The sequence below is a fragment of the Anomaloglossus baeobatrachus genome, chromosome 4, assembly GCF_048569485.1.
Source record: "Anomaloglossus baeobatrachus isolate aAnoBae1 chromosome 4, aAnoBae1.hap1, whole genome shotgun sequence".
NCBI classification, from domain to species: domain Eukaryota; kingdom Metazoa; phylum Chordata; class Amphibia; order Anura; family Aromobatidae; genus Anomaloglossus; species Anomaloglossus baeobatrachus.
Window position 1 is genome coordinate 385566987 of NC_134356.1, and position 288358 is coordinate 385855344.

Below are 288358 nucleotides of genomic sequence, written 5' to 3' on the forward strand. Positions count from 1 at the left end.
TGCTTTTAACTTTATCTAGGAGGCCGCATGGCACATGAAATACAGAATGTAGAGTAGGACCCCCCTATTGAGATTTGCCGTGACGTTGGCAGGGGTGGCTCAAAAAATTGATCAATTATTTGCTAAAAATCTCATTTTTTTTATTATAGTACAGTTGGAATAAATTTGTGAATTTTCACTTTTTATATGATGCATGCCAATTTCAGATCGTGCTGGTTCCCTTTTTTTCTCTGTTTTGACCGTAGTTATGCTACAAATCTGGTGTCTGACCAACACCATACCATGCACGCCTGATTTTGGCTTGCAATATATTCCTCCTGTTGGTAGCTGTTCAGACTCAGTTACCTCACCCCTTTCCACAGGCAATGCTAATTAAGCACCATTCTTGGATCTGGTCCGCCTTTATCAATGGTTGCTGTTTGACACTGGGAGGATCAGTTCTGATATAGTCCTGGTATGTGTAGGGCTTGCTCCACATGCTGGGACCTGGGCTGGTCTCTATCCACAAGTGCCTTTTTTGCAACATGGAAGCGGCTATATACAGGTTACAGGTATGTGTGCTCTATTATGGTTCTGCTTTTAACTTTATCTAGGAGGCCGCATGGCACATGAAATACAGAATGTAGAGTAGGACCCCCCTATTGAGATTTGCCGTGACGTTGGCAGGGGTGGCTCAAAAAATTGATCAATTATTTGCTAAAAATCTCATTTTTTTTATTATAGTACAGTTGGAATAAATTTGTGAATTTTCACTTTTTATATGATGCATGCCAATTTCAGATCGTGCTGGTTCCCTTTTTTTCTCTGTTTTGACCGTAGTTATGCTACAAATCTGGTGTCTGACCAACACCATACCATGCACGCCTGATTTTGGCTTGCAATATATTCCTCCTGTTGGTAGCTGTTCAGACTCAGTTACCTCACCCCTTTCCACAGGCAATGCTAATTAAGCACCATTCTTGGATCTGGTCCGCCTTTATCAATGGTTGCTGTTTGACACTGGGAGGATCAGTTCTGATATAGTCCTGGTATGTGTAGGGCTTGCTCCACATGCTGGGACCTGGGCTGGTCTCTATCCACAAGTGCCTTTTTTGCAACATGGAAGCGGCTATATACAGGTTGCAGGTATGTGTGCTCCATTATGGTTCTGCTTTTAACTTTATCTAGGAGGCCGCATGGCACATGAAATACAGAATGTAGAGTAGGACCCCCCTATTGAGATTTGCCGTGACGTTGGCAGGGGTGGCTCAAAAAATTGATCAATTATTTGCTAAAAATATCATTTTTTTTATTATAGTACAGTTGGAATAAATTTGTGAATTTTCACTTTTTATATGATGCATGCCAATTTCAGATCGTGCTGGTTCCCTTTTTTTCTTTATTATGTGGTATAGTATCAAATGCCTTTGCAAAGTCCAAAAAAATCACATCAGCTGCATTACCAATATCCAGGTTTGAACTTACCCCCTCATAGAACCCCAACAGGTTGGTTAGACACGACTTATCTTTTGTGAATCCATGCTGTTTGTCAGTTATCATATTATTTTCTGCAATATATTTTTGCATGTCATCCCTTAAAATGCCCTCAAAAACTTTGCATACTACTGATGTCAGGCTTACTGGACGGTAGTTGCCTGGATCTACCCTCTTACCTTTCTTAAATATCGGTACCACATCAGCAATCCTCCAATCCTGAAGCACCAACCCTGTTAAAAGTGAGTCTAAAAAGATGAGATACAGCGGTCTGTTGATTACGGAGCTCAATTCCCTCAATATTCGTGGATGAATGCCATCTGGCCCTGGGGATTTGTCAATGTTTCATTTACTCAGACGTAGGCGCCACCACCGTCTGCCAACCTTGCTGTCAGTGCCTGGGCCACAAACCCAGACACCCAAGTGCTTGTTCCTCTCACTTCAAACTCCAACACTGTTCTGACACTTTTTCCGCCTCCAGGCCTGTGAACTCCTCGGTGAATGGGGCCAAATGCTTGGCTCCGCCCCACCTGGTGTGGACATCAGACACTGGAGGGTGGCAACAAGGATTTTTGTTTGGCTGGTTTCCCTGTCTAGTATGGGTAGGGGGTGTTTGTATGTTATCTGTGACGACCTGGCTAGACCAGGGCGCCACATTCCCCCTTGGTGAAATGCAGACCGTCCGCAGGTTGCCCGTCCATCACCGGTTTTATTTTTCTTTTTAAAACTGTAAAAATATAAATAACATGTAAACATTTTCAAACATGAGCATTTCTTGTGAGGACACTTGAACGTTGCACATATAAACAAAACATTTTTAATAATAACGGACGGATGGATGTCTTCTGCTCTCAAACCCAAGCAACCTAGCCCTGATGCTGCCCCTAAGAAGTGGGCAGCTCCCCTTGACCCCAGTTCAGGTTCAGGCTGCCCGAGCGGGAATGGGTACGGTTACTCGCACCCGGCTATTACTTCAGGGGACCCCACGTCCTCGGGCGACCCCTGACCCCCGGAGGATGGCCACCGGTCCTGGTGGTGGCCGGACCCCAGCTTGCTCTGCTGCGGGCCCTTCCTCCAATCTGCCTCTCCAGAGGCGGCAACGGCTTCCATCCCATTAAACTATTTACATGCCCACCAGTTCGTCGGTGGCCTTCCAGTTCTCAGCCATGTCCATGAGTAGTCTCTCATGCAGGTTGTACAAACACACAGAGTCCCTCCGGGGACAACTTGCCGGCAACGGCCGGAATAATCATGTAGTCAATCAGATGAAGATCACGGTTGATTAATGTCATTCATTCAAACTGCTGAGGGTCCCAACAGGGGACAACTGCTTGTAACGGCGGACCGCTGCCTATTCCACCTCTTCCTCTGAGGTGGCCTTGCCCTCCGCTGTTAATATTGCAAACATCCGGTGGCAGGCCTGGTGGGAGAGGGCCGCCCGGTATCCGTTCCCTCCACCACGCGGGACATAGAAAGCTACTGGCACACTGCCGTTGGGAAGGCTCTCACCCGCTTCCTCGGACTCGGAGACCGGTTCTGTGTCAGCCCCCGAGCTGCTGTCATCCGACTCCAGGGAACTAATGGTGGGGCTTGGCAGGTTGGTAACAGTTTCCAGCTGAGCCCAGACTCGTGGCTCCTCCGTGGCGAGTGGCCCGTCTTTGGCCGGTGTATGGAGGTCTGCCATCGGTTCTCCTAAGTCACCCCCTCCGGCTGTTGATTGGCCGGTTTCCTCTCGGGCCTCCGGGCCCTGGTGGGGCAGCACGGACTCCGCCACCTTCATCGGGGACAGCGGTCTGAGCGGGGTTGTATGGGCGGTCAGCACAGGTGATGGGTCGGGCCCTGCCGGGGCCAGGGGTAGACTGGATCCTTCAGCCACAGCAGCCGGTCCTCTAGGGACACAAGGGTGTGGGTCTCTCACCAGCTCCTCTAGCATGGCCTCTATTTCATGCGCCCGCACGACCGCAGCCAGCTCCTCCATCTCAGCGGTCCAGCGATCTAACAGGTTCCGTACTTGGGCCCGGTTACGGAAGCACAGCAGGATCACTTGGGTATTCAGCCAAGCCGCCGTCCCGGGAGTAGGCTCCGGAGATTCAGGCCTCTCTGGTGGCGCGGACATGTTGTAAGCTGCTTCCAGGAATCGGTTATATTTGCAGAGTCCAAGCGTCCCCGCTTTTATAGCCTCGGCTACATCAGGCAGACACACTCTCACGCCCCCTTGGTACTCTTCAGCACTTCCGTTTGTTGGGGGCGGGGCTTTGCTTTTGCGCCTCCCCTGCTCTGAGAAGATGCTCGAGAGGGAGATTTTCGCACCAAGATTGCGGCGCTTCAAAATTTTTGGCCGGACACCACCGGCGGAGATCACAAGGCGCACTTCTACTGGTAAGTAGAGGGGTTCAATCCTGTTCGTGACGCCAAGTTGTCGTGGGCGGGGAGGACGCCACTGCGCTGCGCTCGCTAACGCTTGGGTTCGGCGCTGTTGCGATGGCTGCTCGGTGGCTCAAGCGGTGGGCCGGATCCGGGGACTCGAGCGGCGCTCCTCGCCCGTGAGTGAAAGGGGTGGTTGGTTTGGGGGATTTAGTCCGTGACGCCACCCACGGGTCGTGGTGAAGATGGGCACCACCGCTGCTGGTGACGGGGATCACGGGAGCGATGGTAGGGAGCAGCTGGGATGTTGTTTTCCCCCTCCATGGGTAGGGGTCGGTGGTCCCGGGGCCCGGTGATGTTGTGACGGGGAGGCAGGGTTGGCGAGGTGCAGGGTTGCAGAGACAGCGCGGCGCGGTGCCGGATGGCACGGGTTTACTCACTCAGCAAGAAACGTACAAAGTCCTTGATAAACCAAACGGCTGGATGGACGGGTCCCGCAGCCGGCTGCAGTGTTTCTCCCCGGACAGGTGATGGCGGCTGTCTTTCCCTGCACCTTGATGTTCTCCTTCTGACTACTATGGATTCCCAACGGTAGTCCGCTCCCCGGTGTATGGGTATCGGAGGAGCCCGTTTGCCCGCAGGCGCTGGCCCTTGGGTCTCTAGCCTTAGGCGGTAGCTGTATACCCTCACGGTGTGGGCTGTTTCCTTCAATCGGGATTTTTGCTGTTATGAAACCCCTGGGGTTCCAGTCACATTCGGATCTGACTATTGTCGGCGGCTCCAAGCCTGGTCGGGGTCTGATGGCCCTGCCTGTGTGTGCTGGCTTCACATCGCTCCCCGGTCGGTACCGGCGGGCCGTCGCCCGGCCCCGATCCTACGGTTCCGCGTTGCTCCACCACTCCTGCAGACGGCCACCACCGTCTGCCAACCTTGCTGTCAGTGCCTGGGCCACAAACCTAGACACCCAAGTTCTTGTTCCTCTCACTTCAAATTCCAACACTGTTCTGAAACTCTCCCGCCTCCAGGCCTTTGAACTCCTCGGTGGGTGAAGCCAACCGCTTGGCTCTGCCCCACCTGGTGGGGCTAGGCCAGGGCGCCACACATGCACCAGCCAAGTGATGTGCATAATACTAGGCCCACAGCTATGCCAAAAGTATGTAGAGACTGCCCACACTTTCACCTGAAGCTCTGAAATATATGGGTGATTGTTAAGCAAGCTCTACACCACCAAATTTAGCACGTGTCGCGGGCGGGGAGGACGCCACTGCGCTGCGCTCACTAACGGTCCGGCGCTGCTGCGATGGTTGCTCGGTGGCTCGAGCGGTGGGCCAGATCCGGGGACTCGAGCGGCGCTCCTCGCCCGTAAGTGAAAGGGGTGGTTGGTTTGGGGATTTAGTCCGTGAAGCCACCCACGGGTCGTGGTGAAGATGGGCACCACCGCTGCTGGTGATGGGGATCCCGGGAGCGATGGTAGGGAGCAGCTGGGATGTTGTTTTTCCCCTCCGTGGGTAGGGGTCGGTGGTCCCGGGGCCCGGTAATGTTGTGACGGGGAGGCAGGGTTGGCGAGGTGCAGGGTTGCAGGGACAGCACGGCGCGGTGCCGGATGGCACGGGTGTACTCGCTCAGCAAGAAACGTACAAAGTCCTTGGTAAACCAAACGGCTGGATGGACGGGTCCCGCAGCCGGCTGCAGTGTTTCTCCCCGGACAGGTGATGGCGGCTGTCTTTCCCTGCACCTTGATGTTCTCCATCTAACTACTATGGATTCCCAACGGTAGACCGCTCCCCGGTGTATGGGTACTGGAGGAGCCCGTTTGCCCGCAGGCGCTGGCCCTTGGGTCTCTAGCCTTAGGCGGTAGCTGTATACCCTCACGGTGTGGGCTGTTTCCTTCAATCGGGATTTTTGCTGTTATGAAACCCCTGGGGTTCCAGTCACATTCGGATCTGACTATTGTCGGCGGCTCCAAGCCTGGTCGGGGTCTGATGGCCCTGCCTGTGTGTGCTGGCTTCACATCGCTCCCCGGTCGGTACCGGCGGGCCGTCGCCCGACCCCGATCCTACGGTTCCGCGTTGCTCCACCACTCCTGCAGACGGCCACCACCGTCTGCCAACCTTGCTGTCAGTGCCTGGGCCACAAACCTAGACACCCAAGTTCTTGTTCCTCTCACTTCAAATTCCAACACTGTTCTGAAACTCTCCCGCCTCCAGGCCTTTGAAATCCTCGGTGGGTGGGGCCAACCGCTTGGCTCCGCCCCACCTGGTGGGGCTAGGCCAGGGCGCCACACATGCACCAGCCAAGTGATGTGCATAATACTAGGCCCACAGCTGCTGCAAGATTTTGCCCTTGATAGAACACTACCAGGCTGGGCTTCAGGTTCAAAGGCAACAGCCACTTTTCTGTCTTTTGTTAGAGGATTTGTACCCCAGATAGATGAGTTTCAGAACAGCCTGCTGTCTTTTCCCCCTGGGTGTGCTGACGTTGGTGGTGCAGGTCTTGCTCTGACCAGATGAGGAGGAGGTGGAGATAGTGACCCGCCCCAGGCCCGTGGGGTACTCTGTTCCGGGTGTTGGTTAATGGGATTATGTGACGGGGGCCTGTGCCCGGTTCCATGGCCCTGGTGGTCGCTGAAAGTCAATAAATAATAAAAATTAAAAAAAAAAGAAAATAATAAGGAAAAATAAATAAATAAATAAAAGTATTTTGTGACGCCACCTACGGTTCCAGTATGGTTACTGGGGCTGCAGGTCAGACCTCTGGGGTGATGGTTAGGCAGCCAGTTGTTTACGCTTCCCGTAGGTGAAGCGGGGTCCCCAGGGCAGTTTTAGTAGTACACAGATATGGCGGCCGTTTTTCCTCACAGTCTTTTCAACTGTCACTTTAGTGCAGCAGCCTATGGCTCCTCAGATAAAGAAATAAAGTGCGTCACACCAATTCATTAACTCTGACCAGATTTTACTTGCAGGTGTTAAAAAGGGGTTCAGTTTCTGATGTTACAGTTTTTGGTGATCTGGGAACAGTTCAGGATCTCTGCACCAGGTTAGTTGTGTGGCCTCCCTGCTACGCTATGTTTCTCCTTGGTACTAGGCTGCCTGTAGCTATACCTTGTCCCTCTCTCACTGTCTTCACCTGTATGGCAGGCAGCGGGAGCTTCTCTAAGGGGCACTGCTGTACTCACTGCGGTCCCTAAGCTCTGTGTAGCGGCTTTGCCTTCAGGTTCTTGCTGCAGCCAGGAGATCTGCAGTCTCCCTGGCCCCCGGTCTTTATTGCTGGGAAGATTAGATCCCTCACAATCTCAGACGTCGGTGTCTGATAATCAGCGCTGTTCCTTGGGGATGAACCGGTCAGGCTCCACCTCCCCGGTCTCTCCTCTTTTGCCTCCCTCTTGATCCCTCAGGCGGTCACACAGTTACTTGTGCGGGCTAAGCACTGACCTCTCCATTTTGATGTCTTCCCTCACTCTCTGCTCGCACAGTCTCTTTTTCTCCAACTGTCAACTGTCTCCCTGACTCCGCCTCCAAACCTGGATTTAAAGGGGACCTCACGTGAACTCGACTTGTAGAGCTCCCCCTCCAGGCCTGGAGTGGAAATGTTGTATGTGGGATTACCTAATGTGGAGATCCTTCCCTGCCCAGGTACAGGTATATTTGTGGCAACTGAACCCTGGGGTGCCACATTCCCCCTTAGTTAAATTCAGTATTCCTGGACTGGAAACAGAAACTTAGCAACATTAGCAACAATAAAAAGTAGAACAAAGTCTTAAAAAAAATAAAAATTACAAAAACCAATAAAACAAAAAATGCAGTCCTTCCGCTGCAAAATGTGAGTATGGTAAATATAAGAAAGTTTTTGACCACTACCAGTTCTGTGGTCCATTGGTCCATAAAAGTTCAAGAAGATGCAAAAGTTCATGCAAAAAGTCCTGCAGGCTCAACACGCTTGACGGTTGCGGATTTACTTAGTTGCAATAAAGAAATAAATAAAATATTTTTACATTTTACTAACTACTACACTTTCTATTTAATATTCTTCTATATAACGGGACAGGGGCTGACCAAAGTTGCTACGGCTAGACCTACGTGATGCTAGTGTCACAACTGGTCGGTGCAGTGTACTGGTACCTAGTGCTGGTGCTATGCGTGCACTATCTACTAGTCTGCATGAGGATCTACGCAATATTGGTATGCGTGAATGTTGTCTAAGGGGCACTTTGCACACTGTGACATCGCAGGTGCGATGTCGGTGGGGTCAAATTGAAAATGACGCACTTCCGGCATCGCATGCGACATCGCAGTGTGTAAAGCCTGGATGATACGATTAACGAGCGCAAAAGCGTCGTAATCGTATCATCGGTACAGCGTCGGCGTAATCCATAATTACGCTGACGCAATGGTCCGATGTTGTTCCTCGCTCCTGCGGCAGCACACATCGCTGTGTGTGAAGTCGCAGGAGCGAGGAACATCTCCTACCGGCCTCACTGCGGCTTCCGTAGGATATGCGGAAGGAAGGAGGTGGGCAGGATGTTTACATCCTGCTCATCTCCGCCCCTCCGCTCTGATTGGCCGCCTACCGTGTGACGTCGCAGTGACGCCGCACGACCCGCCCCCTTAACAAGGAGGCGGGTCGCCGGCCACAGGGACGTCGCACGGCAGGTGAGTGTGTGTGTGAAGCTGGCGTAGCGATAACTTTCGCTACGCCAGCTATCACCACATATCGCTGCTGCGACGGGGGCTGGCACTATCGCACTCGGCATCGCAGCATCGGCCTGCGATGTCGTAGTGTGCAAAGCCCGCCTTAGTCTTACCATAGGACTGGCAGGATCCCCAATAGCAGGGTTCTCTGGTTCTACTGCGACAGGTAGTTCTTCTGAAATGTTGACCGGTTCTTCCAGTCTTTCTGGGACTTCTACTGGTTGAGCGCCAGTCAATAATGGTATAATTATGGCTCCATTGTACTGAGGCCAACTTTCAGGAAAATCACCAAGTACTGTTCTTATCTTCTCTTTCTTTTCCGCTTTAGGTTGAGGTATACAGGGGATTACTTCTTTTTGCTTCAACTGTTCAGGACATTTTTTAAGGTGGTCTCTAGAAACTGCCACTGTCGTTTTTCCCTTATCCTTGCTGATTAAGCAGATTTTCTTATTGTCAAATTTAGAGGGCAATACTGTGTATGGATCTGCTTCCCACTGGTCATCAAGCTTATGGGTCTTTCTTTTTCTTTTTAGAACCATCTCTCCTGGTATTAAAGGAGCAGCTGGTGCATTCTTGTTATAATCCTTCTCTTGCCTTTCTCTAATTTGGTCTAGGCTTCTTTCTACGCACTCCTGTACCTTTTTGTACTGCTCTTGGCGCTTAGTGTCCCAATCAGCTTCAGGTGAACTGGTTTCAGGAACGACAATTCCCATCTCTAGGTCAACTGGTAACTTCCCGGGTCTTGCTCTCATCAAGTATGCTGGCGTGCAATTGGTGGAACTCACAGGGATGTTGTTGTACATGTCCACTAAATCAGGCAACTTCTCTGGCCACATGCTTCTTTCTTCCAAGGGCAAGGTTTTTAACAGGTCTATAACAACCTGGTTCATTTTCTCACACATGCCGTTTGTCTGTGGGTGATTCGGTGTGGTTCGGATTTTCTTACATCCATACAGGTTGCAAAACTCCTGGAACACTTCAGCTTCGAACGCAGAACCTTGATCCGTCAACACCTATTCCGGGTAGCCATGTGGTCTGCAGAAGTAGGCTTGAAAGGTTCTCGCTGCGGTTCTTGCTGTCAAGTCCTTTACAGGTACTACCACCAGAAACCGGGAATAGTGGTCCGCCATAGTGAGGGCATACGTATAACCGGATCTACTGGGTGTCAATTTCACATGGTCCTTGGCTACAAGTTCCAGCGGCTGCTTGGTGACAATTGGTTGTAGTGGAGCTCTTTGACTGTCACGATCCTTTCTTCTCAGGTTGCATGGGCCACAGTTTCGGCACCAGTTCTCAATGGTAGTTCTCATGCCAACCTAATAGAATCTGTGGTGTAACAGTACCTCAAGCTTCATCCCACCCGAAGTGTCCTGCTCCGTCATGGTACGCCTCCAGCACCATCTGAACATCTCTCTGCGGTACCACTATTTGCCACACCCTCTCATAGGTTCGGGGGTTGATGTAATGTCTGCATAGCCTACCCCTGTAGATGAACAATCTTCTATTTTCCTTCCACAGGTGCTGCGCTTCCGGTGGGGCATCTGGGCTAAGACTTGAGTTTGGTTGGATTATTAGCTCTTTAACTAGGCGAACAGCCCAGATCGCTGTCTTGCGTTTCCTCCCACCCGCGGTAAGGTAACGGGTTCAGCGTGGCCTCTTGGCGTTTGCCTTTAACACCTTGGTTACACTGGGATGCACTGTTGCGGTGAAAAGCCAGCAGCTCTATCTCTTCTAGCTCATCCGAGTCTTCTCCTGCATCTGGTAAATGGGGCATTCTCGACAATGCATCAGCGTTAGCGTTTTTGCGGCCTGCCCGATATGTGATGGTGAAGTCATAGTTTGACAACCGGGTCATCCATCGCTGCTCTAGTGCACCTAGTTTTGCGGAGTCTAAGTGAGTAAGCGGGTTGTTATCCGTAAATATGGTAAACTTCGCAGATGCCAGGTAGTGCTTGAATCGTTCAATGACGGCCCAGACTAAGGCCAGGAATTCCAGCTTGAACGAACTGTAGTTTTCTGGGTTTCTCTCAGTAGGACGGAGCTTCCTGCTTGCAAAGGCAATTACACGTTCTTTGCCATTCTGCACCTGCGACAGCATAGCTCCCAATCCCACATTACTGGCATCTGTGTACAGCACAAATGGCAGATTATAATCAGGGTAGGAAAGGATTTCCTCGCCGGTTAGGGCCCACTTCATGTGCTTGAAGGAGTCTTCTTCTTTCTCACCCCATTCAAACGGAGGGCCAGAAGTCTTGCCCTTTTTGGTCTGGCCTACCAGGAGATCTTGCAAAGGCGCCGCTATTTTCGTGAAGTCCTTTATGAACTTCCTGTAGTATCCTACCAGCCCCAAGAACTGACGCACCTCTTTGACGGTTGTTGGTTTTGGCCAGTCTCTGATAGCTGTGACCTTTTCAGGGTCTGGTGCCACACCATCCACACTGACCACATGCCCAAGATACTGAACCTTCGGCTTCAGCAAATGGCATTTTGAAGGCTTTAGTTTCATACCAAACTTTGACAATGCTTCAAACACCTCAGCCAGGTGCTCCAGATGTTCCTCATACGTCTTGGAATACACGATGATGTCATCAAGATATATCAGTACATTCTCGAAGTTTCAGTGCCCTAGGCAACACTCCATCAGCCTTTGGAACGTGCCGGGTGCATTGCAGAGGCCAAACGGCATGCTGTTGAACTCACACAGACCCATCGGCGTCGTGAATGCGGTCTTCTCTTGATCTTCTTCTGCCATGGAAACCTGCCAATACCCACTGGTAAGATCTAAGGTGGAAAAGAAATTAGCAGCTTTCAGTGCAGCAAGTGATTCCTCAATGCGGGGCAACGGGTAAGCATCCTAGTGTGTTATGCGGTTTATCTGCCTATAGTCAACGCACATCCTCATTGTGCCATCTTTCTTTCTTACCAGGACAAGTGGAGCTGACCAGGGGCTACAACTATCTCTAATAACCCCAGCTTCCTTCATTTCCTGTAACATATCTTTAGCACACTGATAGTGAGCTGGTGGGATAGGCCTGTATCTCTCTTTTATAGGTGGATGGTCTCCCGTGGGTATGCGATGGTGTACCCCTTTTATCCGCCCAAAGTCTAATGGATGCTTACTAAAGACCCGTTCATATTCCTTCACCACCCGATAAACTCCGTGCCTTTGGTAAGAAGGGGTGGAATCAGTGCCGACATGCAGCTTCTGACACCAGTCCTCCAGCTGTCCCTTGGATCTGTTGTCCTCCGCCTGGTCGGACGGGGTCAAGGGTTCCACTGCCTGAATTGAGTTGTTGTTGACAGTGAACAACTTGGCAACAGTAGCATATCTGGGTAGCTTGACCTCTTCCTCTCCACAGTTTAAAACTCGTACAGGTACCCTCCCTTTGCGTACATCAACTATCTCCCTGGCTGTCAGGACTGTGGGCCTACTATCTGAGTACATGGGCTCTACCATTGCCTGGTAATCCTGCCCTCTGAGGCCTATAGCTGCCCGACACCAAATCATCACTTCACTTCTTGGGGGTAACACAATGGGGAATGGGTTGCTTACACGTACACTGCCGATTTCGCCACCAGACAACTCTACCTGTTGTCTCTGCAGAAGGGCTTTGATTTCTTTCTGTAGGACCCTCTGCTGCCCGATGCTGGCAGTTTCTGCAACCTGCTGAAGCAAGAAAAGAACTTCTCCTAGACAATTTTCAACAACATTAGTACCTAATATCATTGTTGGATTTCTTTCACGACAATCAGTATCCACCACAATAAGTCCTTGGCCCTTTAGTTCCTCCCTCCCCACCTTTATCGTCACCTCCTTGTACCCTACTTGTGATACCGGCTGTCCATTAGCAGCATATATAGTAAGGTCTGGGTCTGGGCGAGTGAGCTCAGAATCGGCCCAAAATCTTTTGTAAAGGATATGCGGGATCGTCGTCACCTGTGAGCCAGTGTCCAATAGAGCAAGTGTGGGAATGCCATCTAGCATGATAGATAGGAATGGTCGTCCTCCCACATATCTATCGCGTCAGTTCGATGGGCCTGGTTGTTTTATTCCTGGTGGCCGGCCCGCTGCCCCAGGAGTCGCTGGTTTAAAGGACATGACCTGGCAAAGTGGTCCGCCTCGTTACAACGGCGACAGATAGGCTGTCCTGACGAGTCGTAGCGGTTGTTGGGTCTTCCTCTGGGCGGTGGGTTCCTCCTTCCTCGCATCCACGGGACGTCCTCAGGGCTGTCAGCCAACTGGATCCTCTCTGACGAATGTGGTTTCTGCTGGAGTTGCATGGCCTTTAGGAGCATGGCCACATCTTTTGTCAGCTGCTGTACCTGGGAACGCAAGTCATCAGAGGCACCAGGTATTACAGTCTGTCCATTGATTTCTGCTGGAGTTAAGGAAAGGGACGCCACCTCTGAGGGAGAGGTGACGGCTTGCCGCGGTTGAGGTGCGGGGTCTGTAGTCACAGGGACTCGCAGTGCTCTAATGGCCCGGTTCTTCAGAGTTACAAAGTTTAGACTCGGATGCTCCATGACCCATAGACGCAGCTGTGTTTGATGAATTGGTGAATGTAGCCCCTCAAGAAACTGTTCAATTAACATTTTATCTTCCTCTCGTGCACTTTCAGGGTCTACCTGCTTTACAGCCTGCAGCGCCTCCTGAAGGTTCAATGCATAATCCCGTATGCTATCCTGCGGTCTTTGTTTGCAGTTGTAAAACCTCATTCTTAGCTCAGCTACAGTACGAGTTTCAAAAGCAGCTTTTTAAATAGCAAATATCTGGGTTATTGTCCTTTTATCTGTATTCAGCCAGGATTTAACCTCTCGCTCTGCTGCACCCGTCAGTTGCCCCAGCAAAACAGACACTTTTTGCTTGTCAGTCATAGAGTATATATCCAGGAAATCGCACATCTTTTCTCTAAATTCAGCTAGGGTATTGGGCTCCCCAGCATATTGCGGTAACCATGCCGCCCTTGGGACATACGGCAGAGCAAGCGGCATGATCGGGGCTACAGCTTCAGGTGCTGCAGCTGCTCCAGCGGCATCAGCATCGCCTTGCATCTCCATCCTCACTGTGGCACAGTTAGTTTTTCAAAGGCTCAAAATGGCGGCAAAGTTCAGTTATTATTAAACAGTTTTCAAGGCACACGTTACCCAGGGTTACTGGGCCCTGTCCAGATCCTGTTCGTGACGCCAAAAGCTGACCCACCCCAGGGCCGTGGGGTACTCGGTTCCGGGTGTTGGTTAATGGGATTATGTCACGGGGGCCTGTGCCCGGTTCCGTGGCCCTGGTGGTCACTAAAAGTCAATAAATAATAAAAATAAAAATAAAGAAAATAATAAAGAAAAATAAATTTAAATAAAGTTGTTTACGCTTCCCGTAGGTGAAGCGGGGTCCCCAGGGCACTTTTAGTAGTACACAGATATGGCGGCCGTTTTTCCTCACAGCCTTTTCAACTGTCACTTTAGTGCAGCAGCCTATGGCTCCTCAGATAAAGAAATAAAAGTGCGTCACACCAATTCATTAACTCTGACCAGATTTTACTTGCAGGTGTTAAAAAGGGGTTCAGTTTCTGATGTTACAGTTTTTGGTGATCTGGGAACAGTTCAGGATCTCTGCACCAGGTTAGTTGTGTGGCCTCCCTGCTACGCTATGTTTCTCCTTGGTACTAGGCTGCCTGTAGCTATACCTTGTCCCTCTCTCACTGTTTTCACCTGTATGGCAGGCGGCGGGAGCTTCTCTAAGGGGCACTGCTGTACTCACTGCGGTCCCTAAGCTCTGTGTAGCGGCTTTGACTTCAGGTTCTTGCTGCAGCCAGGAGATCTGCAGTCTCCCTGGCCCCCGGTCTTTATTGCTGGGAAGATTAGATCCCTCACAATCTCAGACGCCGGTGTCTGATAATCAGCGCTGTTCCTTGGGGATTAACCGGTCAGGCTCCACCTCCCCGGTCTCTCCTCTTTTGCCTCACTCTTGATCCCTCAGGCGGTCACACAGTTACTTGTGCGGGCTAAGCACTGCCCTCTCCATTTTGATGTCTTCCCTCACTCTCTGCTCGCACAGTCTCTTTTTCTCCAACTGTCAACTGTCTCCCTGACTCCGCCTCCAAACCTGGATTTAAAGGGGACCTCACGTGAACTCGACTTGTAGAGCTCCCCCTCCAGGCCTGGAGTGGAAATGTTGTATGTGGGATTACCTAATGTGGAGATCCTTCCCTGCCCAGGTACAGGTATATTTGTGGCAACTGAACCCTGGGGTGCCACAATAGCAGAGTAGGAGGAGGAGAAAGCAATGCTGATGCAGATGTTTCCAACGATCCTAGGTGCTGATAGGACATGTACTCAAACACCTTTTGTCTATTGCCCAGCCGCCACTACATTTACATAGTGGGAAGATAAGGAGATATAACATTTCTGCCTATGCTTACTGGTCCATATATTGATCATTATGAGGACCCTAAGGCTTTGTGCGCACGTGTGCGCTCTGCACCGCACACAAAAGGTCCGCTTCAGAGCGCAGCTGAAAAGCTCCGTTCTGAAGCGCCTGGTGCCTGCAGAATTCGTGTGCTCTGCATGCTGCCTCTCCCTATAGACAGGATGGAGACAGCATGCAGAGCGCACAAAAGAAGTGACATGTCACTTCTTGGAACGCACGCTTCGGGCAGCAGCCGAATCGCTGCATTCTATTACGCCACGTGCGCATGTCTCCTGCATAATCTTCATAGATTGTGCTGGGGATGCAGGACACATGCAGTTACGCTGCGGTGCAGAACGCAGCGTAACTGCATGCAATACGCACACATGCGCACATAGCCTTACACTAATAGCACTGCTCAGTGCAGAACAGATTTGATCTGCGTGTGTGTACAGGACAGGAAGGGAATGCCTGTAAAGGTAGTGGTGGATGGGAACAATGTACAATGGGACAGCCACTGAAAACAGTTTTATAAAATTGTTTGTTTCCACCAGCCGTAATGTTAGCATTTCAACTGCAAGCAATTTTGAAGGGCTGTCATTTAGGGCCAGGGCGTATAGGTAGGGGTGTATTTCCTCTTTCTTTGAAGAATTTGGGAGATGAAGAGCTGAACCACTTCCACTGGATGGTGTGAAGGCGGTAGATGACGCTGGTGGTGATGTTGCTGTCATATCATGGGATTACTGGGAGGCAGGAGGCCCTGGTAATCATCAGTGAGAGGAAGCCGCTGACATGGCAGCAGAGGAGGGAACAGGTCGAGCCTTAGTTCCTTCCTGATATTTAAGGCAACTATTCCACTGCAGCTCATGCTTGAAAGTCAGATGATGAATTATGCAGGTATTGCTCAGATTCAGAAGATTTTTGCCTCGCTTCAGGATCTGATGGCACAGCATGTAAAGCACTCATTTCTTGTCATCAGCACATTCCTGGAAGATATGACACACCAGGGAGCTTTTTTGAGCTGATGTAGGTGTGAGCTTATCCATGGCCCAGTCGCTGGTAACACCTGACATACTATCTATGGGCCGGCAGCTGGGCTTTTGCCCCCTGCTGCCTCTTTTGCTGTGGTGCTGTTTTGTTTGTGTGAGCACTTATTCTTCCTCTGAACTGCTCACATCTGTAGCACGGCGTTGGCTACCAGCAAAGTCTAGCACTTTGACATCCATCGCATCATCTTCCACCCAGTTTTCACCTCTGCCCTGCTTGCTGGTCTGCACACTGCAGAAATTTGCAGCAGTTGGCTTCTGTGTTTCATCATTATCGGAGATGTACTGTGGTGTTCTGCTGAAAGTGTGCACTAGCCCACCCATGGACTCATCCTCCAACACAAGAAGTGGTTGGGTGTCAGTGCACTTGGTCTCTATTTCCTTTAGGGCAAGGTCAGGTGGATTGGTCTTGAGACCCTAGACAGCAGAGTAATCAAAAAGCACAAGTGACTGCTGCATGATTTGTGATTCACATTGCTTGTTTGTTTTGGAAGGGGTTAAGGTGGAAGAAAGAGGACCATGGACCTCAGGTGCTTTCAGATGGAGACAATGTGAAGGAATTGGAGGCAATGTTAGTCATAAAATATAAAACCGCCCCAACATCTTCTGGCCTTGAAATTTGTGCCTCCAAAATGATAATGGCCTGTGGTCCTCAAATACCAGAGGGAGGTTTTTCATTTTGGCATGTAGCAAGAACATACAGTACAGTATCTATCACATCCTTGCACTGAAGCAGCTCCACCACCACCATGGCTTATTTGATGTTCTCCTCATGATATGAACACCAAAAAAGGACAGATTATTAGACTGCTTGTATGCAGATTGTGCCCACAGCCTCCTTTCGAATAGTACCTACATAGTTCCTTTTAATGACTACCCACACACAGCCTGGTGCAGTGAAATCACATTTTTTTAAGAAATTCAAGCTAACCAAAATGGGCCACAGTGTACACACAGTGCTTATGGGGTGATTCAGGAAAGAGAAACTGCTGGACAGTGGCCAACTCGTTATACTGGCCACACTGGGCTTACAGCAGTTAAAGTGAAATTACATTTTTGTAAGAGCTTCACGTAACCTAAAATGGTGCAAAGTATACACACAGAGCTTTTGGGAAGATTCAGGTAAGAGAAACTGCTGCACAGTGGCTAATTACAACTTGCAGTAATTAAGGAGGGAGGAGAAGGGATTTGGTGTATGGATAAAATGTTCCTTTTATTAGTTACATTTTGAAATAAAATTTTTATTTAAGTGTTAAGAAAATAGTCCCAATGTTTATATCATAGTTGATTGAAGTTGAATTACATCCCATTTTTAGTCCTTGTGTAAATTATTGCTATGCAGTAGTTGTATGATGCTTATGTACATTTTTTAAAATGGTATTGTCACTATCAGTGCTTTTATTATAGTGTTTTAGTAGAATTTTAATTTTCATTGTCAGTCACTCTTTTTACATTGCCACTAGGAGTCTTCTTAATTCTGATCTCCAGATGGTAGTCATCAACATACTGCAAATAAACCTTTAGTGCCAGTGGGCATGCTGCAATCCTCTTACTTATAGATCAATGATGGCGTTCGATAATGAGTACTGCAACTGCTGCTTGGAAATTCCTCTACAACTCCTACTGGCACTCGAGCTTCATTCACACAGCGCTGCCTGTGAATGCTTATACAGTACACTGGCACTAAGCTATAAGTAATTGAATCACAGCGCATCTATATGCACTATATTATAATGCCATTTAGTGATAATATTTTTTACTGGCACTAAAATTTATTTGCAGTACATTGATAACTACCATCTGGAGATTAGAATAAAGACTCCTACTGGCAAAATAAAAAGAGTGATGATAATGAAAATTTAAAATTCTACTAAAGCACCGAACACAGACATTTGACTGGACATCAGGTTCCTTTTTGGGTTTGTCACTTGAAAAAAGGTTGTTGAATTGTTGCAAAGCAGCCAAGCAGCAAGCTTTTAAACTGTGGGCATTTACACAGCCATCGCAGCCATGACACGTATTGGCCAGTGCACCCCGTTACTCGGCCTGTATAAACGCCAGATCACGGGCCATTTTGCTTTCACTACAATATGGAGAGTATGCTGTTGGAGTGAGTGACAGTCATAGTGTCGCGGGCGGGGAGAACGCCGTCGCTGCTGCGCGCTCGCTAACGCTCGGGTCCAGCGCTGCTGCGGCTGCTGCCGCTCGGTGGCTCGAGCGGTGGGCCGGATCCAGGGACTCGAGTGGCGCTCCTCTCCCGTGAGTGAAGAGGGGTGGTTGGTTTGGGGGATTTAGTCCGTGACGCCACCCACAGGTCGTGGTGAAGATGGGCACCACCGCTGCTGGTGACGGGGATCCCAGGAGCGATGGTAGGGAGCAGCTTGGATGTGGTTTTCTACCTCCGTGGGTAGGGGTCGGTGGTCCTGGGGCCCGGTGATGTGACGGGGAGGCTTGGTTGGTGAGGTGCAGGGTTGCAGGGACAGCGCGGCGTGGTGCCGGATGGCACGGGTGTACTCACTCAGTAGGAGATGGACAAAGTCCTCGGTAAACCAAACGGATGGATGGACGGGTCCCGCAGTCTGCTTCAGTGTCTCTCCCCGGACAGGTGATGGTGGCTGTCTTTCCCTGCACCTTGATGTTCTCATTTGACTACTATGGATCCCCAACGGTAGTCCGCTCCCCGATTGATGGATGCCGGAAGAGCCCGTTTGCCCGCAGGCGCTGGCCCTTGGGTCTCTAGCCTTAGGCGGTAGCTGTATACCCTCACGGTGTGGGCAGTTGCCTTCTATCGGGACTTTGGTTGTTAGGAAACCCCTGGGGTTCCCATCACACTCTGATTGGAATATTGTCGGTGGCTCCAAGCCTGGTCGGGGTCTGATGGCCCTGCCTGTGTGTGCTGGCTTCACTTCCCTCCCCGGTCGGTACCGGTGGGCCAAAACCCGACCCCGGTCCTACGATTCCGCGTTGCTTCACCACTCCTGCAGACGGCCACCACCGTCTGCCAACCTTGCTGTCAGTGCCTGGGCCACAAACCCAGACATCCCAGAGTTTACTCCTCTCACTTCCACCTCCTGGACTAAACTGTTCTTTTTCCCGCCTCCAGGCCTGTGAACTCCTCGGTGGGTGGGGCCAACCGCTTGGCTCCGCCCCATCTGGTGTGGACATCAGACACTGGAGGGAGGCAACAAGGGTTTTGTGTTTGGCTGGTGTCACTGTCTAATGGGGGCGGGGTGTTTGTATGTTATCTGTGACGACCTGGCTAGTCCAGGGCGCCACATTCCCCCTTGGTGAAATGCAGACCGTCCACAGGCTGCCCGTCCATCACCGGTTTTATTTTTTTTTTTCAAAAACTGTACAAATATAAATTAACATGTAAACATTTTGAACATATAAGCATTTTTGTGAGGACACTTAAATGTTGCACATATAAACAAAAACATTTTAATAATAACGGACGGACGGACGGATGTCTTCCACTCTCCCACCCAAGCAACCTAGCCCTGATGCTGCCCCTAAGAAGTGAGCAGCACCCTTTGACCCCAGTCCAGGTTCAGGCTGCCCGAGCGGGAACGGGTACAGTTTCTCGTACCCAGGTGTCACATCAGGGGACCCCACGTCCTTGGGGGACCCCTGACCCCCGGAGGATGGCCACCGGTCCTAGTGGTGGCCTGGCCCCAGCCTGCTCTGCTGTGGGCCCTTCCTCCAAACTGCCTCTCCGGAGGCGGCAATGGTTTCCATCCCATAAAACTATTTACATGCCCACCAGTTCGTGGGTGGCCTGCCAGTTCTCGGCCATGTCCATGAGTAGTCTCTCATGCAGGTGGTACAAACACAGAAAGTCCCTTCGGGGACAACTTGCCGGCAACGGCCGGAATAATAAAATGGACAATCAGGTGAAGATCACGGTTGATTAATGTCATTCAATTAAACTGCAGAGGGTCCCAACGGGGGACAACTGCTTGCAACGGCGGACCGTTCCCATTATTGCTCATTTCCGCACTCCTCACCCGGCTCCAGGTGAAGAAGCACGGGTTCCAGCCCCTTCAGCACATGGCAGGCGCGACGAGGGAGAGCTGCCCGGTATCGATTATTTCCGCTCCGAGGGATGTAAGGGGCCTCCATGTCATACAAGCCGAAGACTCCCTCCTCCTCCGAGACAGGCTTCATGTCATCCCCCGAGCCGCTGTAATCTGACTCCAGAGAATTAATGGTGAGACTTGGCAGGTTGGTAACTGTTTCCAGCTGAGCCCAGACTCGTGGCTCCTCAGTGGCAAGTGACCCGTCATTGACCGGTGTATGGAGGTCTGCTACCGGTTATTCTAAGTCGCCCGCTCCAGCTATTTATTGGCTGGCTTCCTCTTGGGCTTCCGGGCCCTGGCAGGGCAACACGGACTCTGCCACCTCCATCGGGGACGGCGGTCTGAGCGGGGTTGTACGGGCGGTCAGCACAGGCGATGGGTCAGGCCCTGCTGGGGCCAGGGGTAGACCGGGTCTTTCAGCCGCAGTGGCTGGTCCTCTAGGGACACAAGGGCGTGGGTAACTCACCAGCTCCTCTAGCATGGCCTCTATTTCATGCGCCCGCACGACCGCAGCCAGCTCCTCCTTCTCAGCGGTCCAGCGATTTAGCAGGTCCCATACTTGGGCCCGATTACAACAGCACAACAGCATCACCTGGGTATTCAGCCAAGCCGCCATCCTGGGGGCAGGCTCCGGAGACTCAGGCCTCTCAGGTGGTGCGGACATGCTACAAGCGGCTTCTAGGAACCGGGTAGCTTTGCAGAGTCCTGGCGTCCCTGCTTTTATAGCCTCGGCTACATTAGGCAGACACACACCTGCCCCCCTTTGTTCTTTTCAGCACTTCCGTTTGTTGGGGGTGGGGCTTCGCTTTCGCGCCTTCCCTGCTCGGAGAAGACGATTGAGTGGAAGATTTTCGCGCCAAGATGGCGGCGCTTCAAAATTTTCGGCCGGACACCGCCGGCGGAGATCACAAGGCGCACTTCTACTGGTAAGTAGAGGGGTTCAATCCTGTTCATGACGCCAAGTTGTCGCGGGCAGGGAGGACGCCGCCGCTGCTGCGCGCTCGCTAACGCTCCGGTCCGGCGCTGCTGCGGCTACTGTCGCTCGGTGGCTCGAGCGGTGGGCCGGATCCGGGGACTCGAGCAGCGCTCCTCGCCCGTGAGTGAAGAGGGGTGGTTGGTTTGGGGGATTTAGTCCGTGACACCACCCACGGGTCGTGGTGAAGATGGGCACCACCGCTGCTGGTGACGGGGATCCCGGGAGCGATGGTAGGGAGCAGCTGGGATGTTGTTTTCCCCCTCCGTGGGTAGGGGTCGGTGGTTCCGGGGTCCAGTGATGTAACGGGGAGGCTGGGTTGGTGAGGTGCAGGGTTGCAGGGACAGCGCGGCGCGGTGCCGGATGGCACGGTTGTACTCAGTAAGAGATGTACAAAGTCCTCGGTAAACCAAATGGCTGGATGGACGGGTCCCACAGCCGGCTGCAGTGTCTCTCCCTGGACAGGTGATGGCGGCTGTCTTTCGCTGCACCTTGATGTTCTCGTTTGACTACTATGGATCCCCAACGGTAGTCCGCTCCCTGGTGGATGGATGCCGGAGGAGACTGTTTGCCCGCAGGCGCTGGCCCTTGGGTCTCTAGCCTTAGGTGGTAGCTGTTTACCCTCACAGTGTGGGCTGTTGCCTTCTATCGGGTCGTTGGTTGTTAGGAAACCCCTGGGGTTAAGGTCACACTCGGATTTGACTATTGTCGGTGGCTCCAAGCCTGGTCGGGGTCAGATGGCCCTGCCTGTGTGTGCTGGCTTCACTTTGCTCCCCGGTCGGTACCGGCGGGCCAATGCCCGACCTCGGTCCTATGGTTCCGCGTTGCTTCACCACTCCTGCAGACGGCCGCCACTGTCTGCCAACCTTGCTGTCAGTGCCTGGGCCACAAACCCAGACACTCCAGTTTACTCCTCTCACTTCCACCTCCTGAACTAAACTGTTCTTTTTCCCACCTCCAGGCCTGTGAACTACTCGGTGGGTGGGGACAACCACTTGGCTCCGCCCCACCTGGTGTTGACATCAGACACTGGAGGGAGGCAACAAGGGTTTTGCGTTTGGCTGGTGTCACTGTCTAATAGGGGCGGGGTGTTTGTGTGTTATCTGTGACGACCTGGCTAGTCCAGGGCGCCACAATAGGTGCACTTAAAAAAAACAAACAAATAGATTGTAGGGATAGTGCGCTGTTGAAGTGAGGGACAGTGATAGATGCATGTAATTCTAAATCAAATACAGTTCTGCATCATGCAGCTTTGTGTAGTGGTCAAAAACAGCTACATACAGTGTAATCTATTAGCTCAATCTAGCAAAAAACATTGTTTGCCAGCATGCCTTGCTGTGTGAATATCTATGAACTTTATACTACGTTGCATCATGCAGCTTTGCGTAGCTGTCTAATACAGCAGGATACAGGCAGTGTTAATCTATTAGTGGCCACAGTACCATCAAACCCATTATTCAAAGCTGTCATACCCAGACAGAGCTGCCTGCTTTGAACAATATTTTTTTCAAAATAAATTCTTTGGATTCCTGGGATAGACACTAAGCAGCATGGGGGAGCAGCTTCAAGTGTAGATGGCTGGGACTGGCAGTAGCAAGGCTAGCTGGAGTATCTTTAGCTCAATTCCAAATCCAACTGCAAACTTTTAATATTCAGCAACTAGACTGTCCAGCACTGGAGCAAAAAATTACCTCCTGTGTAAAGGGGGCTTTTCATGGTAGTGATATCGCTAGCAATTTGTAGCGATAACGAGCGTGTAAGTACCTGCCCCCGTCGCGCATGCGATTGTTTGTGATCGCTAGCCGTAGCGAACATTATCGCTACGGCAGCGTCACACATACTTACCTGGTCGGCGTCGTCGCTTTTACTGCCGAACAATCCCTCCTTCAAGGGGGAGGGACGTTTGGCATCACAGTGACGTCACCGCGACGTCACTAAGCGGCCAGCCAATCAAAGCGGAGGGGAAGAGATGAGCAGGATGTAACATCCCGCCCACCTCCTTCCTTCTGCATTGTGGCCGGCGGCAGGTAAGGAGACGTTCCTCGCTCCTGCGGTGTCACACATAGCGATGTGTGCTGCCACATGAGCGATGAACCACCTGGATAAACAACCCTTACCGATTTTTGAGTTTGGGACGACCTCTGCATGGTGAACGATTTTCACCATTGAGGTCGCTTAAGGTCACTGGTCAGTGTCACACGCTGCGATATCGTTAATGATGCCGGATGTGCGTCACTAACAACTTGACCCCGACGACAAAACATTAACGATATCATAGCGTGTAAAGCCCCCTTAAAAACTGTTAAAACAGGAAGTCTAAGAATTGGTACCTTGTTAAAAGCACAGAGTTTGCATCTGAAGAACATGGGCATCTTTTGCCAACTCATCCCCTTGAAAATGAGACAAGCAGTGGGAACCTCAACAAGTCAGGCTCCTGTCACTTATGATTATTGAGCACTTTGTTGGATGGGGTTTCGTGGCCCATCTCTGTTTTATTTGGGTGCTGTGTGGTGGATCTCGGGTAATGAGAGCTGTTGAGTGTCATTTGGTTAAACAGGCTGTTTCAGGGTCTTTTATACAATTCGGTGGTCTGTGGGGGTATTTTGTCAATCTTGTCTGTGTGAGTGAAGTGCGGATACAGGTTATATAGAGGAAAATATTTGTTAAATGTGTTGCTCTGTGGTAAACTATGGCAATGTTTTATGTCTGCCTGCTTTGAACAATTATTTTTTCAAAATAAATGCTTTGGATTCCTGGGATAGACAGTAAGCAGCATGGGTGAGCTGTTTCAAGTCTAAATGCCTGGGACTGGCATAGCAAGTCTAGCTGGTGGACCCCCAGGTCAATCACAAATCCAACTATGACATTTTTAACTGTAACAGCTATACTGTTTGCAACAGGAGCTGAAAATTAAGCTCTGTAGGTGGACTTGGTAAACAGGCTTTCTCGTGCATTTTTAAAGAAATGATGATCTGTGAGGGTACTTTTCTAATCTTGGCAGTGATGTTTAAATGACAGAACAGGATCAGCACAGTGTAATGTAATGTTAGTTGTTCCTTAGACGGAAACTGCTTTAGCTCAAGTCCTAACAGCACCGAAAATTGGTGCACATTTCTCATTCCGCATTTCCTACTACTATGCTTTGTCCACCTCCTCCGGTAAGCATAACACCTTCACGATCAACCTGAGCTCAGCTCAGCCAAGGGAAAACAACAGCAGCATTGAGAATACAGACTACATAAGGGAAATTTGTTAAACTTGTTACTCTGTGGGTGAACTTGGAATACAAGCTCTATAAGGGCCTTTTTTAAATTGTTGGTCTGTGGAGAAGCTCTGAAAACCATATCTGTGGGGTCACTGTTAAAATGTTTAGTTTCTTCATTTACTTGCAATGTATCCATAATTGCTAAGGTGTCAAAAGCCCTTTAAGTCATTTACCTATCTACATTCGCTTGCAGGGCATTTGTCCTTCTCTTAGGCGGGCTTTGCACACTACGATATCGCAAGTGCGATGTCGGTGGGGCCAAATCGAAAGTGACGCACATCCGGTGTCGCTGTTGACATCGTAGTGTGTAAAGCCTTTTACATACGATTAACGAGCGCAAAAGCGTCGTTATCGTATGATCGGTGTAGGGTCTGACATTTCCATAATGCCGCTGCTGCGACGATACGATGTTGTTCCTCGTTCCTGCGGCAGCACACATCGCTGTGTATGAAGCCACTGGAGCGAGGAACATCTCCTACCTGCGTCCCTGCCGGCTATGCGGAAGAAAGGAGGTGGGCGGGATGTTTACATCCTGCTCATCTCCGCCCCGTTGCTTCTATTGGCTGCCTGCCGTGTGGCGTCGCTATGACGCCGCATGACCCGCCCCCTTAGTAAGGAGTCGGTTCGCCGGCCAGAGCGACGTCGCAGGGCAGGTGAGTGCATGTGAAGCTGCCATAGCGATAATGTTCGCTACGACAGCAATCACAAGATATCGTACCTGCGATGGGGGCGGGGACTATCGCTGCAGCGTCGGTAACACATTGTTAACGATGTCGCAGCATGCAAAGCCCGCCTTACACCCATTTAGGTTCCTTTTGCAGCCGCCTAGCTCTTACTAAGACCATTTTACAGCCCCAAACTTTTGCTCCCCATTGACTTCCATGGGGTTTGTTGTTCAGGGTCAAGTTCACTTGCTGAATCCGATTTGTTTTTGACCTGTGCTAGTTTGGCAAACCTTAATTTCTATGGGTTTGATCATTACTAGTTAAGTAACCCATTGAGGACTTTAAGAAAATAAAGTGCATTGGGGACAGTGATCACATTATATGTAAAGTGCTGCAGGATATGTTGGTGCTATATAAGCTAGTATAAAAATGCCTTAGCTGATGTTTACAGAACATGGAACACTCCTTATTATGGTCATTGTAAACAGTTGTTTTACATATTTAAAGTGTAATCTTGATTTAAAATTTTTATTTTAGAAACCAAGAGTACACTTGGAAATAATCCATTTTGTAATATATCTTGTAAGAAAAATTTGCTTCTTTCTCTGCCAGAATTAATCAGTCATTAGGTAAAATGTGATTTCAGGGAAGACTTTCCCATTACTGAGATAGGAGATGGCGGTTATTACTGATGAGATTCTATGTAGATAGAAGAGAGAGGAAGGGGCGGAGCTCTGCATCCAACTCCTCCTTCCTCCCTTCATCATAAAATCTCATCATTAACAACTGACATCACCTTGATTATTTACTAACTAAATAAAAATTAAAACACTGGTAACACTTCAATATTATCTGCAGATGTTTTGTTGGATTCACTGCTACTTACAATGGGAGCAGTTTGATAATAATTTGTATATTTTATAATTGAGCTGCTTACATTTGAATTAGACTAGGTTAATATCAGAAAGAAGGTGAAGTCTGTCGCCAACAATAGTAGTCATGGTATATGTTGAACAACAGCTAGAAAAAAAAAATAAAGACATTTGCGTTTTTCTGGAAGAAAACAAACATCTGTATACAAACCAGATGCTGACCCCTTCACATTCTATAGGACTATGTTTTCAGTTTCATAAAATGCTGGCAATGAATAGGAAACATTCAAAACCCAGACAGACTGGCTAATACAGATGATTTTTATATCACGTGGATGGAAATAAGCAACATTAGTAATCTTAATGGAATATGAAATTACATATAAAGTCATAATGGAGTATTTTCTGCTCTTCTGTATTCTTACCACGAGCAGTTCTGGGTGCATATTGCTAATCCCTGCCTAAGGGCGGTTTTGCACATTGCAACATCGCACGTGCGATGTCGGTGGGGTCAAATCGAAAGTGACGCACATCCGGCGTCACTTTCGACATCGTTGTGTGTAAATCCTAGATGATACGATTAACGAGCGCAAAAGCATCGTTATCGTATCATCTGTGCAGGCTCCGACTTTTTCATAATTACGCTGCAGCGACAGGTACGATGTAGTTCCTCATTCCTGCGGCAGCACACATCGCTGTGTGTAAAGCCGTAGGAGCGAGGAACCTCACCTTACTTACCGCCGGCGGCTATACGGAAGGAAGGAGGTGGGCGGGATGTTAACATCCTGCTCATCTCCGCCCCTCTGCCGCTATTGGCCGCCTGCCATGTGACGTCGCTATGACGCCGCACAACCCGCCCCTTAATAAGGTGGCGGGTCGCCGGCCAGAGAGACGGTCGCAGGGCAGGTGAGTGCATGTGAAGCTGGCGTAGCGATAATTTTCGCTACGCCAGCTATCACAAGATATTGTACCTGCGACGGGGGCAGGGACTATCACGTGCGACATCGCAGCATCGGCTTGCGATGTCGCAACGTGCAAAGCCCGCCTAACTGTCCCTGTATACACTAGCATAGATAAAGAGATCTTTATAAAAAATATTTTTAAAGATCCTATATAATATGTAATGAGCGCAGGGACTAGTCGCAAGGGTGTTACTTCCCTTGGCTAGTCGGTCCCCTAGCATGTAAGCACGCCCCTATGGACGTGTAAACATGTTAATGAATACACAGCATCAGAGTCATGGTCAATCTCGCTGCTCTCTGCTGCCACCATGCCCGATGCTGGATTTTGGCTCAGTGCGCATGATCAGAAGTCCCAGACTTCCAGTCATTCATACTATGAAGCCGGGTGTATGCATCCTGGCTTCAAACTGATGTAGTGTGCATGACCAGAAGTCCGGGGATGTTCTGATCATGTGCAATGAGCCAAAAAGCAGCAGCAGAGGTGAGCGTGACCATGCCTCTGACACTGCACATTCATTAGCATGTTAGCACGCCCACAGGAGCATGCTTACATGCTAAGGGGGCCGCCTACCCAAGGGAACTAATGCCCTCGCAACTAGTCCCTGGCCTCGTTAGCATATTGTAAAGAATCTTTAAAAATACTTTTTCTAAAGTTCTCTTTATCTATGCCACTAGATGCAGGCACGGTTAGGCAGGAATTAGCAATATATACTGTGAGGTAGCGTGGTCGGCTGCGCAGCAGAAGACACGGGATCCAGGCATTAAGGTTCACAGCACACGGTTTGATGTCCAAACAAAAGTCCACAACAATATACATGTGCCTCTCCAGCAGAGAACTCAGGGAGTTCTGTTCACTCCCTCACACCCGGCACACCTGCCCTTGTTCCTGTTTCCATTTAACCCTTCCTTCAGCCTGTAGGGAAACAGCATTAACCCTAGAGTGGATTTACTTTCTATCATGGAGTGAGCACAACCGGGGCGAGACATACCGGCTGTCATAGATAACCCCGGTCACAGTCTCACATACCCCCCCCCTCAGTTCAAGCGTGCTGCCCGCCATCAAACACGGGCCGCGGGACAAGGCATCGGCGTTGCCCTGCAACCCACCGGCCCTATGTTCAACCGGAAGTTCTGCAGAGAAAGGAACCACCGGGTAACCCGGGCATTCCGTTCCTTGGCGGACCGCATCCAGACCAGTGGAGAGTGATTAGTCACCAAGCGAAACTGCCGTCCCAGCAGGTAATAGCGTAGGGACTCCAAGGCCCACTTGATCGCCAGGCACTCCTTCTCCACTACGCTATAATTCCGCTCGGGAGGGGTGAGCTTCCTACTTAAGAAGGTGACGGGGTGTTCCTCCCCCTGAACCACCTGAGACAGCACTGCCCCCAGGCCGACCTCTGAGGCGTCAGTCTGTACTATGAACTCCTTCCAGAAATCAGGGTGTACAAGAACGGGCTGTCCGCACAGGACCTCCTTCAGGGCCCGGAAGGAGTCCTCGGCCTGCGGAGTCCAGCGCACCATGATGGACTTCTTGCCTTTGAGAAGGTCCGTCAAGGGGGCTGATAGGCCCGCAAAATCCTTTACAAACCTCCTGTAGTACCCCACGATACCCAGGAAGGCCCTAACCTGCTTCGTGGTCAGGGGTCTAGGCCACTTCTGGATCGCCTCAACCTTGTTAATTTGGGGCTTAATCACTCCTTGGCCTATCACGTAGCCCAAGTAGTGGGCTTCCGTGAGTCCCAATGCACATTTCTTGGGATTGGCTGTCAATCCGGCTGTTCGAAGCGCGTCCACCACCGCTTGTACCTGTTCCAAGTGGGTCTGCCAATCGGAGCTGTAAATAATGATGTCATCAAGGTACGCTGATGCATACGCCTGGTGGGGTTCCAGCACTAAGTCCATCAACCTCTGGAACGTGGCCGGAGCGCCATGTAACCCAAAAGGCAAGACAACATAGTGGAAGAGACCCTCTGGCGTAACAAAAGCGGTTTTCTCCTTGGCGGACTCCGTCAGTGGCACCTGCCAGTACCCCTTGGTCAGGTCGAGCGTGGTAAAATATCGCGCCTGTCCCAGCCTATCAATCAGCTCATCCACCCGGGGCATGAGGTAGAGATCGAACTTGGATATTTCGTTCAATCTCCTAAAGTCATTGCAGAACCTTAAGGAGCCATCGGGTTTTGGTATTAGGACAATCGGACTAGCCCATTCACTCCGGGATTTTTCGATGACCCCCAGGCGTAACATTGTCTTTACTTCCTCCGATATGGCTTGTCGTCGAGCCTCCGGTACCCGGTATGACTTCAGGCGTACCTTCAGGTGGGGCTCGGTGACAATATCATGTCGTATCAGACTGGTCCTACCGGGCAGCTCGGAGAAGACATCGGGGTTCTGCTGAACCAACCGTCTGGCCTCTCGCCTCTGAGTCTTGGTGAGGGCTTCTCCAATCCTTACTTCCGGTTCGTCCTCTCCGGAGGCCGCTGGAGCCGGATGTGAACGACCCGAAGAGGAGGGAGATGAGGAAAAAACAGCCATCAGGCTTTCCCGTTCCTGCCAAGGTTTTAATAGGTTGACATGGTATATTTGTTCAGGTTTCCGCCTACCGGGCTGCAATACTTTATAGTTAACCACCCCGATTCTTTCCTTTATCTCTTAGGGGCCTTGCCACTGAGCCAGGAATTTACTCTCTGCCGTGGGGATTAATACCAACACCCGATCCCCGGGTTTAAAGGTCCGCACGGTGGCTTGTCTATTGTAGCGGCCGCTTTGCGCGGCCTGAGCCTCCTGTAAATGCTCCTTCACAATTGGCATGACCGCGCTTATGCGGTTCTGCATACCCAAAATGTGTTCAATCACACTTTTATGGGGGGTGGGCTCTTGCTCCCATGTTTCCTTTGCCAGGTCCAACAATCCCCGGGGATGTCGCCCGTATAACAATTCAAAAGGCGAAAACCCCGTGGATGCCTGTGGCACCTCACGGATGGCAAACATCAAATAGGGAAGCATCATATCCCAGTCTTTCCCGTCTTTTGAAATCACACTTTTGAGCATGGTTTTCAGGGTTTTATTGAAACGCTCGACTAAACCGTCCGTTTGAGGATGATACACAGACGTACGCAACTGCTTGATCTGGAGTAGCCGGCATAGCTCTTTGGTCACTTTAGACATGAATGGGGTCCCCTGATCCGTAAGAATCTCCTTGGGCAACCCCACCCGGCAGAACACAGCAAACAACTCCCGAGCTATAAGCTTTGCTGCAGTATGTCTGAGAGGTATCGCCTCGGGATACCGGGTGGCATAGTCAACGATCACTAGGATGTGTTGGTGCACTCGAGCGGACTTTACGAGGGGCCCCACCAGATCCATCCCTATCTGTTCAAAAGGGACTTCTATAATGGGTAACGGTACCAACGGACTGCGAAAATGGGTCAGGGGTAGAGATGAGCGAATCGGTCCCGGTTCGACTCGAGGTCGGTTCGCCGAACGGAGGTCCCGTTCGAGTTCGGCTCGTCGAACGTTCGACGAACCGAACTCGAACTGCATAGGAAACAATGGCAGGCAATCACAAACACAGAAAAACACCTAGAAAACACCCTCAAAGGTGTCCAAAAGGTGACAAACAACTCACAACACATGGGAAAGTGACAAGGACATATACTCATGCGAAAACAAAACAGCTGGACAAGGAAAAAGAGGAGGACACACAGATATATGAGTATATGCAAGGAAACATCGATTCCATTATTGTGCAACTTGAGCCCTGCTCATTTTAGGCTTCCAATCTGGATAAATTGCCTGAGCTCGCCACGTACGCCTTGGGGATCTTGTCGTGTCCTGCAGCCAGCGTTCTCTCGGAACCTGTCTTCAGTGCTGCTGGGGGTCTGCTGGCAGATAAGCACACGTGTCTGTCCACTGACAATGTGGACATGGCTCTCAGAGGACTTTTCTTCCCCTGGGTCAGCCAGGGGACGGGAAAGGCACGCGTATTTTTGAGAGTGCTTCATGCAAAGCATCTTTTTCTTTTTCAAAAGGGGGCTCAACCGATGCCAGTCAAGTGGGGTGTGTGAGGCCCAGTTAGTGGCAACGAGGGAGACTGTGGTTGGAGTCCCCTCGCTGTGTTTCTAAAAGAACCAAGATGAACAAGTCATGGCTCTCAGAGGACTTTTCTTCCCCTGGGTCAGCCAGGGGACGGGAAAGGCACGCGTATTTTTGAGAGTGCTTCATGCAAAGCATCTTTTTCTTTTTCAAAAGGGGGCTCAACCGATGCCAGTCAAGTGGGGTGTGTGTGGCCCAGTTAGTGGCAACGAGGGAGACTGTGGTTGGAGTCCCCTCGCTGTGTTTCTAAAAGAACCAAGATGAACAAGTCATGGCTCTCAGAGGACTTTTCTTCCCCTGGGTCGGCCAGGGGACGGGAAAGGCACGCGTATTTTTGAGAGTGCTTCATGCAAAGCATCTTTTTCTTTTTCAAAAGGGGGCTCAACCGATGCCAGTCAAGTGGGGTGTGTGAGGCCCAGTTAGTGGCAACGAGGGAGACTGTGGTTGGAGTCCCCTCGCTGTGTTTCTAAAAGAACCAAGATGAACAAGTCATGGCTCTCAGAGGACTTTTCTTCCCCTGGGTCAGCCAGGGGACGGGAAAGGCACGCGTATTTTTGAGAGTGCTTCATGCAAAGCATCTTTTTCTTTTTCAAAAGGGGGCTCAACCGATGCCAGTCAAGTGGGGTGTGTGTGGCCCAGTTAGTGGCAACGAGGGAGACTGTGGTTGGAGTCCCCTCGCTGTGTTTCTAAAAGAACCAAGATGAACAAGTCATGGCTCTCAGAGGACTTTTCTTCCCCTGGGTCAGCCAGGGGACGGAAAAGGCACGCGTATTTTTGAGAGTGCTTCATGCAAAGCATCTTTTTCATTTTGAAAAGGGGCATCAACTGATGTCAGTCAAGTGGGGTGTGTGTGGCCCAATCAGTGGCAACGAGGGAGACTGTGGTTGGAGTTCCCTCGCTGTGTTTCTAAAAGAAACAAGATGAACAAGTCATGGCTCTCAGAGGACTTTTCTTCCCCTGGGTCAGCCAGGGGACGGGAAAGGCACGCGTATTTTTGAGAGTGCTTCATGCAAAGCATCTTTTTCTTTTTCAAAAGGGGGCTCAACCGATGCCAGTCAAGTGGGGTGTGTGTGGCCCAGTTAGTGGCAACGAGGGAGACTGTGGTTGGAGTCCCCTCGCTGTGTTTCTAAAAGAACCAAGATGAACAAGTCATGGCTCTCAGAGGACTTTTCTTCCCCTGGGTCAGCCAGGGGACGGGAAAGGCACGCGTATTTTTGAGAGTGCTTCATGCAAAGCATCTTTTTCATTTTGAAAAGGGGCATCAACTGATGTCAGTCAAGTGGGGTGTGTGTGGCCCAATTAGTGGCAACGAGGGAGACTGTGGTTGGAGTCCCCTTGCTGTGTTTCTAAAAGAACGAAAATGAACAAATCATGGCTCTCAGAGGACTTTTCTTCCCCTGGGTCAGCCAGGGGATGGGAAAGGCACGCGTATTTTTGAGAGTGCTTCATGCAAAGCATCTTTTTCTTTTTCAAAAGGGGGCTCAACCGATGCCAGTCAAGTGGGGTGTGTGTGGCCCAGTTAGTGGCAACGAGGGAGACTATGGTTGGAGTCCCCTCGCTGTGTTTCTAAAAGAACCAAGATGAACAAGTCATGGCTCTCAGAGGACTTTTCTTCCCCTGGGTCAGCCAGGGGACGGGAAAGGCACACGTATTTTTGAGAGTGCTTCATGCAAAGCATCTTTTTCATTTTGAAAAGGGGCATCAACTGATGTCAGTCAAGTGGGGTGTGTGTGGCCCAATTAGTGGCAACGAGGAAGACTGTGGTTGGAGTCCCCTTGCTGTGTTTCTAAAAGAACCAAAATGAACAAATCATGGCTCTCAGAGGACTTTTCTTCCCCTGGGTCAGCCAGGGGACGGGAAAGGCACGTGTATTTTTGAGAGTGCTTCATGCAAATCATCTTTTTCTTTTTCAAAAGGGGGCTCAACCGATGCCAGTCAAGTGGGGTGTGTGTGGCCCAGTTAGTGGCAACGAGGGAGACTGTGGTTGGAGTCCCCTCGCTGTGTTTCTAAAAGAACCAAGATGAACAAGTCATGGCTCTCAGAGGACTTTTCTTCCCCTGGGTCAGCCAGGGGACTGGAAAGGCACGCGTATTTTTGAGAGTGCTTCATGCAAAGCATCTTTTTCATTTTGAAAAGGGGCATCAACTGATGTCAGTCAAGTGGGGTGTGTGTGGCCCAATTAGTGGCAACGAGGAAGACTGTGGTTGGAGTCCCCTTGCTGTGTTTCTAAAAGAACCAAAATGAACAAATCATGGCTCTCAGAGGACTTTTCTTCCCCTGGGTCAGCCAGGGGACGGGAAAGGCACGCGTATTTTTGAGAGTGCTTCATGCAAATCATCTTTTTCTTTTTCAAAAGGGGGCTCAACCGATGCCAGTCAAGTGGGGTGTGTGTGGCCCAGTTAGTGGCAACGAGGGAGACTGTGGTTGGAGTCCCCTCGCTGTGTTTCTAAAAGAACCAAGATGAACAAGTCATGGCTCTCAGAGGACTTTTCTTCCCCTGGGTCAGCCAGGGGACGGGAAAGGCACACGTATTTTTGAGAGTGCTTCATGCAAAGCATCTTTTTCATTTTGAAAAGGGGCATCAACTGATGTCAGTCAAGTGGGGTGTGTGTGGCCCAGTTAGTGGAAACGAGGGAGACTGTGGTTGGAGTCCCCGCGCTGTGTTTTACATGCTTTTAGAAGGGCATGACATGGCTTAGAGGTTGACTTTCAGCATCTGGAAACTGTTGGCTACCAAAATGCTGCCCTTCCAACCTTTTCAACCGAGGATTTTCGAGACCTTATGCCCATCGCAGTGCCCCAAGAGCCGATGCCCAGGCGCCACTCCTTCTCCAACAAAGGCGTGCACGCGCTACACCAGCATGTCGCACTAAACATCACTGATTCCTTGAGAAACTCTGTGTGACAGGGTGCTTTTCACCACAGATAATTGGCCCAGTAAGCATGGACAGGGGCGTTACATGTCGCTGACTGGGCAATGGGTTACTGTGGGGAGAGATGGAGAAGGGTCTGCTGTACAAGTCTTGCCGTCCCCACGAGTTGTTTCAATCCTTCTTCTGTATGTAGAAGTTAATACACTGCTTCTGCCTCTTCAACCTCGTGTGGGTCCTCCACCTTGGCGCAAACCCTGTGTGGTCAGGCCACCCTTCCTTGTAACTGCGCACAAGGACTACCACACACCTTACTATGCTGGCAGCAGAGCTCAATGCCATCAGGCGGTCAAAGTTTTACTTTGAAATGTATGGGAAATGTGAGTCACACCGCTGAGAAGTTGTGGACGGTTAGCTCTGGAGACCGAGTTTCATCAATGGTTGTCTCCACTCAACCAGCAGCCAGGGAAGGCCGGGTGCGACAATGATGCAAACATGGGTGCGGCCCTTCGCTGTGACAATGTGACACACGTGCCTTGTGTGGTTCACGTGTTGAACCTGGTTGTCCAGCAATTTTTAAAGCACTATCCTGGCCCACATGGCCTTCTGCAGAGAGCACGGTGTAACGCCTTGCTTGATCCACACACTCAGATGGGCTGTAAATGATAGGCTAGAGGGAAGCCACTCACCAAGCAGGACCCCTAGAACCCTGAAACCCTTTAACCCCTATACAGGGATTAGGAATTGCACAGGGCCCAAGGTGATTAATACCTGTGGAAGGCTGCAGTTCCAGAGAATAGTAGTCAGGCAGGGTCAAAACATTAATTGAGGAACAGGAACAGAATGGGACGGCCAGGACTTAATCAGAAAACAAGCAGAGGTGAAATGCGGATCGGCCAACAAGGTACATAAACAGCAAGCAGGAAAAGTAGTCAGGTAACAAGCACACAAAATCATAAAACTGAACTGGGGGTAAAAGCAGAGCTATGTCTGGCAGTGGTCTGCAGACAGGATGGGCATAAAAAAGGGTGTGGTGTCTTCCCATTGGTTGTAGCTGAATGATGGTATTTCATCTGTGAGATACCCACCAGCTACATTCAGCCAGAGATTCTGCATCTGTCAAGGTAATGCAGCCCAGTGGGTGAGCATAACCTGCGTCCACCTGCGCCGCTGGCATCGACTCCTCTCCCATCATCAGCACTATTCATGAAAGGAACACGTTGTCACCTGGCGACCGGAGTACAAATTGACGGAGCGGACTCCGTTGGTGACTTAACAGCCGTGTGTGGCAATGATGCAAACCTGGCTGCGGGCCATCGTCAGGGCAATGTGACACACGTGCCTTGTATGGCTCACGTGTTGAATCTAATTCTCCAGCAATTTTTAAAACACCATCACGGCCTACATGGCCTTGTGCAGCGTGCACGCTCGCTATGTGCTCACTTCCATCGTGCGCACACAGCAGCTCAACAACTTTCGTCGCTACAGAAGTCTTTAGGTCTGGTGGTTAAACGCCTGAAATGCGATGTGCCCACACGCAGGAATTTGAATCTGCACATGTTGCAGCGTTTGTGGCAGCACCGCCGAACCCTGCTGCAATACGTTATGACATATAGCCTGGGCTAACTTGATCCAGAGGTGGTGCAGATCACGCTGCTGGAGTGGTGTCAGATCAAGGACCTATGCACCCTGCTACACAGTTTACAAATGTCGACGAAGATGTTTAGCACTGGCAATGTCATTCTCAGCGTGACAATTCTGGTCATCTACAGGATGGAGCACACTGTAATTATTATTCGGAGTCAGGTGTTGGGACAAGAGGAAGGGGAGGAAGTACAGGAGGAGTCATATGCGGAAGGGATAACAAGATCTACGAGGTCCAGATGGTCAGCGGCACCTATGCGGCAGTCATGGTGAGGGAGAGGTATTAACAAGGGCACATAGTATCAGCAAAAAGTGTTGAGGAAGGTGCAGGAGGCCATGAAGAAATGGAGGACGAACTGGCGATGGGCATGGAAGACTCAGCAGATGAGTGAGAGCTTGCTCACATTTCGGTTGTGCGAGGTTGTGGGGAGAGGGCAGAGGAAGGAGGCACGATTCTCACGTCTCTGCCACCAACACACCAAGGACTTGGTCCTCCTGGATGCACAAGACACATGAGCGCCTTCTTGCTGCACTACCTACAACATGACCCTCGGATTGTACGAATTCAAAGTAATCAAGAATACTGGGTTGCCACACTGTTAGATCCCCGGTACAAGACAAAATTTGGCGAAATAATTCCTGCCATAGAAATGGACGCACGTATACAGGAGTATCTGCAGAATGTGGTACGCAATCTTAGATCTGCTTTTCCACTAAACACCAGTGCTGCACAGAGTGAATCTCAACGCTTTGTCATGGATAGGAGGAAATGGTCTTTTACTTGTCCACATCTGAGGGACCGAGGGCTGGCTGCTGTGCTGAGATGGCGTTGAGTACGGTGTCCCTGCAGAGTTGCACTTTTGGTCATATACCAAAATGAGTTGAAAAAGGACAGATGCTGGTGGAAAGGGGAACAGGTGTGTTGGAAAGGGGAAAAAGTTTTGGTCCGTGGGTTTGGTGGTTAAGCAACAGTAACATTTGCTGAAGAAACACCATCTGTTACAGTGGGACTGGCAGATTTGGATAAAGTGGTATATACTATGTTACCGCTATATAACGAAAATCAATAAGAAAAGAAAGAGAAAGGTATATATCCCCATCAGCAGTCAGTGTCCACCGTGCTCCCAGTTGGAAAAGGAGAGGTTGGCAACTGGAAGGTTTGGTGGAGGATACAGAGCTGTGTGGCTATGAAACTAATAGTAGCCTGAACCGAGTTAGACGCCATTCGGATCTGGAGACTGTGAGCCCTGTTAGCGTCACAGGGTCCACATGCCCACCCAGCCCAGGAACTCCCTGTTAGCAACACAGGGGCCATTGAGTACGCTGACCGTGTGCGTAGGGGCACACCTGTGGACAGCAGGCGCATCAGCAGCAGCAGGCGTGTTAATGCCACTGGGCTGCACAAGCAGCACTGGTAGGACAGGAGCTGGTCTTAACCATTCTGCGTTACCAACTGTGGTGGTGGCCTGCATCGACACCCTATCCTTGCCTACCTGTGGCCTAAAGCCGCAATGGGTTCAACACATGGAGGTGTGCTCTTTCGGAGCATAATAGAAGACTGTGCACCTCCTTGTTGGCTCCAGCCCCTTTTATAACCTGGGTCCGCCCCAAACCAGGGTGAACCACAATGCACCTCCTGGAGACAAAAGTAGAGTGACACGTCATGAGTGGCATAACTAGCGTCCTATTTGGAAACGCAACTTCAATGATGACCTCATGGCTGCCATGACCCAAACACCTCACCAGTCATCGTCTGACCATCAATAATGCGGTGACAAGTCATAGGGGTGGGCCTCTGCAAGCCATTTGGGAGGACACCTGATGCCCTGTGGTCTATATGGGACCCCCACATCAGGGGCAGGGCCAAAGAGTTCATTACCGGACCTAGTCTCTGATGCAGTAAGTGCCTGAGCATGCTCAGTAGCATGAACTACAGTCTCTGAAAAAAGACTATCAGCTTTAGCATGGTGTCTAGGCACAAAACAGGACTTAGACCCGGCACGGAATGCAAGTACCTGTGCAAAGAGGCTTTTGACACTTAGTGTGGGAGCATGCGCTGTATCCCGAAATGAAGACTTAGCGTCAGGAATGGCACAGTCAGGCTGAGCATACTCACTAGGCGAAACACTGTAGTTAGGCTGCAGCTGGGGTAAATCGGCACACGCATGCGCACTAGCTGCCTCTCCACACTTAGACGTGGAGGAGAAATTGCTCTTCGGGTGTGAACTTGGATATGCTGTCTATGAACAGAAGGAAAAGCTAAAGGAAGCCTCACTTTCTATCCCTCTGAATTATCAAATGCAGCAATGAATTCCCTGAGTTTGCTATAACATTAGCGTAGCAAAATGTGCATGAGGGTGTCATGTAGAGGTGCTAGAAATAGCTTGGCACCAGTGGGGCACTAATGGAATACAACAGCCAGTTCTATGATGCCACTAAATGGCAATATTTTTTGCTATCATTATAGCTTATTAAAAACAGAGCAGGAGGGTGTCATGCACAGGTGCTGCACATAGATTTGCACTAGTGTGACTAGACAAAAGTCCAATAGCCACGTTTAGGATGCCACTAGGTTCACTGACTGTTTGCTAGTATAATGGCTTAGTTATAAGGAGTTTGAGTGTGCAATGCAGGCAGACGTGCTGCAAATATCTTTACAATAGTGTGACTACACAAAAGTACAATAGCCACGTTTAGGATGCCACTAGGTACACTGACTGTTTGCTAGTATAATGGCTTAGTTAAAAAAAGTTGGAGTGTGCAATGCAGGCAGAGGTGCTGCAAATATCTTTACAATAGTGTGAATAGACAAAAGTACAATAGCCACGTTTAGGATGCCACTAGGTACACTGACTGTTTGCTAGTATAATGGCTTAGTTAAAAAGAGTTGGAGTGTGCAATGCAGGCAGACGTGCTGCAAATATCTTTACAATAGTGTGAATAGACAAAAGTACAATAGCTACATTTAGGATGCCACTAAGTACACCACTGACTGTTTGCTAGTATAATGGCTTAGTTAAAAAGAGTTGGAGTGTGCAATGCAGGCAGACGTGCTGCAAATATCTTTACAATAGTGTGAATAGACAAAAGTACAATAGCCACGTTTAGGATGCCACTAGGTACACTGACTGTTTGCTAGTATAATGGCTTAGTTAAAAAGAGTTTGAGTGTGCAATGCAGGCAGACGTGCTGCAAATATCTTTACAATAGTGTGAATAGACAAAAGTACAATAGCCACGTTTAGGATGCCACTAGGTACACTGACTGTTTGCTAGTATAATGGCTTAGTTAAAAAGAGTTGGAGTGTGCAATGCAGGCAGACGTGCTGCAAATATCTTTACAATAGTGTGAATAGACAAAAATACAATAGCCACGTTTAGGATGCCACTAGGTACACTAACTGTTTGCTAGTATAATGGCTTAGTTAAAAAGAGTTTGAGTGTGCAATGCAGGCAGACGTGCTGCAAATATCTTTACAATAGTGTGAATAGACAAAAGTACAATAGCCACGTTTAGGATGCCACTAGGTACACTGACTGTTTGCTAGTATAATGGCTTAGTTAGAAAGAGTTGGAGTGTGCAATGCAGGCAGACGTGCTGCAAATATCTTTACAATAGTGTGAATAGACAAAAGTACAATAGCCACGTTTAGGATGCCACTAGGTACACTGACTGTTTGCTAGTATAATGGCTTAGTTAAAAAAAGTTGGAGTGTGCAATGCAGGCAGACGTGCTGCAAATATCTTTACAATAGTGTGAATAGACAAAAGTACAATAGCCACGTTTAGGATGCCACTAGGTACACTGACTGTTTGCTAGTATAATGGCTTAGTTAGAAAGAGTTGGAGTGTGCAATGCAGGCAGACGTGCTGCAAATATCTTTACAATAGTGTGAATAGACAAAAGTACAATAGCCACGTTTAGGATGCCACTAGGTACACTGACTGTTTGCTAGTATAATGGCTTAGTTAAAAAGAGTTGGAGTGTGCAATGCAGGCAGACGTGCTGCAAATATCTTTACAATAGTGTGAATAGACAAAAGTACAATAGCCACGTTTAGGATGCCACTAGGTACACTGACTGTTTGCTACTATAATGGCTTAGTTAAAAAGAGTTGGAATGTGCAATGCAGGCAGACGTGCTGCAAATATCTTTACAATAGTGTGAATAGACAAAAGTACAATAGCCACGTTTAGGATGCCACTAGGTACACTGACTGTTTGCTAGTATAATGGCTTAGTTAAAAAGAGTTGGAGTGTGCAATGCAGGCAGACGTGCTGCAAATATCTTTACAATAGTGTGAATAGACAAAAGTACAATAGCCACGTTTAGGATGCCACTAGGTACACTGACTGTTTGCTAGTATAATGGCTTAGTTAAAAAGAGTTGGAGTGTGCAATGCAGGCAGACGTGCTGCAAATATCTTTACAATAGTGTGAATAGACAAAAGTACAATAGCCACGTTTAGGATGCCACTAGGTACACTGACTGTTTGCTAGTATAATGGCTTAGTTAAAAAAAGTTTGAGTGTGCAATGCAGGCAGACGTGCTGCAAATATCTTTCCACTAGTGTGACTACACAAAAGTACAATAGCCACGTTTAGGATGCCACTAGGTACACTGACTGTTTGCTAGTATAATGGCTTAGTTAAAAAGAGTTGGAGTGTGCAATGCAGGCAGACGTGCTGCAAATATCTTTGCACTACTGTGACTACACAAAAGTCCAATAGCCACGTTTAGGATGCCACTAGGTACACTGACTGTTTGCTAGTATAATGGCTTAGTTAAAAAAAGTTTGAGTGTGCAATGCAGGCAGACGTGCTGCAAATATCTTTCCACTAGTGTGACTACACAAAAGTACAATAGCCACGTTTAGGATGCCACTAGGTACACTGACTGTTTGCTAGTATAATGGCTTAGTTAAAAAGAGTTGGAGTGTGCAATGCAGGCAGACGTGCTGCAAATATCTTTGCACTACTGTGACTACACAAAAGTCCAATAGCCACGTTTAGGATGCCACTAGGTACACTGACTGTTTGCTAGCATAATGGCTTAGTTAAAAAGAGTTGGAGTGTGCAGAGGACAGGAGGGTACAGTGCCAGGATTGTGGGGCTCTGGGTAGAGGAATGGAAGCCTGCCTTTCTATTCCCTCCTAATGGTGAAATGCAGCGACGAAATCCCTGACCTTGGCTACACAGACGCTGTCTCTGTTTTCAGGACCTGTCACCTATGGCTCAGACCCTACCGGTTTGAGCCCTTAAAAGGACTGATAGAAAGTGCTCTCCCTAAGCTGTCTAACACTGTGTATGGAGCGCATACAGCTGTATCGGCGATAGGACTCAGGAGGACGGAGCTGCGACAGTGATGTCTGACACCAAAGACGCAGAAGAGATAATGGCGTCCAGGAGGAAAATGTCCGGTTTTATAATGCAGGGACATGTGACATGGACATCCTATCACACATGCCGTTGCTTCTCTGGCTAAAAGTCCACTTAGCTGTGTGTGTGTCTGGGATTGGCTGACATGCTGGCCCGCCCCACTACACGCGCGCGCTTAGGGAAGGAAGACAAGGAAAAAAAAAAAAATGGCAATCGCCATTATAGAAACAGCAGTGATCTGAAGGGGCTGTTCACGCACACTATACACTGAAATGTCATAATAGTGTGATTCACAGAGTGACTTACACTATTACAGCGGAAACCAAGCTAGGAATTAGCTGGTTTTTTGCTGCTAGAACCGTTCTCGAACATTTCTAGCACTATCGAGCTTTTGCAAAAAGCTCGAGTTCTAGTTCGATCTAGAACAGGCCCCAAAATCACTCGAGCCTAGAACTGGAGAACCTCAAACCGCGAACCGCGCTCAACGCTAGTCAGGGGTGCGGTAAGCTGACACTCCGGGCAGGTTTCGCAGAACCGTTTTACCTCCCCAAAGACCCCGGGCCAATAGAACCTTTGCAATATTCGCTCCTGCGTTTTCTTGACCCCTAGGTGGCCACTCATCAGGTGTTTATGAGCCAAGTCGAGGACCCGCCGGCGATACGGCTGGGGCACCACCAACTGTTCTACCCCCACGCCCCGTATTTCATCTACCCGGTAGAGTAAATCTTGCTTAAGAGCAAAATGGGGGTACCTTACCTGGGCACCGGGCAGCTGTGCCACCCCGTCAACTACTGTCACCCGACTCCAGGCATGTATTAACGTAGGGTCCTGGAGTTGGGCTGTCCCAAACGTATCCGGGGACGCCTCCAACTCCGGGATAGGCTCGACCATCTCAGCCTCTCCTGCCAATACCTCTAGGGGTGACCTATCGGGTTCACACTCTGTCCCTATCATGGTGACCCCTACGGCAGGCGTCCCGGATTCAGGATTGTAGGGCTCAGGTCCCGGACTGATCAATATCTGAGGGGACTTAGGGGGTCCCCTCCATAAAGTCCAAAAATAGGGCAGATCCCTTCCTAGGATCACGTCATAAGGAAGAGTGTTAAGAAGTCCCACCTTATGTTGCACCTGACCGCAAGGTACTGTGATGGTGACAATCCCCGTGGGATAGTCTCGGCGGTCCCCATGTATGCAAACCACCCCCACGGTACGTCATGTGGCCTTTACTTTAGCCCTTAGGGTTGATCGCACAAGGGTCACTAAGCTTCCGGAATCCAACAATCCTGTAACCGGACATCCATTCACCTGTATTTGGCACAAGTGGGGCTCCGTCTCTGGGGAGACCAGGTCAGCGGTACACACCACCTGAGCATACATTGAACCCCGCCGGGTAACCCCACAATCCATGGGCTCCGTGGTGAGTGGACACTGGGCTTCCATATGTCCCACCCGCTGGCACCACCAACATCTAATGGGAACGGAAACCCCCTTGACGGGTTGTCGTTTAGGGTACAGAACCTTCCGGACCTCAGGAATGGCGGGCGCAGCCTCAGACGGGACGGTAGGGGACTCCTGCACCGTTGTCAGTGGTGGGTCCTTGGCCCTAGGCTTGGAGGGGCCGGACCGACGGGCGGTACGCAAAGTCTCAGTGTCCCGTATCAAGTCCTGCGTAGCCACATGCCGCTCTACCAGGGACACTAATTGGTCGAGGGTACTCGGGTCACCCTGTCCTACCCACCATTGAACGGTGACGGGTAAAGTGCGCACAAAACGATCCACTACTACCCTTTCCACCATTTGCGCCGGGCTCAGAGTGTCAGGCTGCAACCACTTTTTTACAAGATGCAACAAGTCATAGGCCTGGGAGCGTACGGGTTTGGTTTCCTCATAGAACCACTGATTTACCCGCTGAGCCCGTACATAGGTATTCACCCCCAACCGAGCCAGTATTTCGGCTTTCAGGGTCACATAGTCAATGGCGTCCTTGGTACAGAGGTCCAGGTACGCTTTTTGGGGTTCCCCCGTCAGATAGGGCGACAATACCTCAGCCCACTGGGGGGGTCGGCAGCTTTTCCCGCTCGGCCACCCGCTCAAACACCGCCAGGAACGCTTCCACATCATCCCCCGGGGTCATCTTTTGCAACGTTTGTCTCACCGCTTTCCGGACCCTGCCGTCGTCACCCGGTCCCGGGGTTGTTGCTGCCGGTCCGGCACAGATCGACTTGGCCAGGAGGACCATCTGTTCTTGGTGCCTCTGTTCCTGCAATTTCAAGGATTGCTGGTGCTGTTGCTGCTGATGATCCAACGTCCGGAGCAGGTGTGTATTCATCTGTTGTTGCTGTGCAGTAGCCTGAGCCAGCTGCTTTAGTATGTCCTCCATGGCGTTGCCGGGTTTGGGCTGTAGTATAGCCGCTTGAATCCAGGACATGTGCTACCGGGTCACCAGAAATGGAAGCTACACCTCACCGATTCTCCACCATATGTGAGGTAGCGTGGTCGGCTGCGCAGCAGAAGACACGGGATCCAGGCATTAAGGTTCACAGCACACGGTTTAATGTCCAAACAAAAGTCCACAACAATATACATGTGCCTCTCCAGCAGAGAACTCAGGGAGTTCTGTTCACTCCCTCACACCCGGCACACCTGCCCTTGTTCCTGTTTCCATTTAACCCTTCCTTCAGCCTGTAGGGAAACAGCATTAACCCTAGAGTGGATTTACTTTCTATCATGGAGTGAGCACAACCGGGGCAAGATATACCGGCCGTCATAGATAACCCCGGTCACAGTCTCACAATACCCAGTACTGCTTGTGGTTCTGGATGCATATTGCACCTGACAGGTTTCCTTTAATATACAGATTTGCCTAAAAATGGATTTACTATCTGTTAATCAATTAAATTTATCACAACAGATTTATAGCAAGGAGCTCAGAGACAAAATTGTGGCAAGGCACAGATCTGGCCAAGGTTACAAAAGAATTTCTGCAGTACTCAAAGTTCCTAAGAGGACAGTGGTCTCCATAATCCTTAAAGGAAGTAGTTTGGGACCACCAGAACTCTTCCTAGATCTGGCCGTACAGCCAAACTGAGCCGCCGTGGGAGAAGAGCCTTGGAGAGAGAGGTAAAGAAGAACCCCGAGATCACTGTGGCTGAGCTCCAGAGATGCAGTAGGGAAATGGGAGAAAGTTCCACAAATTGAATTGTCACTGCAGCCCTCCACCAGTTTGGCCTTTATGGCAAAGTGGCCCAAAAAAGCCCCTCCTCAGTGCAAGACATATGAAAGCCCACATAGAAATTGCAAAAAACACAAAGGGCTCCCAGACTATGAGAAATAAGATTCTCTGGTCTGATGAGGTGAAGATAGAACTTGTTGGTGATAATTCTAAGCGGTACATGTGGAGAAAACCAGGCACTGCTCATAACCTGCCCAATACAATCCCAACAGTGAAGCATGGTGGTGGCAGCATCATGATGTGGGGAGTTTTTCAGCTCCAGGGACAGGACGACTTGTTGCAATTGAAGGAAAGATGAATGCAGCCAAGTACAGAGATATCCTGGAAGAAAACCTCTTCTAGAGGGCTCTGGACCTCAGGCTTGGCTAAAGGTTCACCTTCCAACAAGACAATAACCCTAAGCACACAGCTAAAATAAAGTAGTGGCTTCAGAACAACTGTGACCATTCTTGAATGGACCAGCCAGTGCCCTGACCTAAACCCATTTGAGCACCTGTGTAGAGACCTGAAAATGGCTGTCCATCAACATTCATCATCCAACCTGACTGAACTGGAGAGGGAAGAATGGCAGAGGATCCCCAAATCCAGGTGTGAAAAACGTGTTGCATCATTCCCAAAAAGACTCATGGCTGTATTAGCTCAAAAGGGTGTTTCTACTCAATACTGAGTAAAGGGTCTGAATACTTATGACCATGTGATATTTCAGTTTTTCTTTTTTAATAAATTTGCAAAAATTTTTACATTTCTGTTTTTTTCTGTCAAGATGGGGTGCAGAGTGTACATTAATGAGAAAAAAATGAACTTTTTTGAATTTACCAAATGGCTGCAATGAAACAAGCAGTGGAAAATTTAAAGGGGTCTGATTACTTACCGCACCCTCCTTACATAAAAAATGCTTGTAAACCATCTTTTTATGGGAGATCCACATTACATGTGCTTGGATTTTCTTATATTTTTTTAAACTGCCACCTAATCTGAGTATATCATAATGTAGTGACAGAGACCCTGATTCCAGCCATGTATCACTTACTGGGCTGCTTATTATAACATCACTGTTTTATCAACAGGAGATTATAACTAGAGTACTGCTTAGGGTATGCTCACTCAAGTGTATACAAGTCTATAGGTGCGAATGAAACATTGGACTGCACTCGGATGACATCCGAGTGCAGTGCCATAATGGCATCAGCTGACAATGGAGGAGATGGGGGGATTAATCCCTCCTTCTCCTCCACAACTCCATCCCTCTCCTCCGCAGATGTGATCCGATAGCAGAACCATATCACCTATTGTACCATCACCCATTCCCTGTAGACTGTGAGCCCTCGCGGGCAGGGTCCTCTCTCCTCCTATACCAGTCTGTTTTTTACTGTTAATGATTGTTGTACGCATACCCTCTTTCACTTGTAAAGAGCCATGGAATAAATGGCGCTATAATAATAAATAATAATAATAATATCACAGTTACATGACACTCGGCTCACGCTGGCAGCACACCGGGAGCGTCATTAGCATATTGCATCCAATGCAGTTGCATCGGATGCCATACCATCATGTGAATCCAGCCTTAGCCTGCTGTCAAGTAATATAAATGCACCTTTTTGTGTTTACAAAGGGTTCATAGCAAGTGACTAATCAGTGGTGTGGGTGGAGTTATAGAGAGCATTCACAGAACTAGTACATCTGCAGCAGATAAAACAATGATTTTATTAAGTTCAAGTCGCAGACAAGTAAGTGATACATACCTAAAATCAGTCTCTGCCCCTACATCATATGCTCAGATAGGTAGCAAATCCTGGTAGGGACAGATTCCCTTTATCAAGTTATATGTCATTTACTCCAGCAGATTCTCTGCAGACTCCACTCAGCAACCTTCCCTTCTTTATGTCACTATTAGTACCAACAATTAGTGTTTGTGCTCCTTTAACTTCACTAGATTCATTACACACGGTCAACACAGAACATCGACGCAGCCTAGTGAAATTCTTTACTGTGTATAATCCGTAGCTCACCGCTCCGAGGATAATGTTCATGTTGAGTGAAAGCATATTAATCTGACTATACACAATGTAACCAGTCCACAATAAATTATTTACAGAGTCATCACAGGTGACTCACGTCAGATGATCATAGACCACTGACTGGTTTGAAGTACAAAATAATTAGCTGCTGCTCTTTAGTCTTCAGAGTCTGTGTATTGTCAGATACAGGTCAATATACAGTATTTGTCTTTGTTTTTTGTAAAGTTCATTAACTAATGTCTCTGTCTTGTCAGTTCTTCTGCCTTGACAACTTGACATATTCATAGGAATCATATGATTCATAATAGGAATGGTAATGCCTAGCTGGCAAATGTAATATATGTTTATGGGGAGAATAAACAGAATAACAACCCAATGCAGAGTTGTCTAGCTGCCATGTGCCTACTGATCTATAATATAGAACATCCAAACTCAACAGACCCCATTGATTATAATGAAGTACATTGGGCAGAGGTGGATCTAGGTTCTCAGGTAATTAGGGCAAGAATTCAATTTGGCGCCCTCCCCTCCTCCAGTGGTTTGAGTAATCATCATCTGACTGTTCATATGCAATTTGTGCACTTAAACCAACTACTATTTCTAATTAACATAATATTCAGTGAAAAAATACAGCCCTTGTTTCAATGAGAGAAGCAGTAAGAAAAGCTACATGTCATGTAAAGGGTGCTTTACACACTACGACATCACTAGCTATAGCTAGTGATGTCGAGCGCGATAGCACCCGCCCCCGTCGTTCGTACGACATTTGGTGATCGCTGCCGTAGCAAACATTATCACTACGGCAGTGTCACATGCACATACCTTGTCAGCAACGTCGCTGTGACCGCCGAACAATCCCTCCTTCAAGGGGGAGGTGCGTTCGGCGTCATAGCGACATCACAGCGGCATCACTAAGCGGCCGCCCAATAGCAGAGGAGGGGCGGAGATGAGCGGCCGGAACGTGCTGCCCACCTACTTCCTTCCTTCCTCATTGCCGGTGGACGCAGGTAAGGAGATGTTCGTCATTCCTGCGGTGTCACACACAGCAATGTGTGATGCCACAGGAACGACGAACAACATCATACCTGCAGCAGCAACAATATTATGAAAAGGAGCGGCATTTAAACGATCTGCGGTTTTTGACACTTTTGCGATCGTTGATTGTCGCTCATTGGTGTCACATGCTGCAATGTCATTAACGGCACCGGATGTGCGTCACCAACGACGTGACCCCGATGATATATCGTTAGCGATGTCGCAGCATGTAAAGTACCCTTAACTGTATGAAATTCGCATGAGTGGCCATGTGATGACTGCTGGAACCAGCTAGCATAGCTGAATCTTGACAGTGAGTATATTACACTCTGTAAGTCTTGGGTGTGCTAAAGTTCTTAATATTATAAAGAAAAGGACTGTCCAGGTTTGTGATAAAAGTATGCAGTCATTGCAGGTGATGACGGATTTCTGAATTCTCACAGCACACCCACTGCACACTTTCATGATTCCCCAAGCTGGTGGCATGAGTGAATAGTCATGTGTGTGCAAGTATGTGATATGCATATTTTTAGCCACATTCCAAATAGACATACCCAGCCTTGCTCAACTTACTTGTATTGAGCAAGGCTATGCATGTCTAATCAGTGCTTGACAGTAAGTTTGCAAATAACATACTTGTGTTTTTATGACCTCCCACATCATAGAATCCTTTCAGTGTACAGTGTGAGCGGTGTGAGAATTCAGAAGTTTGCAGTCATATAAAATTACTTCAATCTTTCATTACAAATTTGGACAACCCCTTTAATACTCCTAACATAAATGAAAACATTAATCCTTAAATTGTCAGATGGCACAACACTGTATTAACAAAGTCATGGATTGTTACATATTTACAGGATCAGGACCAATAACAGCACAAGAATACTTCACCAGAACCACCATTAGTACAAGAATGCTATAATATAAGCCCCATCAGTACAGAAACACAGCATCGCAAACCTCGTCAGTTCAGAAATACACTGAGGAGCAAAAGTGTAACAATGTTTTGAACTTTTGTATTTCAGGCTCCATATCTCACCACCAACTACCATACACTACAGCTTCGAATATGAGACTACCTTCATTTTATAGACAACCATCTTAGCAATCTCATGCAAAAATCTGACTTTGAACTATTTAGCATAGGGTTAGTTATACAGATTCTTGTAATTTCTCTGCATTGTTACTGTTTTGAGAGAGGGGAGCCAGCACGATCTGAAAATGGCATGCATCATATAAAAAGTGCAAATTCACAGATTTATTCCAACTGTACTGTAATATAAATGAGATTTTTAGCAAATAATTGATCAATTCTTTGAGTCACCCCTGCCAACGTCACGACAAATCTCAATATGGGGGTCCTACTCTATATTCTGTATTTCATGTGCCAAGCAGCCTCCTAGATAAAGTTAAAAGAAGAACCATAATGGAGCACACATACCTGTAACCTGTATATATAACCACTTCTATGTTGCAAAAGAGGCAATTGTGGATAGAGGCCAGCCCAGGTCCCAGCATGTGGAGCAAGCTCTACACATACCAGGACCATATCAGAACTGACCCTCCCAGTGCCAGACAGCAACCATTGATAAAGGCGGACCAGATCCAAGTATGGTGCTTAATTAGCAATGCCTGTGGAAAGGATGAGGCAACTGAATGTGTACAGCTACCAACAGGAGGAATATATTGCAAACCAAGATCAGGCGTGCATAGCATGGTGGTGACCAGCCACCAGACATTTGTAGCATAACTACAACCAAACAGAGAGAGAGGGGAGCCAGCACGATCTGAAAATGGCATGCATCATATAAAAAGTGCAAATTCACAGATTTATTCCAACTGTACTGTAATATAAATGAGATTTTTAGCAAATAATTGATCAATTCTTTGAGCCACCCCTGCCAACGTCACGACAAATCTCAATAGGGGGGTCCTACTCTATATTCTGTATTTCATGTACCAAGCGGCCTCCTAGATAAGGTTAAAAGCAGAACCATAACGGAGCACACATACCTGTAACCTGTATATATAACCGCTTCTATGTTGCAAAAGAGGCAATTGTGGATAGAGGCCAGCCCAGGTCCCAGCATGTGGAGCAAGCTCTACACATACCAGGACTATATCAGAATTGACCCTCCCAGTGCCAGACAGCAACCATTGATAATGGCGGACCAGATCCAAGTATGGTGCTTAATTAGCAACGCCTGTGGAAAGGGTGAGGCAACTGAATGTGTACAGCTACCAATAGGAGGAATATATTGCAAACCAAGATCAGGCGTGCATAGCATGGTGGTGACCAGCCACCAGACATTTGTAGCGTAACTGCAACCAAACAGAGAGAGAGGGGAGCCAGCACGATCTGAAAATGGCATGCATCAAATAGAAAGTGCAAATTCACAGATTTATTCCAACTGTACTGTAATAAAAATGAGATTTTTAGCAAATAATTGATCAATTCTTTGAGCCACCCCTGCCAACGTCACGGCAAATCTCAATAAGGGGGTCCTACTCTATATTCTGTATTTCATGTGCCAAGCGGCCTCCTAGATAAGGCAATGCTAATTAAGCACCATTCTTGGATCTGGTCCGCCTTTATCAATGGTTGCTGTCTGGCACTGGGAGGGTCACTTCTGATATAGTCCTGGTATGTGTAGAGCTTGCACCACATGCTGGGACCTGGGCTGGTCTCTATCCACAATTGCCTTTTTTGCAACATGGAAGCGGCTATATACAGGTTACAGGTATGTGTGCTCCATTATGGTTCTGCTTTTAACTTTATCTAGGAGGCCGCATGGCACATGAAATACGTAATATAGGTTAGGACCCCCCTATTGAGATTTGCCGTGACGTTGGCAGGGGTGGCTCAAAGAATTGATCAATTATTTGCTAAAAATCTCATATTTTATTATAGTACAGTTGGAATAAATCTGTGAATTTTCACTTTTTATATGATGCATGCCAATTTCAGATCGTGCTGGCTCCTTTTTCTCTGTTATGACTGTAGTTATGCTACAATTTCTGGTGACTGACCATCACCATACCATGCACGCCTGTTTTTTATTTTGCAATGTATTCCTCCTGTTGGTAGCTGTTCAGATTCAGTTACCTCACCCCTTTCCACAGGCAATGCTAATTAAGCACCATTCTTGGATCTGGTCCGCCTTTATCAATGGTTGCTGTCTGGCACTGGGAGGGTCAGTTCTGATATAGTCGTGGTATGTGTAGAGCTTGCTCCACATGCTGGGACCTGGGCTGGTCTCTATCCACAATTGCCTTTTTTGCAACATGGAAGCGGCTATATACAGGTTACATGTTTGTGTGCTCCATTATGGTTCTGCTTTTAACTTTATCTAGGAGGCCGCTTGGTACATGAAATACAGAATATAGAGTAGGACCCCCCTATTGAGATTTGTCGTGACGTTGGCAGGGGTGGCTCAAATAATTTATCAATTATTTGCTAAAAATCTCATTTTTTTTATTATAGTACAGTTGGAATAAATCTGTGAATTTTCACTTTTTATATGATGCATGCCAATTTCAGATCGTGCTGGCTCCTTTTTCATTGTTACTGTTTTGCTCATGGTGATGTAAAAATCTTTTTCTTCTTGCATACTACAAATTGCAACCTATTCTCACATTCTCTAATAGCTATGTGGGTTATTAGGTTGATTCCCAAGTGAAAGATCACTGATACAAATCGAGGCGCAGCCATGAACAAGATATCCCAAGAAAAGAGAAACCCCATCATCCAGCTCATCAATATCGGTCATTCGATCAAGAAAATTGCCAAATTGCATTATGTGAGTGCCATAACAGTTGGAAAAATATAAAATGAAGTCAGTCCATCCATTCAAAAGTCAAGAGGTGTACAGTCATGCAAAATATCGGAGTTAACAAGTTGACTCATCACAAGGTCTATTAGTTCTGCAGCAACAAACATGGCAGTGGAGGCGGCTTATTTGCTTCATAATAGTAAAATCACAGATGTCCATGCAAGTACTGTGCATGGTGGCCCAAAAAGAGGTGAAGAAGCCCCAACTTCAATATCTTCATAACAAGAACTGGCTCAAGTTTGCAAAAAAGTATAAAAAGTAGAATGTAGAAGATTGGAATTGAGTGATTTAGAGTAATTAGATTATTGAATGTTCTCAGTGAGAGGAACAAAATTATAATCTTGTGATACCTTTTAATGGCTAACTAAAATAAAATAAAGTGATGTTACAAAGCAAGCTTTCAAGACATCTTAGGTCCCTTCTAACTGGCTAACACGGTACCAAAACCTTTTCACGTGTAAGAGTAATTAGCCAAACGTCAATAGACTAGGCTCTGATGGGTCTAGAAGAAACAAGAAAATAAGATGCTATTATGCTATTACATGAATAAAGCACCAGAACCACCATTATTATAAGACTAATAAATAAACAGACTTACCAACAGTACATGAATACATCACCAAAACCAGCATCAGTATGTGAATTCATCACCAGAACAGCCATATGTACATAATTTTAGCACCAGAATCACCGTCGGTACATTAATAAATCCCCAGAAACGCTATCAAAATATTAATAAATTACTTCAATCACCATCAGTAGATGAGTACATCACCAGGATCACCATATTTACATGAATTCAGAACCAGCACCACTATCAGTACATGAATACATCACCAAAACCAACATTCGTACATGAATACATCACCAGAACCATGATCATTACATCAATAAATCTCCAGAACCAACATGAATACATAAATAATTCACCTGAACCACTATTCATTGCTGAATTCAGCACCAGAATCACATGGTACATCATATATGGCACATCAATTGTAATGTCAGGTCTAGAGATGAGCGAACCGGCCGTGGTTCGGCTCGAGTTCGGTTCGTCGAACAGAGGTCCCGTTCGAGTTCGGTTCGTCGAACCAAACTCGAACCTATAGGATATATTGGGAGGCAATCACAAACAAATAAAAATGCATTATAAATGTACACATACAGTTAATAAACATTGCCATAACACTTACCGGTCCCCGCGATCCCTCCTGCACTCTGTCTCCTGCCGCTATTCCATCTGATGATCGCTGAATCCTCCCGGTGACCAGCACTGCCAGCAGTGATGCAGGACCTATCGTAACGTCAAAATAGCCATGTGACCAGTCATGTGGCTATTATCTCATTGGCTACAGACTGGTCACATGACTATGACGCGTCATGTAGGACATGCGAGTGCTTCTCTCCGGTACACGGTGCACATTTGTGTATTGCCGTGTACCGGCGACATGCTGTAGCACACGGTCGACTCCCCGTTCCGTTAGGGACCGGCTGACACAGCCGGTCATTAACGGAGATCACCGTTCCCATAGCAACGCAGTTAGCGGTGACGTCACCGCTAACCGCGGCTCCGGGAGCACCGTTGCTATGGTAACGCGTCTGTCAGCGTTACCGCTGTTACCGCTAGCAGCACTGATCTCTCACGGAGTGAAGGCTGCACGCTGCTTCCCGTGGAGCCTTCACGGAGTGAAGGCTCCACGGGAAGCAGCGTCTTCCCCCATGCAGCAGTGATGTAGCAGAGCTGCATTTGTTCAACGAGAAAGACAGAAGACCATGGATCGTGGAGGGCTGACAGGGGGTAATAAAGATGGAGTCCCTAATGTGTCTGTGTATTTATTTCTATTAAAGTATTTTTTCTCTGTGTGGTGTCTTTTTTTAACCCTTTATTGGAGATTCTTAATTGCCGGATCAAATGTGCCTGACATTAAGAATCTCTGGCTTAATACTGGCTAGTAAAACAAAGCCAGTATTAACTCATGATTACTCAACAAGCCACCCGGCTCCAGGGCTGTTGGAAGAGTTGGATACAGCACCAGATGATGGCGCTTCTATGAGAGCGCCATTTTCTGGGACGGCTGCGGACTGAAATTTGCAGCAGAGGCGCCCAGAAACCTCTGGCTAACCTGTGCTGCGGATTCCAATCCCCAGCTGCCTAGTTGTACCTGGCTGGACACAAAAATGGGGCGAAGCCAACGTCATTTGTTTTTTAATTATTTCCTGAAATAAGTGAAATAATTAAAAAAAACGGGCTTCCCTATATTTTTGGTTCCCAGCTGGGTACAAATAGGCAACTGGGGGTTGGAGGCAGCCCGTGGCTGCCTGCTATACCTGGCTAGCATACAAAAATATGGCGAAGCCCACGTCATTTTTTTGGTGGGCAAAAAACTTCTGCATACAGTCCTGGATGGAGTATGCTGAGCCTTGTAGTTCTGCAGCTGCTCTCTGCTCTTCTCCATACAGACAGATGAGTTTATTACTCACTGTCAGCCCTCCACGATCCATGCTCTTCTGTCTTTCTTGTTCAACACATGCAGCTCTACTACATCAGACAGCGCTGCATGGGGGAAGACGCTGCTTCCCGTGCAGCCTTCACTCCGTGAGTGATCAGTGCTGCTGGCTGTTAGCGGTAACATTACTGCTGACAGACACGTTACCATAGCAACGGTGCTCCAATCATGTGATTCCCGGAGCCGCGGTTAGCTATGGCAACGGTGATCTCCGTTATTGACCGGCTGTGTCAGCCGGTCCCTAACGGAATGGGGAAGCAGAACAAGGAGTTGACCGTGTGCTAGAGCATGTCGCCGGTACATGGCGATACACAAACGTGCACCGTGTAACAGAGAGATGCAATGACAGGTCCTACATGACGCGTCATAGTCATTTGACAAGTCTGTAGCCAATGAGATAACAGACACATGACTGGTCACATGGCTATTTTGACGACGTCACGGAAGGTCCTGTCAGTGCTGGTTATCGGGAGGATGCAGTGATCATCGGAAGGAATAGCGACAGGAGACAGAGTGCAGGACGCATCGCGGGCACCGGTTAGTGTTATGGCAATGATTATTAACTGTATGTGTACATTTATAATGTGTTTTTATGTGTTTGTGATTGCCTCCCATTGTTTCTTATGGGTTCGAGTGGTTCGCCGAACCAGTTCGCCGAACCGAACTAGAACCAGACCTCGGTTTGGCGAACCGAGCTCGAGCCGAACCGCAACCCGTTCGCTCATCTCTAGTTGGGAGAGCCTGTTTGCCCGCAGGCGCTGGCCCTTGGATCTCTGGCCCTTGGTGGTGGCACTTATCCAGACGGGTTGGGCTGTTGCCTTCTGACGGGACTTAGGTGGGAATGAACCCCTGAGGTCCAGACCGCAATCAGATAATTTGACCTTTTCGGTGGCTCCTAGCCTAGTTGGGGTCTGAGTACCCTGCCTTGGTGCTTTGCTTCAATCTGCTCCCCAATTCAGTACCGGTGGGCCACTGCCCAACCCCAGTCCTACGGTTCCACTGACCTACACCAACTCCTGCAGACGGCCACCACCGTTTGCCGACCTTGCTGAACGTGCCTGGGCTCCAACCCAGACACCAACAGTTTTTCACTCCTCTCACTTTCACTGCCTACCACAAACTCCACTCTCTTTTCCCGCCTCCAGGCCTGTGAACTCCTCAGTGGGTGGGGTCAACTGCCTGGCTCCACCCCACCTAGTGTGGACATCAAGTCTGGAGGGTGACAACAAGGATTTGATTGACTGGTGTTACCTACCCAGGGGAAGGGGTGAGTGTGTGTGATGTTAGTGTACTATGACCCCTGGGGGTCCAGGGCGTCACACTCCCCCTTGGTTAAATGCAGACCGTCTGCGGGCTGCCTGTCCATCACTGGTTTTATTTTCTGAAAAATATAAATAACAGGAAAACAAACAAAGGGTATGCATATTTTTTTCAGATCTTCCCTTACGGGAGGTGCATTACTTCAAACGTTGCAAATGGTAATAAAACTCTTCAGCTTTCCCTCCCAAACAACCTAAACCTTGATGCTGCCCCTAAGAAGCGGGCAGCACCTCTTTTCCCCAATCCAGAAACAGGAACTTAGTTCAGGTCGCCCAAGTGGGAATGGGTACGGTGTCTCGCACCCGGTTGTCATTTAGGGGGCCCCACGTCCAGGGGGACCCCTGACCCCTGAAGATGGTCACCGGTCCTTGTGGTGACCGGACCCCAGCCTGCTCTGCTGCGGGTCCTTCCTCCAACCTGCCTCTCCGGAGGCGGTAATCTGAACTCCAGCCCAGAATTATTTACAAGCCCGCCACTTTGTGGGTGGCCTGCGAGTTCTCAGCCATGTTCATGACTTGTCATGTGGGAGGAGGCTTTTAGGGGTTAACGGTGACAAAGGGGACAACATCAGTCCCAACTGGGACGGGCGCTTCACAGCTCAGCGATGCCTGAAGAAAAACACAACTTAGGGTCCCAACGGGGGACAACAGTTCCGCAAGGGGGTCCGCTGCCTTTACTTGAGGTCGCCTTCCTCATACTCCTCCAGCTCCACATCCGGACAGGATGGTGGGGGAAGGGACTGGGGCCACCTCTGGACACTGCGGCCTTCTCTCTCCTTCACATCAAGGGCGAACCAGCCCCTCTCCCCGCAGTGCCGGGTGCACGTCACCATGTCACCCGATTGCAGGTCACAGCCAGGGTGGCCCATTGGGAGATGGGAGTTCACGACTCTGCGAGCCACAAATATTTTGGCCTCCAGGCCCGGCTCGTAAATGAACCCATATCCTCGCTGGGGATCGAACCGCCTGACCTGGCCCCCATAGATCGGGCCCCGCACCCGGTAGGTGGCGTTCCGGAGATTGTCTTTTTCCTGGATTGTGCGGGCCAGCACTTCAGCTCTTTGCTGTTCCCTGGCGGCAATCTCGCGGCCCAGCTGGCTCGGCTGCCGATCCTAAAAGGGGGCACCTGCGTACCCCTGCTGTGTGCGGGTCGGGCCCCGCCGGATCTCCCCCATACCGACTACAACCGATACCCTCACTGGGAAGTTCTGCGGTGATGCGGCCTCGGATGCAGCCTTACAGCGGCGACCCGGCGCTGCCTCAACCGATGCGTAGGGTTCAGGGATGACAGGCCTCACCTGCTGGGCCCTCCTGCTGGTGGCTTCCACTACTTCCGTGGCCGGGACTTTCTTGGGCGTGGTCACTTCCGGGACCGGCGGCTTCACCTCACAGACGGACACTTCCCGAGGAACCTTCCACGGTAACGGGATCGGTGCGGGTTGTTCATAGACGTGGGCAGCGACTACAGGCTTGTCATCTGGGGCAGGCGAGTTTGACTCCACTGCCGGTGTTGGGGGAAGTGGACCGATTGGCGTGGCAGCGACAACCGATACGGGTGGCTGGGGAGGCAGCATGGTGAACGGGCACAGACCGAGCCCCTCAGCCGCAGTGACCAGTCTCTCCGGGACACAGGGGTGTGGGTCGCTTACCCGCTCTTCCAGTACTGCCTCCGCCTCGCGTTTCTGCATGGCCGCTACCACCTCTTCCATTTCGGCCGCCCATCGCTCCATTAGGAACCGGACTTGGGCCTGCAGACGGCAGCACATCTGCGCTGTCTGGGCCTCCACCCATGCCACTGTTCCTGGTGTGGGCTCCGGGATCTCAGGGTTGCCGGACGGGGCGGACATCTTGCGCGTGTGCTACAGGAACCGGGTGGATGACAGAGTCCTGGCGTCCCTGCCCTTTACCCCCTCAGTTACATGAAGCAGGCCTTCACCGGCCCCCCCCCCCCTTGGTTCTCTCCGGCACCTCCTTTTTCTGGGGGCGGGGCTTCACCTTCGCGCCTTCCCTGCTCGGGGAAGACGAGTCGAGCGGGAACTTTCGCGCCCAAAATGGCGGATTTTCAAATTTTTCGGCCGGACACCGCCGGCAGGGACTGCAAGGTGCACTTCTACTGGTAGGAAGACAGGTAGGATCCTGTTCGTGATGCCAAGTTGTCGCAGGCAGAGGGGTGGGGAACGCCGCTCGTCTGGAATCGCTCGCGCTCGGGTCTGGTGCTGCTGCTCCTCGGCGGCTCGAGAACGGGGCCGGACCCGGGGCTCGAGTAGCGTCTCCTCACCCACAAGTGAAAAGGGGAGGTTTTTGGTGGGTATTTGGGATGTCGGTCGTGACGCCACCCACGGGTTGTGGTGATGGTGGGCACCACCGCTGCTGGTGACTGGGGATCCCGGGAGCGACGGTGGAGAGCAGCTGAGGTGTTGACCCCTCTGTGGGTAGGGGCTTTTGGTCCCGGGGCCCTGGTTGGGGAGTAGGGAGGAGGTATAGGTGCAGGTGCCGAGGCGGGGAGGCAGCGTGGGCGAGGGTGCAACGTTACAGTGCAGCGCGGTGCCGGATGGCACTGTTGTACTCACTCAGACACAGAAAGACAGAGTCTCTGGTAAACCAAATGGCTGGATGGACGGGGCCCACAGCCGGCTGCGGTGTTCTCACTCTCCCCGGACGGGTTGATGGTGGCTGTCGTTTTCCTGCACCTGTGTAAGTGTATTTGACTCCTATGGCTTCCCACGGGTAGTCCGCTCCCCGGCGAGTATGTGTCGGGAGAGCTCGTTTGCCCGCAGCCGCTGGCCCTTGGATCTCTGGCCCTTGGCAGTGGCACTTATCCGGATGGGTTGGGCTGTTGCCTTCTGACGGGACTTAGGTGGGAATGAACCCCTGAGGTCCAGACCGCAATCAGATAATTTGACCTTTTCGGCGGCTCCTAGCCTAGTCGGGGTCTGAGTACCCTGCCTTGGTGCTTGGCTTCAATCTGCTCCCCAATTCAGTACCGGCGGGCCACCGCCCAACCCTAGTCCTACGGTTCCGCTGACCTACACCAACTCCTGCAGACGGCCACCACCGTCTGTCGACCTTGCTGAACGTGCCTGGGCTCCAACCCAGACACCAACAGTTTTTCACTCCTCTCACTTTCACTGCCTACCACAAACTCCACTGTCTTTTTCCACCTCCAGGCCTGTGAACTCTTCGGTGGGTGGGGTCAACCGCCTGGCTCTGCCCCACCTCGTGTGGACATCAAGTCTGGAGGGTGGCAAAAAGGATTTGATTGACTGGTATCACCTACCCAGGGGAAGGGGTGTGTGTGTGGGATGTTAGTGTACTGTGACCCCTGGGGGTCCAGGGCGTCACATGTCTATGTGTCTTTGCTCATGTGTGTCTGTGTACACATCTATGCAGATGTATAATCACTGCAATCTGTATTCAGTTTGGTTTTCTGGAGATGTAATTAGTCATATTAGTTATCCTTATAGAAGGTAGAAATTATAATGTTTTACGATTAAAATTATGCTGGCTTTAAAGATTATAAACCGTAATTCCTTTTTTTGTTTCAAAGAGTGAAACAAAAAGGGAAATATAAACCTGCGAAGGAAACCACATTTCTGATACAGTTAAATGAATCTTAAGCAAAATTAGAACTGAACTGTAGTTGTCCTTTCTTTCAGCTTGAATAACCACATTCCGTCTCATGCTATAATAAATCTAACAAGCTATCGACATTTACCTAATTGCATCGTCCAAACTAATTGGTAATAGCAGAGCGTCCCAACCGTCCTAAGTTTCTTAATTTTTGCATGGACCTGCAGGATCCATACATCAAATATATAACCCTGAACTTGCTAAGAATGTCAGTTCAATTATGTGTTGAGTACATTGTCCATTCAGCTTTGAAGCAGATTGATAGCAATGAGACTATATTTACAGACAGATTTAATTCCTTAGAATGTTTTTAGAAGACAACCCAGATTTGGCAAGTTGCCAATGACTTGTAGTATATCTACTGATAAAATAATCTTTTCTGCAGAAATTCTAAACCAAAAACTGAAGAAATTAATACAATTCTAGACAAAAATATGATTATTTATTTAATCTATTATCTGTCAGTCAATCAATCTATTTATCTATCGTCTATCTGATATTGCTGTATCCCTGATAATCCAGACTATAACTTTATTAGGGTATTTATTCCACCTTTTGAACATTCTTAAAAATAAATAAATAAAAGACAATGGCAGAATTACTGTTTTTTATTTTAATTTTTTTTGTGACTCTGCCTCACAAAAACTGGAATTAAAAGTTGCATGTACACCAAAATGGTAGCAATAAAATCTACAGCTCATCCCCCCCAAAAAATATAAAAAAATGATTGACTTCAAATACAAGACTTGAACATCGGGTGAGTGTCATACCACCTGAGAGAGCCTTTAACATGTAGCTGAAGGATAGGCATGTAAAATATGACTCCCTAGACTAAATTATTTGGGTTGAAGATTACCTCCAAGACTATCTGGGGTGTAGAAAAAGGTCACCTATGTAAGAAAATACAACCATTCAGAGTGAACCTGTAGAGAAGTCAGGTCTGTGCAAGAAATGTGCCTGTAGAAACCAAGATGGAGATGAGAGTTGTCTGTCAGAGTTAGGCCGCTAGGTTAAGGTTGCTTTCGTTGAGGGTGATGTCATATCCATACGGTCAAGAGGGTGAAAGAACCTCTCAGGCTAAAAGGTAGAAAATGATCAGTTGTGAGCCAATGATGTGCCGTGGCCTAGTTACATCTGAGTGACAGTCTGAAACTGCCATGTTATTAGGCATTTCCCCTATGCAAGCCTTCCTTGTGGTGGAGTGAAAGGCAGTCGAGAAAGAATGTAATTCCAAGTCTTGTAAAATATTTGCAAAACAACATTCAAGTTTGCCTTGTTGAACTCTTATCGGTTTGTCTGTATTCCTGTCAGGGCACCCCCATTGCTGTTTGAGCTTAATATTTAAGCTGAATAGAGGGCCCAGCAACCACTGACACACCTGATGAATCTCTTTAGATAGAAAACTAACAAGCATATGGTATCAAAACATGGGGACATAAAAATATGTTTCTACTGTATGCAAAAAGATGGATTTATTGTAAGCAACCAGTAACACAGATGAAAAAAATATATAAACTTGTATCTCTATTATTGTAATGATACACAAAATAAAGTAACATGTTATTTATACTACACCTGAAAAACTTTTCCTCTTTTTCCTCTGATTTAATAAGGAGTAAGCACCTCTAAATGAATCAGGCACCTTGCACTCCACCCACCCACTCAACAAGACTGCAGTGAAAAAACACCGGGGATGAATCGTGGCCTATATTCTGGAAAACACTTATGCTGTGGAAATACTCAGTGCACCCAAATGCATTAGATATATACATATAGTTTCTAAAATGGAATCACCTTTTCAGAGTTTTCATCATCATTATAGGACTTGGCATATGCACCATATCAACTACAGACATAGCCAAATCTGAGCCAAATGGTGCTATTTTCCTTTTACTGCCACATAGAGTACTTGGGGGAAATTGTATAGCAAAAATACCCTGTGTGTAAGAAAAAAAACCCTCACTTTATCCTTAAATGAATGCTTTGAGTGGTATACATTTTACAAACGTAGTCACTTTGTAGGGGTGTGTCGGTAGTATACTGAAACCTCAGTGACTCTGGAAAAGTCGCTCCTGAGTGCATAAAAAAGTTGGCATGAAAATTACTTTGAGAATGAATTTACACATTGCAGATTTTGTTGAATAATAAATGTGGCTGAAAACTCAGATGAATAGGAAGATTGTAGAACTTTCTGGAACAAAATCATCAGCATGTCTAGTCTTAAGCGGGCTTTACACACTACGATTTCGCTACAGCGATCTCGTTGGGGGTCACGGATTTTGTGACGTACATCCGGCCGCTGTAGCGATATCGTAGTGTGTGACTCCTAGGAGCGATTTTGGATCGTTGGAAAAACGTCCAAAATCGCTCCTCGTTGACATGGGGGTCCGCTGCCAGTTATCGCTGCTGTCGCTGGGGCGGAGTTGATCCTCGTCCCTGCGGCAGCACACATCGCTCTGTGTGACGCCGCAGAAATGAGGATCATCTCCTTACCTGCCTCCGGCCACAATGCGGAAGGAAGGAGATGGGTGGGATGTTACGTCCCGCTCATCTCCGCCGCTCCGCTTACATTGGGTGGCCGCTTAGTGACGTCACTGTGACGCCGAACGGACCTTCCCCTTAGAAAGGAGGCGGTTCGCCAGTCACAGCAATGTCGAAGGACAAGTAAGTATGTGTGACGGGGGTGCGATATTTTGTGCGCGATGGGCAGCGATATGCCCGTCGCGCACAAACGATGGGGGCGGGTCTCATGCTAGCGATATCGGGCCGGAGATATTATTCTAGAATGTGATGCAGTTTAAAGGGAATCTAACACTAGGTTAATTCTCCTAAGCTGTCCATATAGATCACAGAAATATTAAAAAAATATATACTTTGATATCTGCTATTCAATGTCTTATTTCAAAGAAATCCATGTATTCCTTAAAATTGAAAGGAGCTTTTAAAGCTGTATGGGGTAGACAAAGAATTACTTGAGAATCTGCCTCCATAGCTTTTTTTAAATGAAAGTGGTTCTCACCAGTGTGAAACAGGTAGATCAGGACTCAGGAGGCAGACTGTCAATTATTACATGTCTCACACTAATAATGCCCTCTTTCATTTATGTGACGCCCTGGACTAGCCAGGTAGTGACAGACAGGCCCTTGCAGAAACACCCGTCCCCCTAAAAAGGTAACAGCAGGCAACCTAAAAACCTTGGTCACCCCTCTCGAATCTTGACATTCACACCAGGGGGCAGAGCCAGGTGGTTGGCCACGCCCACTGAGGAGTTTGGATAGTCTGAGGTGGGAAAAACAGGGCAGATTAGTTTTGGAGGTGAAAGAGAGAGGAGTTAAGAGGAGTAAACGTCTGACAGGGGTCTGGGTCATAGCCTGGACACCCTTTGGCCAAGAGGCAGATGGTGGTCGCCGCCTGCAGGAGCCGGGAAGATGGCCTGGTGGAACCGTAAGGGACAGGGTAGTGGCCCGCGGGTACCGAACCGGGGAACCGACTGGAAACCGGAGCACAGAGGGGGGTACTCAGACCCTGAAATGAGGTCCAGAATCTACCAGACTAAGTTAATTCACTGATTGAGGTCTGGACTTTAGGTCCTTTCTCAACCAAGTCCCGACTGAAGACAACAGCCCAACGAGGGGGATAGAAAGCCACCGCTCAGGCAGAGAGATCCCATGGGCCAGCGTCTGTGGGCAAACAGGCTCTCCCGACACACACACAGCCGGGGAGCGGACTCCCATCGCTGAAGCGCAGGCAGGGAGCGGACTCCCATCGCTGAAGCGCAGGCAGTCCACAGCTACAAAACAAAATGTAGGAGAAAGGCAGGGACCACCAAACCGGGTGGGGGAACCAGACGCAGCTGGCTGCGGGCACCGACCACCATCTTTTTGGTTTACCAGAGATTCCGGTGTATCTGTCAGAGTGAGTACAACTGTGCCCTCGGGCCGCACACCGCCCCACCCCGCACCACACCAATCCGTCCCTATCCTCACAACCGGGCCCCGGGACCATCAACCCCCTACCCACGGAGGGGTCAACACCGGGCTGCAAAAAACTGTCCCCGGGGGCCTAGTAAACAGCAACGGTGGTGTCTACATTCACTACAACCCGTGGGTGGCGTCACAAACTTAACCCAAACCACGTCCCAGGCCGTAAACCTACCTACCAACCCCCTACGTAGCACCAACATCCTTTCAGAGCGACGTGGTCCTGGGTCAGGAGGCGCTCAAGCCACCCACCGACGAGACCGGATCCGAGCGGCTCGGCTGCAGCCAAGCGCGGGGCAGTACATTTATAATAATCTCTGTCGGCAGATTCTCAAGGAGATCTATATTGGGTCCAAAGATCTTAACAGCATATTTATATACGACGGAAAATGTGGATTACTCTGGAACAAAACATCAGATCACAGATATCAAAGTATTATTTTATACAACATCCTATGACCTACAAGGTCATATACATTGCTTAGGGAGGTTGAGTCTATAGTCAGTTTCCTTTTAAGTTTCTAGGTTCTATAGCTGTAAAATATATCTTCATGATATGAGATGTAACCAATCTGACCAGTAGTTATACAAGATTAATATATTTTAGAAATATTTATATAATGGTTATTTTTTTTATGTGAGCATCCTAAAATAAATATATACATAAAATACACTTTACTATATGTGAAACCATATATCACAGACACAATGCTGCATGCATGTGTTTAAACAAAGTTATCTCATTCAACCTAGAAGCTTCTGTTCAGAGCATGCCAGACCAAAGTAAAGCTATCAACTGCATGTTGGCTCCACAAAATATTACTTTCCCCTGTGAACTCTACTCATCTGTTATAAGTTTAGCACCTGGAGCCAAGAGTCATATTCTATGCTGCCAAATCAGGCTATGAGGCTTAAGTTTGCCCAGATCAGTAACACGTAATTCCCCTGCTTTTGTTTCATTCATTCCAATGGCAGGGTACTGTATGGTGTAAGTACAAGCAGTTTCTTGATTTCTAAAAAACTAATAGTAATTGTGGTTCTTCAATCATATAATTAAGCACATATATTTAATTTATTAAAGTGGTATTCCGATCTCATATAATTGTGACATATCCACGTAATATGCCAAAAATGTAGGCTAAACCAATGGGACCCCATATCTTCCTTGAAAACCTGTCTCCTTGGCATGGAAAAATGATTACCATATACATTAATGGGAATTCTGAACACCTGTTCACTGACAGCAACACATGTAGGGGCCCCATTATTGAGATAAATGCAAATTTTTTTGGAGAGATCCATACATTACTACATATTTAAGTTTTACTTTGTACAAAGTATCGATATCCCTATCACTACAGTGGGAATGGTATTTCTATTAATTCCATATACTTTGTAGGAACTGTAAAGCCTGCTTTACACGTTGCAATTTTGCATACGATATCCTATGCGATTTGCAATGCCCCCATCGTATGTGTGGCACGTTCAATTTGTTGAACATGCCGCACAAACGATTAACTCCCATCACACGTACTTACCCTTCCTTACGACCTCGATGTGGGTGGTGAACGTCCACTTCCTGGAGTGGGAAGGACATTCGGCGTCACATCGACGTCACGCGGCAGCCGGCCAATAGAAGCGGAGGGGCGGAGCTGAGCAGGACGTAAACATCCCGCCCACCTCCTTTCTTCCGCATTGTGGACCGGGAGCCGCAGGACGCAGGTAAGATCTGTTCATTGTTCCCGGGGTGTCACACACTGCAATGTGTGCTACCCCGGGTACGACGAACAATCTGACGTGCAATTCTAGAGAAAGGTACGATGTGTATGCGATGAACGTTTTAACGTTCAATCGCAATCGCACGTACCTGTCACACATTGCAATGTAACTTACGATGCCGGATGTGCGTCACTTACGACGTGACCCCGCCAACACATTGTGAGATACATTGCAGCGTGTAAAGCAGGCTTAAGTCACTGCGTGATTGACGCCGCAAAATTATGCAGCCTCAAATATTCACCAAAAGATCATCTTGAGAACATAATCTAAGTCTGAAATTGGCTCATACTCGTACATGATCAAAACAATTAATATTTCATCTAATTTAAGAGTGAAAATAACTTATAGTTATAGTTTCTTTATTTAATGTAAAAGGATTTAACAATATACTACATATACAGTGTGTAAACTGAAGAGAGGGTAGCACTATGTGAGCTATTGAAATAATGGAAATATTGAATGCAATTACTGATATGTCTGCAGCTATTGGGAGGTTATCTATATGTTTCCTTCATTGGTGACTGCATTTCAGAGAAAAAAAGACAAATCCCCATCATATTACAATATTTTCCTTTCTGTTGTTTTTTTTCACTTTTTATTTGAACAATGACAACAAAAAATGAAGAAAAAAATGAACAATAAATATATATATATTATGTAAAAAAATAAGCAAAAAAAGTACACATATATGGTATTGCCATGTCCGGATCAACCCGATCTATAAAAATATAGCATTAGTTAACCCCTTCAGTGAACACTTTAAATAAATAAAAAATATAGCAAAAACTATGTCTTTTCATCATACAGCTGACAAAAAGTGGAATAAAATGTCATCAAAAATGCATATGTAAATAAAAATGAAACACTGCAAACATCATCTCATCTTGCATAAAAAAAACTAGCCATGATACAGATCTGTCAGCAAAACAAATTTTGAAAGTTAACGCTCTCAGAATACAGCAATGCAAAAACTATTTTTTTTTTCTATAAAATAGTTTTTATGGTGTAAAAGTGGCCAAACATTTTTTTTAAAAAAGTGTGATACCGCTGTAATTGTACTGACCTGAAGAAGAAAGCTGTCTTATCACTTTTGCAACACGGTGAACAGAGTAAAAAACATGTAAAAACTATTCCTGAGTAGCCCTCACATGACTCTGTCAGCAGAAAAATAAAAAAGAACTATAGCCTTCAAAATTTGGTTATGCAGAACACTTTTATTTTGCAAAAAAAGCATTTTTAGTGTGATAGTGGCCAAACGTAAAAAAAAACTATACTCTAGTATCAATGTAGTTGCACAGACCAGAGGAATAAAGCAGGCTTTAAACACTACGACATTGCTAGCATTTGATGGCGATGTCGAGCGCGATAGCACCCGCCCCCGTCGTATGGCTGATATGTGGTGATCGCTGCCGTAGTGAACATTATCGCTATGGCAGCGTCACTCGCACATACCTGCTCTGCGACGTCGCTCTGGCCAGCGATCCGCCTCTTTTCTAAGGGGGCGGGTCGTGCGGCGTTACAGCGACATCACACGGCAGCCGTCCAATAGAAGCGGAGGGGCGGAGATGAGCGGGACGTAACCTCCCACCCACCTCCTTCCTTCCGCATTGCGGGCGGCCGCAGGTAAGGAGATGTTTGTCGCTCCTGCGGTGTCACACATAGCGATGTGTGCTACCGCAGGAACGAGGAACAACATCGCTACTAAGCAGAAAACGATTTTTTATTTCAGGACGACCTCTCTGCTTTTGCCCTCTTTTGCGATCGTTTAAGATCGCTCTTAAGTATTACATGCTGCGATCTCGTTAATGGTGCCGGATGTGCGTCACAAACACCCTGACCCCGACGATAATTCATTAACGATATCGTAGCGTGTAAAGCCCGCTTAACGCCCCCTAATCACTTATACCGCACAGTGAATGGCATAAAAAATAAATAAGGAAAGACAATTCTTGAAATGTTGTTGATTTATTCATGCTGTCTCTCAAATATCACAGTAAGGCTCTGCTCACATTAATCCTGTGCTCTAAACTGAACGCTTACACAGCAGACTACTTGTAAATCTCTGATAAATGTGAATCAGATAACATTCCCAACTGAACATTCACTGTAATAAGGCAGAGAGGATCACTTTGAATTCCCGTCTGGCTTGTGGTCCAGCGGTGTCCATCTTTGCATGCGCTCTTTTAGGCTTGCACAAAAGAGCGGTCATCAACAGTTTTGTGCACCTTTAACACTAGAAGTCCCAGGAATTTCGAGCTCCATAGGGCTCCAATGGTAGAAATGTTAAATGACCCCTCTCTAGGACTTCTGGTGTTAAAAAAGAGGGGTTTCTGCTGTTCTGGCACCTAGGGGCATCTGAAAACTATTATGTTAAAAATTGTGCTCGAAAAAGTCAAATAGCGCTTCTTCCCTTTCAAGCCCTGTGGAACGGTCAAACAGTACTGTAGTCTCATGTGAAGTATTACCACATTAAGCAGAAATTGGGTAACATATGATGGTGCCTTTGTAGCGCCCAGGCATATGGAGTACTCGGTCCCGGGCACTAACAAATGGGAATGTCACTCTGGTGGCCATTGCCCGGTCTCGCGCCCTGGGCGCCTTTTGTTAATGGTGAGTATTTGCAGGGGAGATAAGAGTTTTTGTCATCTGACGCCATCTGTGGGTTGCGGTTAAGGATGGATAACCGCCACTGCTTAATGTGGGTACACTCAGGGCTGATGGTAGTGGCAGCTGTAATGGTAGGCCCTCCGCAGGTAGGGCTGTGTCTGGGAGATGTAATGGGGCAATAACCACACCAGGTTGTCTTTAACAGTCTCTACTCACTGTTGACCCAGGGGTTGCGGGTTCATGTCCCTTGGAGGACCAGTGCCAATGTAGTGACCCAGGTTGCGCTCTCCCCGGTACTCTTAGTTGATTGGGTCTCCGTAGCGTGGTGTGTTTTGGGGCCCTGACTGTCCTTTTTGGGGTACAGTTTCCTTCTCCATACGATGGGCAGTGTGAACCCTGTGGGGAGGTAAGTGTCTGAACCCCGATCCTAGTTTATTGCTGATGCCACCAGATAATTTAGTTTGGTGAAGTCTGTAAAGGTGTCCTCACCGGGCAGGTATTTGCCAAACAGTCTAAAACTTGCGCTTGACCTAGGGTCCTGTGCCCCATGCGTGCTCCGGTCCCAGCAGTATCTCCGGTACCCATCCTGGCGACCTCTCTCCTGTGCCCCCGGGGTCACTGTTACATGGACCCAGCTAAGGCACGTCCGTCGCATACCTTTCCTGTGTGCTACTCGACACACTACCGACTGACTGCTGACTGATGCCTCCCACAAGGCTGGCTATACCAGCAACTCGTTCTCATGGCGACCATCCCCTTACATGGTTAACCCTCTATGCCCAGTGTGGAGTGGAGAACTAGGATTTTGGTCATGTTTTGGTGGAATCGGCACTGGTACTCCAGGTCCCAGGGGTTAGTTCCTGCATCCCCAAGAGGATGCAGTTGCCTGAAGTACCCTGAGGGTCTCAGGTGTGCTAACCTTTATTACCTATTACTCTTATTAAAATTTGAAATCTGGAGTTCAAACAACATTTTAGTGGTAAAAATGTAATTTGTTCTTCACTCCCCAACAGTATAACATTTTCTGACATACCTATAGTGTCAATATGCTCACTGTACCCCTAGATGACTTCAATGAGAAGTGTTGTTTGTAAAATAGGGTAATTTGTAGGAGATTTCTGCATTTCTGGCACCTCAGAGACTTTGTTAATGTGACATGACACCCGCAAACTATTCCAAGTAAATGTGAACTAAAATATATGGTGCTCCTTCCCTTCTTCACTTTATACTGTGCCTCAAAAGTAGTTTTTTTGTGGGGTATTGGCTAAAGCCTGGTTTACACGCTTCAATAGATCTTTCAATCCGTCGTCGGGGTCAAGTTGTAAGTGACGCACATCCGGCATCGTTCGTGACGTATTTGCGTGTGAAACCTACGTGCAATCAAGATTGAACGAAAATACGGTGATCGCATACACGTCGTTTATTCCTCATACATTGGACGTTTTGTTGTATGAAACTAGTCAATTGTAACGTGTGACATCCCTCATACGATTGTGATGTCTGATGATATGTGCGCAGGTGTGCGCTCTGCACCGCAGCTTAAAAAAGGTCTGCTTCAGAGCGCAGCTGAAAAGCTGCGTTCTGAAGCGCCTCACAATGTCTGTCATGCACTAATCTCTGTCAGTCCGTCACTATCTCTGTCCCTCTCTCTCTGTCCATGTCAGTCTATCCCCCTCTGTCATATACTCACCGATCCCCGGCGCTGCACGGCATTCACACTGCTCCGGCGGCTTTTACTGTTTTGAAAAAGCCGGCCGCCCATTAAAAATCTCGTATTCCCTGCTTTCCCCGCCCACCGGCGCCTATGATTGGTTACAGTGAGACACGCCCCCACGTGAGTGACAGCTGTCACACTGCACCCAATCACAGCAGCCGGTGGGCGTGTCTATACTGTGCAGTGAAATAAATAATTAAATAATTAAAAAAAACGGCGTGCGGGCCCCCCCAATGTTAATACCAGCCAGATAAAGCCATACGGCTGAAGGCTGGTATTCTCAGGATGGGGAGCTCCACGTTATGGGGAGCCCCCCAGCCTAACAATATCAGTCAGCAGCCGCCCAGAATTGCCGCATATATTAGATGCGACAGTTCTGGGGCTGTACCCGGCTCTTCCCGATTTGCCCTGATGCGTTGGCAAATCAGGGTAATAAGGAGTTATTGGCAGCCCATAGCTGCCAATAAGTCCTAGATTAATCATGTCAGGCGTCTATGAGACACCCTCCATGATTAATCTGTAAATTACAGTAAATAAACACACACACGCCCGAAAAAATCCTTTATTAGAAAAAAAACACAAACACATTCCCTGGTTCACCACTTTAATCAGCCCCAAAAAGCCCTCCATGTCCAGCGTACTCCAGGATGGTCCAGCGTCGCTTCCAGCGCTGCTGCATGGAGGTGACCGGAGCTGCAGCAGACACAGCCGCTCCGGTCACCTCCACACAGCTAATGAAGACAGCCGTGCGATCAGCTGAGCTGTCAGTGAGGTTACCCGCTGTCACTGGATCCAGCGGTGGATGCAGCGGTGGCCGCGGGTAACCACAGTGACAGCTCAGCTCATCGCGCTACTCACCTCAGTTGCTGCGTGGAGGTGAGAGGAGCAGCGGTGAGTAGCGCGATGAGCTGAGCTGTCACTGTGGTTACCCGCGGCCACCGCTGCATCCACTGCTGGATCCAGTGACAGCGGGTAACCTCACTGACAGCTCAGCCGATAGCGCGGCTGTCTTCATTAGCTGTGTGGAGGTGACAGGAGCGGCTGTGTCTGCTGCCGCTCCGGTCACCTCCATGCAGCAGCGCTGGATGCGACGCTGGAGCATCCTGGAGTACGCCGGACATGGAGGGCTTTTTGGGGCTGATTAAATTGGTGAACCAGGGAATGTGTTTGTGTTTTTTATTTCTAATAAAGGATTTTTTCGGGTGTGTGTTTATTTACTGTAATTTACAGATTAATCATGGAAGGTGTCTCATAGACGCCTGACATGATTAATCTAGGACTTATTGGCAGCTATGGGCTGCCAATAACTCCTTATTACCCCGATTTGCAAACGCACCAGGGCAAATCGGGAAGAGCCGGGTACAGTCCCAGAACTGTCGCATATAATGTATGCGGCAATTCTGGGCGGCTGTTGGCTGATATTGTTAGGCTGGGGGGCTCCCCATAACGTGGAGCTCCCCATCCAGAGAATACCAGCCTTCAGCCGTATGGCTTTATCTGGCTGGTTTTAAAATTGGGGGGGACCGCACGCCGTTTGTTTTAATTATTTAATTATTTATTTCACTGCACAGTATAGACATGCCCACCGGCTGCTGTGATTGGGTGCAGTGTGACACCTGTCACTCAGCGTGGGGGCGTGTCTCACTGTAACCAATCATAGGCGCCGGTGGGCGGGGTAAGCAGGGAATATGAGATTGTTTAATGGGCGGTCGGCTTTTTCAAAATAGTAAAAGCCGCCGGAGCAGTGTGAATGCCGTGCAGAGCCGGGGATCGGGGATCGGTGAGTATATGAGAGAGGGCTGCTCAATTCAGTTACTCAGGAGATTAGCGGTCACTGGTGAATCCTTCACAGGTGACCGCTAATCAGGACGCGACACAGACAGAGCCGCAGCATGACAATGAAGTCGGGTGAAGTTCACCCGAGTTCATTCTGACAGTGCGGCTCTGTCTGTGTCTTCTGTCATCTGCCATTCAGCTCTGCTACATGGCTGTCTGTGTCTGCTGTCATCTGCCATTCACCGCTGCTACATGGCTGTCTGTGGCTGCTGTCAGCGGCCATGTAGCAGAGCTGAATAGCAGATGACATAGTAAAAACGCATCCCTACACATTACACACGCTTGGCAAGTCAGTAAATAAAAAAAAAAAAAGGTGCCCAATGCATACGTCACAGAACACATGATCTAAAGGATCGCACACAAAATTGATCAATTTAACATAGACTACTAACGCTCGTGTGACAGCAAATGAACGACCTATGTGCAATCTCATAAGATCGCATATGCGACCTGGGCGTGTCACATCGCATACGAGATCGCATACCTAATTGTAAGGTGTAAAGCTGGCTAAACTCAAAAGGAGTTGCACAACAAATTGTATGGTGCATTTTCTCTTGGTAACCTGATGCATATAAAACATTGGGGGCTCAATCAACATTTTTGTTGTTAAAAAATATTTTTTTCTTTTCTTGGTTCAGTGTTGTAAGTCTGCAAAGTTCCTGGAATTTTAAGGTGCTCAACAAACATCCAGATAAATTCTTTGAGTGGTCTAATCTCCAAAATGGAGGCACTTGTTGGGGTTCTACAGTGAAAGCATATCAGGGGTTCTCCAAACCGTCAACTAACGATTCCAAACAAAATTTTGCGTTCAAAAATTCAAATAATAGTCCTTTCATTCCGACCCCTGCAGTTCGCCAAAACCATTGTTTTCCACCACATATAGTGCATTGGTGTGCTCCAGTGAAATTGCACAACAAATTGTATTGTGAATTTTATTTTGTTACCCTCATAAAAATTGAAGATATTGGGCTAAAGATTCTTGTGAGAAAAAGTTAAAATTTTCTTCCACATTGTTTTAGTTCCTGTGAAGCACCTAAAGGGTTAATAAACTTCTTGGGTGTGGATTTGCACAGTTTGTGGGGTGTAGCTTTTAGAATTGTGTCACTTTGGGCATTTTCTGTCACCTAGGCCCCTCAAAGTCACTTCCAATTTGATGTGGTCCATAAAAAATGGTTTTGTAAATTTTGTTGGAAAAATAAGAAATTGCTGATAAACTTTTAACCCTTCTATCTTCCTAATAAAAAGAAGATATTTTAAAAAGGGTGCTGATGTAAAGTAGATATGTGTGAAATGTTATTTATGACCTATTTTGTGTGACATACCTTTTTATTTTAGACGCATAAAAAATGAAAGTTTGAAAATTGAAAACTTTTCTCCAAATTTCTGATATTTTCACAAATAAATGCAAAAAATATTATCCTAAATTTATAAATTTATCACTATCATGAAGTATAATATGTCACAGAAAACAATCTCAGAATCACTGGGATATATTGAATCGTTCTAGAGTTATGTCGGTGTCACACAGTACGATATATCGGGCGATATGTCATCGGGGTCACGTCGTTAGTGACGCACATCCAGCATCGTTTGACATATTGTACTGTGTGACACCTCCGAACGACTGTTAACGAGCAAAAATACTCACCTTATCGTTGCTCGTTGACACGTCGTTCATTTTCAAAATGTCAGTCCTCCTTCTGCGCGCCGGTTGTTTATCGTTCCCGTGGCAGCACACAACGCTCTGTGTGACACCCCGGGAACGATGAACTGCAGCTTACCTGTGCCCGGTGCCAATGCGGAAGGAAGGAGGTTGGTGGCATGTTTACGTCCCGCTCATATCCTCCCCTCCGCTTCAATTGGCCAGGTGCTGTGTGACATCGCTGTGACACCAAACTTCCCTCCCTCAGGAAGAGGATATTCGCCACCCACAGTGAGGTCGTGCGGGAGGTAAGTACGTGTGACGGGGTTTAACGACGTTGTGCGACATGGGCAATGAATTGCCCGTGATGCACAAACGACGGGGGCGGGTTCAACCGCTGATGCGATCGCATGATAAATCATCCCATGTGACGCCAGCACTATTAACGTATAAAGTGACACTGGTCAGAGTTGAAAAAATTGGTCTGGCCATGAAAGTGAAAATAGACTGGAGGGTGAAGGGGTTAAATTAAGACATGTCTTGTCCACTGATTTACAGAATATATACTCCCTATGAATTATGTTTGTATCTAGGACTGCAGTCTGTCTGTCCATTCAATTAATGCCTCCTTTTAAGACAACACTTAATTTCATTTCTGTGGTTTATTATGATTAAAGACCATACTAATGTATTTTCTTTCCTTTACACAATCTCAGGAGAAATTTATGAAATTAATCTTCCAATTCCTTTTTCAACTGTATACTTTGTTCCATGAACATGTTTCCAAAATCCTGCTTTCTCTGGTATCTCACATATTAGGACATCTGATAAATTGAATAGTTTACCTGGATGGGTACAAAAGGGATGACAAGTGCAGCGCTGACCTAAGCGTAGTAAATGGTAAAAAGACTTGAATATAAATGAATTCAATGCTCACCTTTTTGAAGGTATAATTCGCCTTTAAAGTAGCTGTATTGAGCCACAACAACTGGCCTCTCTTGGCTTGCAGCAATCCCTGGTCACTATGAGGGAATCCTCCCTTGGATTCACAAAGGCACCACAAATTAGAACCATAAAAAATGATTATGTAGACATTAATAAATAATTTTTAAAAAAGATCACCCAGCTCTGGTATCCTATCGAAGCGCAATCACACACAGCCTGGATTTTTTATGGTTCTGATATTAGGACATCTACATTAAAAGTAGAGATGAGCAAATTGATTATAAAGTTATTTTTTTTTTGAGAGAGTTAAGGGATTTTAGCGAAGCCGAATTTTATGTCTTACTTTGTATAACAATGGCTATTCCTATAAAATACATTAAGTGCTAACTTCATATGAATTAAAAAAAATAATATTATTTGTATATGAATAAAGTAAATCATCATTTTACTCTTTGAATTATTATTTACAGACTCAGACTACCTGTCATATTTTCAATATGTGATTCAGCTCTGGAGTAGTAAAGATTAGGCCTCTTTCTCTCCCTGAGTAGAAGGAGCAGTGCGCTCTGACCTCCTTTCTCTATGCTGGAAAAGCCTAAAATGGCACTGCTTGGCTGCACCCCCACCTTTTTTTTATACTGACTGTAATACCCCACACTGATTGAATAGGATACGCCATCTGATGTCAAAGCTGCCGGACATAAGAAAACCTACATGGCTGTTGTGTGTGATGTCATTAGGCCACTCTCTAAATCAACAGCAGTGTAAAAAAAAATGATTTCTATTCCAATTGATGTCTTATGGACAACCATTTCACATCCTTTGGAAAATTAAGCGTTCATTAAGAAATATTTACACATTTAACGTTTTCAAAAACTTGAACAGATTGTTATTATAATTTGTTTAAGCGTATTGTTTGTAAATAAATAGAATAATATATACGTATAATAAAATAATTACTTGAAAACCAATGTACTGCATTCAGTGTTACGATAAAATTGCAGTAAGGAGCTACTTGACACTTAAGCATCTCATGCATTTTCTGGCTTTCTTAATGAAACATACTGATATTTCTGGATCACTGTCAGGGTCCTTAGCTGATAACAGGTGGCTTGCATTGCTAAATGTTTTTAAAACATGAACTCATTTCCAACATCTACTATAAATGCGTTCCTATCATAAGTATGTCGTCTGTAAATGAAAATTAACACCAGGGAGCATTAGAAAAATCTTATAAAATTGTCTGTACTATGTACTTTACTCAGCATTTCATTTTCCTCTAGTCATTTAATCTGACCTCTCAAGTTCTGCCTCTGATGTCTAAATATTCTCTCATTTTCCATGTACCCTGTACTATTATATTGACATTGACTTGCTTCTTAGCTAATTTTTCACCTACTATGTCCAGAATCCTGTGATATTTTTTTTATAATACATTTTTTCAAGAGATCAACATTTCTTTTCTCCAGTGTGAGCTAGGTGAGTAAGCACTTCTTTCTTCCCCTGAGTACGCCTCTTTCTATGTGAGAGATCTACAGGGGAGGAAAGACATTTTTTGGGATGCTGTCTGATTTCTTTCTTTTCAAATGAGTTTCTATTAGATATACTTCTATGTTTTTTTATTTGAAAAGCAATAACCTATTCCAAAATACTTTCACTTCACCATATCCACAGCAGAATATATGGTATCAATTTAGCACAACAAATTATTGTACTGCATTTTTTTTGCAACCATCTGTTACCTCTAGACCTCTTACTAAAAACTAGTGTTGAGCGAGTAGTTAACTATTCGTACTCGCTATGCTGTTAGCAAGGACTGTCCGCTACTCGCATATTGGTTACGAGTAGGTGACGCATTGTAAGTCAGTGGGAAATACTCACAAAGTAGCGAGCAACCCGAAAGCCGTACTATTCAATACAATGCACAAAAAGTATGGCTTCTGTCAAACCAAAATACCATGATGTATCAAAAATAATGCTGCTTTATTTAAAACATGACATTTCAAAAGGACACAAATTTAGCAACAAAAATGCAATAAAGATGCATGTAAAAAAGTAATCTATTAAAAACACAACAACATAAAAGCAAAGTGCCCAATTTACAAAATATTTGCAGAAAAGCTACAAAAATTCTAATACTCACCCAAAGCTCATCATGGAAACATAGTCCTTTGGTTTTAAAGAAATCAGGGAAAGAGTCATGATGTACATGCAAAAGGTTATTTATCAGGAAGCTCCTAAAACATTCAGTTTACCTCTTAGGCCCCATTCACACGGTGTGTATGTCCCTGCCGTGATTTTGGCACATGTGTGTTCTCCGTGTGCTACAGTATCCGTGAAAGTACATGGGAATCAGGGACTTCTATACTCACCTGTCCACGCCGCTGCTGTCCATGGTGCTGAAGTCTCCCGTGATGCTGTGTCCGGCCATTGCTGTCTCCCCTCTGCTGTTACTTCTAGGTTCGCTGTGCAGTAAATATATATGAGCATAATTAGCTGTCCTGGAAGCAGTGGCTGAAGACAGCATCGCTGGAGACGGGTGAGTTTAATAAGCTTTTTATTTTAAATGTACGTGTTTTTTCTGGTACGTGTTTCACAGTTCACTCCATTGTGTGGTCTATGGGACATCATTGATGCCGGAGAATAAAGGACTTGTTTCCGTGAGGAGGTCATGTGTGTTAACTGCACGGATATACGTCAGTGAGACATCACTGATGTGTGTGCAGTCCCATTGATTTTAAGGGGTCTGTATATGTCCGTGTGTTACAAAACGGCGCTGCCATAGCCGCAAGCAGCCTGATGCAGTTCCTGTTGCGCCCAGGCGCCGGCTGCCATTCTTGGCCGTGCCTCGGGTCGTCCAGTTGGCTGTTCCTTCCACCACATCTAAGTGTGGAGAGGCGGCTAGTGCACATGCGTGCGCCAATTTACCCCAGCCAGAGTCTAAGCCTGGTGTTTTGCCTAGTGAACATGCTCAGCCTGATTGTGTTATGTCTGAGACTAAGGCGGGCTTTGCACGTTGCGACATCGCAAGCCGATGCTGCGATGTCACACGCGATAGTCCCCGCCCCCATCGCAGGTACGATATCGTGTGATAGCTGGCGTAGCGAAAATTATCGCTACGCCAGCTTCACACGCACTTACCTGCCCTGCGACCGTCGCTCTGGCCGGCGACCCGCCTCCTTCCTAAGGGGGCGGGTCGTGCGGCGTCATAGCGACGTCAAAGGCAGGCGGCCAATAGCGGCGGAGGGGCGGTGATGAGCAGGATGTAAACATCCCGCCCACCTCCTTCCTTCCGCATATCCTACGGAAGCTGCGGTGACGCCGGTAGGAAATGTTCCTCGCTCCTGCAACTTCACACACAGCGATGTGTGCTGCCGCAGGAATGAGGAACAACATCGGACCGTCGCGTCAGCGTAATTATGGATTACGCCGACGCTGCACCGATGATACGATTATGACGATTTTGCGCTCGTTAATCGTATCATCTAGGCTTTACACACTACGATGTCGCATGCGATGCCGGATGTGCGTCACTTTCAATTTGACCCCACAGACATCGCACCTGCGATTTCGTAGTGTGCAAAGCCGCCCTTAAGTCCTCAGTTCAGGCTACTGAGCATGCTCCCACAATTAACCCTAACAGCCTCTTTGCACAGGTACTTGGACTTCGTGCTGTGTCTAAGTTCTGGGATGTGCCTACTGAGCCTGCTCAAACTGATAGTCTGCTTTCTGAGCCTGTTGCTCAAGCTACTGAGCATGCTCAGGTACTTAGTGCATCAGAGGCTAGGTCCGGTAAGGACCTCACTGAGCATGTCCGTGAGGTGGCAGGCCCTGATAGGGCAGAGGGTGTCAGGTGTCCTGATGACGTGGCAACTCCGGACTTGCTCGCAGAGGCCCGCCCCTATGATCTGGCACCTCACCATTGGTCGTCAGACGATGACTGGTGAAGTGTTTGGGGCGTGGCTGCCATGAGGTTATCAATGATGTGGTGGTTCCGGATAGGTCTCATGTGACGTCACTGATAACATGGCACTCTGCTATTGGACCTTAGTGGTTCCACCCTGGGTTTGGGGCGGACCCAGGTTATAAAAGGGGCTGGAGACAACATGGAGGGGCGCAGTCCTCATTTAGAGTTCTTGGTGGCATAAGCCTTGTTGGAAGCGGTAGGTAGGGCTAGGCGAACGGTGCATGTCACGCCAAGATTCGTGGCTCAGCACATGAGGGTCAGGCGCCGTGCTTCCTTGCTACCATTCTTGTTGTGCTAGAGCAGTCCAGTGGCGTTAACTGGGCTGCGTCTGCTGCGTCACCTGTTCAGTTGTGCCTCCTACACACACGGACAGAATACCTGTTGCGTCACCTGTCCGAGAGTGCCCTCTATGCACACGGACAGTGTACCTGCTGCGCCACCTGTCCGATTGTGCCCTCTATGCGCATGGACAGCGCACCCCAGAACCCCTGTGAAGTTAACAGGGTGTTCCTGGATTGGGTGTGTGAACCGTATTATCCTCCTCGGCTTCCCAGTCAAATGCTACTGGTGTGACTACCTGGTCTGACGTGTCCTTTACACACGTGGCCAGTCGAGTGGTGGCCAGAAGCGCTAATCGTAGGACCCCTCGGCCTGACGGGTCTTACACACGTGGCCGACAGGGCACTGTCGCAGCGGTCTTCTCGGTAACTGGTTACCATCTGGCCTGACGTGTTGTTACACACGTGGTCGGAGTAGCGTCCGCTCCACCGAAATGCTAACTGGGTTGTCATCTGGTCTGACGTGTCCCTACACACGTGACCGGTTCCTTGAGTTATCTCATAGCCATCCAGCTCTATAGTCTCTGCCTAACCCACAGGGTGCCAGCAGCTCCATTACCATCTGGAGCACGGTGGGCCCTGACTGGCGATTGGGATATATACCCCTGGTCCTAATCTGCCGGTCCCCCTGTAACACCGTGATTCTGGTATGTATAAAAACTGCAACATACATACTGGAATGAATGAAACAGCCTGTAAAAAGCTCATTGTGCAGTAACTATATATATAAACTCAATGACCTTGGTTCTATAAGGCAACAATACTAACCAACGACTCATTATGTTGCCCCAATTCAACAAAATCAGATGAGACAGTTACAACATATAAATAAATACAAATAAATGACAAATGTGTAATTAGCAAATTTCCCTTTAATATTGCCATAGATGTATAATCTTTCCCTCATTAATGTTCTAAATCTTCTTCTGTCATATGCAACTTAACATTTTTATGCCAAAATAAGAGTGTTCATTTTCTTACGAGGTAAAAAAAATGCTTCCACCAAAAATCATCACAGTATTAAACAGGAACTGTGACTTTTTAACCTAAAATGAATCTTACAAGTAGCATCTTCATTATTACAAATGTTTCCTGTCTGAGTTGTGAAGACTTCCATAGACATGTGGTTGGTCCTGCATTATCAGAAACTTTGGGAGGAACCGGGATCAACTTCCTCCTCTTCCATGACCTGAACACCTGCATCCTGAGTGGAAAAGAGCCAGCTTTATGTGAATGATAATTTCATCAGAAACAGGAGTCATATCAGCATAACTTGAAATGTTGATTACGTACATGAATAATTGACTTTTCCCCTTTAGTTTCCAGGCACTAAAACTGACATAAGTGAATAGAACAGAATGAACTAGTTTGAAATACAGGATGTCCTCCAAAAAGTGATGTGAGAAATAAAACAGAACATGGGAGATGTACATAACAGCCAGTATTTCTTCTAGAGAAAGTATTTTAATAAACAACGTATCAGATAATTATGGTTTTGGAGAAAAATAAAACATAAAATATAAGTTGTCTTCATTTGTATGCTAGAATTCAACTGGATTGCTGTGCAGTTTGCTCCAAAAACTGCAATCACCCTACATATCCCCCTACCTCTGTTTGTGAAATTGCTCAATATTACTGTAATTTTAGACTAACGGCAAACAGGCAAGAGTTAAGTTATATTTATTAGAAAGCTCTTTTATATTATTAGAAAAAAAAACATTTTTTGCTTTAATCAAGTTACTGTGATTTTGGTTGAAATAGAGAGACCTCGTTGATTTAAAAAAAATAATTAATTTAATAAAAAAAATTGTAAACCTAAAAATATGCTAAAAACAAAAAAATAAAAAAACAATTTAAATGTCTTGGCAAAAGAAGTATAAAATAATAAATCTTGGAAATTAATCACAAAAAAACATGTAAAAAACAATTTTGAATAGATCCCTATGAAAATATATAAAAATACTAGCTGTACTAGCAGACTTCGCCCAGGTTAATAACTGCTGTTAACAAAATAGAATGTATTAACAAAAATTTATTCTGCACACAAAAAACACAAAACAAATAGAAATGTAATTATTACAAGGCAAAAACTAAACTAATAGAAGCATTTCAGCCAAGGTCACCTATCTGGCTAACCGCTATTCAGATGCTTCCGTTCTGTGCCAGTCATTGCACTAGCTGCCCATATATCATAGGATCCAATTCAAATGGCTTGTTCTCACCCACAAAGCTCTCCACAGTGTGGCACCCCCCTACATCTCCACCCTCCTCTCTGTCTATCACCCCACCCGTTCTCTACGATCTGCAAATGACTTTCAACTAACATCCACACTAATTCAATCCTCCCACTCCCGGATCCAAGACTTCTCCCGAGCTGCACCAACCCTCTGCAACGCTCTACTACCCCAAGAAGTTAGGACAAATCACAACTTACTCAACTTAAGACGCACCCTAAAAACACGTTTTTAGGGTGGCCTATCACAGGAAACCATTACTTGTCCCCCATTTCCTTGAGATTGCTGGATTGTCATTGTAAATAAGCACTTGTACCTTGCCCCCCATCTCATTATAGATTGTAAGCTCTCACGAGCAGGGTTGTCTTTTTTTTCCCTCTAAATATTGTATTTTCCATTACCGTTACTTGCTTGAACATGATCCTCCTGAATTGTAAAGCGCTGCGGAATATGTTGGTGCTATATACATAAAGATTATTATTATTATCATTTCACAACATATATTTCAACACCCCAGATATTCCACACAGATTTAACTAAATTGGCCAAGTAATGTGCTCCGTCTGTCTCTTTCCAGGTCTGTTTCTGTCCAAGTCTGTCTCTTTCCCCGTTTGCCTCTGTCTGTCTCTTTCCCAGCTGTCTCTTTTCAGGTGTCTCTTTCCAGGTCTGTCTCTTTCCAGGTCTGCCTCTTTCCAGGTCTGCCTCTTTCCAGGTCTGTCTCTTTCCAGGTCTGTCTCTTTCCAGGTCTGCCTCTTTCCAGGTCTGCCTCTTTCCAGGTCTGCCTCTTTCCAGGTCTGTCTCTTTCACCGTCTGTCTTTGTCTGTCTCTTTCCAGGTCTGTCTCTGTCTATTTCACTGTTAGTCTCTGTCTGTCTCTGTCTGTCTCTATCTCTATCTGTCTCTTTCCCTGTCTGTTTCTGTCTGTCTCTCTGTCTGTCTCGCTCTATCCATCTCCCCACCAACATCTTATTACCTCACATATAAGCTTCTTATACTATGAATGTCTTTTGTTCCTATAGCAACCACTCACAGCTCCTACTAATAACCTGTAGATCCAGGCTCCATTAACTTTAATGAAGACATGTTTTTGGAGAGTAAATGTAAAGCACGGGGTTAGATTTTCCTGTCAAAACATAGTCTACGATGTTCCCTGGGTCACATGAGGTGTCTGTGCAAAATTTCGTGATTGTAAATGCGACGGTGCGGATATACTTTTCGATTCACTTTTTCCCCATTATGTAGATAGGGGCAAAATTGATCGGTAAATTGGAAAGCACAGGGTTAAAATTTCGCCTCCCAACGTAGCCTATGATGCTCTTGGGGTCCAGACGTGTGAGTGGGCAAAATTTTGTGGCTGTAGCTGCGACAGTGCAGATGCCAATCCCGGACATACATACATACATACATACACATTCAGCTTTATATATTAGATATCCCAACTGGAGCAAAAAAAGGATCTTATAATATTAATATTTTTTGAAACATATGAAATCCAGAGTAAAAACATGAGACACATATAGAACATAAATAGCAGCCGTGTATCATATTAAGTTGTAAGATAATTTCAGTGACAGTAATGTAGGGGTTAGTGATGAGCGAGTACTAAAAAGCTCGGGTGCTCGAAGCTCGGGCCGAGCCTCCCAAGATACTCGTGTACTCGGGCCGAGCAACGAGCCCAATGTTATCCTATGGGAGACCCGAGTATTTTTGTGAAATGACCCCCCGGCAGCATGGAGAAACCCTAAAAATGGCACAAAAGTCTCAGAAGAGTGCTCAAATGACATGGCAACAGCATGGGGAAGACCCCTTGAAGCATTTATCACTGAAAAGTCACAGCTGTGAACAATTTTGTCCGCGTTTTACACCATTTTTACGGACTCACCAGAAAACCTTCCAAAATGACCCCAAAATGATTTTTCATGGCGGAAATGTTAAGGGCACATACCCAATAGTGAGATAGAGCTGGTGTATGTTACTTTTTGAGATTAATACATGAAAGATTTTACGTGAAAACATTGTGTGGCACTCCGATGTCCCTGAGAAGAGACGTACATGAAGGCCTCTTGAGTCTAATGTGCCCATTTTGAGGAAGTGAGTCTTTGTAGTATTTTCCTTTGCCAGGGCAGTCCAAAAATGTGAGGTTCACCAATGCCCCTGCATACAGACGTGCATGAGGGCCTGTAAACCTGAAGTGCCCATTGTAAGGAAGTGGGTCTATTTCAGTATAGCCCTTTGCCAGGGCAGCCAAAAATTGGGAGGCTCCACATTGTCCCTGGATAGAGACGTGCATGATGGCCTGTAAACCTGAAGTGCCCATTGTAAGGAAGTGGGTCTATTTCAGTATAGCCCTTTGCCAGGGCAGCCAAAAATTGGGAGGCTCCACATTGTCCCTGGATAGAGACGTGCATGATGGCCTGTAAACCTGAAGTGCCCATTGTAAGGAAGTGGGTCTATTTCAGTATAGCCCTTTGCCAGGGCAGCCAAAAATTGGGAGGCTCCACATTGTCCCTGGATAGAGACGTGCATGAGGGCCTGTAAACCTGAAGTGCCCATTGTAATGAAGTGGGTCTATTTCAGTATAGCCCTTTGCCAGGGCAGCCAAAAATTGGGAGGCTCCACATTGTCCCTGGATAAAGACGTGCATGATGGCCTGTAAACCTGAAGTGCCCATTGTAAGGAAGTGGGTCGATTTCAGTATAGCACTTTGCCAGGGCAGCCAAAAATTGGGAGGCTCCACATTGTCCCTGGATAGAGACGTGCATGATGGCCTGTAAACCTGAAGTGCCCATTGTAAGGAAGTGGGTCTATTTCAGTATAGCCCTTTGCCAGGGCAGCCAAAAATTGGGAGGCTCCACATTGTCCCTGGATAGAGACGTGCATGATGGCCTGTAAACCTGAAGTGCCCATTGTAAGGAAGTGGGTCTATTTCAGTATAGCCCTTTGCCAGGGCAGCCAAAAATTGGGAGGCTCCACATTGTCCCTGGATAGAGACGTGCATGATGGCCTGTAAACCTGAAGTGCCCATTGTAAGGAAGTGGGTCTATTTCAGTATAGCACTTTGCCAGGGCAGCCAAAAATTGGGAGTCTCCACATTGTCCCTGGATAGAGACGTGCATGATGGCCTGTAAACCTGAAGTGCCCATTGTAAGGAAGTGGGTCTATTTCAGTATAGCCCTTTGCCAGGGCAGCCAAAAATTGGGAGGCTCCACATTGTCCCTGGATAGAGACGTGCATGAGGGCCTCAAAACATTAAGTGTCCATTTTAAGGAAGTGGGTGTATTATAGTATAGCCCTTAGGCAGGGCAGCCAAAAATTGGGAGGCTCCACGTTGTCCCTGGGTAGAGACGTGCATGAGGGCCTCAAAACATTGTTCCCATTGCAAAGGAGCGGGTCTCCTGTCGTTGTAATGTCCATTCTGCAAAGAATGGGCGAAAAAATTTACCACTGGGGGTATACCTGAAACAAAGGCCTAAGTATTGCAATTTGTAACGGTCATCATCATGGTGGCGCATGAGGAGAAGGAGGAGCAGTCCAGCGATTATCCAAAGTCCAGAAGTGTGTACCCATGGGTGAGTGGAGGTACATGGCAAACTTTAAATTCCGCTCTCATTTGCTGGTGGTGTGGTGAAGTCTGTCCCAATCCAACCCTTGTTCATCTTGATCAGAGTCAGCCTGTCAGCATTTTCAGTTGACAGGCGGGTGCGTTTATCTGTAATGATTCCACCTGCGGCACTAAAAACACGCTCTGACAAAACGCTAGCAGCAGGGCAGGCCAGGACTTCCAAGGCGTAGAGAGCCAATTCATGCCACGTGTCCAGCTTGGATACCCAATAATTGTAAGGCACAGAGGAATGTCGGAGTACAGTTGTTCGATCTGCAAGGTACTCCTTCAGCATCTGGGCAAACTTAGGATTTCTTGTGGCACTACCCCGCACCTCAGGGGCTGTGGTACGTGAGGGGCTGAGAAAACTGTCCCACATCTTAAAGACTGTTCCCCTACCTCTGGCGGATTGGACTTGTGCCTCTCTCGGCTGTACGCCTCGGTTGTCCACTGATTCCTGACCTATGCCGCTAGCGTTTTGTGTCTGGATAGCTGTGAGCACAGCACAGCGCGCCGGCCGATATAAAGGCTCGGTCACGCTGTGCAGGCCGGCCAATCACTGCAATTCCACAACTAACAGGGCTGTGGCATTGCAGTGGTCTGCCAGCCAATCCCTGCATGAGGGCTGGCTCTCAAAAGAGCGCCAACATGCAGAAATGAAGACCACGAGTACAGCACGAGTATCGCGAGATTACTCGGTCCCCGCCGAGCAGCCCGAGTACAGCGATACTCGTGCGAGTACCGAGTAGTGACAAGCATGCTCGCTCATCACTAGTAGGGGTATAAAAATGAATAAAATGGAGAAGGCACGATAATAAATAAATCAATAAAGTTCCTTGAAAATGTATTCATACCATAAATGTGAACTTTAACACATTTTTTAACTTTATATCCACAAACTAAACTGTATTTTATTGGGATTTTATGTCATAAACAAACACTAAGTATCAAGTGATTGTGAGGGGTAATGGAACTTACACATTGCTTATTAAATATTTAAACAATATAAATCTGAAAATTGCAACACACATTTGTATTGAGACTCCACTGAGTCAATACTTTGTAGGGCCATCTTTCACTGCATTTACTGTTGCAAGTCTTTTGGGGTATATATCTACCAGCTTTGCAAGTCTAAAGGCTGCCATTTTTGCGCATTCTTCTTTACAAGAAGGCTGTAGCTCAGTGAGATTGGATGAAGAGCATCTGTGAACAACAATTCTCAAGTCTTGCTACAAATTCCCTTTGGGATTTAGGACTAGACTTTGACTGGACCATTCAAACACATGAATTTGTTTTGATCTAAACCATCCATTGTAGCTCTGGCAGTATGTTTAGGGTCGTTGTCCTGCCGGAAGGTGCACCTATGCATCAGCCACAAGTCTTTTGCAGCCTCTAACAGATTTTCCTCCAGGATTGTCCTTTACTTAGTTCCATCCTTCAACTCTGACCAGCTTCCCTTTCACTGCTGTAGAAAACTATCGCCACAGCATGATGCTGCCACCACCATATGTGACAGTGGGAATTCTGTTTTCAGGGTGACATGCAGTGTAAATTTACCTCAACACGTAACATTTTGCATTTGGCATAAAAGTCCTACTTTGGTCCAATATGCCAAAGTGCCTTCTTCCACATGCTAGCTGTGTCCCTTACATCATATTTGATGAAGACCTGTGAATGACAGTCCATTAATAAGCTAGACTACCACCTCCCTACATAAGTGTTCTTGACGACTTATAGCTGTGTGCTTGTTGTATGTACTGTATGACTCAAGCACTTGCCTATTAGTTCTGAAAGGTCCCTAAAAATAAAGGGGTATTCTCCTCTCCAAGATCTTATCCCAATATGTAGTAAGTGTAATAATAATATTAGCTAATACCTCCAATTAGAAATGTAGTATAGTTTTCCTGATAGAGCTACAGTAAATGAAATAATGATTTGATCCCTTGTTGATTTTGTAAGTTTGCCCACAGACAAACAGATGAACAGTCTATAATTTTAAGGGAAGGTTAATTTTAACAGTGAGAGATAGAATATCTGAAATAAATCCAGAAAATCACATTGTATAAATTATATAAATTTATTTGCATTTTGCAGAGAGAAATAAGTACTTGATCCCCTACCAACCATAAAGATTTCTGGCTCTTACAGAGTACTTGAACACTCCTAATTAACTCATTACCTGCATTAAAGACAATTTAAGACACCTGTATAAAAACTCCTATACACAGACTCAATTAATCAGTCAGACTCTAACCTCTACAACATGGGCAAGACCAAAGAACTTTCTAAGGATGTCAGGGACAAGATCATAGACCTGCACAAGGCTGGAATGGGCTACAAAACCATAAGGTGAGAAGGAGACAACTTTTGGTGCAATAGTAAGAAAATGGAAGAAATATAAAATGAGTGTCAACTGACATCGATCAGGGGCTCCAAGCAAAATCTCTCTCCTGAGGAAGGTAAGAAATCAGCCTAAGGCTACGTGCTCACAATGCGTTGTCCTTGCAGAAATTTCTGCAGCGACTTGAACACCACATGTGCGCTTCAAATCGCTGTAGAAACACTGCGTAATGAAAAGCCAATTTCATGCGCTCTGGATGCAGCCCCTCCCATAGACAGTTCGAGACCTGCATCAAAAGCGCACGAAAAAAGTGATATGTTGCTTTTTAGAATGCAGCGATTTGGCAGCATGCAAATCGCTGCATTCTAAAACGCAATGTGCGCATGGAATATGCACAATCTTCATAGATTGTGCTGGGGACGCAGGATGCATGCAGTTACGCTGCAGTGCAGAATGCAGCGTAACTGCATGCAATACGCACACATGGGCACAGAGCCTAAAACTACACAGGGGGAATTTGTTAATGATTTCAAGGCAGCTGGAACCACTATCACCGAGAAAACCATTGGGAACACATTATAGTGTAATGGCTTAAAATACTGCAGTGCCCACAAAGTCCCACTGGTCAAGAAACCACATGTGCCGGCCTGTCTGAAGTTTGCCAGTGAACACCTGAATGATTCTGGAGTGATTGGGAGAAGGTGCTGGGATCGGATGAGACAAAAATTGAGCTCTTTTGCCTTAACTCAGCTCGCCATGTTTGGAGTAAGAGAAATGCTGCTTATGACTCAAAGAATACAGTCCCTACTCTCAAGCATGGAAGTGGAAACATTATGTTTTGGGGGTGATTCTCTGCTAAGGGCACAGGACTAATTCACTGCATCAATGGGACAATGGATGGAGCCATGTACCGTAAAATCCTGAGTGAAAACCTCCTTCCCTCTGCCAGGACATTAAAAATGGGTCATGGCTGAGTCTTCCAGCCCGACAATGACCCAAAACATACAGCCAAGGCAACAAAAAAGTGGCTCAAAAAGAAGCACATTAAGGTCATGGAGTGGCCTAGCCAGTCTCCAGACCTTAATCCCACAGAAAACTTATGTAGGGAGCTGAAGCTCCGAGATGCCAAGCAACAGCTTTAAAATTTTAATGATCTAGAGATGATTTGAAAAGAGGAGTGGACCAAAATTTCTCCTGACATGTGCGCAAACCTCATCATCAACTACAAAAAATGTCTGACTGTGCTTGCCAACAAGAGTTTTGCTGCTAAGTATTTAGTCTTGTTTGCCAGAGGGATCAAATACTTATTTCTCACTGCAAAGTGCAAATAAATTTACATAATCTACACAATGTGATTTTCTGGATTTTATTTTGGATATTCTATCTCTTACTGTTAAAATTAACCTACCCTTAAAATTATACACTGTCCATGTCTTTGTCAGTGGGCAAAGTTACAAAATCAGCAAGGGATCAAATAATTATTTCCTTCACTTTATGTCTTTTACCTCATGATCATGATTAAGGGTGATTGTTTCACCTGAAACGCGTAGTGCTGTGCTGGTCATGTCATCCGTTGTCTGCATGCTAAAATAAAGACCATGGCTTTCCTCACCTGAAGAGCTGGATGTTCCTCCTTTCTTTTATAACCATGGATAGTTAAGATGCACTGCCCTGTACATGCGGCTATGTAAGGAGAACTATACTACATTTCTAATTGGAGCTATTTGATATTATTATTATTATGCTTACTACATATTGGAAATGGGAATACCCCTTTAAATAACTGTTTTAAGAGTGCTAATCTTAATTTGTAGCAAAGTCATAAAGTCAGCTTGAACAGTAATACTGATATGACAGTAAGTTGTGTCACTGTAGTCTCTAGATGCCAATTGCACCATGATAATTTCCAGGAGCACAAATACAACATACTGCTGTTGTCATTACAGTGTCTTAATAGTATGGTCATCTATAGACTTATTTAGTTGTCTTTTATTGACCTTTAATTACTGGTTAGCCAGTCGTCGGCCAACTAGTTCAGAGTACAATGTCAAACCTGCTTAGTGCTTCTACGTTGCTCAAATACACAGTACACAGCCACTGTCTAGGGACGCCCTGCACAACATATAGCCACGCACTGCATGCAGCTCACCAAAAGATTTCCTGTGGCCCCTCGACCTGTCTGGCAGATGCCACTACCTGCCTTTTATACCCAAATGTGCAATACAGGGTAATATTGTGGTACCGTGTTAGCCAGAAAAATCAATTGAAATACTATGTCCCAAGAATGACGAAGTATTTTAGGAGTGATACCTTTATAGGCTAACCAGAAAAATGATATTAGCAAGCTTTCAGAGCACAAAGGCTCCTTCTTCAGGCAATTACAAATGAATTACTGAGGACCAAACACAACATTTAAATGAATGTTACAACAGGACATGGAAACAATGATGCCTCCTAAAAGATAAGCCAAGAAAATCAAATTAAGTTTTTTCTTCTTTCTTTCTGTTTGGATCCTTAACAAAAGGACTCAATTTAACACCTGGTTTTATGACTCACTACATGGACACACTTCACACCTCCAACAGAAGAACCTCAGAAGTGATCTGAACAGACCACTTCCAACTCATCTGCATTTCTAAGAAAAAAACTTAATTTGATTTCCTTGGCTTATCTTTTAGGAGGCATCATCTTTCCCATGTCCTGTTGTAACATTCATTTAAATTTTGTGTTTGGTCTCAGTAATTCATTTGTAATTTGCCTGAAGAAGGAGCCTGTGTGCTCTGAAAGCTTGCTTATATGATTATTTCTGGTTAGCCTATAAAAGGTATCACTCCTAAAATACTTTTGTCATTCTTGGGACATAGTATTTCAATCGTCTGAAAAATTGAAACATTTGAGCACTGTGCTGCACGGACTACATCAGAAAAGTTCCTGTCATTCCCAGCCTCTATGTGCATTTGCATGATGAGTTCAGTACTCTGTGACCTCATCAGACTGCTGCTGACGTCGAAGCATAGAGGCAGTGGAGAAAATGCAGACAATAGTAAGCGCTTCATATTGGAGCCGAACATTAAATGCATTATTGTCAATTGGGGAGAGAGGGTTAATGTTACTGTGAGGGCACATAATGGAAGGACAATTGTGGAGGGCAGAGTTTTGCCTTTGGGAGGTTCTGTGTGTGTGTGCTACCTGTGAAGGTTATTGTGTGTGCTCTCTGTGGGGGGTACTGTTTGTTTACTGTATGTGGGGGGTGCTGTGAGTGCTGCTTGTGGGGTGCTGTGTGTGTTTTACATATGGGGCAGTATAATGATACTTTTGTTTTTAAGGGCACTGTGTTGAGACATGCTGCTAAAGGTGGACAAGAGGAAAATCTGCATAATGGTGACTTCAATCAGAGATGTTGTATATTAGGTACCTAGATGTAAGTGTTTATTTGTGATATTTCCCAAGTCTCGTCAGTACTGTGAATCCTGTATGGTCCGCAGTCAAATCATGACTGTTAACATCTACCAGTGTCTCCTTGCCATTGTTAAAGGCATTCTAGTAGTTGTAGGTTCATGCAATACAATTCTATATGGATCTGACCTGACATTACAATTGAGAGCTGTACTAACCTTGGTAATTTGTACATGTATTGATGATGGTTTTGATACTGCATTCATGTACCGATGGTGGTTCTTGCAGGTGGTGGTTCTGATACTGTATTCCTGCACTGACAGATGTTCTGACACTGTATTCATGTACTGATGGTAGTTCTGATGCTGGTTCTGACATTGCATTATTTACTGCATTCATGTATGGACAGTGGCTCTGATCTTGTACACATTTAGCATTCTGAAATCTACTTAATGGTTGTATTAAAACTTAAAAAAACTTAAAACTTTGAGTTTTGAGATTATGATGAGGAGGATTTGGTGAGATTATGCTCCCAAAACTTACTGTAAGTTATAATATGTACGCAGAAACTGAGCATAATCTCTCCAAATCCTAGTAAAATATTCAAAACTTGGTTCTGGTGATGTATTCATATAAATATGCCTTTACATTTTTTCTGATCTTTGGGATTAGTTCAATATGGCAATGTGGCCCTTGGATAACAGATATTGTGCCCCCAGGTCTAGGGTGTAACTGGTTCTAAGGCTGGAGTTTCACTTGCATATGACTCATGCAAGTCTCGCATCTGTATCACCCGGCATGGCCTCACACTCTCCAGACACTAGCGCCTCAGCTGCATGAAAATACATGCAGCCAACGCACTCCTGTCAGGAGAGTGTACAGCCGTGTAAGGTGATACTGATGCGAGTCATACACAACTAAAACCATACCCTAAGACTTACTATGCTCTGTAGTTGTCTTCCTCCGAGCAATTGTAGTTCATGACCCATCTGTTTCTCTCATTTTTCTAAATTAGGCTTCACTCATCATTAGGCTTGAGTCATTCTTTCTGCCTCTTTCTCAGACCACTGTGTGCTTTTTAGCTCATATATGTGCACTGGTCTAATTGAAGGTCTCCCTGCTTCTTATCTGCATGCTATGCACTATTAACCAGAGTTGACAAATTTTAACTGTTAATGTAGATGCACCCATGAAAATGTCTATCCTTTAAATGTAGGCCAGAATTTTTAGGATTTCAGCTTTATCTTTTTCATTAGCTACAGTCAGGGCCAGAAATATTTGGACAGTGACACAAGTTTTGTTATTTTAGCTGTTTACAAAAACATGTTCAGAAATACAATTATATATATAATATGGGCTGAAAGTGCACACTCCCAGCTGCAATATGAGAGTTTTCACATCCAAATCGGAGAAAGGGTTTAGGAATCATAGCTCTATAATGCATAGCCTCCTCTTTTTCAAGGGACCAAAAGTAATTGGACAAGGGAGTCTAAGGGCTGCAATTAACTCTGAAGGCATCTCCCTCGTTAACCTGTAATCAATGAAGTAGTTAAAAGGTCTGGGGTTGATTACAGGTGTGTGGTTTTGCATTTGGAAGCTGTTGCTGTGACCAGACAACATGCGGTCTAAGGAACTCTCAGTTGAGGTGAAGCAGAACATCCTGAGGCTGAAAAAAAAGAAAAATCCATCAGAGAGATAGCAGACATGCTTGGAGTAGCAAAATCAACAGTCGGGTACATTCTGAGAAAAAAGGAATTGACTGGTGAGCTTGGGAACTCAAAAAGGCCTGGGCGTCCATGGATGACAACAGTGGTGGATGATCGCCGAATACTTTCTTTGGTGAAGAAGAACCCGTTCACAACATCAACTGAAGTCCAGAAAACTCTCAGTGAAGTAGGTGTATCTGTCTCTAAGTCAACAGTAAAGAGAATACTCCATGAAAGTAAATACAAAGGGTTCACATCTAGATGCAAACCATTCATCAATTCCAAAAATAGACAGGCCAGAGTTAAATTTGCTGAAAAACACCTCATGAAGCCAGCTCAGTTCTGGAAAAGTATTCTATGGACAGATGAGACCAAGATCAACCTGTATCAGAATGATGGGAAGAAAAAGGTTTGGAGAAGAAAGGGAACGGCACATGATCCAAGGCACACCACATCCTCTGTAAAACATGGTGGAGGCAACGTGATGGCATGGGCATGCATGGCTTTCAATGGCACTGGGTCACTTGTGTTTATTGATGACATAACAGCAGACAAGAGTAGCCGGATGAATTCTGAAGTGTACCGGGATATACTTTCAGCCCAGATTCAGTCAAATGCCGCAAAGTTGATCGGACGGCGCTTCATAGTACAGATGGACAATGACCCCAAGTATACAGCCAAAGCTACCCAGGAGTTCATGAGTGCAAAAAAGTGGAACATTCTGCAATGGCCAAGTCAATCACCAGATCTTAACCCAATTGATCATGCATTTCACTTGCTCAAATCCAGACAAGACGGAAAGACCCACAAACAAGCAAGACCTGAAGGCTGCGGCTGTAAAGGCCTGGCAAAGCATTAAGAAGGAGGAAACCCAGCGTTTGGTGATGTCCATGGGTTCCAGACTTAACCCTTTCACGACCGGCCGATTTTTCGCTTTCCGTTTTTTTTTTTCGCCATTCTTTTTCTGAGAGACGTAACTTTTTTATTTTTCAGTCAATATGGTCATGTGAGGGCTCATTTTTTGCGGAACGAGCTGTACTTTTAAATGAAACCATCAGTTTTACCATATTGTGTACTAGAAAATGGCAAAAAAATTCCAAATGCTGAAAAATTGCAAAAAAAGTGCGATAGCACTATGGTTTTTGAGATATTTTATTCACTGTGTTCACTATATGGTAAAACTGATGTGTGGGTGTGATGCCTCAGGTCAGTGCGAGTTCGTAGACACCAAACATGTATAGGTTTACTTTTATATAAGGGGTTAAAAAAAAATCGGAAGTTTGTCCGAAAAAAGTGGCGCACGTTTTACGCCATATTCCGTGACCCGTAGCGTTCTCATTTTTCGGGATCTTAGGCTCAATGACGGCTTATTTTTTGCGTCTCGAGCTGACGTTTTTAACGGTACCATTTTTGCGCAGATGCTACGTTTTGATCGCCTCTTATTGCATTTTGCGCAAAAGTTGTGGCGACAAAAAAACGTCGTTTTGGCGTTTGGAATTTTTTTGCCGCTACGCCGTTTACTGATCAGATTAATTGATTTTATATTTTGATAGATCGGGCGTTTCTGAACGCGGCGATACCAAATGTGTGTATATTTTTTATTTTTTTAACCCTTTAATTTTCAATGGGGCGAATGGGGGGTGATTTGAACTTTTAGGTTTTTTTGTTTTTTTTTAATTTTTTAAAACTTATTTTTTTCACTTTTTTTTTTATTTTACTAGTCCCCCTAGGGGGCTATTGCGATCAGCATTCCGATCGCTCTGCAGTATCTGCTGATCACAGCTGGAAGGCTGTAAACAGCAGATACGCTGTCTTTCTCTTTTGCTGTGCCCCGGGCACAGCGAAAGTGAAACCAATTCATGTGTAGTACAGGAGTCATCACATGACCCTGTACTACCATGACAACTATCGGGAGTCACGTGATCGCGTCACGTGACTTCCGGTTTCGGCGGTAAGTAAAACTTTACCGCGATTGCGCTTATAATGGCGCTGTCATGTATTGACAGCGCCATATAAGGGGTTAATCGGCACGAGCAGATAACGATTCTGCTCGTGCCTAGCAGGCACACATCTCAGCTGTGAAAATCAGCTGAGATGTGTGCCGATCGCGGCATGCTGCCGCCGGAGGACCGCGGGCAGTAAGATTATGTCATTTAGGACGTAATTTTACGGCCCGCGGTCGTTAAGGGGTTAAGGCAGTGATTGCCTCCAAAGGATTCATAACAAAATATTGAAAATTAAAATATTTTGTTTGGGTTTGGTTTATTTGTCCAATTACTTTTGACCTCCTAAAATGTGGAGTGTTTGTAAAGAAATGTGTACAATTCCTACAATTTCTATCAGATATTTTTGTTCAAACCTTCAAATTAAACGTTACAATCTGCACTTGAATTCTGTTGTAGAGGTTTCATTTCAAATCCAATGTGGTGGCATGCAGAGCCCAACTCGCGAAAATTGTGTCACTGTCCAAATATTTCTGGACCTAACTGTATATGGTTTTCTCTTTTTATGTTTGGTAACCTGTCATCACATTGTCTTTTAGTACCTTTATAAGTCTGTTTTCCTTTTCTGAGCCCACAACCTGCAATGTTTCTAGTTGTATTTTCTATCAACATATCTGTCTATATAGAGAGTATATATTCTATATCTAGAATATACATGCATATCCCAAAATGTTTTACCCAGTATTGTTCAATGTATTCATTTTTGCATAACTGTTTATTTTGGAAAGACCCATAAAATATTGTTGTTGGAATATACATACTCTGTCATCAGATTCATTGTAAAGTGCAAACAATGGATAGAGTACATGTTCCGAAAACGTGCGATTTTTCTTGTACAAAATCTATTATATGCAGAGCTTTTCTGTCATTATAATTTATTACAATATTAATCCATAACGTGTTTCTACCAGGTCAGACCACTGAAGAAAACCTGTGTCTTATAGAAATCAGATTGAGAAGTACAAATCATGAATCATAAATAGAGGCCTAAGCACACATCAAACAGTTGACCATATGGACTGTGTTATAGAATGGGAATTATCTTACTTATGTAATAAAGTTAGGGAAGTGGTTCTGTCTAACTCTGTATTTAATGTTCCTATGGAAAAATGACACTTGAAAGAAAAAAAAGACTAGAAGATTAAAGTGTAGTGACCCCTTCCCTCTCCACGGCCCTTATTACGAGTAGCATGAATATGATCTGAACATTTTAGCCAGCACTTTGTAAGTTTAATAAAGTCACATGGGACCATCATGAAAAATGAGAAACACAATTATTATTGATAATCAGCTCTCTGTGAGCAAAACATTAAGGAGTTGGTTTCAGCATTTAAGAATTAAGTGGCATACACATGGATCAGCAATCCTGGGTGAGAAGAATGTAACTAATTAGAAAATAGTAAAACTATACTAAAACTATGTAAGATTTAGAGTTAACGGGAACATTTTAATAAATAATATAAAATTAGGGATGCATTTATGCTAATTTTTCAATAGTGGTTATTAATGTTTTACAATATTATTAATATTATTGACATTGTTAATCATTACCAAGATTTAATGGGAGTAGAATATCATTCTATGAAATTTGCAGGTCCCAGCAAATTCAAACAATTTGTGATTCAATGTTTGTGAACAGCCAAAAAAATGTCACCTTTTAACAAATTGTAGAAGATTATGTAATCACAGAAGGCTGATATGACCTCAGGCTGCATTTCAGTTATCACATCACATGGAGTAGCTCAACCAATGAAGAAGGACTATCATTGCCAATGCAAGAATATCAGGCTAATCTGATGAAAAAAAACGTGATACTTTATTTGTACATAGCATAATGAAACTCCATCATGGGGGAGATATACAAATCAGATGCGTTTCTGGCGCTATGCGCCCTTTATCACTGGATAAAACATTGCATCATGGTACAAGGATTAAAAGCAAAATTCAGCTAGTCATAGAACATATACAAAATGTAAATAATTAATTACATTTAAATTGATTATATACAAATATATCACAGCCAAAAAACACATTTGTGAAAAAATAACAAATACACATGGTATCATTTTTCTAATTCTTTCCTTTTAGGTACTTAGTGTTCAATTTTACAGTCTAAAGGGTCTCTCTTAGTAAAACATTTTTTTCTCCAATCTCCCCCACGAATGGGATTCTTAACCCTTTTTATACCATAAAAGGAAAAACTAATTAATTCAGCTCCATGCATCTCTACAAAATGCTTTGTTGCACCTGAATAGGATGCATTCTTGTTCCCAATATTTGTAACATGCTCTGCTAGTCTTCTTTTTAATTTTTGGACTGTGCAAATTATATATTTCATGTTACAAACAATAGATGAGACAATAAAATCAAGTTAGTCATGTATCTTTTTATCTGGTACTTTCCACAAACTGGGTGAAAGTATGCTACCTAATGATCTCCTCCTGCGTGCAACACAATTGATGCCTTCACTTAATATATTATTTAACATTGGATCTTAGTACAGAATGGGTATATACCTCTCAATGATATTTTCAATACTATTGTATTGGCGACTATAGGGTGTACTAAAATATATTTTGGTGTGGCTATCATTTGTACCTTTATTCACTCTTTTACATGATTCCATGTTATGTGAAACTATAAATGAATTCATCTGAATTTTTTTGGCTGCTCTTTCAATATCTCATTTTTTTATATCCGTGTTGCAATAATCTGTCTGGAGTTATTTTTACTTCATCCTCATAAAACACTCTGCATGAACTGTTTCTAAGCATGAAATTTAACTCCCCATTGGGGATGGCACTGATGGTATGTTGTGGATAACTACTTTCTGCTCTTAAACTGGTATTACTACACAGTGATTTTCTATAATTGTAATATAATACCTTTTTTGTTTTAACATCTCCAATCAACTGCAAATCCAAAAAGGTAACTACATTTACTGGGTCTGAAAAAGTAAATTTTAATGATAACTGATTGGAATTAATGTACTGAATGAAAGATGGCGTGATGGTGACATCCCCATCCATATCAGCAGGATGTTGTCGACATACCTTTCAATCTCAAAAATATTCTCACCAGAAGGATTATTGTTGGAAAAAAATCAGAGTGGTGAAGCACCATCTAATCAACCTTTCTGCATTTGGTAGAATCTGAGCAGAAAGCAAAACCTTGTACACTTCAGAATTGATCCAGCTGCTTTTTTCTTTAATCACCTCAACAATAAACGCTAGTGACCTAGAGTCACTGGAAGCCATGTATGCTCGTCCATCACACTGCCTCCACCATGTTTTACAGTGCATGTGGTGTGTTTTGGATCATGAGCGGCTCCATGCCTTCTGTATCCTTTCTTCTTCCCATTATTCTGATACAGGTTGATCTTAGTTTCATTTCTCCATAGAATGCTTTTCCAGAACTTGGCTGGCGTCTTTAGATGCTATTTGAAAGTCTAATCTGGCCTTTCTATTTTTAATGCTGATTAATGATTTGTACCTTGTGTTGAACCCTTTTGTATTTGCTCTCGTGAAGTCTTCTCGTTATGGTAGACTTAAGCTGGTGTCACACTAAGGGGTGCTTCACACACAGCGAGCTCGCTGCCGAGATCGCTGCTGAGTCACGCTTTTTGTGACGCAGCAGTGACTTCATTAGCGATCTCGCTGTGTGTGACAATGAGCAGCGATCTGGCCCCTGCTGCGAGATCGCTGCTCGTTACACACAGCCCTGGTTCGTTTTCTTCAAAGCCGCTCTCCTGCTGTGACACACAGATCGCTGTGTGTGACAGCAAGAGAGCGACAAATGAAGCGAGCAGGGAGCAGGAGCCGGCGTCTGACAGCTGAGGTAAGCTGTATCCAAGATAAACATCGGGTAACCAAGGTGGTTACCCGATATTTACCTTAGTTACCAGCCTCTGCAGCTCTCACGCTGCCTGTGCTGCCGGCTCCGGCTCTCTGCACATGTAGCTGCTGTACACATCGGGTTAATTAACCCGATGTGTACAGCAGCTAGGAGAGCAAGGAGCCAGCGCTAAGCAGTGTGCGCGGCTCCCTGCTCTCTGCACATGTAGCTGCATTACACATCGGGTTAATTAACCCGATGTGTACTGTAGCTAGGAGAGCAAGGAGCCAGCGCTCAGTGTGCGCGGCTCCCTGCTCCCTGCTCACACTGGTAACTAATGTAAACATCGGGTAACCATACCCGATGTTTACCTTAGTTACCAGTCTCCGCAGCTTCCAGACGGCGGCTCCGTGCAAGCGCAGCGTCGCTTGCACGTCGCTGCTGGCTGGAGGCTGTTCACTGGTCGCTGGTGAGATCTGCCTGTTTGACAGCTCACCAGCGACCATGTAGCGATGCAGCAGCGATCCTGACCAGGTCAGATCGCTGGTCGGATCGCTGCTGCATCGCTAAGTGTGAAGGTACCCTTAGCGACAGCGACAACGACGTAGCTGTTACGTCACCATTTTCGGTGACGTAACAGCGACCTTGTAAGTCGCTGTTATGATCGCTGCTTAGCTGTCAAACACAGCAGAAGCAGCGATCATAACGTCGCTGTGCTACATGTGCAGAGAGCAAGGAGCCGCGCTTAGCGCTGGCTCCTTGCTCTCCTAGGTACAGTACACATCGGGTTAATTAACCCGATGTGTGCTGCAGCTACATGTCACAGTGCAGAGAGCAGGGAGCCGCGCGCACTGCTTAGCGCTGGCTCCTTGCTCTCCTTGCTACAGTATACATCGGGTTAATTATCCGATGCGTACTGCAGCCACATGTGCACAGAGCAGGAGCCGGCACTGGCAGCAAGAGCGGAGGCTGGTAACCAGCGTAAACATCGGGTAACCAGGGAAAGGTCTTCCCTTGGTTACCCGATGTTTACGCTGGTTACAGCTTACCGCAGCTGCCAGTGCCGGCTCCTGATCGCTTCATTTCGTCGCTCTCTCGCTGTCACACACAGCGATGTGTGTGTCACAGCGGGAGAGTGACGACCAAAAAATGAAGCTGGACATTCAGCAACGACCGGCGACCTCACAGCAGGGGCCAGGTCGTTGCTGGATGTCACACACAGCGACAGCGACGGGACGTCGCTGCAACGTCACAGAAAATGGTGACGTAGCAGCGACGTCGTTGTCGTCGTCGTTATGTGTGACACCAGCTTTAGATATAGAAAGGCCCACTTCCTGGAGAGTGTTCTTCACCTGGGTGGATGTTGTGAAGGGGTTTTCCTTTGCTAAGGAAAGGATTCTGTGATCATCGATCACTATTATCTTCCTTGAACATCTAGACCTCTTTGAGTTCCCAAACTCTGCAGTATGCTCATTTTTTTTCCTCAAATATAGCAACTCATGATTTGGTTAACCCTAACATTACTGTTATCCCTCTAATGGATTTTTGGATTTTTTTCAGCCCAATGATGGTCTGTTGTTCCTTCATTGAGAGCTCCTTTGAACACATGTTGTGTTCACAACAACAGCTTACGAATGCAAATATTACACCAGGAATCAGCTCCAGACCTTTTAACTGCTTAATTGATGATTGATTAATGAGGGAATAGCCTATGTAGCCCATTAAAGAGCTTTTAAGATAGTTGTCCAATTTTGGTCCCTTGAAAAAGAGGCAGCTACATGTTAAAGAACTGTAATTCCTAAACCCTTAACCCAATTAAGATGTGAATACCCTCAAATTAAAGCTGAGAATATGCTCTTAAAAATGTGTATCGAGTACATAACTGTATATTGAAGATGTTTTGGTAAATAGGTAAAATGCCAAAATGTATGTCACTATCCAAATAATTCTGGACCTAATGGTATATCAGATATGACCATATTGTGCTTACATTTCTCAATAGCTTCCCTTTCACAGTATTTGTTGGCATACATGGATCCCTCAATGAACTGTAGCTCCCAAGAGCTGGCAGCAGTCATGCAACACTAAACCATGACACTTCCACCACCATGCTTGACTGTTGCAAATGTTTTCTTCAGGGAGGACAAAGACAAACTCTAGTGCCATCTATTGGAAGTAGCAATTTTAAAAGTCAAAAGTGGCCCTTTAACAAGACTTTTCATATGACTTAGTATTTAAGCCAGATCAGAACTTCAATTTGCAGACACAGTGTTTCGGGATAGTTGTCCCTCGTCAGTGCAAAATATGAGATCTGATCTGCCTGTATGAGAAGCTATTGTGGAGTCTAAGGGGAAATCTTTTCTCTGTGAGGAGACCTGACCAGTTCTGGCTGCCAGTGAGGAGTCTTATAGCTGCAATGCTCCTCTGGGAAATATTCAAATTGTCTCTTCAGGGAGGAAAGAGATGAACTCTAGTGCCGCCTATTGGAAGTAGCAATCCTAACAGTTTAAAGTGGCCCTTTAACAAGCCTTTTCATATGACTTCGGATTTAAGCTAGATCAGAACCATAATCTGCAATTCCAGACATACATTCTTTAATTAGTATGCATTTTCTGTCTGAGAACCCTGCCCCACCCATAGCCATGTGTCATATTTCACATATATAGCTTGGTCTTTTGCTTCCCATACACAGCAAGTTTTTTAACTGCAGATGAGGTTACACGTAGGTTAGGGACACCGAAAATAGAGATTACCTTGGCGTTTGGTTTGGGGCTCCTTTGCATTGATCAATACAATGGCTAAACATCTCTCATTCCTATTATTCATAGCAGTTATGCACATGCCATTTTCATGTTTTTCACTTTTTTCAGATAGTCCATTGTATTTTTCAGTCTAGTATTCCCATGGAACTTCCAGTGACTAGTATGAGTGTGTGTGTGAGAGATAACATCAAATTTAAGGCTGCTTTCACACATCAGTTTTTTGCAATCAGACACAAACCGGTTTGTGCCTGCTGCAACGGATCCGTCTCAGAGTGTGTAAAAACTGATGGGACAGATCCGGAAAAAAAAGGATCCGGATTTTTTAAAATTTTTATTTTTTTTTTTTAAAGCTGAGAGAGAGGGAGAGACCTTATCACCGCACATGCAGGCACTCCCGCACGCATCATCACCGCAACACCCCGGCACTCCCACACGCATCATCACCGCACACGCCCCGGCACTCCCGCACGCATCATCACCGCACACACCCCGTCACTCCCGCATGCATCATCACCGCACACCCTGGCAATCCCGCACGCATCATCACCGCACACACCCCGGCACTCCCGCATGCATCATCTCCGCACACACCCCGGCGCTCCCGCACTCATCATCACCGCACACACCCCGGCACTCCCGCACTAATCATCATCACCGCACACATCCCGGCACTCCCGCACTCATCATCATCACCACACACACCCCGACATTACCTCAGTGACGTCACCGCTGACAGTGCGACTCCCTTCAGTTGCTGAGTGGAGCTTCGAGGAGCAGCGGTGTTTTACTGCTGCTCCTGTCAGCTTCATGTAGCAGAGCTGAAATCGTCGCGGGACCTCTGTGGATTACGTCGGACCTGGAGGGGTATTTGGGGATTTTAATAAAATGGTTAAAAAGGGTGTTTTTTTGTCTTTTATTCTAAATAAAGTATTTTTTTCGGGTGTATGTTTATTTACTTTCACTTACAGGTTAATCATTGGGGGTGTCTCATAGACGCCTGCCATGATTAACCCATTATACCCTGATTGCCACCGCAGGAGGGCAATTCGGGATGAGTCAGGTAGAGTCCCGGGACTGTTGCAACTAATGGATGCGGCAATACCGGGCGGCTGCTGGCTGATATTGTTAGGCTGGGGGGCTCCCCATAATTTTGGGCTCCCCATCCTGAGAATACCAGCCTTCAACCGTGTGGCTTTATCTTGGCTGGTATCAAATTGAAGGGGACCGCACACCATTTTTTTTTTAATTTATTTATTTATTTTACTGGAAGATTTAGACCCGCCCACCACCGGCTGTGATTGGTTGCAGTGAGACAGCTGTCACTCATCGTGGGGGTGTGTCTGCCTGCAACCAATCATATGCGCCGGTGGGCAGGGAAAGCAGTGAAGACGAGATTGAATAATGGGCGGTGGCATTTTCAAATCAGGAGAAGCTTCCAGAGGAATGAGAGCCATGCAGCGCCGCGCCGGTGATTGGTGAGTGGGTGAGAGTGAGTGAGTGAGTCAGTGAGTGTGAGAGAGAGGGAGAGGGAGAGGGAGAGAGAGAGGCCAGGGCCACACAGGGCACTACTGCCATGCTCGCATCACACTCGGCTCGCACTGGCAGCACAGCAGGAGCCGAGTGTCATGCTAGTGTCCCTGCATCTGCAGTCCGACCATGCGAGCGGACCACAGCTGCGGGGTGCGAGCAGGCTCTCAGGAGGGGCGGGCCGGCACGGAGGAGGGGAAGGTGGGATTTATATCCCTTTCTTCTCCGTTGCCGACTATTGCGACTCTCGCTTTGCACACGCGGTACACTTGAATGGGTGCAAGAGAAAAAAGTCTCACATTACAGTCGCAGCATGCTGCGATTGTTTTCTCTGTCCAATAAGGACTGAGAAAATAATCGCTCATGTGTGTGCTGACACACAGGCTAGAATTGGTCTGAGTGGAATGCAATGTTTTATCGCACTCCACTCGCACCGATTTTCTTAGGCCAGAGAGAGAGATTTTCTGACAAGCAATGTTTTTCTCACTTCTGGGCATGCTCAGAAGTAAAAACCAAATCCGGTACATGCTTCCGGCGTTTGATGCATGCCACCGGATTCGGCGTGCATAGACTTTTATTATGCACCATGCCTCACGGCGCCGCAACCGGCGCTATGCGTTTTTTTGCCACTGGCAAAACACATTCCTCTCTGCATCCTGTGCGGCCGCCGGAGTGACGATTTTTGCCGCAACCGGCAAAAACCGTATCAAACGCAAGTACATGCGGCACAATCTGGCGCTAATAAAAGTCTATGAGGAAAAAACGCACCCGGCGGCAAAAAAAAAAGGATGCGTTTTTTCTGCAAAGCATCGGATTGTGTCGCACAGCAAAAACCTGATGTGTGAAAGCAGCCTAACACACCTGCTCCTCTTTCAAATCTAAGACCTTGCAACACTAATGAGTCACATGGTAGTGGGGAGAGAAAATGGCTAATTAGGAACAATTTGGCCATTTTCACTTATGGGTGTACTCAGTTTTGTTTTCAGCGGTTTTGACATTAAAGGCTGTGTGTTGTTGAGTTATTTGGAAGGCACAACAAATTTACAATTTTATAATGATGCTATGATTATGACCACACTGCATGCTCGAAATACGTCATTGCACATTATACTGTCCTTGATGCTGGATTTTTATTGAATTTTGAATAAAGAAGTTATTTTTACAATTTTACTGGATACAACAAGAGAGCTGGATTTTTTTCCCTTTTTTGCAATCAGTGATGGCATGTCAAGTTCATGCACCTGCTTCCTAGCTGAGCTGGCTACTTCTCTTGCATTGTAAACTAAATTTACAGTGCCGGCTTGCACAGGCACAATTTGATCTCCCTTATTATGGGCGATGTCTAATATAAAAGTCAGCAAGGCCTCTGTGCAGGTGCCATATTTTTCCCGGCAACATAGATGACATCTTCTGTGTCATCCCCATAATCAGGCAAAATCTTGTGCCTGCTCAGAGATTTTGCCGTTTTGTAGATGCACACTTCTATATTAAGCTCTGCATGCAGTAGCGCAGAGCAAAGTGAGCCTGTGCGAGCCGATGATGGCTCTGAGCAGGTGCAAGATTTCATCCGGCTATGTGGATGATGCAGGAGGCTTCATCCATGCCTATAATAACAAGAGGATAGCTATCAGCATGGAGAGTATGGACATCCATCATACCAAGCACACCCATCTGACCGAACGGAAAGATTTACATACAACATGAGAGATTTTAAAAAGGTATTTAAGGGGTATACAAGGAGAGGCAGGGGATAATATCCACCTTTGTTAAATGCAGCACAGGTGCTGCTGAAGGTGGTACTTTTAATTTATTCATAAAAAAATCTGGTGACTGATTCCCTTTAATTTTCTTGAGAATAAAGTATAAATTCTCATAGCTTTCTTTCAAGTGCACAAAAAGCCATATAGTCACTAAAGCATACTTGCTGCCATTGCACAGATTCCAGACTCTTGGGGCTGAATCATTAAAGTATCTACTCACTCACATTGTATTCAGTTACATTTTTCCATCAACCCAGGAACATCACTGCAATACTCTAGAGCACTGTCTGGAGAGATGTATGAAAGAAATATCTTTTCTCTGCCTCTGTTCCATGAAAAACAGGTACCAGGAGATAGCAGGTTCTTTTCTTTTAGTCTGGAGCCTAAAAAATCTACAGACGTTGTCCTTGACAAAATTTTTTAATTCAAGCTGTGAAAAAAATTGGGGCTTTTATGGACTAGAATGAAAGTGTCAGAATGATGCTCATCATGTTCTGAATTTTCTGAATCTGGTATATCTTAAAGTTTCTCCAGAGGTGAAGGGACAAGTATTCCTGGACCAGAAGGCAGATTTCCTTATTTTTAAGTTTGAAACCCTCCACATTGTACATACAAAAGTAGCAGTCATCACTATGATTTTTCTGTTCCCTCCAGATCATAGGCACTCCAAAACAAAAAAATTCTTTCTTCCCTTAAGACCACTGTAAGGGGTGCTTCACACACAGCGAGCTCACTGCCGAGATCGCTGCTGAGTCACGCTTTTTGTGACGCAGCAGTGACCTCATTAGCGATCTCGCTGTGTGTGACAATGAGTAGCGATCTGGCCCCTGCTGCGAGATCGCTGCTCGTTACACACAGCCCTGGTTCGTTTTCTTCAAAGGCGCTCTCCCACTGTGACACACAGATCGCTGTGTGTGACAGCTAGAGAGCGACAAATGAAGCGAGCAGGGAGCAGGAGCCGGCGTCTGACAGCTGAGCTTAGCTTGTAACCAAGATAAACATCGGGTAACCAAGGTGGTTACCCGATATTTACCTTAGTTACGAGCCTCTGCAGCTCTCACGCTGCCTGTGCTGCCGGCTCCGGCTCTCTGCACATGTAGCTGCTGTACACATCGGGTTAATTAACCCGATGTGTACAGCAGCTAGGAGAGCAAGGAGCCAGCGCTCAGTGTGCGCGGCTCCCTGCTCCCTGCACACACAGCTGTGCGCTGGTAACTAATGTAAACATCGCTAAGCAGTGTGCGCGGCTCCCTGCTCTCTGCACATGTAGCTGCATTACACATCGGGTTAATTAACCCGATGTGTACTGTAGCTAGGAGAGCAAGGAGCCAGCGCTCAGTGTGCGCGGCTCCCTGCTCCCTGCACACACAGCTGTGCGCTGGTAACTAATGTAAACATCGGGTAACCATACTAGATAGATCTGTTCCCCTTGGCTCGTCGTTTTGGCCAGCCTTTTTCTATATGGGGCATCATTGGGCCCGGCGAAGTGGATGATCAGAAATACATTGGTGTGATCCGAATAATAAGTACTAGAATAAGAAATAAAGGATGTAAGAAGGATTCTGGTCCTAAATGAGATGCCATGAAGAAGAGTGGACTTCAATTAGAGACACGGGACTAAATGCAGTACTTCTTTGTCCGTGGGTTCCATGGATTGGGACCGTTGAAATTGGACTTGTTTGGCTTTGAACATACTACTGAGTGCAAATGAATTTTTGGACAGAAGGCTTGATGACGGGATATTTATCCCTTGAGCCGCTAATAATTTTCCCTGAAGAAGATGTGATTGCATTCAGTCACCTGTATGGAGCCTAGAGCTTGGAGTACGTTTGTGCTTCTTAGGGGTTCAATATGTAGTTCTTTGGTGTGGCGGTCTGTATACTGGGTAGGAGGGCCTTTGTATGGGCCCAATGACTTATAATATAAAAATGTCTGATGTTAATTTGTAGGTGTACTCTTTGGTGATGATATATGACTAAAACCAATTTTGAAATGGGGCAGAATTCTATCTTGCCTGAATATATTTTTTAGAGTCTATTAAGATCGGGTACTATGTACCATATGCTTGAAAACGGGGTTACATGATGGGTCAGGTTCATATGTGTATGGAGCACGAATATGCATCCACTGAGGTGGTGAGGCGTGTACGGACTTTGAAAGGCCATTTTACCCACTCAGTGTTGCGGTATGGGAGAATTTGATACATTGGTCTTGTACCTCTCATAAATAATTAAATAATTAAACTTTGTTTGAGAACAGGATGTACTGTATCAGGTTTAGCTGCTCTCAGGGCTCTGATTTGCAGCGTTCAGTGTGGTATGACATGTACTGACTGAAGAGGTCTCTATAATTACTCAATGTTACAGTATAATGTCAGGTACATTGGCCTTGTACCTTGTGCAAATGATGAATAACCAAATTTGTTTTTTGGGAATAAGATGGATGCTATCTTTCCCCAAGCATACCTCCCAAAGGGTTAATGAGATCTTGTATCATGTATTCTAAGCTTGAGGATGTGAATGTATGATCGGTACAGAAGCAACTGCACGTATAGAAGAACCAGATTTGGACCTCCGGTGCTTACATACTGTGAATTTGCATGTATGTTAGACACTTAGGATGTGCATTTAAGGTGTACTGATGGGAGGTATCCTCTGTGTAGCGCGCCAGGTATGATTGCAGCCTGGTGGCGTAATAAGCATTAAGAACCCGCGCATGCGCACTATGGGATTGGGGTGGTATTATATGTCATGTGACAACGATCGGCTTTGCTAGGCGCTGTTAAATTTTGTGCAAATAATGAATGTGCTTACATACTGTGAATTTGCATGTATGTTAGACACTCAGGATGTACATTTAAGGTGTGTTGATGGGAGGTATCCTTTGTGTAGCGCGCCAGGTACGATTGCAGCCTGGTAACGTAATAAGCATTAAGAACCCGCGCATGCGCATTAAGGGATCAGGGGTGGTACTATATGTCATGTGACAACGATCGGCTTTGCTAGGCGCGGTCAAATCCTGTGCAAATAATGAATGCGATATTGGAGCCCTATAATACAATACACATCTATAGTGCTAAGCTTTAATGACATGTGAGCATGATTTTTGAGAAGCGTCCGCTCTAACGGGGTGCGCATGCGCAGAAGGGGTCTGAGGGCAGAACCTTCAGGGCACCATGTGACTCAGGCAAGATGGCGGTGGCCATCGGAACGCTGCCGATACACGAGGTTCTCCAGCTGCATCTTTGGTGAGTGTGATTACACTTCCTTAAATAGGACACGCAAGGAGGCATTACACAGCTCTTCTCTTTCCCCTGAGGAAGCCACCTCGAGAGGTGGCGATACGCGTGGGGTTGTCACATTGGAAAAACTTCTCTCCACATGTCACCTATACCTGTATGGCTTTCCTCATACTAGCGATGTGTCACAGACAGTAAGTATAGTTTTGGCACGGCTGCATGCTGTGCATTAATATAAGGCATTGGTCTGTCCTGGGTGATCGAGTAGCAGATTGTGTAGAATGTCATAGTTCAACACGGCGTTACTTTGAGCATGGTATCTTCCTTATGATCTGTGGGCATTGAGATTTAGTGTGACACATCGCTAGCGAGGTTTTAATGGCCGGTGGATATTGGTGCCGATAAAGACAGACCTATACAGTCTGTGATAGTATGATAGATCTTTGATCAATACTGGGTCTTTTTGCAGCATCTCACAAGGACCTTGGGTAGTTCCTTGGGGACCCCATACAGGCTACAGATAGTGGGTCTGTTTTGGTCTGTGATATAATAGGACCAATTATGGTATTTAATACACAGAACGGTACAAGGCCAATGTATCATCTTTAGCAATTTAGAAATATAGGTGTACTTATTGTTGTGGGGAGAAGTCATTTGTATTGTGTATAACAACATTGACACTGATTTTTCCAATGTGTTGGTCTATTATGCCATGGGCATTTTTTAAGTGTTTTTAACTGAATCTTTGTGTGTCCAGCACTCCTTATGGGAGACATGTGTTGTTTTGTGTGCAATAAAATAATATTTATATGTAACATATAATTGTGGTGATCCCGTGTTTGGTATACCTTTTTCTCTTACATTTGTATTCCTGGACCAGAAGGCAGATTTCCTTATTTTTAAGTTTGAAACCCTCCACATTGTACATACAAAAGTAGCAGTCATCACTATGATTTTTCTGTTCCCTCCAGATCATAGGCACTCCAAAACAAAAAAATTCTTTCTTCCCTTAAGACCACTGTAAGGGGTGCTTCACACACAGCGAGCTCACTGCCGAGATCGCTGCTGAGTCACGCTTTTTGTGACGCAGCAGTGACCTCATTAGCGATCTCGCTGTGTGTGACAATGAGTAGCGATCTGGCCCCTGCTGCGAGATCGCTGCTCGTTACACACAGCCCTGGTTCGTTTTCTTCAAAGGCGCTCTCCCACTGTGACACACAGATCGCTGTGTGTGACAGCTAGAGAGCGACAAATGAAGCGAGCAGGGAGCAGGAGCCGGCGTCTGACAGCTGAGCTTAGCTTGTAACCAAGATAAACATCGGGTAACCAAGGTGGTTACCCGATATTTACCTTAGTTACGAGCCTCTGCAGCTCTCACGCTGCCTGTGCTGCCGGCTCCGGCTCTCTGCACATGTAGCTGCTGTACACATCGGGTTAATTAACCCGATGTGTACAGCAGCTAGGAGAGCAAGGAGCCAGCGCTAAGCAGTGTGCGCGGCTCCCTGCTCTCTGCACATGTAGCTGCATTACACATCGGGTTAATTAACCCGATGTGTACTGTAGCTAGGAGAGCAAGGAGCCAGCGCTCAGTGTGCGCGGCTCCCTGCTCCCTGCACACACAGCTGTGCGCTGGTAACTAATGTAAACATCGGGTAACCATACCCGATGTTTACCTTAGTTACCAGTCTCCGCAGCTTCCAGACGGCGGCTCCGTGCAAGCGCAGCGTCGCTTGCACGTCGCTGCTGGCTGGGGGCTGTTCACTGGTCGCTGGTGAGATCTGCCTGTTTGACAGCTCACCAGCGACCATGTAGCGATGCAGCAGCGATCCTGACCAGGTCAGATCGCTGGTCGGATCGCTGCTGCATCGCTAAGTGTGAAGGTACTCTTAGTTCTTCAACACAATCTGGATTAAGAAAATCTTATCTGCCCACAGTAGCCTATGCAGCACAGGGTTCGTTAATTTTTTAACTAATCTAATGACACCAAAACCTTCAACCAAATGTCACACAAAGGGGTCAAAGTATGGTGCAAGAAAAAGCCTATGAAGTCAGTGTTTGTGAAACTATACATGAGGGAACTTTTTTGATATTTTTACTGAGTTCAGGGATCAAAAGTGTATAAAAAAATACCTCTTAGTTGTGAAACATTTTTACCCTTGCAGAACTATGTAATAAATGCTAAAAGTTGTTTTCTTACTCTATACGACTTTTATGTTTTTGAATGATATCCCTAGATACATTTATTTGTATCTAAGATTTTTCAAAAATAAAATATTATATAATATTAACCTCTCTATTGCTGCCATGTATATGGAGGAGACAGGAGAGATAACTATCAGAGGTAGAAGTCAATAATTATCTAAAGTGTATGACCACCTTAACTGTTAAACCATTCAAATATCAATGAGCATTAACTGGCAATCCTTCCAACTAACAAATAAATACTATACAAAAGAAAAAAAAAGAAAAAATAGTGCCCGCACACCTCTATTATTAATTCAATGTACAGTTGCACAAATACACTATATGGCCAATTTACAGACATATATAGCAGGTAAAACAAGTGTTGAACACATCACCAATTTTCTAAGTACATTTACTTCTAAGGGTGTTATTGACACAAATTTCTCACCAGATGTCGGTAACAACCAATCCAATCCACACATGCAAATAACTGAACATGCTAACTGAAATGTATTAAAAACTTGGTATAAATACATTTCTTGGTGATGAAAGCTTCAAAACGCTTCCTGTACAAAGAAACTAGTCACATGCATCACTAAGTGGGACTTTTGCCCATTTTTCCACACTAACCCTATTCAAATCCTGAAGATTCTGCCTACTTCTTCTATGAACTCTGAACTTTAGTTCCTTCCATAAATTTTTTTTTGGATTCATGTCAGATGATTGGCTGGGCCATTCTAGCAGCAGCTTCATTTTCTTGGCTGTGTTGAATCATTGTGCACCCTTGTTTAATCTTTATCATCCTGGTAGATGACAGGATGTTTTTTGTTCAGCAATAGAGTCATATGTGGTGAGTGTACACACAGGCCATGGAGGTTGAGTGCACTACTTATTGTTTTCTTTGAAACAATTGTACCTGCTGATTCCTGGTGTTTGTGTAGCTCTCCACAAGTAGTCCTTGGCTCTTGACCAAACCCTCTGATAATAATTTTCACTCTTCTGTCTGAAATCTTGCAGGCAGCAGCAGGCTGTGGTTGGTTTTTGGTGATATTATGTGCTTTCCAATTCTATAATGGCCCCAACAGTGCTCTATGGAACATTCAGTAGTTTAGAAATTCTTCTGTAACCAATGGAATAATATGTTTTGCAACAATAAGGTTGTGAAGGTCTAGAGATAGCCTACTGTTTTTTCCCATCATAAGATGTTTCTTGTGTGGCAGCTTGGTAATGAGACAACTTTTTATAGGCCATCACTCGAACCTGCTGGAATGCAGGATTACTTTCTATTTACCGAAATATTTCAGCTAGTGTCATGGATTTCCATGGCTTTTTGACACTTCTCTTTCTTCATATCTTCAGTACTTTTTCTCTCTGTAATTTCTTATTATTACACATAACTTAATTTATGTACATCTACGGTTTAATTTCTTTGCCTGTGTGGATTGGATGGGTTGTTACCGACATCTGGTAAAAAAAATTCATGTGAATTTCACCATTAGAAATATATTCACTTAGAAAATTGGTGACATATTCAATACTTATTTCACCCACTGTACATACACAGTGTTTGGGTACACAGTGATTAATGCATACATGAATTACAATATAGTTGTAAACAATAAAAATGTAAGTTACTTTGTGGTGGTGTTTTTTTGTTTTTTTTTTAATCAAAGATCTAAAAGCCATCCATCTAAATCTAGGTGTAGCTTTTAATATAAATGGACCGTATTGACTAATTATCTAACCTCTCCATGTGTTAAATCAGACCTGATCTGCAAGGAGACGAGACATTACACTGACAAGTAAAACTGTAACAATGTTTTGAACTTTTGACTTTTAGGATCTATATCTCCCCATCGACTACTGCTTTGAACTTGAGACTACCTTCATTTAATCCTGGCTATCTCGTACATCCTGGCTATCATCATCCTGGCTATCGCACACAGATATTTGACTTGCAACTATTTAGCATATAATTAGTAATGCAGATTCCTGTCATGTCACTGCATTGCTACTATTTTGCTCCTAAAATTCTAAATTTTAATTTTTAGTATTTTGTTAGTATTTTGTAAATTCACACTTGGCTTTCAACACTGCCTGAATTGTTCTGCACATACTCTCAATCAGATTCAAGCATGTCTTGACCAAAATCTAATTCCAGCCCTCTTCTAATCATTTCTAATGTTAATGTTCATTGGTCAACTCATTTGGGTTCGCATACAGCTTTTTTTCAACTCTACCCAGACGTGTTCTATTGGATTGAGGATTGGGGACTAAGGAGTCAATTCAGCACCTCTACTTCATTGTCCTTGAACCATTTCTTTTCCAGTTTAAATGTATGATTCAGGTTGTTGTCCTGTTGGAACACTATGTCATATTTTTCTTACCAATAGTACTCTATTGTACAAAATAACTTGTTTTGTAGGATAATCCTATATAGCTCACCATTGAGACCACTATCAATTGGGCCAAGTATCCATTGCCTTTGACTGTGAAACAACCCCATATCATCAGGCTTCCTGCTCCAAATTTAAAAATTCCTTCAATTTTTTAATTTGTTAATCCATTTTTCCCTTGTTTCTTCAAACCCATCAAGGCTTCTTCACCTTTTTCCTGGCCACCATTCCAGAATTGCATGGATGTCTGTGATATCACTATTACAAAGTATATGATCCACCTCCACTGTCGTGTTAGTCATGCCAGAACTTTGAATGAGACGACTTGTTGAGTCCAATATTTTTCCTGCATGTCCACCTTTTGGCTTTTGAATGGATAGATTGGCTTCATTTAAAATTCTTCTGTCATGGCATTCACATGATGCAGTTTGGCAATTTTCTTGACCAATAGAGTTTGATCAATGAGCTGGTTGATGTGGTTTCTCTTTACTTGGGGAATCATCTTGATGGCTGCTCCTCAATTCGAGCCAGTGCCCTTTTGCTTGAGAATCATTTTAAGCACCACTCCAGTATTAAAACAAAAATATGCTGGAGTGGTACTTTAACATTTACAGCAATATTGTAGTTCATGTTTTCAGTAATCACAGTATGCTGACACTTCCGGTATGAATGTATATTAGCCACATAGCGGATTTGTGCACCTGTACATTATTTTAATACTAAAGGAGCAAGGGCCCTATTTTTTCTTTTCCATATTCCCCATCACAGGGTGGACTCATTTAGACCTCAGAACCCTTATCCACCTATCTTTCCCACACAAGGTATTAATTGCAAGCTAGGCCTCATCAATTTTCAGTACCCGTTCACATGAGGCCTAGCTTAGTACATGGAGAGTTATGACATTTAGGTCTATTCATAGTAAAAGTTACACCTTGACTTGGTTGGATGGCTTTTACACTCTTTGATCAAAACATACTATGTACCTTACGAATTTAAAATTTACAGCAACATTGGAATTAATTTGTTCATTAATCGTCTATGTATATAACTAACAGATAAATGTCAAGTGATTCAAATCATTACTAGGGTGTGTGCGCATGATGTCTTTTTCAAGCGGATTTCATCTGGAAGCTGGCTAGTAAAATGTTCAAGCCAGGAAGTTGCTTTTTGAAGTAACGTTTTCATTCTTTAGGGGTTTTGAAGTTTCTAACTATTTAACACTAGAACTACTGAGGTAGTCATTTTGGCTACTTTGCACCATGTATTTCTATATAGGTGTCACGAGTCCAGTAGTTCTAGTGTTAAATATTAAAAAAAAATGCTGCAAAAACCAACAGATCCCAAGAAGACACTTCATAAAAACATTGTTAATGTTTTCCTCAAAGAGCATAGCTTTGAAAAACTCGACAGAACCACTGGCATCCTAAGACATCATGTACACATACCCTTAGCCAACATGTAAATTATTTTTTTTTGCCATAATGCAACTTTTTTTGCAATAATGGAAATGGCCTTCAAACAATACAATAGAAGTCAATATATGCCTTTAGTAGAATAATAAAGATTCAGAAGCCATTGGCTATTATGTTGACTAGTGTGCTCTATTTTTAGTCTTTGGCTGCAAGCACTGAGTGTTACTAAAAATATAATATCTTGTATCATTCTTGCCTTTATTAGATTTTCCTCTCTAGTTTGATAGAACTTGCAGATTTTATCTAGAAGGTGAAAATGAAATAGTGCATCTGTGAAACATTCCTTCATAGCGCCAGGCTACACTCTTTTCTAATCCTTTAAGCACCAAAGTTCCCCGTGTTGTGGTTTAAATATAGTTGCACCCATGTCCTGTTATTAACAAGCTGTGATATGAAGCCGTACAGCACATAATGTAAGTGTTTTAACAGAATGCCTAACTAGATGTCTGTCACCTCCCAAATGAAAATGAACACCACCGGTAAGGTTTATACACACTAGTCACTTATAATCAGTGGGTAGGAATCAGATTCTGTAAATTACAAAATGGAAAAAAATATGTTTTTGAGTGACAGCAAAGTAATGTTTTAGTATTCCAATCTTCTTATTACCGTATTTCAAGTTAAGGGAAATAAATATCAAATATATACCAATCAATAGGAACTAGCAATTACTTGATATACTAAAAGAATTGCTCACAAATATAACATTTTTCTTTCCACTTATCTTTTGTCTTATCATCATGGGAAAAATGGCCATACTTAACAATACATGGTTAAAATTCTTGAACTTTAATTAGAGCTAAGCTACAGTACCCCAGATCGGCCATTACGCAGGGGTCAGGAACATGATCATATGCAGCATATTTGTCAATGGTAACACCAACAAGCACAGTGGCCATTGGGTGTTTTATTCATCCAGAAGCTGTTATTTTTGCTTTGTAAATTATTTTCTGAAGGCTCTAAAAGGCTTACATTTTTTCGTAACACAATTAAACAGTATAGTAGCTAAGTAACACACTAAGATTATTATGTAGTTATGTAGTTAAGCCTACAACCTACAATAACCCTCAGTCCAGTACACCACTGCGCAACCAGCTCTGTCCTCACCTATTGTACCATCACCCATTCCCTGTAGACTGTGAGCCCTCGTGGGCAGGGTCCTCTCTCCTCCTGTACCAGTCTGTTTTGTATTGTTAATGATGGTTGTACGTATACCCTCTTTCACTTGTAAAGCACCATGGAATAAATGGCGCTATAATAATAATAATAATAATAATAATAATAATAATGTAGTTACTAGTTTCTGGACAGTACATTTTTGCAGTAATTTTTTTGGAGGATACAAGGGCTCAAAATATTTATACCATATAATGAGCTTCTGGCTACAAAACTCATGGCTTCATTTACTATATTCTTCTGCTTTTTCAATAGAAGCCTATGTGGAGATCAACATACAGTAGGACACTTTTATTTTGTAATAAGCTAATAGTTGTCAATTGGCATCAAGGTTAAAAAACAATAAAACAGAGTTATCAATACATATTAAAAAGAGATAAGCAAATGTATTTTAAGTTAATCAAGTTTGCTACAAATTTCACCTAAAAATTGAATTCTGCAAAATCAAAATTTTGGAGAATTCTTATTGCAGATATTCAATAAAATTGTGGTTTGTGGATATTTTGATGGATTCTGGTGGCCAGGGAGTTAAAAAAAAACAAAAAAAAAAAATCTTTCTTTGACCTTTTCCATACCTGGCTCACTGCCATCATACAGCTTCATTTTTCCTATTGACTCTTCTTCTCTTTTTTATGCCTTTGTTGGTGACAAGATAGAAATAAAAATAAGGTGGGTAAATTCAGGCGCTGTGTCCCAAGAGAAAGTTGAACAGTTGAACAGTATATTGTAGTGAGCACCACAATGCTTAACTACTAGTAAACATAAAAATGGGGGGTTTTTTTTGGGGGGGGGGTTTATGAAAAACATATAAGATCTATCTTGGATCTATATTTTTTATAATTGTAGTTTATGTTTGTATCTTTAGAATTATAGTTATGTATTGTTTATATAACTTTATATGCTTTCCCATCTTTTTAATTAATGGTTGGGCTATATAATTGACCATGGAATTGTGTAATTCATGCACTTAAAGAAGGGTATGGTCCGCTGCCCAAAAATGTAATACTTCTTAATATATACAGTTTTACTTCTTCCTGGGATGCAGTGCCTGAATTTATCCACCTTATTTTTATTCCTATCTTATCCTTTCAGCTGACATAGGAGCAGGCGATCAGTGCAGTGCAGCAGCTTGCCGGTGCATTACATCCCACTGTAATCACCTGTGTGTCCGTCCCTACCAATACAGTCTCTAGAGTGGTCTCTTTCCATTTGACAGTTCGGAAGTATTCACTCCCATGTGACGGGTGTCTGCTTTTTCGTTCCACTTCCCAATGGGGTTTATGGCTCTGGCTATGCCAATAGTACAGCAGCTGAAGATGACCCTCACACCTTGGGTCACCAACGATACATCTCTGAATATTTTCATGAAAAGGGGATCCCACAGTCCAAACTAGATACAATACAGCCGGATTCATATGCAGTTTCTCAGTGTTGTGCCTGTCCAGCACAACACCAGTCGGTGAGTAAATTACTTGCTTTTTTTATCTAGTTTATAATAAGATCCCTACAGGGAGCACTTCTCTTGATTCTTCATTTATCTGTTGTTGACAAGGCCCAACATGGTCACGTGGGCATGACACACATTATACAAAGTCCCCATCCTTCTTTTTATATATATAAAAAGGTATTTTACAGCTGCTTAACTACTTGATTCTTAGATTTAGCATTAAACCCTTTACGACCAGGCAGTTTTCTGTTTTTCCTTCCTTAGCTAACTGAAATTTTCTCAGCTATTCTGTGGTTCTACCAAATTATTTCATATCTATTTTTTTTTCTGTGCTTTAGTTTCCTTAACTCCATTTCTACAATAGTGTTCTTTTCACATTTCCTTGTTGTTAACATTTTTTCCACTTTTTCATCTCTGATTCCACCACTCATTCATTATTTTACATAGGTGACTTTATTTACATTTACCATTTTACTTCTCGACTATATTTCTCACAACTCCTATACTTGTCATTCATGACATTTTCTCCACCTTTTGACTCTTTTCTTCCCTTTCACATTTTCAAATCCTTTGTGGGTGTTTCTTCATTTATTTTTGCCACCCATTTCAGGCTATTTAACCCCTTCACCCTTGGGCGTTTTTAAGGGGGGTTTTTTCCTCACTTTCTTCTGAGAGCCGTAACTTTTCTATTTTTCCGTAAATCTTCTCATATAAGAGCTTGTTTTTTGTGGGACAAGCTGTACTTTGAAATGAAACCATACGTTTTACCATATAGTGTACTGGAAAACAGCAAATAAATTTCAAGTGTGTAAAAACTACAAAAGAAGTGTGAACGCACAATAGATTTTGAGATATTTTATTCACCACCTTAACTATCTGATAAAACTGATGTATTGCTGTGATGCCTTAAGTGGGTGCGAGTTTGTAGACACCAAACATGTATAGGTTTACTTTTAACTAAGGGGTTAAGAATAAAATTGGTGCACGTTTTGCGCCATTTTCTGAGCTCCAGAGCATGCTCATTTTTCGGGATCTATGGCTCAGTGACAGCTTATTTTTTTGTATCTCGAGCTGACAATTTTAACTTTACCATTTTTGCGCAAATGCTACATTTTGATAGTCTCCTATTGCATTTTGTGCAAAAATTGTGGCAACTAAAAAACGTAATTTTGTTGTTTGGAATTTTTTGCCGATACACTGTTTACCGATCAAATTAATTGATTTTGTATTTTGATAAACCGGGCATTTCTGAACTCGGCGATACCAAATGTGTGTATATTTTTTATTTTTTTCTCCCTTTAATTTCTTTAATTTTCAATGGGGCAAATGGAGGTGATTTGAACTTTTATTTTTTTTTATTTTTTAAAACTGTTTTTTAAACTTTTTTTTTTATTTAACTAGTCCCCCTAGGGGACTATAACGATCAACACGAAAAAGAAAAAAAACCCGTTAAAACTAAAAAAATTGTTTAAAAGAACTGAGAGTCCTCAGTGGTTGATACCTTTTAATGGCTAACTGAAAATATGGTAATAATTGCAAGCTTTCGAGACTATTCAGGTCTCTTCATCAGGCATAGTGTAAATACTTTTATACCATGCCTGATGAAGAGACCTGAGTAGTCTTGAAAGCTTGCAATTATTACCATCTTTTCAGTTAGCCATTAAAAGGTATCAACCACTGAGGACTCTCAGTTCTTTTAAACAATTTTTTTTATCTCTACTGGCTAACACGGTACAAAGATATGTTTTACTTGCCCCATAAAACTATAAACTTTATTTATGACAAAATATAGGTGCAAGTAAAACCAGGTTGCTTTATGCATATATTAGAAGGGCCCTTTGCAATATCCCTATTGTTACTCTTTCTGACCGCGGAGGTTGGCACCCTATGTGTAACGTAGTGGCGCCCCCGCTCAACAAGGACTGGCCCTTCTGACAATACACTGAATACTTCTCAGTGCTGCTAATCTATATGAAGGCCTTATAAATACAAAGTGATAATATCTCATACATACAGATAGGTTATTATTTCTCAAAGGAATCTTTCCTGGATATTATTCACAGGATAATAATTTTTAAACAAGATGGTTTTTATATCAATTTTCTCAATCAAAGTTAGACCTGGAATAGGCACTGTGTCGACACAATAGTCACTTTGTAGGGTCAAAACAGCATAATCCTCTTCATATGCAAGCAACAATATTCAAATTCATCTAGTTGATAATAAAAAGGCCAAATGGCCAGTACTTAGCCACACTCAGCAGCTCACTGCCCGCCGCGTTTCTCCCCCAAGAACAAAATTGATCGGAGGGTCATCAGGGGCTGTGACAAACTGTAACATCAATACGTATAATTAATAAAGTAGTCAAATCATCCATAGAGTCAAGAAATAAATATATTCCAATTAGTCCAGTACTCACATTAAAGTCATGTCATCCAAAAGAAATCGGTCCTCCAATGAGGTAGTTTTGCCGACTGTAACAATGGCATATGCATAAGTACTCCATTCCACTCTCCCCTATTCCAATGTCCCATACAGTTGATGTACTTACTCAGGGATCATGCTGTGCCGTAGTGATCAGAACGCACGCTGACAATGCAGTGGGTGATGCACATATCCGGTCTCAGACACATGGTTTAAATTTCCTATGAGGAATACCTAAAAGTACCCCACTTCTGGTATCGACGGTCAGCTTATACAGACCCTATCCGGAGTATTCAGGCTTGCCAAGCCTCATCCTCATTACAGTTGGTGACATGTATCTGGTTCACCTGATGTGACCCTGAAACCAGTGTAGCACGGAGGCATATACTGTCATTTTCGGTATCGGAGCTCAGAGGTTCCTGGAACCCATATGTATTCCAGACCTCGTTCTCAATACCGCTTCACTTCCGGTGTCCAATTCCACAAAAGTAAAATATCTATAGGGAGTGTAAATACACTGCAGGCCTCATTAATATAGTGGGACAAAATGTTCCTATAGTTAATATTTACTACCAACATAATTTATGCAGATATCACCAGAGTTGCAAACTGCGCATACCCGGAAGTGAAAACAAATGTGCCTCACACCACGACCCAGATACTGCCCACTACACAAACTACACGCCCATCACTAGCTCCAACTGAGAGATTGACATTAGCTATTAAGGGGAGGGGAGGTACAGTATTAGGAAAGACTCCATAAGGGGGGGTTTGACCACTCAATCAATATACATGAGATATATATACTGTTAGTATAACTTTCACCTAGATTACTCTACACATTTCCTAATATTAGTCATGATTAGAGATGAGCGAACCGGTCCCGGTTCGGCTCGAGGTCTGTTCGCCGAAAGGAGGTCCCGTTCGAGTTCGGTTCGTCGAACGTTCGACGAACCGAACTCGAACTGCATAGGAAACAATGGCAGGCATTCACAAACCTAGAAAACACCCTCAAAGGTGTCCAAAAGGTGACAAACAACTCACAACACAAACACATGGGAAAGTGACAAGGACATATACTCATGCGAAAACAAAACAGCTGGACAAGGAAAAAGAGGAGGAGACACAGATATATGAGTATATGCAAGGAAACATCGATGCCATTACTGTGCAACTTGAGCCCTGCTCATTTTAGGCTTCCAATCTGGATAAATTGCCTGAGCTCGACACGTACGCCTTGGGGATCTTGTCGTGTCCTGCAGCCAGCGTTCTCTCGGAACCTGTCTTCAGTGCTGCTGGGGGTCTGCTGGCAGATAAGCACACGTGTCTGTCCACTGACAATGTGGACATGGCTCTCAGAGGACTTTTCTTCCCCTGGGTCAGCCAGGGGACGGGAAAGGCACGCGTATTTTTGAGAGTGCTTCATGCAAAGCATCTTTTTCATTTTGAAAATTGGGTCAACTGATGCCAGTCAAGTGGGGTGTGTGTGGCCCAATTAGTGGCAATGAGGGAGACTGTGGTTGGAGTCCCCTCGCTGTGTTTCTAAAAGAACCAAGATGAACAAGTCATGGCTCTCAGAGGACTTTTCTTCCCCTGGGTCATCCAGGGGAGGCGAAAGGTACGCGTATTTTTGAGAGTGCTTCATGCAAAGCATCTTTGTAAGCTTGAAAATGGGGGTCAACTGATGCCAGTCAAGTGGGGTGTGTGTGGCCCAGTTAGTGGAAACGAGGGAGACTGTGGTTGGAGTCCCCTCGCTGTGTTTTACATGCTTTTAGAAGGGCATGACATGGCTTAGAGGTTGACTTTCAGCATCTGGAAACTGTTGGCTACCAAAATGCTGCCTTTCCAACCTTTTTAACCGAGGGTTTTCGAGACCTTATGCTCATCGCAGTGCCCCAAGAGCCGATGCCCAGGCGCCACTCCTTCTCCAACAAAGGCGTGCACGCGCTACACCAGCATGTCGCACTAAACATCACTGATTCCTTGAGAAACTCTGTGTGACAGGGTGCATTTCACCACAGATAATTGGCCCAGTAAGCATGGACAGGGGCGTTACATGTCACTGACTGGGCAATGGGTTACTGTGGGGAGAGATGGAGAAGGGTCTGCTGTACAAGTCTTGCCGTCCCCACGAGTTGTGTCAATCCTTCTTCTGTATGTAGAAGTTAATACACTGCTTCTGCCTCTTCAACCTCATGTGGGTCCTCCACCTTGGCCCAAACCCTGTGTGGTCAGGCCACCTTTCCTTGTAACTGCGCACAAGGAATACCACACACCTCTTTACTATGCTGGCAGCAGAGCTCAATGCCATCAGGCGGTCAAAGGTTTACTTTGAAATGTATGGGAAATGTGAGTCACACCGCTGAGAAGTTGTGGACGGTTAGCTCTGGAGACCGAGTTTCATCAATGGTTGTCTCCACTCAACCAGCAGCCAGGGAAGGCCGGGTGCGACAATGATGCAAACATGGGTGCGGCCCTTCGCTGTGACAATGTGACACACGTGCCTTGTGTGGCTCACGTGTTGAACCTGGTTGTCCAGCAATTTTTAAAGCACTATCCTGGCCCACATGGCCTTCTGCAGAGAGCACGGTGTAACGCCTTCCTAGATCCACACACTCAGATGGGCTGTAAATGATAGGCTAGAGGGAAGCCACTCACCAAGCAGGACCCCTAGAACCCTGAAACCCTTTAACCCCTATACAGGGATTAGGAATTACACAGGGCCCAAGGTGATCAATACCTGTGTAAGGCTGCAGTTCCAGAGAATAGTAGTCAGGCAGGGTCAAAACATTAATTGAGTAACAGGAACAGAATGGGACGGCCAGGACTTAATCAGAAAACAAGCAGAGGTGAAATGCGGATCGGCAAACAAGGTACATAAACAGCAAGCAGGAAAAGTAGTCAGGTAACAAGCACACAAAACCATAAAACTGAACTGGGGGTAAAAGTAACCACAGGTTCATAGCTATGTCTGGCAGTGGTCTGCAGACAGGATGGGCATAAAAAACGGTGTGCTGTCTTCCCATTGGTTGTAGCTGAATGATGTTACTTCATCTGTGAGATACCCACCAGCTACATTCAGCCAGAGATTCTGCATCTGTCAAGGTAATGCAGCCCAGTGGGTGAGCATAACCTGCGTCCACCTGCGCCGCTGGCATCGACTCCTCTCCCATCATCAGCACTATGCATGAAAGGAACACGTTGTCACCTGGCGACCAGAATACAAATTGACGGAGCGGACTCCGTTGGTGACTTAACAGCCGTGTGTGGCAATGATGCAAACCTGGCTGCGGGCCATCGTCGGGGCAATGTGAGACACATGCCTTGTATGGCTCACGTGTTGAACCTAATTCTCCAGCAATTTTTAAAACACCATCACGGCCTACATGGCCTTGTGCAGCGGGCACGCTCGCTATGTGCTCACTTCCATCGTGCGCACACAGCAGCTCAACAACTTTCGTCGCTACAGAAGTCTTTAGGTCTGGTGGTTAAACGACTGAAATGCGATGTGCCGACACACAGGAATTTTAATCTGCACATGTTGCAGCGTTTGTGGCAGCACGCCGAACCCTGCTGCAATACGTTATGACATATAGCCTGGGATAACTTGATCCAGAGGTGGTGCAGATCACGCTGCTGGAGTGGTGTCAGATCAAGGACCTATGCACCCTTCTACACAGTTTACAAATGTCGACGAAGATGTTTAGCACTGGCGATGCCATTCTCAGCGTGACAATTCTGGTCATCTACATGATGGAGCACACTGTAATTATTATTCGGATTCAGGTGTTGGGACAAGAGGAAGGGGAGGAAGTACAGGAGGAGTCATATGCGGAAGTGATAACAAGATCTACGAGGTCCAGATGGTCAGCGGCACCTAGGCGGCAGTCATGGTGAGGGAGAGGGATTAACAAGGGCACATAGTATCAGCAAAAAGTGTTGAGGAAGGTGCAGGAGCCCATGAAGAAATGGAGGATGAACTGGCGATGGGCATGGAAGACTCAGCAGATGAGTGAGAGATTGCTCACATTTCGGTTGTGCGAGGTTGTGGGGAGAGGGCAGAGGAAGGAGGCACGATTCTCACCTCTCTGCCACCAACACACCAAGGACTTGGTCCTCCTGGATGCACAAGACACATGAGCGCCTTCTTGCTGCACTACCTACAACATGACCCTCGGATTGTACGAATTCAAAGTAATCCTGACTACTGGGTTGCCACACTGTTAGATCCCCGGTACAAGACAAAATTTGGCAAAATAATTCCTGCCATAGAAATGGACGCACGCATACAGGAGTATCTACAGAAGGTGGTACGCAATCTTAGATCTGCTTTTCCACTAAACACCAGTGCTGCACAGAGTGAATCTCAACGCTTTGTCATGGATAGGAGGAAATGGTCTTTTACTTGTCCACATCTGAGGGACCGAGGGCTGGCTGCTGTGCTGAGATGGCGTTGAGTACGGTGTCCCTGCAGAGTTGCACTTTTGATCATATACAAAATGAGTTGAAAAAGGACAGATGCTGGTGGAAAGGGGAACAGGTGTGTTGGAAAGGGGAAAAAAGTTTTTGTCCGTGGATTTGGTGGTTAAGCAACAGTAACATTTGCTGAAGAAACACCATCTGTTACAGTGGGACTGGCAGATTTTGATAAAGGTGGTATATACTATGTTACCGCTATATACCGAAAATTATTAAGAAAAGAAAGAGAAAGGTATATATCCCCATCAGCAGTCAGTGTCCACCGCGCTCCCAGATGGAAAAGGAGAGGTTGGCAACTGGAAGGTTTAGTGGAGGATACAGAGCTGTGTGGCTATGAAACTAATAGTAGCCTGAACCCAGTTAGACGCCATTCGGATCTGGAGACTGGGAGCCCTGTTAGCGTCACAGGGTCCACATGCCCACCCAGCCCAGAAACTCACTGTTAACAACACAGGGGCCATTGAGTACGCTGACCGTGTGCGTAGGGGCCACACCTGTGGACAGCAGGTGCATCAGCAGTAACAGGCCTGTTAATGCCACTGGGCTGCACAAGCAGGACTGGTAGGACAGGAGCTGGTCTTAACCGTTCTGCGTTACCAACTGTGGTGGTGGCCTGCATCGACACCCTGTCCCAGCCTACCTCTGGCCTAAAGCCGCAATGGGTTCAACACATGGAGGTGTGCTCTTTCGGAGCATAATAGAAGACTGCGCACCTCCTTGTTGGCTCCAGCCCCTTTTATAACCTGGGTCCGCCCCAAACCAGGGTGAACCACAATGCACCTCCTGGAGACAAAAGCAGAGTGACACGTCATGAGTGGCATAACTAGCGTCCTATTTGGAACCGCAACTTCAATGATGACCTCATGGCTGCCATGACCCAAACACCTCACCAGTCATCGTCTGACCATCAATAATGCGGTGACAAGTCATAGGGGTGGGCCTCTGCAAGCCATTTGGGAGTGGCCTGGCCACATTGTCAGGACACCTGATGCCCTGTGGTCTATATGGGACCCCCACATCAGGGGCAGGGCCAAAGAGTTCATTACCGGACATAGTCTCTGATGCAGTAAGTGCCTGAGCATGCTCAGTAGCATGAAATACAGTGTCTGAAAAAAGACTATCAGCTTTATGGTGTCTAGGCCCAACACAGGACCTAGACCCGGCATGGAGTGCAAGTACCTGTGCAAAGAGGCTTTTTGCACTAAGTGTGGGAGCATGCGCTGTATCCCGAAATGAAGACTTAGCCTCAGCAATGGCACAGTCAGGCTGAGCATACTCACTAGGCGAAACACTGTAGTTAGGCTGCATCTGGGGTAAATCGGCACACGCATGCGCACTAGCTGCCTCTCCACACTTAGACGTGGAGGAGAAAGCAGCCAGCTGGACAACACAAGGCCCAGCCCTAAATGGCAGCTGACGCCTGGGCGCAAATGAAACCGCAGCAGGCTTCAGGTAACAGGTTTTGTAACAACAAATACCATCCAAAAGAACAGGTGTACTTCTTCCCATGGATAATCTGATATGATCCTTTTTTTCACGGACACAACCATCGCTAACAAATGTAGATGAGGCCAAAACAGCAGCTGCTTCAATGGATCTGAAGTGCTCCATAAAGTGGCCTCTCCTCCACCCCAATTTCAAGATCCCAAATACTCCATTCCTCTGTGGTGTCAATCCAATCGCACTTGCTTCCTAACAGCTCTCAAGTTTCCACCAGCCCTGCTGAGTATGGGGTAACAGAGATGGTTGAGTTTGCATAGGCTGTTCAGTCGCACTATAGCCTGGGAATCAGAGGTCTGCTCCAAAGCTGCAATGAGTACAGACAAGGAAGTTATTATTATTTTTATTATTATTGATTTATAGAGCACCATTGATTCCATGGTGCTGTACATGAGAAGGGGGTTACATACAGAATACATATACAAGTAACTATAGACAGACTGGTACAGAGGGAATAGGGACCTGCCCTTGCGGGATTACATTCTAAAGGATTTTTGGGAGGAGACAGTAGGAGTGGTGTAGGTTGAGCGTCAAGTACGTATGGTGGTGGTGTCATTGAAGGTTATAGTCATTTCTGAACAGATTTGTTTTCAGATTCAGTTTGAAGCTTGCAGGTGTAGCAGATAATCTGACGTGTTGAGGTAGCGAGTTCCATGAGACAGGGGAAATGATCTGCGCAGATGGCCAGAAGCTTTGTGAGTGGGATCCAGGCCCCGATGAAGAAGGTGCTGAGCCTAATCTACACCCTCATTTCCAAAAAGTCAATCCTCCTGGTGGAGACAATGGGGAACATGATGAGGAGTACAGATACCTGATTGGAATGACAACTTTACTATTCGGTGAGGGCAGGAAGAGGTTTTCTCGGAGGACTCAGGACGAGGGGAATGAAAACACACAGAGTTATTGATGAGGTTGGAGACCACACTTACTATCAAATCAAAGTCAGCCAGTCGATGAGGTCAGCAGAGGAGGTGGAGGAGGATGCTACTGACGACGAGGTTACGTTGCGTCTTCCTGGCCAGAGACAAAGTACTGGAAGCAAGTCAACAACTGAATCCTGGATCACAACTTTGACTCTGAGCAGAAGTCGTGTTGGCTATGCAGGTCGCATGGGCTGTAAGCCTTGCCTAGCCTGTGAATTTTTCGACATCGCAAAGGATCACCCAAGTCATGGAATCTGTAAGATTTGTCAACAATCTGTAAGTAGAAGGCAAAAACTCACACTTTTGAGTACTTGCTCCATGAAGTATCACATGGATATGAATTGATAGCGTGAAGGTGTATTGCTCAGCTTTAGCCACTGTCAATGCAACATGCTTATTTGCCATTGCATGCATTGTTGCAGACTACACACAAGGGGCTGCTGTTTTTTTGGATCTGCCTTGGTTTGGTCACTATAGCAATATCAAATTGCTCTTCGGATGTGGACTTGGAGATGCTGTCTATGGAGAAGGAAAAGCTAAAGGTGTGTGTTACAGCAAGGAGCCACCGCGGAAACACTTCGTTCAATTGTGAGGGGAGTAATGTTGTACTTTGATGATGAGCCCCGTAAGGCCAGTGAGCAACATCCTGTGCCACAGACCAACATTCTTACAGTGCTGTCTATACTGTTTACCGTGAGAGGAGCGTAAAGTCTGTATTTCTGGAAACTGGACATCACAGTACCCGGGTACGGTAGGCTGTGCCCAGACAATAATGCGGGCACGCAACACTTTGTTTTATTAGCAAAACACATATCTGTTCTGGGTAGGCCAACTATATAGACAATAAGACTTGCTGCCTCTGCACTGTCAAATTGTCACGTACAGTTTAAATCATAGAGGGACAGCAACACATGTTTGCATTGACTGTTGCTTTTCAAGATTTCCATGACTGTGTTGCAGAGCTGTGTGGTTTGCATTCACATTGTTATCTGCATTATCTGTGAGGCTTCAGCTAACAAGGGTATTCAGGGGGGGTAATGTGTTTTGACTAGGTTTAGGTAGATAACGTGGAAGTTCTTGTGATGTGCCACTGGTAAGTCGTGTTCGCGCACACAATCACACACACACATGCACAAACACATAATTACTGCTACGCAGAGGGATTAGCAGGTAGTGGGCAACAGAATAGATTGTTCAATTATTTAAATTGTATGCATGGTTCTTATTGTTTGTTTTGGTAAAGTTAAACAATCATTTATCAACCCAACTGCCTAGAGTCCTTTTCCTGTTGCCTGGTTTTGCTGCATACTAGGGAGCCCACCCTGTACACAACTTAAAATGAAGCATAAGTCGCAACGTGAACTTCACTGTGCTACAATGCAGCCTAGCGTGCCTGTGCAACCACCGCCTGCCCCATCAAGTGCATCTGCGTGCTCTTCATCCTCTGTGACTGTGGGGACAGCAGTCACACATGGTTTTTCACACTGAACTTCCACTCCTTTACCCGCAACAGGGAGTGTGATTGGCAGGTCATCACTTGTTTTGGAAGTGGTAACAGAAGGTATTGTTGAGCTGTCAGACATCGAGAGAACCATCATTGGATGCAGGCTACATTATATCCACGCCTGCACCTTCGTCACAGATTGGCTGGACTACCTGCAGTTAATAATTGCATTCCAGAAATGGAAAGGAGTGTAGAATGCACATGTGTTGTACCTTGCTTGGCAGAAAAGGAACACTAATTTAGTATTCCAGACAATTTTGGGATGGCAGAAAGTCAGCTCTTTGGGCAAATTAAATAGCGTGGCAAAAGTGGACAGATGGGTACAGTGGCCGTGTTCTGTGGGTACCAGGACAGTAAAAGAAGCATCACTTTCTATCCCTCCTAATGATCAAATGCAGCAAGGAATTCCCTGACTTTGCTATAAAATTAGCATAGCTGAATGTGCATGAGGGTAGAATGCAGAGGTGCTTGAGATTGCTTGGCACAAGTGGCACAATAAAGGAGTCCAACAGCCACTTTTTGTATGCCACTAAATAGCAGTATTTTTTGCTATCATTATAGCTTATTAAAAACAGAGCAGGAGGGTGTCCTGCACAGGTGCTAGAAATAGCTTGGCACCAGTGGGGCACTAATGGAATACAACAGCCAGTTCTATGATGCCACTAAGTTTACTCAATTTTTGGTATTATAACGTCTTAGTAAGTAACAATGAGTTTGAGTGTGCAATGCAGGCAGATGTGCTGCAAATATCTTTGCACTAGTGGGACTATACAGAAGTCCAATAGCCCCATTTAGGATGCCACTAAGTTCACTCAGTGTTTGCTAGTATAATGGCTTAGTAACAATAAGTTTGAGTGTGCAATGCAGGCAGATGTGCTGCAAATATCATTGCACTAGTGGGACTATACAAAAGTCCAATAGCCACGTTTAGGATGCCACTAGGTTCAATCAGTGTTTGCTATTATAATGGCTTAGTTAAAAAGAGTTTGAGTGTGCAATGCAGGCAGACGTGCTGCAAATATCTTTGCACTAGTGGGACTATACAAAAGTCCAATAGCCACGTTTAGGATGCCACTAGGTACACTCAGTGTTTGCTAGTATAATGGCTTAGTTATAATGAGTTTGAGTGTGCAATGCAGGCAAACGTGCTGCAAATATCTTTGCACTAGTGGGACTATACAGAAGTCCAACAGCCACGTTTAGGATGCCACTAGGTACACTCAGTGTTTGCTAGTATAATGGCTTAGTAACAATAAGTTTGAGTGTGCAATGCAGGCAGACGTGCTGCAAATATCTTTGCACTAGTGGGACTATACAAAAGTCCAATAGCCACGTTTAGGATGCCACTAGGTTCAATCAGTGTTTGCTAGTATAATGGCTTAGTTACAATGAGTTTGAGTGTGCAATGCAGGCAGACGTGCTGCAAATATCTTTGCACTAGTGGGACTATACAGAAGTCCAATAGCCACGTTTAGTATACCACTAGGTACACTCAGTGTTTGCTAGTATAATGGCTTAGTTATAATGAGTTTGAGTATGCAATGCAGGCAGACGTGCTGCAAATATCTTTGCACTAGTGGGACTATACAGAAGTCCAATAGCCCCGTTTAGGATGCCACCAAGTTCACTCAGTGTTTGCTAGTATAATGGCTTAGTAACAATAAGTTTAAGTGTGCAATGCAGGCAGACGTGCTGCAAATATTTTTGCACTAGTGGGACTATACAGAAGTCCAATAGCCACGTTTAGGATGCCACTAGGTTCACTCAGTGTTTGCTAGTATAATGGCTTAGTAACAATAAGTTTGAGTGTGCAATGCAGGCAGACGTGCTGCAAATATCTTTGCACTAGTGGGACTATACAAAAGTCCAATAGCCACGTTTAGGATGCCACTAGGTACACTCAGTGTTTGCTAGTATAATGGCTTAGTTATAATGAGTTTGAGTGTGCAATGCAGGCAGACGTGCTGCAAATATCTTTGCACTAGTGGGACTATACAGAAGTCCAATAGCCCCGTTTAGGATGCCACTAAGTTCAATCAGTGTTTGCTAGTATAATGGCTTAGTTACAATGAGTTTGACTGTGCAATGCAGGCAGACATGCTGCAAATATCTTTGCACTAGTGGGACTATACAAAAGTCCAATAGCCACGTTTAGGATGCCACTAGGTTCAATCAGTGTTTGCTAGTATAATGGCTTAGTTACAATGAGTTTGAGTGTGCAATGCAGGCAGACGTGCTGCAAATATCTTTGCACTAGTGGGACTATACAAAAGTCCAATAGCCACGTTTAGGATGCCACTAGGTTCAATCAGTGTTTGCTAGTATAATGGCTTAGTTATAATGAGTTTGAGTGTGCAATGCAGGCAGACGTGCTGCAAATATCTTTGCACTAGTGGGACTATACAGAAGTCCAACAGCCACGTTTAGGATGCCACTAGGTTCAATCAGTGTTTGCTAGTATAATGGCTTAGTTACAATGAGTTTGAGTGTGCAATGCAGGCAGACGTGCTGCAAATATCTTTGCACTAGTGGGACTATACAAAAGTCCAATAGCCACGTTTAGGATGCCACTAGGTTCACTCAGTGTTTGCTAGTATAATGGCTTAGTTATAATGAGTTTGAGTGTGCAATGCAGGCAGACGTGCTGCAAATATCTTTGCACTAGTGGGACTATACAAAAGTCCAATAGCCACGTTTAGGTATGCCACTAGGTACACTCAGTGTTTGCTAGTATAATGGCTTAGTTACAATGAGTTTGAGTGTGCAATGCAGGCAGACGTGCTGCAAATATCTTTGCACTAGTGGGACTATACAAAAGTCCAATAGCCACATTTAGGATGCCACTAGGTACACTCAGTGTTTGCTAGTATAATGGCTTAGTTATAATGAGTTGGAGTGTGCAGAGGACAGGAGGGTACAGTGCCAGGATTGTGGGGCTCTGGGTAGAGGAATGGAAGCCTGCCTTTCTATTCCCTCCTAATGGGGAAATGCAGCGAGGAAATCCCTGACCTTAGCTACACAAACGCTGTCTCTGTTTTCAGGACCTGTCACCTATGGCTCTGACCCTGCCAGTACGAGCCCTTAAAAGGACTGATAGAAAGTGCTCTCCCTAAGCTGTCCAGTGCTGTGTATGGAGCCCATACAGCTGTATCGGCGATAGGACTCAGGACGGAGCTGCGCCAGTGATGTCTGACACCAAGGACTCAGAAGGCAGATAATGGCGTGCTGGAGGAAAATGTCCATTTTTATAATGCAGGGACATGTGACATGGACATCCTATCACACATGCCGTTGCTTCTCTGGCTAAAAGTCCACTTAGCTGTGTGTGTGTCTGGGATTGGCTGCCATAATGGCCCTCCCCACTACACGCTCGCGCTTAGGGAAAGAAGACAAGGAAAAAAAAAAATGGCGATCGCCATTATACAAACAGCAGTGATCTGAAGGCGCTGTTCCCGCACACTATACACTGAAATTTCATAATAGTGTGAGTCACAGAGTGACTTACACTATTACAGCAGAAAGCCAGCTAGGAATCAGCTGTTTTTTGCTGCTAGAAACGTTCTCGAACGTTTCTAGAACTATCGAGCTTTTGCAAAAAGCTTGCGTTCTAGTTCGATCTAGAACAGGTCCCAAAATCACTCGAGCCTAGAACTGGAGAACCTCGAACCGCAAACCGCGCTCAACTCTAGTCATGATACAAAACATTCATTTATGCAAAAATGTTACAGCTAATGTTTAATAGCTTAAAAACAACACTACCGTTCTATTAGAATGTGCATTATGTGTTTGCTGGATAAACAACCCAGATTTTAGTTTAATTTCAAACGAAGCTGGCATAGCTAAGCTGCTCATTGAGTCCCTCTGGGAGAGTTGTATGCAACCAAAAAATCCATCGGGTCTCTCTCTGAATAATACTTTTATCCCAGTCCCCACATCTCATTGGCACTGGGACAGTCTCAATGGCCTTAAAGGACAGAGCTCCCACATCGCCTCCATGAAAGCTGTTAACATGGTGGGCAATGGGGGTATCCCTTTTGTTTCTTACATCCCCCAGGTGCTCACTTATCCTTACCCTGAATTGCCTTTTGGTTTTACCCACATAATTCATTGGGCAAGTACACGAACACAGGTACACAACACCCTCTGTCCTGCAGTTAACAAAATTCCTATTTTTATAGATTCCTCCTGTACTCACACTCGTAAATTCTTTAGATGGAATTACAAATTTTTAAAAGGAACATTTTCCACATCTGAATGTCCCTACCTCTCTCTGATCTAACCAGGTCCCTGTTTTTAGGGGAGGGGTATATAGGCTTTGTATGACATGATTCCTAATTGTACGGCCTCTCCTAAATGTCACTGATGGTGTACTTGTAATTGAGTCACAAATATCGGGGTCACTGCGTAAAATCCCCCAATATTTCTTTAGAATCCCCATGACCTTGCTGTTTTGGTCATCAAAAGTTCCATTTAGTCTGGTCTTTGACTCTCCATCTCTCTGCCTTGGAATCAACTGGATATCCCCTCTGAAAGAATCTATTTTTTAGATGATGTGCTTGTTTGTCAAAATCTTCATTCAAGGAGCAGTTCCTGCGAAGTCTCAGGAACTTCCCCTTGGTGATACCTCTTTGTAGGGGAAACAGATGGAAGCTGTTCCAGTGGTGTAATAAGTTATTTGTAGAATTGGGCTTCCTGTAGATGTCTGTCCTTAGATTTCCCTTTTCATCATTTTGGATAAAGACGTCCAAAAATGGAATCCTCTCTCCCCCAATCTCATACGACAGCTTCAAACCGAGATTATTAATATTCAGATGTTCAATGAAAGAGATGAAGGACTCGTGTCCCGGAGCACACAATGATATCATCAATATACCGCCCCCAGAAAGATATCTGGGGGGCTCTATATTGTATCATCCTCATCAAAAACTACCGTATGTTCCAACCAGCCCAGGAACAAATTTGCATAGGTAGGGGCGCATGGGCTCCCCATTGCTGTGCCCCTGAGCTGGTAGAATTAAAAATAAAGTAGTTTTTAGTCAAAATAAATTCCATGAGGTCACATATGAATCTATTGTGGGTTCCGTACTGGATTCCTCGAGACACAAGAAAATGTTCAATGGCTCTTAGGCCACAGTCATGGGGGATTTGACTATACAACGACTCTACATCAATGGATACTAGGATGGCCTCTTTCTCCACTGTCATACCATCCAACCTCCTGAGTAGATCCATAGTGTCCTGAATGTGAGAGGGAAGGGATGTCACTAAGGGTCGCAAAACCTGGTCAATGTATGTGCTGACATTTTGACAAAGGGCATCGATCCCCGAGACGGTTGGTCATCCACTAAGGGGGTCGAGCCCCTTATGCACTTTTGGCAATATGTAAAGCGTAGCAATTCTGGGAAATCTGGGAAGTAAAAATTCAAACTCTTCCTTAGATATTGATTGAGTGGTCAAACCCCCCCTCCTTATGGAGTCTTTCCCAATACTGTACCTCCCCTCCCCTTAATGGCTAATGTAAATCTCTCGGTTAGAGCCAGGGATGGGCGTGTAGTTTGTGTAGTGGGCAGTACCTGGGGCGTGGTGTGAGGCACATTTGTTTTCACTTCCGGGTATGCGCACTTTGCAACTCTTATATCTGCATAAATTATGTTGGTAGTAAATATGAGCTATAGGCACATTTTGGCCCACTATATTAATGAGGTCTGCAGTGTATTTACACTCCCTATAGATATTTTACTTTTGTGTAATCGGACACCGGAAGTGAAGCGGTATTGAGAACGAGACCTGGAATACATATGGGTTCTTGGAACCTCTGAGCTCCGATACCGGAAGTGACAGTAAACGCCTCCGTGCTACACAGGATTCAGGGTCACATGAGGTGGACCGGATACGCGTCACCAACTATAATGAGGATGAGGCTTGGCAAGCCTGAATACTCCGGATGGGGTCTGTGTAAGCTGACCGCCGATACCGGAAGTGGGGTAATATTACGTATTCCTCATAAGGGATTTAAACCATGTGTCTGAGCCCGGATATGCGTTATCACCCACTGCATTGTCTGTGTGCGTTCTGATCACTACGGCACAGCATGATCCCTGACTAAGTACATCAACTGTATGGGACATTGGAATAGGGGAGAGTGGAATGGAGTACTTATGCATATGTCATTGTTACAGTAGGTAAAACTGCCTCATTGGAGGACCGATTTCTTTTGGATGACATGACTTTAATGTGAGTACTGGACTAATTGGAATATATTTATTTCTTGACTCTGGATGATTTGACTACTTTATTGATTTTACGTATTGATGTTACAGTTTGTCATTGATGTGGTCTAACCATAGACAGCCCCTGATGAACCTCCGATCAATTTTGTTCTTGGGGGAGAAACGCGGCGGGCAGTGAGCTGCTGAGTGTGGCTAAGTACTGGCCATTTGGCCTTTTTATTATCAACTAGATGAATTTGAATATTGTTGCTTGCATATGAAGAGGATTATGCTGTTATAACCGTACAAAGCGACTATTGTGTCGATAAAGTGCCTATTCCAGGTCTAACTTTGATTAGGAAAATTGATATAAAAACCATGTTGTTTAAAAATTATCCTGTGAATAATATCCAGGAAAGATTCCTTTGGGAAATAACCTATCTGTATGTATGTGATATTATCACTTTGTATTTATAAGGCCTTCATATAGATTAGCAGCACTGAGAAGTATTCAGTGTAGAGTCTGAAGGGCCAGTCTTCGTTGAGCGGGGGCGCCACTACGTTACACATAGGGTGCCAACCTCCGCGGTCAGGAAGGGTGACAATAGGGAATTTTCCTGGGGCCCTTATATATATATTATATGCATAATGCAACCTGGTTTTACTTGCACCTAGATTTTGTCATAAATAAAGTGTATAGTTGTATTGGGGGGGGGTTCTTCCTGGTGTTTTTCCTATATAGTAACCCTTGATAATATTTCTGAGGTTTTTGACTATAGCGATCAGCAATCTGATCGCTCTTGCATATCTCCAGATTACAGCTACACAGATGAGATCTGCAGATATGCTGCATTTCTCTCAATGTCGGCGCTATGCTAGCATGACCCTGTGCTACCATGGCAACCACCGGAAGTCAAGTGATCATGTCACGTGACTTCCGATCTGGCTGGGTAATGGCGGCGCGCATATACATCTCGCTGTCAGATTTTGACAGTGAGATGTAAGGGGTTAATAGTCGTGGGTGGAAGCGATTCCACTCACGTTTAGTAGGCACACAGGTCAGCTGTTGAAATCAGCTGATATGTGTGCGGATCGCAGGCCGCGGGGATTAACCTCACAATATTCCATGACGCACATGTATGTCATGGGTCGTGAAGGGGTTAAACACTTCTTGTTCCTAAGTGATATGTACAGTTGTTTTTTACACTTAAGAAAGACACCAGTTTGGTGAGGAAATGTGTTATGAATAAAAAATACTCCTTTATATTATTGGATCAATGATCTTCATTTCGGTTATTGCAGTCCAAAACCGTGAATTGTCATTTCCTTCAAGCATTCTAGGGGCATTCTTTCCCCAGCAAGCAACTAATTATTGAGATTTAACAAGAGTTGTGCCTACAGATCACGCTCAGGTGAGCATATTATCTGGTTCTATTATAACTTTTTTTAAAGTATCACCACATAGTCTGGTGCACTGTTTCCTTCCAGTTAATAGCTATGAATACTATCATGGCAGGCATATGGGCCTTCAGCAGGCCCCCAACTGATATGACAGCTCATTAGCACCCTCCGATTGCATCATGGGGGATGAACAATCATTGAGTGGAATGGTTTGCTCTTAGGACAGCACTCCTTAAATTATGCTGTCAGAGATTGATTTAGTATTTAAGTGGTTAACAGCAATTCATTGCTGATAAAGGCATATATTGGCTGTATAGCACAGTCAGCATCTGATAGGTGTGGTGCAGACTTTGCTCCTGACCCTACATAATACATATTAGATGTACTAGTGTTGCAAATTTGGGAAGAGTTTAACAGTATAAAAGGAGTATTCTAATGAATACGTACAGTTTATAATGTTTATTGTAGAAAATATTAATAGCCTTCTACACTTCCAAATACCAAACATCATGTCATTAGCCCTTTAGCCCCTTTACATTGTTAGAATATTAAAGACAATCTAATTCATATGTCTTATTTTCTCTATTTTCTGTGGTCAACTTGAGTTTCAAAGATAAAGTATTTTAAAACTATAAATGATACAATTAATCCCATCCCTTCTTTGCATAGCAGTATTATTTTTCTAAGATCCACTCATGGTCCTAAAGGATGAAAAGGAGTTCACCACAAATAATAAAAAATAAATATGTTATTCACATAATATTTTAGGCACATCTGCACATCTTTAAGATCTGAAATATTATATGTATTAAGCATGAAAATATTGATACTGAGATTCTTGGAAATCTGAAGTGACTACAGTTTATTATAGCAAGTCTAGAGACCATTAATAAATATATCATATTACATGTATGTGTAGGTGATAACATCGGAAGACTTGGTTTCAATTAATGATGTGCTATAAAAGAAAAAAGGATGAAAAATATGCTGTCAAAATAATAAAAAGCAAATACTGCAGTGTTATCTTTTGGTTTATGTGGAAGACAAATCTGTCATGACAACAGTGTAAGTGAATTTGTAGATTAGACAAATATATGTTTAGACCTTTTGTTGACTTTCCAATTATTTTTTTTTGCAGATATTTCAGTTCTTTTGTTATCACAGACGTTTTGTTCTACATTTTATTGGATACAGAAATTTCATTTCCAAATACATAATTTAAGGAAACAAGCTTTCAAAGTTATGTCAAACGTGTATTCATTTTCCAGCCCCACTGACTCATCCAATTATTTCTGGTAAAACTATCTGATGAAGGAAAGAAAAATAACATGAAATAATTAAAAGGTTGCATCTGTATGCTACTTTTTTCTTTTTTTTTATATACTGTAGCTTGAATCCATTAAACTCATACCCAATAACTTTGCAATAGCATAAAATAAATAAAAGAAAATTGCGCAAACAACACAAACTGAACAAAGACTGTTAAAGTTGAATATATAATAAAACTTTTTCCATTGTACATGACCATTAACAATATATAATTATCCAGTAATCGAAAAAGTCCAGCAATGATATCAGGGCTCAACAGTTCTTTTTCCCAGCATTTTAGGGGAAGTAACCATTCGAAAAAAGACTATCGTTTATATGTATTCCTGTTTTATAATTTCCCTGTGCTGCGTACGTTTAAATACAGCATGTAGACTACACTGGTAAGTTTGTTGCACTTATTTTAACCTCTACTTTTACAAGTTTTCCATGGTTAGTGAGAAGCAAGACATGAAGCTGGCATATGCATACTCTAGTCTGTGCGATTAAGCCATTTGAGACTTTATTACAGTCTACATTTTATTTTGGAGTCTCTATCTTGCCTTTTACTAAATTTAAATAAGATGTCCCAACAATCTTTAAATAAATAATACATTAAATGATATATAGATAGATATTGATAGATAGATAATGATTGATAGATTTATATTTTCAGGGCCAGTTACTTGTACCTATATTAGCATTGGTTCTCAAATGCCTATATACTTTAGAGTTAATTGAGAGGACAAAGGTTCAGTTTACATTAAATGTTTTCCTAATAGAATCTAATAATAATGAAGGTTTATTAAGTCTGGAATATATGGATGCATGTATCAATCCTCAGGGTCAAATTTTCAAGAATTAACAGGTTCCCACTAATTAGAACACTCTATACTTCAATTTGCGAGGATCACCACCCCCCCCAAAAAAAAAAAAGCCTAGTGGTATTACAATTCAGAGAGCGGGTTAAGCACATAAGCGAATAGACTGCTCCATAATGTCCTGCAACTATCATATCCCATGCAAAACGCAAGAAAAAAAATACAAAATAAGCATATACCTTACAATAAGTATATAAGAACATAGTAGTACATGTAAAAAACATAGGGTACTTGGTTAGCACTGTTTGATCAAAAAGGATAAAAGCCATCCCATTATGACAATGTGTACACAATCGGGACGGTCATACTCTAGTCTTAAAACAATTACCTTGTGTCACTGACATCAATATAAATAAGGGAAAGGAAGGACAAAGCCCCAACTGCAGCTACTTGTCCATGGGAAGCTATGTAGATGAAATGCATAACTCAAAATGAGGAGCCATGCCCCCATTTGAACAGAGTACAAAAAAATACAGAAAAACAAAAACAAATTAGTCAGAGCATAAGTTGGCATATGTGCAATAGGAACATATTCTCATAGAGGCCATTTCACAGACAAAACCTAAGATAAAAACACATAATGAGCATCTAGCCTATCATAGGTATGTAAATATGAAAAAAGCAGTAGTATACTTAGTAGTAACTTAGGCTACTTGTTTAACACTGTTTGATCAAAAAGAAGCATAAAAGCCATCCCAATGCAACAAGGTATACCCAACAAGATAATCCTACTCTAGCATAAACCTTACTTTGCATCAGTGAAATCAATGTGAATAAGTGCAGAGGACACAGGGCATCCAACTGCATCCACCTGTCCATGGAAAACTGTATAGATAAAAAGCCTAGCTCAAAAGGAGAGCTCACTGCTACATTTATACAAAAGTACAAAAAAATACAGAAGAAAAAAAATGAGCCAGAGCATAAATTGGTATATGTTCAATAGGAGCATATTCATACAGTGGCAATTTCACAGACAAAACCATGAGAAAAATACAACATGAGCACATATCCTAAAATGACATATGGTACTCGGTAAGCACTGTTTGATCAAAAACTGTAAAAGCCATCCCAGTACAACAAGGTGTAATCAGTTGGGTAGGTCCTACTCTAGTATTATAAACTTTACCTTGCATCATTGACATCAATGTGAATAAGGGCAGAGAAGACTAGGGACCCAACTGCAGCCCATGGACAGGTGGTTAAAATTAGGGCGCATACCTTCTCATTGTTAGTTGTAGCTTACTCTGTGGAATGTCTGCCTTTTGTTTTACTGTTCTAATCCTTTACTGCCTGACTTTGGACCTTGCCTTTTAACAACTCTTACCTTAAGCCCCTGTCACATTTAACCCCTTCACCCCCGGCCACTAAAACACCCTAATGACCAGGCCATTTTTTGCAATTCTGACCAGTGTCACTTTGACAGGTTATAACTCTGGAACGCTTCAACGGATCCTGGCGATTCTGACATTGTTATTTCGTGACATATTGTACTTCATGTCAGTGGTAAATTAAGGCCGATATTTTTTGTGTTTATTTGTGAAAATTTAGGAAATTGTGCGAAAATTTGGAAAATTTCGCAATTTTCAAACTTTGAAAATTTATGGCCATAAATCTGAGAGATATGTCACACAAAATAGTTACTAAATAACATTTCCCACTTGTCAACTTTACACCAGCGCAATTTTCGAAGAAATTTTTTTTTCGTTAGGAAGTTAGAAGGGGTCAAAGTTCATCAGCAATTTCTAATTTTTCCAACAAAATTTACAAAATATTTTTTTTAGGGACCACATCCCATTTGAAGTGCCTTTGAGAGGCCGAGGTGACAGAAAATACCCAAAAGTGACCCCATTCTAAAAACTGCACCCCTCACACTGCTCAAAACCACATCCAAGAAGTTTATTAACCCTTTAGGTGCGTCACAGGAACCAAAGCAATGTGGAAGGAAAAAATGAAAATCTTACTTTTTAAACACAAAAATGTTGCTTTAGCCATAAAATTTTCATTTTTACAAGGGAGAAAAGAGAACGTGCACCCTACAATTTATTATGCATTTTCTCCTGAGTACGCTGATACCCCATATGGGGTAAAAATCAATTGTTTGGGTGCACGGCAGAGGTCGAAAGGCAAGGAGCGCCATTTGAATTTTTGAACGCAAAATTAGCTGCACTCATTAGCGGACGCCATGTCGGGTTTGAAGACCCCCTGAGGTGCCTAAACAATGGAGCTCCCCCACAAGTGACCCCATTTTGGAAACTAGAGCCCTCAAATATTTTTTCTAGATGTTTGATGAGCACTTTGAACACCTGGGGGCTTCACAGAAGTTTATAACGTTGAGCCGTGAAAAGAAAAAAAAAAAATTACCACAAAACTGTTGCTTCAACTAGGTAGCTTTTTTTTCACAAGGGTATCGGGAAAAAATGCAACATAAAATGTATTGTCCATTTTCTCCTGAGTACGCAGATACCTCATATGTGGTGGAAATCAAATGTTTGGACACACAGTAGTGCTCGGAAGGCAAGGAGCGCCATTTGAATTTTTGAACGCAAAATTAGCTGCACTAATTAGCAGATGCCATGTCGGGTTTGAAGACCCCCTGAGGTTCCTAAACAATGGAGCTCCCCCACAAGTGACCCCATTTTGGAAACTAGAGCCCTCAAATATTTTTTCTAGATGTTTGATGAGCACTTTGAACACCTGGGGGCTTCACAGAAGTTTATAACGTTGAGCCGTGAAAAGAAAAAAAATTTTTTTACCAAAAAATTGTTGCTTCAACTAGGTAGCTTTTTTTTCACAAGGGTATCGGGAAAAAATGCAACATAAAATGTATTGTCCATTTTCTCCTGAGTACGCAGATACCTCATATGTGGTGGAAATCAAATGTTTGGACACACGGCAGTGCTCGGAAGGCAAGGAGCGCCATTTGAATGCAAAATTAGCTGCACTCATTAGCGGACGCCATGTCAGGTTTGAAGACCCCCTGAGGTGCCTAAAGAATGGAGCTCCCCCACAAGTGACCCCATTTTGGAAACTAGAGCCCTCAAATAATTTTTCTAGATGTTTGGTGAGCACTTTGAACACCTGGGGGCTTCACAGAAGTTTATAACGTTGAGCCGTGAAAAGAAAAAAAATTTTTTTTACCACAAAACTGTTGCTTCAACTAGGTAGCTTTTTTTTTCACAAGGGTTTCAGGAAAAAATGCACCATAAAACATATTGTCCATTTTCTCCTGAGTACGCAGATACCTCACATGTGGTGGAAAGTAATTGTTGGGCGCATGGCGGGGCTCAGAAGAGAAGGGCACCATTTGACAGCAAAACTGATTGGAATCATTAGCGGACGCCATGTCACGTTTTTAGACCCCCCCCCCATGGTGCCTAAACAGTGGAGCTCCCCCACAAATTACCCCATTTTGGAACTAGACCCCTCAAGGAATTTATCTAGATGTTTAGTGAGCCCCTTGTACCCCTAGGGGCTCCACTGAAAGTTGATAACGTTGAACCGTGAAAATTATTTATTTTTTTAAAAAAAAAATTTTTTAATTTTTGCAGCAACAAGGTAGTTTTTTTTTCTCTTTTTACAACGGTATCAGGAAAAAATGCACCATAAAACGTATGGTGCAATTTTTCCCGAGTACGCAGATACCTCACATGTGGTGGAAATCAATTGTTTGGGCGCATGGCGGGGCTCAGAAGACAAGGAACGCCATTTGACTTTTCAAATGCACAGACGCAGTGCACTGATCGGCCGCTGCAGGAGGCACGGTCGGATGAGATACAAAAAGCGCTGGGGATACGAAAAAAAAAAAAAAAGTCACGCCAAAAATTGAGCAGGGATGTTGATCCGCGCTCAGCGGGACGCACGGACAGATGCGATACTTTTTTTCCGCATCCCCGACGCTTTTTGTATTGCATCAGTCCGTGCGTCCCGCCGAGCGCTGATCAGGGATGCACATAACGGATCGGCATCCCTGCTCAATTTTTGGCGTGACTTTTTTTTCCGTATCCCCGATGCTTTTTGTCACGCCAAAAATTGAGCAGGGATGCCGATCCATTATGTGCATCCCTGATCAGCGCTCGGCGGGACGCACGGACAGATGCGATACAAAAAGCGTCGGGAATACGGGAAAAAAAGTCCCGCCAAAAACTGACCACGGATGCAGATACGTTATCTGCATCCCTGATCAGCGCTTGGCGGGACGCACGGACGCATGAGGTGCAAAAATAGAAAGGGGATAGAGGAAAAAAAAGAAAAAAAAAGTTATACTCACAGTACCCAGAGGATTAGCAGGAGGAACAGCTTTACAGCAGCAGCCAGCAGGCAGGAAGTTGGACAGCTCAGCAGAAGACCCAGGAAGAAGGACCCAGCGATGGAGGCAGATGTGATCGGCCGGTGAAGACAGGTAAGAGGACGTCGGGGGGACAGCAGAGGGTGAGGGGGACAGCAGAGGGGGAAGGGGACAGCAGAGGGGGAGAGGAACAGCAGAGGGGGACAGCAGAGGGGGAGGGGGACAGCAGAGGGGGAGGGGGAGAGCAGAGGGGGAGAGCAGAGGAGGGAGATACCGGAGGAGCTGCAGAAGAGAGATCACGGGGGGAGGCCGGCAGACCGGGATGTCGGGGGGCAGACCGGGATGTCTGGGGGCAGACCGGGATGTCTGGGGGCAGACCGGGATGTCTGGGGGCAGACCGGGATGTCTGGGGGGGCAGATCGGGATGTCGGAGGACAGATCGGGATGGCGGGGGGGCAGATAGGGATGGCGGGGGGGCAGATCGGGATGGCGGGGGGCAGATCGCAGGGGGGCACGGGCAGGGGCCATTACGGGTGCGCGCAGGAGCAAATCACAAGAGCGCGCAGGGGCTGCAAGAGAGCAGGGGAGGAGGGATACCGGAGGAGCTGCAGAATAGAGATGGCGGGGGGCAGATTGGGATGTCGGGGGGGCAGATTGGGATGTCAGGGTGGCAGATCGGGATGTCGGGGGGGCAGATCGGGATGTCGGGGGGGCAGATCGGGATGTCGGGGGGGGCAGATCGCAGGGGGGCACGCGCAGGGGCTGCAAGGTGAGCACAATACTCACCGCTCCTGCTCCTGCGACGTGACGTGACAGTAGCGGCAGCAGCAGCGGTGGCATGGTACCACTAGTACCAGCCAGTGCTGCACGCTGCAGACATGTTGGGGGAGGGTCCCCAGACCAGCACAGGCCTGGGGAGGGCGGCCACCGGCAGATCAGACCGCCCCACTGCACACTGATTGGAGCGATTGCGCGTCATCGCACGATCGCTCCAATCAGTGCTGCAGGGGGGGGGCACGGTGTCTGCTTGCTTCCAGCCAATGATCGGAGCTGCTGCAGCCCCGATCCTAGCTGGATTTTACAAGATCACGCTATTTTTGGCATATTTTTTTTGCCGAAAACAGCGTGATCAATGTGATTGGCGGTTCCGATTTGAACAGCCAATCACATCGATCGCCTATGGGGGGTGGCGATGCCACCCCCCTGGGGTCAAGCTAAGGTCCCCTGCTGTAAGAAACAGCAGGGGACATCATTTGAAAGCCGTTGCTATGGCCACGGCAATCAAATGAAGTTTAGGCAGTAAAATTACGTCCCTGGTCGTTAAGTCACGTTAAAATAGGACGTAATTTTACTGCCCGCGGTCGTGAAGGGGTTAATGACTTACCAGCGATCCCGAAAATGATGTGACCTGATAAGGATCACTGGTAAGTAGCTGGGAGGTCGCTGGTGAGATGTCACACAGTCAGACCTTACCAACGATGCAGTAACGATGAGCTACCTGTATAACGATGAGCGACCTGTATAGGAGGTCATTGTTAGGTGTCAAACACAGCGATGTGTCCTGCCCAGCAGAATATCACCTTTGAAGAAAATGATCCGAACCCTTTAGTAATGGCTAGCGATCTCACAGCAGGGGCCTGATCGCTGGTAGGTGTCACACATAACGAGATTGCTGGCAAGATCGCTACTGCGTCATAGAAACAGTGACGCAGCAACGATCTTGTTAGATCTCGTTGTGTGTGATGGGACCTTTAGCCTCTTTGACTCTATACATACTGTTTGGATCTGACCACAGACTGTGACCTGTTTACTTTATTGCCTTACCCTTTTACCTTTATATGCTCTCTTGGTATTTGACCCTAGATGTCTTGATTCCTCTATCTTATGGCTTGCCATGATAAGTGAGGATATTTAGCCACACAAACTGTTTTTTTTAATTCTTCTCAAATAACATACAAGGAGAACATTAAATCCTTTAGTGCTAATTATGCTGATAAACCAAACTCATGAAACCAAGGATTCTGTGTCAGAAAATGTTCTTCCTGCATTGCGAGTATACATTTTTAAGCCAAAAGAAAAATCCCTTTAAAAAGGAATTTTAAACACATCTGAGTATCGCACAAAGTGTGCAGGTTGTAGAATTTTTTTTTAGTTTTATTTACAAGGGGCTGCTGATAAGTCTAGTGAATGTTACATCACATGAAAGCCTTATGTGTCTAATATATGTTTTAAAAATTTTGTGTTTGTTGCTTATGGCAACAGTGTTTTACGCACGTGAGAAAACAAAATGGTGGCGTCTAATGCAATATTTACAGCAACTGAGAGCAGAGGAGTGATAAAATTCTTGTTTCTGCAAGGAAAGTCCACAACGGATATTCGTGGTGATATGCCGCAGACATTGGGGGATCAATGCCCTTCATATTCCACAGTTAAGAACTGCGTTGCCAAATTTAAAATGGGCCACTTCAGCACCAATGATGAGGCATGTCCTGGACGACCAAGAGTGGTTGTTGTTCCGGAGATTGTTGATGCTGTGCACAACCTCATACTTGAAAATCAACAAATTTTAGCTAAAGCAATAGCAGACATCATGGGGATTTCCCGTGAATGTATTTGTGTCATTATCCATGAACATTTGGACATGAGGAAGCCATCTGCAAAGTGGGTATCCCAAATGTTTGACAACAGATCAGAGAAGCATGCGAGTGAAAACTTCATGGTCCATTTGTCAGCATTTCCGGACTGATAAGACCTTCCCAGATCAACTGGTCACTATGGATGAGACCTGTATTTATTTGTATGACTATGAAAACAAGGAGCAGTCAAAAGAGTTCAGGGTGCAAAAATCAGCCACTAAGGTGTGTTCTGGGATAAGGAGGGTGTGCTGCTAGTGGACTAACTTCAAAAGGGTTCTACCATCAATGCAAGGTATTACATTGAACTTTTGGACCAATTGAAGTCAGCTCTGAAAGCCAAAAGGTGCGGCAAACTGTCCAAAGAAGTCTTATTTATGCAAGACAACGCCTCTGCTCACAATGCACAAGCAACCACAGCAAAACTGGCAGAGCTGGATTTCCTGCTGGTTGACCACCCACCTTATTTTCCAGATCTGGCTCCCTCCGACTATCATCTGTTTCCAAACCTGAAGAAACACCTAAAGGGTACCAAATTTCACACCATTTCTGATGCCATGGCTGCTATGGATGCCTGGTTTGAGGCAGAACTGAAATCCTTCTTTTTGTTAGGCTTGGAACTTGGACTACCGATGTAAGAAGTGTGTTGACATCAGTGGAGAGTATGCGGAATAAATGTAAAGATTCATCATCCTATCTCGTTTCTTTCTCGATAAAGCCAAAGACTTAGCAATTAGCTGTGTAACTAAGAGACGCATCAAGCGAATTATGAATGATCTTACAAGAGGGTCCCCATTATCAGGTAGTCTTCTGTAGTGTAACACAAAAATGGATGTAAATTGTAAGCTATGAACCGAAAGTCAAGGATCTATGTTGATATGCCCCTGATGCGGTGAAACGCATAGGGCGATTCTTGGACAACAAAAAATACAGCATAATTAAAAAATGTTATTAATGTATAATTTATTACTGGTAGTCGACTAAGTTAGGACCATCCCAGTAGATTTTGACAGACAAATACTGACAGATGTACTCTCCCATAATATTGCACAAACTATCCCTGTGGGTTCTGTCTTTGGTGTTGCACCTTACCCACTACCATATAGGAGCACTGGGCATGCAGAGATAGTGGAGGGTCAGCATAGAACTTAGCCGATGAGGAACGGGGGCGTCATGACCAATTAGGACGCCGACCCCCGTATGATAGATAGGGAGAGAATAGGGTGCATATAAAATCCCACCTTTTTCTTCAACACAAAAAAAAAATGTATGTACTCTGTTTGTGGCATGTGTTTATTAAAGTAAATGATTTTAAGGTAATGTGAGTAATGGTATTTAAAGCCAAAGAATTATCAGCAGCCCTTCGTACACTTCCTTATTATAATAGTCTGCTATTAGGTACATTCATACCACACAAATAGAGCTGATAGTTACCACTGGTTATCATTCTTTTCACCTTGACAAATTGGTTGAGGTCCCTTGGACAAAAAAAAGGGTGTGTGTGTTTTAAGAGCTCAGAAGGAGTTCAATACAATCCTGGGAAAACTCAGAAAATTATATACTTATTTTCAAGGCAATGATAAGCTTTTTAGTATTGTGATTCATAGTAAATTTGTATGCTACAACCAATTTAGAGGAACATTTTTGACAAAGCCAGCAATTTTGAATATCAAATGATACTCTCAATTTTACTTTATTGCACTAGAGACACCAGAAGAGCATGTATTGCTGAGCATCTGCATACTCTTGATCTATAATATATTGTTTCTTATTACTTTCCACATCTGAGTTCATCATATATTAGTAAGTAAAGCTGAAAATATACATTCAACCCTCACAAAATAGAGAATAAAGCCTATATATGAAATTGCATCGAGTAACAACGAAGTACAGAAACAAACATAATTCCGAATGTGTATTTAATTAAGTTGACAAAGTCTAGAAGCACCACAAAAGTGCATGTAAGTCATAAAACAGATGGAGGGGGCAGAGAAACTCAATGGAAGGCAAAAATCTGATCTTGCTGTTCAGCAATTTTGCCTTCCATTAGTCTGGATATTGTACATTGAGTAATACAAATCAGCAATTTCTTAAACTTAATGAGGCATTGCAAATAGCAAGACTGCATATAGTGATGGTTTAAACTTTCATTACGCTAGCTAGACAGATCATTACTTTTTGACATGGTCTGATGAGCATATTGCTTATCCAATATGCTTCTTTCTTTGAACCCAATCACAAGGAGAGGACAAAGCAAGAAAACAGGCTTGCAGTGCTAGGGCTCAGACATTTCTGGTCTATATTGGTTAACTGTGCATGTTTATGTAATATACGAGAACAAGAAAATCTCTTCAACTACTATAAAAGAAAATAAATCATTTATACTGCGGAACTGGTTTATTCTCAGGTTCTCAAAATTGCCAATTTCAATATAAGTATGTTATCATAAATTATTAAAATGTTATACATACATAATTAGAAAATAAAAGGTGATCAAATGCCAATACGCATAAAGGCAGATGTCTCGAGGTAGTTAACATGGCTGACAAGCGTGTAAGGTCTCGCATGGAACTAGAAACAGTCCCCAAGGGAGTCATTGCACTGATCAGAATGGCAGGATTCCTAAAATATTAACAAGTCATTTCCACAAATTAGGACACATATTGGGACAAATAAAAACCTGCCATGCCTTTTATTTTATTTAAGTGGTTGCAGTAGCCTTCTAATTGAATTCAGATGCAAATTACTCATCCCAGACTGCGGCAATAACCAACGAGAATATTACATATTATGTGTGGACAGCTGAGTAATTGAAGATATTTTCTTTTTATAGAAACACATGTGATATCTAATCTAACTCAGTATAATGTTCCTTTTTATTTTGCTCCCCTTGTTTTATTACCACACTATAAATTCATCCATAGATATAAAAGCTGAACGTATCAGTGCAAAATCAAATAATGTGAGAGCCTGATAAAAACATTAACGCCAGCTAACAACTGCTAGAAAGAAAACTTCCAGCTGTTAAATACACACCACATGCATCCAAATGCTAATTGAACTTCATTTGTTCTTTTTTCAATAGTCAGTGTTTAATTGGGATATTTAAAGCTGCAAAATAAAGGAAATGCATTCAACTATAATTTGGAAATTAACCAGTTCAGAACCAGGCCATTTTGCCTTTTTCCTGATAGGCACATATTCGTGCTTTATACACGTGGTTTTAACAGCTTTAAAAAAAATTCTTGTTCAAATATTTATCAGTTCAAACAATGTTTTTAATGACATATGGGACCTATTTTTTTTATTCTAATATTTACTTTATTGTGATGTTAAGAGGAAAATGTAAAGAAAATAAAGGGAAAATGTGTTACTGATCTTCTACTTTTTGAACAGCCCAGGATCACCAAAAGGAATTTAAATTATGTTCCATTTGCCTCAGTAATTATTTTTATACATAGGATTTTTTTTTTTTGCAGATTACAGATTTGTTAACCCATACTACGTGCTATGAGGATTCTGCGGTGCCATCACCGAAGCGGGCAGTCATTTGACTTCAAGTATGTGATTTACATACTTCTGGCCACATTCTGACTAGACTGTGTCCGGCCTCGCATGAAACACTTGCATTGAGTGATATTGAATATAGTTTAATGGGCATGTGACAGCTTGTATGCAAATCACATACTTTCATTACTTTCATTACATTTCATACTAATCATTAGCATAGGGATGATACAAGAAATCAAATCTGTTGATGGTTTGTCTAATTGGAGCAGTGTATAGAGAGAATTGAAGGACTGAGCCTTGAGGAACAAGACAGTAACCTCTCCCTCCCAAAAAAAATAATAAAAAATCACCTAAAAAATGGTTGGCTGCATCCTCCTTTGTCTCTTGAAAATACACTGCCATGTCAATCTTAACCTCATGCTCCAATAGGACTTCCTCCTCCCTCTTCTGGTTCAAACATTTTTTTCCTTTTGGATTCGATCATATTTTAAAGGAGTTCAAGGTACTCTGTGTTTCAACTGGGAAAACAGGCTCTGTATGTGCCTTTGTTTAAAATTGTTGATTTGGGGGTGTCTCTGCTAATATCATCTGTCTCTGGGTCAACTCTGAAAAAAGGATCTGTATGGGTCTTTTTTATATAATTGTTGTTCTGCAGGGGAACTCTGACAAAGTTAGCTGTGAGGATCAACCGGATAAAAGAGGCTTTTTAGAGGTCTTTTTAAAAATTGGATGCTCTGTGGTGGATTTCGGGCAATGTTGGCTGTCAGGGTCAAACAGGTAAAGAGGCTATATAGGAGCCATTTGTTAAACTTCTTGGCCTGTGGTGGATCTCGGACAATGTTAGCTGTGAGGGTCAACAAGGTGAAAAGGCTCTGTTGGGGACCTATATATGAAATTTACATTCTAGTTAAAGTGGCAATCTTTACTGTGTAGGTAAACTGGAAATACAGGATATATAGGTGACTTTTGCTTAACTTCTTGCTCTGTGGAGAACCTCTGGCAATCTTGGCTGAGTGGGTAAAAAGAGAATACAGGCTATATAGTGGTCATTTGTTTAACTTCTTGCTTGTGTGGGTGAACTGGGGATATAGGCTATATAGGAGAAATTTGTCAAACTTCTTCCTCTGTGGGAGAATTCTGCCAAGCTTAGCTGTGTTTGCCCACTGTCTAAAGAGGCTCTGTTGAGGCCTATGTTTTAAATGTATGTTCTGTGGTTAAACTATAGCAATCTTGACTGTGTTGGTAAACTGAGAATACAGGATATATATTGGCTATTTGTTTCACTGTTTCCCTTCTTGGTCTGTGGGTGAAATCTGCCAATCTTGGTTGTTTGGGTGAACTGTATAAAGTGGGTTTGTTGGGGCCTGTATTAAAAAAGTTATGCTCTGTGATTAAATTCAGGTAATCTTGGCAGTGTGGCTCAACTATGTAAACAGGCTCTGTAAAGGCCTTTTTTTTTTAAAAAAAAACCCCAACATATTTGGTCTGTGGAGAAACTCTGAAATCCATCTCTGTGGGGTCACTTAAAATTTTTAGTTTATTAACTTACTTGCTATGTGACCATAATGGCTATGGTGACAGAACCGCTTTGTGTCATTACCCTCTATCCACATTTGTTTGCAGGGCAACAGCCATGCTTTCACTTTCATTTTGCTTCTTTTTGCATCTCTCTAGCCCACACTGACTGTTTTACAGCCATTTTTCAGCACAGAAATTCGGGTCCCCATTGATCCTCACTGAGAGCGCTATTATTAGAAAATAGAATTGAATTTTTACAATGCACCAACAAGGACTGTAAGGCTACAATCACTGTAAAATTCTATTCCTTTTAAAGTTGAAGCTCTCCCTACACTGCTTCCGGGTACAGTATATGGAGCATGGTGTTCCTGCCAGGTATTATACAGATCCAATGATGCAATGTGGCTGGCCAATCACAGTAATGGTTATAGCATTGCAGGGATTGGCAGACAATCTACGCATATTTAGTGGCTGAAAATCAGCTGAGAAACATGCAGGACATAAGCTTGGGGTCCAAGTACCATGATACACGATCGATTCTTTAGTGTCCAGATCACCCCAATGCTCGATCGAGTACCGAGGACGCTCGCTCATCACTAGTAAGTATACATTTTTTTATTTATTAAGAACACTGCAGCATGTACTCAAGAGTTGTCCAGCAGTGGAAATCTCTTTCACTACGTCTGCTAATTAAAAATTTAAAAAATATACAGTATTTGAACATTATTGTAAACTTTTTCTTGCTTATTTAAAATGCAAATCTAAAAACAAAAATCTCTTATTCTTATAAGAGGTTGTTTTTTGTTCTTTGACTTTTAACTGGTATATAATTTGTAAAATCTGAAGTAGGCGTAAAAGTCTTCTTTATAAATAGTGGAATTAATTGAGCAATATTCTGTATTTCTGGTTAATTGAGCAGTGCTGCATAGAAATTATGTAATGAGAAAAGGAAAACGTTAAATAATTATCTGCAAGATTATTTCTGTAACTTGCTTTGCAGTAATAAATGTGTTGTCAAGTGGCCAAATAATTTCATTATGTGTCTCAATTTCCACTGTAGAAATAAAAATTAAGTACTCTATATTACTTTATTAGTATTATTCACTAGAGATAAGTGAACTTGTTGGAAAAAGTAAGTTGCACTATAGCTTTTCTTCTACCATATTATCAATTTGGCTAGAATAGTGGTGCTGTATGATGAGCTGATGAGAGTGGGATTGTGTTTGATGAAGGGAGGGGGGGAGAGGTCAGAGGAGTGGTGGACTGTTTTTTTTCTTAACTTTATGTGTGGATGTTCCAATAGCCAATTGGGGTGCAGAAAACATCCACAACATTCAGGAAGGGGGGCTTGTGTCACATGTCCTTCTGCATATAAAAAGTGGACAAGCAGAATTGACACCTGTTTGTGATTGTTACAGTTAAGGGACGGCGGATGCTGCTGGACAATTAGCTTAGCTAGTGGGTTTAATTTTAGGTAGGTTAGATAGTTAGGAGTGAGATAGTGTAGAATAATGATGTGCAGGGCGTGCACTGTAGGGAACGTTGTGTGTACAAATTGGCATTTCATTATCTAGTGATTGCTAATTGTCTGGTGCTTCCATAGATTACTATTTCAGCCTCTAAATGGTGCAAAATCTGATCCCCAGCTCCACATTTCTATTTCAGCCTCTAAATAGTGATTGTTAATTTAGTGACAGGTGACTGAAAGGTGTGGGACTAGGATTGTAACAGCAGGTTAAAAGATGGAAAGGGTACATTAAACATGAGTGGTAAATACCAAAGTCATGTTGGAAAATGGATTAGGCGTGGTGTTCGAGGTGTTCATGGAGTATGTGCTAATATTCCTGAAAGTTCTACTGAACAAACTGTAGGTTGTTCTATGTGAAGGCAACTGACAACTTCTGTTACTTGACGGGCTAATCCACTCCCTTTCTTTGTCAGGCACACAGTGGTATGACTTGTAGATGAAGGCCAGAAAGAGGATGTGCTACAATGGATAGCACGTGCTGCATCAAATGGTATTTCCTCCTCTTCCTCCACCTCAAGATCACACACAGTGCAGTCCTCAGTGGTGGCACAACAATTACCCCAATTTACCTCCGCATCAAAACTTTCCAACATCCCAACTTACTGTGGGAATCCACACATGAGCGAGTCTGCAGAGCTTATTCTATTCTGTGGGCATTACATTTCTGCTCCAAAGATTCACTGGCTCAAGACAAGTAAAGCATCTGTACCAATGCCCAGAATCTTTGTAAGTTGGATCTAGGGCCAGATGTAGTAAGGTCTAAGCAGAATGCAGACTCTCATCACCAATGTTAACTCCTGGGGTGGAGATGATAATGATGAGACTCAGATACCTGAGGCAGATGTGTACTCTACTGTGCAGTCAGGGCAGGAAAAAGAGGAGGGTGACCCTCAAAATGAGGAGTGAGACAACAGAGAGGAGGATGATGATGAGGTTGTAGATCCCACTTGGTGTGAACCCAGAGGCCTGCAAATGTGTATATGAGCAGAGGAGGTGGTGGAGGAGGAGGAAGACGAAGAGGTTATGTTGCAGTTTCCTGCACAAACATGTAGTGATGCAACCACAACAAGCACTGCATCCAGCCACAACTCTGACTGTGGCCAGCAGTCATTGAGAGTCTGCATGGGTGGCAAGGGTTGCCTGCCCTGGACCTTTTTCAAAACCACAAAGGATGACCCAACATACGTTCTCTGTCCCCAGCTGTTTAACTCCCTAAATTGCACAATCGATATATTGTGCCCTCAAATCGGGACCTCCACGATGTATTCACTAGGGCCAATTCGTGGCTACCAGAGGTCGTTATGAGCCCACAATCAGGAATGGCAGTGTTTTAGATGCAGCGTATTTTCACTGCATCCAAAATGCTGCATTGTACAGTACAAGTACAGTGGATGGGATTTATAGAACTCCCATGCCAACGGCGTTTCTTTTTTCCTAACGTACACTGACCTGCGGCGCACCTTCCCTAGTTGCAGCATGTCAATTTAAGCTTACGGAGACATTAGTGTTCTTCGCGGAGAAAACAGAGAGAAAGTCACACATCACTCCAAACCCTGATCATGAGAACAGATAGCTGCGGTCTCCTTTGGAGAACACTTGTATTTCTGTAGAAGACACACTGCTATCAGGACATAGCTTGTGCGGATTGTGAGCACATACAAAAAAATCTCTCAAAAATATGATTCAGACAAAATTCACAACAGAAAATTCACTGTAATTAAGCAGAGGGAGTCACTTTGAGCTCTTTTCCACTTATGATAAAATAATCACTGTGATACTAATCCTGAAAATGTGGATGAGTATCATGCGTATGGTCTGCATTTTTTTTCTCACCTAGAATCCGTATGACATGCGAGTGCCATGCAAGTGCCGTGCAAGTGCGCAGATTTTTCTCACCAAGAACCGTTTGACATGTGTATGCCATCCATATGACATGCGCATGTGATGCCATGCAATATTTTTCTTGTACCCATAGCAAGTCTGATGCAATCTACGTAGCCATACGCAGCATGCTGCAATTTGAACCTCAGCATGATGAGAGCTGAAAAAAAAATAGCAGAAGGACACTGTCTCATTGATAAACACTGGTGCGAGTGGAATCCAATGTTTTATCTGACCGCACTCGTATATTAAAATCGCAAGTGGAAAAGAGCCCTAACCCCACTTCTAGCCTATGGTCCGGTGGTGTCCATCATCTTACGCCTTATTTTTAGGCATGCATAAAAGTGCGGTCATCAATAGTTTTGTTCACTTTTGAAAGATGGACACTGCTGAGCAGAGGTCAAACACAGTCCAGAGTAATTCTGCTGCCTCCTTAGTGAATGGATCCAGCTGAATCATATACACTACAGTTCAAAAGTTTGGGGTCACCCAGACAATTTTGACTTTTTCATGAAAAATCATACTTTTATTTTTCAAATGAGTTGAATAATGAATAAAAAATATAGTTCAGACATTGTCTACGTCAGAAATAATGATTTTTACTTGAAATAATAAATTTTCTCCTTCAAACTTTGCTTTCGTCAAAAAATCCTCCCTTTGCAGCAATTCCAGCTTTGCAGACCTTTGGCATTCTAGCTGTTAATTTGCTGAGGTAATCATGAAATATTTCACCCCATGCTTCCAGAAACCCCTCCCACAAGTTGGATTGGCTTGATAAGCACTTTTTGCGTACCATACGGTCAAGCTGCTCACACAACAGCTCAATAGGGTTGAGATCTGGTGACTGGGCTGGCCACTCCATTACAGGTAGAATACCAGCTGCCTGCTTCTTCCCTAAATAATTCATGCATAATTTGGAGGTGTGCTTTGGGTCATTGTCCTGTTGTAGGATGAAATTGGCTCCAATCAAGCGCTGTCCACAGGGTATGGCAAGGCTGTAGAAGAGGGAGATACCAGGAAACACTGGCAGATTTGCTTGAGGAGAACGGTAGGACCTCAAAACTTCCTAATAGACCTTCAGGGACAAATAACAGAGTGAACAAAAAGCTTGATAATATTGAATGTAGATATCAAGAAGAAAATCCACCACCCTGAAAAGATATCCTATGATAGGAAGATACGGTGACATAAATATCAGCCTCTACTGTAGATAGAGAAAACACAAGCCCTAAGAGGCCTCCCCTCCCCCCTCCAAAAAAAAGGGGAGTAACCCCGAAAATCTTTGGAAAGAAAAGGAGAGTACTTCAAGAAACCCTCCATTTTCTTTGGTCAAAAAAAACTGAATTCTGCAGAATTATTACAACAAAAACAAAAAAGAGAAGGAATTTGATGTCAAAAGAGGAAATAAAGAAAAGCAAATCTCAATCAACATTTTGGACCAGAAAATCCATCATAGTATACCTTTCTATTAATCTAACATATATATAGTGGTGTCTATGATTTTAAAAGACCCCTGATGAACTCCAAAGGTGTGGGGGGAAACGCGTCGGGTCGTAAAAATTTTGTCAGTCCATCAAGTGGGTACACACGATTTTAATAGTACCCTATATTCCCTGCCTACACGTGATAAGTTATATCTATCCTGCAATCTTCAAATACCTATATCTATTTCTTTACACAGGTGTCTATACCTATGCTAATCCCCTAGAAGACAGCAACAGGGAAAAAACAGGAAGGGCAAGCCACCGTGGAGTGGGGGCACCAATCGACATAAACCTAGCATGCCGACCTCCACTATTAGGCAGCTGCAAGCTAACAGGGAGAATCTAGGGACTTTTTAGTGCACAGGGGCACAAAGGGTGGGATTTCTACTGTATTTGTAGTAAAATGTCTTGAATTGAAAATTAATAAAAATAAAAATAATTTAAACTAAAATTCTGAGAGTAATTTTCAAAGGTCAATAATAACTGTATTTCAGAGATGTAGCTGGAAACCCCGATATGCACAGAGCAGAAGATAAATGTGAACTGATTCAGAATGTTCTGTAACAAAATTGCCACCAAATAGCATTGAACTATGGGACTGTGCCTCTGAACTATATTTCAGATAAGTACTCTATTACCCCCCGCTGCAAATAGATAAATTCCTTGAGGGGTTTAGTTTCCAAAATGTGGTCACTTGTGGGGGAGCTCCACTGTTTAGCCACATCATGGGCTCTCCAAACATGACATGGTGTCTGCTAATGAATGCAACTATTTTAGCATTCAAAATGTGACATGGTGCTCCTTTCCTTCCAAGCCCTAACGTGCGCCTAAGCAGTTGATTTACACCACATATGAGGTATCAGTGTACTCAGGAGAAATTGCACTATAAATTGAATAGTGCATTTTCTCCTCTTATCCTTCTGTTAAAAAAAGCTATCTAGTTGAAATAATTTTGTGGTAAAAAAATTATTTTTTAGTTTCACGGCACAACGTTATTAAAGTCTGTAAAACACCGGGGGACGGTACAAAACATCTAGATAAATTCCTTCAGGAGTCTAGTTTACAAAACTTGTGAGAAAGCTGTACTGTTTAGGCACTTCAGGTGCTTTCCAAACACGACATGACATCCGCTAATGATTCCAACTAAATTTGCATTCAAAAATTCAAATGGTGCTTCTTCCTTTCTGAACCCTGCGATGCAGCCAAACAATAGATTTCCATCACATATTTGTGAGCTATCTTCGTGCTCACTCACAAGAAATTGCGGGGAAAAAAAACATTTTTTGTTCTTTCCTTCCACATTGCTTTAATTCCTGTAAAGCACCTGAAGGGTTAATAAACTTCTTGGATGTGGGTTTGAGCAGTTTGAGGGGTGAATTTTTTAGAATGGTTTCACTTTTGAGTATTTTCTGTCACATAGGCTTCTTAAATAAACTTCAAATGTGATGTGGCCCCTAAAAAAATGGTTTTATAAATTTTGTTGGAAAATTAAGACATTGCTGATAATCTTTGAACACTTCAAGCTTCCCAACAAAAAAAATATGTTTAAAAAAATGCACTTATGTAAAGTGAATAACTCTCAGATTTAAGGGCATAAAAATTCAAACAGTTGAAAAATGTTCTAAATTTTCGCCAAATTTCCGATATTTTCACAAATAAATGAAGAAAATATCGGACTAAATTTACCACTCTGAAGAAGTAGAATATGTCATGGAAAAACATTCTCAGAATCACTGGGATCCGTTGAAGTGGTCCAGAGTTAAAACTTGTCAAAATGACACTGGTCAGAATTGCAAAAAATGGCCTGGTCATTAACGAGAAAATCGGCTCCGGGGTGAAAGTGTTAAAATTGGTTTTCTCCAATACAGCAATGAGGTATTCAGTGTGCATCGCTGTTTGAGTCTTCCAACCCCAGGATCATCCAGTCTTCATTGCAGAAACATTAGCAGCTGGAGTTTAAGTGCAGAAGCAGTTTCTATGAGTTGTGGCACACATTTTTTAGACCATCCCGTGCATTAGCAGATCAGAGTACAAGTCTGACACAAAGTGATTGCTGATGTATTTAGAGCATAGGATTGTGCAGGAGTATCTAGAGCTCAATATCGATGACATTGGGGGGAGTGGACCCCTTTGCATTTTGGTCTTAAAAATGGAAGAGTGGCCTGAGCTCACCAGTCATGCCTTGGAGTTTTTGTCATGCAGCTAGCATTCTCTCAGAACATGTCTTCAGTGCTGCTGGTGGTATCCTGATGGATAAGTGCATCCGGCTGACCTATGAAAGTGTAGGTCGCCTAACTTTCAGCAAAATGAACAAGTCATGGATCTCCAATGACTTTTCCACCACAGTCACAAACTGTGAAGACTAGGCGAGGATGTAGTTTTCAGTGTGCTGCATTGATCTTGCATTATTGCAGTCTGTGACACCTTTGTCGTGGCTTATATGGCTACTACTGCTGCTGATAGTACTAACAAGTGCTTTGGTGAAGCAACAATCAAACAGTGTATCCACCGCTCTTGCATTTACAATTTGGCTTTTCTATATTTATGAAGCATCTAATATTCCTCCATTTCTGTATACGACCCGTTCAATGAGGCCACCTTAGGTCAGGTTACCTGCGATCACAGATGGAGGACCGTGGAAACCTCCAGCTGTGACTGAAAATAACCTGATGACATTAACGCTCATTCTTTGCCTGAAGCTCACAGCAGGTGGTCATATTCTATGCCCGCGTACTGTCAATCAGATGTAGCAGAGCTGGAATCATCATGGGACCTTGTGAGGGTTACTTTGAACTTGGATGTTTTAGGGATTAATAAAAAGGTGAAAGAGGGTGGGTTTTTTGTGTTTATTTAAAATCAAGGATTTTTTCGGTGCTTGTGTTTATTTCTTTTCACCTACAGATTAGTAATGGGCAGGGCTCATTAAAAGCTGTAGTGGATGGTGAGATATACAGTTGTGCTCAAACGTTTACATACCCCAACAGATTTTTTTGCTTTTTTTGGCCTTTTTTTCAGAGATCATGAATGATAACACAAAATCTTCTTTTTCACTCATGGATAGTGCCTGGTTGAAGTTGTCAAACTACTATATTTTCTCTTTTTAAATCATAATGACAACCAAAAACATCCAAATAACCCTGATCAAAAGTTCACATACCCTTGGGATTTTGGTCTGATAACATGCTCAGATGATCACACAAATAGATTTGAATGGCTGATAAAGGTAACATCCTCACCTGTGACCTGTTGCTTATAATCAGTGTGTGTGAATAAAAGCTGAGTGAGTTTCTGGGATCCAGACAAACTCTTGCATCTTTTATCCAGCCACTGACATTTCTGGATTGTGAGTCATGGGGAAAACAAAAGAATTGTCAATGGATCTAAAAGATAGTTGAACTATATAAAACAGGAAAGTGATACAAAAACATATTCAAAGAATTGATAATGCCAGCCAGCAGTTTTCAAACTGTGATTAACAAATAGAAAATCAAGTGCTCTGTAAAAACCAAACCACGATCAGGTAGACCAAAAAATTCGGCCACAACTGGCAGGAAAATTGTTTGGGATGCAAAGAAAAACCCACAAATAACATAAGCTGAAATACAGGACTCACTGAAAACTAGCAGTGTGGCTGCTTTAAGATGCACAATAAGGAGGCAGATAAATAGGCTGCATGGTCAAGTCGCCAGACGAAATCGATTACTGCGCAAATACCACAAAATATCTCACCTACAATACACTAAACAGCATAAAGACAAGCCTCCAAACTTCTGGAACAAGGTAATTTGGAGTGATGAGACCAAAATAGAACTTTTTGGCAACAGCCATAAACGTTACATTTGGAGAGGTGTAAATAAGGCCTATGATAAAAGAAACACCATTCCTACTGTAAGGCACAGAGGTGGATCGCTGATGATGTGGGGATGTGTGAGCTGCAAAGTTACAGGAAACTTGGTCCAAGTTGAAGGAAAGATGAATGCAGCATGTTATCAGCCAATACCAGAGGCAAATTTGCACTCATTAGCCTGCAAACTGGGACGTACTTAAACTTTCCAACATGACAATGATCCAAAACAAAAGGCCAAGTCGACCAGTCATTGGCTACAGCAGAACAAAGTGAAGGTTCTAGAGTGGCCATCTCAGTCTGCTGACCTCAATATCATTGAGCTACTCTGGGGAGAAATCAAGAGTGCAGTTCATCCAAGAGAGCCCAGGAATTTACAGGAACTGGAGGCTTTTTTCCAACAAGATTGGGCAGCTTTACCATCTGAGAAAAAAAATAGCCTCATCCACAACTACCACAAAAGACTTTAAGCTGTCATTGATGTTAGAAGGGGTGATACACAGTATTAAAAAGTGGGGTATGTGAACTTATGATCAGGGTCATTTGGATGATTTTGGTTGTAATTACGATTTAAAAAAAGAAAAACTGTAGTTTGACAATAAATGGCTTCACCCAACCACTAATGAACACCAAATTTATGAATAGTTAGAGAAAAATACTGCTAAAAGACCGAAAGACTAATTTCTCTAAAATCAATTTTTATTATAAATATTAAAATAATTAAAATCAAGCCATATTTTTCATATGCAGCTATATCGGTCAGTGAGCACACACCCAGTCGTGCAAAGCTAGAATAACTTAAAGGGAGTATTAATCTAGAAGGGTGAGGTATAGCCCAAGATGATTTTACTCGTTAAAGGGATATTGCTATGATGTATAAATAGGGGCCAGGTCATGAATCCCTAGTCTGTCTCCTTCCTAGCCGCGGAGGTTAATACGCCATACAGTTTTGGGCGCCCCCGCTCAACGTCGGCTATCCCTAGTACACCCTAAAACCTAACTGTGTGCCAAAAATTGACCCAAAGCCCAAAGGGGTATAATTAGTGCTGAAGTCAAAGTGGTTCAGTCATACTAGGTGCATAGTCAGAACACTAGTAAATGTTAAGTATGATTGCTGGTCATAGAAAAAATCCCCAATCGGAATATTTACGCACTCGCTCCTCTCTAACAATATATGAAAAAAATAGGGGGGAGGGAGTACTACAGGTAGCCTCTTAGATCTGCTACCCAGTGCATTCGACCAACAAATTTGTTCATGGACCTGTAATTATTTGAATCCCAGTTGGGTAAACTTATCTTGCTGGAGAATGAACTCCCAGAAGAATCCCGACGCGTTTCCCCCACTTTGTTTGGGGTTCATCAGGGGATGTTACCACAATGTGACAATGCACACATTCCAGGTCACCTAAGTAAAAAACACAATGCCATATAGATCCAGATATAATTAAGCTGCTATCAAAGTGCCTAAGATTACACAGCGGCAAATCCACAAAGCGTATCAATTGTATTTCCCAGTAACATACCTTCCAGTCTCCAGTGTCCTGCAAACAGATCCCTTTAAATGCTGTATGAAGTGAGCAAATAGTCCTCCTGTCCGATGCAGGGAGGACCTCAGCAACCCACCCTGTCAGTACGGGGCTGAATAGGATCCGCACGTGTGTATTACAGCTGGTCCTTATTAAAGGCTGGAAGAATCCCGCCCCTACCCCCGGCCGGAAATTGACTGCACTACAGAGCACATGTATCAATAGCACAGCGCTATAGACAGTGCGCAGTACAAAGCACTGTTTATCATAAGCCCGCCCATCTGTATGACACTGTGAGCTAGGAAGAAAACCACACCCCACTTCAGGGTAAGCAGGCCAAGCTGTTCCTGGTCCGCCCCCTGCAGCAGCGTCACAAGGCCTAAATGAGGAAGAAAGGGGCTGGTCTAGGGAACAACAAAACACTCCCCCTGCAGTATACAATGCTGGATAAGAGTGGACAGTTAGTGCGCCCCAAAAATCAAACATGGATAGACGAAAAATGCTCATCGCCTCTAAAACGGAGGCCAACCATTCCCCCTGATCATATTATAGTTGTAATATAAAGCGCATACGTTTAACCCACAGCACTATAGACAGTGGGTGGTGCAGAGCACTGTTTGTCCCAAGGCCCGCCCATTTGCATGACGTCACGGGCCCCACATACCTCAAACCTTACTCCCCCCCTCTGTAATTTAACTGCAGGTTTATAGCCTCACTAATCTGGGTAGTTCCAGTATTAATAACCTAGTGGACAGTTCTATCCTTGCAGCCCTAGGGTTATACTGGGTTGTAGTGCAGTAAATTTCCGGCCGGGGGTAGGGGAGCGAGTGCGTAAATATTACGATTGGGGATTTTTTCTATGACCAGCAATCATACTTAACATTTACTAGTGTTCTGACTATGTACCTAGTATGACTGAACCACTTTGACTTCAGCATTAATTATACCCCTTTGGGCTTTGGGTCAATTTTTGGCACACAGTTAGGTTTTAGGGTGTACTAGGAATAGCCGACGTCGAGCGGGGGCGCCCAAAACTGTATGGCGTATTAACCTCCGCGGCTAGGAAGGAGACAGACTAGGGATTCATGACCTGGCCCCTATTTATACATCATAGCGATATCCCTTTAACGAGTAAAATCATCTTGGGCTATACCTCACCCTCCTAGATTAATACTCCCTTTAAGTACATCTAGCTTTGCACGACCGGGTGTGTGCTCACTGACCGATATAGCTGCATATGAAAAATATGGCTTGATTTAACCCCTTAACGACCCATGACGTACTGGGTACGTCATGGATCGTGTGCCGGTAAGCCCCGCCCCCTGCCGCAGGCAGGCGGCCGTGATCCGTGCACATATCAGCTGTTATCAACAGCTGACATGTGTGCCTGCTAGCCGCGGGTGGAATCGCTTCCACCCGCGGCCATTAACCCCCTACATTTCGCTGCCAAAATCTGGCAGCGATATGTATATGGGCGCCGCCATGACAGTGACTTACCCCGCCCCCACCGGAAGTCACGTGACATGATCATGTGACTTTCGGTGGTTGCCATGGTAGCACAGGGTCATATGATGACACCTGTAGCTAACATGACTCACTTCCTCTCCATGCCGGAATACAGCCGGCATTGAAAGTGAAGCAGCAAATCTGCAGTTCTCAGCTCTATAGCTGAGATCTGCAGATAGTGCAAAGCGATCGGATTACTGATTGCTATAGCCCCTTAGGGGGACTAGTAAAATAAAAAAAAGTAAAGAAAAAAAAAGTTTTAAAAAATTAAAAAAAAAATAAAAAAACCTAAAAGTTCAAATCACCCCCCTTTAACCCCATTGAAAATTAAAGGGTTAAAAAAATAAAAATATACACATTTGGTATTGCCACGTTCAGAAATGCCCGATCTATCAAAATATAAAATCAATGAATCTGATCAGTAAACGGCGTAGCAGCAAAAAAGTTACAAATGCCAAAATTACGGTTTTTGGTCGCCGCAAATTTTGCGCAAAATGCAATAACAGGCGATCAAAACGTAGCATTTGCGCAGAAATGGTACCGTTAAAAATGTCAGGTCGAGACGCAAAAAATAAGCCATCACTGAGCCTCAGATCCTGAAAAATGAGAACGCTACGGGTTTTGGAAAATGGCGCAAAACGTGCGCCACGTTTTTTGGACAAGCTTGTGAATTTTTTTTAATCCCTTAGATACAAGTAATCCTATACATGTTTGGTGTCTACAAACTCGCACCGACCTGAGGCATCACACAGATACCTCAGTTTTACCATATAATGAACACAGTGAATAAAATATCCCAAAAACTATTGTACGATCACACTTTTTTGCAATTTTTCCGCACTTGGAATTTTTTTGCCGTTTTCCAGTACACTATATGGTACAACTCATGGTTGAATTTAAAAGTACAACTCGCCCTGCAAAAAAACAAGCCCTCATATGGCAAGATTGATGGAAAAATAAAAAAGTTATGCCTCTGGGAATAAGGAGAGCGAAAAACAAAAACGCAAAAATGGAAAGTGCCCGGGGGCTGAAGGGGTTAATTATTTTAATATTTATAAATAAAAATTTATTTTAGAGAAATTAGTCTTTTGGTCTATTAGTAATATTCACCCAACCACTAAACATGAGTGGAAAAATAGATTTTGTGTTATCATTCATATTCTCTGTAAAAAGGCCACAAGAGCAAAAAATCTGCTGGGGCATGTAAACTTTTGAGCAAAACTCTAGAGCCTTAAAGTAAAAAGTTCAAAACATTGTTACCCTTTTCCTTGTCACTGTTTATTTATTTATGTGTTTTAGATAGATTCTAATACCATTAAAAATTAGTGTTTATCAAAAAACACTTATTTATACTCCACTTTTTAAATGAAAAGTGCACCACTATCTTATGTATGACATGGCTTCTTAAAAATCCCTCTGAACCAGGCATTCATATAGTGCACATGTGGGGCCAGAGAAAAGAGGCTGCTGCTGGGGACATACAGTGCCTACAAGTAGTATTCAACCCCCTGCAGATTTAGCAGGTTTGATAAGATGCAAATAAGTTAGAGCCTGCAAACTTCAAACAAGAGCAGGATTTATTAACAGACGCATAAATCTTACAAACCAACAAGTTATGTTGCTCAGTTAAATTTTAATACATTTTCAACATAAAAGTGTGGGTCAATTATTATTCAACCCCTAGGTTTAATTTTTTGTGGAATAACCCTTGTTTGCAATTACAGCTAATAATCGTCTTTTATAAGACCTGATCAGGCCGGCACAGGTCTCTGGAGTTATCTTGGCCCACTCCTCCATGCAGATCTTCTCCAAGTTATCAAGGTTCTTTGGGTGTCTCATGTGGATTTTAATATTGAGCTCCTTCCACAAGTTTTCAATTGAGTTAAGGTCAGGAGACTGACTAGGCCACTGTAACACCTTGATTTTTTCCCTCTTGAACCAGGCCTTGGTTTTCTTGGCTGTGTGCTTTGGGTTGTTGTCTTGTTGGAAGATGAAATGATGACCCATCTTAAGATCCTTGATGGAGGAGCAGAGGTTCTTGGCCAAAATCTCCAGGTAGGCCGTGCTATCCATCTTCCCATGGATGCGGACCAGATGGCCAGGCCCCTTGGCTGAGAAACAGCCCCACAGCAAGATGCTGCCACCACCATGCTTGACTGTAGGGATGGTATTCTTGGGGTCATATGCAGTGCCATCCAGTCTCCAAACATCACGTGTGTGGTTGGCACCAAAGATCTCGATCTTGGTCTCATCAGACCAGAGAACCTTGAACCAGTCTGTCTCAGAGTCCTCCAAGTGATCATGAGCAAACTGTAGACGAGCCTTGACATGACGCTTTGAAAGTAAAGGTACCTTACGGGCTCGTCTGGAACGGAGACCATTGCGGTGGAGTACGTTACTTATGGTATTGACTGAAACCAATGTCCCCACTGCCATGAGATCTTCCCGGAGCTCCTTCCTTGTTGTCCTTGGGTTAGCCTTGACTCTTCGGACAAGCCTGGCCTCAGCACGGGTGGAAACTTTCAAAGGCTGTCCAGGCCGTGGAAGGCTAACAGTAGTTCAAGTGAATTGTCTGTTCCCCACTGCATTGGCTGAATATGTGTTCTGGGGTGCATGCATGCGGGGTGTTGCATGCATGCCATCTCTTGCTAAGTGCCATCATTGCGAAGTGCTGGGCAGTTACCTCAATGGCAGTGGACTAACTTCCGTCTTCTCTCTCTCTTCACACAGGTATATAACTCTGCTTCCTGTCAAGTGAATTGTCTGTTCCCCACTGCATTGGCTGAATATGTGTTCTGGTATATAACTCTGCTTCCTGTGATGTATGCTCTGTCATTTTCATAATCTATGTAATACTCACTGATGTATGACTGTATATTCCTCTTTGTAAATGTTATCTGATGGTGGATGGTGTAAATCTGTGTAGACTGGAAGTCCGGGTGGGTGTCAAATGTCCTGTTCCCTTTGATTCCTTAATCATCCCCTGGTGTGAGCAGCATTTGTTGATTTCCCTTAACAAGCTGAGCTCCCATAATCCCCCTCACCTACCCCTCTAGTCAGCCCTATATATTTGTGTCTTTCTTAAGGGGTGCATGCATGCGGGGTGTTGCATGCATGCCATCTCTTGCTAAGTGCCATCATTGCGAAGTGCTGGGCAGTTACCTCAATGGCAGTTAGTCAGGGCAGGAGTCTGCAGGTAAATTACTCTTTGACGCCATCTGTTTTAACCTTAACTATTATCTCACTCTCTATCATCCTATATGCTTTTTCTGTTCACTTTCACCGCCCTGTCCCCCCTCCATCACCACTCATCCACATCAGCCCCTCTCTCCTTCCCTCTCCTATGTACAGCTCCCAGGCTCTTTTCACCTATCTTAATAATCTGACTCAATCAAGCTCCAGGGACTTCCAAAAAAAGCCATGCCACAAGTCCAAAAACCATCTGACCTTTCTCCTTCTACTCCTACTTCTTTCAGGTGATATCTCTCCTAATCCCGGTCCACCCCAGGCTAACTTTACCCCCTCCCCCACCTCCCATAGAAACCCTGATAATATTATTAACATTCCCTGTACACCCTCGCTTCCCTCTTTTAATTGTGCTCTATGGAATCCACGGTCCGTATGTAACAAGCTTCCTTACATCCACAACCTCTTTCTCAATAACTCTCTTAACTTACTAGGCCTAACTGAAACCTGGATTCAGGATTCTGATACTACTTCCCCTGCTGCCATCTCTCATGGTGGCTTACACTTTTCCCATTCACCAAGACCTGGAAACAGACATGGTGGTGGAGTCGGCTTACTCCTGTCCCCACAGTGCACCTTCCAGGTCATCCCCCCAGCTCCATCACTCTCATTCCCATCCTTTGAGGTTCACACCATCAGGCTCTTCCATCCCCTTCCCCTCAGAGTAGCTGTCATATACCGTCCACCAGGCTCACCCACCCAGTTCCTTGACCACTTTTCAGCCTGGCTGTCACACTTCATGTCCTCAGAGTTACCAACCCTGATCCTAGGAGACTTTAACATCCCCATGAACAGCCCCTCCTCCCCTTCTGCATCCCAGCTTCTATCTCTCACCACCTCCCTTGGCCTCTCACAGCTCTCATCCTCTGAGACACATGAAGATGGTAACACCCTTGACCTGGTCTTTATCCGCCTCTGCTCAATCTCTCACTTTGACAACTCACCTCTTCCCCTCTCTGACCACAACATCCTCTCCTTCAAGCTCACAAACCCTCGTCCGCCCCAGCACACTCCCACCAATCACACATTCAGAAACCTACAGGCCATCGATTCTCAGACACTTTCAGACTCTTTACACACATCACTGTCCCCTATATCCTCACTTTCCTGTCCTGATCTGGCTGTAAAGCACTACAATGACACACTCAGGACTACGCTAGACCAAGTAGCGCCCCTCACCCTCAGAAAGACCAAACACAGAGTAAAACAGCCCTGGCTCACATCACAAACTCGATTTCTCCAGCGATGCTCCAGGAGCGCCGAACGCCTATGGAGGAAAACCCGCACACCAGAAAACTTCATCCACTACAAGTTCATGTTAAGGACCTATAACTATTCCCTTCACCTCGCCAAACAGACCTACTTCACCAACCTTGTTTCCTCACTTGCCAACAATCCAAAAAAACTCTTTGACACCTTTCACTCCCTCCTCAGTCCCAAAGTACAGACCCCTGTCACAGCCCTTCATGCTGATGACCTGGCCTCGTATTTCACAGAGAAAATAGAAAACATCCGCCAAGAGATCAGCTCCCAGCCACCAAGCCCTGTGAATCCCATCCCTCCCCATATTCCATCCAGCTCACTTTCCACATTTGACCCAGTCACAGAGGAGGAAGTCTCCAGGCTCCTATCCTCCTCTCGTCCTACAACTTGCCCTACTGATCCCTTCCCCACACCTCTACTCCAGTCCCTCTCTCCGGTTGTCGCCACTCACCTAACTAAAATCTTCAATCTCTCTCTCTCTTCGGGTATCTTCCCCTCCTCCCTCAAACACTCTATCATTACTCCATTATTAAAAAAACCTTCTCTTGATCCGTCCTGCACAAGCAACTACAGACCAGTCTCCAATCTCTCCTTCATCTCTAAACTCTTGGAGCGCCTGGTCTACTCTCGCCTCACCCGCTACCTCTCCTCTCACTCTCTTCTAGATCCTTTACAGTCTGGCTTCCGCCCTTTACACTCAACAGAAACTGCCCTTGTCAAAGTGACCAATGACCTATTGACAGCAAAACGTAACGGTGACCACTCTCTGCTTATTCTTCTTGACCTTTCTGCTGCCTTTGACACTGTTGACCACCATCTCCTTCTCTCTATGCTCCACTCTATCGGCCTAAAGGACACTGTTCTTTCCTGGTTCTCTTCCTATCTTTCTGGCCGCTCATTCAGTGTATCATTTGCTGGCTCCACATCTTCTCCTCTTCCTCTCACTGTTGGGGTCCCTCAAGGCTCAGTCCTTGGCCCTCTTCTTTTCTCCCTCTACACTGCCCCAATTGGTCAGACCATCAGCAGATTTGGCTTTCAGTACCATCTTTATGCTGATGACACACAGCTATACACCTCCTCCCCTGAGCTCACCCCCGCTGTACTACAGAACACCAGTGACTGCCTGACTGCAGTTTGCAATGTTATGTCTGCTCTCTATCTGAAACTTAACCTTTCCAAAACTGAACTTCTTCTTTTCCCTCCATCTTCCAACTTTCCTCAACCTGACATCTCCCTCTCTGTGTGTGGCACAACGATAAGTCCTAGGCCGCAAGCCCGCTGCCTGGGGGTTATACTTGACACTGATCTTTCCTTCACCTCCCACATACAATCTCTTGCCCGCACCTGCCGCTTGCACCTCAAGAACATCTCTAGAATCCGCCCCTTTCTCACAATGGAAACGACAAAAACCCTCACCGTGGCCCTGATCCACTCTCGCTTGGACTACTGTAACTCTCTATTAATTGGTCTCCCCCTAACTAGACTCTCTCCTCTACAGTCAATCCTTAATGCAGCAGCCCGGGTCACCTATCTGGCTAACCGCTACTCGGATGCCTCTGCTCTGTGCCAGTCATTGCACTGGCTGCCCATATATCATAGGATCCAATTCAAACTGCTTGTTCTCACCCACAAAGCTCTCCACAGTGCAGCACCCCCCTACATCTCCACCCTCCTCTCTGTCTATCAGTCCACCCGTTCTCTACGCTCTGCAAGCGACTTTCGACTAACATCCACACTAATTCGAACCTCCCACTCCCGGATCCAAGACTTCTTCCGAGCTGCACCAACCCTCTGGAACGCTCTACCCCAAGAAGTTAGGACAAATCACAACTTACTCAGCTTCAGACGCACCCTAAAGACGCATCTTTTTAGGGCGGCCTATCACACTCCCTAATCAGATTCGATTCACATAGTCCCTCTACAACCTCTCACAACATAGCTCCACATCAAACTCCATGGCACCCAAAGGCATCTCAAGGCTCGGGCCCACTGGTCCAGGAAACCATTATCCAGCCCCATTTCCGTGAGATGGTTGGATTGTCATTGTAAATAAGCACTTGAACCTTGCCTCTCCCCCCATCTCATTGTAGATTGTAAGCTCTCACGAGCAGGGTTGTATTTTTTTTTCCCCTCTAAATATTGTATTTCTATAACTGTTACTTGTTTGTATATGATCCTCCTGAATTGTAAAGCGCTACGGAATATGTTGGCGCTATAGAAATAAAGATTATTATTATTATTATTATTAGTTCCATAAGCCTTCCAGTTCCGGATGATGCTCCCAACAGTGGAGACAGGTAGGCCCAACTCCTTGGAAAGGGTTTTGTACCCCTTGCCAGCCTTGTGACCCTTCACGATCTTGTCTCTGATGGCCTTGGAATGCTCCTTTGTCTTTCCCATGTTGACCAAGTATGAGTGCTGTTCACAAGTTTGGGGAGGGTCTTAATTACTCAGAAAAGGCTGGAAAAAAGAGTTAAATCCAAACATGTGAAGCTCATTGTTCTTTGTGCCTGAAATACTTCTTAATACTTTAGGCGAACCAAACAGAATTCTTGTGGTTTGAGGGGTTGAATAATAAATGACCTTCTGAATAAACTTTTCACAATTTAAAAAAAAAATAAAAAAAGAAATAACATTCTTTTTTGCTGCAGTGCATTTCACACTTCCAGGCTGATCTACAGTCCAAATGTCACAATGCCAAGTTAATTCCGAATGTGTAAACCTGCTAAATCTGCAGGGGGTTGAATACTACTTGTAGGCACTGTAGTTTAACTTTATTAGGAGAGTTTTCTCTGCATCTCCTGAAGACTTCATTGTCTATGATTAGAAGAATAGTATATACGATGATTGGTGTTATAATATGCTTATTAGAGTAGAAACCAATGACAGTGATGTAATGTAGTGATATAATCAGATCAGACTTCTCAGTGCATATAGATCACTTCAGAGTTGTGGAATGACATTTTTCCAGTAGGCATGCTGGGAGCGGGTGGCGACCTTCAGCGGATAGTCTGATTTGCATATCATATGTATAGTATGCAAATGCATATTCTTGGAGATATTTTTATAGTTATATTTATTTACTTTTTCTTTTTTATCTGTAATATATTAAAATAATGAAAAGATGTGTGCTAACTATTATTTAATCAACAAGCATATTTTTTTAAAAGAAACGCAAGGATTCTTGATATTGGATGATGGGATGGATGTCTTTCAGCCAAAATTGTCATTATTCACTTTTTTAAGTCCTTTGTACATAGCTTTTCACTAAGTTAGGATTATAGTCAATAAAAAAAAGTTCACCTTTTTTTTTAAAGATCTATTTGCAAAGGATCCAGTGTCCTCACTTTCAAAGCATTTGGCCACCCACCATGGCAGCTGTTCCTTTTGAAGAAACTGTACGTGAACAGATTAATCCCTCCAAGCTCTCTATACATTTCTTTAAAATAATCAAAAACTCTACTATTTTTGTTTCAATTTAAAAAAAAAAAAGGAAAAAAACTAATTTATTAATATTGTAATGTATGATGCTTAGAAAAAATAAATATATATATATATATATATATATATATACACACATAAATATATATATATATTACAATTAGAATTAAATTATTGTTATTATTATTTTTATTAATAGTTAGTAAATGTTTATTATTATTCTTAGCATTATTGGTTTTATTAATATTTAGTGTTATTTTGCCATCACTATTGTATAGTTTGGTATTAATTCACTTTTATTATTATTATTTGCTATCCCAACAATAACAGACCAAGTGAAAGAACAGCAGTTTTTAAAATATGCATAAACAAATAATTGCCAGGTTTTTGTTTTTAATATTCACTTTCATAACAATAGCTATTGCTTGCTTGAGTAATCATATATTCAATTATTTTTTTTACCCCTCTTTGCTTCAAGAGAGGAGACTTTGTAAATAACTCAATGCCAATTGAAAGACTCTTTCTTTTGAGAGTAAGGTGCAGCTTCAACTGCAAAAATAAAGACTATTAAAATGAGATTTCACGGGCTTCAATTCCCACAGTGTTTTCTGGGCATCAAATTTGATGACCATTAACAGCCATTAAAAAATCCAATGTAGAAATATCCTTTGAGTTTCGAAAGCAGAAAGAATCAATTTTATGGCGGACATTTTGATGTGAGTTGGAGTTGTTTCAAATCAATTTTCCACCAAGCAATGAAACTCATTTCCCTTAATTTGCATATTCTGAAATTCACTTTCTACCAAGCCCATCAATTGTGACATTTTCAAGATTAACATAAAAGAAATTAAGCTGCCACTTGAATAGTTTTTTTTCTTAATAAAAAGAAAAGACCTTTAGAAATACAGGAAGAGGATCGTTGAGCTACAAATTAGCCTGAAAGGAAAGTGTCTTAGAACAAAATCTTTAAAATCTCCTTAAAAAGCCTCAAACACAACTCAAAGTTTCATTTCAGCGCAATCTATGTTTGCTACAAACCGCATGAGCACAAGTTTGGAAAAACAAATACACTGGTACTACAAAATGTCTTAAAAAGAAGATAAAATTTACAATAAGAAACAGAGCAAGAAATATAAACAAGTATTAAAAAATAGTCTATAGAGAATGATGAAGAATTTAATTTATCCATACAACATATAACAGGAAGAAAACAATATTTTAATTCTAGGACAACCCATTGTTGGTTTTGATAATGCAAACAATAGTCCTCTTGAAAAAAACTTTCCTAAGACAATTATACCATTGCCCACCAATCATTAATGGATAAACTTTCTTTCTCCCTAATAATTGGATGAATTATAGAATTGATGTAATTTATTAACATGGGTAATACTTATATGGGGAGAGTGCTCTTTTGGATTGAGACTGAACTTCTTAAAAGAAAACAAATAACTTAAAGTGGCTGGTAACTATTGCTCTTCCTACATTACTGATTTTGATCTGTGACACAGCTCCCTGCCATAGACTTCTCCTCTAAAATTTTCCCTCAAGGTTATCTAACCGATTTCCGATTTATATAAAACCTCTATGCATTTTTATGACTGCTAGTCCATGCTCTGTGGAATTTTCTCAACTACATGTGTCTGTGCACACTTAAGCGGGCTTTACACGCAGCGACATCACTAACGAGATGTCGTTGAAGTCACGGAATTTGTGACGCACATCCAGCCTCGTTAGCGACGTCGTTGCGTTGACACGTATGAACGATCAAAAATACTCACCTTATCGTTGATCGTTGTCCGGTTGTTTTTAATTACAATTATCGTTGCTGCTTTTGCATGCAGGTTGTTCGTCGTTCTTGAAGCAGCACACATCGCTACGTCTGACACCCCGGGAACGACGAACAACAGCTTACCTGCGTCCTCCAGCAACAAGGTGGGCGTGTCTTTCCTTCAGCTGCTCTCTGCCCCTCCGCTTCTATTGGCCGCCTGCCATGTGACGTCGCTGTGATGCCGCACAAACCGCCCCCTTAGAAAGGAGGCGGTTTGCCGGCCATAGCAATGTCGCAAGGAAGGTAAGTCCGTGTGACGAGGCCTTCTTCTTATTATTATTATTTATTTATAGCGCACCATTGATTCCATGGTGCTGTACATGAGAAGGGGGTTACATACAGAATACATATACAAGTTTCAATAGACAGACTAGTACAGAGGGAAGAGGGCCCTGCCCTTGTGGGCTTACATTCTAAAGGATTTTGGGGAGGAGATAGTAGGTGGGGTGTAGGTTGGGCGGCAGCTTCGCATGGTGGCGGGTCGGCAGCTCCGCACGGTGGTGGGGCAGTGGGGTCATAACGATATTGTGCGCCACGGGCAGCGATTTGCCCGTGACGCGCAAACGACGGGGGCGGGTGCTATCGGCAGCAACATCGCTAGTGACTGATGTCACTGTGTGTAAAGCCCGCTTAACTCGCAGACCACTTGAATTTGGCACAGGATAACTTCAGCTTGTTATGAAACATATTGCAAATATTAATGGGCATACGTTCTTGATACGCTCAAAACTAGATTGAGCATATTGATACTTAGATGCCATGCTCAAGTCCCTTCCCCACATTTCCAGGTTTTTTATCAGCCTGTATTCCGGCACACTGTATACCCCACAAGAATAGAAACAGGTTGTGTAATCAGGTATTTTTATTGATCAAAAAAATCTTGATAACAGATGACACATGTATTTGTCCAAAAAAGTCGACGTTTCGGCCTTTGGGCTTTTGTCAGACTGGACTATTATCTAAACACAAACGATATAAAGATCAATAAGATTTAAAAAATACATGTGTATCTTATGGAGTGAACTTAAAGGCTAACCGTGATCTGTGAAGCCAGCTCACTGGCTTCACAGATCATGGTTAGTCTTTGAGTTCACTCCATAAGATACACCTCTGAACCAACTTTATTTGATGTACCTTATATACAGTGGTCCTTGATAGGTTACTTTTGGACCACCTCTGACTTTTTACACATATGTATATAATGCATAAATATAACATATATGTATATGAATTGTATTACCTGTATTTTGTAAATCTTATTGATCTTTATATCGTTTGTGTTTATATAATAGTCCAGTCTGACGAAGGCCCAAAATGTGCAGTGAGCCGGACTTCTCTTTCCAAATTTGATATACATTTTCTCCTGAGCACCTGTGATTCAGTGATGCAGAGCTCTATCCCAGATATTTTATCAGCCTGTAAACATGCAGGGATCGCCTGCCAAATATGGTAATACCGTAGCCATTTTGGCTACCGGAATTACTGTGATTGATCAGCCGCATAACATTATCAGTAGAGTTGAGCGCGGTTCGAGGTTCGTGGTTCTCCAGTTCGCGGCTCGAGTGATTTTGGGGGCTGTTCTAGATCGAACTAGAACTCGAGCTTTTTTGCAAAAGCTGTATAGTTCTAGATACGTTCGAGAACGGTTCTAGCAGCAAAAAACCCAGCTAATTCCTAGCTGGCTTTCCGCTGTAATAGTGTAAGTCACTCTGTGACTCACACTATTATGAAATTTCAGTGTATAGTGTTACGAGGGGGACCCGGGGAAGTGTGCCAAGATGGGGAATGGACAGCTTCCGCCGGTCAAGGTCCACTGTGCGGTGTAAGGGACCGCTGCTATGGTGGGTGAAGAGTGAGCGGGTTGCTGCTAGCGATCGTCTGGAATGTCACAGACGATCTATGTACACCGGTCTGCCCTAACCCGTGTGGGTTGTATGGCAGGGATCACACGGCTCGGTGTACCTGTTGCACGGGGAAGCACAGAGGTGCCCACGCACATGTGCCAGTGGAAGTCACGAGAATATGGCACGAGGGTAGCACAGAGGTGCCCACGCACGTGTGCTTTCAATAACCAGGTGAGTCCAGTGGAGACTCGAGGAGCTCACCTGGGACAGGAACACGGCCTGTTGACGGGGGTACTGCCGGAGCAGCAAGGCAGGGACACGGCCTGCAAACCAGGTGCTGCCTAAGCAGCAAGGGCCAAGCCCACAGAAGAAGATAATGCCTGAGCAGTGGTGTGGCAGCACGCTGCCAGACATCCAAACATAGAAGGACGGTCGCACGCCGCCATGATGGCAGGAGGAGCTTTTAAGGAGGTGTAGCTCCAGCCAAGGGTGGGCGCGAGGCGGAGATGACGGACTTGACCCAATCAGGATCCACGACATCCCAGCAGTGGGCGAATCAGGATCCACCAAGCATAGCACATGCTCACCCTCCTGCCTCTGGGAAATAGAGGCGGGATCCTCGGTCTCACAATCTGTAGAGATAACGGGAGTCTCACTGCTTCCCTGAGCAGCAAATCTCTGCACATTGCGCAACCTCACAGACCTTCGAGGCTGCTGAGCAGGAGGAGCTGTGGCAGGCAAGGAATGGGAGACCGCCTCATTTCTTGCAACAGGAGTACCACTAGGTGTCACCCTTGTGCTGCCTCTCTGAGGAGGTTTCTCCTGCACTCTGCGCAGTCTGGCAGACCTTCGGCGCTGTGGAGCAGGAGCGCTCGTGGCAGGCAAGGAGACTGTCTCATTCCTTGCCACAGGAGAGCCACGAGGTGTAACATTACCCCCCCGTCTAGGCCCCCCCCCTGCCCGTGCTCGAAGGCCGCTATCAAAACCCGGGGCGTGGATATGATCCTCCAATTCCCAGGATCTATGCTCCGGACCACGGCCGACCCACTCCACGAGGTAGTACCTCCTGCCCCGTATAACTTTTGTCTCCACAAGCTTCGCCACCTCAGAGTCGTCGGGCGGGGAGTCAGTTTGAGGCGTCAGGGACCCCGAGAACTTATTAAGTCGTACGGGTTTCAGGAGGGACACGTGAAAGGTGTTGGCTATAGCCCAGCGTGGAGGGAGCTGGAGTCGGTATGCCACCGGGTTCACCTGCTCTAGCACTTTAAACGGACCCAGGTACCTAGGGGCGAACTTGGCTGCCTGTACCCGTAGGTTAACATTCTTAGAGGACAGCCACACTAGGTCACCAGGGGCGAAGGATGGTGCAGGGCGGCGGCTCTCATCAGCCGTTGTCACCATCCGGTCTTTAGCCCTCTTAAGGGCCTCTTGGGTGTTATCCCAGATCTCCCGGGCCTCGGTCGCCCAATCCTCCACTCTAGGATCGGGTGACGTAATGGGCATTGGAACCGGGATTCTGGGATGTTGTCTGTTATTGAGCAGGAACGGAGTCTGACCAGAGGATTCATGGACCGAATTATTAATGGCAAATTCGGCCCAAGGAAGGAGGTTAGCCCAGTTGTCGTGGTGCGCGGAGATAAAATGGCGGAGGTAAGTTACCAAGGTCTGATTGGTCCTCTCTACCAGTCCATTGGTTTCGGGATGGTATGCGGAGGAGATGTTCAGCTCTATCTGCAGGAGCTTACAGAGCTCTCTCCAGAAGCGAGACACGAACTGGGGACCCCGGTCGCTCACCACCTTGTCAGGCATGCCATGCAGCCTAAATACATGCCTAATGAATAAGGTGGCGAGAGCACGTGACGTCGGGAGTCGTGGGAGAGGCACCAAGTGGACCATTTTAGAGAAGTGATCCGTGATGACCCATACGACCTTGTGACCTGCTGACTTGGGCAGATCTCCCAGGAAGTCCATTCCCACCACTTCCCAGGGACGATCCGGCACTGGCAGTGGGTGAAGAAGACCTGCCGGTCTCTGCCGGGACGGCTTATTCCGTGCACACGACATACAGGCTCCCACATACTCCTGTATGTCCTGGGGTAGTCTCGGCCACCAATAGTGCCTAGTCACAAGGTCTCTGGTCCTTTTGACCCCAAAGTGACCCCCGACCTTGGAGGCATGGGCCCACGATAGCACCTCATTCCGTAGTTCAGGGGGAACGAGGGTCTTGCCAGGTGGCACCTGGTCCAAAGAAGTGGGAGTGACCATCCTCAAGCTGTCCGGGGGTAGTATAAGACGAGGCTCCTCCTCGTCCTCCTCCAACACAACCATACAACGTGACAAGGCATCGGCCCGTACGTTCTTCTCACCGGCCAGGTGGCGGATAATAAAGCGGAACTGGGAGAAGAACAAGGACCAACGGGCCTGCCTTGGGTTCAGGCGTTGTGCTGTCTGGAGGTATGTGAGATTTTTATGGTCAGAAAATACTTCAAATGGATGCTTCGCACCCTCCAGGAGATGCCTCCATTCCTGGAATGCTAGTTTCATCGCCAGTAACTCCCTATCCCCTATGGAGTAGTTCCTCTCGGCCGGAGAAAAGGTCTTGGAGAAAAAGAAACAAGGATGCTTCCTTTCTCGTTCGTCTTTCTGGTACAGGACTGCACCAGCACCGACCGAAGAGGCGTCTACCTCTAGTAGAAAGGGTTTGGAGATGTCTGGACGATGAAGGATGGGAGCTCTGGAGAAGTAAGTTTTGAGAGTGTGAAATGCCTCTACCGTTTCCCGTGTCCATGCTTTGGGATTAGCGCCCTTGCGGGTAAGGGCAATGATGGGTGCTGCCACCGTCGAGAAGTTGGGAATGAACTGGCGATAATAATTGATAAACCCCAAGAATCGCTGGATCGCTTTCAGCGAGCGGGGCTCAGGCCATTTCATCACTGTCTCCAACTTCCCCGGATCCATTGCTAACCCCTGACTGGACACGATATACCCCAGGAACGGCAAGGATTCACGTTCAAAAACGCACTTTTCTAGCTTAGCATATAACGAATGAGTGCGGAGCCTCTTAAGTACTCGGATGACATCCCTCCGATGGGTGGCAAGATCGGGGGAGAAGATAAGGATATCATCCAGGTATGCAACCACGGAAAGATACAAATCCCGGAAAACATCATTCACAAAGTCTTGAAATATGGCGGGGGCATTGCAGAGTCCGAAGGGCATTACGAGATACTCGTAGTGACCGTCCCTGGTGTTGAAGGCGGTCTTCCACTCATCGCCCTCTCGGACTCGCACTAGATTATACGCCCCGCGTAGATCCAGCTTCGTGAAGATCTTTGCCCCGCGGAATCGATCAAATAACTCCGTAATGAGGGGCAAAGGGTATTTGTTTTTGATCATGATTGCATTTAATCCCCTGTAATCGATACAGGGGCGTAGATCCCCTTCCTTCTTTTGCACGAAGAAGAACCCCGCACCGGCCGGTGAAATAGACTTGCGAATGAACCCTTTTGCCAGGCTGTCCTGAATATATTTGGACATAGCCTCCGTCTCTGGAGCAGAGAGGGGATACACTCTGCCCCTAGGGGGCTCGGAGCCTGGCTTCAGGTCTATTCGGCAATCGTATGACCGGTGGGGAGGAAGGGTATCTGCGGCCCTCTTGGAGAAGACGTCCCTGTAGGCCTCATAAGGTGTCGGTAAACCTGGCTCCCCTGTATTCCCTGAGGACCCAACCGACCTAATGGTAGCGGGTGGTTCGGTAGTCACGAGGTGCTCCCTACAGGATCCTGCCCATGATGAGATCTCCCCTGTTGCCCAGTTGAGTATAGGAGCATGCTGTCTCAACCAGGGGAGGCCCAGTAGGATCTCATCCGTCCCCCCTGGAAGCACCAGGAAGGACACCTGCTCATGGTGTCCTGGTGGTACTTCCATCCTGAGAGGGATGGTGATCTGGGTGATGGGATCGACTAGTAGGGACCCGTTGACTACCCGAACCCTGAGTGGCTTGGGTAAGAGAACCAGGGGAACTGAGTATCGGGTTGCCAGGGAGGTCGAAATGAAATTGCCATCAGCGCCTGAGTCCAGGCAGGCCAGAGCAGAGAAGAGAGTAGTGCCAAACTGCAACTGGGCGCTGATAGTCAACCTAGAGGGAGAAGCAGCGTCTAGTAACCCCCCTCTGATGGAAACTAGACGCTGTCTTTTCCCGACGGTTTGGGACATCGGGTAGCTATGTGTCCCCTCTGCCCACAGGAAAAGCAGATGACACCAGACCGAGAACCTGGGGTAGAGGAGACCGCTTTGGACACCTCCATTGACTCCGTGGAGTCGCCTACAGAGCTGGCTGGGAGACCTGTCTGGTGGAATACGGGAGCCAGACGCTTTTTAGGCCGTGAGGACGTGGGTGCTGAAGAGACCTCAAGCCTCCGCTCCGCCTGGCGGATGTCTATGCGAGAGGCAACCACAATCAAGGACTCTAAAGTAGCAGGCACCTCACGCGTGGCCAGTGCGTCTTTGACGAACCCTGCCAGGCCCTCCCAGAACACAGGGACAAGGACCTTATCGGGCCAGTCCAGCTCTGCGGCAAGTGTCCTAAAGTGTACGGCAAAGTCCCCGACTGAAGCGGACCCTTGCCGAAGGCGTAGGAGGCGCAGCGCGGAGTCGTGGGTGACTTGAGGCCCGAGGAACACCATTCTCATGGCCCCAAGATAAGATGCTAAGTTGTTCACCACCCGATCTCCGCGCTCCCACAACGGCGTGGACCACTTCAGCGCTCTCCCTGTGAGCAGGGACTGGACGAAGGCTACCTTCGCCTTCTCGGTAGCGTAAAGAGTCGCGGACAGCTCTAAGTAGGTGGTAACTTGGTTTATAAACCCACGGCACTCGGAGCTGTCCCCGCTAAAGCGCTCTGGAAGCGCAAGGCGAGGAGACCTTCCACCCAATAGCACAGCCTGGGTAGCCGCCTGGGTGGCGACTGTCGTCAGAGCAGTCTTGTCGGAGGAAGACTGCTCCACTGCTGCCAAACGTGATTCCAACTGCTGCACATAACGCAGCAACTGCTGCTGCTCTTCAGCCATAGCCAGACCTTTGGCGCGACCGTAATGTTACGAGGGGGACCCGGGGAAGCGTGCCAAGATGGGGAATGGACAGCTTCCGCCGGTCAAGGTCCACTGTGCGGTGTAAGGGACCGCTGCTATGGTGGGTGAAGAGTGAGCGGGTTGCTGCTAGCGATCGTCTGGAATGTCACAGACGATCTATGTACACCGGTCTGCCCTAACCCGTGTGGGTTGTATGGCAGGGATCACACGGCTCGGTGTACCTGTTGCACGGGGAAGCACAGAGGTGCCCACGCACATGTGCCAGTGGAAGTCACGAGAATATGGCACAAGGGTAGCACAGAGGTGCCCACGCACGTGTGCTTTCAATAACCAGGTGAGTCCAGTGGAGACTCGAGGAGCTCACCTGGGACAGGAACACGGCCTGTAGAAGGAGCTACTGCCGGAGCAGCAAGGCAGGGACACGGCCTGCAAACCAGGTGCTGCCTAAGCAGCAAGGGCCAAGCCCACAGAAGAAGATAATGCCTGAGCAGTGGCGTGGCAGCACGCTGCCAGACATCCAAACATAGAAGGACGGTCACGCGCCGCCATGATGGCAGGAGGAGCTTTTAAGGAGGTGTAGCTCCAGCCAAGGGCGGGCGCGAGGCGGAGATGACGGACTTGACCCAATCAGGATCCACGACATCCCAGCCTGGCCAGTCAGGATTCACCACGTCACCAGCCTTGTCATCAAGCCGTGTGACGTCAGTGGGCGAATCAGGATCCACCAAGCATAGCACATGCTCACCCTCCTGCCTCTGGGAAATAGAGGCGGGATCCTCGGTCTCACAATCTGTAAAGATAATGGGAGTCTCACTGCTTCCCTGAGCAGCAAATCTCTGCACATTGCGCAACCTCACAGACCTTCGAGGCTGCTGAGCAGGAGGAGCTGTGGCAGGCAAGGAATGGGAGACCGCCTCATTTCTTGCAACAGGAGTACCACTAGGTGTCACCCTTGTGCTGCCTCTCTGAGGAGGTTTCTCCTGCACTCTGCGCAGTCTGGCAGACCTTCGGTGCTGCGGAGCAGGAGCGCTCGTGGCAGGCAAGGAGACTGTCTCATTCCTTGCCACAGGAGAGCCACGAGGTGTAACAGTATAGTGTGCGGGAACAGCGCATTCAGATCACTGCTGTTTGGATAATGGCGATCGCCATTTTTTTTTTTTCCTTGTCTTCCTTCCCTAAGCGCGCGCGTGTAGTGGGGAGGGCCAGCATGTCAGCCAATCCCAGACACACACACAGCTAAGTGGACTTTTAGCCAGAGAAGCAACGGCATGTGTGATAGGATGTCCATGTCACATGTCCCTGCATTATAAAAACGAGTATCTGCCCGTCCGGACGCCATTATCTCTTCTGCGTCCTTGGTGTCAGACATCACTGGCGCAGCTCCGTCCCGATACTGCTGTATGCGCTCCATACACAGCGCTGGACAGCTTAGGGATAGCACTTTCTATCAGTCCTTTTAAGGGCTCATACGGGCAGGGTCAGAGTCATAGGTGACAGGTCCTGAAAACAGAGTTTAACAGCTACACAAGATGACAGTGTCTGTGTAGCTAAGGTCAGGGATTTCCTTGCTGCATTTCCCCATTAGGAGGGATAGAAAGGCAGGCTTCCATTCCTCTACCCAGAGACCCACAACCCTGGCACTGTACCCTCCTGTACTTTGCACATTCCAACTCATTGTTACTAAGCCATTATACTAGCAAACACTCAGTGTACCTAGTGTCATCCTAAACGTGGCTATTGGACTTCTGTATAGTCCCACTAGTGCAAAGATATTTGCAGCACCTCTGCCTGCATTGCACACTCCAACTCATTGTTACTAAGCCATTATAGTAGCAATTTATGCTGCCAGTTTAAGGGCCGTAGTTGCATTGTCAGGGATATTTATTCTTTATTATGCTGCTGTTAATAAAGCTAGACCACTGCTGCAATCTACACCACCTCTCAATTTTTACTACCACATTTTCAGTGCACAATCTTGTCGCAATCAACATGAGTGGCAAAATGACAGATGCTGGTGGAAAGGGGAAGAGGCGTGGTGGAAAAGGAAAAAAAGGGTTTGTCCGTGGGGAAGGTGGCAAAGCTCCATTATCATCTGCTGAAGATAGACCATCTACCAGCAAAAGTAAGATGTCTACTACTTACCGTGGACAATCCGATGTGCTCCCTTTTTTACGGACACGAACAAAAGGAACAAAGCTAGATGATGGCCAAAAAAGGAAAATGCTTGAATGGATCTCAAGTGGTCCAACAAGTGCCCTCTCAGCCACTTCAAGTACCGCATCCAAAAAACACCAGTCCTCTGAGTTGTCATCCCAATCAAACTTGCTTTCTCCCAGCTCTGAAGTCTCCATCAGCCCTGCACAGTATGGTAGAACTGAGATGGCTGAGTCTGCAGAGCTATTCAGTCACACTATAGCCTGGGAATCAGAGGTCTGCTCCCAAGCTACAGTGAGTACAGACCAGGAAATGGTCTGCAGTGATGCCCAGAACCTTTGTGACTCTGATTCAGGCCGTGAGGACCAAGTTTCTGAGCGTAATGTTGACCCTTTGTCACAAACTGTAACACCTGTGGTTATAGACAATGAGGAACATACTGATGACGATGAGACCCAGATAATAGATTGGGATGACAACTTAAATATTCGGTCAGGGCAAGAAGAGGCTCGGTCTGAGGGGGAGGGAAGTGCAAACACAACAATTGATGATGAAGTTCTAGATCCCACCTACTGTCAACCCCCAGTCAGGCACTCGAGGAGGTCAACAGAGGCGGTGGAGGAGGATGCAACTGACGACGAAGTTACCTTACGCCTTTCTGGACAGAGTCGGAGCACTGGTAGCACGTCTACAACTGCATCATCAGCCACCACTCTGCCTCTGAGCACTAGTCGGGGGGGCTCAGCAGGTCGAATGCCCTCTAAGCCTTGCCTAGCCTGGTCCTTTTTTGACATAGAAAAAGATCGCCCAAATTATGTGATGTGTAAAATTTGTCGTGATTCTATTAGTAGAGGTCAAAACCTCAGCAGTTTGACAACTTCTTCCATGAATCGTCATATGAATAAATATCATAGGTACCGGTGGGAAGCTCACCGTGCTGCAATGCGGCCTAGCGGAGCGAACCATCCATGGCCTGCCTCTTCCAGTGCATCCGCGCGCTCTTCATCTTCTAGGACTGTGGGGACAGCTGTCACACCTGGTTTTCCACGCACAACTTCCACCACTGTAACCGAAACAGGCAGTTTGCTTGGTAGGTCGTCAGTTGGTTTGGAAGGGGAAACAAGTGAGTGTGTACAACTCTCTCAGACATCGATAGCACCAACGTTTGATGAAGGCAACATCATGTCTCCGCCTGCACTTTCCTCACAAACCTGCATTTTTCCAGGGACACCCTACTCAACACCGTCTACACACAGCAGCCAGATCTCTGTCCCTCAGATGTGGTCAAATAAAAGGCCATTTCCTGCGACCCATGACAAAGCTAAGAGGTTGACTCTATCCCTCTGTAAGCTCTTGGCTACCGAAATGCTGCCTTTCCGCCTAGTGGACACACAGGATTTTAGAGACCTTATGTCTGTCGCTGTGCCCCAGTACCAGATGCCTAGTCGCCACTACTTCTCTAAGAAAGGTGTGCCCGCGCTACACCAGCATGTCGCACACAACATCACCGCTTCCTTGAGAAACTCTGTGTGTGAATGGGTGCATTTCACCATCGATACTTGGACCAGTAAGCATGGACAGGGACATTACATGTCGCTGACTGGGCACTGGGTAACTATGGTGATAGATGGTGAAGGGTCTGCTGCACAAGTTTTGCCATCCCCACGACTTGTGTGTCAATCCTCTGTCTCTCCAAGTTCCGCCACTGCTTCTGCCTCCTCCACCTCATCTGGGTCCTCCACCTCCGCCCCAAGCCTGCCTGGTCAGGCCACCAGCGTTCTCACTGCGCAGAAGGAATCACGCACCCCTCATTACTATGCTGGCAGCAGAGCGCAACGTCATCAGGCAGTCTTTAGCTTGACATGTCTTGGGAATAAGAGTCACACAGCTGAGGAGTTGTGGTCAGCTCTGCGGTCCGAGTTTAATAAATGGTTGTCTCCACTCAACCTGCAGCCTGGTAAGGCCGTGTGCGACAATGCTGCAAACCTGGGTGTGGCCCTTCGCCTGGGCAAGGTGACACATGTGCCTTGTATGGCTCACGTGTTGAACCTTGTTGTCCAGCAATTTTTAACACACTATCCCGGCCTAGATGGCCTTCTGAACAGGGCACGAAAACTGTCTGCTCACTTCCGCCGTTCAACCACCACAGCTGAGCGACTTATATCGCTCCAGAAGTCTTTCGGCCTGCCGGTTAATCGCCTGAAATGCGATGTGCCGACACGCTGGAATTCGACTCTCCACATGTTACAGCGACTGTGGCAGCACCGCCGAGCCCTGGTGCAATACGTCATGACGTATAGCCTGGGCCAACGAGATGCAGAGGTGGGGCAGATCACCCTGATGGAGTGGTCTCAGATCAAGGACCTATGTACCCTTCTGCACAGTTTCGACATGGCGACGAATATGTTTAGCGCTGACAATGCCATTATCAGCATGACAATTCCAGTCATTTACATGCTGGAGCACACACTAAACACTATTCGGAGTCAGGGGGTGAGACAACAGGAAGGGGAGGAACTACAGGAGGATTCATATGCACAAGGGACAACAACATCACCAAGGTCCAGACGTTCATCATCACCAACGCAGCAGGCATGGGACCATGGGGGACAAGGATCAACAAGGGCGCATAGTAGCAGGCGAAATGTTGAGGAAGGTGCAGGAGAACATGAGGAAATGGAGGACGAACTGTCCATGGACATGGAAGACTCAGAGGATGAGGGAGACCTTGGTCAAATTTCAGTTGAAAGAGGTTGGGGGGAGATGTCAGAGGAAGAAAGAACGGGTAGCACCTCTATGCCACAAACACAGCGTGGACTTGGTCCGCATGGCTGCGCAAGACACATGAGTGCCTTCTTGTTGCACTACCTCCAACATGACCCTCGTATTGTCAAAATTAGAAGTGATGATGACTACTGGATTGCCACACTATTAGATCCCCGGTACAAGTCCAAATTTTGTGACATAATTCCAGCCATAGAAAGGGACGCACGTATGCAGGAGTATCAGCAGAAGCTGTTACTCGATCTTAGCTCGGCTTTTCCACCAAACAACCGTGCAGGTGCAGGGAGTGATTCTCCCAGTTGTAACTTGACAAACATGGGACGGTCTCGTCATCTTCAACAGTCTACCCGTACTAGTAGGACTGTATCTGGTGCTGGTAACAGCAATTTTATGGAATCTTTTCATAATTTTTTTAGACCCTCCTTTGCAAGGCCACCAGAGACAACAAGTCTGACACATAGTCAACGGCTGGAGAGGATGATACAGGAGCATCTCCAAATGAACATCGATGCCATGACTTTGCAAATGGAGCCTTGCTCATTTTGGGCTTCAAATCTAGAAAAATGGCCAGAGCTCTCCAGTTACGCCTTGGAGATTTTGTCGTGTCCAGCTGCCAGCGTTGTCTCTGGACGTGTCTTCAGTGCTGCAGGGTGTGTGCTGACAGATAAGCGCACGCGTCTGTCCAGTGACAATGTGGAAAGACTAACGTTCATCAAAATGAACAAGTCATGGATCCAGAAGGAATTTACTACCCCTGTGTCATCCTGGGGAGAGTAAATGCTTGTGGATTTTGAATGTGCTTGATGCAAATCTAGCTGTGAAGTGTACAACTAGGGCACAAGTGCTGCCGCTGAATGGGTGGGTGTGTGTGGGGCCCAATTTTTGGAAAAAAAGGGAGACTCCGCTTGGAGTAACCCTTGCTTACAGTGTTTTTAAAAAGGAGCCAAGATGAACAGAGCTGGTATCAGGAAAGACTTTGCTACCTACCCCGGTGTCATCCTGGGGACGGTTAAGTATGGCGTATTTTTGAATGTGCTTGATGCAAATCTAGCTGTGAAGTGTACAACTGGGGCACAAGTGCTGCCACTGAAGGGGTGGGTGTGTGTGTGTGGCCAATTTTTGGAAAAAAGGGAGAACTCCGCTTGGAGTCACCTTGTGGTGTTTTACATGATTTTAGAAGGGCGTGCCATGCCTATATCTGTGTCTCCTCCTCTTTTTCCTTGTCTAGCTCTTTTGTTTTCTCATGAGTATATGTCCTTGTCACTTTCCCATGTGTTTGTGTTGTGAGTTGTTTGTCACCTTTTGGACACCTTTCACGGTGTTTTCTAGGTGTTTTTATGTGTTTGTGATTGCCTGCCATTGTTTCCTATGCAGTTCTAGTTCGGTTCGTCGAACGTTCGACGAACCGAACTCGAATGGGAGCTCCGTTCGGCGAACCGACCTCGAGCCGAACCGCGACCGGTTCGCTCATCTCTAATTATCAGGTCTATATAAGACCAAAAGATGCCATGTTTTGCCTCACTGTACCCAGAAATATTGTAAGCACCTGGCAGAAATTTTGCTTGAGAAGGGATATTGTGCTATAATATCACAGTACCTGCTGGTACAACAAACAGTCCTTTTCAGGGCTAATTGAAAGCTATTCTATTCTCTAGTAATACTACTCTAATTCTTCATTTACTGTAGGGCAAGATTCTTGAGTAGGGTAGTGTACTGTAAGGGTAGGGTAGTGTGCTGCCCCCACGCCAGCAGCCTGTGCTGCTCGGATCTGGATCTATGGTACGGCTCAAGTGGTTCTCCGGACCCGGGGGTCGCGTGGACACTTCGAATAAAAGGGGGGACGTAATTGTACGGGATTTGTTGTAAACTATCTGTGACTCCACCCACGGTGTGTGGTGAAATGTAGCACCACTGCTGCTGTCATGGGATGCCCGGGGGAGATGTGATGGCAGCAGGATGTTAACCCCTCCGTGGGAATGGATAGATGCCCCGGGGCCCAGTGTGGTGCAGGGTTGAAGGGATCAGCACACTTACAGTTCGGTTGTACTGATGCTGGATGAGGCGTCTGTGATGTGTGGAGTCAATAAATACAACGTCCTTTGGTAAACCAAGGTGATGGTGGCTGGCCTCCACAGATGAATATATCTGGTCCCACACGCGGGCTAGTAGTCAATGCCTCTCTCCTCTGCACTTTGTGTTTCTCTAAGATGGACTTCCCGGTGTGTAACACGGGAGTCTGCTTCCACTCCTTTTTGTTGGGAGCCGTGCCAGTCGACGTTGACCTGTGGGATCTACCGGGCCCTGGCGGATGCCCTATCCCTCTCGGTGGGTGGTTGTCATTTTTTGGGACTTAGGTTGGGACAGGACCTAAAATCCTGTCCTCAATTAGTTAATTAGCTAGGCTGTTGGTGCCGGTCCTGGCTTCAGGGTCCAAGTACCCCCCTTGTGCATGGTTTCCGGGTCGGTTCTCTGGTGTTGGTACCAGCGGGCTACAACCCTGCCCCGGTCCACCTCAGATCTCCTGCAGCCATGTTCCCGTCTCCTGCTAGCACTGGCTACTGTCTGCCACCTAGCCAGAATGTCAGGGCTCCAACCCCGATGCCTGTCAGCTAGAACCTCCCAACTGCTACCTCCTCACCCAAACACCAACTCGACTCACTCTCTAACTGACTGCTTTCCCGCCCCGGGCTCTCTAGACCCCTAGGTGGGCAGTCTCCATCCGCCTGGTCCCGCCCACTGGTGTGTCTGTCCCTCCCTGAGGGGGTGACTAGGATTTCAGGCTGGCTGATTTGACCCTGTGTGGGATAGGTGTTGTGCGGGGGTCTAACTGTGTGACTACCTGGTTTTGCCAGGGCGTCACAGTAGTGCATTAGAGACCTGTAGGCAAAGATTGTAGCCTTATAGACTGTGCTGTTGATACCTATAAAATATAATTTATTCTCTAATACTACTATTCTTAACTGCATTTAGTGTAGAGAAACCTGGTGGAGAAGGGGTAGTGTATTAGAAGCCTGCAGGCAGTAATTGTAGCCTTACAGACTTTGCTGCTGAGACCTAAATATTTTAACTTACTATTTAAATATACCACTCTAAAGCTGGAATGACATGAACATATCAAAAAAAACAGTCTCATTCTTGTCCAGGAGACTTGGGCGAGTGTCATCTGTGTGGCAGTCCGTGTGTACTGCAATTGCAATGCCAGTGGGTACTTTTTTTCCCCACTGGTGGTCCGTGTGGCATCCGTGTGCAATACGAGTGTGGTTTTTTTCCTCTCTTGTGGTCCAAGTGATATCCGTGTGGCATCTGTGACACCCTGGACTAGCCAGGTAGTCACAGACATTACACCACACACACCTCCTCCCCTGGATAGTCACATCAGTCAAACAAAAACCCTTGTTGCCTCCCTCCAGGGTCTGATGTCCACACCAGGTGGGGCGGAGCCAGGCGGTTAGCCCCACTCACCAAAGAGTTCACAGGTCTGGAGGCAGGAAAAGAGATGGAGATCTGAGTAGACAGTGAAAGTGAAAGGTCAGAAACTGTCGGTGTCTGGGTAGGGGCCCAGACACAAACAGCAAGGTTGGCAGACGGTGGTGGCTGTCTGCAGGAGTTAGTGGACCTCTGCAGAACCGTAGGACCGAGATCAGGCGGTGGCCCGCCGGTACCGAACTGGGGAGTGGAGTGAAGCTAAGCACACAGGCAGGGCCATCGGACCCCGACTAGGCTTGGAACCGCCGACAATGGTCAAATCCGAGTGTGACCGGAACCCCAGGGGTTTCCTAACAACAAAGACCCAACAGAAGGCAACAGTCCACACCGTGAGGATATACAGCCACCGCCATAGGTTAGAGATCCAAGGGCCAGCGCCTGGCAAAACGGGCTCCTTCGGTACCTATACGCCGGGGAGCGGACTACCTGTGGGCAACCACAGGAGTCAGAACATTCTAACAGGTGCAGGGAAAGAACCACCATCAGCCATCCGGGGAGAGCACAAAAACACTGCAGCCGGCTGCGGGACCTGTCCATCCAGCCGTTTGGTTTACCAGAGACTCTGTCATTGACTGCCTGAGTGAGTACACCAGTGCCATCCGGCACCACGCCGCGCTGCCGGGATCACCAGCCCCTACCCACGGAGGGGACAACATCCTAGCTGCTCCCTACCATCGCTCCTGGGATCCCCGTCACAAGCAGCGGTGGTGCCCTTTATCACCACAACCCATGGGTGGCGTCACAAACTATCTCCCAAACAAACCACCCCCTTTTCACTCATGGACGAGGAGCGCTGCTCGAGTCCCCGTGTCCGGCCCACCGCTCGAGCCACAGAGCAGCAGCAGAAGCCCGAACCCGAGCGTGGCGAGCGCGTCCCCTCCACCCGCGACACATCCGTGTGCTATCCATGTGGCATCCGTGTGCAATGCGTTTTTTCACATGTGTTTCCAATTGCAGTGGATTGAAATTATGGTCCTGTTAGGCCAACCCTATAAATGCATCCTGACCCATGTTAAACAGTGATATCACATCCATATTTTTGGTGCTGTGTTCTCTTTGATATATTTTGTAGTCACATTTTCATGGCCCAGGCAAACATGTCATTGCTTCTAATGTTCAATACCACTGAACGTGTGTTATTGCACTTGGTGGTGTCTAGGCAGTTTGGTGAACAATACCCAGAAGTTGGAGATCCTAGGAGGCGGCATATAATGTGGGTTCATTCTCTTTTGAGTAAACTGAACACAAGGCCATTTTCATAGGCTCTGTGCAGAGCTACGCTGCCACCCAGAAAGGTTTTATGACTACTGCCGTATGTCTATTGCCACCTTTGAAAGATTGTTGGTGGAGATTAGGCCACTCATTACTTTCCAAGACACCAACATGCGATGGTGCATTTTTGCTTAACAGCATCTATTGCTGACTTTAAGGTTTGTTACCGTATTCTTGTTTTTTTGTTTTTTGCCTTCCAAATTGGTCTGTTACTTTTTTGTTTTGGCTTAAACATTAGGAATTTGTCGCTTGTGTTTCTTCTTATTTTTAAGTGTGTATGGTGTTTGTTGTGGGGATTCCTGTGGGGTTTTTTTTAGGTTTTTAACATGCTTGTTTTTATTTTGGCATTTTTTTTGTTTAACTATAATTCCTACAATTTTTCAAAAAATTATTTTGTATCAACAATATCAAAATGTATTTATTTCTTTTGTATCAACACTAGGTTCCTATCGACAGGTGTTTCCTATGCTGCCCTACATCTAGAGTTCCTCCTAGGCAAGTCAATCATATCTGTTATTATCCGGTACACCTGTGATGGCATCTGGAACAAGCTGTAACCCTTAGTAATGCCCGAGCTTAGTGAAGAAGACTGGTACCGGATTGCCAGTGGATTTATGGAAACATGTCAGTTTCCCAACTGCATTGGTGCTCTTGATGGGAAATACATCTGCGTCAAGGAGCCGCCAAACTCAACTGCCCCCAATACTACAACTGCAAACAGTATTTTTCCATTATTCTTTTGGCCTTAACTGACAGCATATACAGGTTTGTGGTTGTTGATATTGGGACCTATGATCAAACTGGAGATTTCTGCAGACCTGACGGTTATCCGGAACAAGTGTTGACAGACAGAGGCCCCGCTTTTGAAGCTGACATCTTCAAAGAATTCTGCAATCTGTACGGATGTAAAAAGATACATACTACACCCCAGGGCCGTATTTACCATTAGGCACCCGTGGTCCCGTGCCTGGGGCGGCAGGATGCAGGGGGGCGGCACCTTCTAGCAGTAAAAAAAAAAATATTTTTTTTTACACATTCATTAAATCCGCTGTATTTTCGGAGGGGGGAGGGGGGAGAGGCGCACCTTTATTTATTTGTATCCGCGTCAATTAGGACGCGAATGCAGACAAACTCCGGTGGCCGGGCACAGAGAGCTGATTGACCCCGGAACTGCCGGCGCCTGCACTTCCGGGGTCACAGGCGCGTCAATCAGCTCCTTCCTCTGTGCTGCGTCCAATGCTGTGTGGATTTCACATGCAGAGCTCACAGCAGGACGCCGCGATGGAAGCCGATGTCAGAAGAGGATACTCACGTGAGCCATGAAGATGACGGCGGGCCCTGGAGCAGGTAAGTGCTCGCAGAGCTGAAGATTCATAAGGAGCGTGGGGGGTGTCTCTAATGCAGACTGGAGATCTGCGTATGGGGTGGGAGGAGAGAGTCTGATGCTGGGGGAGGCTGATGTTGCGGAAGGCTGGGAGGGGGGAGGCTGATGCTGGGGGAGGCTGGGGGGAGAGAGGCTGAAGCTGGGGGAGGCTGGGGGGAGGGAGGCTGAAGCTGGGGGAGGCTGGGGGGAGAGAGGCTGAAGCTGGGGGAGGCTGGGGGGAGAGAGGCTGATGCTGGGGGAGGCTGATGCTGGGGGAGGCTGATGCTGAGGGAGGCTGATGCTGAGGGAGGCTGTTACTGGGAGAGGCTGGGAGGGGGGAAGGCTGGGAGGGGGGAGGCTGATGCAGGGGGAGGCTGGGAGGGTGGAGGCTGATGCTGGAGAGAGGCTGAAGCTGGGGGAGGCTGGGGGGAGAGAGGCTGAAGCTGGGGGAGGCTGGGGGGAGAGAGGCTGAAGCTGGGGGAGGCTGGGGGGAGAGAGGCTGAAGCTGGGGAGGCTGGGGGGAGAGAGGCTGAAGCTGGGGGAGGCTGGGGGGAGAGAGGCTGAAGCTGGGGGAGGCTGGGGGGAGAGAGGCTGAAGCTGGGGGAGGCTGGGGGGAGAGAGGCTGAAGCTGGGGGAGGCTGGGGGGAGAGAAGCTGATGCTGGGGGAGGCTGATGCTGGGGGAGGCTGATGTTGAGGGAGGCTGTTACTGGGAGAGGCTGGGAGGGGGGAAGGCTGGGAGGGGGGAGGCTGATGCAGCGGGAGGCTGGGAGAGTGGAGGCTGATGCTGGAGAGAGGCTGAAGCTGGGGGAGGCTGGGGGGAGAGAGGCTGAAGCTGGGGGAGGCTGGGGGAGAGAGGCTGAAGCTGGGGGAGGCTGGGGGGAGAGAGGCTGAAGCTGGGGGAAGCTGGGGGGAGAGAGGCTGAAGCTGGGGGAGGCTGGGGGGAGAGAGGCTGAAGCTGGGGGAGAGGCTGCTGTTGAAGGCGGGGGAGAGCGGCTGCTGCTGGGGGAATGGGAGAGAGGGGCCAATCCAAGAGACAGAGGACAAGGGTTGAGGGATAGTGCAATGACAAAATCGATGGGGGGGAGTGTAAGGACTCAGAATGAGAGGGGGGCAGCATTGGGAGCTCATTATGGAGAAGGGGCAGCATGTGTGGGCTCAGTATGGAGTGGAGCAATGTAGGGGAGTCAATATCAAGAGTGGGGTAGTGTGTGTGTGTGTGTGGGAGGGGTGTCTCAGCATAAGCGTTAGTGTGGTGGTCTTAGTATGATGAATGGGGCAGCATGGAGGTGTCATTATGGAAAAGAGGAAGGCAGCATTAGGAGCTCATGGAGAGGGGCAGCATGCATGGGACATTGTGAGGAGAGAACAGCATACATGGGAAACTGAGGAGGGAGCAGCATCCATGGGACATTGTGAGGAGGGGCAGCATGCATGGGACATTGTGAGGGGGGACAGCATGCATGGGACATTGTGAGGAGGGAGCAGCATGCATGGGACACTGTGAGGAGGGGCAGCATGCATGGGACATTGTGAGGAGGGAGCAGCATGCATGGGACATTGTGAGGAGGGAGCAGCATGCATGGGAAACTGAGGAGGGGGAAGCATGCATGGGACATTGTGAGGAGGAGGCAGCATGCATGGGACATTTTGAGGAGGGGGCAGCATGCATGGGACACTGTGAGGAGGGGGCAGAATGCATGGGACATTGGGAGGAGGGGGCAGCATGCATGGGACATTGTGAGGAGGGGGCAGCATGCATGGGACAATTTGAGGAGGGGCAGCATGCATGGGACATTGTGAGGAGGGAGCAGCATGCATGGGACATTGTGAGGAGGGAGCAGCACACATGGGACATTGTGAGGAGGGGGCAGCACACATGGGACATTGTGAGGAGGGGGCAGCAAACATGGGACATTGTGAGGAGGGGGAAGCATGCATGGGACATTGTGAGGAGGGGGCAGCATGATGTGAGGTCAATGTGCAGATCATATTTCATAATTGAGGAAGGTGTGGTTGGTATAATTTATAAGGGAGGGCAGTGTGTAGTTTAGTAGGGGCAGTGTGACAGTCACAGTATATAAGTGAGGATGGTGTGGTGGGAATATTTTATATTCATGCTATGTTTTGATGTGCCTGTGGTGATCCCCATTGGGGGGGGGGGGTTAGTGCCCTTCGTTTCTCATTGATACTTTTTCAAGTGTTTTACAGAGTAGATCTGCCTTAAACAGATGTCATGTGCGAAAACTCAGTGTTACGTTGTCACTAAGGGGCGCGACCACTTAAAGTGCCTAGGGCAGCACGAAGGCAAAATTCAGCCCTGCTACACCATACCATGCGCAAACAAACGGGATGTATGAGAAGATGAACCACCTTGTCATCAATCTGCTGAAAACCCTGCCACTATAAGAGAGTAACTTGTGGCCTGAGAAGCTATCTGATTTGGTGGATATGTATAACAAAATTCCAGTGAGTTCCACAAAATGTACTCCTGCATATCTCATGGGAGCAAGACCTGGAAGACTACCAGTAGACTACCAGTAGACCTTTAAATGGAGGTTTAGATACCAGAAAACAGCTCACCAGATGAAGACTGGGACTCCGACTGTCAAGCCCAGTATCAAAGAATTCAAGACTATGTTGAGCAGAACTTAAATTGTAGTCAAGCAAAACAAGAAAAAGACTTCAATAAGAGGGCGCAAGCTAATCCTTTCACGCCTGGAGAAACAGTTCTCAAGAGAAAGAGAAGACTTCACAAACTCGACGATCAATGGGAGAAGGAACCTTATGTTGTCCTACCTTCAAGTTAAGGATTATGTGATCTTGACTCGTGACTGGACTGTGTGGAATACAAGGTGGTGATGGTAAACAGACTGGAAACATCATCTGACATCCAGCCCCCACCTGCTTGCAGTATTGTGTCTTCAACAGTAGTGTTCTGTGCCCCCCTGCAAAGTGATACAGGAAACTAGGTTTAATTAAGTGTCTTTGCTGTGCTCCTCCAGTAGGCACTCTCTGCTCTGGTTCACAGCCACAGCCTCTGCGTGAAATATCATTGGCAGGACGTCCAGTTTCATGTCCCTTATGCGTTGCACATTTTAAATTAAGTACGCAGCTAAGAGCTGTACTATTAGAGAATGAATTAGATTTGTTTAGTATTAGTAGCAACACTGTAAGGTTACAATTGCTGCCTACATGTCTCCAATACAGTACTACTACTCCATGAGCATAATCTACACTAGATGCAGCTAAGAGGGGTGTTATTCAAGAATAAATTAAATTTTTTAGTTATCAGCAGCACGCTCTACAATTACTGCCTTAAGGCCTGAACGACACAATTCCTACACCACCAACTTGCATCTAATACACTACCCCTACTACAGAAGCTTGTCCTACAGTAAATGCAGCTAAAAGCAGTATTATTAGAGAATACATATAATTTGGTAGGTATCAGCAGCACAGTCTATAAGGCTACAATCACTGCATACAGGCCTCAAATACACTTTCCCTACTTCAGAAGCATGTCCTACAGTATATGCAGCTAAGAGCGGTATTACTAGAGAATAAATGAAATTTTTTAGGTATCAGTGTAGTGCTCAGGGATATGGGGTACTCGGTCCTGGGTGGTTGCAATTGGGAATGTCACTCTGGTGGCAGTTGCTCGGTCCCGTGCCCTTGCCCCTTTTGTAATGGGGGATATTTACAGGGGTAATAAGAGTTAATGTCATGTGATGCCACCTGTGGGTTGCGGATAGGGATGGAGAACCGCCGCTGCTGAATGTAGGTACTCCCAGAGCTGGTGGTGATTTCAGCAATGGTGTTAGGCCCTCCGTAGGTAGGGCTGTGCCTGGGAAATGTAACGGGGTAATAACGGAGACCACACCAGGTTTTCTTTAACAGTCTCTACTCACTCGGACCCAGGGATTGCTGGTTCAGATCCCAGGGAATATCAGTGCCAATGTAGTGACCCAGGTTGCTCTATCCCTGGTACTCTCTGTTGGTTGGGTCCCCGTAGCGTGGAGCGTTTGGGGCCCGACTTTCCCTTTTGGGGTACAGTCACCTTCTCTGTACGGCAGGAAGTGGGGAGGTAAGTGTCCGAACCCCGATCCTAGTTTACTGCTGATGCCCCTGGATTATTTGGTGAAGGTGACCTCACGGGGCAGGTATTTACCTAGCCATATAAAACTGGCACCTGATCTAGAGTCCCGTGCCCCATTCATGCTTTGGTCCCAGCGGTATCTCCGGTACCCATCCTGACGACCTCTCTTCCGTCCCCTCGGGGTGACCATTACAAGGACCCAGCTCAGGCACGTCCGCACACCTCTCTGTGTGCCACCTTTCTCTTTACTGACTGCTGACCTCTCCCACCAGGCTGGCTAACCCAGAGTTTCATTCCCATGGCAACCATCCCCTTACATGGTTAACCCTCTATGCCCAGTGTGGAGTAGAGAACTAAGATTTTGGTGTGCTTTGGTGGTATCGGCACTGTTACTCCAGGTCCCAGGGGGTAGGTCCTGCATCCCAAAGAGGATGCAGTTCCTTGTAGTCCCCTGTAGTGTCTCAGGGGCGCTACACTTTCCATTGACTTCCATTATGCTTGATACTTGAGACGAGAACCTGAGCAACAGAAATTGCTTGTCTCAAGTAATGAACACCACTCCATTTTAGTACTCGCACATCACTAATTGCAAACCCTAATAATCTCACTTAAGATTCTAACATACCAGAAGACTGTAACTTACATTCAGTCTATGGTTTCCCTTATGTTTATAATTCTCACAGAAGGAAGAAGACTCACACAGCCCACACAATCTCTATTTTTTTTTTCTCTTGTAAGATCACACCAGCTTAGTCTCCATGAAAACAAGGTGACCTTGATGTAATGCACGGGCAGACAGACTGTAGAGGGCCCTTTTGCAAGAAATACTTCTTTTCCCCCCATACCACAAGAAAGTTTTGTAAACGTTTAGATTGTATTATTTATCACTAGTTTAAAACACAACTATCAAATCTAAACAATAAATCTAACTTCCATATTTAACCACTGAATATAACACAAAGCAGTCATGCAACTGAGGTATTCGATTTAGCTCTACATTTATAACTTTACATTTGGAGGAATTAATACTGTAATTAAGAGAATTGTTTTTTTTTTTCCAAACTCAAAAGTGTTGTCCAGGACTGTTTTTATTTTCTTTTATCCTTGTCTGTCTTTTTCCCTTTGTGTCTTTTTCCTAGAGTGTGACTAGTGTTCCTGCTGCCCTGCAAACTAGACAGTTGTGCTCAGAGAAAGACAAGGATAGGAATGTGATCACTGCACAGAGTGAAGGAACTAATCTAGGGATGTCTGGGAGCTCAGAGTTGCTCAAGGAAAGTGTCAGGGGTTGTCCCTCCTTATTCTTCCCCAGTTGCAGTTCATCCTTTCCTTCAAACACGTCTTGAGCCGAAAAAAACCCTTGGTGGAGCACTTCAACCAAGAACTGCCTCAGAGTGGTACCTGGTGCCTATCATCAAGTAAGTTAAACTTTAGAGGCTCTGGTAGAGACTGGGTAGGTACTTTGTCATGCCGCTCTGGAGAAAGTCTGGTTGTGGGAGCAGTTGGTCTATGTCCCCCTCTGCCCTCCATCTTGTAGAGTGATATTATATTTATACTAGAAGGTGGCCCGATTCTAACGCATCGGGTATTCTAGAATTTATTGTATGATTTTTGTTCTATATGAGTCTAATAGGTGGAGTAATCCTGGGGGAGGTGTCTAATAGGTGGACTAGTCCTGGGGGGGGTGTATGGGTGCCCAATGTGTGTGGGGGCGTGGCCGAGCGGGCAAAGTGTGCGGGGGGCATGGACGAGCAGGAAAAGTGTGCGAGTTGCGTGGCCGAGCGGGTAAAGTGTGTGGGGGCATGGTCGAGCGAGCAAAGTGTGCGGGGGCATGGCCGAATGAGCACAGTGTGCGGGGGCGTGGCCGAACGGGCACACAGTGTGCGGAGAGCGTGGTCGGAAGGGCACAGTGTGGGGGGCGTGGCCAGGCGGGCACAGTGTGTGGGGGCGTTCCTGAGTGGGCACAGTGTGTGGGGGGCGTGGCTGGGCTGAACGGCCAATGCGTGTGGGGGGCTTGGCCAGGCTGAGCAGCCAATGCATGCGGGAGGGCCGGGCCGAGCGGCCAATGCATGCGGGGGGCGAGGCCGAGATGAGACGAGCGGCCAATGCGACGGTTGTCACTGTAATGACGTCATTTTGGAGCAAGACAGACAGAGAGACAGACAGACAGACAGAATAAGGCAATTATATATATAGATTATTGAACCACTACACTTCTTTCATTCAGGTCTATAGCCATTTGTTCCTACGGACCTCCACTTAAAAACAACCAATCAGCTCTTGTGGCATATTGCACTAACAGGTAACAGCAGATTAATCAAGTACGAACACATAAAGAAGTACTCTTATAAAGATTTAACTCTGCTCCTTCTACCACTATTCTGGCTCAACACAATGCATAAACCTATATAACTTTTGGCCTTATTCTGGGCCCATACTGATTTCTGGCATCTTCTACCATAAACAATGGCACATTTGATTTGAAGTAAATTAGATTGTGTTTATTGGTAAAAGAGCATAAATTTAGTATTTATAATGTCAGTGATAGTCAACATTTCGGTCCATTCCTGAAACTTTTCCAAGGCTAGTGTCAAATAGCATAAGCATATACCACTGTTTCTATATAGCGATTAGCTAATACATCTTGTGAAATATTGAGACTAAGACATCAGATCAGAAATATTAAGATATTACTTTATTCAGCTTCCTACGACCTTCATGTCCATACAGGGGGCTTAGGACGGTTGATCCTACTGATAGATTCTGTTTAAGCTTCTCAAATTGTTTTTGCTAATTTGAATCAGTGTGGTCTTATTTTAGAAGACTGATATCTCCTTTAACTATAATTATTATTTCAGATTTTTGTTCAGATACACTTAAATGTCTAGTATATAAGTTCTAGAAAAATTGTACTGAAATAGAAATGTAGTCCAACATAAATAATACTGTAAACTATTGTGCCTGCCACGAATAAATATAACATATAAGACTTTTGTTGAAATGGTATGGATTTTTTTTGTGATATTTGTATTTACCATATGTTATTTCAATTACTTTTAGTAATGTTCTTTAATAAGTAATTTCTTAAATGGCTATACTTTTCCCTCTGTGCCTTTAAAAAAAATGATTTTCTTTGTGTCTCTCTGAATTTTCTTATTCCTTTAGGAAATGTTTTGTGTCTGGAATATAAGTACAAAAACAGAGCCATGACCTCCTATATTATTTACTCTATATAACATGGAGTTTGATTTTTAATTAATATATTGATACAATAGATTTCTTTTGCAAAAAAACAATTGTTAATATTACTTTATTTTAATAAAATTTTAATATTGATTTGTTGAATGCACAGTATTTTTACATTTAATTATTTTGCTTGTCATTTAGTTTCAATTAAATTTTGCAGAAACTATTGAAATGCAAGTAAAGGGGGCTTTACACTCAACGACATCGCTAACGAGATGTCGTCGGGTCACGGAACTCGTGCTGCACCTCCGGCCTTGTTAGCGACGTTGTTGCATGTGAAACGTACGAACAACCGCTAACGATTAAAATTACTCATCTAATCGTTGATCGTTGACATGTCGTTCTAATGTCAAATATCGTTGCTGTTACAGGACGCAGGTTGTTTGTCGCTGCTGAGGCAGCACACATCGCTACGTGTGACACCCCAGGAATGAGGAACAACACCTTACCTGCGTCCTCCGGCAACGAGGTGGGGTCACTTTCTTCAGGCTGCTCTCCGCCCCTCTGCTTCTATTGGACGGCTGCCCTGTGATGTCGCTGTGACGTCACACGAACCGCCTCCTTAGAAAGGAGGTGGTTCGGCAGCCACAGGGACGTCGCTAGGCAGGTAAGTCCGTGTGACGGGTCCTAGCGATGTTGCGCGCCACGGGCAGCGATTTGCCTATGACATACAACCAATGGGGGCGGGTGCCTTCACCAGTGACATCGCTAGCATGTCGCTGCGTGTAAAGCAGCCTATAGGCTATCACACAAAGCCCAACTTGCATTTAATTTTGTATGTCACCCTATATCTATTAAAATAAATGCAGATATATGAAATTAAAAACCCATGACTGTGAGAGAGTCAGGAGAAATAGTTGTATGACCATCAGTCAAGTTATCTGTATGGTCAACATAATTACTGTGCCTTTGCATTGATTTGGTTGTGGAACAAGTGGAATGGCCATTTCTCTAAAATAACGCAAACATTTTTTTTTAACACAGCACGCCAGGCCACATGTTGCTCATGCTACCGGGTACAACCTGAATGGCCAAACCTACATGTGGAACGTTATCGGTTTTCAATGGCAAAGGGAGCGACCAACAGCAAATTTAGATGTCTCCCATGCCCATGTGCATTCTAGGTGACAGAACAATCTTCAGACAACCATCAATAACTACAATGATTGCATACCTGTTACAAACTAGCCACTCACAGTGTCATAAGGATGCAGAGAGTCACATCCCAGCTGCCCAATAGATGGCAGGGGCATGCTGGGCTGTAAATATTCTGAATGGCAACAAAACTACCCATTCTGGGTTGGGGCTGCTAGGCTTCCTTTATGTGTCACTATTCAGGGTGATTACCTGGCTATTTAGCTGCCTGGCAATGGTCAGATCACTGCCACTTATAGCTTTAAGTTTGATGATGTCTAGATACCTTCTTGCTGTGCTTAGTCACTTATTTTATTGTTGCCTGACCTCTGAACTCGCTTCTGAGTACCGATTTTCCTAGCCCCTTTGTCTTGATCCACTACTTTTCTGAAATCTTGACCTTGGACCATCACCTGACTATGCCTTTGTCTTACCCTATTTGGTTATTCACATGCTTAGTGGTATCTGACCCTGGACCTCTTGACTACCCAACCTAATGGCTAGCCCATGAATAGTGATTAGCGTCACAATGCTAAGGTGTGTATATACCATATTTTTCGTTTTATAAGACACACTGGATTATAAGATGCGCGCCAAATTTTGAGATAAAAAAGGTAAGAAAAAAATGGGGTCTGTCTTATACTCCGGTGTTGTCTTACTGGAGGGGGTGGCAGCGGTGGTTGAGTGAGGTCAGTGCTGGCAGCGGTGGGTCAGTGCTGGCGGTGGAGGTGGCGGGTCAGGGCTAGCAGCGGAAGCTGAGGTGGTTGTGTGGTGGAGCAGGCCAGCGCGGCAAGTGTCCCAGATGCTCTGTTGGTGGTCTGGGGTTCAGAGAAATGGCATCTGGAGCAGTGTGTGTGTGCAGATGGAGCTCTCATCCAAGAGCTTCGTCTGCACATGCCATCATTTGAAGCCCGGACCGCAGACAGACAATCTGGGACACCCATCGCACAGCCACCGCTGCCAGCACAGCCAGACGGCCGCCTGCCCACACAGAGTGGCAGCCAGAAGGCCACCCAACCACCCACACAGAGAGGCAGCCAGCCACCGGCACAGAAAGGCAGCCGCCCTAATGCACCGAGAGCCGCAGAGACAGCCCCCTCCAATTCTCCACCCCCCCGGTAAGCTATATATGGATTTTAAGACACACCCCTCATTTTCCTCCTAAATTTTTTGGAGGAACGGAGGAAACGTGCATCTTATCTTATATTGCAAAAAATACGGTATACACACTTTCGTACATTAAACATTTGACTTTATTTGCATATATTATTGTAATACCGCTGAACAATTAAAATTGTTACCTGCTCCTCATACTGTATTACAAGTACCTCAGCAATACATAAAACTAACCTTTATATTGGATCAGTGCTATATACTTATTTAGAAGAAGCATCCAACTGCTTTTGAAATAGGTCTCCAAACATTATTAAGCTGATTGCTATTATCACAGAGCCCTAGCCATCTGCATATAGAATAAGTATCCTATTAAATCATGTGTATTAATTAGGAAAATGTACCACATATATTTTATTACAGCCTTTATTTTTAGAATATATTTCTTAGTATTTCCAACAAATTCTGCCTAGTAGAAAACAAAAAGATATACAGTGTATCTTTACATTATCAGGAAAAATCCTATGGGTTATTTATTCTTTTATGGTATATTTGATAAGGATCTTTTAAAGCTGCATTTGTTATTTTATGTATTTGTCTATTACAAGATACTACATCCAGCCCAGCTATTTTCTCTGTTTGCCAATTAGGTTCACCAAGACATTCAAGCAAATTAATAAAGAACTGCCGAGCTGCAATACATAAAAGCAGCATATAAACAAAGCAATAGCCCATAGGATGCAGTAAATCATACTCATAAATTGTCATAACACACCATACAATAGACATACTGTAAATTACATCTGCAACACATCCTACCATAACAGCATTTCAAGGTCATCAATAGGTACAATAAATTATTCTTTAATAAAGATGTTGCAGGAGGAATGAGTAATTTTCCACAATAAGCTCGATATATGACAAAATAATAATTCTCTTGTACGTATAAAAAACAAACTTCCTATACAGAACATGTGCACTAAATTTTAATTTAACTTATTAATGCAATAGAAGAGTTATGCATTGTTAACTTATAGTCTATAGCTATGTACACATAATCTTAACATTACCGTAACTATCCAATTTCTACTTCTTTTTATTTCCAGTCTGTTAAACATGTATCAGTGTGGCGCCCTGGACTAGCCAGGTCGTCACAGGGACTACAACACGACACCCCCACCCCGAGATAGGTACATCAGTCAGACACAAATCCTTGTTGCACCCCCTCCAGGGGCTGATGTCCACACCAGTTGGGGTGGTGCAGGCGGTTGGCCCCAACCACTGAGGAGTTCACAGTCCTGGAGGCAGGAAAAGGAAGTCAGATGAGTTAGGGAGGTCAAAGTGAGAGGAGTGAAGGAGTAGTAGAGGAGCAAACTGACTGTGTCCGGGTACGTGGCCTGGGCACCGAGAGCAAGGTTGGCAGACGGTGGTGGCCGTCTGCAGGAGAGGCAGATCGATGCAGAACCGTAGGGACGGGGACGGGCGGTGGCCCACCGGTACCGAACCGGGGAGCGAAGTGAAGCCAGCACAAACTGGCAGGGCCTGCGGACCCCGACCAGGCTTGGAGTCGCTGTTAAACAGGTCAAATCTGTTAGTGACCGGAACCCCAGGGGTTTCCAAACAGCCAAGACCCAATTGAAGGCAACCGTCCAAACAGCACAAGGGAAATACAGCTACCGCCACAGCCAGAGTTCCCAGGGCCAGAGCCTGCAGGCAAAAGGGCTCCTCCAGCCCATATACACACTGGGGAGCGGGTTACTGGTGGGAAGCCATCGGGACCGAAGATACACAAAAGGTGGAGGGAAAGGCAGCCACCACCAACCGTCCGGGAGAAACCACAGCAGCCGGCTGCGGGACCCGTCCATCCAGCCGTTTGTTTTAGCAGAGACTTGCATCCGTTTGTGGCTGAGTAAGTACTACTGTGCTGTCCGGCACCGCGCTGCACAGCCAAGCGACCCTGCACCTTGCCAACCCTGCCTCCCCATTACCTCTCCGGGCCCCGGGACCACCAAACCCCCCTACCCACGGAGGGGGAAACAACATACCAGCTGCTCCCTGCCATTGCTCCCGGGATCTCCGTCAATAGCAGCGGTGGTGCTCCAACCTCACCACAACACGTGAGTGGCATCACGGACCAAATCCCCAAACCAAACTACTCCCCTTTCACTGGACTTTTATAGGTGATCAGTGTGGTGATATATTTATAGTATAGCCGAAGTGACATCTGGTGGTGGTAGCCAGTAATTACGGACATCTAGCGCTCTCTACCGCTCAATGTATGTGACTTGAAAGCATTTTATATGTAGTATTCTAACGTTTTTCGGTCAGATATACTAGTTACCTCTGAATGTGCTAGAGATGGCATAGATACATTGAGATTTATCTGGATATAATTGTGACAGTCGTGCTGATATGTGAGCCGACTTATGAAGTAGATATTTAATTAGTACTGACTAGAGATGAGCGAACCGGTCGCGGTTCGGCTCGAGGTTGGTTCGCCGAACGGACCTCCCGTTCGAGTTCGGTTCGTCGAACGTTCGACGAACCGAACTCGAACTGCATAGGAAACAATGGCAGGCAATCACAAACACAGAAAAACACCTAGAAAACACCCTCAAAGGTGTCCTAAAGGTGACAAACAACTCAAACACATTGGAAAGTGACAAGGACATATACTCATGCGAAAACAAAACAGCTGGACAAGGAAAAAGAGGAGGACACACAGATATAGGCATGGCACGCCCTTCTAAAATCATGTAAAACACCGCAAGGTGACTCCAAGCGGAGTCTCCATTTTTTCCAAAAATTGGGCCACACACACACCCACCCCTTCAGTGGCAGCAGTTGTGCCCCAGTTGTACACTTCACAGCTACATTTGCATCAAGCACATTCAAAAATACGCCATTCTTATCCATCCCCAGGATGACACCGGGGTAGGTAGCAAAGTCTTTGCTGACCCATGACTTGTTCATCTTGGCTTCTTTTAAAAACAATGTAAGCAAGGGTTACTCCAAGCGGAGTCTCCCTTTTTTCCAAAAATTGGGCCACACAGACACCCACCCCATCAGTGGCAGCACTTGGGCCCTAGTTGCAAACAGGATGTTTTGATTTGCATCAAGCACATTCAAAAATACGCCATTCTTATCCGTCCCCAGGATGACACCGGGGTAGGTAGCAAAGTCTTTCCTGATCCCAGCTCTGTTCATCTTGGCTTCTTTTAAAAACACATCAAGCAAGGGTTACTCCAAGCGGAGTCTCCCTTTTTTTCCAAAAATTGGGCCACACAGACACCCACCCCATCAGTGGCAGCACTTGGGCCCTAGTTGCAAACAGGATGTTTTGATTTGCATCAAGCACATTCAAAAATACGCCATTCTTATCCATCCCCAGGATGACACCGGGGTAGGTAGCAAAGTATTTCCTGATCCCAGCTCTGTTCATCTTGGCTTCTTTTAAAAACACATCAAGCAAGGGTTACTCCAAGCGGAGTCTCCCTTTTTTCCAAAAATTGGGCCACACAGACACCCACCCCATCAGTGGCAGCACTTGGGCCCTAGTTGCAAACAGGATGTTTTGATTTGCATCAAGCACATTCAAAAATACGCCATTCTTATCCGTCCCCAGGATGACACCGGGGTAGGTAGCAAAGTCTTTGCTGATCCCAGCTCTGTTCATCTTGGCTTCTTTTAAAAACACATCAAGCAAGGGTTACTCCAAGCGGAGTCTCCCTTTTTTCCAAAAATTGGGCCACACAGACACCCACCCCATCAGTGGCAGCACTTGGGCCCTAGTTGCAAACAGGATGTTTTGATTTGCATCAAGCACATTCAAAAATACGCCATTCTTATCCGTCCCCAGGATGACACCGGGGTAGGTAGCAAAGTATTTCCTGATCCCAGCTCTGTTCATCTTGGCTTCTTTTAAAAACACATCAAGCAAGGGTTACTCCAAGCGGAGTCTCCCTTTTTTCCAAAAATTGGGCCACACAGACACCCACCCCATCAGTGGCAGCACTTGGGCCCTAGTTGCAAACAGGATGTTTTGATTTGCATCAAGCACATTCAAAAATACGCCATTCTTATCCGTCCCCAGGATGACACCGGGGTAGGTAGCAAAGTCTTTGCTGATCCCAGCTCTGTTCATCTTGGCTTCTTTTAAAAACACATCAAGCAAGGGTTACTCCAAGCGGAGTCTCCCTTTTTTTCCAAAAATTGGGCCACACAGACACCCACCCCATCAGTGGCAGCACTTGGGCCCTAGTTGCAAACAGGATGTTTTGATTTGCATCAAGCACATTCAAAAATACGCCATTCTTATCCGTCCCCAGGATGACACCGGGGTAGGTAGCAAAGTCTTTGCTGATCCCAGCTCTGTTCATCTTGGCTTCTTTTAAAAACACATCAAGCAAGGGTTACTCCAAGCGAAGTCTCCCTTTTTTTCCAAAAATTGGGCCACACAGACACCCACCCCATCAGTGGCAGCACTTGGGCCCTAGTTGCAAACAGGATGTTTTGATTTGCATCAAGCACATTCAAAAATACGCCATTCTTATCCGTCCCCAGGATGACACCGGGGTAGGTAGCAAAGTATTTCCTGATCCCAGCTCTGTTCATCTTGGCTTCTTTTAAAAACACATCAAGCAAGGGTTACTCCAAGCGGAGTCTCCCTTTTTTCCAAAAATTGGGCCACACAGACACCCACCCCATCAGTGGCAGCACTTGGGCCCTAGTTGCAAACAGGATGTTTTGATTTGCATCAAGCACATTCAAAAATACGCCATTCTTATCCGTCCCCAGGATGACACCGGGGTAGGTAGCAAAGTCTTTGCTGATCCCAGCTCTGTTCATCTTGGCTTCTTTTAAAAACACATCAAGCAAGGGTTACTCCAAGCGGAGTCTCCCTTTTTTTCCAAAAATTGGGCCACACAGACACCCACCCCATCAGTGGCAGCACTTGGGCCCTAGTTGCAAACAGGATGTTTTGATTTGCATCAAGCACATTCAAAAATACGCCATTCTTATCCGTCCCCAGGATGACACCGGGGTAGGTAGCAAAGTCTTTGCTGATCCCAGCTCTGTTCATCTTGGCTTCTTTTAAAAACACATCAAGCAAGGGTTACTCCAAGCGGAGTCTCCCTTTTTTTCCAAAAATTGGGCCACACAGACACCCACCCCATCAGTGGCAGCACTTGGGCCCTAGTTGCAAACAGGATGTTTTGATTTGCATCAAGCACATTCAAAAATACGCCATTCTTATCCGTCCCCAGGATGACACCGGGGTAGGTAGCAAAGTCTTTCCTGATCCCAGCTCTGTTCATCTTGGCTTCTTTTAAAAACACATCAAGCAAGGGTTACTCCAAGCGGAGTCTCCCTTTTTTCCAAAAATTGGGCCACACAGACACCCACCCCATCAGTGGCAGCACTTGGGCCCTAGTTGCAAACAGGATGTTTTGATTTGCATCAAGCACATTCAAAAATACGCCATTCTTATCCGTCCCCAGGATGACACCGGGGTAGGTAGCAAAGTCTTTGCTGATCCCAGCTCTGTTCATCTTGGCTTCTTTTAAAAACACATCAAGCAAGGGTTACTCCAAGCGGAGTCTCCCTTTTTTTCCAAAAATTGGGCCACACAGACACCCACCCCATCAGTGGCAGCACTTGGGCCCTAGTTGCAAACAGGATGTTTTGATTTGCATCAAGCACATTCAAAAATACGCCATTCTTATCCGTCCCCAGGATGACACCGGGGTAGGTAGCAAAGTATTTCCTGATCCCAGCTCTGTTCATCTTGGCTTCTTTTAAAAACACATCAAGCAAGGGTTACTCCAAGCGGAGTCTCCCTTTTTTCCAAAAATTGGGCCACACAGACACCCACCCCATCAGTGGCAGCACTTGGGCCCTAGTTGCAAACAGGATGTTTTGATTTGCATCAAGCACATTCAAAAATACGCCATTCTTATCCGTCCCCAGGATGACACCGGGGTAGGTAGCAAAGTCTTTGCTGATCCCAGCTCTGTTCATCTTGGCTTCTTTTAAAAACACATCAAGCAAGGGTTACTCCAAGCGGAGTCTCCCTTTTTTTCCAAAAATTGGGCCACACAGACACCCACCCCATCAGTGGCAGCACTTGGGCCCTAGTTGCAAACAGGATGTTTTGATTTGCATCAAGCACATTCAAAAATACGCCATTCTTATCCGTCCCCAGGATGACACCGGGGTAGGTAGCAAAGTCTTTGCTGATCCCAGCTCTGTTCATCTTGGCTTCTTTTAAAAACACATCAAGCAAGGGTTACTCCAAGCGGAGTCTCCCTTTTTTTCCAAAAATTGGGCCACACAGACACCCACCCCATCAGTGGCAGCACTTGGGCCCTAGTTGGAAACAGGATGTTTTGATTTGCATCAAGCACATTCAAAAATACGCCATTCTTATCCGTCCCCAGGATGACACCGGGGTAGGTAGCAAAGTATTTCCTGATCCCAGCTCTGTTCATCTTGGCTTCTTTTAAAAACACATCAAGCAAGGGTTACTCCAAGCGGAGTCTCCCTTTTTTCCAAAAATTGGGCCACACAGACACCCACCCCATCAGTGGCAGCACTTGGGCCCTAGTTGCAAACAGGATGTTTTGATTTGCATCAAGCACATTCAAAAATACGCCATTCTTATCCGTCCCCAGGATGACACCGGGGTAGGTAGCAAAGTCTTTGCTGATCCCAGCTCTGTTCATCTTGGCTTCTTTTAAAAACACATGAAGCAAGGGTTACTCCAAGCGGAGTCTCCCTTTTTTTCCAAAAATTGGGCCACACAGACACCCACCCCATCAGTGGCAGCACTTGGGCCCTAGTTGCAAACAGGATGTTTTGATTTGCATCAAGCACATTCAAAAATACGCCATTCTTATCCGTCCCCAGGATGACACCGGGGTAGGTAGCAAAGTATTTCCTGATCCCAGCTCTGTTCATCTTGGCTTCTTTTAAAAACACATCAAGCAAGGGTTACTCCAAGCGGAGTCTCCCTTTTTTCCAAAAATTGGGCCACACAGACACCCACCCCATCAGTGGCAGCACTTGGGCCCTAGTTGCAAACAGGATGTTTTGATTTGCATCAAGCACATTCAAAAATACGCCATTCTTATCCGTCCCCAGGATGACACCGGGGTAGGTAGCAAAGTCTTTGCTGATCCCAGCTCTGTTCATCTTGGCTTCTTTTAAAAACACATCAAGCAAGGGTTACTCCAAGCGGAGTCTCCCTTTTTTTCCAAAAATTGGGCCACACAGACACCCACCCCATCAGTGGCAGCACTTGGGCCCTAGTTGCAAACAGGATGTTTTGATTTGCATCAAGCACATTCAAAAATACGCCATTCTTATCCGTCCCCAGGATGACACCGGGGTAGGTAGCAAAGTCTTTCCTGATCCCAGCTCTGTTCATCTTGGCTTCTTTTAAAAACACATCAAGCAAGGGTTACTCCAAGCGGAGTCTCCCTTTTTTTCCAAAAATTGGGCCACACAGACACCCACCCCATCAGTGGCAGCACTTGGGCCCTAGTTGCAAACAGGATGTTTTGATTTGCATCAAGCACATTCAAAAATACGCCATTCTTATCCGTCCCCAGGATGACACCGGGGTAGGTAGCAAAGTATTTCCTGATCCCAGCTCTGTTCATCTTGGCTTCTTTTAAAAACACATCAAGCAAGGGTTACTCCAAGCGGAGTCTCCCTTTTTTCCAAAAATTGGGCCACACAGACACCCACCCCATCAGTGGCAGCACTTGGGCCCTAGTTGCAAACAGGATGTTTTGATTTGCATCAAGCACATTCAAAAATACGCCATTCTTATCCGTCCCCAGGATGACACCGGGGTAGGTAGCAAAGTCTTTGCTGATCCCAGCTCTGTTCATCTTGGCTTCTTTTAAAAACACATCAAGCAAGGGTTACTCCAAGCGGAGTCTCCCTTTTTTCCAAAAATTGGGCCACACAGACACCCACCCCATCAGTGGCAGCACTTGGGCCCTAGTTGCAAACAGGATGTTTTGATTTGCATCAAGCACATTCAAAAATACGCCATTCTTATCCGTCCCCAGGATGACACCGGGGTAGGTAGCAAAGTCTTTGCTGATCCCAGCTCTGTTCATCTTGGCTTCTTTTAAAAACACATCAAGCAAGGGTTACTCCAAGCGGAGTCTCCCTTTTTTTTCCAAAAATTGGGCCACACAGACACCCACCCCATCAGTGGCAGCACTTGGGCCCTAGTTGCAAACAGGATGTTTTGATTTGCATCAAGCACATTCAAAAATACGCCATTCTTATCCGTCCCCAGGATGACACCGGGGTAGGTAGCAAAGTCTTTGCTGATCCCAGCTCTGTTCATCTTGGCTTCTTTTAAAAACACATCAAGCAAGGGTTACTCCAAGCGGAGTCTCCCTTTTTTTCCAAAAATTGGGCCACACAGACACCCACCCCATCAGTGGCAGCACTTGGGCCCTAGTTGCAAACAGGATGTTTTGATTTGCATCAAGCACATTCAAAAATACGCCATTCTTATCCGTCCCCAGGATGACACCGGGGTAGGTAGCAAAGTATTTCCTGATCCCAGCTCTGTTCATCTTGGCTTCTTTTAAAAACACATCAAGCAAGGGTTACTCCAAGCGGAGTCTCCCTTTTTTCCAAAAATTGGGCCACACAGACACCCACCCCATCAGTGGCAGCACTTGGGCCCTAGTTGCAAACAGGATGTTTTGATTTGCATCAAGCACATTCAAAAATACGCCATTCTTATCCGTCCCCAGGATGACACCGGGGTAGGTAGCAAAGTCTTTGCTGATCCCAGCTCTGTTCATCTTGGCTTCTTTTAAAAACACATCAAGCAAGGGTTACTCCAAGCGGAGTCTCCCTTTTTTTCCAAAAATTGGGCCACACAGACACCCACCCCATCAGTGGCAGCACTTGGGCCCTAGTTGCAAACAGGATGTTTTGATTTGCATCAAGCACATTCAAAAATACGCCATTCTTATCCGTCCCCAGGATGACACCGGGGTAGGTAGCAAAGTCTTTGCTGATCCCAGCTCTGTTCATCTTGGCTTCTTTTAAAAACACATCAAGCAAGGGTTACTCCAAGCGGAGTCTCCCTTTTTTTCCAAAAATTGGGCCACACAGACACCCACCCCATCAGTGGCAGCACTTGGGCCCTAGTTGCAAACAGGATGTTTTGATTTGCATCAAGCACATTCAAAAATACGCCATTCTTATCCGTCCCCAGGATGACACCGGGGTAGGTAGCAAAGTATTTCCTGATCCCAGCTCTGTTCATCTTGGCTTCTTTTAAAAACACATCAAGCAAGGGTTACTCCAAGCGGAGTCTCCCTTTTTTCCAAAAATTGGGCCACACAGACACCCACCCCATCAATGGCAGCACTTGGGCCCTAGTTGCAAACAGGATGTTTTGATTTGCATCAAGCACATTCAAAAATACGCCATTCTTATCCGTCCCCAGGATGACACCGGGGTAGGTAGCAAAGTCTTTGCTGATCCCAGCTCTATTCATCTTGGCTTCTTTTAAAAACACATCAAGCAAGGGTTACTCCAAGCGGAGTCTCCCTTTTTTTCCAAAAATTGGGCCACACAGACACCCACCCCATCAGTGGCAGCACTTGGGCCCTAGTTGCAAACAGGATGTTTTGATTTGCATCAAGCACATTCAAAAATACGCCATTCTTATCCGTCCCCAGGATGACACCGGGGTAGGTAGCAAAGTCTTTGCTGATCCCAGCTCTGTTCATCTTGGCTTCTTTTAAAAACACATCAAGCAAGGGTTACTCCAAGCGGAGTCTCCCTTTTTTTCCAAAAATTGGGCCACACAGACACCCAACCCATCAGTGGCAGCACTTGGGCCCTAGTTGCAAACAGGATGTTTTGATTTGCATCAAGCACATTCAAAAATACGCCATTCTTATCCGTCCCCAGGATGACACCGGGGTAGGTAGCAAAGTATTTCCTGATCCCAGCTCTGTTCATCTTGGCTTCTTTTAAAAACACATCAAGCAAGGGTTACTCCAAGCGGAGTCTCCCTTTTTTCCAAAAATTGGGCCACACAGACACCCACCCCATCAGTGGCAGCACTTGGGCCCTAGTTGCAAACAGGATGTTTTGATTTGCATCAAGCACATTCAAAAATACGCCATTCTTATCCATCCCCAGGATGACACCGGGGTAGGTAGCAAAGTCTTTGCTGATCCCAGCTCTGTTCATCTTGGCTTCTTTTAAAAACACATCAAGCAAGGGTTACTCCAAGCGGAGTCTCCCTTTTTTTCCAAAAATTGGGCCACACAGACACCCACCCCATCAGTGGCAGCACTTGGGCCCTAGTTGCAAACAGGATGTTTTGATTTGCATCAAGCACATTCAAAAATACGCCATTCTTATCCGTCCCCAGGATGACACCGGGGTAGGTAGCAAAGTCTTTGCTGATCCCAGCTCTGTTCATCTTGGCTTCTTTTAAAAACACATCAAGCAAGGGTTACTCCAAGCGGAGTCTCCCTTTTTTTCCAAAAATTGGGCCACACAGACACCCACCCCATCAGTGGCAGCACTTGGGCCCTAGTTGCAAACAGGATGTTTTGATTTGCATCAAGCACATTCAAAAATACGCCATTCTTATCCGTCCCCAGGATGACACCGGGGTAGGTAGCAAAGTATTTCCTGATCCCAGCTCTGTTCATCTTGGCTTCTTTTAAAAACACATCAAGCAAGGGTTACTCCAAGCGGAGTCTCCCTTTTTTCCAAAAATTGGGCCACACAGACACCCACCCCATCAGTGGCAGCACTTGGGCCCTAGTTGCAAACAGGATGTTTTGATTTGCATCAAGCACATTCAAAAATACGCCATTCTTATCCGTCCCCAGGATGACACCGGGGTTGGTAGCAAAGTCTTTGCTGATCCCAGCTCTGTTCATCTTGGCTTCTTTTAAAAACACATCAAGCAAGGGTTACTCCAAGCGGAGTCTCCCTTTTTTTCCAAAAATTGGGCCACACAGACACCCACCCCATCAGTGGCAGCACTTGGGCCCTAGTTGCAAACAGGATGTTTTGATTTGCATGAAGCACATTCAAAAATACGCCATTCTTATCCGTCCCCAGGATGACACCGGGGTAGGTAGCAAAGTCTTTCCTGATCCCAGCTCTGTTCATCTTGGCTTCTTTTAAAAACACATCAAGCAAGGGTTACTCCAAGCGGAGTCTCCCTTTTTTTCCAAAAATTGGGCCACACAGACACCCACCCCATCAGTGGCAGCACTTGGGCCCTAGTTGCAAACAGGATGTTTTGATTTGCATCAAGCACATTCAAAAATACGCCATTCTTATCCGTCCCCAGGATGACACCGGGGTAGGTAGCAAAGTATTTCCTGATCCCAGCTCTGTTCATCTTGGCTTCTTTTAAAAACACATCAAGCAAGGGTTACTCCAAGCGGAGTCTCCCTTTTTTCCAAAAATTGGGCCACACAGACACCCACCCCATCAGTGGCAGCACTTGGGCCCTAGTTGCAAACAGGATGTTTTGATTTGCATCAAGCACATTCAAAAATACGCCATTCTTATCCGTCCCCAGGATGACACCGGGGTAGGTAGCAAAGTCTTTGCTGATCCCAGCTCTGTTCATCTTGGCTTCTTTTAAAAACACATCAAGCAAGGGTTACTCCAAGCGGAGTCTCCCTTTTTTTCCAAAAATTGGGCCACACAGACACCCACCCCATCAGTGGCAGCACTTGGGCCCTAGTTGCAAACAGGATGTTTTGATTTGCATCAAGCACATTCAAAAATACGCCATTCTTATCCGTCCCCAGGATGACACCAGGGTAGGTAGCAAAGTATTTCCTGATCCCAGCTCTGTTCATCTTGGCTTCTTTTAAAAACACATCAAGCAAGGGTTACTCCAAGCGGAGTCTCCCTTTTTTCCAAAAATTGGGCCACACAGACACCCACCCCATCAGTGGCAGCACTTGGGCCCTAGTTGCAAACAGGATGTTTTGATTTGCATCAAGCACATTCAAAAATACGCCATTCTTATCCGTCCCCAGGATGACACCGGGGTAGGTAGCAAAGTCTTTGCTGATACCAGCTCTGTTCATCTTGGCTTCTTTTAAAAACACATCAAGCAAGGGTTACTCCAAGCGGAGTCTCCCTTTTTTTCCAAAAATTGGGCCACACAGACACCCACCCCATCAGTGGCAGCACTTGGGCCCTAGTTGCAAACAGGATGTTTTGATTTGCATCAAGCACATTCAAAAATACGCCATTCTTATCCGTCCCCAGGATGACACCGGGGTAGGTAGCAAAGTATTTCCTGATCCCAGCTCTGTTCATCTTGGCTTCTTTTAAAAACACATCAAGCAAGGGTTACTCCAAGCGGAGTCTCCCTTTTTTCCAAAAATTGGGCCACACAGACACCCACCCCATCAGTGGCAGCACTTGGGCCCTAGTTGCAAACAGGATGTTTTGATTTGCATCAAGCACTTTCAAAAATACGCCATTCTTATCCGTCCCCAGGATGACACCGGGGTAGGTAGCAAAGTCTTTGCTGATCCCAGCTCTGTTCATCTTGGCTTCTTTTAAAAACACATCAAGCAAGGGTTACTCCAAGCGGAGTCTCCCTTTTTTTCCAAAAATTGGGCCACACAGACACCCACCCCATCAGTGGCAGCACTTGGGCCCTAGTTGCAAACAGGATGTTTTGATTTGCATCAAGCACATTCAAAAATACGCCATTCTTATCCGTCCCCAGGATGACACCGGGGTAGGTAGCAAAGTATTTCCTGATCCCAGCTCTGTTCATCTTGGCTTCTTTTAAAAACACATCAAGCAAGGGTTACTCCAAGCGGAGTCTCCCTTTTTTTCCAAAAAATGGGCCACACAGACACCCACCCCATCAGTGGCAGCACTTGGGCCCTAGTTGTACACTTCACAGCTACATTTGCATCAATCACATTCAAAAATACCCCATAATTAACCGTCCCCAGGATGACACCAGGGTAGGTAGCAAAGTCTTTGCTGACCCATGACTTGTTCATCTTGGCTTCTTTTAAAAACAATGTAAGCAAGGGTTACTCCAAGCGGAGTCTCCCTTTTTTCCAAAAATTGGGCCACACAGACACCCACCCCATCAGTGGCAGCACTTGGGCCCTAGTTGCAAACAGGATGTTTTGATTTGCATCAAGCACATTCCAAATCCACAAGCATTTACTCTCCCCAGGATGACACAGGGGTAGTAAATTCCTTCTGGATCCATGACTTGTTCATTTTGATGAACGTCAGTCTGTCCACATTGTCACTGGACAGACGCGTGCGCTTATCTGTCAGCACACACCCAGCAGCACTGAATACACGTTCAGAGACAACGCTGGCAGCTGGACACGACAAAATCTCCAAGGCGTAACTGGAGAGCTCTGGCCATTTTTCTATGTTTGAAGCCCAAAAGGAGCAAGGCTCCAGTTGCACAGTCATGGCATCGATGTTCATTTGGAGATACTCCTGTATCATCCTCTCCAGCCGTTGAGTATGTGTCAGACTTGTTGTCTCTGGTGGCCTTGCAAAAGAGGGTCTAAAAAAATTATGAAAAGATTCCATAAAATTGCTGTTACCGGCACCAGATACGGTCCTACTGGTACGGGTAGACTGGTGAAGATGACGAGACCGTCCCATGTTTGTCAAGTTACAACTGGGAGATTCCCTCCCTGCACCTGCACGGTTGTTTGGTGGAAAAGCCGAGCTAAGATCGAGTAACAGCTTCTGCTGATACTCCTGCATACGTGCGTCCCTTTCTATGGCTGGAATTATGTCACAAAATTTGGACTTGTACCGGGGATCTAATAGTGTGGCAATCCAGTAGTCATCATCACTTCTAATTTTGACAATACGACTGTCATGTTGGAGGTAGTGCAACAAAAAGGCACTCATGTGTCTTGCGCAGCCATGCGGACCAAGTCCACGCTGTGTTTGTGGCATAGAGGTGCTACCCGTTCTTTCTTCCTCTGACATCTCCCCCCAACCTCTTTCAACTGAAATTTGACCAAGGTCTCCCTCATCCGCTGAGTCTTCCATGTCCATGGACAGTTCGTCCTCCATTTCTTCATGTTCTCCTGCACCTTGCTCAACATTTCGCCTGCTACTATGCGCCCTTGTCGATCCCTGTTCCCCATGGTCCCATGCCTGCTGCGTTGGTGATGATGAACGTCTGGACCTTGGTGATGTTGTTGTCCCTTGCACATATGAATCCTCCTGTAGTTCCTCCCCTTCATGTTGTCCCACCCCCTGACTCCGAATAGTGTTTAGCGTGTGCTCCAGCATGTAAATGACTGGAATCGTCATGCTGATAATGGCATTGTCAGAGCTAAACATATTCGTCGCCATGTCGAAACTGTGCAGAAGGGTGCATAGGTCCTTGATCTGAGACCACTCCATCAGGGTGATCTGCCCACCTCTGCATCTCGTTGGCCCAGGCTATACGTCATGACGTATTGCACCAGGGCTCTGCGGTGCTGCCACAGTCGCTGTAACATGTGGAGAGTTGAATTCCAGCGTGTCGCCACATCGCATTTCAGGCGATGAACCGGCAGGCCGAAAGACTTCTGTAGCGATGCAAGTCGCTCAGCTGCGGCGCTTGAACGCCGGAAGTGAGCAGACAGTTTTCGTGCCCTGTTCAGAAGGCCATCTAGGCCGGGATAGTGTGTTAAAAATTGCTGCACGACAAGGTTCAACACGTGAGCCATACAAGGTACGTGTGTCACCTTGCCCAGGCGAAGGGCCGCACCCAGGTTTGCAGCATTGTCGCACACGGCCTTACCAGGCTGCAGGTTGAGTGGAGACAACCATTTATTAAACTCGGACCGCAGAGCTGACCACAACTCCTCAGCTGTGTGACTCTTATTACCAAGACATGTCAAGCTAAAGACCGCCTGATGCCGTTGCGCTCGGCTGCCAGCATAGTAATGAGGCGTGCGTGATTCCTTCTGCGCAGTGAGAACGCTGGTGGCCTGACCAGGCAGGCTTGGGGCGGAGGTGGAGGACCCAGATGAGGTGGAGGATGCAGAAGCTGTGGCGGAACTTGGACAGACAGAGGATTGACACACAAGTCGTGGGGACGGCAAGACTTGTGCAGCAGACCCTTCACCATCTATCACCATAGTTACCCAGTGCCCAGTCAGCGACATGTAACGTCCCTGTCCATGCTTACTGGTCCAAGTATCGGTGGTGAAATGCACCCGTTCACACACAGAGTTTCTCAAGGAAGCGGTGATGTTGTGTGCGACATGCTGGTGTAGCGCGGGCACACCTTTCTTAGAGAAGTAGTGGCGACTAGGCATCTGGTACTGGGGCACAGCGACAGACATAAGGTCTCTAAAATCCTGTGTGTCCACTAGGCGGAAAGGCAGCATTTCGGTAGCCAACAGCTTAAAGAGGGATAGAGTCAACCTCTTAGCTTTGTCATGGGTCGGAGGAAGTGGCCTTTTATTTGACCACATCTGAGGGACAGAGATCTGGCTGCTGTGTGTAGACGGTGTTGAGTAGGGTGTCCCTGGAAAAATGCAGGTTTGTGAGGAAAGTGCAGGCGGAGACATGATGTTGCCTTCATCCAACGTTGGTGCTATCGATGTCTGAGAGAGCTGTACACACTCACTTGTTTCCCCTTCCAAACCAACTGACGACCTTACAAGCAAACTGCCTGTTGCGGTTACAGTGGTGGAAGTTTTGCGTGGAAAAACAGGTGTGACAGCTGTCCCCACAGTCCTAGAAGATGAAGAGCGTGCGGATGCACTGGAAGGGGCGGGCGGTGGATGGTTCGCTCCGCTAGCCGGCATTGCAGCACGGTGAGCTTCCCACCGGGACTTATGATATTTATTCATGTGACGATTCATGGAAGAAGTTGTCAAACTGCTGAGGTTTTGACCTCTACTAACAGAATCATGACAAATGTTACATATCACATGAGTTGGGCGATCTTTTTCGATGTGAAAAAAGGCCCAGGCTAGGCAAGGCTTAGAGGCCATGCGACCTGTTGATCCACCCCGAATAATGCTCATAGGCAGAGTGGTGGCTGAGGATGCAGTTGTAGACGTGCTACCAGTGCTCCGACTCTGTCCAGGAAGGCGCAAGGTAACTTCGTCGTCGGTTGCATCCTCCTCCACCGCCTCTGTTGACCTCCTCGAGTGCCTGACTGGGGGTTGACAGTAGGTGGGATCTAGAACGTCATCATCAATTGTTGTGTTCGCACTCCCCTCCCCCTCAGACCGAGCCTCTTCTTGCCCTGACCGAATATTTAAGTTGTCATCCCAATCGGGTATCTGCGTCTCATCTTCATCAGTATGTTCCTCATTGTCTATAACCACAGGTGTTACAGTTTGTGACAAAGGGTCAACATTATGCTCAGAAACTTGGTCCTCACGGCCTGAATCTGAGTCACAAAGGTTCTGGGCATCACTGCAGACCATTTCCTGTTCTGTACTCACTGTAGCTTGGGAGCAGACCTCTGATTCCCAGGCTATAGTGTGACTGAACAGCTCTGCAGACTCAGCCATCTCAGTTCTGACTCGCCCACCCCAGGGCTATGGGACACCCGGTGCCGGGCTGGACTAGTCCGGTGGTAGTCAGTGGTGGCTGGGCCCGGCTCCGTGGCCCTGGTGGGTGTCAGTAGAATATGTGGCTTGCTTGTTAATGGTTGTGTTCGTGACGCCACCTGTGGTATGCGGCTAATAAGCCGCCGCTGCTGTGTGAGGCCTCCGGGATGATATTATGGCAGCTATGATGGTACTGCTCCCCACAGGTGGAGCAATGCCCGGGGCACAGTTGGTGCTTGTGAAAGTCTATGGTGCTGTGTGACTAACACGGTGCAGGGCCGACAGGCGAGGAAAGAACCAGGCACAAACAACAGTCTCTTTACCTTTTCCTCTTTTACTCTGGGAACAGTCCAGTCCTGGGAGACCGTTACAGGTGGTGATGGGGATCCGGTCGGCCTGGAAGTACTTGGGGTGATCTTTCTGGCCAGCTGAGTATGAGGCCTACTCCTGTACCTTTCTTGGTGATGATAGGACCCTGCTTCTCTGAATCCAGCAATGGCCCTCTTCGCTGCTGGGACCAATAGCACGTCCCTTCCCTCTGTAGGTGGCTGCGCAGGCCCACTCCCTGGTGCTTCTCCGCTGGGGTCCACACCGGGCCCTGATGCTGCAGCTGTACCTTGGATGTGTCTGGGCCAGGGGCTTGCAGCTCCCCTGCCCTTCGGATTCGGCTACCAGGGACGGATTTTATACCCTGGCAACCACAGACTCCGATGTCCGAGTCTTCTCTGCTGCCTCTCAGCTACTCCTGCTTCTCTGGGCCAAACTGCTCCAGCTCTAGGCCCCAGATTCACAGGACAGCTCACTCTGTGTCTGTTCACTTCTGCTGCTCCCTACAGACTAACTAACTCCTCCCCCAGGTCAGGCTTAAGGAAGCTCCCTGAAACTTCAGGTTCAGAGCTCCCCCTACTGGCCTGAGGGAGAAACTGCGGTGGATGTTAACTTACTGGCCAGTAGATTTCCCCATTACCTCCAGGCTCAGCATTAACCCTCAGGAGGGCAATGCCGTTGTGGCGACCAGGTCCTAGGGCGCCACACTCCCCCTTAGTTAAATTCAGTACTCCCGGACTGTAGAAACAAAACATAACATGTCATACATTTCATCCCAATATGGGAGGCACATTCTCTTTAACGTTACAATCTTAAACATTTCTATAAGAGTCCAGTGTGGCTCCCTGCCGGGTGTCCATTACACTGCTCCATGGGGGACCCGCCGCGATCAAACCCCCAACGTAGGCTCTGGGCGTGCGTCAGAGCATTGATGACCCCACTCTATGCACGCCGGACGGGTTTTTCTTCAGGGGTGTTTGAGCACACTGGTGCTAACTATGAACAATTTAGGTGTTGGCCACCCATAGTCCAGTGGCCCAATTGTCCATTTTCGCAATCAAAGAAAAAGAAAACATTTTGTGCACAACATGACAGACATTTTGCATAACTATTTACACTCTAATAAGTACTCTTTACTTTATACAGTAGACTCCCTATACCTTAGAGGGGGTTGTCCCCGAGTGCTGCGCTGGGACCTACGTAGCTCTGGTGTTTGCCCCTGACTACGTGGTACGTCTTCTATCTCAGCACTACAGGTGGGCCTAACCCCAATAGGTAAGCGTGATGGTTGCCTTTGTGGTCCAGGAGTCGCCAAGGGTATGACAGGTTCACCACTGACAGGGGGTTGATCCTCCCGTTCCACTGCTGGCGTGTCATCTCGTGCTGGAGCGGACGATTCTTTAGGTGGATCCGGAACCTTTTCTGTTTCTGGCTCGACCAACTGCGGAAACGCCAAAACTGGTACCACTATGGCATTGTTGATTCGGGTCCAAGTTTTGGGGAACTTCCCAAGGATGGTTTGAATCATCTCCCCTTCTTTCTCTTGACTTTGGGGACTTCCTTGTACTCCTTCTATTTCTCTTTGGATTCGGCACCGTTCAGGGCACGCTTTCAGGCGGTCTCGGGAAATTGCTTGACAGGTCTTGCCTTCATCTTTGCTTATGAGGCATACCTTACTATTGTCAAAGTTGGAGGGGATAATGGTGTAGGGCTCGTTTTCCCACTGATCATCCAACTTATGCGTCTTCCGCTTCTTCTTGAGGACTTGTTCTCCAGGTGCTAAGGGAGTTGCTGGGGCTGTTTGATTGTAATGCTGTTCTTGTCTCGTTCTTGCTTGAGACAGGCTCCTTTCCACGCACTCCTGGACCTTACGGTACCGCTGCTGCCGTTCTGCATCCCAATCCTCTATTTCTTGAACCGCCTCAGGCGACACAGTCCCCATCTCAAAGTCTACAGGCAACTTGCCTGGTCTGGCTCGCATCAGGTAAGCGGGGCTGCAGTTGGTCGAATTCACTGGGATGTGGTTGTACAAGTCTACCAGATCTGGCAACTTTTCTGGCCATTGGTTCCTCTCTTCCAGCGGTAGGGTCTTCAGCATATCAATAACCACATGGTTCATTTTCTCGCACAGTCCATTGGTCTGGGGGTGGTACGGTGTGGTTCGAATTTTCTTACAACCGTACATGTTACAGAACTCTTGGAACACTTCAGCCTCGAATGCAGGACCCTGATCCGTCAGTACCCTTTCCGGATAGCCGTGCGGTCGACAAAAGGATGCCTGGAACGCTCTAGCTGCCGTCCTGGCTGTCTGGTCCTTCACAGGCACTACTACCAGGAAACGAGAGTAATGGTCCACAATGGTGAGGGCGTACACATAGCCTGACCGGCTTGGTGTTAACTTCACGTGGTCCAGGGCCACCAACTCCAGGGGCTGCTTCGTGACAATTGGCTGTAGGGGAGACCTTTGGCTGGCATCATCCTTCCGCCTCAAGTTACACGGGCCACAGTCTCGGCACCATTTCTCGATCATCTTTCTCATGTGCACCCAGTAGAACCGATCACGGAGTAAGGCCTCCAACTTCTTCCACCCGAAGTGCCCGGCGTTATCATGATACGCTGCTAGGACCATTGGAGCATCCCTCTGCGGAACCACTATCTGCCAGACAAGTTCATTTGTTCGATAGTTGACATATCTCTTGCAGAGCTTGCCCTGGTAGGTGAACAGTCGTCCCCTCTCCTTCCACAGCTGCTGGGCTTCCTCTGGAGCGTCTGGGCCAAGATGGGTCTCAGCTTGCGCTAGCTTCTCTTTGACCAATCGCACGGCCGGGTCACCATTCTGTGTTTCTTCCCAATTATGGTGGAGTAATGGATTGACCGAGACCTCGTGCTGGTTTAAGCGCTTCACTCCCACAGCATGCTCACACTGTGAAACACCCTGGTGATGGAAAGCCGGTAACTCTATCTCTTCGAGTTCATCCAGGTCTTCTCCAGACTCGGGTAAGTGAGGCATTCTGGACAGCGCATCAGCATTGTTATTCTTCTTGCCAGCCCGATACTTGATGGTAAAGTCAAAGTTAGACAGCCGGGCCATCCATCGCTGTTCCATCGCACCTAACTTGGCTGTTGCCAGGTGTGTCAACGGATTGTTGTCCGTGAAGATGGTAAACTTGGCCGATGCCAGATAGTGCTTGAAGCGTTCAGTCACTGCCCACACAATAGCGAGGAACTCCAGCTTGAAGGAACTGTAGTTTTCTGGATTCCTTTCCGTGGGCCGAAGCTTCCTACTGGCGTACGCTATTACCCTCTCTCTGCCTCCCTGTACCTGGGACAGAACTGCTCCCAGTCCCACGTTGCTGGCGTCTGTGTACAGTATAAACGGTTGGCTGTAGTCAGGGTAGGCCAGAATTTCTTCTCCCGTGAGAGCCCCTTTCAGCCGGACAAAGGATGTTTCCAGTTGGCTGCCCCATTCAAATGGAGGGCTCTGCTTCTTAGCCTGCTTCGGCTGGCCCACCAGGAGATCTTGAAGGGGCGCTGCTATCTTGGTGAACCCATCAATGAACCTTCGGTAGTAGCCCACCAGTCCAAGGAACTGCCGCACCTCCTTCACCGTGGTGGGTCTTGGCCAGTCCTTAATTACCGTGACTTTCTCCGGATCAGGTGCCACGCCTTCTGCGCTGACCACATGACCCAGGTACTGTACCTTTGGCTTCAAGAGGTGACATTTGGACGGCTTGATCTTCAGGCCATATTTCGACAAGGACTCAAACACTTCTGCTAAGTGCTTCAGGTGGTCCTCATAAGTCTTGGAGTAGACTATTACGTCATCCAGGTACAGCAGCACGGTTTCGAAGTTGTGGTGGCCCAAGCAGCACTCCATCAACCGTTGGAATGTCCCTGGGGCGTTGCAGAGCCCGAATGGCATACAATTGAACTCACAGAGACCCATTGGTGTCGTGAAGGCAGTCTTCTCCTTGTCCGCCTCTGCCACGGGAACCTGCCAATACCCACTGGTGAGATCCAAGGTGGAGAAATAGTTAGCTGACTTTAAGGCTGTTAGTGACTCCTCTATTCTGGGTAGTGGATAGGCATCTTTATGTGTAATGCGGTTAATTTGCCTGTAATCTACACACATTCTCATTGTACCATCTTTTTTCTTTACGAGCACTAGTGGAGCTGCCCAGGGGCTACAACTATCTCTGATAACCCCAGCCTCCTTCATTTCCCGTAACATTTCCTTGGCACACTGATACTGTGCGGGGGGTAGAGGGCGGTATCTTTCTTTAATGGGATGATGATCACCCGTGGGGATTTGATGTTGAACCCCTTTCACCTGCCCAAAATCTAGGGGGTGTTTGCTGAAGACCCGCTCATACTCCTGTACCACCCGGTAAACCCCATGCTTTTGGTGTGAGGGGGTGGAGTCGGTGCCCACATGTAATTTTTGGCACCAGTCTTCCGGCTGCCCCTTGGAGCCATTGTCTTCCGCCTGGTCGGACGGGATCAAGGGTTCCACTGCTTTAATGGTATTGTTGCTGACAGTGTACAATTTTGCCACAGTGGCATACCGGGGCAATTTGGCCTCCTCCTCCCCACAATTCAGGACACGGACGGGCACTCTCCCCTTGCGGACGTCCGCTACCCCTCTGGCTATCAGGACTCCAGGCCTACTGTCTGAATACATTGGTTCTACCAAGGCATGGTAATCCTGACCCTTGAGGCCTATTGCTGCCCGACACCATATCAACATTTCACTTCTTGGGGGTATTACAATGGGGAGGGGGTCACTTACCCTCACACTGCCAATTTCTCCTCCGGCCAGCTCTACCTGCTGCCTCCTCATCAGGGCTCTGATCTCCCTCTGTAGGACACGCTGCTGCCCGGAGCTGGCAGTTTCAGACGCCTGCTGTAACAAAATTATCACTTCGGCAATACAATTTTCTATCACATTTGTACCAAGAGTTAGCAGTGGGTCAGATTCTTTGCGATCAATATCTACAATTATCATCCCCTGACATGGCAATTCCACCCGCCCCACTTTAATGGTTACTTCTTTGTACCCAACCTGAGGTAAGGGCTGACCATTACTGGCCACAATTGTTAAATCATCATCTGGGCCATGGTCAATGTCTGAATCGGCCCAATATCTTTTGTACAGTTTGTGGGGGATGGTTGTTACCTGGGACCCCGTATCCAGGAGGGCATTCAAAGGGATTCCATCCAGCACAATAGGAAGGACCGGTCGTCCTCCCACATACTTGCTGCGGCTGGGGGTTGAGCCGGGCTTCCTTACACCTGGGGGTCGGCTCCTGGCCCCAGGCTCGGCCCATTTAAAGGACAGCGTCGTGCAATGTGGCCCGCCTGGTTGCAGTTGCGGCAGATCGGTTGTCCTGTTGAATCGTACCGGTCTGTGTCTCTGCCTCGGGTCGGCGGAATCCTTCTCTGTCGCATCCATGGGACGTCCTCTGGGCTGGAGGCCAACTCGATTTTCGCAGGCGAGGGGGTCATTTGTAGAGACTGCACGGTCTTGGCAAGGGCAGCCACAGTCTTGGTCAGCTCCTGGACCTGTTGTCTGAGCTCCGCAGTGGGATCCTTATCCAGGGACTGCGCCTCAGCCCCTGCAGTGGCTCGTGTTGCAGGCACCACCCCGGGGTACGTGATAGCAGGAGGCCGGAGGGGTACTGGGTCATTCGGCGTAGATTCTCTCAGTACCCTGATGGCCTGGTCCTTAAACTTGGCAAAGTCCAGAGCAGGGTTCTGCAGGACCAGGATACGCAGCTGGGTCCTGTGGGCATCTGACAGGAGCCCCTCTATGAACTGCTCAGTTAGGAGTTTGTCTTCTTCACGTACACTCTATGGGTCCACCTGTTTAACTGCTTTCAGGGCCTCTTGCAGGTTTAGGGCATAGTCCCTTATGCTGTCTGTGGCCCGCTGCTTGCACCCAAAGAATCTCATCTTTATCTCTGCTGCGGTGCGAGTGTCAAACGTACTCTTTAGCTTGGCTAGTATCTGGGCTGCTGTCCCTTTATCTGTGTCAGGCCATGACTTCGCTTCACGCTGGGCTGCGCCGGCTAGCTGTCCCATTAATATGCCCACCTTCTGGCTCTCAGTCAGCGGATACACCCGGAATAAGCTGTGCAGGCTTTCTCTGAAGTCACTCAAGGTATGGGACTCCCCGGAGTATTGCGGCAGCCATTCTGCTCCCGGTATGTATGGCATGGTGATCGGCATTACCGGCGCTACAGTGGGGGCCGGGGCGACGGCGACTGGGATTGCTTCTGCTGGTGCTGCGGCGTCTCGGGCTATGGCAGCCACCTGCCCTCCCTCTGAGTCGGACATCTTCCTCCCCCTTAGTGAACCTTACCAGGCTCCGTTCACTTTTCAAATTTTCTTCCGGGTCGCGCGGGGTTAACAGCGCTCTGCTCTGATGGCGCGCTCCCTTCGCGCTCTTTGTCAGGCACGCCCCCCTTCTTCCTGCGCTCGGCGAGGCTAATGGCGGCGGTGGTCTGCAGCCAGTACACAATCTTTTAAGCACAATTCCGGCAGGCGCACAGTACCCGGTGGGACCGGGCACGAAATCCTGTTCGTGACGCCAAAAGTTGACTCGCCCACCCCAGGGCTATGGGACACCCGGTGCCGGGCTGGACTAGTCCGGTGGTAGTCAGTGGTGGCTGGGCCCGGCTCCGTGGCCCTGGTGGGTGTCAGTAGAATATGTGGCTTGCTTGTTAATGGTTGTGTTCGTGACGCCACCTGTGGTATGCGGCTAATAAGCCGCCGCTGCTGTGTGAGGCCTCCGGGATGATATTATGGCAGCCATGATGGTACTGCTCCCCACAGGTGGAGCAATGCCCGGGGCACAGTTGGTGCTTGTGAAAGTCTATGGTGCTGTGTGACTAACACGGTGCAGGGCCGACAGGCGAGGAAAGAACCAGGCACAAACAACAGTCTCTTTACCTTTTCCTCTTTTACTCTGGGAACAGTCCAGTCCTGGGAGACCGTTACAGGTGGTGATGGGGATCCGGTCGGCCTGGAAGTACTTGGGGTGATCTTTCTGGCCAGCTGAGTATGAGGCCTACTCCTGTACCTTTCTTGGTGATGATAGGACCCTGCTTCTCTGAATCCAGCAATGGCCCTCTTCGCTGCTGGGACCAATAGCACGTCCCTTCCCTCTGTAGGTGGCTGCGCAGGCCCACTCCCTGGTGCTTCTCCGCTGGGGTCCACACCGGGCCCTGATGCTGCAGCTGTACCTTGGATGTGTCTGGGCCAGGGGCTTGCAGCTCCCCTGCCCTTCGGATTCGGCTACCAGGGACGGATTTTATACCCTGGCAACCACAGACTCCGATGTCCGAGTCTTCTCTGCTGCCTCTCAGCTACTCCTGCTTCTCTGGGCCAAACTGCTCCAGCTCTAGGCCCCAGATTCACAGGACAGCTCACTCTGTGTCTGTTCACTTCTGCTGCTCCCTACAGACTAACTAACTCCTCCCCCAGGTCAGGCTTAAGGAAGCTCCCTGAAACTTCAGGTTCAGAGCTCCCCCTACTGGCCTGAGGGAGAAACTGCGGTGGATGTTAACTTACTGGCCAGTAGATTTCCCCATTACCTCCAGGCTCAGCATTAACCCTCAGGAGGGCAATGCCGTTGTGGCGACCAGGTCCTAGGGCGCCACACTCCCCCTTAGTTAAATTCAGTACTCCCGGACTGTAGAAACAAAACATAACATGTCATACATTTCATCCCAATATGGGAGGCACATTCTCTTTAACGTTACAATCTTAAACATTTCTATAAGAGTCCAGTGTGGCTCCCTGCCGGGTGTCCATTACACTGCTCCATGGGGGACCCGCCGCGATCAAACCCCCAACGTAGGCTCTGGGCGTGCGTCAGAGCATTGATGACCCCACTCTATGCACGCCGGACGGGTTTTTCTTCAGGGGTGTTTGAGCACACTGGTGCTAACTATGAACAATTTAGGTGTTGGCCACCCATAGTCCAGTGGCCCAATTGTCCATTTTCGCAATCAAAGAAAAAGAAAACATTTTGTGCACAACATGACAGACATTTTGCATAACTATTTACACTCTAATAAGTACTCTTTACTTTATACAGTAGACTCCCTATACCTTAGAGGGGGTTGTCCCCGAGTGCTGCGCTGGGACCTACGTAGCTCTGGTGTTTGCCCCTGACTACGTGGTACGTCTTCTATCTCAGCACTACAGGTGGGCCTAACCCCAATAGGTAAGCGTGATGGTTGCCTTTGTGGTCCAGGAGTCGCCAAGGGTATGACAGGTTCACCACTGACAGGGGGTTGATCCTCCCGTTCCACTGCTGGCGTGTCATCTCGTGCTGGAGCGGACGATTCTTTAGGTGGATCCGGAACCTTTTCTGTTTCTGGCTCGACCAACTGCGGAAACGCCAAAACTGGTACCACTATGGCATTGTTGATTCGGGTCCAAGTTTTGGGGAACTTCCCAAGGATGGTTTGAATCATCTCCCCTTCTTTCTCTTGACTTTGGGGACTTCCTTGTACTCCTTCTATTTCTCTTTGGATTCGGCACCGTTCAGGGCACGCTTTCAGGCGGTCTCGGGAAATTGCTTGACAGGTCTTGCCTTCATCTTTGCTTATGAGGCATACCTTACTATTGTCAAAGTTGGAGGGGATAATGGTGTAGGGCTCGTTTTCCCACTGATCATCCAACTTATGCGTCTTCCGCTTCTTCTTGAGGACTTGTTCTCCAGGTGCTAAGGGAGTTGCTGGGGCTGTTTGATTGTAATGCTGTTCTTGTCTCGTTCTTGCTTGAGACAGGCTCCTTTCCACGCACTCCTGGACCTTACGGTACCGCTGCTGCCGTTCTGCATCCCAATCCTCTATTTCTTGAACCGCCTCAGGCGACACAGTCCCCATCTCAAAGTCTACAGGCAACTTGCCTGGTCTGGCTCGCATCAGGTAAGCGGGGCTGCAGTTGGTCGAATTCACTGGGATGTGGTTGTACAAGTCTACCAGATCTGGCAACTTTTCTGGCCATTGGTTCCTCTCTTCCAGCGGTAGGGTCTTCAGCATATCAATAACCACATGGTTCATTTTCTCGCACAGTCCATTGGTCTGGGGGTGGTACGGTGTGGTTCGAATTTTCTTACAACCGTACATGTTACAGAACTCTTGGAACACTTCAGCCTCGAATGCAGGACCCTGATCCGTCAGTACCCTTTCCGGATAGCCGTGCGGTCGACAAAAGGATGCCTGGAACGCTCTAGCTGCCGTCCTGGCTGTCTGGTCCTTCACAGGCACTACTACCAGGAAACGAGAGTAATGGTCCACAATGGTGAGGGCGTACACATAGCCTGACCGGCTTGGTGTTAACTTCACGTGGTCCAGGGCCACCAACTCCAGGGGCTGCTTCGTGACAATTGGCTGTAGGGGAGACCTTTGGCTGGCATCATCCTTCCGCCTCAAGTTACACGGGCCACAGTCTCGGCACCATTTCTCGATCATCTTTCTCATGTGCACCCAGTAGAACCGATCACGGAGTAAGGCCTCCAACTTCTTCCACCCGAAGTGCCCGGCGTTATCATGATACGCTGCTAGGACCATTGGAGCATCCCTCTGCGGAACCACTATCTGCCAGACAAGTTCATTTGTTCGATAGTTGACATATCTCTTGCAGAGCTTGCCCTGGTAGGTGAACAGTCGTCCCCTCTCCTTCCACAGCTGCTGGGCTTCCTCTGGAGCGTCTGGGCCAAGATGGGTCTCAGCTTGCGCTAGCTTCTCTTTGACCAATCGCACGGCCGGGTCACCATTCTGTGTTTCTTCCCAATTATGGTGGAGTAATGGATTGACCGAGACCTCGTGCTGGTTTAAGCGCTTCACTCCCACAGCATGCTCACACTGTGAAACACCCTGGTGATGGAAAGCCGGTAACTCTATCTCTTCGAGTTCATCCAGGTCTTCTCCAGACTCGGGTAAGTGAGGCATTCTGGACAGCGCATCAGCATTGTTATTCTTCTTGCCAGCCCGATACTTGATGGTAAAGTCAAAGTTAGACAGCCGGGCCATCCATCGCTGTTCCATCGCACCTAACTTGGCTGTTGCCAGGTGTGTCAACGGATTGTTGTCCGTGAAGATGGTAAACTTGGCCGATGCCAGATAGTGCTTGAAGCGTTCAGTCACTGCCCACACAATAGCGAGGAACTCCAGCTTGAAGGAACTGTAGTTTTCTGGATTCCTTTCCGTGGGCCGAAGCTTCCTACTGGCGTACGCTATTACCCTCTCTCTGCCTCCCTGTACCTGGGACAGAACTGCTCCCAGTCCCACGTTGCTGGCGTCTGTGTACAGTATAAACGGTTGGCTGTAGTCAGGGTAGGCCAGAATTTCTTCTCCCGTGAGAGCCCCTTTCAGCCGGACAAAGGATGTTTCCAGTTGGCTGCCCCATTCAAATGGAGGGCTCTGCTTCTTAGCCTGCTTCGGCTGGCCCACCAGGAGATCTTGAAGGGGCGCTGCTATCTTGGTGAACCCATCAATGAACCTTCGGTAGTAGCCCACCAGTCCAAGGAACTGCCGCACCTCCTTCACCGTGGTGGGTCTTGGCCAGTCCTTAATTACCGTGACTTTCTCCGGATCAGGTGCCACGCCTTCTGCGCTGACCACATGACCCAGGTACTGTACCTTTGGCTTCAAGAGGTGACATTTGGACGGCTTTATCTTCAGGCCATATTTCGACAAGGACTCAAACACTTCTGCTAAGTGCTTCAGGTGGTCCTCATAAGTCTTGGAGTAGACTATTACGTCATCCAGGTACAGCAGCACGGTTTCGAAGTTGTGGTGGCCCAAGCAGCACTCCATCAACCGTTGGAATGTCCCTGGGGCGTTGCAGAGCCCGAATGGCATACAATTGAACTCACAGAGACCCATTGGTGTCGTGAAGGCAGTCTTCTCCTTGTCCGCCTCTGCCACGGGAACCTGCCAATACCCACTGGTGAGATCCAAGGTGGAGAAATAGTTAGCTGACTTTAAGGCTGTTAGTGACTCCTCTATTCTGGGTAGTGGATAGGCATCTTTATGTGTAATGCGGTTAATTTGCCTGTAATCTACACACATTCTCATTGTACCATCTTTTTTCTTTACGAGCACTAGTGGAGCTGCCCAGGGGCTACAACTATCTCTGATAACCCCAGCCTCCTTCATTTCCCGTAACATTTCCTTGGCACACTGATACTGTGCGGGGGGTAGAGGGCGGTATCTTTCTTTAATGGGATGATGATCACCCGTGGGGATTTGATGTTGAACCCCTTTCACCTGCCCAAAATCTAGGGGGTGTTTGCTGAAGACCCGCTCATACTCCTGTACCACCCGGTAAACCCCATGCTTTTGGTGTGAGGGGGTGGAGTCGGTGCCCACATGTAATTTTTGGCACCAGTCTTCCGGCTGCCCCTTGGAGCCATTGTCTTCCGCCTGGTCGGACGGGATCAAGGGTTCCACTGCTTTAATGGTATTGTTGCTGACAGTGTACAATTTTGCCACAGTGGCATACCGGGGCAATTTGGCCTCCTCCTCCCCACAATTCAGGACACGGACGGGCACTCTCCCCTTGCGGACGTCCGCTACCCCTCTGGCTATCAGGACTCCAGGCCTACTGTCTGAATACATTGGTTCTACCAAGGCATGGTAATCCTGACCCTTGAGGCCTATTGCTGCCCGACACCATATCAACATTTCACTTCTTGGGGGTATTACAATGGGGAGGGGGTCACTTACCCTCACACTGCCAATTTCTCCTCCGGCCAGCTCTACCTGCTGCCTCTTCATCAGGGCTCTGATCTCCCTCTGTAGGACACGCTGCTGCCCGGAGCTGGCAGTTTCAGACGCCTGCTGTAACAAAATTATCACTTCGGCAATACAATTTTCTATCACATTTGTACCAAGAGTTAGCAGTGGGTCAGATTCTTTGCGATCAATATCTACAATTATCATCCCCTGACATGGCAATTCCACCCGCCCCACTTTAATGGTTACTTCTTTGTACCCAACCTGAGGTAAGGGCTGACCATTACTGGCCACAATTGTTAAATCATCATCTGGGCCATGGTCAATGTCTGAATCGGCCCAATATCTTTTGTACAGTTTGTGGGGGATGGTTGTTACCTGGGACCCCGTATCCAGGAGGGCATTCAAAGGGATTCCATCCAGCACAATAGGAAGGACCGGTCGTCCTCCCACATACTTGCTGCGGCTGGGGGTTGAGCCGGGCTTCCTTACACCTGGGGGTCGGCTCCTGGCCCCAGGCTCGGCCCATTTAAAGGACAGCGTCGTGCAATGTGGCCCGCCTGGTTGCAGTTGCGGCAGATCGGTTGTCCTGTTGAATCGTACCGGTCTGTGTCTCTGCCTCGGGTCGGCGGAATCCTTCTCTGTCGCATCCATGGGACGTCCTCTGGGCTGGAGGCCAACTCGATTTTCGCAGGCGAGGGGGTCATTTGTAGAGACTGCACGGTCTTGGCAAGGGCAGCCACAGTCTTGGTCAGCTCCTGGACCTGTTGTCTGAGCTCCGCAGTGGGATCCTTATCCAGGGACTGCGCCTCAGCCCCTGCAGTGGCTCGTGTTGCAGGCACCACCCCGGGGTACGTGATAGCAGGAGGCCGGAGGGGTACTGGGTCATTCGGCGTAGATTCTCTCAGTACCCTGATGGCCTGGTCCTTAAACTTGGCAAAGTCCAGAGCAGGGTTCTGCAGGACCAGGATACGCAGCTGGGTCCTGTGGGCATCTGACAGGAGCCCCTCTATGAACTGCTCAGTTAGGAGTTTGTCTTCTTCACGTACACTCTATGGGTCCACCTGTTTAACTGCTTTCAGGGCCTCTTGCAGGTTTAGGGCATAGTCCCTTATGCTGTCTGTGGCCCGCTGCTTGCACCCAAAGAATCTCATCTTTATCTCTGCTGCGGTGCGAGTGTCAAACGTACTCTTTAGCTTGGCTAGTATCTGGGCTGCTGTCCCTTTATCTGTGTCAGGCCATGACTTCGCTTCACGCTGGGCTGCGCCGGCTAGCTGTCCCATTAATATGCCCACCTTCTGGCTCTCAGTCAGCGGATACACCCGGAATAAGCTGTGCAGGCTTTCTCTGAAGTCACTCAAGGTATGGGACTCCCCGGAGTATTGCGGCAGCCATTCTGCTCCCGGTATGTATGGCATGGTGATCGGCATTACCGGCGCTACAGTGGGGGCCGGGGCGACGGCGACTGGGATTGCTTCTGCTGGTGCTGCGGCGTCTCGGGCTATGGCAGCCACCTGCCCTCCCTCTGAGTCGGACATCTTCCTCCCCCTTAGTGAACCTTACCAGGCTCCGTTCACTTTTCAAATTTTCTTCCGGGTCGCGCGGGGTTAACAGCGCTCTGCTCTGATGGCGCGCTCCCTTCGCGCTCTTTGTCAGGCACGCCCCCCTTCTTCCTGCGCTCGGCGAGGCTAATGGCGGCGGTGGTCTGCAGCCAGTACACAATCTTTTAAGCACAATTCCGGCAGGCGCACAGTACCCGGTGGGACCGGGCACGAAATCCTGTTCGTGACGCCAAAAGTTGACTCGCCCACCCCAGGGCTATGGGACACCCGGTGCCGGGCTGGACTAGTCCGGTGGTAGTCAGTGGTGGCTGGGCCCGGCTCCGTGGCCCTGGTGGGTGTCAGTAGAATATGTGGCTTGCTTGTTAATGGTTGTGTTCGTGACGCCACCTGTGGTATGCGGCTAATAAGCCGCCGCTGCTGTGTGAGGCCTCCGGGATGATATTATGGCAGCCATGATGGTACTGCTCCCCACAGGTGGAGCAATGCCCGGGGCACAGTTGGTGCTTGTGAAAGTCTATGGTGCTGTGTGACTAACACGGTGCAGGGCCGACAGGCGAGGAAAGAACCAGGCACAAACAACAGTCTCTTTACCTTTTCCTCTTTTACTCTGGGAACAGTCCAGTCCTGGGAGACCGTTACAGGTGGTGATGGGGATCCGGTCGGCCTGGAAGTACTTGGGGTGATCTTTCTGGCCAGCTGAGTATGAGGCCTACTCCTGTACCTTTCTTGGTGATGATAGGACCCTGCTTCTCTGAATCCAGCAATGGCCCTCTTCGCTGCTGGGACCAATAGCACGTCCCTTCCCTCTGTAGGTGGCTGCGCAGGCCCACTCCCTGGTGCTTCTCCGCTGGGGTCCACACCGGGCCCTGATGCTGCAGCTGTACCTTGGATGTGTCTGGGCCAGGGGCTTGCAGCTCCCCTGCCCTTCGGATTCGGCTACCAGGGACGGATTTTATACCCTGGCAACCACAGACTCCGATGTCCGAGTCTTCTCTGCTGCCTCTCAGCTACTCCTGCTTCTCTGGGCCAAACTGCTCCAGCTCTAGGCCCCAGATTCACAGGACAGCTCACTCTGTGTCTGTTCACTTCTGCTGCTCCCTACAGACTAACTAACTCCTCCCCCAGGTCAGGCTTAAGGAAGCTCCCTGAAACTTCAGGTTCAGAGCTCCCCCTACTGGCCTGAGGGAGAAACTGCGGTGGATGTTAACTTACTGGCCAGTAGATTTCCCCATTACCTCCAGGCTCAGCATTAACCCTCAGGAGGGCAATGCCGTTGTGGCGACCAGGTCCTAGGGCACCACAGTTCCACCATACTGTGCAGGGCTGATGGAGACTTCAGAGCTGGGAGAAATCAAGTGTGATTGGGATGACAACTCAGAGGAATGGTGTTTTTTGGATGCGGTACTTGAAGTGGCTGAGAGGGCACTTGTTGGACCACTTGAGATCCATTCAAGCATTTTCCTTTTTTGCCCATCATCTACCTTTGTTCCTCTTGTTCGTGTCTGTAAAAAAGGGAGCACATCGGATTGTCCACAATAAGTAGTAGACATCTTACTTTTGCTAGTAGATGGTCTATCTTCAGCAGATGATAATGGAGCTTTGGCACCTTCCCCACTGACAAAACCTTTTTTGCCTTTTCCACCACGCCTCTTCCCCTTTCCACCAGCATCTGTCATTTTGCCACTCATGTTGATTGCGACAAGATTGTGGACTGAAAATGTGGTAGTAAAAATTGAGAGGTGGTGAAGATTGCAGTGGTGGTCTAGCTTTATTAACAGCAGAATAATAAAGAATAAATATCCCTGACAATGTAACTTAGTTATAATTCGTTGGAGTGTGCAACGCAGGCAGACGTGCTGCAAATGTCTTGGCACTAGTGGGACTATAGCAAAGTCCAATAGCCACGTATAGGATGCCACTAGGTTCACTGAGTGTGTGCTAGTATAATGGCTTAGTTATAATTAGTTGGAGTGTGCAACGCAGGCAGATGCGCTCTGCAAATGTCTTGGCACTAGTAGGACTATAGCAAAGTCCAATAGCCACGTATAGGATGCCACTAGGTACACTGAGTGTGTGCTAGTATAATGGCTTTGTTATAATTAGTTGGAGTGTGCAACGCAGGCAGACGTGCTGCAAATGTCTTGGCACTAGTGGGACTATAGCAAAGTCCAATAGCCACGTATAGGATGCCACTAGGTACACTGAGTGTGTGCTAGTATAATGGCTTAGTTATAATTAGTTGGAGTGTGCAACGCAGGCAGACGTGCTGCAAATGTCTTGGCACTAGTGGGACTATAGCAAAGTCCAATAGCCACGTATAGGATGCCACTAGGTACACTGAGTGTGTGCTAGTATAATGGCTTAGTTATAATTAGTTGGAGTGTGCAACGCAGGCAGACGTGCTGCAAATGTCTTGGCACTAGTGGGACTATAGCAAAGTCCAATAGCCACGTATAGGATGCCACTAGGTACACTGAGTGTGTGCTAGTATAATGGCTTAGTTATAATTAGTTGGAGTGTGCAACGCAGGCAGACGTGCTGCAAATGTCTTGGCACTAGTGGGACTATAGCAAAGTCCAATAGCCACGTATAGGATGCCACTAGGTACACTGAGTGTGTGCTAGTATAATGGCTTAGTTATAATTAGTTGGAGTGTGCAACGCAGGCAGACGTGCTGCAAATGTCTTGGCACTAGTGGGACTATAGCAAAGTCCAATAGCCACGTATAGGATGCCACTAGGTACACTGAGTGTGTGCTAGTATAATGGCTTAGTTATAATTAGTTGGAGTGTGCAACGCAGGCAGACGTGCTGCAAATGTCTTGGCACTAGTGGGACTATAGCAAAGTCCAATAGCCACGTATAGGATGCCACTAGGTACACTGAGTGTGTGCTAGTATAATGGCTTAGTTATAATTAGTTGGAGTGTGCAACGCAGGCAGACGTGCTGCAAATGTCTTGGCACTAGTGGGACTATAGCAAAGTCCAATAGCCAAGTATAGGATGCCACTAGGTACACTGAGTGTGTGCTAGTATAATGGCTTAGTTATAATTAGTTGGAGTGTGCAACGCAGGCAGACGTGCTGCAAATGTCTTGGCACTAGTGGGACTATAGCAAAGTCCAATAGCCACGTATAGGATGCCACTAGGTACACTGAGTGTGTGCTAGTATAATGGCTTAGTTATAATTAGTTGGAGTGTGCAACGCAGGCAGACGTGCTGCAAATGTCTTGGCACTAGTGGGACTATAGCAAAGTCCAATAGCCACGTATGGGATGCCACTAGGTACACTGAGTGTGTGCTAGTATAATGGCTTAGTTATAATTAGTTGGAGTGTGCAACGCAGGCAGACGTGCTGCAAATGTCTTGGCACTAGTGGGACTATAGCAAAGTCCAATAGCCACGTATAGGATGCCACTAGGTACACTGAGTGTGTGCTAGTATAATGGCTTAGTTATAATTAGTTGGAGTGTGCAACGCAGGCAGACGTGCTGCAAATGTCTTGGCACTAGTGGGACTATAGCAAAGTCCAATAGCCACGTATAGGATGCCACTAGGTACACTGAGTGTGTGCTAGTATAATGGCTTAGTTATAATTAGTTGGAGTGTGCAACGTAGGCAGACGTGCTGCAAATGTCTTGGCACTAGTGGGACTATAGCAAAGTCCAATAGCCACGTATAGGATGCCACTAGGTACACTGAGTGTGTGCTAGTATAATGGCTTAGTTATAATTAGTTGGAGTGTGCAACGCAGGCAGACGTGCTGCAAATGTCTTGGCACTAGTGGGACTATAGCAAAGTCCAATAGCCACATATAGGATGCCACTAGGTACACTGAGTGTGTGCTAGTATAATGGCTTAGTTCTAATTAGTTGGAGTGTGCAACGCAGGCAGACGTGCTGCAAATGTCTTGGCACTAGTGGGACTATAGCAAAGTCCAATAGCCACGTATAGGATGCCACTAGGTACACTGAGTGTGTGCTAGTATAATGGCTTAGTTATAATTAGTTGGAGTGTGCAACGCAGGCAGACGTGCTGCAAATGTCTTGGCACTAGTGGGACTATAGCAAAGTCCAATAGCCACGTATAGGATGCCACTAGGTACACTGAGTGTGTGCTAGTATAATGGCTTAGTTATAATTAGTTGGAGTGTGCAACGCAGGCAGACGTGCTGCAAATGTCTTGGCACTAGTGGGACTATAGCAAAGTCCAATAGCCACGTATAGGATGCCACTAGGTACACTGAGTGTGTGCTAGTATAATGGCTTAGTTATAATTAGTTGGAGTGTGCAACGCAGGCAGACGTGCTGCAAATGTCTTGGCACTAGTGGGACTATAGCAAAGTCCAATAGCCACGTATAGGATGCCACTAGGTACACTGAGTGTGTGCTAGTATAATGGCTTAGTTATAATTAGTTGGAGTGTGCAACGCAGGCAGACGTGCTGCAAATGTCTTGGCACTAGTGGGACTATAGCAAAGTCCAATAGCCACGTATAGGATGCCACTAGGTACACTGAGTGTGTGCTAGTATAATGGCTTAGTTATAATTAGTTGGAGTGTGCAACGCAGGCAGACGTGCTGCAAATGTCTTGGCACTAGTGGGACTATAGCAAAGTCCAATAGCCAAGTATAGGATGCCACTAGGTACACTGAGTGTGTGCTAGTATAATGGCTTAGTTATAATTAGTTGGAGTGTGCAACGCAGGCAGACGTGCTGCAAATGTCTTGGCACTAGTGGGACTATAGCAAAGTCCAATAGCCACGTATAGGATGCCACTAGGTACACTGAGTGTGTGCTAGTATAATGGCTTAGTTATAATTAGTTGGAGTGTGCAACGCAGGCAGACGTGCTGCAAATGTCTTGGCACTAGTGGGACTATAGCAAAGTCCAATAGCCACGTATGGGATGCCACTAGGTACACTGAGTGTGTGCTAGTATAATGGCTTAGTTATAATTAGTTGGAGTGTGCAACGCAGGCAGACGTGCTGCAAATGTCTTGGCACTAGTGGGACTATAGCAAAGTCCAATAGCCACGTATAGGATGCCACTAGGTACACTGAGTGTGTGCTAGTATAATGGCTTAGTTATAATTAGTTGGAGTGTGCAACGCAGGCAGACGTGCTGCAAATGTCTTGGCACTAGTGGGACTATAGCAAAGTCCAATAGCCACGTATAGGATGCCACTAGGTACACTGAGTGTGTGCTAGTATAATGGCTTAGTTATAATTAGTTGGAGTGTGCAACGTAGGCAGACGTGCTGCAAATGTCTTGGCACTAGTGGGACTATAGCAAAGTCCAATAGCCACGTATAGGATGCCACTAGGTACACTGAGTGTGTGCTAGTATAATGGCTTAGTTATAATTAGTTGGAGTGTGCAACGCAGGCAGACGTGCTGCAAATGTCTTGGCACTAGTGGGACTATAGCAAAGTCCAATAGCCACATATAGGATGCCACTAGGTACACTGAGTGTGTGCTAGTATAATGGCTTAGTTCTAATTAGTTGGAGTGTGCAACGCAGGCAGACGTGCTGCAAATGTCTTGGCACTAGTGGGACTATAGCAAAGTCCAATAGCCACGTATAGGATGCCACTAGGTACACTGAGTGTGTGCTAGTATAATGGCTTAGTTATAATTAGTTGGAGTGTGCAACGCAGGCAGACGTGCTGCAAATGTCTTGGCACTAGTGGGACTATAGCAAAGTCCAATAGCCACGTATAGGATGCCACTAGGTACACTGAGTGTGTGCTAGTATAATGGCTTAGTTATAATTAGTTGGAGTGTGCAACGCAGGCAGACGTGCTGCAAATGTCTTGGCACTAGTGGGACTATAGCAAAGTCCAATAGCCACGTATAGGATGCCACTAGGTACACTGAGTGTGTGCTAGTATAATGGCTTAGTTATAATTAGTTGGAGTGTGCAACGCAGGCAGACGTGCTGCAAATGTCTTGGCACTAGTGGGACTATAGCAAAGTCCAATAGCCACGTATAGGATGCCACTAGGTACACTGAGTGTGTGCTAGTATAATGGCTTAGTTATAATTAGTTGGAGTGTGCAACGCAGGCAGACGTGCTGCAAATGTCTTGGCACTAGTGGGACTATAGCAAAGTCCAATAGCCACGTATAGGATGCCACTAGGTTCACTGAGTGTGTGCTAGTATAATGGCTTAGTTATAATTAGTTGGAGTGTGCAACGCAGGCAGATGCGCTCTGCAAATGTCTTGGCACTAGTAGGACTATAGCAAAGTCCAATAGCCACGTATAGGATGCCACTAAAAAACACTTAGTGTGTGCAAGTATAATGGCTTAGTTATAATTAGTTGGAGTGTGCAACGCAGGCAGATGCGCTCTGCAAATGTCTTGGCACTAGTGGGACTATAGCAAAGTCCAATAGCCACGTATAGGATGCCACTAGGTACACTGAGTGTTTGCTAGTAAAATTGCTTAGTTTAAAAAAGTTGTAGTGTGCAATGCAGGCAGACGTGCTCTGCAAATGTCTTTGCACTAGTGGGACTATAGCAAAGTCCAATAGCCACGTATAGGATGCCACTAGGTACACTGAGTGTTTGCTAGTAAAATTGCTTAGTTTAAAAAACTTGGAGTGTGCAATGCAGGCAGATGTGCTCTGCTAATGTCTTTGCACTAGTGGGACTATAGCAAAGTCCAATAGCCACGTATAGGATGCCACTAGGTACACTGAGTGTGTGCTAGTATAATGGCTTAGTTATAATTCGTTGGAGTGTGCAACGCAGGCAGATGCGCTCTGCAAATGTCTTGGCACTAGTGGGACTATAGCAAAGTCCAATAGCCACGTATAGGATGCCACTAGGTACACTGAGTGTTTGCTAGTAAAATTGCTTAGTTTAAAAAAGTTGTAGTGTGCAACGCAGGCAGATGCGCTCTGCAAATGTCTTTGCACTAGTGGGACTATAGCAAAGTCCAATAGCCACGTATAGGATGCCACTAGGTACACTGAATGTTTGCTAGTATAATGGCTTACTTAGAATGAGTTGGAGTGTGCAGAGGACAAGAGGGTACAGTGGCAGGATTGTGGTGCTCTGGGTAGAGGAATGGAAGCCTGCCTTTCTATTCCCTCCTAATGGTGAAATGCAGGGAGGAAATCCCTGACCTGGGCTACACAGACACTGTTGCTGTTTGCAGGACCTGTCACCTATGGCTCTCTGACCCTGCCGCTTTGAGCCCTTAAAAGGACTGCTAGAATGTGCTCTCCCTAAGCTGTCTAACGCTGTGTATGCAGCGCATACAGCTGTATCGGCTATAGGACTCAGGAGGACGGAGCTGCGACACTGATGTCTGACACCAAAGACGCAGAAGGCAGATAATGGCGTTCGTGAAGAAAATGTCCGGTTTTATAATGCAGGGACATGTGACATGCAGATCCTATCACACATGCCGTTGCTTCTCTGGCTCAAAGTCCACTTAGGTGTGTGTGTGTCTGTGATTGGCTGACATGCTGGCCCGCCCCACAAGACGCGCGCGCTTAGGGAAGGAAGACAAGAAAAAAAAAAAAAAAAAAGGCGATCGCCATTATAGAAACAGCAGTGATCTGAAGGCGCTGTTCACGCACACTATACACTGAAATGTGATAATAGTTTGATTCACAGAGTGACTTACACTATTACAGCAGAAACCAAGCTAGGATGTAGCTGTTTTTTGGCTGCTAGAACCGTTCTCGAACGTTTGTAGAACTATCGAGCTTTTGCAAAAAGCTCGTGTTCTAGTTCGATCTAGAACATGCCCCAAAATCACTCGAGCCGCGAACTGGAGAACCACGAACCGCGCTCAACTCTAGTACTGACCATCTAAATATATTTAGCGGTACATGTATAACTGATTGCTGTCCGTACATACAGGCTTTGATTCAGCCACGTTCTTCATTAAACTAACAGTTCAGTGGTTGTAAGGAAGGTAATTGAACCCTCCAAGGATTTTCTTGCTAATTTTTACAATAGTGGGAGTAACTGAAACCACAAAAATTGATTGCAGATGTATATGATTATTTCATGTAATGTAATATATTTAAGATATGATCCTGTCTTGAGCATAACAATTACCAAGCATATATTGTTCCCTACCATTACCTGCACTAATGAATAGAGTTGAGCGCGGTTCGAGGTTCGAGGTTCTCCAGTTCTAGGCTCGAGTGATTTTGGGGCCTGTTCTAGATCGAACTAGAACTCGAGCTTTTTGCAAAAGCTCGATAGTTCTAGAAACGTTCGAGAACGGTTCTAGCAGCAAAAAACCAGCTAAATCCTAGCTTGGTTTCCGCTGTAATAGTGTAAGTCACTCTGTGAATCACACTATTATGACATTTCAGTGTATAGTGTGCGTGAACAGCGCCTTCAGATCACTGCTGTTTCTATAATGGCGATCGCCATTTTTTTTTTTTTTTTTCCTTGTCTTCCTTCCCTAAGCGCGCGCGTGTAGTGGGGCGGGCCAGCATGTCAGCCAATCTCAGTCACACACACAGCTAAGTGGACTTTTAGCCAGAGAAGCAACGGCATGTGTGATAGGATGTCCATGTCACATGTCCCTGCATTATAAAACCAGACATTTTCCTCCAGGACGCCATTATCTCTTCTGCGTCTTTGGTGTCAGACATCACTGTCGCAGCTCCGTCCTTTGTCCTATCGCTAATACAGCTGTATGCGCTCCATACACAGCGCTGGACAGCTTAGGGAGAGCACTTTCTAGCAGTCCTTTTAAGGGCTCAAACCGGCAGGGTCAGAGTTAAGGTGACAGGTCCTGAAAACAGCGACAGCGTCTGTGTAGCTAAGGTCAGGGATTTCCTCCCTGCATTTCCCTATTAGGAGGGAATAGAAAGGCAGGCTTCCTTTCCTCTACCCAGAGCCCCACAATCCTGGCACTGTACCCTCCTGTCCTCTGCACACTCCAAGGCATTATAACTAAGCCATTATACTAGCAAACACTCAGTGTACCTAGTGGCATCCTAAACGTGGCTATTGGACTTTGCTATAGTCCCACTAGTGCAAAGACATTTGCAGCACGTCTGCCTGCATTGCACACTCCAACTCATTATAACTAAGCCATTATACTAGCAAACACTCAGTGTACCTAGTGGCATCCTAAACGTGGCTATTGGACTTTGCTATAGTCACACTAGTGCAAAGACATTTGCAGCACGTCTGCCTGCATTGCACACTCCAACTCATTATAACTAAGCCATTATACTAGCAAACACTCAGTGTACCTAGTGGCATCCTAAACGTGGCTATTGGACTTTGCTATAGTACCACTAGTGCAAAGACATTTGCAGAGCACCTCTGCCTGCATTGCACACTCCAACTCATTATAACTAAGCCATTATACTAGCAAACACTCAGTGTACCTAGTGGCATCCTAAACGTGGCTATTGGACTTTGCTATAGTCACACTAGTGCAAAGACATTTGCAGCACCTCTACCTGCATTGCACACTCCAACTCATTATAACTAAGCCATTATACTAGCAAACACTCAGTGTACCTAGTGGCATCCTAAACGTGGCTATTGGACTTTGCTATAGTCACACTAGTGCAAAGACATTTGCAGAGCACCTCTGCCTGCATTGCACACTCCAACTCATTATAACTAAGCCATTATACTAGCAAACACTCAGTGTACCTAGTGGCATCCTAAACGTGGCTATTGGACTTTGCTATAGTCACACTAGTGCAAAGACATTTGCAGAGCACCTCTACCTGCATTGCACACTCCAACTCATTATAACTAAGCCATTATACTAGCAAACACTCAGTGTACCTAGTGGCATCCTAAACGTGGCTATTGGACTTTGCTATAGTCACACTAGTGCAAAGATATTTGCAGAGCACCTCTGCCTGCATTGCACACTCCAACTCATTATAACTAAGCCATTATACTAGCAAACACTCAGTGTACCTAGTGGCATCCTAAACATGGCTATTGGACTTTGCTATCGTCACACTAGTGCAAAGACATTTGCAGCACGTCTGCCTGCATTGCACACTCCAACTCATTATAACTAAGCCATTATACTAGCAAACACTCAGTGTACCTAGTGGCATCCTAAACGTGGCTATTGGACTTTGCTATAGTCCCACTAGTGCAAAGACATTTGCAGCACGTCTGCCTGCATTGCACACTCCAACTCATTACTCATTATAACTAAGCCATTATACTAGCAAACACTCAGTGTACCTAGTGGCATCCTAAACGTGGCTATTGGACTTTGCTATAGTCCCACTAGTGCAAAGACATTTGCAGAGCACCTCTGCCTGCATTGCACACTCCAACTCATTATAACTAAGCCATTATACTAGCAAACACTCAGTGTACCTAGTGGCATCCTAAACGTGGCTATTGGACTTTGCTATAGTCATACTAGTGCAAAGACATTTGCAGAGCACCTCTGCCTGCATTGCACACTCCAACTCATTATAACTAAGCCATTATACTAGCAAACACTCAGTGTACCTAGTGGCATCCAAAACGTGGCTATTGGACTTTGCTATAGTCACACTAGTGCAAAGACATTTGCAGAGCACCTCTACCTGCATTGCACACTCCAACTCATTATAACTAAGCCATTATACAAGCAAACACTCAGTGTACCTAGTGGCATCCTAAACGTGGCTACTGGACTTTGATATAGTCCCACTAGTGCAAAGACATTTGCAGCACGTCTGCCTGCATTGCACACTCCAACTCATTATAACTAAGCCATTATACTAGCAAACACTCAGTGTACCTAGTGGCATCCTAAACGTGGCTATTGGACTTTGCTATAGTCACACTAGTGCAAAGACATTTGCAGAGCACCTCTGCCTGCATTGCACACTCTAACTCATTATAACTAAGCCATTATACTAGCAAACACTCAGTGTACCTAGTGGCATCCTAAACGTCGCTATTGGACTTTGCTATAGTCACACTAGTGCAAAGACATTTGCAGCACGTCTGCCTCCATTGCACACTCCAACTCATTATAACTAAGCCATTATACTAGCAAACACTCAGTGTACCTAGTGGCATCCTAAACGTGGCTATTGGACTTTGCTATAGTCCCACTAGTGCAAAGACATTTGCAGAGCACCTCTGCCTGCATTGCACACTCCAACTCATTATAACTAAGCCATTATACTAGCAAACACTCAGTGTACCTAGTGGCATCCTAAACGTGGCTATTGGACTTTGCTATAGTCCCACTAGTGCAAAGACATTTACAGAGCACCTCTGCCTGCATTGCACACTCCAACTCATTATAACTAAGCCATTATACTAGCAAACACTCAGTGTACCTAGTGGCATCCTAAACGTGGCTATTGGACTTTGCTATAGTCCCACTAGTGCAAAGACATTTGCAGCACGTCTGCCTGCATTGCACACTGCAACTCATTATAACTAAGCCATTATACTAGCAAACACTCAGTGTACCTAGTGGCATCCTAAACGTGGCTATTGGACTTTGCTATAGTCCCACTAGTGCAAAGACATTTGCAGAGCACCTCTGCCTGCATTGCACACTCCAACTCATTATAACTAAGCCATTATACTAGCAAACACTCAGTGTACCTAGTGGCATCCTAAACGTGGCTATTGGACTTTGCTATAGTCACACTAGTTTAAAGACATTTGCAGAGCACCTCTACCTGCATTGCACACTCCAACTCATTATAACTAAGCCATTATACTAGCAAACACTCAGTGTACCTAGTGGCATCCTAAACGTGGCTATTGGACTTTGCTATAGTCCCACTAGTGCAAAAACATTTGCAGCACGTCTGCCTGCATTGCACACTCCAACTCATTATAACTAAGCCATTATACTAGCAAACACTCAGTGTACCTAGTGGCATCCTAAACGTGGCTATTGGACTTTGCTATAGTCACACTAGTGCAAAGACATTTGCAGAGCACCTCTACCTGCATTGCACACTCCAACTCATTATAACTAAGCCATTATACTAGCAAACACTCAGTGTACCTAGTGGCATCCTAAACGTGGCTATTGGACTTTGCTATAGTCACACTAGTGCAAACACATTTGCAGAGCACCTCTGCCTGCATTGCACACTCCAACTCATTATAACTAAGCCATTATACTAGCAAACACTCAGTGTACCTAGTGGCATCTTAAACGAAGCTATTGGACTTTGCTATAGTCCCACTAGTGCAAAGACATTTGCAGAGCACCTCTGCCTGCATTGCACACTCCAACTCATTATAACTAAGCCATTATACTAGCAAACACTCAGTGTACCTAGTGGCATCCTAAACGTGGCTATTGGACTTTGCTATAGTCACACTAGTGCAAAGACATTTGCAGCACCTCTACCTGCATTGCACACTCCAACTCATTATAACTAAGCCATTATACTAGCAAACACTCAGTGTACCTAGTGGCATCCTAAACGTGGCTCTTGGACTTTGCTATAGTCCCACTAGTGCCAAGACATTTGCAGCACGTCTGCCTGCATTGCACACTCCAACTCATTATAACTAAGCCATTATACTAGCAAACACTCAGTGTACCTAGTGGCATCCTAAACGTGGCAATTGGACTTTGCTATAGTCCCACTAGTGCAAAGACATTTGCAGCACCTCTGCCTGCATTGCACACTCCAACTCATTATAACTAAGCCATTATACTAGCAAACACTCAGTGTACCTAGTGGCATCCTAAACGTGGCTATTGGACTTTGCTATAGTCCCACTAGTGCAAAGACATTTGCAGAGCACCTCTGCCTGCATTGCACACTCCAACTCATTATAACTAAGCCATTATACTAGCAAACACTCAGTGTACCTAGTGGCATCCTAAACGTGGCTATTGGACTTTGCTATAGTCACACTAGTGCAAAGACATTTGCAGCACCTCTGCCTGCATTGCACACTCCAACTCATTATAACTAAGCCATTATACTAGCAAACACTCAGTGTACCTAGTGGCATCCTAAACGTGGCTATTGGACTTTGCTATAGTCCCACTAGTGCAAAGACATTTGCAGAGCACCTCTGCCTGCATTGCACACTCCAACTCATTATAACTAAGCCATTATACTAGCAAACACTCAGTGTACCTAGTGGCATCCTAAACGTGGCTATTGGACTTTGCTATAGTCACACTAGTGCAAAGACATTTGCAGCACCTCTACCTGCATTGCACACTCCAACTCATTATAACTAAGCCATTATACTAGCAAACTCTCAGTGTACCTAGTGGCATCCTAAACGTGGCTATTGGACTTTGCTATAGTCCCACTAGTGCAAAGACATTTGCAGCACGTCTGCCTGCATTGCACACTCCAACTCATTATAACTAAGCCATTATACTAGCAAACACTCAGTGTACCTAGTGGCATCCTAAACGTGGCTATTGGACTTTGCTATAGTCCCACTAGTGCAAAGACATTTGCAGAGCACCTCTGCCGGCATTGCACACTCCAACTCATTATAACTAAGCCATCATACTAGCAAACACTCAGTGTACCTAGTGGCATCCTAAACGTGGCTATTGGACTTTGCTATAGTCACACTAGTGCAAAGACATTTGCAGAGCACCTCTGCCTGCATTGCACACTCCAACTCATTATAACTAAGCCATTATACTAGCAAACACTCAGTGTACCTAGTGGCATCCTAAACGTGGCTATTGGACTTTGCTATAGTCACACTAGTGCAAAGACATTTGCAGCACCTCTACCTGCATTGCACACTCCAACTCATTATAACTAAGCCATTATACTAGCAAACACTCAGTGTACCTAGTGGCATCCTAAACGTGGCTATTGGACTTTGCTATAGTCCCACTAGTGCAAAGACATTTGCAGAGCACCTCTGCCTGCATTGCACACTCCAACTCATTATAACTAAGCCATTATACTAGCAAACACTCAGTGTACCTAGTGGCATCCTAAACGTGGCTATTGGACTTTGCTATAGTCACACTAGTGGAAAGACATTTGCAGAGCACCTCTGCCTGCATTGCACACTCCAACTCATTATAACTAAGCCATTATACTAGCAAACACTCAGTGTACCTAGTGGCATCCTAAACGTGGCTATTGGACTTTGCTATAGTCACACTAGTGCAAAGACATTTGCAGAGCACCTATGCCTGCATTGCACACTCCAACTCATTATAACTAAGCCATTATACTAGCAAACACTCAGTGTACCTAGTGGCATCCTAAACGTGGCTATTGGACTTTGCTATAGTCCCACTAGTGCAAAGACATTTGCAGCACGTCTGCCTGCATTGCACACTCCAACTCATTATAACTAAGCCATTATACTAGCAAACACTCAGTGTACCTAGTGGCATCCTAAACGTGGCTATTGGACTTTGCTATAGTCCCACTAGTGCAAAGACATTTGCAGAGCACCTCTGCCTGCATTGCACACTCCAACTCATTATAACTAAGCCATTATACTAGCAAACACTCAGTGTACCTAGTGGCATCCTAAACGTGGCTATTGGACTTTGCTATAGTCACACTAGTGCAAAGACATTTGCAGAGCACCTCTGCCTGCATTGCACACTCCAACTCATTATAACTAAGCCATTATACTAGCAAACACTCAGTGTACCTAGTGGCATCCTAAACATGGCTATTGGACTTTGCTATAGTCACACTAGTGCAAAGACATTTGCAGCACGTCTGCCTGCATTGCACACTCCAACTCATTATAACTAAGCCATTATACTAGCAAACACTCAGTGTACCTAGTGGCATCCTAAAAGTGGCTATTGGACTTTGCTATAGTCCCACTAGTGCAAAGACATTTGCAGAGCACCTCTGCCTGGATTGCACACTCCAACTCATTATAACTAAGCCATTATACTAGCAAACACTCAGTGTACGTAGTGGCATCCTAAACGTGGCTATTGGACTTTGCTATAGTCACACTAGTGCAAAGACATTTGCAGCACCTCTACCTGCATTGCACACTCTAACTCATTATAACTAAGCCATTATACTAGCAAACACTCAGTGTACCTAGTGGCATCCTAAACGTGGCTATTGGACTTTGCTATAGTCCCACTAGTGCAAAGACATTTGCAGAGCACCTCTGCCTGCATTGCACACTCCAACTCATTATAACTAAGCCATTATACTAGCAAACACTCAGTGTACCTAGTGGCATCCTAAACGTGGCTATTGGACTTTGCTATAGTCACACTAGTGCAAAGACATTTGCAGAGCACCTCTGCCTGCATTGCACACTCCAACTCATTATAACTAAGCCATTATACTAGCAAACACTCAGTGTACCTAGTGGCATCCTAAACGTGGCTATTGGACTTTGCTATAGTCACACTAGTGCAAAGACATTTGCAGAGCACCTATGCCTGCATTGCACACTCCAACTCATTATAACTAAGCCATTATACTAGCAAACACTCAGTGTACCTAGTGGCATCCTAAACGTGGCTATTGGACTTTGCTATAGTCACACTAGTGCAAAGACATTTGCAGCACCTCTACCTGCATTGCACACTCCAACTCATTATAACTAAGCCATTATACTAGCAAACACTCAGTGTACCTAGTGGCATCCTAAACGTGGCTATTGGACTTTGCTATAGTCCCACTAGTGTAAAGACATTTGCAGCACGTCTGCCTGCATTGCACACTCCAACTCATTATAACTAAGCCATTATACTAGCAAACACTCAGTGTACCTAGTGGCATCCTAAACATGGCTATTGGACTTTGCTATAGTCCCACTAGTGCAAAGACATTTGCAGAGCACCTCTGCCTGCATTGCACACTCCAACTCATTATAACTAAGCCATTATACTAGCAATTTTTGCTGCCAGTTTAAGGGCCGTAGTTGCACTATTATTATTCTGCTGTTAATAAAGCTAGACCACCACTGCAATCTACACCACCTCTCAATTTTTACTACCACATTTTCAGTCCACAATCTTGTCGCAATCAACATGAGTGGCAAAATGACAGATGCTGGTGGAAAGGGGAAGAGGCGTGGTGGAAAAGGCAAAAAAGGTTTTGTCCGTGGGGAAGGTGGCAAAGCTCCATTATCATCTGCTGAAGATAGACCATCTACCAGCAAAAGTAAGATGTCTACTACTTACCGTGGACAATCCGATGTGCTCCCTTTTTTATGGACACGAACAACAGGAACAAAGGTAGATGATGGACAAAAAAGGAAAATGCTTGAATGGATCTCAAGTGGTCCAACAAGTGCCCTCTCAGCCACTTCAAGTACCGCATCCAAAAAACACCAGTCCTCTGAGTTGTCATCCAAATCAAACTTGCTTTCTCCCAGCTCTGAAGTCTCCATCAGCCCTGCACAGTATGGTGGAACTGAGATGGCTGAGTCTGCAGAGCTGTTCAGTCACACTATAGCCTGGGAATCAGAGGTCTGCTCCCAAGCTACAGTAAGTACAGAACAGGAAATGGTCTGCAGTGATGCCCAGAACCTTTGTGACTCTTATTCAGGCCGTGAGGACCAAGTTTCGGAGCATAATGTTGACCCTTTGTCACAAACTGTAACACCTGTGGTTATAGACAATGAGGAACATACTGATGAAGATGAGACTCAGATACCCGATTGGGATGACAACTTAAATATTCGGTCAGGGCAAGAAGAGGCTCGGTCTGAGGGGGAGTGGAGTGCAAACACAACAATTGATGATGAAGTTCTAGATCCCACCTACTGTCAACCCACAGTCAGGCACTCAAGGAGGTCAACAGAGGTGGTGGAGGAGGATGCAACTGATGACGAAGTTACCTTGCGCCTTCCTGGACAGAGTCGGAGTACTGGTAGCACATCTACAACTGCATCCTCAGCCACCACTCTGCCTCTGAGCATTATTCGGGGTGGATCAACAGGTCGCATGGCCTCTAAGCCTTGCCTAGCCTGGTCCTTTTTTGACATAGAAAAAGATCGCCCAAATTATGTGATCTGTAAAATTTGTCATGGTTCTCTTAGTAGAGGTCAAAACCTCAGCAGTTTGACAACTTCTTCCATGAATCGTCACATGAATAAATATCATATGGCCCGGTGGGAAGCTCACCGTGCTGCAATGCGGCCTAGCGGAGCGAACCATCCACCGCCTGCCCCTTCCAGTGCATCCGAAACAAGTGAGTGTGTACAGCTCTCTCAGACATCGATAGCACCAACTTTGGATGAAGGCAACATCATGTCTCCGCCTGCACTTTCCTCACAAACCTGCATTTTTCCAGGGACACCCTACTCAACACCGTCTACACACAGCAGCCAGATCTCTGTCCCTCAGATGTGGACAAATAAAAGGCCATTTCCTGCGACCCATGACAAAGCTAAGAGGTTGACTCTATCCCTCTGTAAGCTGTTGGCTACAGAAATGCTGCCTTTCCGCCTAGTGGACACACAGGATTTTAGAGACCTTATGTCTGTCGCTGTGCCCCAGTACCAGATGCCTAGTCGCCACTACTTCTCTAAGAAAGGTGTGCCCGCGCTACACCAGCATGTCGCACACAACATCACCGCTTCCTTGAGAAACTCTGTGTGTGAGCGGGTGCATTTCACCACCGATACTTGGACCAGTAAGCATGGACAGGGACGTTACATGTCGCTGACTGGGCACTGGGTAACTATGGTGATAGATGGTGAAGGGTCTGCTGCACAAGTCTTGCCGTCCCCACGACTTGTGTGTCAATCCTCTGTCTGTCCAAGTTCCGCCACTGCTTCTGCATCCTCCACCTCATCTGGGTCCTCCACCTCCGCCCCAAGCCTGCCTGGTCAGGCCACCAGCGTTCTCACTGCGCAGAAGGAATCACGCACCCCTCATTACTATGCTGGCAGCAGAGCGCAACGGCATCAGGCGGTCTTTAGCTTGACATGTCTTGGGAATAAGAGTCACACAGCTGAGGAGTTGTGGTCAGCTCTGCGGTCCGAGTTTAATAAATGGTTTTCTCCACTCAACCTGCAGCCTGGTAAGGCCGTGTGCGACAATGCTGCAAACCTGGGTGCGGCCCTTCGCCTGGGCAAGGTGACACACGTACCTTGTATGGCTCACGTGTTGAACCTTGTCGTGCAGCAATTTTTAACACAGTATCCCGGCCTAGATGGCCTTCTGAACAGGGCACGAAAACTGTCTGCTCACTTCCGCCGTTCAAGCGCCGCAGCTGAGCGACTTGCATCGCTCCAGAAGTCTTTCGGCCTGCCGGTTCTTCGCCTGAAATGCGATGTGGCGACACGCTGGAATTCAACTCTCCACATGTTACAGCGACTGTGGCAGCACCGCCGTGCCCTGGTGCAATACGTCATGACGTATAGCCTGGGCCAACGAGATGCAGAGGTGGGGCAGATCACCCTGATGGAGTGGTCTCAGATCAAGGACCTATGCACCCTTCTGCACAGTTTCGACATGGCGACGAATATGTTTAGCGCTGACAATTCCATTATCAGCATGACGATTCCAGTTATTTACATGCTGGAACACACGCTAAACACTATTCGGAGTCAGGGGGTGGGACAACAGGAAGGGGATGAACTACAGGAGGATTCATATGCGCAAGACACAACAACATCACCAAGGTCCAGACGTTCATCATCACCAAGGCGCCAGGCATGGGACCATGGGGGACAGGGATCAACAAGGGCGCATGGTAGCAGGCGAGATGTTGAGGAAGGTGCAGGAGGACATGAAGAAATGGAGGACGAACTGTCCATGGACATGGAAGACTCAGCAGATGAGGGAGACCTTGGTCAAATTTCAGTTGAAAGAGGTTGGGGGGAGATGTCAGAGGAAGAAAGAACGGTTAGCACCTCTATGCCACAAACACAGCGTGGACTTGGTCCGCATGGCTGCGCAAGACACATGAGTGCCTTCTTGTTGCACTACCTCCAACATGACCCTCGTATTGTCAAAATTAGAAGTGATGATGACTACTGGCTTGCCACACTATTAGATCCCCGGTACAAGTCCAAATTTTGTGACATAATTCCAGCCATAGAAAGGGACGCACGTATGCAGGAGTATCAGCAGAAGCTGTTACTCGATCTTAGATCCGCTTTTCCACCAAACAACCGTGCAGGTGCAAGGAGTGAATCTCCCAGTTGTAACTTGACAAACATGGGACGGTCTCGTCATCTTCAACAGTCTACACGTACCAGTAGGACCGTATCTGGTGCTGGTAACAGCAATTTTATGGAATCTTTTCATAATTTTTTTAGACCCTCCTTTGCAAGGCCACCAGAGACAACAAGTCTGACACATAGTCAATGGCTGGAGAGGATGATACAGGAGTATCTACAAATGAACATCGATGCCATGACTTTGCAAATGGAGCCTTGCTCCTTTTGGGCTTCAAACCTAGAAAAATGGCCAGAGCTCTCAACTTACGCCTTGGAGATTTTGTCGTGTCCAGCTGCCAGCGTTGTCTCTGAACGTGTCTTCAGTGCTGCTGGGTGTGTGCTGACAGATAAGCGCACGCGTCTGTCCAGTGACAATGTGGACAGACTGACGTTCATCAAAATGAACAAGTCATGGATCCAGAAGGAATTTACTACCCCTGTGTCATCCTGGGGAGAGTAAATGCTTGTGGATTTGGAATGTGCTTGATGCAAATCTAGCTGTGAAGTGTACAACTAGGGCACAAGTGCTGCCACTGAATGGGTGGGTGTGTGTGGGGCACAATTTTTGGGAAAAAAGGGAGACTCCGCTTGGAGTAACCCTTGCTTACATTGTTTTTAAAAGAAGCCAAGATGAACAAGTCATGGTTCAGCAAAGACTTTATCTACCTACCCCGGTGTCATGCTGGGGACGGTTAATTATGGCGTATTTTTGAATGTGCTTGATGCAAATCAAAACATCCTGTTTGCAACTAGGACCCAAGTGCTGCCACTGATGGGGTGGGTGTCTGTGTGGCCCAATTTTTGGAAAAAAGGGAGACTCCGCTTGGAGTAACCCTTGCTTGCTGTGTTTTTAAAAGAAGCCAAGATGAACAGAGCTGGGATCAGGAAAGACTTTGCTACCTACCCTGGTGTCATCCTGGGGACGGTTAATTATGGCGTATTTTTGAATGTGCTTGATGCAAATCTAGCTGTGAAGTGTACAACTAGGGCACAAGTGCTGCCACTGAATGGGTGGGTGTGTGTGGAGCACAATTTTTGGGAAAAAAGGGAGACTCCGCTTGGAGTAACCCTTGCTTACATTGTTTTTAAAAGAAGCCAAGATGAACAAGTCATGGTTCAGCAAAGACTTTATCTACCTACCCCGGTGTCATGCTGGGGACGGTTAATTATGGCGTATTTTTGAATGTGCTTGATGCAAATCAAAACATCCTGTTTGCAACTAGGGCCCAAGTGCTGCCACTGATGGGGTGGGTGTCTGTGTGGCCCAATTTTTGGAAAAAAGGGAGACTCCGCTTGGAGTCACCTTGCGGTGTTTTACATGACTTTAGAAGGGCGTGCCATGCCTATATCTGTGTCTCCTCCTCTTTTTCCTTGTCCAGCTGTTTTGTTTTTGCATAAGTATATGTCCTTGTCACTTTCCCATGTGTTTGTGTTGTGTTGTGAGTTGTTTGTGACCTTTTGGACACCTTTGAGGGTGTTTTCTAGGTGTTTTTCTGTGTTTGTGATTGCCTGCCATTGTTTCCTATGCAGTTCGAGTTCGGTTCGTCGAACGTTCGACGAGCTGAACTCGAACAAAAGCTCAGTTCGGCGAACCGACCTCGAGCCGAACCGGGACCGGTTCGCTCATCTCTACTAATGAATAATTATATTTAATAAATAAAAATCAAATTTGTTTTCAATTATGTGTTTGGGCTTTTATGATCGCTTTTTCTCCCTTCTTCGTTTATATGTTCATGCGATTTGCCCTCACACGTAGTCCTATCTGATTAATAGATTGGTCGTTATTCCAATATATATACTATGAATATCAGTTCACTGTTTATTACCTCTCTTGTCACGTAGTCACACCAGTAGCATTTGACTGGGAAGCCGAGGAGAAAAATAGGGTTCACACACCCAATCCAGGAACACCTTGTTAACTCCACAGGAATTCTGGAATACGCTGTCCGTGCGCATAGAGGGCACAACCGGACAGGTGACGCAGCAGGTATGCTGTCCGTGTGCATAGAGAACACAACCGGACAAGTAATGCAACAGGTATGCTGTCCGTGTGCGTAGGAGGCATAAACAAACAGGTGACACAGCGGCCGCAGTCCAGTTAACGCCACTAGACTGCTATAGCAAAACTGGAACGGCAGCAAGGAAGCACGGTGCCTGACCCTCTTGTGCCGAGCCACGAATCTTGACGTGACAGGCACCGTTCGCCTAGCCCTACCTACCGCTTCCAACAAAGCTTATGCCACCATGAACTCTAAATGAAGACTGCGCACCTCCATGTTGTCTCCAGCCCCTTTTTTAACCTGGATCCACCCCAAACCTAGTGTGGAACCACCAAGGTCCAATAGCAGAGTGCCATGTCAGCAGCGACGTCACCAGCGACCTATCCGGAACCGCCACGTCATTGATGACCTCATGGCAGCCACGCCCCAAACACTTCACCTCGCCTCTGATGCACTAAGTGCCTGAGCATGCTCAGTAGCCTGAACAACAGACTCAGAAATCAGACTGCCTGAGCATGCTCAGTAGGCACATCCCAGAACTTAGACACAGCACAAAGTCCAAGTACCTGTGCAAAGAGGCTGTTAGGATTAATTGTGGTAACATGCTCAGTAGCCTGAACTGAGGACTTAAGCCAGCTTTACACCTTACAATTAGGTACGCGATCTCGTATGCGATGTGACACGCCCAGGTCGCATATGCGATTGAATGAGATTGCACGTAGGTCGTTTATTTGCTGTCACACGAGCGTTAGTAGTCTATGTTAAATTGATCAATTTTGTGTGCGATCCTTTAGATCATGTGTTCTGTGACGTATGCATTGGGCACCTTTTTTTTTTTTATTTATTTACTTGACAAGCGTGTGTAATGTGTAGGGATGCGTTTTTACTATGTCATCTGCCATTCAGCTCTGCTACATGGCCGCTAACAGCAGCCACAGACAGCCATGTAGCAGAGCTGAATGGCAAATGACAGCAGACACAGACAGAGCCGCACTGTCAGAATGAACTCGGGTGAACCTCACCCGACTTCATTGTCATGCTGCGGCTCTGTCTGTGTCGCGTCCTGATTAGCGGTCACCTGTGAAGGACTCACTAGTGACCGCTAAACTCCTGAGTAACTGAATTGAGCAGCCCTCTCTCATATACTCACCGATCCCCGATCCCCGGCGCTGCACGGCATTCACACTGCTCCGGCGGCTTTTACTGTTTTGAAAAAGCCGGCCGCCCATTAAACAATCTCGTATTCCCTGCTTTCCCCGCCCACCGGCGCCTATGATTGGTTACAGTGAGACACGCCCCCCACGCTGAGTGACAGATGTCACACTGCACCCAATCACAGCAGCCGGTGGGCGTGTCTATACTGTGTAGTGAAATAAATAATTAAATAATTAAAAAAACGGCGTGCGGTCCCCCCTAATTTTAAAACCAGCCAGATAAAGCCATACGGCTGAAGGCTGGTATTCTCAGGATGGGGAGCTCCACGTTATGGGGAGCCCCCCAGCCTAACAATATCAGCCAACAGCCGCCCAGAATTGCCGCATGCATTAGATGCGACAGTTCTGGGACTGTACCCGGCTCTTCCCGATTTGCCCTGGTGAGTTGGCAAATCGGGTAATAAGGAGTTAATGGCAGCCCATAGCTGCCACTAAATCCTAGATTAATCATGTCAGGCATCTCCCCGAGATTCCTTCCATGAATAATCTGTAAATTACAGTAAATAAATACACACACCCGAAAAAATCATTTATTAGGAATAAAAAACACAAACATATACCCTGGTTAACCACTTTAATCAGCCCCAAAAAGCCCTCCATGTCCGGCGGAAGCCAGGATGCTCCAGCGTCGCATCCAGCGCTGCTGCATGGAGGTGACCGGAGCTGCAGCAGACACAGCCTCTCCGGTCACCTCCACACAGCAACTGAAGACAGCCGTGCGATCAGCTGAGCTGTCACTGAGGTTACCCGCTGTCACTGGATCCAGCGGTGGATGCAGCGGTGGCCGTGGGAAACCTCAGTGACAGCTCAGCTGATCGCGCTACTCACCGCTGCTCCGGTCACCTCCACGCAGCAACTGAGGTGAGTAGCGCGATCAGCTGAACTGTCACTGAGGTTACCCGCGGCCACCGCTGCATCCACCGCTGGATCCAGTGACAGCGGGTAACCTCAGTGACAGATCAGCTGATCGCGCGGCTGTCTTCAGTTGCTGTGTGGAGGTGACCATAGCGGCTGTGTCTGCTGCAGCTCCGGTCACCTCCATGCAGCAGCGCTGAAAGCGACGCTGGAGCATCCTGGATTACGCCGGACATGGAGGGCTTTTTGGGGCTGATTAAAGTGGTTAACCAGGGTATATGTTTGTGTTTTTTATTTCAAATAAATGATTTTTTTCGGGTGTGTGTGTTTATATACTTTAATTTACAGATTAATCATGGAAGGTGTCTCATAGACGCTTAACATGATTAATCTAGGACTTATTGTCAGCTATGGGCTGCCAATAACTCCTTATTACCCCGATTTGCCAACGCACCAGGGCAAATCGGGAAGAGCTGGGTACAGTCCCAGAACTGTCACATCTAATGTATGCGGCAATTCTGGGCGGCTGTTGGCTGATATTGTTAGGCTGGGGGGCTCCCCATAACGTGGAGCTCCCCATCCTGAGAATACCAGCCTTCAGTCGTATGGCTTTATCTGGCTGGTTTTAAAATTAGGGGGGACCGCACGCCGTTTTTTTTAATTATTTAATTATTTATTTCACTACACAGTATAGACACGCCCATCGGCTGCTGTGATTGGGTGCAGTGTGACACCTGTCACTCAGCGTGGGGGGCGTGTTTCACTGTAACCAATCATAGGCGCCGGTGGGTGGGGATAGCAGAGAATACGAGATTGTTTAATGGGCGGCCGGCTTTTTCAAAACAGTAAAAGCCGCCGGAGCAGTGTGAATGCCGTGCAGCGCCGGTGATCGGGGATCGGTGAGTATGAGAGAGGGGGTAAGAGGGAAAGACTGACATGGACAGAGAGAGAGGGACAGAGATAGTGACCGACTGACAGAGATTAGTGAATGACAGACATTGTGAGGTGCTTCAGAACGCAGCTCTTCAGCTGCACTCTGAAGCGGACCTTTTTTAAGCTGCGGTGCAGAGCGAACACCTGCGCACATAGCATCAGACACCAAAATCGTATGAGGGATGTCACACGTTACAATTGACAAGTTTCGTACTACCAAACATCCAATGTATGAGGAATAAACGACGTGTATGCGATCACCGAATTTCCGTTCAATATTGATCGCACGTAGGTTTCACACGCAAATACGTCACGAACGATGCCGGATGTGCGTCACTTACAACTTGACACCGACGACGGATTGAAAGATCTATTGAAGCGTGTAAAGCGGGCTTTAGTCTCAGAAATGACACAATCAGGCTGAGCATGCTCAGTAGGCAAAACACCAGACTTAGACTCTCGCTGGGGTAAATCGGCACTACAGTTGAGCGCGGTTCGCGGTTCGAGGTTCTCCAGTTCTAGGTTCGAGTGATTTTGTGGCCTGTTCTAGACTGAACTAGAACTCGAGCTTTTTGCAAAAGCTCGATAGTTCTAGAAATGTTCGAGAACGGTTCTAGCAGCAAAAAAACAGCTAATTCCTAGGTGGCTTTCCGCTGTAATAGTGTAAGTCACTCTGTGACTCACACTATTATGAAATTTCAGTGTATAGTGTGCGGGAACAGCGCCTTCAGATCACTGCTGTTTGTATAATGGCGATCACCATTTTTTTTTTTTTTCTTGTCTTCCTTCCCTAAGCGCGCGCATCTAGTGGGGAGGGCCATTATGGCAGCCAATCCCAGACACACACAGCTAAGTGGACTTTTAGCAAGAGAAGCAACGGCATGTATGATAGGATGTCCATGTCACATGTCCCTGCATTATAAAAACGAGTATTTGCCTGTCCAGACGCCATTATCTCTTCTGCGTCCTTGGTGTCAGACATCATTGGCGCAGCTCCGTCCTTTGTCCTATCGCCGATACTGCTGTATGCGCTCCATACACAGCGCTGGACAGCTTAGGGAGAGCACTTTCTATCAGTCCTTTTAAGGGCTCGTACCGGCAGGGTCAGAGCCATAGGTGACAGGTCCTGAAAACAGAGACAGCGTCTGTGTAGCTAAGGTCAGGGATTTCCTCGCTGCATTTCCCCATTAGGAGGGAATAGAAAGGCAGGCTTCCATTCCTCTACCCAGAGCCCCACAATCCTGGCACTGTACCCTCCTGTCCTCTGCACACTCCAACTCCTTATAACTAAGCCATTATACTAGCAAACACTGAGTGTACCTAGTGGCATCCTAAACGTGGCTATTGGACTTTTGTATAGTCCCACTAGTGCAAAGATATTTGCAGCACGTCTGCCTGCATTGCACACTCAAACGTATTGTTACTAAGCCATTATACTAGCACACACTGAGTGTACCTAGTCGCATCCTAAACGTGGCTATTGGACTTTTGTATAGTCCCACTAGTGCAAAGATATTTGCAGCACGTCTGCCTGCATTGCACACTCAAACTCATTATAACTAAGCCATTATACTAGCAAACACTGAGTGTACCTAGTGGCATCCTAAACGTGGCTATTGTACTTTTGTATAGTCCCACTAGTGCAAAGATATTTGCAGCACGTCTGCCTGCATTGCACACTCAAACTCCTTATAACTAAGCCATTATACTAGCAAACACTGAGTGTACCTAGTGGCATCCTAAACGTGGCTATTGGACTTCTGTATAGTCCCACTAGTGCAAAGATATTTGCAGCACGTCTGCCTGCATTGCACACTCAAACTCAGTATAACTAATCCATTATACTAGCAAACACTGAGTGTACCTAGTGGCATCCTAAACGTGGCTATTGGACTTTTGTATAGTCCCACTAGTGCAAAGATATTTGCAGCACGTCTGCCTGCATTGCACACTCAAACCTATTGTTACTAAGCCATTATACTAGCAAACACTGAGTGTACCTAGTGGCATCCTAAACGTGGCTATTGGACTTTTGTATAGTTCCACTAGTGCAAAGATTTTCGCAGCATGTCTGCCTGCATTGCACACTCAAACTTATTGTTACTAAGCCATTATACTAGCAAACACTGAGTGTACCTAGTGGCATCCTAAACGTGGCTATGGGACTTCTGTATAGTCCCACTAGTGCAAAGATATTTGCAGCACGTCTGCCTGCATTGCACACTCAAACTGATATTTACTAATCCATTATACTAGCAATTTATGCTGCCAGTTTAAGGGCCGTAGTTGCATTGTCAGGGATATTTATTCTTTATTATTCTGCTGTTAATAAAGCTAGACCACCGCTGCAATCTACACCACCTCTTAATTTTTACTACCACATTTTCAGTGCACAATCTTGTCACAATCAACATGAGTGGCAAAATGACAGATGCTGGTGGAAAGGGGAAGAGGCGTGGTGGAAAAGGAAAAAAAGGGTTTGTCCGTGGGGAAGGTGGCAAAGCTCCATTATCATCTGCTGAAGATAGACCATCTACCAGCAAAAGTAAGATGTCTACTATTTACCGTGGACAATCCGATGTGCTCCCTTTTTTACGGACACGAACAACAGGAACAAAGGTAGATGATGGCCAAAAAAGGAAAATGCTTGAATGGATCTCAAGTGGTCCAACAAGTGCCCTCTCAGCCACTTCAAGTACCGCATCCAAAAAACAGCAGTCCTCTGAGTTGTCATCCCAATCAAACTTGCTTTCTCCCAGCTCTGAAGTCTCCATCAGCCCTGCACAGTATGGTGGAACTGAGATGGCTGAGTCTGCAGAGCTGTTCAGTCACACTATAGCCTGGGAATCAGAGGTCTGCTCCCAAGCTACAGTGAGTACAGAACAGCTAATGGTCTGCAATGATACCCAGAACCTTTGTGACTCTGATTCAGGCCGTGAGGACCAAGTTTCGGAGCATAATAATGACCCTTTGTCACAAACTGTAACACCTGTGGTTATAGACAATGAGGAACTTACTGATGAAGATGAGACGCAGATACCCGATTGGGATGACAACTTAAATATTCGGTCAGGGCAAGAAGAGGCTCGGTCTGAGGGGGAGGGGAGTGCAAACACAACAATTGATGATGAAGTTGTAGATCCCACCTACTGTCAACCCACAGTCAGGCACTCGAGGAGGTCAACAGAGGTGGTGGAGGAGGATGCAACTGATGACGAAGTTACCTTGCGCCTTCCTGGACAGAGTCGGAGTACTGGTAGCACGTCTACAACTGCATCCTCAGCCACCACTCTGCCTCTGAGCACTAGTCGGGGTGGATCAACAGGTCGCATGCCCTCTAAGCCTTGCCTAGCCTGGTCCTTTTTTGACATAGCAAAAGATCGCCCAAATTATGTGATCTGTAAAATTTGTCATGGTTCTATTAGTAGAGGTCAAAACCTCAGCAGTTTGACAACTTCTTCCATGAATCGTCACATGAATAAATATCATATGTCCCGGTGGGAAGCTCACCGTGCTGCAATGCGGCCTAGCGGAGCGAACCATCCACCGCCTGCCCCTTCCAGTGCATCCGCGCACTCTTCATCTTCTAGGACTGTGGGGACAGCTGTCACACCTGTTTTTCCACGCACAACTTCCACCACTGTAACCGCAACAGGCAGTTTGCTTGGTAGGTCGTCAGTTGGTTTGGAAGGGGAAACAAGTGCGTGTGTACAGCTCTCTCAGACATCGATAGCACCAACGTTGGATGAAGGCAACATCATGTCTCCACCTGCACTTTCCTCACAAACCTGCATTTTTCCAGGGACACCCTACTCAACACCGTCTACACACAGAAGCCAGATCTCTGTCCCTCAGATGTGGTCAAATAAAAGGCCACTTCCTGCGACCCATGACAAAGCTAAGAGGTTGACTCTATCCCTCTGTAAGCTCTTGGCTACCGAAATGCTGCCTTTCCGCCTAGTGGACACACAGGATTTTAGAGACCTTATGTCTGTCGCTGTGCCCCAGTACCAGATGCCTAGTCGCCACTACTTCTCTAAGAAAGGTGTGCCCGCGCTACACCAGCATGTCGCACACAACATCACTGCTTCCTTGAGAAACTCTGTGTGTGAACGGGTGCATTTCACCACCGATACTTGGACCAGTAAGCATGGACAGGGACGTTACATGTCGCTGACTGGGCACTGGGTAACTATGGTGATAGATGGTGAAGGGTCTGCTGCACAAGTCTTGCCGTCCCCACGACTTGTGTGTCAATCCTCTGTCTGTCCAAGTTCCGCCACTGGTTCTGCCTCCTCCACCTCATCTGGGTCCTCCACCTCCGCCCCAAGCCTGCCTGGTCAGGCCACCAGCGTTCTCACTGCGCAGAAGGAATCACGCACCCCTCATTACTATGCTGGCAGCAGAGCGCAACGGCATCAGGCGGTCTTTAGCTTGACATGTCTTGGGAATAAGAGTCACACAGCTGAGGAGTTGTGGTCAGCTCTGCGGTCCGAGTTTAATAAATGGTTGTCTCCACTCAACCTGCAGCCTGGTAAGGCCGTGTGCGACAATGCTGCAAACCTGGGTGCGGCCCTTCGCCTGGGCAAGGTGACACACGTACCTTGTATGGCTCACGTGTTGAACCTTGTCGTCCAGCAACTTTTAACACACTATCCCGGCCTAGATGGCCTTCTGACCAGGGCACAAAAACTGTCTGCTCAGTTCCGCCGTTCAAGCGCCGCAGCTGAGCGACTTGCATCGCTCCAGAAGTCTTTCGGCCTGCCGGTTCATCGCCTGAAATGCGATGTGGCGACACGCTGGAATTCAACTCTCCACATGTTACAGCGACTGTGGCAGCACCGCCGAGCCCTGGTGCAATACGTCATGACGTATAGCCTGGGCCAACGAGATGCAGAGGTGGGGCAGATCACCCTGATGGAGTGGTCTCAGATCAAGGACCTATGCACCCTTCTGCACAGTTTCGACATGGCGACGAATATGTTTAGCGCTGACAATGCCATTATCAGCATGACAATTCCAGTCATTTACATGCTGGAGCACACGCTAAACACTATTCGGAGTCAGGGGGTGGGACAACAGGAAGGGGAGGAACTACAGGAGGATTCATATGCGCAAGAGACAACAACATCACCAAGGTCCAGATGTTCATCATCACCAACGCGGCAGGCATGGGACCATGGGGGACAGGGATCAACAAGGGCGCATGGTAGCAGGCAAAATGTTGAGGAAGGTGCAGGAGAACATGAAGAAATGGAGGACGAACTGTCTATGGACATGGAAGACTCAGCGGATGAGGGAGACCTTGGTCAAATTTCTGTTGAAAGAGGTTGGGGGGAGATGTCAGAGGAAGAAAGAACGGTTAGCACCTCTATTCCACAAACACAGCGTGGACTTGGTCCACATGGCTGCGCAAGACACATGAGTGCCTTCTTGTTGCACTACCTCCAACATGACCCTCGTATTGTCAAAATTAGAAGTGATGATGACTACTGGATTGCCACACTATTAGATCCCCGGTACAAGTCCAAATTTTGTGACATAATTCCAGCCATAGAAAGGGACGCACGTATGCAGGAGTATCAGCAGAAGCTGTTACTCGATCTTAGCTCGGCTTTTCCACCAAACAACCATGCAGGTGCAGGGAGTGATTCTCCCAGTTGTAACTTGACAAACATGGGACGGTCTCGTCATCTTCAACAGTCTACCCGTACCAGTAGGACCGTATCTGGTGCTGGTAACAGCAATTTTATGGAATCTTTTCATAATTTTTTTAGACCCTCCTTTGCAAGGCCACCAGAGACAACAAGTCTGACACATAGTCAACGGCTGGAGAGGATGATACAGGAGTATCTCCAAATGAACATCGATGCCATGACTTTGCAAATGGAGCCTTGCTCCTTTTGGGCTTCAAATCTAGAAAAATGGCCAGAGCTCTCCAGTTACGCCTTGGAGATTTTGTCGTGTCCAGCTGCCAGCGTTGTCTCTGAACGTGTCTTCAGTGCTGCTGGGTGTGTGCTGACAGATAAGTGCACGCGTCTGTCCAGTGACAATGTGGACAGACTGACGTTCATCAAAATGAACAAGTCATGGATCCAGAAGGAATTTACTACCCCTGTATCATCCTGGGGAGAGTAAATGCTTGTGGATTTGGAATGTGCTTGATGCAAATCAAAACATCCTGTTTGCAACTAGGGCACAAGTGCTGCCACTGATAAGGTGTCTGTGTGGGGCCCAATTTTTGGAAAAAAGGGAGACTCCGCTTGGAGTAACCCTTGCTTGCTGTGTTTTTTACAAGAAGCCAAGATGAACAAGTCATGGTTCAGCAAAGACTTTGCTACCTACCCCGGAGTCATCATGGGGGCGGTTAAGAATAGCGTATTTTTGAATGTGCTTGATGCAAATCTAGCTGTGAAGTGAATAACTGGGGCACAAGTGCTGCAACTGAATGGGTGGGTGTGTGTGGGGCCCAATTTTTGGAAAAAAGGGAGACTCCGCTTGGAGTAACCCTTGCTTACATTGTTTTTAAAAGAAGCCAAGATGAACAGAGCTGGGATCAGGAAAGACTTTGCTACCTACCCCGGTCTCATCCTGGGGACGGTTAATTATGGCGTATTTTTGAATGTGCTTGATGCAAATCTAGCTGTGAAGTGTACAACTGGGGCACAACTGCTGCCACTGAAGGGGTGGGTGTGTGTGGGGCCCAATTTCTGGAAAAAAGGGAGACTACGCTTGGAGTAACCCTTGCTTGCTGTGTTTTTTAAAAGAAGCCAAGATGAACAAGTCATGGTTCAGCAAAGACTTTGCTACCTACCCCGGAGTCATCCTGGGGACGGTTAAGAATAGCGTATTTTTGAATGTGCTTGATGCAAATCTAGCTGGGAAGTGTACAACTGGGGCACAACTGCTGCCACTGAAGAGGTGGGTGTGTGTGGGGCCCAATTTTTGGAAAAAAGGGAGACTCCGCTTGGAGTAACCCTTGCTTGCTGTGTTTTTTATAAATGATCCAAGATGAACAGAGCTGGGATCAGGAAAGACTTTGCTACCTACCCCGGAGTCATCCTGGGGACGGTTAAGAATAGCGTATTTTTGAATGTGCTTGATGCAAATCTAGCTGGGAAGTGTACAACTGGGGCACTGCTGCCACTGAAGGGGTGGGTGTGTGTGGGGCCCAATTTTTGGAAAAAAGGGAGACTCCGCTTGGAGTAACCCTTGCTTGCTGTGTTTTTTATAAATGATCCAAGATGAACAGAGCTGGGATCAGGAAAGACTTTGCTACCTACCCCGGAGTCATCCTGGGGACAGTTAATTATGGCGTATTTTTGAATGTGCTTGATGCAAATCTAGCTGTGAAGTGTACAACTAGGGCACAAGTGCTGCCACTGAATGGGTGGGTGTGTGTGGGGCCCAATTTTTGGAAAAAAGGGAGACTCCGCTTGGAGTAACCCTTGCTTGCTGTGTTTTTTAAAAGAAGCCAAGATGAACAAGTCATGGTTCAGCAAAGACTTTGCTACCTACCCCAGAGTCATCCTGGGGTCGGTTAATTATGGCGTATTTTTGAATGTGCTTCATGCAAATCTAGCTGTGAAGTGTATAACTGGGGCACAAGTGCTGCCACTGAATGGGTGGGTGTGTGTGGGGCCCAATTTTTGGAAAAAAGGGAGACTCCGCTTGGAGTCACCTTGTGGTGTTTTACATGATTTTAGAAGGGCGTGCCATGCCTATATCTGTGTGTCCTCCACTTTTTCCTTGTCCTGCTCTTTTTTTTTCGCATGAGTATATGTCCTTGTCACTTTCCCATGTGTTTGTGTTGTGTTGTGAGTTGTTTGTCACCTTTTGTACACCTTTGAGGGTGTTTTCTAGGTGTTTTTATGTGTTTGTGAATGCCTGCCATTGTTTCCTATGCGGTTCGAGTTCGGTTCGTCGAACGTTCGACGAACCGAACTCGAACGGGACCTCCGTTCGGCGAACCGACCTCGAGCCGAACCGGGACCGGTTCGCTCATCTCTAATCGGCACACGCATGTGCACTAGCAGCCTCTCCACACTTAGACGTGGTGGAAGGAGCAGCCAACTGGATGACCCGAGGCACGGCCAAGAACGGCAGCTGGCGCCTGGGTGCAACAAGAACCGCAGCAGGCTGCTTGCGGCTATGGCGGTGCCAGTTCGTAACAGAGTGATTTTGGGGGGTGCTCGAGATTGAACTCGAACTCGAGCTTTTTGCTAAAAGCTTGACAATTCGAGTTAGGTTCGAGAACGGTTCGATCACCATAAACATGGCTTTTCACAGTAAGGCTATGTGCACACGTTGCTATCTGCATGCGTCCTGCATCCCCAGCACAATCCCTCTTCCTTTCCTACTCACCGATCACGGGCGTCTCGCTCCACGTCTGTCACAAATCTGCGGTGTCTTTTCCTCTTTAGAAAATGGCTGCTGCTTCATTAGTCAATTAGTTATTCCATGCTTTCTCCGCCAACCGGCACCCATGATTGGTTGCAGTCAGACACGTCCCCAAGCTGAGTGACAGCTGTCTCACTGCAACCAATCACAGCCGCCAGTGGGCGGGTCTATATCGTGCAGTAAAATAAATAAAAAATAAATAAAAAAAAAAAATGTGGTTCCCCCCATATTTGATACCAGCCAGGATAAAGCCACACAGCTGGAGGCTGGTATTGTCAGGATGGAGAGCATCACGTTATCGGGAGTGCACCGCCCTAACAATATCACTCAGCAGCCACCCGGAATAGCCGCATCCATTAGATGCAATAGTCCCGGGGGACTCCATCCAGCTCATCCTGAATTGCTCTGGTGCGGTGGCAATCGAGGTAATAATGAGTTAATCATGCCAGGCGTCTCCCCGAGATACCGTCCATGATTAAACTGAAAGTGAAAGTAAATAAACACACACAGCGAAAAATCCTTTATTTGGAATAAAAGACAAAAACCACCGTTTCACTCCTTTATTAATCCCCAAATACCAATCCAGGTCCAATGTAATCCATACGACACTGAGAGACTCTCTCTTTCTCTTTCTCTCTCTCTTTTTCTCTCTTTCTTTCTCTCTCCTCTCTCTTTCTCTCTTTTTCTCCCTCTCTCCTTTTCTCAGTCATTTTCCCTCTCTCTCTCTCTCTCCCTCCCTCTCTCCTCTCTCTCTCTTTTTCTCTCTTTTTCTCTCTCTCTCTTTTTCTCTCTCTTTTTCTCTTTTTCCCCCTCTCTCTCTCTCTCCTCTCTCTCTTCTCTCTTCTCTCTCCTCTCTCTTCTCTCTATCTCCCTCTCCTCTCTCTTCTCTTTCTTTTCTCTCCCCTCTCTCTTCTCTCTCTCTCTCCTCTCTCTTTTCTCTATCTTCTCTCTCACTTCTTTCTCTCTTTCTCTTTCTCAGACCTGGCGATGATCAGCTGATGTGGTCACCTGACGGAATCAGCTGACACTGTAAGTCGAGCGGTGAGGCCGGCTTTTTACCGCCCGACCGGCTAAACTATCAGCTGAAGCTGTTGGACAGGAGTCTGCACTGAAGTGTGTAGTTTGTTTGGGGTTTTTTTTTGCACTGATGCATCAGCTGATTGTATAAAAGCCGTTTATACAATCATTTGCTGTGTCATATGATTCAGGCCCTTGAAGCTGACACATCATCTGATCGCTTTGCCTTCCAGCAAACTGATCACATGATATTGGATCTGGATTGAACGGAGCGGGACCCTTGACCCAGGATTACTGTGGAGGGGGGTTCTTTATTTCAATAAAGATGGAGTCACTAATTGTGTTGTGTTTTATTTGTAATAAAAATATTTTTCTGTGTGTTGTGTTTTTTTTTATCTGTACTAGAAATTCATGGTGGCCATGTCTAATATTGGCATGACACCATGAATTTCGGGTTTAAGACCAGTTGTTAATATACAGCTAGCCCTAACTCCATTATTACCCAGCGAGCCACCTGTCACCAGGGCAGCTAGAAGAGTTGGATACAGCGCCAGAAGATGGCGCTTCTATGAAAGCGCCATTTTCTGGGGTGGCTGCGGACTGCAATTCGCAGCAGGGGTGCCCAGAAAGCTTGGGCACCCTGAGCTGCGGATTCCAATCCCCACCTGCCTAGTTGTATCTGGCTGGACACAAAAATTGGGCGAAGCCCACGTTGTTTTTTTTTCATTATTTCACTGCTTTTGGTGACCTTATGCCACTCCTGATGCAAAAATGTAAGCAGTTCTTTGTTTGATGGATTACTTTCCAGAGGTTTTCAATGGGGTTCAGGTCTGTAGATTTGGCTGGCCATGACATTGTTTTGATGTGGTTGTCCTTCATCCACACATTGATTGACCTAGCTGTGTGGAATAATGCATTGTCCTGCTGGAAAAACCAGTCCTCAGAGTTGGGAAACATTGTTAGAGCAGAAGGGAGCAACTGTTTTTCCAGGATAACTTTGTATGTGGCTTGATTCTTACGTCCTTCATAAAGTTTAATCTGCCCAATTTCTAGAGTAAGGTAATCTTGATGAGTCTAATTTTCAGCTTTGCCCAATACCTGGTCGTCTAATGGTTAGACTGAGACCTCTAAAGGCGTACAAGCCACAGTGTCTTGCACCCACTGTAAAATTTGGTGGAGGATCGGTGATGATCTGGGCATGCTTCAGCAAGGCTGGAATTGGGCAGATTAAACTTTGCGAAGGACATATGAATCAAGACGCATACAAGGTTATCCTGGAAGAAAAGTTGCTAAATCTTTTATAACCGACAATGTTGTGTGTACTGAGGAAATCATCCAGCCCTTTTAAAAAAATTGTTATAGTATCTGCCATTACTATTTCTTCTGGTAGGGCATTCCACAGTCTGACTACTCTAACCGTAAAGAACCCTTTCCTATTTAGCTGCCGGAATGGCCTTTCTTCCACTCGCAGTGTATGCCCCCTGGTCCTTAGTATTGTCTTTGGAAGGAATAACTCATGTGCTATACCTTTATATTGACCACACATGTATTTTTACATATAAATGATATCTCCCCTGAGATGTCTTTTTTCTAAGCTAAACAAATCCAATTTTTTCAACCTATTATCATATAGGAGGCTTTCCATTCCTTGCAATAATCTAGTTGCTCCCCTTTGAACTGATTCTAACTTCTAAATATCTGTTTTTAAAATGCAGAGCCCAAAACAGGATCCCATATTCCAGATGTGGCCTTACAAGTTATTTATAGAGGGAATAGCACCAGTGAGATAATATTAAAATTTAACCTTTATTTTATTCCTTAAAACACACAAAAAGCAATATTAAAAACCGAAGGTTTGACCATGCAGGTCACAAATCACACACTGCCCAGAGCTGTATATAAAGCTCAAAAGGGCCACAGATACGTCCCTTGGGCAAGATAGACAATGGGACAACTAAATCATGTGTTGAGAGCTGGTTAATACTATCAGTGGATAGCACATAGTCATAACGACAATAGTTCCATTATGCTCAGGTCAGAGTCATAAAATAACACAGGCAAAAGGATATATATTTTTCCTTCACTGAAGGTACGAAAAAGGGACGTATCTGTGGCCCTTTTGAGCTTTATATACAGCTCTGGGCAGTGTGTGATTTGTGACCTGCATGGTCAAACCTTCGGTTTTTAATATTGCTTTTTGTGTGTTTTAAGGAATCAAATAAAGGTTAAATTTTAATATTATCTCACTGGTGCTATTCCCTAACAAATTGTGAGCCTTTGTCCTGGAAGGAACACCAATCTTTGGTTCCTTTGCTTACTTGCTTATTTATAGAGGGGGAACAAAACCTTGGGATCACGGGATATAATCTCTCTTTTTATATCTCCGAATATCTTTTTTGCTTTTGCAGCTGCTGCTTGACATTAAGTGCTGCTGCTCAGTTTACTTGTAACCAAGTCTTTCTCCTCTTCTGTAGTCCCAAGTTTACTTCCATTTAATGTATCTGAAGCTATAGGATTACTCCATGCTAGGTGCAATACTTTACATTTATCAACATTAAATCTTATTTTCCAAGTGTCTTCCCATTCTGACATCTTATCCAGATTGTTCTGTATTATTGTACTATCAAGGTCAGTTTTTAATATCCTACATAGTTTGGTGTCATCAGCAAAGACTGACACTTTACTCTCAACCCCATCCACAAGCTCATTAATAAAGAGATTAAAAAGAATCTGTCCTAGCACAAATTCCTTCTGTACCCCACTGCTGACTATAGCACAATAAGAGAATGTACCATTTATGACTACTCTTTGTTTTGTGTCTTTTAGCCAATTCCTTACCCAGTTGCATATAGTTTCCCCTAGTCCATGCTTCTGGAGCATTCGTATAAGGCTATTATGTGGTATATTATCAAAGGCCTTTGCAGAGTTGAAATAAATCACATCAGCTGCATTACCAATATCCAGATTTGGGCTTACCGCCTCATAGAAACCCAACATGTTGGTTAGACACAACTTATCTTTCATGAATCCATGCTGGTTATCAGTTTCATATATATATTTTCATGACTCTAAAAATTGTAGCTTCACATTGAAGGCATCAATACTATGAATTAAAACATGTGGAATGAAATACTTAAAAAAGTGTGAAGCAACTGAAAATATGTCTTATATTCTAGGTTCTTCAAAGTAGCCACCTTTTGCTTTGATTACTGCTTTGCACACTCTTGGCATTCTCCTCATGAGCTTCAAGAAGTAGTCACCGGAAATGGTCTTCCAACAGTCTTGAAGGAGTTCCCAGAGATGCTTAGCAATTGTTCGCCCTTTTGCCTCCACTCGGCGGTCCAGCTCACCCCAGACCATCTTGATTGGGTTTAGGTCTGGTGACCGTGGAGGCCAGGTTATCTGGCGTAGCACCCCATCACTCTCCTTCTTAGTGAAATGGCCCTTACACAGCCTGGAGGTGTTATATATATATATATATATATATATATATATATATATATATATCATGTAGCCATTTGCTCAGGTCGGAATGCAGTAAAGAGGCTCACACAGGCGTATAGTGTAAAAACGTAAGGGTTTTATTCTCACTTACGGTGCCAGTCAGCAGTTCCAAATAAAAAAAAGCGCCAAGAAAGTCCATTCCCTCAGTCCTGTTTGTTCCACAGGACTGGCGCACACCCTTTCCCAGGTAGGTTGCCAGTTATACCGCAGTAATTACGTACCGACACTGCCCGGCAGTGTGAGATAGTAGTTCCTCCTTGAAATCCTTGTGACCCACTGAGCTGTTTTACGAGCCCCAGCTCTCTGCACACTATCCACTGAACATAGAGCACCTTATGCCTCCCTAAACTGCGGCAGATGTGTTTTTGGGCGTTGCCCCCAAAAACCTGGATAATCAAAAGGTTTCCAGGCCAGAGTTCTGCTTTTTCCAGCCAGAGCTTCAGCAAAACCATATTTTGCCAGGGGAAATATACCTACCATCTAGTACCACACCACAATATATATAATTTTATGTCATCTCTTAAAATGCCCTCAAAAACCTTGCACACCATTGATATCAGACTTATCAGATAGTAGTTGCCTGGATCCACCCTCTTACCTTTCTTAAATATCGGTACCACATCAGTCATTCTCCAACCCTGTTACAAGAGAGTCTAAGAAAATAAGATACAACGGTCTAACAATCACTGAGCTCAGTATCCTTGGATGCATGCCATCTGACCTGGGGGGTTTATCAATGTTTAATTTACTCAGAAGCAGGCTTACTTAGTAATAGATCATATTAGATTGCAGTTGATTCTTTCTGTGAGGTAAAACAAGTTTTTAAACAGGCAGTGAAATGTTTTTCCTTACAGAAACTAGCAGCTATGCTTCCTTGCTGTAATGTCTCTATACTCTTTGCGTCCTTCCCTGCCCAAGAGTTGTGGTATGAGCAGACCATGTCCCTGTACGGTCAGACATGGCCATTACACAGTACATGGAAGGAGTACATTTAGAAGATTATCTCTGCATAATACCATTTGTTTGTTACACATCCAATTGTGAGATTTATTTTTGTATCACGATCTATTGATTAAAGAGCATTTTGTTTATGGAACAATCCCTTTAAATTTTTAAAATGAATGTATTTTAGAATGATAACTAACCACATCAAAATGAGCTGGCATCAGGGACGTTTCTTTAAATAACTGCCCGCTAAGAGAGTGCATATTGGAGCACAGCGATCATCATACCCAGTTCACATTGTGTAAGAGCATATGCTTCTCATATACGCAGGTGTTCATTTTATAACATTTTCCCTATCATTAATCTCTATTAGGCTGCTAACCAAAGAATTCAGCAAGTGTTAAAGCTTTGAAAACCTTTGCTATAACAAAGAAAAAGCTCAGTTTATTCCAAAAATTTGCCAAAATGTCTGGACAGAAGTTTTAAAATGGATTATATTTAAGGTACAAGGCCTAAGTTTGTTCTTAGATGTACGCCTCCCAGTAATAACGTGTATAAACTAGCATTCACTTTGCATGTGTGATGTGATCTGATATTAAATTTCACACAAATATTTTTTTTTTTTATTCTGCATTAAACGTAACTAATAAAAAATTACAATGGTGCTGTATTTAGCTGTCACAGACCTGTAGTGATTAGTTAATTTTAGTTGAGTATATCTTGACCTATCATCAAAGATTTATTATGGACTCCAGACACCTAGTAAAATGTCCTTCATTTTACATTAGTCCAGCTGAAATATACAAGGCACTGCAATAAGGGTAGTTTCACACACAGTATTTTTAGGAAAAGTAAAGGGCCCGTTTCAATAAGATCAGTGTTATACACCCCAGGCTTAACAAAGGGATGTATTAGAGTAGGATATGACATAAATCAATATGAATTAAAAAATGTACGTCTGGAACACCTATGGTGTGAACAGAGTGCAAGACTCAAAAATATACAACTAAACAATAGGATAAAGAGTTGCACACCAGTCACAATGTATAGGGAAAGATGAAAAGCAGAACTGCTATGGGAATACTAGACTGAAAAATACAATGGACTATCTGAAAAAAATGAAAAACATGAAAATGGCATGTGCATAACTGCTATGAATAATAGAAATGAGGGATATTTAGCCATTGTATTGATCAATGCAAAGGAGCCCCAAACCAAACGCCAAGGTAATCTCTATTTTTGGGGTCCCTAGCCTATATGTAACCTCACCTGCAGTTAAAAAACTTGCTCTGTATGGGAAGCAAAGGACCAAGCTATATATGTGAAATAAGACACATGGCTGTGGGTGGGGCAGGGTTCTCAGACAGAAAATGCATACTAATTAAAGAATGTACGTCAGGAACACCAATGGTGTGAACAGGGTGCAAGACTCATATTTATAAATCAATATGAGGCACAAGCCAATAAATGAATTTGGTGACTTTCCTTCCATGTGTCTCCTTGCACCTCATCAGAAATGCTACTCCCTTCTCTAAAGTAACATTTGAGTAGTACAAAGCGCTATTGTCATGGTTATTTCCCTTTTTTTGGAGACTAGTGGCAGCGTGAGGACTGGAGCCCCTTATCTCTATCTGGCACTCTGCATTTAAATGTTGATTCATTTCTTTGGTAATGAAGTAGTTAAATGTTAGTTTTTGTGCTAGCAGCTCTCCTGCAGTTAAGGTCAGGTGCACTTGCACTGTAACCACACCCCCTTGTACTTAAAGAACTACTGTAGGTCTCCCAACTTACTAAATCATTTGTATGAAAGATGCCCTGGTGGAATGAGCTGCTGGGGATTCTCCTGAAGTCGTATCCTCTCCATTTTAGTTGTTTATCCTGTTTATCTCCCCTACCCTGTTGTCTTATTAGTGCAGTGGTGAGTTTAGTGAACCTTACCTGCCTCTCACTATCCGGGGCATCTATAGGGCTTCCCAGGGACTCAGGGTGCTGCTGGGCGACAGTTACGTTAGTGTTTTTCATTGTGTCAGACTTCGGTTCGTCTAAATGTGCTCGCCACACGTGTTGCGTGACAGCTATTGATGGATTTGACTGGTGAGAATTGCCATGCCCTGTCCTACCCCATTTCCTCACCAGTTTCACACATTTTGGTGGAGCTGCACACAACAGGCGAAATGACTAAAAGTCAGAAAAGTTTTCTCAAATATGCGTTACGTTATAAATTTGCAATTTATCAATTTTTTTTACATCAGTTTTCAAGTATAAACACTTTCATATAACTGAGCCAAAGTGTTTTTCCTTGTGATCTTGGCAGCTACATATTAGTTTGAAAGTCAATGTGGGAATATAAATGCGCCCAAAGGTCGTGGTTTTCTCATTGCCTTTTTTCACCATTATTGTATAACACATGTATTGTATTTTTCACTTTATAAGACACACTTTTGTTCCCCCAAATTTTGGGGGAAAGTAGGGGGTGCGTGTTATAATCCGAATATACGGATTATATACTGCAGGGTCCAGGGGAGGTGGGGGCAACTCTGGAGCGGTGCTGGGGGGGCTGGTGGAGGCTGGTAGAGGCTTGTAAAGCTGCGGGAGGGAGCCTTTGATCTCCTGCTCCCGCTCATATAATATGCACAGCCGCTGTCCATCACCGTGGTGCTGAAACCGCACCGCGGCGATGGACTGGGGGAGCGGCGCATATTATATCTGCCTGCGCTCCCTTTGATCGCACATGCACCCCTGTGTTAGCTATGGCCCCCATTCTGCTTCCCATAGTAAAATAAAAAACTCTTTACTCACCTCCTCCAGCGTGTCTCCCCGGTCTCCCTCCTGCTGCTGTGATCAGGCACGCAGAGATATCTCTCTGTTGTGCCGATCACATGACCGGCTCCGAGAACCAGGAAGTAGGAAGTGCAGGAGACAGGAGGAGCTCAACCCCATGGAGGGACACACGAGGGAAGACAGTGCTGGAGAAGGTAAGGAAAGAGTTTATTTTACTAAAAGCAGCAGCATGGGGGCAATATCTAACACAGAGTGATGTGTGCCAGCCACAGTGGGCCATGTTCCAGCCACAGTGGGCCATGTGCCAGCCACAGTGGGCCGTGTTCCAGCCATAGGGGCTGTGTGCCAGCCACAGGGGGCCGTGTGCCAGCCATAGAGGATGTTTGCCAGCAATAGGGGACATGTGGCATCACTGGGGGCTGTGTGCCAGCCATAGGGGCCGTGTACCAGCCATAGGGGCCATGTGCCAGCCACAGGGGGCTGTGTGCCAGCCATAGAGGACGTGTGCCAGCCATAGGGGACATGTGGCATCACTGGGGCCATGTGCCAGCCATAGGGGCCGTGTGCCAGCCATAAGGGCCGTGTGCCAGCCATAGGGGTCATGTGCCAGCCATAGGGGCCATGTGCAGCCACAGGGGGCCATGTGCCAGCCATAGAGGACGTGTGCCAGCCATAGGTGACATGTGGCATCACTGGGGGCTGTGTGCCAGCCATAGGGGCCGTGTGCTAGCCATAGGGGACATGTGGCATCACTGGGGGCTGTGCGCCAGCCACAGTGGGCCGTTTGCTAGCCATAAGGGCCATGTGCCAGCCATAGAGGATGTGCGCCAGCCATAGGGGGCATGTGGCATCACTGGGGGATGTGTACCAGCACAAGGGGGCTATATTCAATATAAGGTGGCCATATCCAGATTAAGCGGGCTAATTTTAGGATTGGGGGCTATGAGGGACAGATACCCTACATGATTTGATAGACGGATACTGGCATTATAAGATGTACCCCATTTATTAAAAAATTCTCTATTCCTTCACCAAATTTGGTGGTGCATCTTATAATCAGGTGTGTCTTATAAAGCGAAAAATACCGTATATTACATGTGAATTTTGTTGCATATGTTCTACAAAGATCCAATTTCTTTGAAACCACCTAATTTAGATGACTATAAACTGATTTCAATTGGAGAAATGTCTGAACCAAAATTTCAATGCCAGATTATACCCTATGGAGGCCAAATATGCAGTCGATATCTTGGGGCCCTGCCAGTATATGATTTTCTTTTAAATTTACTAACAGCAATATTAATACACCAATTAATTATTTATTAAACAGTATAATAATTAAGATAATTAAACTTCACTATAACCCAGAAATGATCTATTGTTGACCTCAGGTGTACATGTATATATACACATCTTTGTTTCTACATATAAATGTTCTATCATGATCTAGAGTCAGTGAGAACTTCTTACCTCTCCTCCACTCCTATGTTTGCAGTATCAAAAAGTCCTACGATTGAAACAGGACTGTGTCACCCACAATAAAGGAGACTCCACACCTCATGGCTAAAATGCAAACAGAAAAAACGACAACACAGATTTTACAGCCAAATTTAGTTTCCTATGTTAATAATTGTAAAAAGTCTGTTACAAATGGATGCCGTATGGATGGTGTCCATATGGCATCCATTTTTTTTCATGGCCATTCAGTTTAATGTGTGAGTCACAAAGTAAAAGGATATCATTATCATTAATGATTCCAAAAAATTCCTTCTTAACTTTATTAAAATGTTCATGTATTACATCCAGATGAAGATACAGAGTACAATTACCGACACATTTCGGATCGATGACGCCTCTTGATCCATGCACCTGTTAGGCTGTTGAGTAAGCTAGATTTTTTGTGTCACATATTAATTAATATGGGGGTCAAATATGAAAACTGGATCAGAGTACTGCATGCAGCATTGTCTTCACATATGGATCATTCTCTTGCATTGGATCTTTTGCTGTCTGTTTGCGGTCAGTTTGGCACACAGTCAACATACAAACCAAAGATTTGCATGTATGGAGAAGCCCAATCAAAAACATTTCTATCGTGCTGAAACTTATGTGAATTATGTAAGATATGTAACTGCTTGCCTGAAATTGTCTATATAGAGTAGCTTTTAAATAATACCCTTTTCGCTCTGTTTTTAGTACTATTTAAATGCATAATCAATTATGCCATAATCGACATTGTATCAACTATGCACTGTTATTCACGTGTATCAGCCAAAGAGGACACATTTTTGGCATGCGTCTGACAAATAGAAGGCTATGTACATATAGACCAAATGGGCCTAAACAAATAGGAGAAAACTTGACTGCAAAGAAAAAAATTAAATTAGCACAATTCTTTTACTGTGTAATTCTGGAGACAACCACCCTTAAAGTGAACCTGTCAGGTGCAATATGCACCCATAACTACAACCAGTTCTGGGTGCATATTGCCAATCCCTGCCTAACTGTTCGTGTATACACTAGCATAGATAAAGGGTTATTTGGAAAAAGTATTTCTAAAGATCTTTTATGAGCGCAAGGGCATAAGTTCCTGTGCTCATTCCACTCTCTTAGCATGGTAGCATGCCCACTGGGGTGTGCTAACATGCTATTCAATGCAGTGTCACCAGCGGTGACGCGTGTACCTGTGTCTGCTGTGACCGCTGATCTGAAACCCCGACACTTACAGTCATGCGCAGTATGAAGCCAGCTGTACACGTCCTGGCTTCAGAGTGGTCTACTGCGCATGACCGCAAGTGGCGGGCATTCAGAAGCGCGGTCACAGCGGACAAAGGTATGTGCGTCACTGCTGGTGACACTGCATTGTATAGCATGTTAGTATGCCCTTGTAGGCGTGCTACCATGCTAAGAGGGCGAAATGAGCGCAAGAACTAATGCACTGGCAAATAGTCACTGGCCTCATTAGCATATTATAAAGGATCTTTAGAAATATGTGTTCTAAAGCTAGGTTCACATTTCCGTTGTTTATTATCAGACACAATCCGCCGCTCTGATAAACAATGCAATCCGTTTGGCGGATTCCGTTGTTTCCCATAGACTTGTATGAGCGGCGGATTGTGACTGATGCCCTTGCATTGCATCCGCCGCTCGACTGATCAGTCGTGGAACAACTGATCATCGGACGGCAGGAACGCAGCTTGTAACATTTGTTGAGCAGCGGAATCCTTTTGATTTCGCTGCGCAGGCTCTCTTGGGGGCCGAACGATCAGCTGATCACCCAACAGCCACCTTCTGTGAGCGATCAGCTGATCTCCCGGCTGCCAGCTTTTGAAAGCAATCAGTCGCTCTTAAAAGCCAGCGGCCAGGAGATTAGCTGATCGCTCACAAAAGCCGGCCGCCGGGAAATCAGCTGATCGCTCTCAAAAGCTGGTGGCCGGCTTATGAGAGCGATCAGCTGATCTCCCGGCCTCCGGCTTTTGAGAGCGATCAGTCACCCTCAAAAGCCGGCGGCCGGTACATCAGCTGATCGCTCACAGAAGCCGGCTGCCGAGCAATGATCTGATCGCTCTCAAAAGCTGGCGGCCGGCTTATGAGAGCAATCAGCTGATCTCCCGGCCGCCGACGTTTGAGAGCAATCAGTCGCTCTCAAAAGCCGGCGGCCGGGAGATCAGCTGATCGCTCACAGAAGCCGGCTGCAGAGCAATGAGCTGATCGCTCTCAAAAGCTGGCGGCCGGCTTATGAGAGCGATCAGCTGATCGTTCAAAATAGCCAGCAGATCAGCTGATCATTCACAGAAGCCAGCCGCTGGGAGATCAGCTGATCACTCTCAAAAGCCATCGGACGGCTATTGTGAATGATCACTCGTTTTACAACGGAATCCGCTTTCTTGTGACAATGATTTTCAATTCTTGTCACCCGTTGTACAATGCATCAGTCACAAGCGTCAAGCAACGCATGTGACTGATGCAAAACAACGGAAATGTGAACCTAGCCTAAAGATCTCTTTATCTATGCTAGGGTATACAGGGACGGTTAGGCAGGGATTAGCAATATGCACCCAGAACTGCTCGTGGTCCTGGGTGCATACTGCACCTGACAGGTTCCCTTTAAATCATTAATCTTCATAAAAATATTAAAGTGATATGATAATGCATTATTAATGATCTCTGAGAATTAGTTTGATGATTTTGCTAACAGATTTGATTTTGTTTGAAATTTTTTTTTACTGAATCAAAATCTCCTTGAAAACACTTTTTTCTTATGCTCTGTAAACAATATACAGTGGGAGGGAAGGAGTTAAAAAATAAAATATATATGATACCATTGAGCTCCATGTGGCCACATGGGGCCAGTCACTGGCCTCAATGCCGGAATGATTGAAGGCTGTGCAAGGACAGGTGATAACGTAAAATGGGTAAGTATAATGTTATTATTAAAAATCATTTTATTATTTTAACCTTTTCCCAGTCCTCAAAAACAACAGCAAAATGTTTCTTTTTTGAGTCTAAACAAATGGTTCCAATATCTGAAATTTAGGGAAAATTTATATCATACTCAATTAGAGAGATTCTATTTTTTTCCTCATGTAGATAATCTAAAAATAATAAGAGTTGAAACCCTTCAGTAATACAAAGGCACTGAAAGTATTCCATAGGCGCAAGAGAATTACCCGCTAACATTGGTGACTTACAACTGAAATGACCAATAAATGGCTAGGGAGCTCTACCTACCACTGGATAGTAAAAAAACAACGTCTACTCAAAATAATATGTGTTGCAAAGTGTGCACAGTACCAACATTCCAAGCTGTACTATTGAAAAATGAGTAATTTTTCGAGCTACCCCGCCACGTCACGGCAAATCTCTCTGGGGCAGTCCTACACTAAAATATTTTTATTTAAAGTGTGCCATGCGGCCTCACATATGCAAAAATAGAACTGCACAGCACATGCCTGGTGCTTTTCAGTCCCGTCTCCATGACTGATTCATGGTTGTGGGCGGGAAAGGCCCAAGCAAATGCTGCTTGGAAATAATAGCCTGTGGACAAGGCTGGGTGGCAATGTGTGAACAGACACCAATCGCCAAAAATCAGGACAGATGGAAAAATAAAATTACCATACTATGAAGAAAAAGACATGGATCGCACATCCCAAAAATACAATGATCTAAAAGCCGCTAGGCAAAAAATTAAATAGAACATGAGGTTCTTTTGTTACCATTCTGATCAGATTGTATTAAGCCCACTGCCACGTCACGGCAAACCTCTTGAGTGGGTCCCTAACCTGACCTTTTTGTGTGGCACCGTGCACCGACCACCGCCGCAGCGACAAAGCGTCAGCAGGGCGGGCGACCTGGTGCCTCACAGCACCCATGCTGCAAGGCAAAGCCCCCAAGGCTCCAGGCCGCGCCGCCCCACCGACACCACACCACCACAACAGCAGCCACCACACAGCACCAGCACACAGTGAGAGGAGCTGTGCACTCACCTCCCACTGGCTCCCATATGTGAACTGGGAGCAAAAAGAAGGCTGACCCCTCTTGCAGTCTCCTGCTGATTAAAATCACCTGTGCCAAATGGGGAGAGTGCAGATCCAAGCAAAAAAAGAGGGGGATAGACTGATATAAATACCATACTATGAAGAAAAAGACATGGATCACACATCCCAAAAATACAATGATCTAAAAGCCGCTAGGCAAAAAATTAAATAGAACATGAGGTTCTTTTGTTACCAAAATTGAGGTGCACTGCAAGATGGGGACCAACCAAAAACCTATATAACAATGAAAAACAACAAAAAAAAACCTCTACTCAAAATAATATGTGTTGCAAAGTGTGCACAGCACATACCTTTAGTATGTGCTGTGCAGTTCTATTTTTGCATATGTGAGGCCGCATGGCACACTTTAAATAAAAATATTTTAGTGTAGGACTGCCCAGGAGAGATTTGCGGTGGCGGGGTAGCTCAAAAAATTGCAATTTTGTTGCCAAAAATCTAATTTTTCAATAGTACAGCTTGGAATGTTGGTACTGTGCACACTTTGCAACACATATTATTTTGAGTAGAGGTTGTTTTTTTGTTGTTTTTCACTGTTATATAGGCTTTTCACTGGATAGTAAATCTCGTGTTGTGATATCATTAGCTGTTGGGGCAAAGCTTATTTTTGCTATGTCTTTCATAGTTTTAAAATAAAAAAATTCTATGGCGGTTATGATGATGAACACCACTAGAGGGTGACATAATACCAAATAATAGCAAATAATACACTCGACACATATTGAGAAGCAACTGTAGCTAACCTGAAACACCAGAGCAACATAATAAAATATGTTTGTCTCAATTGTTTTATGCACATTCACAGCATTATATACTGTATATATATATATATATATATATATATATATATATATATATATATATATATATATATTCTGATGTACAATAATAGATTTAGTAAGTTTTCCTAATCAAATAAATCCCTTTTCATCACACTTCACCTTTCACCTCTCAGAAGTGTAGGTTTATGTCTATTTAGTTAGCATTGAATAGTGGCACACAGCTATGGAGACCGTCCCGAATGATTCATTCAAACCACAGCACATTTTGTATATTTTTATATGGTTGTAGCCCTGCCAGCTCCACCCAGTCAGCCTTTGGTTCTCCTATCGGGCACAGTGACAAGAATTTTTTTTCTGGAAACTTTTACTTTAAGGAATTTAAAATATAGTTTAGAACACAGAATATTTTCTGTTTTCACTAAATTTAGCCAAAAAAGCCTCTTAATATTATTGCCCAGTGTAAACCTATCCGGGGATCAAACGGCGAACAAAAATGCACTTATCTCCCTGATTAATCATTGTAAAAAATGTCTAATCCTTTCTATTTCAGATTCTCTGCATTTTCAAGATGAGAATGAATGGAAAGCGCTCAGTGAATGGAATATTTTGTGTTTCCATCCCATGGCTGAAGAGTCTGCTTCAATGGTATTCAGTCTAGACAGTCCTGTAGCTACAATAAGTAGCCTAAACTCCAGACTAATATATTATCCTCTGCTGATACATTACTATCAGGACAGGAATAGAGATCCCCTGTAGCCACTGCTGAATTTAAACTCACCTATCAGGAGAAATTACATATCAGTTATAATCTGTACCAGACCACAAAAGAATTATTTGTTAACATAGGTTTTCCTTAGAAAAACCCTGAAAATACTATTTTGCGAGACATAAAGAAGGGGGAAAATGTGTGTTGTTTGATCCCAGCATGCTGTGCAGCTGTCTTTAGCCCCCCTTCCTCCTTGATAGCACATCCAGATCTTGCAGGATTGAGTAAAGAGATGCTCTTAAGGGTGCTTTACACGAGATGACGGATCGTGCGATGCATCGTCGGGGTCACGGTTTTCGTGACGCACATCCGGCATCATACACGACGTCGTCTCATGTGAAACCTCTGAGCGACGCAGTATCGCTCACAAATCGTGAGTCGTGTACTCGTCGCTCAGTTTCATAATATCGTTTATTTTTACTTGTGCCGGTTGTTCATCGGTCCCGTGGCAGCACACGTCGCTCCGTGTGACACCACGGGAGCGATGAACTCTGCTTACCTGCGTCCCATGGCTCCCCCAGGCTATGCGGAAGGAAAGAGGTGGGCGGGATGTTTACGACCCTCTCAGCTCCACTCCTGCGCTTCTATTGGCCGGTGGCTGTGTGACGTCGCTGTGACGCCGAACGTCCCTCCCCATTCAGGAAGTGGACATTCACCGCCCACAGCGAGGTCGCTCAGCAGGTATGACGGGGGTTTCACGACTTTGTGCGACATGGGCAGCAATTTGCCCGTGACACACAAACGACGGGGGCGGGTACGATCGATCGTGAAATCGCACGATCGGTCGTCCCGTGTAAAGCAGGCTTTAGTGTCATTAAAGGAACATAGCACAGTATGACTGTTCAAACCAAGTACAGGCGCTCGGTGCATTATGGTGGTCAAACAATTAAGTGCATCTTCCCACCTGCTTGTTTTACATCTATCTACACCCTTCTCTGGATCTATGAAGCCACAGCTGTCAATCAAAGAAGAGGGAAGGGCAGAGATAGAGGGAAAACAAGTAGGTGGGAGGGTGCATTTATATGATTGGCCCCACCATGATGCACCGAGTTCCTGTACTTGGTTTGAACAGTCATTCTGTGCTGATATTCTCATTAACATAAGGGTTACTGACTAGTAACTGCAGTAGTAATATTATACATTCATAACTGTTGAATTATTATTATAATTATAATTTATTTATTGCTGCTGACTGTGCTCTTTTATTGAAAACCATAAGGTTCCTCGATAGCATGCAAGATACTGTCGTGGAGTGCTGTCAAATAAGAACTAATGATAAGGTTGTTGTGCAGAAAAATCAGGTGATTTGGATTTCTGTCAATTGTCTTGTCATGGTGATTTGCAAGTTGCATATTAATCAATATGACATAGCGCTAGGGATATGCTCACAGGGTACACTCTAGATTATTTTGTTGCCTCAATTTTCTAGAAACATGGTAAAATAGCTGGGTAGTTACCTCATTTTTGGATAATTGCAGAAAAATACAGAGAGTATACAACACATGAACAGTTCTTAAGGCCTCCAACACACATCCGTTAAAAACACGCACGTGCCGCGAGACACGTATTTTCCCTGCGTGTTGCATGTGGTAAGTACGTGTCTCGGGTATGTGCGGTCCACGTGTGTTCTCCATGTGCTATCCACGATAACACACAGAGAACCGGTAATTTGCATACACACGTGGTCCGCGCTGCTGTCCAGGGTTCTGATCTTCGGCTCCAGCCCCGCCCACTCCCCGCTGACGCTGCTTCCTGCCAAGCAGAGGGGCGGAGATCAGCGCCCGTGACAGCACGCCCACCTCCTTTACACGCTCATAATGAGCGGCGGCCAGCAGGAAAACATTTTGCAGCGGAAGAATCTGCGGGGCTGGTGGATGTGAGTATGTGTTTTTTTTAGTTTTAAATTAATGACACGTGTTCTCCGGTATGTGTCACATGGAACCGCATCCACCCTACATCCGTGTGGTATGGGTGCGGGCCGTGTGACACCCATGCTGCCGGAGAATACGTGGACATGTCAGCATGAGAAAATCACGAACGCACGTAAGTACGGAACCGACACACGTTCCTTTCCAAAATACTTACGTGTGTCCAAACAATAATGAAAACATAGGTCCACGTGACTCGGTGCCGCCGGTACGTGAAAAAACTGCCAAACACGTACCGGCGGCACGGATGCGTGTCTTAGGCCTAAAGGGAATCTGTCAGCAGGATTTTCCAATAGAAGCTGAGGACAGCATGATGCAAGGGCATTATGCAAGGGTTACAAAGGAAAAAAAACTACTGTGATTGTTTTATCTATGTGTGACCTATTGTTTACCTAAGCTAAAGGATTTATTACCCTGTGATAATGATTAGAAGACTACAAAGTCAAATGCTGATTTGTCTTGCAAGCCCCCACCCACCCCCCCAGCTGTGAATGACATCTCCCAGTCAATACACAATCTCTATTGAGAGACTAGTGTGGAGCGGGTACAGATCACAGCTCTGCTACACTCAATTATTTGATAATGTCAGGAGGGCTGCACCCAGTAATCTAAGTTAAAATTCAAAATCTTTTTGCCTACAATATGCTGCTTTCAGATGAAGTAGCAAAAACCCACTGATAGATTCCCTTTAAAGCAGATTCTGCAGACCTCAGCTTTGGTACACACATATTTCTTATATGTTATTCATTGTAAAGGGTGCAAAGTGTGTGAAAGGGGTTTTCCTAGGAAGGCAACACCTATTCACTCTATATTCTGTCTTGTCCTCATTAGGGAATAGGGATATCATGGAAAAAGTTAGGTTACATTCAGAAATCCATTTCCACAAAGTGTTCTATCACAAAAAGTGTTTTTCACAGGGAGGACATATACCCATTATAGTCTATCATTATAGTCACATGTAGGGATGAATGTGACGCCCTGGCCTATCAGGTCGTCACAGGACATGGTGCAATCTGTCTGCATGGTGTCCATCTCCTCCTTGGTTAGGGGTCCCTGGCCTTTGGTGTTGCTAAGAACGAGCCAGTCAAAAATCCTAGAAACACTCTGCACCACACCCACCAGACACACCAATGGGTAGCTTGAAGGAAATAGGGCCACCCACTTGGGGGGTTGGTTAGGGAGGGTTAGGAGTGTCATGAGTAGTCAGTCGAGTGGTGACTCTCGTGAGGAGAGGTCACAAGTAGTTGGAGGAGGTTAGGAGCTGGGCTCCTCAGTTACTAGGTGGCAGATGTTGGTCTGGGCCTTGTAGGAGCTGGAACCCCAGTCGCAGGGGATCGTGTCAAGGGGCACGGAACTGCCGAGCAGGGCAGCCGGCGGCCTTGAGCCATCTCCGGGCAAGGGCCAGGGCACGGCGGGGTACGTGGATCCTAGGCCGGGAAGTAGCTTCAAGCGTCCTGGTAATTTACCTGACGAGGGCGAAGACTTCATGATTCGTCCTCCACCTGCTCCAAAATCGGGGTACTAGCGCAAAGAGGGGGATAGGACACAGTCCAGAAAATCCCAAGCGTGATCCCTGAGAGCAAGCTCACTCCGTTAGCCATACGGGTGAGCGGGACCCGACTAGTTTTACACTACAGGGGCCAACCAGTAAAGACAGTGCCAAGGAAAAGGTAACAGGCTAACAAGCAACACCATTGGGCACAGGATCCCAGCGTGCTCCCTACCTGCTACAGAGGTGCTAAGAATTCCGGTTACAAGTTGTCGGTGTCAGCGTTATTGGACTGAGTGAGTACGCAGTGACCCTTTCCTCTCCAACGGAGCTCCCCTTTCACAGTCACCAAGCCCCGGGACACTCTCCCCCTACCCACGGAGGGGTTAAACACCTAGCTGCCATACCATCGCCACCGAGCGCTCTCCACAGCAGTGGTGGTTACTACACCTTATATATATAGAGGATTAATACCAATATGATAAGGTGTGTATAGCACTGGTATTTAAAATTTAACCTTTATTAATTTAGTATTAAAATTATTATAAAAACCAAACAAGTGATACCACAAGGTAATTGACACAACGTACAGTTTGGATGTCTAGAAAGACTCAGCAGGAGTTATGCACAATTCCCTCGCGGTCCTCCTGGTTCAAACGTATTCATCCAAATAGAATTAAAGTGGCATTGTGCAAAACCGTTGTCCTCCCAAAAATTGCACCCTTTCCCTATGAGTAACACTCTTTTTGAAAGTGGCTATGTGCAAAAATAGTGATTATCCACAGATCACAGATAACACTAGAATATAAGCAGGGAGGAGAATAAACGGTTTTAGTGAAATTAGTGCTCAAAAGTGCAAATAGTGCAATCAATGGTGGCAGTGGGACCTATGCTCACAGTCTATCCCACTGTTCACCAATGAAACCATATGTTACCTTACAATAAGCGGGGGGGGGGGCGACTCACTAGCGCACCACACAATACCCCTAAGGTAACATCAAATACTCAACGTCCTCCTTCCCGGCGCGTTTCCTCAAAAGCGATTCATCAGGGGATAGAGAGGCTGTATTGTCAGAGGCATGTTGAGCTGCAAAATGAAAAACCAAGTGATGGCTTGGAGGTGTGAGACTTATAAAGTGCATTGTTCCACCCACTGCATTAGTCATGCCACACCTGTGAAACAGGTGAGCTTTAGGCTCAGTAACATCTGTATTGGGCCTTAGTTGTAGGGGGTGGAGCCGATGTTATGATGCTTGAATGATGCTTACATCCACATGACATAGGGGTGGGAGCGTTCCACCCAGTCATGTGACCAAAACAAAATAGCACGTCAACAAACCCTTCATCATAAATTACTCATAATCACGCGAACAAATAGTGTCCGGCGGACATATAGGTGGAGGGCGGCGCCAGCGCTATGTCACTCAAACACTCACTCAAGTGGGTAGGGGCGTTTCACGCGGCCACGTGACCAGACAAAAAGCACGTCACCGCCGCGCCCCCCAGCATGTCGCTCATCACAAAGCGGCCAGTTAACAGTCATTTCCGCATGACGTGCAAAGAGGGGCGCCCCTACCGGTCACCTGACCAACATGTATCAGCGCGTCACCGTTATGTGACTCTGTGCGCCAAACTGTACATAGTGGTGTGGTTTTTGGGGATATGGTATGCAAGGGGCACTGCGTGCCGTCACCAGCAAGTAGCAGCGCATCATTATCACATAACTAGAGGTACATTCGCCTCATAATAGGAACCGCCGCTCACTACTCCACTCCTTACATTAACAGGATTAGTGAGTAATGGTGACAGCACATATCCAAACTAGCAGCATTCCTGCAAAAATTCACAACCTGAACCCCATACTCCGCCGACCTATCTCGCGCTGGGAAACATGTTCCTTATAAATGATGATTAAAGGTATAAATGTTGTTTATGAATATAATTAGCAGATACATTAGTAAATCCTACATCCCAATCAAGGGGATTTATACAGTCTCACACCCTGGTCAGGATTAATATTAGGACGGGAATTAACCGTCTAACCAACTGTTCTTAACAAAAGAACAGGATTTTTTGGGTATTTTGTGGCAAGATCTGACATGGGTTGGTGCCAAAGGAGGGCATCTAAAACACCTGGGAACGTATCTCATGTAATTTCATATGTTAAATGGTCTATCGGGTAAAGGAACACTGAGTCTGGGGATCTGGTAGTCGATAGGGAAGGGGGGGAGGTTGTTACTTAGGAATCAGTTCCCATCTATCCCTCCATCCACCCTAAAAGCTTGCCCTTCCTGACCGCGGAGGTTGGCACACTACCGTCACGTCATGGCGCCCCCACTCATCGTTGTCTCTCCCTGTGAGACCCTAAATCACCCTATCAGAGGAAACACCCATATGTGAGTGTTTCATTCAGACCCATAGGGGCCTGGGTTTTCAGGGTAAATATCCAGTAGGCCTCCCTCTGCAAAAGACGCTTGCCCCAATTCCCGCCGCGGGCGGGAGGTGTGATGGATTCTATACCAATAAAGGTCAGGCCTTTCGTATTTCCCCCGTGTACGCAATTGACATGTCTTGAGAGGGGGGTATCCTTTTTATTTACAATGTCGCATAGGTGTTCACCCACTCTGCATCTCAATTCACGTTTTGCGTTTCCCACATACTCAATAGAACAAAAGCATGTGGCCTTGTAGATCACTCCAATGGTGCGACAATTGATGAATGATCTAATGGTGAAGGTCTTCTTTAAGTTGGTACTTACAAAATTCTTTCCAGTCAGTATTATGGGGCAGGCCACACAACCGCTACATCTGAAAGACCCCATAATTTTTGAGGTAAGCCAGGTGGTAGTGTTTGGTGGATCAAAATGGCTGTGTACAAGTCTGTCTTGCAGAGACCTATTCCGACGATAAATGCAGTGGGGAAAATCGCCAACCAGATCTCCAATGTCAGAGTCCATTTTAAGGATAGACCAATGTTTTTTTAGAATCTTAAAAATCCCTCCGTTTCTATTGGCCGGCCGCTTAGTGACGCCGCAGTGACGTTGCTACGACACCGAACACACCTCCCTCTTTAAGGAGGGATTGTTCGGCGCTCACAGCGACGTCACTGACAAGGTATATGCATGTAACGATGCCGTAGCGATAATGTTCGCTACGGCAGCGATCACCACATATCGCACCAATGACAGGAGCGGGTGCTATCGCACACAACATAGCTTGCTATAGCTAGTGATGTCATAGAGTGTAAAGCACCCTTTACTTTCACTCTTATTCATTCCCACTTGGATTACTGCAACTCTTTATTGATTGGTCTCCCTTGGACCAAACTCTCCCCTCTCCAATTTATCTTGAATGCAGCAACTAGGGTCATATTCCTGTCCAGCTGCTTCACCGATGCCTCCACCTTGTGCCAGTCACTACACTGGCCACCTATCAGCTACAGAATACAATACAAACTCATATCCCGCACCCACAAACCTCTCCACAGCTCTGCACCACCATATATCTCATCCCTCATCTCTGTCTATCATCCCAACCGCCCCCTTCATTCCGCAAATGATCTTAGAGTAATATCCTCCATAATACAAACCTCACACCTCCGTCTCCAAGACTTTTATCGTGCCGCGCCAGTTTTCTGGAATGCACTACCCCCAAAGAATGTGATTAATTTTCAGCCCCCAAGTTTTTAAGCGTACATTAAAAACACAGACAAGCTTATCATAATAACTTACTAACCTATCTCTCCCCTTTCTTAAGAGTACACCCCCAGAGCTTGGGGCAGAAGCCCCCACAGACCCTTTTTAAGAGTACCCCCACAGAGCTTTTTCAAGAGTAATCACACAGAACCTGGTGCAAAGTGCTCACAGAGTACCTTTTTAAGAGTACCCCAAAATAGCCTTTTTACGATCACCCCCACAGAATCTGGTGCAAAGTGGCTACACACAGCCTTTTTTCAAAGTACCCCCACATATTCTTTTTTCAAGTACCCCAACAGAGATTTTCTGAGAGTATGGGGCACTTTGCACACTGCGACATCGCAGGTGCGATGTCGGTGGGGTCAAATTGAAAATGACGCACTTCCGGCATCGCATGCGACATCGCAGTGTGTAAAGGCTGGATGATACGATTAACGAGCGCAAAAGCGTCGTAATCGTATCATCGGTGCAGCGTCGGCGTAATCCATGATTACGCTGACGCGACGGTCCGATGTTGTTCCTCGCTCCTGCGGCTGCACACATCGCTGTGTGTGAAGTCGCAGGAGCGAGGAACGTCTCCTACCGGCCTCACTGCGGCTTCCGTAGGATATGCGGAAGGAAGGAGGTGGGCAGGATGTTGACATCCTGCTCATCTCCGCCCCTCCGCTCTGATTGGCCACCTGCCGTGTGACGTCGCAGTGACGCCGCACAACCCGCCCCCTTAACAAGGAGGCGGGTCGCCGGCCACAGGGACGTCGCACGGCAGGTGAGTGTGTGTGTGAAGCTGGCGTAGCGATAACTTTCGCTACGCCAGCTATCACCACATATCGCTGCTGCGACGGGGGCGGGCACTATCGCACTCGGCATCGCAGCATCGGCCTGCGATGTCGCAGTGTGCAAAGTGCCCCTAAGCCCACAGAGCCTAGTTCAGAGGTCCCACACAGAGATTTTTTTAAGAGTACCCCCCCACACGCTGTGCCAGTTAATCACAGCCATGCCAATACTCAACATGGTTGTGATGGCTGTGGAAGTGCCCACAGTTGTTGATTTGCTGCATCTGTCAACAAACTTTATTCAACATCCGAACTTCGGACTCGACCATGGAGTTCTGTGAGAAATCCATGTTCAGATTTGAGAATTGGATGCTAGGTGTCTGGTAAGAACCCTGAACTTTACAGTCTGGATTCCCTCATTCCTAGTTATATGTTTAAGTTAAGAAAAATCACGGATACATTTCCGTTTTTAATCCAATCATGAATCAAAATCACCCAAACAAGTCCGTAAAGTCTGAAAATTATGGCTAACAAACATTGCCTTCCATGCGCAATCTATGTGCTTTCCATTTTTCTCATTGTAATGGGAAACAGAAATTTTACATTCTGGTTGGGTTTTTTGGGTATACAAGAAAATCTTTTATGAGAAAAGCTGAAACATTGACCAAACACCGATGGAAATCTGATCCAAAACCCTGATGAAAATCAATCTGTATTTTTTTCACTTTTAAGAAATGTACATTTGAATGGAGCCTTATCATCTTAGGATACAGTGTGTCCTAGAACATTAGGCATAAAATGTTTTGGTGGACCTGCTTGTCCATACTTTACTTTTAATGGCTATCTACATCTACTTGTGCTGCCAGAGGTGCCTCAGCAATATAATATGATCACCAGGGGTTAGTAAAGTCGGGCACCCGAGCTCTCTGGCTACATTATTATTATTATTATTTATTATTATAGCGCCATTTATTCCATGGCGCTTTACAAGTGAAAGAGGGTATACGTACAACAATCATTAACAGTACAAAACAGACTGGTAGAGGAGGAGAGAGGACCCTGCCCGCGAGGGCTCACAGTCTACAGGGAATGGGTGATGGTACAATAGGTGAGGACAGAGCTGTTTGCGCAGTGGTCTACATCTATTTGTGTTAGGATTTGTCCTCATGAGACAGCACATATAATATTTCTATGCTTGTTTAAATGACCATCATTCATTTCTTTTTGGACTACGCAAATAATTAGCCTTTTCCTAGTTTCATAAATACAAATCCATTTTCATCTGCTCTACAATATCTGATAGAGACTTGATATGTCAAGGTATACAAGGCAGTCAATTTCATATCTAATACTAAACAGTTACAAGTGTTCTTTCTATATTTTTCCTTTCTCTAATGTAAAACGGAGTCAATTAGAGGTGTATAGTAGTTTATTCTATGTAACCTGTGATTGTGACATAAACTATCCTCCACATCACAGTACAGCGCTGGTTTGCTCAGATAGCCGGATTGCATGCTGGATGTACTCTACAACATGTGCGTTCTCCTCCTGGGATCACACAACAAGCCGTCTATTCTTAACATATGTCCTCCATTGTTCAGCTCTCAATGACAGGTTAAGCAGTCGAGTGTTTCCATTTGCTTTTTCACTTTCAGTTATGAAAACCAAACGGTAAACTGTCATGTGACAATCAGCAGCGATGGCGGCGTGTTTCATTATGTCAGATCTTATCCACGACACCAACTTTTGTAAAGTAACAATCTATGGAAACATTTCTCATTACCATCACACATATTTAATAATGATTTCATTATGTAAAAACGGCATGAATAATACACATTTATTGTAAGCCTCTTTGATGTTCATTTCCCAGCAGGTTTATAGGTTATTTGACTTTATGTAATGTTTCAATATGTTACATGTTTCTTCATCAGATACTTACACATGTCCACAATCAAATAGACCACAATTTTATAATGACTAGTAATATGTTCTGAGGAACCACTTCATCTATATCGGGTTTATCCAGCAGGTATCCTTGGATTTGGGCTATTATATACATCACCTAGAAGGAGAATTCATATGGTGAGGCCATTGCCTTCCCAACATAACAATTAGGTATGAGTGTTCCTGTGTATTAAATGCTCTACGCAACCCCAGAGAACACAATGGCTATTCCTTTTAGCCTTCTGTTTTGCAGGGCCATGTAATACTCCTAAGATTATGTTGTGTGTATACTTCTATATTTATACTACAAGTGAAGGAAAAGTCCTGCACCGCCAGCCTTTAGGTTACCTTATGATTTTCACACACGTGCAGGGGAAGGAGTTGCAGCGCTTGGTTGGCTCCGGAGGCAGCGTGCACGTCAGGAAAAAGAGTTAGGGCGGCTTTGCACATTGCGACATCGCACGTGCGATGTCGGTGGTGTCAAATCGAAAGTGACACACATCCAGCGTCACTTTCGACATCGTACTGTGTAAATGCTAGATGATATGATGAACGAGCGCAAAAGCGTCATTATCGTATCATCGTTGCATTCACCGACATTTCCATAATGCTGGTGCCGCGACAGGTACGATGTTGTTCCTCGTTCCTGCGGCAGCACACATCGCTGTGTATGAAGCCGCAGGAGCGAGGAACATCTCCTTACCTTCCGCCGGCGGCTATGCGGAAGGACGGAGGTGGGTGGGATGTTTACATCATGCTCATCTCCGCCCCTCCGCCGCTATTGGCCGCCTGCCGTGTGGCGTCGCTATGACGCCGCTCAACCCGCCCCCTTAGGAAGGAGGTGGTTCGCCGGCCAGAGCGACGGTCGCAGGGCAGGTGAGTGCATGTGAAGCCGGCGTAGCGATAATTTTCGCTACGCCAGCTATCACACAATATCGTACCTGCGACGGGGGCGGGGACTATCGCGTGCGACATCGCAGCATCGGCTTGCGATGTCGCAACGTGCAAAGCCCGCCTTAGTCTCAGTAGTTCATAAGAAGCAAGAAGGAAACCTGACTGCATATAGCTGCTGTGCCGGAAAAGTTTATTCAAGAAATGTTTTCATCAGTGCAGGTAAAATCAGCGGGAGATGACATGGATGCAAGCCCCTCCAGGAGGACGATGGCCGTTTCACCTGCCAATCAGGCCTCTACGGGTCCACATGTGGAGGCGATCATACACTCCTTAAATAGGGGAGTGCACCCAGGTCACATCACCACATGTTAAAAACAGAGGAATCAACACCAAACAATGATTTACATACATATAATTACTGTTTAACACATTAAGAAAACAAAGTACAAAAAAGGACAAATTTGTGATATGGGCTTAGTGTAATAATATACATTTTTTTGGCAGACTAATTTTTCTGCTCCCATTTATAAAAACACTGCTAGATCATTGCGGTAATTCAGTCCCAGATTACCCTGTGCTCCAAATTTAATTATAAGTTTAGCCTCTTTTTGCAATAATAAATTATGGAGGTCTCCCCCCTGAGGGGGCAAAGAGGTCTGTACCAGACCAGCAAAACGCAGGGTATCGGGGTTACTTTCGTGTGCCGTGCTGTTAGGACCAGGAGAACTGGTAGACTCAGGAGGTGGATCCGCTGGACCGAGCGCCCCACCGGGGGGCAGGGTACACGGCAGCCGGAGCACTGGCATGGCAGGGACAGGTATAACCAGGTCACCAGGGTCACGGAGTTCTTTAAGACGGTACAGAATGCTGGTACAGGTAACAGGACACGGTACAAGGGGACCTGAGCACCTAGCTCAAAAGACAAGGCTTCAAGACACGTTGATCAGGCCCCGCCCATATGGAAAGGCAAGTCTTATATACCCAGCAAAGCCCCATGTCATTTACTGCTTCAGGTGTGCTGGGCCTATAAGACCAGGAGAGTGGGCGCGGCCTGGTCCTATACAGAGGCACTAGTCAGAGTCAGACTCCTGAGACCAGGAACAGAACACAGGAGAGCACGAGTGGGAGCAGCAGGCGTGACCGGCGGACACGTGAACTGGATCAATGGGCAAGGAGCGGTGGTGTGATGCAGGTGCGACTGGATCAGTGGGTACAGAGCGGTGGTGCGATGCAGGTACGACTGGATCAGTGGGTACGGAGCGGTGGTGCGATGCAGGTACGACTGGATCAGTGGGTACGGAGCGGTGGTGCGATGCAGGTACGACTGGATCAGTGGGTATGGAGCGGTGGTGCGATGCAGGAACCGGGTCAGTGGGTAAGGAGGGCTGCCGGGACACCGGGAGCGTGACAGTACCCCCCCTTGAAGCCCCCCTCCCTGCGGCCAGGACATGTAGGCGCGCCGAAGAGGGGCAGCAACGTACTTCCAGGACAACCAAGACCGGGCCTCAGGACCGCAATCCACCCAATCGACCAGGAAGGACTGCTTACCCCGGACCGTTTTCATGGCCACTATGTCCCATATCGGAGAACCCAAGTCAGCGGCAACGGAGGCAACGGAAAGGGGAGGACAGTCAGAAGCAGGACTGGAGTCTTGGACGACCGGATCGGGCGTCTCGGACTGGGTACAGGACATTGTCTCATCCTCAGTAGCCGGTGACATCGAAGTCTCAATAGCCAGGGACGGTGGAGCGACGCTAGACTGCGTCGTTTCTTCTTCAGGGCCTGGTGGTACCAAGGACTCAGGCAACAGGAGTTGTGGTACGACGCTGGACTGCGTCGTCACTTCTTCCTTCTGTTGTGACATGACAGGCCCAGGTGACAGGGACCGAGGAACAGGCTGTAGACAGGTATCCTTGCACAACGGACTCCAACGAGTGATTGCGCCAGAGCGCCAACTGATGTCAGGGTCATGGAGTTGTAGCCAGGGCAGACCCAGCAGGAGCGCGGGAGTCATTCTCTGGATGACGTACAAAACAATAGTCTCAGTGTGCAGGGCACCAACACAGAGTCTCACGGGTTCGGTGGTGTACCGGACGCGTTCGTATAGCGGTTCTCCGTCCACAGAGGCGAACCAAAGGGGTTTAGCAAGCGGGATGACCGGTATTTGATAACGGTCCACTGTAGCTTGTAGAATGAAATTACCCGCTGCCCCCGAATCGATGTGAGCCTCTGCCGTGAACCGGACCCTCTCAGTCGTAACTTGGACAGTCTGTGTAACCGGGACTGAGGGGATTCCAGTACCAAGGGTGGCGGTTCCCAGCATCCCTTGGACTCGGGGTCTTCCTGGTCTCTCAGGGCATGAGCGGAGGAGATGTGAACCGCTTCCACAATAGAAACACAGGCCCTGGGTGAGTCGCTCTGCACGGCGTTGCTCAGCTTGGCTCAGTCGGTCAATTTGCATTGGTTCAGGAGTAGAATCGCAGAACAGCAGTGGCGGGGGAACGGTAGACCTCTGCGGAACGGAGATGTGACGGATTGGTCGCTTCTTCCGGGATACTTCCTTGGTTCGCTCTTGGAAACGGAGGTCAATCCGGGTGGCTAGGGATATCAGAGCGTCCAAAGTACGGGGAACGTCATGACCGGCTAGTTCGTCCTTAATGCGGCCCGACAGGCCCTCCCAAAAGGCTGCCGTCAATTCCTCGTTGTTCCAGCCTAGCTCGGAGGCAAGCGTGCGGAACTGGATGGCGTACTGGCCAACCGTTAGGGTCCCTTGGCGTAGCTGGAGGAGCGAAGAGGTAACCACGGTAGTACGTCCTGGTTCATCGAAGGTACTTCTAAAAGCCTGAAGGAACTCCCAGATGTCGGTGGTCACCGGATCCTCGTTCTCCCACAACGGATTTATCCAGGCCAGAGCTTCGCCTTCTAGGTGTGACATTAGAAATGCCACTTTTGCTTGGTCCAAAACAAACAGGTGCGGGAGCAGCTGGAAATGCAAGGAGCACTGGTTCAAGAAGCCTCTGCAGATCTTGGGATCCCCCACATAGCGAGGCGGTGCAGCGAGGCGGAGTTGCGAGGCCGAGGAAGCAACGGGTTCGGACGTAGTCGCTGTACGCTGTGTGGATGAGGTCGAGGCGGCGGTCTGTAACGTATACAAGCGGCTGTCCACAGACGTCAGGAAATTCAAAATACGGGTTAAGGTTTCTCTCTGTCGCACCAGTTCCTGGCGCAGTTCAGCCAGTTCAGACGTCTGTGCTTCGGTGGAATCCATGGCCTGATCAATCTTTTAGGACCAGGAGGACTGGTAGACCCAGGAGGTGGATCCGCTGGACCGAGCACCCCACTGGGGGGCAGGGTACACTGCAGGGAAAGGTATAACCAGGTCACCAGGGTCACGGAGTTCTTTAAGATGGTACAGAATGCTGGTACAGGTAACAGGACACGGTACAAGGAGACCTGAGCACCTAGCTCAAAAGACAAGGCTTCAAGACACGTTGATCAGGCCCTGCCCACATGGAAAGGCAAGTCTTATATACCCAGCTCAGCCCCATGTCATTTCCTGCTTCAGGTGTGCTGGGCCTATAAGACCAGGAGAGTGGGCGCGGCCT